The sequence below is a fragment of the Sorex fumeus genome, unplaced genomic scaffold (genome assembly GCF_029834395.1).
Source record: "Sorex fumeus unplaced genomic scaffold, SorFum_2.1 ptg000086l, whole genome shotgun sequence".
In the NCBI taxonomy this organism is placed as follows: domain Eukaryota; kingdom Metazoa; phylum Chordata; class Mammalia; order Eulipotyphla; family Soricidae; genus Sorex; species Sorex fumeus.
This window is the reverse complement of record NW_026606143.1, coordinates 11,729,168-12,017,525: the sequence shown is the minus strand read 5'-3', so window position 1 is coordinate 12,017,525 and position 288,358 is coordinate 11,729,168. Positions and strand designations below refer to the sequence as shown.

The following is a 288,358-nucleotide window of genomic DNA, read 5'->3' as shown; positions in this document are numbered from 1 at the left end:
CCATTTTCTGGGGCTGTGGTGACTTCCGCATCGGATCCCTGCAGATCTGACCTCTGACCCTGTCCCCGGACATGCGCACATGGTCACGCCCCACCCCGCATATAAGAAGCTCGCACGCACTGAGGCTCCTGGCGAACCCTTCACCGTGCAAGGCACAGCCAGCCGTCCGTTCAGGGCCTCAGCTTCGCTGCTTTCCAGGAGTCCCCGGGCGACCGCCATGTCAGCTTCTCTGCCAGTGCCACGGTCCTCTGTGCACCAGAACCTCGCTGCTGACTGCGAGGATGCCATCAACACGCAAATCCACCTGGAGCTCAGCACCTCGTACGTGTACCTGTCCATGAGCTACTACTTCGACAGGGGGGATGTGGGCCTGGGGCGCTTCTCCCGCTACTTCCGGGAGCTGTTCGAGCGGGCCGAGAAGCTGATGCAGCTGCAGAACCAGTAGGGTGCTCAGCTCTTCTTCCACGACATCCAGAATCCCCACAAAGACGCCTGGGAGGGCTACCTGAATGCCATGGACTTTGCCTTGATTTTGCACAAGATCATCAACGACAGCCTGCGTCATCTGAACCAGCTGGCCACCAATATGCAGGAGAGCCACCAGGGCTGTGATCTGCCTCAGCAAGACCAGGGTCTCAAGTAGCTGTATATCTAATCAAGTAGTATATCTAATGTATCTGGCGGATCTTGTCTCCACCCTGTATATGATGGGGGCCTGAAATGAATACCTCTTTGACAACATGGTCCTGCATGATGGTGACAAAATGGACTCAATCTTGATTGCTTTCCCCATAGACTGGGGTTTTACGGGACTTCCCTCGTCATTGTTCTGGACATGTTTGTTGCAGTTTTTCTTGTGTCAGACCTTCTAGTCAATTATTTGATGGAGTTTCACACCTTCTTCCAGTAAAGTTATTTGTTTCCAAAATAAATTTCACTGAGTGTTGTATAAACTCTTCCCTTTAACTTAAAGTTTTAAAATTGATATCCTGGGAGTCTTAACCATACTCACATACCTATTATCAGGCAGCTTAGTATCCCAGGGTAAGAAGTTTATGTCTGGCACTCTGGAAAGCACTAGTATAGGGGACAGTAATATCACATCAGTTAGAGCATTTACCTTGCACACGACTGACCTAGAGTTGATTTCTGACATCCCATCTGATCCCCTGAGAGTCTGCTAGGACTGATCCCACAGCACTGAGCCAGGAGTAAGCCATGGTACTATTGGGTGGCCAAAAAACTAAAACAGAAAAAGAAAAGAAAAGAAAGAACAGTTTAACCTTCACTTAGAGACAAAAATGTAATATGGGTGGGTAGTCTGGGATCCTGGTAAATGTGTGGGCCTGTGCATAGAACGGAAGTGAAAATCATTACAGAAAAATTAAATTTCAATTACCTGTGGAAAATAATTGAAAAGACCTGATTGGGTGCGGATTAACTTAACGGGGTCCAGGATAAAGGGAAAGTCCCCAATCCGAAAACTCCTGTACAGATCCAAGAGCATCATGGGATATAACCCAAACACCCCTACAACCAAATAAGTCTACGTGTAATACAAGTTGAAGAGAAATTTAATAAAACCACCTGTGTGTACATATATACATATGTATACGTGTGTGTGTGTATATATATATACATATGCAGTTTTAAGGGAAACATGGTTTTATACAAAACTGAAAAGGTAACACAAGCCACTTGAACCCAAAACACAGATGATGTACTACCTTCAGACAATACACCACTTTCAGACAGCTCAGCAACATCCAGTCGCAGATATACATACCTCATCCCTGACATTCTAAGGCACCCTACTCACAATATAAAAGAGGTGCTCACACACTTAACCTGTGTGTTACAAAGCTTTCACCAGGGACAGATGCAGCCACTTCCTTCCTGATAGGTCATATAGTATTCCCCACTGTGCCGGGGTCTTCAGTCATGGCTACTTTACCGCTGACTCAGTTTCTCCTAAACTATGACCCTATTCATGTCTGCCATAAACAGATCAACATGGAGTTCCAAGTATTCTACAAGTACCTCTCATGGTCTATGAAGCTGGGAAGAAATAAACTTGAAAAACTTCTCCCATTACCTCCAGCAGCTGTCATATGAGGCTCAGGATCACACAGTAAAGTTGATGCAACCACAGATCTATATGGGGCTTCAAGAGAGTCAGAGTGGAAGGAGTGGCCTGCAAGCCACGGATATTGCCTTAATTTTGGAAAACAACAACATCAACCAGAACCTACTCTATCTGCACCAGGTGTCCACTGACCTGCATGAGGGTCAAGAGTGCAGGTATTTAACACCCAAAAGGACAGAGAAAGTAAGAGAGATTGTGCCTGCCACAGATGTAGGAGGTGGTAAAGGGTGGGGGTGGAGGGGGAGGAATACTGGAAACATTGGTGGTGGAGAATGGGCACTGGTGGAGGGATGGGTACTTGGGTACTTGAACATCGTTTGACTGAAACGCAGTCATGAAAGTCTGTAAGTCTGTAAATGTATCTCATTAAAATAAGAAATTAAAATAAAAACAGTGCAGGTACTTGGACAGCCAATTCCTGCTCCAGCAATTTCAGTTCATCCAGGACTTGGGAAACCACCTCTCCACCCTCAACAAAATGGGACCTTAGAAGGAGCCATGGCCAAGTACTTCTTCAAGAGATTGAACCTGAGTAATGGTGACAAAAATGACTGAGCCTAAACTTCCTTCCCATCACTTCAGGGTGCAAAGGTGATTTCCCCTGGTTTCTCTGCTGGACACGACTATTTCAGTATTGCCTTTGTCAACTGTTAAGATCATTTTTACTGGAGTTTTACTGTTCCAATAAAGTTTGGGTCCTAAATAAATCTTAACTGATTTTTTTTTACAAACTCTTCCCTTTCTTTTTAAATTTGTGTCCAGGTATTCCCACCCTCCCATGACTCATTCCCAGGCACCTCAGAATTTCCTGGGTTGTAGAGAAACTCTATGGAACTCTGAAAATATAAGTGCAACCTCCACCTTAGAAAAAAATGGGAAGCCAGTGGGTAGTCTGGGATCCTGGTGAAGAAACATGACGTCACAATTGTACTTGCTTCTGAGAAAGCAGTGAAGGGAACTGGATTGAGCAGAATTAATTAAAAGGGTCTGAGAACTTGGAGAATTTAGAGAAAACCTGAAGGCAGGGTTTGATTCCTGAAATTTTACTGTTTCTGCTAATAAATTCATTTCATTGCTAAATACAGATTTCTGGTTTATTTGTATAAATTCTACAAATCAAAACTTACACCTTTTATTTTAGGAATATTTTCCAGGAATCTCCACACCAAATATACTTCTGCTTATGCAGCTTGCAACCTTGAGGAAGAAAGCAGAGATAGTACAAGGGACCCTGGAAAACAGAAACTTAATCTTTCTAATAAATGATGTGCAATAGGGTGGTGGCTGGGGGCTCTGCTAAATAATAATAGTATAAGAACTTTTAGGCCTGAAAAATCACCACTGCAGCTGCCTTTGGATAAATTATGCTGATAGTGGGGTTGGACAGGAATTGAAATAAAGGGTTCTTATAGTATATCTAATGTTTAGTTTAGTAGGTGAAGGAACAATCATGATAACCTCTCAGTATCTGTATTGCAAACTATAATGCCTGAAAGGGGAGAGGGGAGAGAGGAGAGAAAGAGAGATAAAGAGAGAGAGAAATGAGAAAGACAGGCTGGGAGGGGGTGGCGGGAGGGAAACTGGGGACATTGGTGGTAGGAAATGTACACTGGTGGAGGGATGAGTGTTGGAACATTATATGACTGAAAGCCAATCATGAACAGCTTTGTAGCTGTGTATTCACGGTGATTCCATTTAAAATAAATAAATAGTAAACAAAATGTTTAATTTACTAATATATATGTTTGTTGATTGTAGGTAGCAAAATGGAGACCTTACAAACTATCTTGACATTTCTAACTCTTTGACAACATCACTCTTCAAACACTGGTAATTATAAGTCAGCTTGCCTTTCCCCAAATTTTTTTTAATATTTTTATTAGTGAAACACCATGCGGTACAGTTGTAGACTTACAATTTTTTCTGCTTGGGTTTCAGTTATACAATGATCAAGTACCCATCCCACCACCAGTGCCCATTATCCACCCCCACCAATCCCAGTATCCCTTCCACCCTCCATCCCCCCATCCCACCCTGCCTCTGTGGCAGGGCATTCCCTTTTGTTTTCTCTATCCTTTTGGGTGTTGTGGTCTGCAAAAGAGGCATTGAATGGCAATCATGTTCGGTCCAGAGTCTACTTTCAACATGCATCTCCCATCCTGGGAGGATCCTCCAAACACCCTTTATTTGGTGCTCCCTTCTTGATCTGAGCTGCCCTTTCCCCTAGAATGCCCGGCTGGCCTCTAAGTCATGGAGTAATCCTCCTGGTACTGATCTCGGCTATTCTTGGGTATTAATCTCCTATTTTGTTACTTTATGTCCCCCAGATGAATGCGATCTTTTTATGTCTATCCCTCTCTTTCTGACTCATTTCGCTTAGCATGATACTTTCCATGTAGTACCACTTGTATGGAAATTTCATGATTTCATCTTTTCTAACAGCTACATAGTACTCCATTGTGTAGATGTACCAAAGTTTCTTTAACCAGTCATCTGTTCTCGGGCACTCAGGTTTCTTCCAGTTTCTGGCTATTGTAAATAGTGCTGCAATGAACAAACAAGTGGAGATATCACTTCGACTATACATTTTTGCCTCTCTGGGATATATTCCCAGGAGTGGTATTGCTGGGTCAAATGGGAGCTCAATTTCTAATTTTTTAAGAATCGTCCATACTGTTTTCCAAAAGGGCTGAACCAGTCGGCATTCCCAACAACAGTGAAGGAGTGTCCCTTTCTCACCACATCTACACCAGCTTCGGTTGCTTTTGTTCTTTTGGATGTGGGTCAGTCTCTGAGGTGTGAGATGGCATCTTATTGTGGTTTTGATCTGCATCTCCCTGATGATTAATGATGTAGAGCATTTTCTCATGTGCTTTTTTTGCCATTCGTATTTCTTCTTTGAGAAAGTTTCTGTTCATTTCATTGCCCCATTTTTTGATGGGGTTGGATGTTTTCTTCTTGTGGAGTTCAACCAGTACTTTATATATCCTTGATATCAACCCCTTGTCAGATGTGTATTCGGCGAATATCCATTCCCATTCTGTATACTGTCTTTGTATTTTGGTCACTGTTTCTTTTGAGGTGCAGAAGCTTCTTGGTTTAAGATAGTCCCATTTATCTAACTCTGTTTTCACTTGCTCGGTCAATGGTGTGACATCTTTGAAGATACCATTAGCTTCAATGTCATGGAGGGTTTTGCCAACTTTGTCTTCAATGTACCTTATGGTTTCCGGTCTGATGTTGAGGTCTTTAATCCATTTTGATCTTACTTTTGTACATGGTGTTAGGCAGAGTTCTGAGCCCATTTTTTGCATGTAGCTGTCCAGTTTTGCCAGCACAATTTGTTAAAGAGGCTTTCCTTACTCCACTTCACATTTCTTGCATCTTTATCAAAGATTAGATGATCACATATGATTGAGGGAGATGTCAGTGTATTCAACCCTGTTCCACTGGTCTGTAGCTCTGCCTTTGTTCCAGTACCATGCTGTTTTAATTATACTGCTTTGTAGTAGACTTTGAAGTTAGGGAGGTTGATTCCTCCCATTTTCTTTTTCCCAAGAATTGCTTTAGCTATTCGTGGGGGCTTATTGTTCCATATGAATTTCAGGAGTGTTAGCTCCATTTCTTTGAAGAATGTCATGGGTATCCTTATAGGGATTGCATTGAATTTGTACAATGCTTTGGGAAGTATTGCCATTATGACAATATTAACTCTCCCGACCCATGAGCAGGGGATATCTTTCCATTTTCTCATGTCCTCATTTAAGAGCCGTTTCTAAGTTACCATGCTGGATTTGCACATTGCCATTGTAAAATATCCAAATAACATTTGTTCCCATTTGACTTCACCAATTATTTCACTAAGGAAACCTTACACTAATGGCACCCCTAGTACTAAATTACTTTAATAAAGGAACGGAAAAATTACTAGATCAAAGATCAGGTCATGTTTGCAATAGTGAATATAAAGTGGATACATCTCTCTGAATGTTAAGCCTGTGACTCTGGTTGCTTTAACAAATGTTGGATGTAGGGGAGAGTTAAGGCTATAGACTAGTTAGGTGAAATTATAGGTAGTCCATGTGAGAGAAAAAGTGACACTGGTGGCTGGAACTGGAATAGTGACTCAGAAAATGAAGAGATATAGACAAATTCCAGGTAAATTGAACAAGTTGATTAGATTTTCTCATGAGTCAGAGGTAAGGAGAAATAAGTGAGGATAATGCATTGCTGTTTATTGCTGTAGAGATGTTTTCAAGGGGGACACAGAGTGGGAAAGATATGTCATGTGAAATCTGAAGTGCACATGAAAAACATTAGTAAAATTACTATATAGGGAAGCCAGAAAAATGAATCAGGAGTTCACTCAGGTTAGATGTCAATTAGAAAATGCATATCAGAGACATCATTCAGATGGTAATTTGTCACAGAACTAGAGATAATATGACACAACAGCCATAAAACTGGGGAAGTTCACATTGAGAGAAGGATTTGTGGTACTAATCATTATTACTCCACTGCAGTCTATGATTCCCAGTATCTGCTCAGAATCTACCTCAAAATCTGTGTGTTCCCAACCTCAATATGGCCTATAGTTTCTGCTTTCAAGATGATGAAAGGAGTTTGCCATTCCTTTGTCTTCATGACTTAGAAAGAAATTATTTTCCAGGAGAATGAAGGTTCCTTCCCTCCAGGAAATGGTGGACTCCCCCCACCCACCCCCTGCCGACTCCCTGTTCTCCTTTCAAAACAATCTGTCTCAGTCAACTCTCTATTTGACCAGGCAAAATATGTACTCATGTAAACTTTAAGATTGTTCATGTCTGGAAAGAAAATACTCAGAGCAGTTCTGTTCTCTATGCAGTCTACAGGGTTGAAGACAAACATTTGCAGAATTTGTTCCTACAGTCAAAAACACATGGGTATCTTGAGACTTTTTAGAGCTTGCAGATTGCTATGTACATTTACTAAAATATGACCAAGTTTCTTTAAGGCCTTCTTTAAATATAAAAGATTTAAAGAAAGCCTTTGATTCTGTTGAGACGGAAGCGGTCATAGAAGTCCTAGCCAATCAGGGCAATCATGCTCAATATATCAGGATCCTCTGTGAGCTGTATTACGGATTTACTACCAGGATCTCACCATTCTACAAAGAAGTGATCATCAATGTCAAGAGAGGGGTTCTGCAGGGTGATACCATTTCACCGAAACTCTTCAGTGCTACTCTTGAGAACATCATGCGATGACTGGAATGGGAAGGAATGGGAGTGAAGATAAATGGTCGACAACTATACCACCTCCGCTTTGCTGATGACATTGTTCTAATAACACCAAACATTAGTCAAGTGGCACAAATGCTGGCCGACTTCGACCGTGAGTGTGGAAAGGTCGGACTCCAGCTGAATCTCACGAAGACAATGTTTATGAGAAACAGTCTCGTTCCTGACATTCCATTCGCTCTCAATGGAATGACCATCTCTGAATGCTAGTTATGTGTACCTAGGTCAAGAAGTCAACATGGCGAATGACCTGGCACCTGAGTTGCGCAGGACAAAGAAAGTAGCTTGGAACACCTTCAAGAACGTTGAAGAAATAGCTAAGAGGACGAAGAACCTTTGGCTCTGGGCACATCTCTTCGATTCCACTGTTCTTCCTGCATTACCATATGCTGTAGAGACCTGGGCCTTACAAAAACAGGATGAGAACTCTATTCGGGTCTCACAAAGAGGAATTGAAAGGGCTATGCTTGGAGTATCACGTTTTAATCAAATGAGAGAAAGAATCAGGGACGCTGTCTTGTTAGCCAAGGCGTTGAAAATCAAATGGGCTGAACACGAAATTTGGAAACGACCACTGGACTAGAGCCATTGCCGACTGGATTCCATGGGACGTCAAAAGACCATATGGACACCCACCTACAAGATGGTCAGACTTCTTCATCAAGATCCTGAACGATTGGTTTGTGGCTCTTCATGTTCCTAGAACAAACAGACGCCATTGGGCTACACTGGCACGTGAAAGGGACGAATGGAGACGTTACTGGTGCCCACTCAAGCAAATCAATGATTAACAAAGTCAAGTGATCAAGTGACCAAGTTTAGCTACCCAGTACTCATTCTTAAAAATCAGGATTTGTGGCGACTTGAGTTTCAATTCTAGAAAATACTATTTTCCCTTTTCCTTTTCATAAACTTTGTCTTTTTGTTATTTCTTTCTCTGCCTACTGGAGGTTATCTACTGTCTCTGATATTGCCTCAGGTTTTATATAAGTATACTGACAAAGCAATTAGCTGTTCTAGATTTAAGGAGAGATAGGTTGAACACTGCTAACATCTATAGATGAAAATTGGAAAAGAACTGAGGTTTCTGCTTACAACTGTATTTTAGAGAGGCAAGAGTTTTTCCTTGTTCTTCTGCTTTTTTTAAAAAAAATTTATTTCCATAAAGCTGTTCACAATAATGTATTATATCCAATATTTTGACACCAGTCCCACCATCATTACACCTTCCCACCACCCTTATTTTGAATTTTCCCACCATCACTCAAACCTGCTGAAAAGGCAGATGCTAGATAGTTTATTTTGTATTACTTCTTATGAATAGCTTAAGATGTCATGTGGTCTCGATAGTGGCCATGTGCTCCTGGAATTCTAAAATTTTAGATAATTAGGGTCTGGAGAAATCTCTGCAATGAGTTCTTGGTTCTGAGATTCTTTTGTCTCTAGATTATGGCTATTAAGGAGCTTAAATAGCAGCCTGAGGCAGTTCGTGAGTGTGACCTCCAGGGTCCCATAGGGATGAGAAGAACTGGATCATCCCTTACCCCTTGAGGCCTGGAGTTTGCCATCATTGAACCTGCATACCTGCACTTCTCATTGGGATCTGGAAGTTGGTCGCCATCGGGGTTCTTAGGGGGCAGGTAGAGGGATGACACCTGCTCCCGTCTGAGGCACCCTGGTGAAATTGGCCTGGCTTAAAGTCCGGAGGGATCTCTGGAGCAAGCTGCTCAGTTTTGAGATTATTTTGTGTCAGTTTTTCATTTTTCAGTAATGGGCACTACTATCAGAGGTTCTACCCAGTGTGTGCTGGCAATGGGTGCACTAGGGCCACATCTAGTGGTATTTGAGCTACCAGGCTACCTGCTAGTGTTCAAGGGGCATGCCAAGGATCAAACTTAGTCCTGTGCATGCTAGGGGTACAACCTACCAGTTAAACTATGAGCCTAATTTTTTTTTCACTTTTTTAAAATAATTTATTTATTTATTGAATCACTGTGGGAAAAGTTACAGAGCTTTCAGGTTTAGATCTCAGTCATGTAAATATCAAACACATTTCCCTTTACCAATAATTATTTTTAACCGCGAACCCCAATAGAACCCCACCTCCCACCCCTCCCAATTCCTGTGAGGCAGATGAGTTCTAGTTAACACTCTATCTACTTTGACAAGATTCATTGTTTCGATAAAAGATGCACCATTATTATTTAGAGTTTACGACCCCCCCCCAAATCAGACATGCTTAAAAAGCGTTGTGAAATGGTTTGCTTTCTACAGCTGGGTTTTAAGAATTAAATGATGTCGCGCGGCCACAATAGCGGCCGCGCGGTTTTGGATTTTTGCTATTTTACTTATTAACCCTGGAAGTATTTCTATTAAAAGTTAGATAGTTAAGAGATTGGTTTCTGTGCTCTGGAGTCGTGGCCGTGCCAGAGAGCCACTCGTGGGGGGCAACTGGTGACCTCGGTAGGGCGTGAAGGACGGATCGGAACGTCCCCCTTCCCATGAGGTCCCTGCCGCCCCCACCCCCGGCTCAAACCTGCTGTCCACAAGGCTCCCGTGTGGCCTCCATCTTTCTTTCCAGAGAGGAGAAGGTGACTGGGGCAACACCCTTTCTCCTCCGGGCAGGCATGCTGGCGCGGTTTAACACATAGTCCATTTGCTTTTCTGCTCCAAATGGCTGGTTTTCTGTGTTAAGTCCTTGTGCTTCTGGGGCCATGGCCGTGCCGGAGAGCCGCTCGTGGGGGGCAACTGGTGGCCTCGGTAGGGCGTGAAGGACGGATCGGAACGTCCCCCTTCCCATGAGGTCCCTGCCGCCCCCACCCCCGGCTCAAACCCTCTGTGGTTTCTTAACCACAACTTGCACAGTTTCAAATCCTAGCTTTGTCAGTTACTAAATGTGGTGAATTTAGGCAAATTGCTTAACTGCCCTGTTCCTCAGTTTCCTCACATGTAAAATAGGGATAATAAGAGCATCATTCCCACTGGATTTCTACGAAGATTAAATGAGATGATAATTTAAATACAGTGGCTGGTATATAGTAAATGCAATATATGATGATGATAAAGTCAGCGCTTATCATCATCATCATCATCATCATCATCATCACCATCATCATCATCTTCACCACCACCCCCACCAATACCGTCATCAGCAATCACTCACTTCTAAGTTTCTTTATGTTGTTTTTGCTTTGAAGGGGAGAAAAATTTCCACTTAAACTTCGCCACTGGAGGTCTCTCTTGCACTTTGATCAACTTTGTCACTATGTATATCAAGAAGTTGCTTGCCTGTCAGAGGCTACCAGGATTCAGGCGGGTGCATTGCTATTTTCACTGCCCCAAGTGAAACAATTACCTTTATTAATAAATATAATTATGAGGTTACATATTTGATCAATATAAACAATATGTTAAATAATATAGCAATGGTATATCTCATGATAAATATATGATTTATTATAACATCTAATAACCATATTAATGGATAACATACAACATTGATAAATGTAATTAATTATATATGTTTATCTTATTTGCTATTTACTAATACATTTTGGGTTTATTGATATGAATATCCAACTTAGTTCTAAGTCTGTAGGTAAGTTGTGCTGTGACAAAGTTCCCTGACAAACTTTGCCCTTCTGTCTCAACTAGCTGCCTCTTTAAATTACCTCCTAGAATACTTCATACTTATTCTTAACAAACCCAGGTTGCCAGAGCTTCTTTTCTACTCTGAACAGCCTTCTACTTTTCAGAAGTGGAAAAAAAAATCAAAGGATGAAATACTCATCTTGATCTCCATTATCAGCTGGATGTTTGGATCTCAGAACAACAGAAATAGGTGGTCAGAGAAAGAAAAAAAAGGAAAGAGTTATTGTGACAATATAATAACTAATATTAATCACTGGACTCCACGCCAGTATGTGAGACAGGTGAGAGCCTTCCCCACGCCAAGGAACCCAGCCCCGGCAGCTGACCTCTACTACCCAACCGCCACCACGCTCCAAGCCGTTTTCCAGACCAATTTGTGGCCGCGCAACACATAAGACACTTCCTACCCATTTTCCACAATTACTACACCATATCTTATGGGGTTCTGACAGTAGGCAACAAATCATAGATAAAAATATATAAATATATGCCTCTCAGAGAGCCCAGCAAGCTACCGAGAATAACCTGCCCACACAGGCAGAGCCTGGCAAGCTCCCTGTGGCATATTCGATATGCCAAATACAGTAACAACAACAGGTTTCATTCCCCTGAACCTGAAAGAGCCTCCAATCATTGGTAAAAATCGTTGGGAAAAGACAAGTAAGAAGAGGCTGCCAAAATCTCAGGGCTGGGAGGAATAGAGATATTACTGGCTCCCGCTCGAGTAATTCGACGATCAATGGGATGGCAGTGATACAGTGATCAATCACCATGCATAAAGCTTTTTAAGTATATAAACAAATAAATTAACAATAATAAATAAATATATTAAAATTAAAATAATTATAAATAAGTTATAAAGAAATAAAAACACCTGTAGAACTTCTAGAAAATTTAATCCCAGGCCAATTAAATTAGCCTCTGAGGAAGAACTAGACATCCCAAAAAGGAAACCATTGCTAGTGTCTTGCTAGTGCCTTGCTACTCAGAGTAAGTATCGTGTAAGAGGGTAGGATTGGTATTAGCTGAGAAATTGTTAGAAACGCAAAATCTTAAGCACCACCTCAGGTCTGCCAATCAGAATGTACATTTCAACAAGATGCCAAGTAATGAATATAAACAATTTGAGAATACTCTTTAGCATCCTGATTGTCAAACATAGCAGCACTTTGATATCACCTGGGGAGCTGGCAAATAATACTGATGCCTCCATTTACACTCAGTCAGACATACTCTGAATTAAGCACACAATAAAAGTTTTCACTGTTTTTAACAAGAAATGAAAACAAGTATTTAATCAATAGAATAAATGAAATAATTATTGAGTTGATAATTATTGATAAAATACACACACAAACATTCATATACAGTTTTTAGCTATTCTACTCTTATCTCATGCAGGTTTATCTTAGTATGTGGTTTGGCAAAGTTAAGTGTGCAAACCAAATCTGGATCCCATGTTCTTATATACAAAGACTTATTGGAACGTAGATACACCCGTTCAACTACATATTATCTGTTGTTGCATATTCTATAGAAGAGCAGTTAGTTGTTGAGATAAATATCATAATGGTCTGAGAAGCCATTTAAGGAAAACTCTTGTCAACCCACATATTATAGTCATTTTCTACCGCCTTTATATTCATCTAAGTCTGTCAGATACTTTAAATCATTCACCTGTCTTTAGCACCCATCTTTTCCCCCTTTAATTTGTTCTCCCATCAATACATACTTTAGAATGGTTTTCATATTTATAGTATTTTATACACATCCTTAACTCATTACAAAGCATTTTGCAACTTCATCTTACCTCAAAAGCCTAGGATTCTCTGGAATCAGAAAAAAATTAAAACAGACTAACCAAATTCCTGTGGTTTGGCAGGTGTAACAACTTATCACTAGAAGTCACTTGTTACAGTTCCTTCACTGGGCAAAGACAGAATTTTAAGAATACTTTTCCACTTATAAGGACCTCAGGACCCCAGCTAGACAGTACCAGTCAGTGGAGACTACACAGTAGAGTCCTCCTCAGCCTCCATGCACCCTTCTAATTAACATATAAAACACAACCCAATGACATTTCTCTACTATTTTCTGTACATGTGATATTTGTTCACTGTCTGCTCCTTACTATGCATTCTCACCTCCTTCCTCATGAATATACATGAGTTTCCAAAAAAGAAACTGGAATGTAGGGCTGGAGAGATAGTACAGAGGGTAAAATGCTTGCCTTGCATGCAGATTATCTGGATTAGAACCCTGGCACCACTTATGGTACCCAGAGCACCTCCAGTAGTGATCCCTTAACACAGAACCAGGAGGAATCCTCGAGCACTACAGATTGTGCCTCCCCCACCAAAAAGTAAAACCCTACTGGAATGGGTATAAACTATTACATCGCCCAAACTCTGCTGGGCATAAACTAGATAATCCCTTCCAACCCCACCCATCCACATACACTTTATCTTTCCAAAACTTGTTCTTTCATATATATGTATATATATATATTTTTTTTAATGAATCACCGTGAGGTACAGTTACAGACTTAACAAACTTTTGTGATTACATTTCAGTCATACAATGATCGAGTACGCATCCCCCCACCAAAACTTGTTCTTTAGCATGTGTTGGTATACAGATGTTCCAATTTAAGTGGTTTTCTTGCCAACAAAACCCCTCTTTTCTATTTAATTTAGTTTAGAATAATATGCTTTAATCACACAACATTCTCACAGTTAATCAGAATTTCAACTGTCATCTTCCAAACTGATACCTTTTGTGTATTTCACCACGTCAACCTGTTAACATTCTTTGTGTCTTTACTTTTATCAAGCCCCCAATATGCCTTTGTTAATTGAAGGCCATCAGTCATCCTGTTTCTGGGAGCATCAGAGTGGAACAATGTCTGACTAGTCTTTTTTCAGACTGAGTCTCCATAATCACATATTCATCACAAAGGCTGTTAAAGTACACTAATTTTTGAGTTATTGCAATCTATTCAAATCATTTTTCTTACTGTGAGGCATTTAAATTTCATTAATATGCAAAGCAACTGCCTTGCCTGAGGAGAAATAGGCTCCTTCCGTTTTATCTATATTTTGATGCTAATTTTTGTAATGCTGCTTTTGGTTTGTAATATATTATATATGATATTAACTATGCAATATGCAATACCAAGATTTTTATGATCACTTTTTTCTCATGTCAAATAATTCTCTTTATTTGATTTTTCTCCCCAAAGTTTAACTCTTCTATAAAGTTTGTCTCATATGTTTATGAGAAACAGCCCCATTCCTGACGCTCCATTCACTCTCAATGGAACGACCATCTCCGAATGCAACAGTTATGTGTACCTAGGTCAAGAAGTCAACATGACAAATGACCTGGCACCTGAGCTGCGCAGGAGAAAGAGAGCGGCTTGGAACGCCTTCAAGAGCATCAAAGAAATAGCTAAGAGGACGAAGAACCTCTGGCTCCAGGCACATCTCTTTGATTCCACTGTTCTTCCTGTGTTAACATACGCCTCAGAGACCTGGGCCCTACGCAAACAGGATGAGAATGCTATTCGGGTCCCCCAAAGAGGAATTGAAAGAGCTATGCTTGGAGTATCACGTTTCACTCAAGTGAGAGAAAGAATCCGGAGTTTTGACCTCCGTGGACGATCAAGAATCAGGGACGCTGTCTTGTTTGCCAAGGCATCAAAAATCAGATGGGCTGGTCACGTAATGAGATTTAGAGACGACCGCTGGACTAGAGCAGAAGTATTTCTGACTCTCAGCAGAAATACTTCCAGGGTTAATAAGTAATAAGTTAATAAGTTAATAAGTACCGACTGGACTCCATGGGATGTCAAAAGACCACGTGGCCGCCCACCTACCAGATGGTCAGACTTCTTCATCAAGATCATGAACGATCGGTTTGAGGCTCTTCATTTTCCTAGAACAAACAGATGCCATTGGGCTACCCTAGTACGCAACAGGGACAAATGGAGACGTTACTGGTGCCCGCTCGAGCAAATCGACGATTAACGGGAAGTCAAGTGATCAAATAAAGTTTGTCAAGAACTAAAATGATAATTTAAATATATTGTACAAATGATTGGGCCAAATTGGCCACTTAAGAAAACCCTGTGTTTAATGTCTCCTTTGGTTACTGCAAATCTGTGCCAAAATTTGGAGAACACCCAGAAAGACAGAGATGAAGACAGAGATGCTCCCTTACTAAGGAAAGAAAAGCTAACATGGGGCAACAAGCAGCAACAAGCAGAAGTACTTAAAGTACAGAAATTTACTCATGGGAAGGGGGGCATTCCCGGCTCTTCCTTCACGCCCTACCGAGGTCACCAGTTGCCTCCCCGAGCGGCTCTCTGGCACGGCCATGGCTCCAGAGCACAGAAACCAATCTCTTAATTATCTGACTCTCAGCAGAAATACTTCCAGGGTTAATAAGTAAAATAGCAGAAATCCAAAACCAAGCGGCTGCTATTGTGGCCGCGCGACATCATTTAATTCTTTAACCCAGCTGTAGAAAGCAAATCATTTCACAATGCTTTTTCAGCATGTCTGATTTGGAGGTGTAAACTCTAAATAATAATGGTGCATCTTTTATCGAAATAATGAATCTAGTCAAAGTAGATAGAGTGTTAACTAGAATTCATCTGCCTCACAGGCATTGGGAGGGGTGGGGGGTGGGGGTTTATTGGGGTTCTTCGTGGTGAAAAATAAGTATTGGTAAAGGGAAATGTGTTTGATATTTGCATGACCGAGACTTAAACCTGAAAGCTTTGTAACTTTTCCCACAGTGATTCAATAAATAAATAAATAAATTTTTTAAAAAGTACAGAAATTTACCCTGGGGAGTAGTATTCTGAATGCCAATCACCTCAGTTCTATGATCCTATACTTGCAATGCTGTAACAGGAATAAAGAAACTCTAAGGTATAAAAGGGATCAAGTCACTGGCAGGCATCATCACGTTTATCTCTGGCTAGCAAATTTGTTTGTAATAGTGTTGGAGGACACCATACTGTACCACTCCTATATGAGACCTTGCAGAAAAATCTCTATGATAAGCTTCACTTGTCTTGTCCAAGAGATCTGGGCTAGCTGGGAGCAGAAAATAAAACTATCTAAGTGTTTTCTCCTGACAAACACCGCTAACCCCTGCCAGTTCACACTGAATAGACTGCTCATAAGCAAACTACACTCCTACAGCTCCCTGGTAGCCAGGCACTTGCAACTGCATAAAGCTGGTGGAAGTGGAAGTACCATAGAACGTAGCACACAGTGAGTGCTGTGAGGTAACTGTGACCTTGAACTCATGGCAGCTGCTCATATCCTCTAAAACTCAGTCCACAGATGCTGCCAGGTGCCACAAATTATGAATTATTGGTCACCATTTAGTCCCACTTGAACTTAGTGACATATGCCTTGCCAGGCACTGTTGAGTGGACAACACTGGATGCTGCACAGGTCCACTTGACCTTGGCATTAAAGCTGCTGTTGGCCATTTGCAAATATAAATTCCCTAATCATTATCCACATCAGCTCAGTGCCAGACACTATTGACTATAAACCTTTGGTTGCAACCCACATGTGCTGGATCTCAGCACTAAAGTTGCTATGAGGCACTTGTAACCACTTACTTCAAGCAACTGTCTAGGTCCACATGAATTTGGAACTATAGTAACTACCTGGCATTTGCTACTGTGATGAATCCTTACTTCCTTCCTAGGCCAACTCAAATAAAGACCCCGCCAGTGCAGACATTCATGTAGCATTAAACATATGAGGAAACAAGAACTCGGCCATGCTAATATATCAAGACAAAAGACTGGGAAGTATCCCAAGTACTCAAAGCTTTGATGAAGTCTAGAAGACATCAAAGCAATGATCCACATTAGAACTAATGAGACTCACTGAAATAAGCCTATCAGTGGAAGAAAATATTGACAAAACAGAAATTGTATGAAACATGAGAAAAGTTCCAACAGAAATTAGAGTTAAATTTACAGTAGCACAACTGAAAATGTTAAGAGGGATTTTATAGTAGGATGATAGAAGTCAATAAGTAAATCAGTGACAATGAGGATAGGGCAGGGGAAACCACACAAATAAGAAAAAATCTTTTAAAGGATAATATAACAGCTTTATTGTACAACATTAGCAGGATAACATTTGATTTATAGTGGCTCCAGGAGAAGAACAGAGACAGAAAGGGAAGAAAACTCATTGGAAAAAAAATAATAGCTGCGAATTTCACCAAACTGAGGAAGGATGGGGACAATCAGACCCAGAAAGTGCAAAGAGTCCCTAATGAGATAAACTCAAACAGATACACAACAAGGTACAAAATAATTCAAATGGCAAAAACCAAATTTCCTAAAAGCAGTGAGAAACAAAAAAAAAATCACCTGTAAAATAACTACATAGGACTCAGACTTATCAACTGAAATCCTGTTGCCTAAAGCTATGTCACAGTCACTGTCACACTGTCCTCCCATTGTTCATCAATTTGCTCGAGCAGGCCCAGTAACGTCTCCATTGTGACACTTGCTATTGTGTTTGGCATATCAAATACGTCATGGGTAGCTTGCTAGGCTTTGCCGTGTGGGTGAGATACTCTCGGTAGCTTGCCGGGCTCTCCGAGAGGGGGTGGAATCGAACTCAGGTCGGCCATGTTGGCTGCGTGCAAGGCAAACACCCTACCCACTGTGCTACTGCTCCAGCCCCTAAAGGTATGATATATATAATAGGTAAAAGGTAAAGGCCCTCCCGTTGATCGTCGATTTGCTCGAGCGGGCCCAGTAATGTCTCCATTGGAGACTTTGTTGTTACTGTGTCTGGCATATCGAATACTCTCGGTAGCTTGCCGGGCTCTATACATCAAGTGTAGAGTACAAAAGTTATTATTGGTTATTATTACTAACCAATTAATTCTCTGCCTACATAGGATATCACTCAGATTCAAAGAAGCAATGAAAAAGAACTCTTCAGACAAACAACTGTAGCACTGTAGCACTGTCCTCCCTTTGTTCATCAATTTGCTCGAGCGGGCCCAGTAACGTCTCTATTGTGAGACTTGTTACTGTGTTTGGCATATCAAATATGTAACAGGGAGCTTGCCAGGCTTTGCTGTGTGGACGAGATACTCTCCTTAGCTTGCCAAGCTCTCCAAGAGGGGCGGAGAAATCGAACCTGGGCCGACCGGGCCGGCCATGTGCAAGGCATACACCCTACTGCTGTGCTATCGCTCCAGACAAACAACAGTTAACGGTATTTATCACTATCAGACTGACATTGTAAACAATACTAAAAGAGTTCTTTTATAAAAGGAAAAATAAACCTCAGTTGGAAGTGTCAACTACCAAATGTGGGAAAGCATCAAATGTGTGAAAGAAAAGTTATAATGAAGACTCAGAAAATATCTGAGATTTACTTGCTTTCAAAACAAAACAGGATATAAGTGAAGAACGCCAGATGTAAACCTCATAGTAACCTCAAAACAAAAATAATAAAAACCTTAGAAAAAACAAATAAGAGGAAGCAAATGGAATTTGATCACTGTTCAAAAGGAAGATGTCAAAGGACAAAAGAATAAGAACATATAAATTGGGTCAAGATGCAATGACATGCAAAATTCACACAGAAAATAGCACATCTTATATTAATAATTTCCATACACAACAGTGGCCTAAACTCACTGATCAAAATGTATAGAGTAACTGGGTAGATCAGGGACTGAAAATAAATATTGGGCTCTATATAGGAAATGCACATGAGCGCTAATGATAAACATGAGTTAAAAGTAAAATTTAGAATACAATCACAAGCAAATGTGGTATAGAAAAGGTAGAATCAGTTATACTTATATTAGACAAAGTATACTCAAGCTAAAAATGTAATAGAGGGGTTGGAGCAATAGCATAGTGGGCGGGCGTTGGCTTGCACTCAACCAACCCAGGATCGAAACCCAGCAGCCGATATGGTCCCCTGAGCACCGCCAGGAGTAATTTCTGAGTGCAGAGTCAGGAGTAACCTCTGTCCATCACTGGATGTGATTCAAAAAGCCAAAGGAAAAAAAAGTTAAAGAGACAGACACTGATATTATATAATAAGAAATCAATCCATCAAAAGAACTAAATGAATGCTTATTGGCATACATGCACCAAATGAAGGAGCACCAAAATGTACAAAGCAATTAACTGATCTGATGAGAATGTGCAAAGTGACACAATAGTAATTGGGGACTTCAATAACCCATACTCACCAATGGACAGATAAACCAGACAGAAAGTCAATAATGAAACAACAGCTTTAAATGAAAAGTTAGACAAACTAGACTTAATAGATATCATGGGTTCTCCACCAACACACACAAAAATACACATTCTTCTCTAGTGCACATGAAACATTTGCAAGCATAGACCACACACTGGGATACTAAACAAGTGTTAATAAAATAATGAGCAAAATCATATTAATTTATCTTTTCAGATCAAAATAAAATATAATTAGAAAGCAAGCAAACACAAAAAGCTAGAAAAAATCAAACATATAGAAACAAAACAACAGACTTGATCACTTGATCACTTGACATCCGGTTACTTATCAATATGCTCAAGTGGGCACCAGTAATGTCTCCATTCATCCCTGTTGAGTGCTAGTGTAGCCCAATGGCATCTGCTCGCTCCAGGAATATGAAGAGCCTCAAACCGATTGTTCAGGGTCTTGACGAAGAAGTCTGACCATCTCGTAGGTGGGCGGCCATGCAATCTTTTGACGTCTGTGGAATCCAGTCAGTAAAGGCTCTAGTCCAGGGGTTGTCTCCAAATCGCATTATGTGTCCAGCCCATCTGATTTTCGACACCTTGGCAAACGAGACGGTGTCCCTGATTCTCCATTATCAGTGGAGGTCGGAACTCCAGATTCTTTCTCTCACTTCAGTGAAGCGTGATACTCCAAGCATAGCTCTTTCGGTTCCTCCTTGGGAGACCCAAATAGCACTCTAATCCTGTTTTCGTAGGGCCCATGTCTCTGAGGTGTATGTTAATGCAAGAAGAACAGTGGAATCGAAGAGATGTGTCCGGAGCTGGAGGTTCCCATAGCTATTTCTTCGACACTCTTGAAGGTGATCCAAGCCGCTCTCTTCCTCCTGCGCAACTCAGGTGCCAGGTCATTTGTCATGTTGAGTTATCGACCTAGGTACACATAACTGTTGCATTCAGAGATGGGAGCAAATGGAGTGTCAGGAACGAGGCTGTTTCTCATAAACATTGTGTTTGTAAGATTCAGCTGTAGTCCAACCTTTCCACACTCACGGTCAAAGTCGGCCAGCATTTGTGCCGCGTGGCTAAAAATGTTTGGTGTTATTAGAACAATGTCATCAGCAAAGCGGAGGTGGTGTAGTTGCTGACCATCTATCTTCACTCCCATTCCTTCCCATTCCAGTCGTCACATGATGTTCTCGAGGGTGGGACTGAAGAGTTTCGGTGAAATGGTATCACCCTGCCAAACCCCTCTCTTGACATGGATGATCACTTCTTTGTAGAATGGTGAGATCCTGGTAGTGAATCCTAATAGAGCTCACGGAGGCTCCTGATGCATTGAGTTTGAATGCCGTGATTGGCTAGGGCTTCAATGACCACTTCATCTCCACAGAATCAAAGGCCTTCTTTAAATCAATGAACGTTAGACAGAGCAGCATTTTGAACTCCCGAGAAACCCCAATGAGCTTGGTTATTGTATGGATATGGTCGATGGTGCTGAATCCTTTGTTGAACCCGGCTTGCTCGCATGGTTGTCCTTCATCTAGTGTTCTGCCAATCCTATTCAGGATGACTCGAGTGAACAACTTGTAGATGACAGACAATAGGTAGATTGGGCGATAGTTGCCAATGCCGTGGATGTCTCCCTTCTTGTACAGTAGTACAGTCCTGCTGGTTTTCCATTGGGACGGAACCTTGCATTCAGACAGGTAGCATGTGAAGAGCCAAGCCAGCATATTCATGAGTACTGACGGCAGGTTCTTCAGGTGTTCAGGTCTGACCTTGTCTGGGCCAGATGCTGTTCGTTTCTTTACCGACGAAATGACGTGTCGGATTTTAGAAGGAAGAACATTAGGAATGACATATCCATCCTGTGGAATTTGGTATGTGGGCAGGTGGACATAGCTATTGAAGAGATCTGAGTTGAAGTCATGGATAATCTTCTCCATTGCCCTTCTGGAAGATGTGATAAATCCATCAGGACGTTGGAGGGCAGCCATCTTGGTCTTGTAGTTGGCAAAGGACAGGCAGGCATTATGAATGCTTTTCCCAGCTTCTGCTGCATCTACCAGCACTTCTGCTCTTCTCTCTTTGAGGTCTTCCTTGATTGCATCTCTGCACTGCTTTGTGAGCTCGGATGTTCGCTTGCACTGGCCTGAGGTGTGCGCCAAACCATGTTGGCAAATAAGCTCAAGAGTTTTCAAAGACATGCATTTTTTGTGGCTATCTCTCTCTTGGTGTTCCTCGCATAATCATGGAGGTGCTCAACCAGTTGACTGTATTCCTCGTCAGTGTTGTCAACAATGGCATCTTCTCATGTTGCAGCAATAGTGCCAAAGAGTTCCCAGTTGGTGGTCGTTCTGGGAGTTCTCTTCTTAAACTTTGCAGCCCTTTCTCCCTGCTCTGTGAAGTAGAATTTTGCACGAAGGAGATGGTAGTCCAATCCCATTTGGAATTTTGGGACAACTGCGACATCGGTCAGGCAAAACCCTCGATTGAATGTGATGTGGTCTATTTTGTTGTGGAACCGTCCACAGGGAGACTCCCATGTCCAAGGCTTAGATTCGGCCTTCTGGAACTGTGAGTTACCATGAATGGTCTTGGTCGACATGATGATCTCAGACAGTCTCTCACCCTGTTTTTTCCATTCTAGGCCATGGGTCCCGATGTGGAGTTCTTCAGCTAATCTTCTTGGTCCTATCTTGGCATTAAAATCACCCACACTGATCTTGTAGAAGGTGTGTTCTTCTTTATAGAACTTCTCCAGCTCCATGTAGAACTTCTCAATTTCTCCTTCATTATAATTGGATGTTGGTGCGTAGACAATGAAGATAGAAACTGCCGGCAGTGAGCCACATCTATTCAAGTCTAAACGTCTGATTCAGGTTGTTAGCTGGCTTGGCTCTTCACACGCTACCTGTCTGAATACAAGGTTCCGTCCCAATGGAAAACCAGCAGGAGTGTACTACTGTAAAAGAGGGGAGACATCCATGACATTGCCAACTATCGCCCAAACTGCCTATTGTCTGTCATCTACAACCACCAACCGCCAGAGACCCAGGGATTGGATTGCACACAGAAGACCCACCTTACCCCTACCTGTACCAGATAAATACCTCACTGGCAGTCCTCCACTACCTTCACTACCCAGCCACCGCCATGCTTCAGGACACTTTTCAGACCCTCGGGCCAAGACTGATGCATGACTGAAGCCCCACAGAACAAGATAAGCGGAACTCTGAGACCTTGGACTCCAGGCTCAACAGACCCAGAGACAGAGATTTTCTGCTTGCTCCTACTAACCACAGGTGACAAAGGGATTAAAATCAGGAGCCCCACCCTACCCTGCCCTGTCTGCTTCCACCAACCGCCAGAGACCCAGGGATTGGATTGCGCACAGAAGACCCACCCTACCCCTACCAGTACCAGATAAATATCTCACCGGCAGATTTCCACTACCTCCACTACCCAGCCGCCATCATGCTCCAGGATGCTTTTCAGACTGCGCGGCCACGTGAACACATTATAAGACACTTAATATCCATGTTCCAGAATTGCCATACCATATTTGATAGCGTTCAAATATGGTTTGAACCATGGGAAAACCTACAAGGGCGATTAGAGGCTGCCCCGAAAGCCTCTATCCCTCTCGGAGAGCCTGGCAAGCTACTGAGAGTATTCCACCTGCACGGCAGAGCCTCGCAAGCTATCTGTTGTGTATTCGATATGCCAAAACGAGTAATTACAAAGGGTCTCATTCTCCTGACCCTGAAGGCATCACCAATATGGCAGCATTGAGAAGGATGAGGAAGGAGAGGCTGATAAAATCTCAATGCCAAACTAGGCCGCCAAAATGAAGGAAGACAAAATTGATTGTCTGTACTTTCAATGCACGTATGCTAGAGTCAGATGCATCCATCGAGGACGTGATGGTACAAGCGTGAAAGATGAAGTTCAACATCATTGGTCTGACTGAGACAAGAAGGCATCAATCACATCATGCCATTTTTGACACTGGAGAAGAATTGTTCCTTGGAACATGCGATAAAAGAGGCGTCGGAGGCATCGGTGTCCTTGTCAATACGAACTTGGCCCATGACATTGATTCAATTGAATGCCTAACAACCAGAATCTAAAGATTATATAAGGAAGAAAACAATAAAAACTAGAGGGAAAGTTAGAGAGATGGCTTAAGGGGCTAGCGTACATATTTTGCAGCATACAGAAACCCAGGGCTCAATTCCCAGCAGCACCAGGAGTGACACCCAAGCACTGCACTAGAAATAACCCCTAAGCAATGCCAGGTATGACCAAAATAAGTTTAGAAGGAAACAAACCGAAACCAGACACTATAGAAGCCCACATCCAGTCCTTCTGCTAGCTCATTTTCCAAGTGAGATTGACCTCACAGCTGATACTCCCAGGACCTTTTGGTAACCAGAAGAATGTTCCTTCCCTTTCCACTTGAGTCCTGGCAGCCTCCATGACATTTGTCATCTTTGCAGGCACATATCCAGATCCCAGATCCTCTGCTTTCTCATTCATTTCTCAGAGAGCTTTCATGGTGGCAAACTACAAGTGTTCACCTTTAGCAAACATCAGACACAATGGAGAAGTCAACATAGAAAAATGTCTATTATTGGTTTATATTCAATGGCTTCACTTTTGAGAACTAAGTAAACATGGGGATTGGGGACCAGAAGAGAGATCAGTACTTACCCCACTCCTGTAGACCTTGAGTGATGATGATTCTGTGCACTAAGTGCATTGTTCTACCATGTGTTTTGTTAGGAGACTAAAGTCTTACCTATGGAAAAAGGAGTAGGTGGATTAGCAGGATTAGCAGTAAAGTAAAAGTAAAGTAAAGGCCCTCCCGTTGATCGTCGATTTGCTCGAGCGGGCCCAGTAACGTCTCCATTGGAGACTTTGTTGTTACTGTGTCTGGCATATCGAATACTCTCGGTAGCTTGCCAAGCTCTCTGAGAGGGGCAGAGGAATCGAACTCGGGTCGGCCATGTTGGCCGCGTGTAAGGCGAACGCCCTACCCGCTGTGCTATTAGCAGTAGAAGTAGAAAAAGAGGTAATGGGGCAAGGCAGCAAGTACCTGAAAAAATCAGAAGCAATTAAGGTTGGTAAGAAGTAGGGTGAATAATAATGTGGGGGGAATTAAGATAGAAAATAAACCTTTTCTGTTTCTTAAAATCTATTTTTCTAGATTATATCAATAACAATAGGTATCAGTGGAGAGGGTCAAAGACTTGTTCTAAACAGTGGTAGTTTTGGAAATATTTGGCATTCTATGTATACAAATTTTGGGATTTGGATTTTGCTCTTACTGCTTTTCATAAGACTGCATTTTTCCCTTTTGGTTTGGCTGCTTGAGCTTCTACTTTCACCTAGAGGAACAGACGGCTTCTATCACTGTAACTTATTTGAGGAAGAAGCAGGATAAATTAATTCCATAGTAACAGCTGAGCACAAGGAATGGAGGATCACAATGATCTTATTTTTAGGTCAATGGATTCTTGAGGGTTTAGTAACCAGGCACAGTAACTATGGAAAACAATAGTGAATGTGCTCTCTCTGCGTTCACAGCTCAGTTATGGAACATAGTCCCAAAAAAGACAGAACTCCATAATGTTGGCCTACTTAGGTAAAAAAAAATTATTCTTACTTGAAACTAACCAATAGCCGTATGAACCTAGCAGTTAACATCATGAAGATAGGAGGTAGACTACTGAATTAGCTACCTAAATCTACTACATAGTGTATGGATACAGACATAACTATCAATATTGCATTGTGCAGCCCATGAAGAATTCATTTTAATAAAAACATTCAAAAGCAATGTAGACTTGAAGATAATGTAGTGAATGTCAGGAAGTAATTTACTTCATGCTACCCAAAATAATCAGCTTTAAAATCTCTATTTAACATTTATATTCCCCCACCCTTTCTGAGTCTCCTGATACAATATTTATTCTGTCGTCCCTCCATATAATGCTTGGTACATTGGCTCCATGCTACTTATCACTGCCCTTATTTTACCACTACCTAGTTCTGTAGTTAAGCAGCTCCTAACTCTCAAGCTCAGCAACATAAAGATGTCTCTAGTTAACAGGACTTCCTTAGAAAACTGGTAGGATTAAATGTCATTGGTTGCAAAGAGCAGATTATTACTTACGTTTTGTGATTCCTTAAGGGTATTTTCCACATTTTTGTTTCTGTATTTCACTTAATTCCTTGATAAATAAATACATGTTAGCAATACTTTCAGTTTACCTTAGTTCTTTGTCCATTTCATTACTGGGGTGAAGGAGTAACTTCTCTGAAAAGAAAAGATATACATGCAAACTACGCAAGTGTGCCACTCAGATCATGCTTCAAGAAGGAACTTACTTTTCAGTTGTAATGAGTACAATTAGTTGACAGCCTCTGTATTATGAAGACCATGTTCTTCTTGGATATCCCCAACTGAAGATCAAACAAAGCAGGTGTGCTAATGCCTGGCTATTTCTATATAGTTCAGGACTTCTTTGATAGGCAATGTCTGTTTGCTCTAGAGTTCTCTAGTGGGTTGGTTAAGATATTTTTTCAAATATGCATTCAGATTCCAGATACCCCAGTCCAATTTTGCTTCTCCCTTTAATTTTTCACAAAATTTACTCCCCAAATAAGGCCTTTGTACAACTGAGTCTCATCCTCAACCTCCCCTAAGACTAACCCAGTTGGTTCCATAGTTTTGCTCCCATCCTCTCCTTCTATCTTCATGTCCCCTTACCCCCATCTAAGAATTACACATTCTCACAAACTACCTTCACTGAATTCCAGAAAATAATTTCCTCTGCATGTAGAAGTTTACATTCTTAAATATACTATTAGGTAAGATAGTTTTAATCAATGTAGTGTAGTCATATATTCAGTTTCATTCTATGATTCAATCTTAGAGTGACAAAGTTGATATTTCTATCTCCGTTTGACTATTATGCCTTATGTCTCAATCAGTTTTTTACACAAGAGAAAACAAAACAAAAAGATGATTCATTTATCCTCTCTCAACTCCAGCATGTGTAGGATACAAATTCATACCTGTGATTTGGAATACTTAAATAATTTTCTGGATGTAACAAGGGAAATTCCTTGTGATCTTTTGCAATAAATTCATTTAAAAATTCATCAGGCGCATATGCTGCCCAAGTCCATGTGCTGCTTGCACCCACGTGGCCGAGCACATGTGGCCTGAGCACATGTGTTGCCTGCATCTTCCCTCTTGAGATGTGTATTTTCATGCTTTCGTGTCTAATTGTAGGATGTGTGTAGGGGCTCTCTCTCCACCCTTGGAAAAGCCTGTATTCTCTCTTGAGTACGTTACTTTCTCACTCTCTCCCCCTCCACACCTTAAAAATCCTCCAAATAAAATCCATTTATTTCACTGCTAAAGAAAAAAATAAAAATTCATCAACGGCATGATGAGAAAAAAATGATTAATACCACTGTGATGTACTTGATTAGGAAGTTAAACAATCACTTCAGTAGATGAATCTTTTGCTTTTTTGAAGAGGTATGTACCAATAGGACATTTGGGCCACAAGTACACAGGTGTGTGTCTGTGTGTGTGTGCATGTGCATGGTGGAATTGTTTTTACATAGGTTGTTAAGAAAGTATCTTGAATAGATATCGTTTAGAGTACAAAATCCGTCATAATACCTGTATTTGGAAACATCCCAGACTGTATTTATAGACTGTTCCTGATTATAGTAGTATGCTAGGTCTACTTGTGGTGCAAACCAGAAGTGCCAGAATATTTACTGTTTCAATAATGAATCACAACTGAAGAAGGATAGGAGGTAAATCCTTAATTTCCTCATTGTCTTGCAAGGAAAATTCTGCATCATAATCTCTATACTCTCTCGCAGGGGTCTCTATAGACAGAGCTCCATAGCAATAGTCAACTTGTTAATGTTCTATTGAATTTCCTCTTTACCTTTCTGCCCACACCTTTACATGATTACTGGTATCATTCTGAAAATAAATTTCTTGCCCTTTTCTCAGTACCTAATTTTCAGATAACTCAAATGAAGGAACACCCAACCCTGCATCTATCATATTTTTCCCAAGAAATTGGAAGAAGGCGATTTAGATGAGAAAACGGAAAGCAATGGACTCATGGAGTACATCTAAGTTACAGAGATTTAGGTGCTTTATGGTGAAAAGCCAGGAACTTCACTTCTTATGTTGACTATTTCTACAGTGGCCTTCATTACTGAATCCCTAGCTAGTTTCAACTCGCATGAGTCTCAGTTCCATATCCAAGAGTTGACCTGTTGCCAGTTCAAGAATGTTTCTGTTCCTTTTAATCTAAATAGCCTTGACAGAACAGGAAGACCAAATAAATTCAAGCTTGCTCTAAATATGTCTCTTCATATCTGATTATCCTAACTTGTTATGGAGAAAGTCTCCTAGGAGGCTCATCATTCATGACAGTCCTTTTTAACCATAACACTCAAGAGTGGGAGAAGCTCTGATCCCAACAGTAACTCATTACTAAATCATCTGAAGTTTGGGAGGTAGACCTAATAACGTTTCTGTGGAGACCTGCTTAATTTAGTTTGATTTACTTGATTCTTGTTAGTTTTCTATCAGGCCCAAAAGAGGATAGAGTACTATTTTAAGGTCCGCAGTCACATATATTAGGCATTCTACTGGTAACTGACAACAAATAAACATGTGTGCCAAGTAAAATTTGGGGGGGGGTGAGGGAATTGGGCCACACATGGCAATGCTCAGGACTTACTCTAGGCTCTGCACTCAAGAGCAGCCTTGGAAAACCATATAGGGAACTGAGGATAGAACCTAGGTCAATCACATAAAATGCAACCTCTCTACCTGCTCCATTATCACTCCAGCCCCCAAAAGTTTATTCATTTTGTTGCTTGGGGTGGGGGACACACCCAGAAATACTCATGGCTTACACCCGGCTCTGCACTCAGGGATCATTCCTGGAAGGCTTGGGGGACCACATGGGGTTCTGAGAATCCAACTAGTCTCCGCTGCATGCAAGGCAAGTGCCCTACCCACCGTGCTATTTCTTTGATCCCCTTATGCCAAGATATTTTTAAAATATTATTTCAGCTTACTAAGATGGAAGGCAGGGAATATGATGGCAACTAGGTAAGATCTATATCAGTGAGATTGTTCCCCTGAGAAAGTTAATCATAACAACGTCTCTATTTTTATTTGGAGTGCTTCTAAATAGTGATTGGGGGACCCAGAGGCCACTCTTGGTGCTACTCAGTGCAAAATGGTTCAATACCAGGGCCCAGTGGTACAATGCTCCTTGGGAACACTGGTGCTGAGGACTACTAGGGCCATGCTGTCAGTGTTCAGGGAACTCCAGGGATATACCAGATAGTCCTATGGAAGACACAAAAATGTTTTTGAAGATCCCTTCTATGAATCTACAGTGTAACTTTAGTTCAACATCATTTTATTGTGACATTGATTAGAAAATAATCAATTCCCGTTGGTTACTGTCTGTGTAGTTTGTATATTCACCTCAAGTCTCCATAAGTTTTTTTTCTGGCTACTCCAGATTCCCCCCTATCCCAAATATCCCACATCTTGCATCAGTTTCATAAGTATCTCAGCTTCCCCAGTCCATGAGTGGGTGTGTTTGTACACCCTACAATGAAAAGCCCTGTCTGGAGGAAGGGACACTTGCCTTCTACTCTGAGCTGTTAAGATAGACTTTGGCCATACACTGTCCTAAACTGCAATAAGCAGGAAAGAAGATGAATGAATAATACAAGCTCTATATAATATTACAAGTGTTTGAGGTTTTGTTTATAAGTTTTGTGATATTTTGTGGCCAGAAATAATATGCTAAAGGAACTTAGCTCTTGTTTAGACCAATTAGCTTGTGTTAAAACTGGTTTTGTTATACATCCTTTCAATTAAAGTCAAAATTTCCAAGAACCTATTAATGACATTAAGTGAGGACATACTTTAATTACTCCACCATATGAGAGAGCAGGAAAATTAGAGAAAGAAGGTCACTGCAACCATAATCAGAGTTTTGGAAAATATAATCCTTATGTTATTAAAGGCAGACTTAATAAGCAACCATCTGTGCAACCAATCAATAAAAGGTTCAAGTTACAGAGACTATTATTTCATCTAGCTTATGTGGTTTGGGGTATTGAAATAATGCTTTGTAAGTTCTCTTCCACTAAAAAGTGACAATACAATATTGCCTTCCTAAGAAAGGGATGCAGAGCAAAGTTCCATCAAGATTTGCTATATATGCACTGCAAACCATAAGGTTTTATAGGCGGAGTCATGGAGAAATTAAAAGCTAAGATTCCTGGTGTAGACCCTTCTCTGAACAGCTTAATCACATTGGTTGCCACAGTGAGGAACCAAACTTAAACCTAAATTATGCCAAGTTTTATCTAGTTCATTTTTTAGTTAAGGTTACAGGGGAATTTTAGGTTATCTCCTGCCATGAAAACTTTCTTGATCCTCAAGATATGCTGAAAATATTCTGCTAAGAAACCTGGAAGACACCACTTAGCTAAACGTTAAAGATATTGTTATAAATACAATACAAAGAAATGTCATACAACTCCTGATGCTATGATCTAAGGACACCATAACATCAGACAAGCCCAAACCAAGATACTCTTACAAAACAGTTGTCCTATGTTCTTAAAACTGTCCAATCTATGATATCAAAGAGATGCTTAGAACTAGTCCATATAAAAGGATGATACACAGGCAAGACAATGCAATGCATATGCATAAATGCAATGCATAAGAGGGAACTGAACCTAGGAGGAAAAAAATCAACAGAAAGACTTTGTTACACCAACTAGTGAAAACTGAATGTAGATTGTGTATTATATCAAAAAAGCACATATATTGTATCAATATTATATTTCATGGATATGATGCTCATTTTATGATGCCATAAGAGAATGTCCTTGTTTTTAGGATACGTATGAAGTTAGCTATATCTCTCTACCCCTATAACTGGAAATAATTCAGTGTCTGTGTATGTATGTACACATATATAGTGCCTACATGGAATAATGCCAATTGATATAAAGATAGAGAGTCATATGTAATATGTCTGGAATTCTTATCAAGTTTGAAACTATTCTCAGTAAATATTTTTAAAAATATAATGTGACTGTTGGGATGTAGCTTGGTAGAGTAGAGGCAGCTTCGTATGTAAGGGTCTAGAGTCAAACCTGGGGCTATAAAAATATACTAACAAAAATACCAACTTATTTGTTTGTTAAAAATAAATAGCAATGGTTTTTTAACAATACCACAGTAAAGTGGAAATACAGGAGATGTGAAAACCTGAGAACACTTGACTGTACTAGCATTGTAGGATAGTCACTAAATAACTCTGAGATTGCATTTTCGATAAACTTTAAGAGCAGGTATAGATAATCTCTAGGATGAGCTCTCAATCTCATATTCTGTATGATTTCTTTGTCTACATCTTCACTTTCATAGCACGAAGTCATAAACTTGTTTTCAAGTACATTTATTCTTTATTGATCAATTTAAAAATAGCAGACTTCTTAAGAGCAAAGCCACAAACTGGTAACAAGAAGTTTCATTTCAAAATGACACTCTGGAAATGCAATTTACTACATTTTAGAGTAGACTTCTGCTGACGATAAGTATCATGAATTCAGAGGCATGCTCATAGAGCAACTCTAGGTTTTGAGTCAAGACACAGAACATCAGCAGCACATTGACACATTTTAATAGGGAGATACAGCTTCTATTCAAAGAAAATGAAGAAATAGCAAAAATCAAATGAATAGTTTCATTGACATTATCAACATATCATTATCTGTTGGCAAAATGACTCTGACTCCTAGTGATGCGATATAAGCTTGACAGCTATCTTTACGAGTAATGAATCTGGGCAAACTTGATCGTGAAAAGCTCTTTGCTTAGACCTGGAGTAACCATCTGCAGACCTAAGAGAAATCTGCACAGTAATTCACTTCAGCAGGTAGAAGGATCCAGAAACCCCTGCATCTAAAGGGTAAAGCATCATTTTCATTTTGAGAACTACGTTTAGGTACTATATTTAATTTTAGATAGTCTCAGCATTTTTACCTGTCTCTAAAAGATTCTACTCACAAATCTGTCAGGTCTCCAATTTCAGAAAGTTGGCAATAGCAGTCTTTTCTCAGATGAATTTCAAAGCTTGTTCAGCTTGGTTAATTACAGTCATTATCATGAAAAATACTAGGTCACAGAAATTTATTTTCTTTTTGTTTTTTTTTTGCAGAAAAAGGTAATGTGTGAATATTATCCTGATCATTTCATACTCATCCATTACCACCAGATTTTATTGTTTGACTATGACATTGGTAGAGGTCACTGCAAAGCAAAGAGTAGGCAGGACAGAGTACCTTATGTCAGGGGTGTGACAACTGTGAAGTGTTACTGCATTGTTTTTTCCCCTTCAACACAAATGTACTGAGCTACTGTCCAACTCCTAAATTGTCCTACTCATCTTAGAAAAATTACTTGGCTTCTCTCTTCCTAAAATTCTACATCTGTGAAATGGAAATGATTTTATTTCTTGATAATCAATAACTTTGAACTTTTCCTAGAACTAAGTTTCATTACTTCAGAAGGAGTTGTGAATCTGCAACTGTGTGACATTTCTTTGGCTCCTTTATCCAGTCTCCACTAAAACAACAGGAAAGGAAATTTGGAAAAACACAGAAAAGATGAATGGAAAAGTGCAATGGGAGGAGTCAGAATTGTAACTCAGTGTAGAGCGTGTGCCTTACATGTGTGATGTCCTGGGTTCTATCCCTTGCATTGGAGGTCAGGGTGAAGGGAGGAAGTGGAGTACAATAAGAGAAAAGACAATAGTAACATTTTAAGACTGGAGAATGTATGACCTGGATAACCTGAGAAATTTGAATCCAAATCTGTTCATAAGGGAAAGCTGAAAATCAACCTCATATATCCAACAGCACCTAGAAAATCTTAGGAATTGGTGCTAATGGTTAACTCCAGGAGTTAGCATGAAAGTAGGACTTAAAGCAGAAGATGAACTAAAATTCTTCTTATGAAGAATTTAGTGTTCAGCATTGTAAACTAAAGTGATTAAAGGGAGAAAAATATTTAAAGTGCCTGCCAGAGCTTGGAGCAGAAAAGTGAAAGGACTATGCGTTAATCTAGGCCATCAAGTCTGCCAGAGGGGAAAGGGTGTTGCCCCATTTGCCCTCTCTTCTCTGGAAAGAAGGATGGCGGCCGCATGGGAGCCTTGTGGACAGCAGGTATGAGCCGGGGGTGTGGGGGCGACTAAAACCTCATGGGAAGGGGGGCGTTCCGGTCCGTCCTTCACGCCCTACTGAGGTCACCAGTTGCCCCCCACGAGCAGCTCTCCAGCACGGCCACAGCCCCAGAAGCACAGGGACTTAATGCAGAACCTGGCAGCTTGGAGCAGAAAAGTGAAAGGACTATGCGTTAATCCAGGCCATCATGTCTGTCCGGAGGGGAAAGGGTGTTGCCCCAGTCGCCTTCTCCTCTCTGGAAAGAAAGATGGCGGCCGCATGGGAGCCTTGTGGACAGCAGGTATGAGCCGGGGGAGTGGGGGTGACTAAAACCTCATGGGAAGGGGGGCGTTTTGGTCCGCCCTTCACGCCCTACCAAGGCCACCAGTTGCCCCCCACTAGCGGCTCTCCAGCACGGCCACGACTCCAGAGCACAGAAACCAATTTCTTAACTATCTGACTTTCAGTATAAATACTTCCAGGGTCAGTAAGTAAAATAGCAGAAATCCAAAACCAACATTTAATACTTGAACCCAGCTGTAGATAGCAAATCACTTCACAATGCTTTTTCAGCATGTCTGATTTGGGGGGGGGGGGGGGGTAAACTCTAAATAATAGTGGTGAATCTTTTATTGAAACAATGAATCTAATCAAAGCAGATAGAGTGTTAACTAGAATTCATCTGCCCCACAGGGACTGGGAGGGGTGGGGGGTGGGGTTTTATTGGGGTTCTTCATGGTAAAAAAAAGTATTGGTAAAGGGAAATGTGTTTGATATTTGCATGACTGAGACCTAAACCTGAAAGCTTTGTAACCTTTCCCACGGTGATTCAATAAATAAATTTAAAAAATTAAAAAAAATAAATAAAAATACTTGACACATATTAAAGAAAAAAAGATAAAGTGCCTGCCAGAGACATAGACTGGGGACAGGAGAAAAACTGGGAACATTGGTGGAGGGAAATGGACACTGGTGACGGGATTGGTGCTGGACACCATCATTCAACCAACGATAGTTCCAGAAACAGAGTAGTGATAGGTAGCAGGTGAGAGAGAAGTAATAAAGAAATTATAAGAATTTATCTGAGTTAAAAATATAAAGTACATAGAGGAAAACATAGGCATAACATTTCAAGATTTGGACCTTAAACATTTGGACTTAAATGATTTGATACCACTGGCAAAGTCAACAAAATAAAAAATAAGCAAATGGGACTACATAAAGTTAAACTGCTTCTTCATGGAAATAAAAAAACATGGTTTAAAAACTAAAAGACAGCTAACTGAATGGGGAAAAATATTTGCATTCGACACAGCAGATAAAGGTTTGATATCCAGGATATATAAATAACTCACAAACATCAACAACAATAAAAAAAATTTTAAATCCTATCAACACATGGGAAGAATAAATGAATAGAAACTTCACAGAGGAAGACAGACAAATGGCCAGTAGGTATGAGAAAAAAATGCTTGGCATCACTTATCATCAGAGAAATCCAACTCAAGATGTCAATGAGGTACTTTCTCACTGGTATTTGTCTCACATGCAGCCAAGCCAGGTTTTATTCCTGGCACCTTGTATGGTCCCCTGAACCTCTTCAGAAGTTATCACTGAGAACATAATCAGGTGTAAGCCCTGAGTGTACCAAAAACAAAACAAAGTAGATCTGATACAGCAGAAGCTGGGGTGTGGAGCACCAGTTCATTTTAAATCTCCACCCATGGAACAGGTGGCCAACCAGAATGTAGAATGGGATGGCTGAGGGTAGGATTTGGCAGCAGATAAAAGGAAACCCCCAGTCCCATCTCTTTCTCTGAGCACTTCCTCTCTGGACTCTTTCCTCTCTCCTAGACCCCTGGGGATCAGGTAGGGCAGCATGCCCAGACATGGGTCCTAGTACAAGTGGGCCACTCAGGGCCAGAAAGGGACAAGTATGGGCAGGACTCAGAAGCCCACGAAAGCTCAGGTTCAGGCAGGGCTAGAATGTCTAGGTAGTGACAAGGTACTGAGTACAGGAGTCTCACCCACAGTGCACATAACCATGACCAGAGACAAGGAAAGCTTACATGGGATAGAGCAGAGAAGGGAAAAGCCAGGGAAATCATTCATGAGACAGGGCAGCATTAGACAGGACCAGCGGCTTTATTCACAGGAGGCTAGTAGACTGCATGGGACAGGACAGGGAAGGTGTTCACGGGATCCGCAGCATCACGGACAGAACTCATGACGTCATTCATGGGTAAAAGGGAAGCCTGGACAGCTGGGGAGGGATCTGGACCTTTCTACCTTTATCTGTATAATAAGCTCTAACTTTTATTATACAGATAATAAGTTATAAATTATACATCTACCGAGTTTTGTATGCAAATCTTTCGTACAATTCTCAAGAAACTACCAGTGCGGGAAAATCTACTCTCATGCTAACAGAACCACACCAAAATATATCACCACTAAAGTTCAGAACCCTAGAGAAAAAAAGAGATGTATCACTTGCTCCTAAATAAAGGAATAAGCTATTTAAATAAAAATAACAGCGAATAGGGGTCGGAACAAAATTTAGTGGGTAGGATGCTTGCCTTGTATGCACCCAATCTGGGTTTCATCCCTAGCACCCCATATTTTGTGGTACAGTTGTTGACCTTACAATTTTTTGTGCTTGGGTTTCAGTTATACAATAATTGAGTACCCATCCTTCCACCGGTGCCCATTCCCCATCTCCAATGCTCCCAGCATCCCTCCCACCCCCACCCCATCCCACCCCACCCCTGTGACAGGGCATTCCCCTTTGTTCTCTCTCTCCTTTTGTGGTTTGTTTGTGGTTTGCAAAAGAGGCATTGAGTGGCTATCATGTTCAGTCTATAGTCTATTTTCAGCATGCATCTCTCCATCCTTCGGGGGGGGGGTCCTCCAAACACCCTTTACTTGGTGCTCCCCTCTCTATCTGAGCTGCCTTCTCCCTCAGTATGTGTGGCTTAGCACCCCATATTGTCCCAAGCTCTGCCAGGAATGATCCCTGAGCACAATCATAAGTAAGCTCTGAGTACAACTGGGTGTTGCCCAAACCCCCCAAATTAAAAAAATATATATATATAGTTAAAGACCATAGATTAGAATATATGCAGTTCTTGCAGTTCTTCCAATAATAACCCAATAGGTAGAAGGCAATGGGAAAATGTCATCAAGATTCCAAGGTTAAGTGTTAAACTAGACTACTCTTCAATTATCAATGAAGTGAAAGAGAGGAATGAAAATGTTTCATGTGCAAGAAATTTCCTGCCAAATTTAATCTTTGTGTGTGTGGGGGGGGGGTAAATTTACTCCTTATATATCCTTTTTCAGGATCCTACTAAGACAAGCTACATAAAAATGAGGGAATAAATCAAGGAAAAGGATATGAGAAAGACAGAACAATTGATGTAACTATAGAAGTCACAGAAATTCATAGGCTGATGGATCAAGGGGAATTCACAGAATGGCAGGTGTGCACTGGGAGTAGAGCTCCAACAGTCCATGTTGGGGTAAACTGTAAGACTTCAGAGAGGTTACCCAAGATGTTCAAACGAAGAGAAAACCTGATGTATGTAAAATGTAAAGAGGATATCTGAACAATTAATGGGATAGTGGGTTCGAGTTTATAATTAAAAATATAGAAAATTTTTAAAAATGTAGAAAATTTGGGATCCAAAGGATAATGTTGTGTCTTAGAGCATCCCCATATTACAAAGGGAAAACTGTGTATTTAACCCCTGGTGCTAAACATAGTTACAAAGGCTCTTCTATTTGCACTTAGCAGCTCTGTTCATTATGATTGATGCCTCATGTGGCAGGCCATTTCTGGCCACATTGGAACTTTTTGTATACAAGCACCACAACTAAAGGGGTACTAGCTCTAGCAAGCACCACAACTGAAGAAGATGTGAATTCACCATGGCCAGGGAGTCCTCTGGCTAGCATATGTGTGAATACAACACAGCCTCTGGAGAGTACTACAACCTGAATGTGTGCAAGCAAGAGAACTAAAAAGAAGTGTAACCCCATCTTAGCACCACAGCTAAGTGAATAAACACTTTAATCTAATGTGATGGCAAGCACAACAGCTAACTGTGCAAGAATTAGAGCCAAGAGTGAGTGACCTTCAGTCACTGCAACAATGATGAAGAGAAGGGGGAATAATAATAGTAATATGGAAAAGTAAACAAGCCAATACATAATGAAAATTAACTCCAGGTAAAGTTAAAACTTATTTTTAAAAGATAAGAAAGGACATCCCCATACTTCCAGAAGCCCCAGCAGTCACACCCACATCCCACAATCACCGTCTTGTAAACTTACTACTATAAACTACTACTATATCTCTGAAGAGATGCAAGCCAAGCCACTAAAATTTATGAATATACCAGATTCCCAGATAAAAACTCTGTAGTGTCCTCTCGAGAGGATAGGCCAAGTCTCTACCCTGCCAAAACCCCAGCAGCAGCCGCACTGACACCCCACAACTGCCACTGGCCCAACTCCATTGCTTCTTGAATATTCTCTTCAGAGACACCAAACTGACAAAAATTCCAGGTTCATGGGTATTCAGGCTGAGAACTCTCAGGTCTTCCTGAAGTGGGGGTGGTTAACCTCCCCCAGCCCTATACTTCTGAAAGCCCTGGCAAACATACCCACATCCCACGCCCTCCATCACATACTCATTGGCTCAGTTCTACAGATAGTGGAGTTTCTGGAGCATAAGGCCACATACACAGCCACGGACACCTCCAAATTCCACAATCCTGACATCCCAGTAGGAGCACACCAAATAAGATGGGAAAGTAACATAGAAGTCAACAAAGCTCAATAAACAACAATAACACAAAAGGTTCAATAATAACAAACAGCAGACAAACCCTTAGACAAAGACTGAATGACTGCATGGTGAGATATAATAATTTTTACAATATTACTTTTGCTGTAGTATTTCATGATAATTCCATTAGCCATTTAGTTGTAACAAGTAAGATAAAATAAATTATTTTGTGCCTGCTAAGGAGACAAGCATGGGGTATGGTTTGGAAAATAGGGACAATGGTGGAGGGAAAGTCACTCTGGTGGTGGGATTAGTGTTGGAACATTGAATGCCCACCCATAACAACTAAATTATGATCAACTTTGTAAACCATGGTGTTTAAAGTGAAAAAAGTGAGAAACAACCATAGTATTATATGAGGCTCAGTTATAAGAGTATTTAGCTGTTTATAATGGAAAGATTATTAAACCCATAATTTTGCTGCAACTAAATGAAGATGACAGATGAGAGATGATGGGCAAATATGAGTGATTTGTCAGGTAGGATTCAGGAGAGTTAAATCCTCATCTACAGTAATGGAAAGTTCATAGTACTAAAAACTGAAAACAAAGTGATAAGCAAGTTATTGAACTAATTAGGTGAAATAATTGAAAATTGTTGTTGCTGGGAGGGGAAATAGAGAAACGACATAATACTCTGAACAAAGAGCATTAATATAAAGAAGAACTCAATTATAAGGAAAAGGGCAACAGTAAGAATAATAACAATAATTAAAGCGCATCAAATATGATTAAATTAATACTAAGAAAACAATTATTTTGAAAACTGGAAAATAAAGGGGGGAAAACAATCATTTATCTTACTCTTCCCAATAAACACTTATGTCAAAGTAGCCAAATAGTCAAAAAGATTTTTTTATTGAATCACTGTGAGATACAGTTACAAAGCTTTCATATTTGAGTTTCAGTCATACAATGATCGAACACCCATCCACCAGTGCACATTCTCCACCACCAATGTCCCCAGTATACCCCCACTTTCCAAACCTCCCCCTGCCTCTGTGGCAGACAATTTCCCCCATACTCTCTCTCTACTTGTGGTTTGCAATATAGATACTGAGAGGCCTTTGGTCCTTTATCTATTTTCAGCACACATCTCCCATCCCAAACGATTCCTCCAATCATCACTGACTTATTGATCCCTTCTCTATTCGAGCTGCCTTCTCCCCCAGCTCATTAGACAGGAAGAAGAAAATTTTAGAAGTGTTCTATGAATGAATTAATATGAAAAGAGAGTTGGAATATTATTATTCTGTGATTTTAAAAATACAATGATCATAAGTATCTACTAATTGCATAAAAAGTAAGAACATCAGGTATTATAATCCTCATGATGGAAGTACAAAACTTACCTATAAAGTATTCTTCCCGCAAATTTAAATGAAGCAAACAAAGCTCTAGAGAAATTTGAATACTGACTGATATAAAGGAATTATGATTTAAGTCTGCCAATGATACTAAGGTTATTTTTCCCAAATGCTCTTGTGTTTTAGTAGAGGACTTCTTAAGCTTGAATGAACATCAGCATAAACAGAAAGTTAATAAAAATTAACTTAGGACCCATCTCCAAGGTTTCAGATTCAAAAGAATCAGAAAATTAGCATTTCCTACTAGTTCCCAGATGCTGAGGCTGCTGATATGGGTATTACAAATTGAGAACCCCTGTTTAGAGATACATTCTGAACTACTTGCAGAAGTAATTAAATGATGGTTGAGATTTGTTTCCATCTAGGAGGGATATCTTGGAGTAGGAAGGAGGTAATATACTGATAGGATTCAGTATGAGTTGGTAATTTTGGAAACTGGAAGGTTAAAACATGTAGGGTCATTATCCTTTCCTAAGTTGGAAATTTTATATATCAAAAGATATTTTACAAGGAACAAATAAAAGTAGGTAGCAACCAAGAGAAAATAAACTAAACAAAGGATTGTTTCTGGATATGTTCAGATTTTTCTAAAGAATGACCACGTATTATATTTGTATTCAGAAATCAAAATTTATTCATGCCTTAAGAATCCTACTTGGCCAATAAATTAAAATAAATGAGAAATGTCCTTTTTAATTTATTATCCTATAAATGCAAGGTTTCTGGACATTTGAACAATACACAAAAATATACAGCATCTTTAAAGACCAGGGTTAGAAAAGTTAATTTCTGAAAAGAAAAATTAATAACACCAATAAAAACAAAGTTTATCAGAGGGACAAGTAACAAAAGTTGTATAAAAATATATAAAAAATAAAACTTTCATTTCAAAATTAAAAAGTTACTGAAAATTGCCTTTCAGTAACTTTTTAATTTTGAAATGAAAGTTTTTTAAATTTATTTTTATACAACTTTTGTTACTTGTCCCTCTGATAAACTTTGTTTTTATTGGTGTTATTAATTTTTCTTTTCAGAAATTAACTTTCCTTTGTTGTTACTGTGTTTGGCATATCGAATAAGTCACGAGGAGATTGCCAGGCTCTGCCGTGCGGGCAAGATACTCTCGGTAGCTTGCCAGGCTCTCCGAGAGGGGCGGAGGAATCAAACTCGGGTCGTCCATGTTGGCTGCGTGGAAGGCAAACGCCCTACCGCTGTGCTATCGACCCTGGTCCTTAAAGATGCTGTATATTTTTAGGTCATGATCACGACCATCCTGTTGTTTGTCGATTGCCTCAAGCAGGCCCCAGTAATGTCTCCTTCATCCTAGCCTTTAGATTTTTTAAAAAGTGCCATATTCAAGGCTTTTTCAGGGTTAGGAGAATGAGACCCATCATTGTTACTGGTATTTGGCATATTGGGTACCCCAAGGGGAGTTTGCCAGACTCTGCCGTGTGAGCAGGTTATATTCGGTAGCCTGCCAGTCTGTCCAAATTAAGAATGAAATAATAAGATGGCGCGCGGCCACAAATGCGCGCTTCCGGGAGCTGGGTTTTATAGTCTCTGGGTCTTGGCCGTTGATGGGATTACACGGCGCCAGGGGGCCAGTTGGTGGGTGTGACCCCTGCCTACTGGAATATGGAGGATCTGGTTAGAGGATGCTCAGCCCCGATCTGAGCAGGCTTGGAGATCTCAGCCCCGGGACCCGCCTGCCTTTGTTCCTCTGCTGGTACCTTCATGCGTGTGAAGAGTGGTCTCAGCATGGTTGTGGCTGGTTCTGGAGGTCTTCGGCTGCCAGAGCCCTGGTCGGGGTGGGGAGGGAAACTCAACCCGCTCCCCTCCAAGGGGCCCCGGTGAGGACAGCCAGGCGCGGGGGCAGGAGACTCTGCACTGTTCTCTTTCGGGAGCTGGGATTTATAGTCTCTGGGTTTTGGCCGTTGATGGGATTACACTGGCCAGGGGGCTAGTTGGTGGGTGTGACCCCTGCGTTCTGGAATATGGAGGATCTGGGTGGAGGATGCTCAGCCCCAATCCGACCAGGCTTGGAGATCTCATTGGTTAGGAACATTCAATATTTTAAAGGTCTCAATTTCATGTACTAATCAATAAATTCTATGTAATTGTGATCAAGTTCAACTGAATTTTCATGCGATTTAAGCTGATTTCAAAATTAATTTTCAAGAATAAAAAATGAAGATATGTACAATTATTTGGAGGAAAAGAACTAGAACGAATGCCTTGCTTTGCAAGATACGAAGACTTATTTGAATTTAGACTTAATAGTATCTAATAGTAATACTGACTAAGAGGTAGATAAGCATATAAAAGGAACTAAGTACTCATATCAGAAACAGATCTATGAGCACAGAGTAACTTTATATATGTTAGAGGTGGTATTGCAGTTTGGTAGGAAAATGACATTTTAATAAATGGCAAGGAACAAATGGTTAGCAATACAGGACAAAAACTGAATCCATACTTCATACTTTTCAGCAAAAAATTTTAGTAAACTATGATATTTAAATGTAAAAAAGCAAAACCTTATTTGCTTATTTTGTTCCTGGGCCAAACCCAGCAGTACTCAGAGCTTACTGCAGACTGTATCCTTATGGGTCATTCCTGGTGCTGCTCATAAGGGGTGCCATAAGGGTCAATAAGGGGTGCCAGGCATCAAACCAGGGTAGGCTGTGTGCAAGGCCTTAACCCCTGTACCAAAAAAGCAAAACCTCAGAAGGAACTAATAATCTTTAAAAATAATTTTATTCGAAATTATAAAGTTAAAAAATTTAACTACATTAAAATTTAAAATTTTTATATATCAAAATACAAAACCAAACACTAATAAGAAAAGACTAGGAAAAACATTTTAACACATGTAACTAACTGGTAGAATTAGTTCTTATATTAAAATCTGCTATAAATATAGAAAAAAATTAAAGAAAAATGATATTAAAAAGCAATTTATGCACTAGTAAAATTCACTGACCAATGTGTAAAGTAATAATAATACAATAAACTGTGAGATGAATTCTATTAAAAATTTATCTTAGGAGCCAGAGCAATAGTGCAGCAGGTAGAGTGCCCACCCTTGGCAACCCAGGTTGGCCTATATCGCCTATATAGCCCCTGAGCCCCACCTAGAGTATCCTGAGAATAGAGCTAGGAGTTAATTCCTAAGCACTAATGAGTATGGCCCCCAAACCCAAAAACATATATATCCTACTAAAACACCATTAGATATGATATTTGCATTCGCTAGCTTCACACAAAATGAAAGGTTTCATTAAACCAAGAGTTCATGAAGGTGTACACGAATGCAAACTCCCAGTTAATGCTGGTAGAGATTATAAATTGCATCAGCCATTTTGGTTTAGAGAGAACAAAAGGGAACGCCCTGCCACAAAGGCAGGATGGAATGGGGGATATGGGGGATGGGAGGGATACTGGGATCAGTGGTGATGGAGAATGGGCACTGGTGGAGGAATGTGTACTCGATCATTGTATAACTGAAACCCAAGCACAAAAATTTGTAAGTCTACAACTGTACCTCATGGTGTTTCACTAATAAAAATAAAAAAATAAAATAAAATAAAATTTGGTACTATCTAGCAAAATATATGACATGTCTATGTATGAGCCTGCAATTGCATCTGATCTTAGGTATATTCCCTAAAGAAATTGCTACACTGAAAAGAGTAGATGCTTAGAGCATTATTTTAGTAAAAAAGAAATGTAAAATTATTCTAATACTCTTCAAAGCAAATCGATGAACAACGGGAGGACAGTGCTACAGTACTTCACAGTTCATCAATTTGCTCGTGCAGGCCCAGTAACATCTCCATTGTGAGACTTGTTGTAACTGTGTTTGGCATATCAAATATGTCACGGGTAGCTTGCCAGGCTTTGACATGTGGGCAAGATACTCTCGATAGCTTGCCGGGCTCTCCAAGAGGGGCGGAGGAATTGAACCCGGGTCGGCCAGGTGGACCTCATGCAAGGCTAATGCCCTACCCGCTGTGCTATCGCTCCAGCGCATTATGGTGTAATACAGGGACAGAAAGAAAATACTATCCAGCAATAAAAAGATACATAATAGAGACCTCAAAAACTTTTGTTGAACCAAAATATAAGCTAGAAACGTTATAGAAATATGAATAGAATTTTAATCTCAAAACATAAAATATACACAAATATACATATAATGAATTATATACATGGCATAATGAAGTATATTTCCTGCCGTTGTTCATTGATTTGCTCGAGCGGGCACCAATAACATCTCACAATAAATTGTGAGACTTATTACTGTCTTTGGCATATCGAATATGTCTCGGGGAGCTTGCCAGGCCTTGCTGTGTGGGTGAGATACTCTTGGTAGCTTGCCTGGATCTCCGAGAGGGGCAGAGGACTCAAACCCAGGTTGGCTGTGTGCAAGGCAAACGCCCTACCTGCTGTGCTATTGTTCCAGCCCAATGAAGTATAGCATATGAATAAAATAATAAATACAAAATTTACATTTGCAATAAGTTCTAGAATGGGATGATACATAATGCCCAATAGTGATATAGTCTAAAAATTATCAAATGAAAAATAATAGTTATGATCACAATGTCATTTTCAAAATTTCATCACTGATTACTTTATATCCGTGAAATAGTCAGGGAGTTTTAATGAAGCCACCAACTGCTAGACTTAGTAAATTGTAAAAAGCCATCACTAGCACCCTATCAAACTAAACAATAAGAGATACTGTTCAATAATTGCTAGCAATAATAATGATAAAAATTCCTCCTTAAAACAACTTAATGCAAAAGCTGATTGCACCTTCTCTGCCAAAGGCTATTTCCATCCCTTGGCTTGAGCTATTTTAAGTATCTGTCATGTCTTGAGCAATTTCTATGTATCTATTTGGCAGCCGTTCCAACATTCAAATTAGCTACTAGATGTACAAGCAAGATAAAAAATTGCTATGTGCTTTTAAGTTAAATCCCATTTGTCTAAAAGGAAAATAAATCCCAAGCCACTAATAACAGAAATATTCCTGTATCATAACTTTGTTGTACTGTCATTTATAGAGTGATATAATTGTTATTTTAGACTTCACTATAGGTCTTTGGCTTTAGACATGAGAGAGGATGGCAGCCTAATAAAATTATTTAATTTCTTCTATAAAATGCGCTGTGATATTCTGCCAAAGAACAGAAGATATTATTTATGATCCATATTGACTTGAAAATAACTAAGTACTAGATAAACAAGAGAAATAGAGCCACTAAAAATTTAGTTTTAAGATAATATTAATAAAAATGCATCACTGTCACAGTTCGCAAAAAATCAAGACACTGTGAATGCATAAAATTTATGAAAGGAAATAAATGAAAATGTTACGTTTCTCTAGGTGTTATGAGCAGATATGACTTTAATAAATGAAAAAAATTACTAAGGATCCATTATTATAATGCATGTAAATGTTTAAAGGACACACTTTCATTCCTAATTGTTGAGTTATTAATAGAAAGCCTGAATGATTGACTATTACAATGTGAAAGTTCATTTACATGTCTTAGTAATTTTTGTTTAAATATGTTAAGTGTTCTATTCCAATCAGAAGTGATAGCTCTTTCATTTTCCAAAGTCATCTCTTCAATTATTTTCTCCTGGGAGCTGCGCTTTGTCAATGTGTCAGAAATACTACTTAGGAACTTACCTGTGCATTCAGATTTAACTATGATGGATCTTAATCTTTGCTGCCTATTGGAATCATGTTGGGAATTTTGGGTCCTGGGGTCTAGGGTAAGACCAGATGGTGTTCAGGGGCTATTTCTGGCAGTGCTCAGTGGACCATAAATATATTGAGATTTTTTTCTTTTTCTTTCATTTTTTTAAGGCACTGTGATTTACAAAGTTAGTTATTAGGGGTGGGGGAGGGGTGTTAAAATTCCAAGGCTCAGACTATCATCCTGACATTGACACTGAAACACTAAGTGAACATTCATATGCATGGAATCAGTCAATAGCAATAGTTTTTAAAGTGTCCCAGATTATGCCATATGAAAGTCATGCTGACAATCTGTGAGCCAGGGTCTTAATACTCAAAGTGTGATTTATGTACCAGAACTATCAGCATTAGTATAGAAAGTACAGAATGTATTCCAAACCTATTAGACAATATCCCAAACCTACTGAAGCAGGTAATTGCTAGCATTTGAATGCAATATTTGCCAATTTTAAGGCCATGCATGTGGAGAGTCGTTTGGGTTCATGGATAGATAGTGGTTGAAATCACTTCCCAAAGTAAAAGAAGTATGTTTCTGAATAGAAGTTCCCTATCAGCCTCCAGGAAATCAGTTAATGATATCATATCAGTCTGACACCATTTACAAACCCTGTTACAAAGTCTTTTCATAACCAGATTCTACCTACTAATGCTGCATTCTCCCTAGATCCCAAAATCTTTCTTGTTGATTACATTTCACAATGCTGGGCACATAGGAAATACTCAATACATTTTACTATTTTTATATTCTGCCTAATGATGGCCAATACTTTCCTCACATATACAAATAGCATCCAATATCAACTTCCTGGATTCCTAAGAACGCTCAGATGAAGGGTCCCTTCTGTGTGGCCTTCTGTGATTAGAATTCATCTGCCATGAAGCCATAGCTCCTCCAAGTCCCAGTGCTCTTTAAAGAGAGATTCAAGATGTCCTTGAACTCCTAAGGTTTACAATGCACTAACCCTTGTTCTCTCTCTCTCTCTCTCTCTCTCTCTCTCTCTCTCTCTCTCTCTCTCTCTCTCTCTCTCTCCACACACATCCATCAAAAAAATCAGGAATACCCATCTCCTTTTTTGCCAAGTGCATAGTAGTTTTATTCTGGCAGAACAGAAAATCACTAGAAAGTATCTGTTTTTGAAAATGATAGAGTTATGGAATATATTTTATAAGGCACTTACTGTTTAAGGAAAAACATTTTAAATAATGCATTCTTCAAGGTCCTGAAACTATAAAATCTCTTATTTCATATATAAGATATGACTTCCACTGAAAATTTTGTACAATGAGAATTTAACTTTTTTCTTTGTGTGATAATTCATTCACCCGTTCAATCAATAAATCACTTTAAATATCCACTTTAAAATTCATTCTAAGGCACCACATGTTTTAAGTGCCTATAAGAAGACATAACAATATGAATATAATACCCTTTCTCAGGATTAAGAGAAAATATTGCCATCAGAGAATAATGTCTTACAATAGGTTATAATATCTTATTTGCAATTAAGCAAAATAGCCTAAACACTTATTATAGAGGGATTAAGGACTTCTTTTCAATGGGGTTTTCTGTGTCTCTGCATCTACTTTGATGTGATTTCAACAGCTAGGCCATTACTGGCATCTCTTCTTCAGGAAGATTCTCTTAAGGTACTGGGGACTGCACTGCAATGAGGGACGAAATGTGAAAGCCCAGCTTCTGTGCATCATGTTGAGGGAACTACGAAGTGAAATTTACACATGTCTTCATGAAATATGGTTGCAGCTACCCTCTGGAGATTTGGGATAAAATGACACTACCCTTCTCTTTTCCCATTCTATTTTCTCTATCCCCCACTCTTCTATTCCTACCCTGTCACAGAAGCATGTGCTTAATATATCACTTGCATGAAAAGCTTCTATCAGGTCTGCTTCTAAGGATCATGACTAAAGGCAGAATTTATAGAATATAAACATACATTCACATACATTCTCACCTACTCAGCATTCATTAGACTATACTTATTCTACCATTATTAATTATTTGTATTATTTATTTCTGTGTATTTCCTGTTGTTTTAAAGGATCTTCAATATTGGGGAAAAATTAATATATTCATAGTGTGCTGTTTTCTTATCTTTTCCCGGAACACCTGATTGTCTACAACACAATAAAAAAGCACAGTGCTTCTTTCAAACTAGATAGTATATACATGTATCTGAGATACACATACATTAATTAAAAGTAACCGAATGATTTAAACTCTTTATTATTTAAAGATTATTTTTCTGGGAGGGTAGAAAATATATTTCAAATTCTTATGGCTTAAAAATAACCGAGTAGATTTTTCATTAAAATAAATTCACCATCAAAAGGGTTTTAAAGTAACAAATAGTAAAAATAATTATAGTATGGCAGAATCTGTCTTTTACCATTCTATGATTAATGACTACTAAAATTACTCAAACATAATCTGATGCAGCTTTTCCAAAATGCCATACTTTAAAGTGAAAGAGAAAAAGTTTCATCAGGTCTCTTTACTTTTTTTCATCAAACCCAGTCCAACCCAATTCCTTTCTATTAATTCTGTCTCTTGCGCACAATTCAGCTCCATTTGGGATATGCACATGCAAAATTCTGAGAACAGGCAAATGAGTTCAGAACCTGAATTTCCTGAAAAATGATGTTTTTCATCATCCCCCAGTAGCAACAATCCCCAGAACAGGGGAAGCTGTCTTTCCTGTTTACTTTAACTTAGTTACCTGCAATGCCTTGGAATGTTCTTCCCATTGGGCACTTGTTTGTTGAATTTCAGAATGTCGTCTTATTAGAGATAAAATTGATTTCCACCTTCAACCAATTTCCATGCAAATGAGGCTTGGCTACACATGTAACCTAAGACAAAATTTAAAAAAGAGAGAAAAAGTTGTCACAGAAATTCCAAAGACCTAAAGTAATTTCATCACTTATGAGTAAATTTCATCACTCATTTTTCTATAAGCTTCCCCATGCTTGAGTTGCTGCCTCACATCAAATCTTAAATATCCACAACTACTTTAATGAAACTATTGTTATTTTATTTCTACAGCTCTTTATTCCTCCAGCTGGTCTTTACTAGAGTACACAGAGAACTCAGCTCCTAGCATTAGGGTATGTGGCTGGAGGCATGATATTCTAAGTCAATGTCAAAAGTGATGGTGCTTCTGTGCCAGAGAAAAGCGTTTCTCATTTACTTTCACAAATCATCTAAAGAAGAATCTTTTGGGAGAACTGGTTTTAAAAAATGCAATTTCCCAGGATCTACCTATTAAAGTCAAATTTCTGAAGATAGCGCTCTTCCTTTTGGCAAGCTCTACTTGAACGTCACTCATTGGTCCAGGAGTGAACTGTGAGCTCAACTCAAAGGTAGTTAGCAAACCAGATTGTTTATTTGAGTTTTAAATTTGACACCTCTGGATTGGAAGCTCCACGAGAAGCAGGAGATTTTGTTTTGTTCTGTTGTCTGACATCTAACACCTCAAATATATTTAGTTATGCCACAGACATTGAATAACAGTGTTTCATAAAATTCTCCCCACAGCACCCAAGATTACTACTGCCCACCATCATTCCAGTATTTTTGTGGTGGTGGGACAAATATCTCTCATTCTGGGAACCACTGGCCTGAACCAACATCTAAAATAGATTTTTAACTAAACCCTGAGTGTCTGTAAGATAGAAATATCAATGGGTAAACACATGCTTTGTATGTATGAGACCCTGGGTTCAATCACTGGCCTCAAAGCAAAAAAAAAAAAACAAAACAAAACAGCCTTCAATCTGAAGAGGTTAAGAAAAATTGCCTAACGTCACATCTAGTTTGTGATCCAACAAGGACTAAATATTATATGGGGTGTGTCTTCTTTGTGGGAAAGAATAGACTTTTAAAAAATTCTGGGAGTGTCTGAGAGCTTTAAATTGTTTTTACCTCTAATGCTTTCCAGTTTGCTTAACATTATAACTGACTCAGGGATGAAGGATTGTTTCAATCACCAGGCATTTTCAGAAATTTTATTCTACAAAAGAGAGAATGTCTGATAAATTCTTGTCTAGCCCTACTGAACGTTTTATCTGTCAATGTAAGGGTAACAAGGGAACCGCTGCTTTTGATTTAATTCTAACACTAAGAATAATTGGAAGTTGATAGTGGTGATGTAGAAGATGTAGCAGTATAAAAATTGAAGATATTGCCTTGTCTTAGAAACTGTATGACTTTAGGCCCTGTGCATTTCTGAATATGTACTTGGAATGTATAGATTTCAGAATTTTACAGAGGAAAAAATAGAGATAAATTCTTTGAGTGTTATACTATATGTGTAGGGGTAAAGGACTAAGACAGTTTGAGATGTTTTGTTTGTCAAACGTTGTTCACCTATTTTTGACATGAACACCCTGATTTCCGCTGGAGAACTCTCTTCTACCACTCCTAGGGCTACAGTATTTGATCCATGCATAAATATTGATCAAAGCCTGGCCAATCACACTGGTTCTGGTATGATCACGTAACCGAAATATTTCAAGCTAAAGAGAGTAAAAATGTACCAAGCACCATTTTCATTAGTATAGTGAACTAGTAGAATTTAATTCTGTCTCTACCATCTGATGGTGGCTATTTTTCATCACAGGGAAGAAACTACTTAAAATGAATCAGAGGAGGAAGAAATAGCAGCAACAATCAGAGTGATACCACAGTAGGTAGAGCATTTGCCTATCATGAGGCCAACCCAGGTTCAATCCACGGTACCACATACAGTCCCCTGAGCACACTGCCAGGAGTAGTTCCTGAGTGCAGAGCCAGGAGTAATCCCTGAGCATTGCCAGGTGTGGCCCAAAAAACCAAAAAGAAAAACTATGGGAGATGAGATTAATAATTTCAGGACGTTTTGTTCATGAATCTATACATTCCCTTTTGGTGAAATCCAGGTAGACAATTTAGATTAAGCCAATACAGACATATCTAATTAATTCGATTCAGTTGCACAGGAAACCCAAACACAGTAAATATTTTTAAAACACAAGATAAAGCAACTAACTAAATTTGAACAAGAAGCCTAAGAATGACATCAAATCAACATGGAGTACTCTGAGTGAAAACGAGTCAGTAGAGGGTTAGACATAGAATCGTTAAACTTATTTGTAGGGTATAAAAAAAATATAATATGAGACAAGGACCAGGAAGACTGGTCCACGGTTGGAAGCCTGCCTCAGGTGCTGGGGAAGAAGGCATAGAGAAGGGACCACTGCGAGAAAGACAGTTGTAAATGATCACTCTGGATAAGAACTGCATGCTGAAAGTGGCGGAGGGAGCAAGCATGATAACTTCTCAGTATTGTATTACAAACCATAATGCCCAAAAGTGAATACTCTTGAGAGAGAGAGAGAGAGAGAGAGAGAGAGAGAGAATATGTCATAGAGACAGGCTGGGGGTAGGGTGGTGGGCAGGAAACTGGGAATATTGGTTGTGGGAAATGTACATTGGTGGAGGGACAGGTGTTGGAACACTGTATGATTGAACCCCAACCATGCACAACTTTGTAACTCTGTATATCATGATGATTCAGTAGAAAAAATAAAAATAAAGATTTACATCAAATAATCAGAGTGATTTTAGACTAAATGCGCAAAAATAAGACTATTATTAAAATTTGTTTTCTCAGCAAAAGACAGGAAATTATAGCATTATTTTCTGGGTTATAACAGATGACATAAGGAAAGTTAAAACTATTTTACTTCTGTTTCTATTTTTCCATTGAGGAAATTTATTTTTAAATTGTAAAGGTTACAAAAATGAAGATGAGGAGATAATAGAAATCCTGAACAGGTAAAAATTGGAGGTTAAGACACTCTGAAAACAACTTTGGCTGATTTAAACAGTAAAACTGATGATAGCAGGAAGTTGGGTAGCTCTCAGAAACTCTGGAAGGGATGGAAAAATGAACTCAAAGACTAATGGTCAGCTACATTGTTCTAACTTACCTCACAGGAGAGTCTTTGAGGACTCAGCTGCCACCATCAGGGAAAAGTAGAGGTTATAGCTTGTGCCACAAGTAACACTGTCATCAGGATTCTGTTTCTGCTCCTCTGGGAAGTCTATCTTGAACCCAACTATACTTTCCACACTAGATGCCGCTCTATAGCCACAGATTTTGTACATAACTGACCTTAATTCCAACTCTACTCTCACTGACAAGTGTATCTGATGATTAGACTGTGTACTTATGTACATTGTAGGAATTCTAGGGGAAATGCAACATTCTTTATTCTATAGGAGGGAGTGGGTTATGTCTCTCACTAAAACTCTAAGAGTGACTTCCTCAAGCAGAGGATGAAATACATACTTGAGCTAGTATGCACTCCAAATAACTGGTAAGCACTCTACCCAAAGGTGTCCCAAACAGACCACATTTGAAGTTATTTGTTTCAAAGAGCATTACTGACAACTGGAATTTCAAGGAGGACCATAAGTATTTGACAGCACGTTCACACAAATGATAGTTAAGGGAATTGACAAACTTCAATCTAAGAACCATCCATTTCCTTTAGTACTTTGACTTATGACATGGCAGCATAACTTACTCCCAGTGATTGTTAACTATATTTCCCAATCAAAATCCTACAGCCTTTACGTATCCAGATCTTCATTACCAGTCCATTGACAGAATATTTCTATGTGTTAAAAAAAAGAGTATAATTGGAGAATTTCAATATACACTATGCTATTTTGTTACATACAACTGGCCTATCCAAATTTATGAAGAGCTCCATTTCCAGGGAAATATTTTTATTTAAAGGCCAAAGTTTCATAGCTCCAGGCAGAGACTAATATGTGGCAATATGTGGTATAATAAATAAATAAATATGGAGAGAGATGATACATGGAATCTATAGTTGTATTCTTTCTCTCTTTGATCCTAGCTTCATATAGCATGTCAATGCACCTAACTATTTTACAATCATCCTAAATATGGTGACACGACTGAGTTCTGGACAATTATAGGAAGAAAAATCATTCTATGTGACTTCAAAGAAGTGAGCTCTAAAGAGCTGACTGAACCTGAAAGAAAAATAATTTGCCTTCTTCTAATTCACTCTCTTCCTACAAGCCTAGAATTTAGATTTTGTTGCTAGGGTCAGAGTCATTATCTTCAGTTATGAAATACCTCAGAAAGTGGAAACCATGTACTTATAACAGTGGATCAGTAATCAGAAACCTCCTGGCAAATAAAGATAGATTGTACCAATAATTAATCTCTTTACTGTGATTCTATTCACAGTTTATATCTCTCTCTGATTCTATTCTGGCAGTTTATGTGTTTCTAGGAATTTACTCATTTCTTCCAAGTCACTTAATTTCTTGGCATATTATTTGCTCTTAGTAGTTTTTTTTATAATACACTTTATTTCTGTGGTATTAATTATAATTTCTTTTCCATTTCTCATTAAGTTTTCCTTATATGTCTAGTTAAATGTCTTCAATTTTTATTTGGGGGTGAGGGGATCCCTAGCAATGCTAGGGCCTTCAGGGCTCAACCAGAAGTGTTCAGAAAGTCATATGGAACCAGGAATTGAACCTGGGACCCTGTGCATGTGAGGCATTCACTCCAGCCCTTTGACATATCTCCTTGGTTTCAGTTTTACTATTCTTTTTAAAAAGATGTGTGTACGTTTCCCATTACAAAGAATGTGCTGTTTAATTTCCACCTATTTGTGACCTTTTCATTTTCGTTATTGTTTTTTCAATTTTTTTTCCTGCTCTTATCTTCCTTCTGGTATCGTTGGGTTTTGTTTTACTTTCGTTAGTTCCTTGAGGTACAAAGTTAGGTTTTTTTGAGATTCAATTCCTTTTTAAAAAATATCTGGACTTATTTGTGCTATAACCCCCACCTTATGAGCTTTTGCTGTTGTACATTGGTTTTGTGTATTGTTTTCAGTCTTATCTCAAAATATTTTATAATTTCTCTTTGTTTTCATCTTTGACCCAATGTTTATTCTAGAAGTTATAGTTTAGGGCTGGGAAGATGGCTCAAAGAGCTGGAGTACATGCTTTGCATTTGATTCCCAAGCACCACCAATAATGACTCCTGAGCACTGCTGGGTGTGGCCCCCAAAAGCAGAAACAAAGAATGTACTGTTTAATTTCCACCTATTTGTGAACTTTTCATTTTTCTTATTTTACTGATTTCTGGTTTCACTAGTCAGAAAAGATGATTTATGCGATTTCAATGTTCTTGAATGTAGCATTTACAACATATTTTGTGACCTAACCTGTGCTCTGTCCTGGTGATCATTCTCTTTGTGCTTGAAACTCTTGTACATTCCATTGTTGATGTAGTCAATGGTCTGTATATATCCCGTATGTCCTTTTAGTCTATAGTGCTGACAAGTCCCCTATTTCTTATTTATGATCTGTTATTAAAAGTGGGATATTAAAATCTCTTACTACTGTATGCTGCCAAATTTTCTCCAGTTATGTTTGCTTCATATATTTAGATGCTGTCTTCATCATAAACTGGTTATTTTACCATTATTTAATGGCCTTCTTTGTCACTGGATAGAGTATTTAATTTAAAAGTCTAGATTGCCTGGTATAAGTGTGGTCACACTACTCCCTTTTGGTTACCATCTTCATGGGCTATGTTTTTGTTATCCTTATACTCTTAACCTATGTATGTCATTCAGTCTTTTACAGAATACAATAGAAATTTTAAAACTTCTTCATTCTATGACTTCTGATTGTATAGTTTAATCCATTTTCACTTCAAGTAATTATTTCTAGGCAATAATTTATAGCTAGATAAAATTTTTATTTTCTGGCTGACTGGCAGCTATTTTGTCCCTGTTTTTCCCTCTTGCTGCTTTCTTTTGTGTTTTATTGATATTTTTCTTTGTATAGAGGCACGCTTTAATTTCTCATTTTTCTTTGTGTGTATTCTAAAGGCTTTTTTTGTAGTTACCAGAGAGCTATGTAAAAACTATAATTTTATATTATAATCTATTTTAAGCTGATAACAACTCAACTTCAAATAATTTTCCCTACTCTATACTTGGTTATTTATGTGCCAAATTGCATTTTACATTATATATCCATTAACATACTTTTATAGCTGTTTCATACTTTCTATTTCAATGTTTATACCATAACAGTACTCTGAATATATAAGACTATTTTAATATTAGAATATGCTGCATTTGCTTATAAGTTTACCATTAACAAAAAAAATGTATACTTTTACATGCTTTTCCATTGGCACTTCATATATTTCTATTTGAACTTGGTCTTTCATTAGCATTTCTTGTAAGACAAATCTAGTAATAATGAACTCCCTCAGCTTTTGTTTATCTGAAAATTTCATTTATTTTTAAATGTTAATGGAAAAAAATGAAAGAATTTTCTAGGTATAGCATTTTTTGTGTGTGTTTTTCTTTCAGCACTTGAACTGTATGACATACAAAACATTTTTTTGCAACATACCATGAGGCTGACACCTAAGGATAGTAGATACATGGGACAGATAGATTGCTCCATAGCTGGAAACCTGCCTCATGAGCAAAGGGGAGAAGGCAGCTGGAATAAAGAAGGGATCACTAATAAAATGATGGCTGGAGGAACGGGTCGGGATGGGAGATATGTGCTGAAAAGTAGATAAAGGACCAAACATGATAACCTCTCAGTGTCTGTATTGCAAACCATAATGCCCAAAAGTAAAGAGAGATTATGGGGAATATTGTCTGAAATGGAGGCAGGGGGAGGGTGGGAGAGGGGGGTATACCAGGGATATTGGTGGTGGGGAATGTGCACTGGTGGAGGGGTGGGTGTTTGACCATTGTGTGATTGTAACCCAAATATGAAAGCTTGTAACTATCTCACAGTGATTCAATAAATTTTTTAAAAAATACTTGTTTTTTCAGTTTTTGGTATTTCTGAAGAGGGGCACACCCATGTATGCTCAGGGATTATTACTGGCTTTATGTTCAGGAAGCACTCCTGATAAAACTCTGGGAACCATTTGAGGTGGTGGGGATTGAACCTGGGTCGGATACATGCAAAGCAACACCCTAACTGCGACACTATCTTTCTGTCTGCATACAATGATTCTTGAGGGGGAAAATAATTTTTAATTTCCTTGAATTTTTAAGGGGAGGGAGCACATCCATCAGTGCTCAGAGATTAATCCAAGCTCTGCACTCAGGAATCCCTGATGAGGCTTGAAGACCTTATGGGGTGCTGTGGATCAAACCCTGATTGGCAGAGTGCAGGGGAAGTTCCCTGTCTGCTGTACTAGCTCTCTGGACCCTAAAATTATATTCCTATAGACAATTGGGGGTGGTTCCTTGTATGCAATGACTTATTTTTCTTTTTCTGCTTTCAGAACCTTGTCTAACTTCTGACCTTTTTATTATAGTGTATGTCAGTTTGGGTTCTTCAATCATCATTTTAGGAGTCTGTTGGGCTTCTTGAATCTGGTTATTTATTTACTTCCTCAGATTTGGCAAGTTTTTCTTTAAATAATATTACTGCTCCTTTGTCTCTCTCTGCTCTTTCTGGGACTACCATAACGCATATATTTATCTACTTTCTTATGTCCCATAATATCACTAATCTTTCTTTACTCTCCTTGGGGCTTTTATAATTTCATGTAATCTTTTGAGTATTTTATATTTTATGACTGTAACATGTCTGGTATTGAATCTCTAAAGGTATTTTCAATTCAGTTGTCACATCCTCACCTCCAAAATTTGTTTGGTTCATATCCATATATGTACATATATGTATATGTATACATACCCATGCATTTATAAATATCTTCATGACAGTTACTTCGAGTTATTTTCCAGGTAATTCATATAATCCCTGTTTCTTCATGGTTTCTTTTTAGGAATTTATTTCGTTGAGTTCATACAGGAAGAAACCTTAACCAGTCAGTTAAGAATTCCGGAGTGGTGGGGGGATATGAAACCTTTACTATTGATATTCTTTCCTGGAATTTTTTTTGCTTATTTTGGTCACATACAGCAGCAATACACAGAGGTTACTCCTGGCTCTGCACTCAGGAATTACTCCTGACGGTGCTCAGGGGATCATATGGGATGCTGGGAATCGAACCTGGGTCGGCCACATGTAAGGCAAACGCCCTATCCGCTGTGCTATCGCTCCAGCCCCTTTCCTGGAATTCTTAATGTAGATTACTGATTAAAAGAAATTGCTAGTTTCTGTTTTCTTTCTTTAAAAAAACAAAAACAAAGTAAACAAAGTGCTTGTTATTTCTTACGCCCTCTGGTGCCTGTCTGCTAACACTACAAGTCCCCTAAAGCAGCAACATGCTGCCCTTTCCTTTTTTAAAAATAATTATTTTACAAAGATGTTCATGATTGGGTTTCAGTCATACAATCTTCTGACACCCATGCCTCCTCCAGTGTAATTTTCTAGCACCAGTACCCCCAATTTCCCTCCCACCCTTCCAAGATCCCCACCCCATCCCACCTCTATGGAAGCCACTTATCTTTCTCTCTCATTTTAAGCATTATAATTTGCAACAGATGCTGAAAGGTTATCACGAATATCCTTTTACCTAGTTTCAAGACTCAATTTCTGTCCAAGGTGTTTATTTCCAACTGCTGTTGTCATAATGGACCCTCCTCTATCTGCCCCTTCCTTTTTGTTATGCCTAGTGGCTCCCAAACATCTAACATATTCCCGTTCCTATCTTGATTTGAGACAGGCAAAACAATCTTGTCTCTTGGGAGTACCTCCAAAAGAAAGCCAAATTGATGTGCATTCCATTCCTCTCCTCCTGACTAGAGAGCAGCAAGATGTAGACCCTTTGTCTGCAGGGCTATGAAGTTCTGGAGTAGTAGCATACCACATACTCCTTTATTGTTCTCAATGGCCTCCAAACACTTAAGGCAGTATTTTCCCAAGTATACACAACACCACCCACAGAAGTTCCTGAATAATGGGGGTGCAGTAATAACTCTGTGTACAAGTGGGGGTGGGCACTTTCTCTTTGCTTAAAGAAGCCAGATTTCCAGTGGGGGAGGCAAAAATTATTTTTACACGGGGGCGGTAGATAGATCAAATATATTTGAGAAACTCTGAGCTAGAATATGATGAGATCCATCAGATGATATATTAAAGACAGGTGTTATTCCTTCAGAAGCCCCCTAAAAATCCAGAGCATCAGACACATGCTTCCCTCTCTACCCCTCCATCCCTAAATAAGTAAGCACAAGACTCAGTTTCTGTCTATCGTACTATAGTTCCCCTGCATCTCTACTAGGCTACCCAGATTAATTTTTTTTTGATCTCTGCAACCTATGGGCATCTACCAGGTTGGTTCCTACCAGGACTTATAAAACAGAAGCCAGTTCTCTGGGCAGCCCTCTGAAAGTCTAACAAAGGACAATCTTCTATTTCTCTCCACAGGATGAAGCTAGAAATTGGGAGTTTGCTTCAGCGCACATGGCAGTTAGCCAGAAAGACTATGGCAAGAGAGTATCACATATTTTCCTACAAAATTTTATGGGGGTGGTCTCATATCTGTATCAGGTGCAAAAGCCTCTTAACTGGTTTCTGGGTTATTCACAGAGAGAATTCATCCATATATTTTGGGTTCATCAGTAGTTTCCTGAAACAAAGGAAGATCTGGGGCTTTTATTCTGCCATCTTGCTGCTGTCACTATACCTTTGAATTTTTGATTGTTTAAATGGGAGAAGCAAACTTCTTTGATAGTTAGAACTTTGGGGGATACTTTTCTTTTTACAGAGCTAAAACTAACCCTGATGGATGCAGATAATTGTTGCTTTGAGTTGTAGTTAATATTAGATTTAGTCTCAAAACTCAGTAACTTTAGGATGGTCTACATATGATTTTTAAGTACTTTTTCTTCTACTAAATATTAAAAAGAGGAATTTGGGGGTTCATGATACAGCACAAGGGGTAAAGTGACTGTCTCATATGCAGTTGACCCAGTACTACACCTCAGCACTGCTAAGTGTGATCCCTGAGAACTGAGCCAGGAATAAGCCCTGAGCACTTCCAGGTGTGACCCAGAGAAATTTGTCTAACATATGTGAAGCCCTTAATATCATATCTGGCACTGACTGCCCCATCCCAGCACTGCTGCGTATAGTTTTGGTGGCCTCCATGTATTGCTTGAAGTTGTTCCAGAACTGTAGGGCACTGTTACGTTTCTCCTACAGAAACAAAATAAATGAATGGGGAAGTCATAAAAATAATGAAAGTACATAAAAGCATTGTTTGGTGGGAAACATAAACCTCCTCTTTAATTTTTTCTACCCATGGTAAACAATGTCTCTCCATGATTAATTGAAAAAATAGATCATCCAGATGTGAACTCCTCAGAGAACTTCATACCTGACACTATCTTTCTTTGGTTTGGGTATTTACTCTGTGTCAGAGACTAGAGTCAGTTTGTACTAAATAAATGGTCTTATTTTGTTTATATTCAATCATTTGGTAAACTAAACCAGCCACTAGAAGAGATAATCGACCTCATATTTAAAAATAAATATTGAGACAAGATAAATATCTCTGCTTTTCCATGACATTATCTGGCAGCAAGAACTTATTAGACTGTCATGATATTCTATTCCATTGACTTATCTCTTGGATCCTTTTTATGGAAGCCAATCTTTTGGATGCTTTTACACTCATCATTTATATGTACTTACCTACTTATCTCTTCTGCATCCACTAGTACTCTATGTCTGAATTCCTTTTTTATGTGTCCTGTAAAATTCAAAATTCAAATGCACTGTTCCTGACATAAAATGGCTAAATGTCACCATCAGAATAAAAGCAATTTTACTGAGTAGAGTTTGCCTGAAGATTTAGTTATGTGAATGCTCTACTTGTGAATTTCAAGGGAATATGAATGAACCACTAATCTGCATGTTAAATAGAGAGATGATATTAATGATCTTCTGGAACAGCTTAAGCAAAAAAGGAAATATAATTAGAGATTGAAGATACTGATATTTTTCTTTTAAACTAAGTTTGTCTTCTGCAACTTCTAATCAATAACAAACTAAACTTATCAATCTTCTAGAAGCAGCTTAACAAATGAACCAACCCCTAATTACAAACTTGTGAGAGTTTGGTAAAGTTGAAAGCTTCTGTTGTATTTCAAAGAGAAAAACCACTTGGTCAGACATCCTCCACTTGAAATGCCTGCTTATCCTCTCTGCAGATCTGTCTGTCCGCATGGCTTTAAGTTACCTGTTTTTCTTCAATACTGACTTTGAATCATATTCCCTCAAAAAAGATTAATTTTATTGTCTTACAAATCAGCAACACAATTTGTCAACCTGAATTTTTATTACTGGTGATCACATCAAAGCTGAAAAACATAACATGGGTTTTTATTTTCACTTTAGAATTTAAATTTGTTACAGTGAAAACAAAGCTTTAGGCTTGTAAATGGCATTGGCTGATTTAAGAGCCATTGATAAAGCATAAGCAAAACAAGCAAGCAAAGAAAAAACCCTGCTTATCCCTGCTTAACACCTAGTCTCTGACATTTTCCTTCTTGTAAGCTGGTTCTCCTTAGGAAAAAAATTGCAACTATATGTTGAATAATAATGATTCTCAAACAATACTAAAGTGCTCACATATATTCAAACTAAATTAAACTTATATAGGCATTATCCCAAAATTTTGTGAGGCAGAATCTATTATTATGAATTTAGATGAGAAAACCTGGATTTATGGTATCTTTCCCAAGGTCACAAAGCTATATTTTGGGGAGCAGGGATTTAGCATTGGGTGTCATTTCAATGTGTTCACCCAATCACTGCTCAAGAGCTATTCTCAATCAGAGCTTGTTCTAATCATCCCCTAAACACAACTTCTAAAATCTTCCAAACTTTTTTTGGCTTTTCTCTTTTCCTATCCAGCCTCTCTAAACTATAGAAAATTGCTTTAACTTACTACAAATCTACGTTAGTTCAGCCATTTTTCTTTTGCAAGTGGCAGAGAACCACTTGAGCTCAACTACCCATAAGTTCTTCGGGAGAGGTTAATTACAGGTGTGATCACGTCCTGTCATCGGGCCACACATTATGTATGGCTCAGTTCTATTTTTTGGTTTTTGGGGGGCAACACCCAGTGTTGCTCAGGGGTTACTCCTGGCTCTGCACTCAGGAATCACTCCTGGCAGATTCAGGATGGGATGTGGGAGACTGAATCTGGGTGGGTCAGCTATGTGCAAGGCAAAGCACCTTACCCATTGTACTATTTCTCTGTCCCCTCAATTCTTTTTTCTCTTCATGCCTTTGTCCTTAGCTTGCTTTCTCTTTCTGATCATGAAATGACCATCAGCAGCTTTAAGTTTAATCTACTTTAGAAATCAAAACTTTACAATGGTTCTAAATTTTTTTTAAAAAAACCCACAAAGTTGCTTCCCTTTGGGCAGGGTTGGCTACTCTGCTCACCCCTGGAGACATGAGGATGGTTTAATTCCTCTCAAATCCCATTTTATAGGAATGGGAGAAGAATGTTTATCAAAGGAAATAAGTGATTGTCCGTAGTAGAAGAAAATAAATCTGGGTTGACAAGCAAAATATACTTCATTCTGAAGTCTAGATGCCTATCTTTTCATATACTATCATCATATTAACCTACTTCTAAGGCTTCCACTATCAGAATCCTTTAATCAATTTATACTTTTAATTGCCTTTTCATGATTTCTGTGATGAAACTGTGTATTTTTTTTCTCAAAATGGGAATGCAAAGTACATGAGAAATGAATTAATTATTTTCATTCTTCTTTGCCCCATACCTATTCTACCATTCTGTGTTATTGATCTGTAGAGAATCTCCACTGGCACATTTGTGGATAGGCATGTTTCTCAGCTGGGGGCCTTACGACCCTCCCTGTGATTCCCTAGGATATTCCAAGGGTGACACAGGTTAAAATCTCATAAATGTTGGGGGGTCATGGTATGAGAATAAGGGTAGGTCAAAGCCTCACGGGAAGGAAACAAGGTTGGAAGGTCATGGTAAGAAAATGGTTGAGAAACCACAGTGAAAAGGAGCTATAGTCTTTGACTATTCTCATTCCTTACTCCCACATTCAGATGGTCATCAACCCCTGTCAATTCTACTTGCTCAATATTTCTTCATTAATTCTAAGTCTACCAATCCTTCCTGCTACTTCCACATGTAAGTAAGGAAATGATTCCCTCATTTCCTTACTTGCTTACTATATACTTACTTTCCTGATGAATCTTCATCATTTCAAATACATTCTCCACTTTTTCAGAAAAACAAATTACATACTGAGTCCATCATTCACTTTTTTACAACCACTCAGTGATCCTCTGTTCTATTACTGTCCTGGGCCTCAGTTTACTCATTCATTGTTAAAGACTTACATCAACATTCTCTTGGATCCCTCCAGATCCATGATTCTGTTAATTATTTCCCTTTTGACCACACCAGGCAGTTCTTGGGGCTTACTCCTGGCACTGTGCTCAGGGTTCACTCCTTACAGGCTCCAGAAGACATATGGGGTGCCGGGGATCAATCCCACATTGGGCGCACATAGGACAAGTGTCCTACCCTCTGTACTCTCTCTTCTGCCCCCAAATCTTGTAGAACCCAAAGCAGTTAGCTTTCTCTGGTCATCTGGAAATGGAATTTTCTGTCTTTTGAATAGTGACACTCAAGTTCTTTCTGGATATCACTCCTAATTATAACTTATGGAAAGACCGCTCCAAGATATTTTGAGTAGTTATCTCATATTGAGGACAGTTGAAAAAGTGTGAGCATAAGCAATTCAGATCATAATCAACATAATTTGAGACATCTGATCTTTTAAATGACCACCTATTGCTTTAATGCAAGTGTCTAAAATTAACTTTATCAAAAAATAAACTCCAGGGCCCTGCATGCTAGAACAGTGGTGCACTTGCCTTGCACATGGATGACCCAGGTTCAAGCCCCCATACCCCTTATGTCCCCTGAGCCCTCCAGGAATAACATCTGAGCAAAGAGCCAGGGGTAAGCCCTGAGCACTGCCAGATTTGGCCTCCCCAAAATAAAATTAAAAAAGTTAAAAGTGAAACATTAACTCCATATTTCTGAACTAATTTCAACATCAGATACAGAAGTGGAAATGTTGGTTTATCGTAAGACCAAAAATGAAAGTGTGGATGCATTATTAATTTCTAGGTTATTATTTAATAGCTGTTGAACTATAGCACCAAAGGGATTCTTAACTCCTTTCCTCCCAACACTGTAAATATTGAGAAAACCTTAGAAATGACTACATGTAGGAAACAATTGTAATTTTCAGATGAAAGACTTTACCAAAGGAATGACTCCATATCCACTTCCCAATTTAAGGAAACTTTACACAGATCCATATTTTGAAAATAGAGACATATCTGATTTAGCAGTGCCCACACAGCAATTATTATAGTGTATTCAAATCATACACACATATAAATATGTATATATATATATGTTATAGGACCCAAGGATATAATTGCCATATATTTTCTCAGTGATTACAGAATTCAGTAAGCTAGAATGAGCATTATAATTAGCTCTTGGTAAATAGGACTAATTAAAGAGGTATTCTGCTCCTTTTGGTAGAGTGGTGCCAGTTCATGTGCTCATTGCACATGGCTTATAATTCTACCATTATATTGTGTATTGGTGATCATGTTCAACTATAATGACTGACCATTGCTTAAAATTGATAATTCTTCATTTAGAGAAAAAGACAAGAAAAATAACCAGACCCTATGTTTTTTTAAATGCATATTGCATATTTTTATGGCTGCTCGTGACTGAGAAGCACAACCAAGAAGCTAGTCATGAAAACAAACAGCAAAGCTCAGCTTATTGGGAACTGGTAGAAGAATTTGACAATAAAACAGATATTACAGACAACAGTAAATATCTATTGAGGACATATTGCATGTCAAACATTAATCTGGATGGTAGGTTTATAGTAAGAAACAACAGAGATAAAAAAAATTGTATTTATGGAGATTACATTCTAGTGTTAGGAGACAGACAAGGACAACACAAATTCATACGGCTATTGGGTATTTGTGATCAATAGGAAGTGCTGTAATTTAAAGACAGGACTTCATTGTGTAAGGAAGAGACAATTAAAATATCTTTTATTTTTCATGTCTTGATTGGGGCACACGCACTGGTGTTCTGAGGTTACTGCTGGATCTGTGCTCGGAAGTGATCCTTGGTGGAGCTCAAGGGACCACAGGTGGTGTGTGGATCAAACCAGGGTCAGCCGCATGCAAAGCAAGCACCTCATCTGCTGTACTAGCCCTCCAGCCCCATGACTATATCTTTCAAAAATATTCTATAAAAAAAGGAAACGGAGAAAGAAACTCCAAGTTAAGACTATGTCTTGTTTGAGGAATATCAAGGCAGTCAGCATAAGTAGAGCTGAAGGAACAAGGGTAAGAGTTAAAAGAAAAGTCAAAGAAGTAATGAGGGCCTCATGACAGCAACATTTTAGTCTATCCTATGGACTCTGGATTTTCTTTGAGGACAGAAAAAATATTGTCATTAGTCAGGAGACGACACCTGATTTCTGTCGTTCTGTTTCTCTTTTGACAAGGGCCTACAATGGATGAAAGAGCAGAATACACATAAGTCTCCAATCAAGACGCTAACAAACCAAAGATGTATCGCCAAAGAGAAAGTTCTATAAGAACTTGACACAGAGGCCAGAGATACAATACAGTAGTTGGGGCAGTTGCCTTACACATGGCCGACCCAGCTTCAATTTCTGGAGCCCCATATGATAACCCCCAGCCTACCAGGAGTGATCCCTTAGTGCAGAGCCAGGAGTAAGTCCTGAGCACCACCATGTGTGGCCCCCAAACAAACAAACCAAAAAATGAACTTGACAGAATAGGATTCGACTACCTAAACAATTTCCAGGAGGCATGCTTTGAGTAAACCTTTGTAAAACTTTTGAAAGTATTTTTCAGATGACTTATTCCATAAAATGTATTAAACCTTAAGTGTTGAATTTTGACAGTTATACAATTACTGATTTTTTTTCATATTCATCCTTAGACAGCAATAATTTGCATGAGAGGAACCCTTTGATTTTAATACATTTTCCCTGGATAGTTTTGCATAATTTTTGTGATTTCCTTGATGAACCTGCTAAAACTATTTTCCACCCATAGTTTTGCATAATCTGCATAAAAAGGAAACACCATGGAAGAACTAGGAACTGGGCAATTCAGCAAGATCATAGAAACCATGTGTTTGGAGCTGCCTGTCAGCAAAAGCTGCCCGAGATTCTGTAAATATCAGGACAAATATTGCCGATAAGGGCAAAATAGATGGCTTTGGGAAAACTTTCTACAGTCTGCAAATTTCTTGTGTGGTCACTGCTTCTTTTAAAGAACCAAACTACAATTATTATTTGGAACATATTTCCTGTCTCTCACTTTAGATTCCAGCCCATGCCTTTCTCCAACTATTTGTTGTTTCCTTGAGTAAGCACAGTTGATTACAGAGGTGCTTACAACATTGGGTGAGAAGTTAACAAGATAGGTCAGTGTGACTATTATCCTAAAATGTAGTGACTAAAACAACTATTTTATTTTTCTTATAATATTTTGGGTCCAAATTCTTGAAGAGACTGGGACTAACGTTCTCATGGATCTGAAGTCATTTCTGAAGGCTCAGTTTAGCTCTATATATCCAATGGAACTCACATGGCTTTCAATTTATGTCAGCTGGGATGTTAACCCAAGCAACCTACAAACAAATAACCTCTTCATGCTGTCTTACTTCCTCATAATATGGCAGACTCTAGGCAATAATACAGAACAAAACTCCAAATAAGAGTGTGTAAAATGGAAGCTGCATCCTTTTTATTAATCACCTAGATGTCACGCAGCATCATTTCTATCCCACTCTACTGGGTACTAAAAAGTGAGTTATAAGCCGCTCAACCTCCAGAAGAGGGCACACATACCCTTAACTCCTTAACCTTAGCAGGAGTTAAAGGTATCAAGGTCACATTGTAGAAGATGTAATATAGGAGACATTGCTGAGACCTTATTTGGAAAATATAACCTGCCACACAGGTTAGCAAAAATAGAATGTGTGAAGTCACTGAATTCAAGGTATAGAGGTCAGCAGACTGTGAAAGGCAGAAACTGCAGAATGTTTACATCTGTGCAATCACAAGAGCAAAAGGACTCAAGAACAGAAATTAATCACATCGGGCTAAAGTTTCAGTAGACATCCCTTTCTGTGTTCTACATTCCGGGTGTCAGTGAAACTCCTATGTCAATATAATCATTCCACAAACTTCTACGTGCCTCCTTAGTATGTATAGCAGGGACTATATTGGACCATTAGCACATATCAATAAATACAACCCCAGAAAGTCCTACCTTCAAGGAGAGTGCAGTCTAGTTAAAGCTATTGAAAGAAGTCTCAGGGCTAAGAATAAAGTAGAAGAGAAAGGCCGGTAATCCTCTAACTTGCTTGTTCTGCCCTGAAGGATGCTTGGGGCTAAAGTTTTGGCACCTGGTCCTGCCACAAAGGTGTGAGGTATTTGTGAAAGAATTTATATATATAAAAAGAATTAATTTGTGGTTGGAGAGAGTACCACAGTTAGGGTGCTTAATTTCCACACAGTGGACCGGGTTCAATCTCAGCACCCCACATGGTCCCCAAGCACCATCAGTAGTAATTTCTGAGTGCAGAGTCAGGAGTAACCCTTGAGCATTGACAGGGTATGGCCCAAAAAACAAAAAAAAGAGTTAATTTGTCCTGTGAGTTTAAAGAGGGCCACTGGGAACCACTGACCTCTCACTTTTCTCTAAGCAAGCTGTTTTATACTCATCTTGTGACCTCTATTCTACCTCCCAGTGTCATAGTCAATATCCAAATGGGCCCTGTAGCAAGCATACTGCTTGCCATCCTCTCCCCATAAACACCCTTTGTCATGTACTTTGGAGTCCCATAGGACACTCTCTACTCCCTTCCCATTTGATTTGCCAATAGAACAAGGCTCTTGTCTAAGAGTGGTTTGAGACTACATCAAAAGAGGTTTTGAAGATTTCTTCTGTGTTCTTACACCTCTGCCACTGCTGTGCAAGCATACTGGTATTAGCGTACTGCAGAATGAGCAATATGGGGAGTACATCCCAATCATACCCCTGAGAAAACCGGGTTCAATTCCTCACATCCCACATGCTTCCGTGAGCACTGCCAGGAGTAATTTCCAAGTACACCATCAGGAGTAACCCCTGAACAACAGCCAGCCCAGCCCCAAAACATGAATAAGCTAAGGCAAGATGTCAGATGCATGAACAAAATCTTAGAATCATGTGCTGCAAACTGTGTGGTTGTTATTAAGGCAGCATTTGGTGAGCAATAGTGGGGTCATCTGAAGGAAAAAAAGAAGAATTCTTGCTTCTGGAGACCTATTTACAGTTCTATTTTGAAGACAGTCAGCACAGGTCCCTGTCATTGCCGGTGCTACCTTGGTGCTGGGTTGTGTGGAAGGAAACCAGAGTCAGAATTAACAGAGGTGCCTCTAGATTTGTGACAAGGGTGAGGTGCAGTGGGATGAAATGAATAAGGTTTCATTTCTCTCTGTGAAAGGCTGCTATTTTATGTCTCCTTATCTGAAAGGACAAAATTCACTCCTAGTGCCTATAAAGATCAAGGGATGAAGAAGCTGTAAGAATAAAGCAAACATTCCAGTCACCCCCTTTGATACCTTTTACCCAACAAGACGCCTACACTGTCCTTTGTGTTTTGAGATGTTTATTTCTGCAATTTTAAATGTTAATTTTTATTTAATGCTAAACTATGCAAATGACACCAATTCAATACTGTACAGTAAAACACACAAATACAACATCAAACAATAGCATGTGGAACAAATCTAAAGCAGAACATTTATGTGCCTTCAAAATTGATAATTATTGAGGATAACTCTTTTTGTTTTGGGGCTGTACTTGGGGCTTGTTCCTGGCTCTCTGTGCTCAGGGATCTCTTCTGGGGGAGCTCAGGGGAGCATATGTGGTACGGGAAGCCTGTTGGCACCTTGCAAGGTAAGCAAGTACCCTTTGTGCAGTCCCGTCTGGCCCCTTCACTTTTCTATTACTAAATTAGAAATGCTCGAGCGGGCCCAGTAACGTCTCCATTGGAGACTTTGTTGTTACTGTGTCTGGCATATCGAATACGTCACGGGGAGCTTGCCAGGCTTACCGGGCCCGCTCGAGCAAATTAGAAATAAAAGTCCCAGAAGACAGCTCAATGACTTAAAGTGATTGTTTGGGCAATCACAAAGCCATGAGTTCAGACTCTGGTGCCACTGACAAGCTAAGGTCATCAGGATGGTCCACCTGTTTGTAGGGCCTGAGAGATGGCTCAACTAGAAGTGCCCAAGGTGTGAGGTCCTGAGATTAAGCCCTAGTGTGGTACATGCTACAGGGTGATCCTGACAGTCATTGGTCAGGGGTACACTGATGGGGAAAAGTTTTTTGAATAGGAAAAAACTGTGTAGGGAATATTATTAGGAGGATGGAGCCCTTGCCATTCACTCTATGAATGTCTTGGCAGTAATCTTGGCAAACCCAAGTTCTTTTTTTCTAGAATGCCATCAAGCAAAGGCAAAGGGCAGGCAACTTAATGGTTTCCAAATCATTGTGGCAACACGTTTGAGAGTAAAAAAAAAAAAGCCTCAAAAAGAGGCCAAACAAAACCGACCTCTTAACAAAGTGGAGTAAGGAGGCCAGAGCAGGTAGAGGCTTGCCTTGCACACGGCTCACGGGGTTCAATTCGGCATCCTAAATGGTTCCCTAAACCCCGCCAGGAGTTAATTGCGGAGTGCAGAGCCAGTAGTAAGCCCTGAGCTCCACCGGGTGTGGCTCCAATACAAAAGCAAAAAAATGGAGTAGGGGCTTTCCCGACAAGTGTCAAGCTTTCCCATGAGCCGTTTGTCCATTTGTGTCTTGCGCAGTCCCTATCAGCATGCAGTTACTCCAGGGCTCATTGTCTTTGCACACTCCAGGAGGTCTGGGGCCACACTTTTTAAATCCACTATTTCCAGAGTCTAAAACACATGAGAGCCCCCAAGAACGCCTGGGAAAGGAAAGCAGATGGGAAGACAATTTCAAAGGGAGGGGGAAGCAAGAGACTGGAAGAGGCCGCGGGCCTAATTAAGTCTCTCACAAGGCGCTGACCAACTGATCACTAGTTCGTGACCTCAAGAAATTTTTTTAGCCCCTAACTATGCATGCACCGACAGGGAGTCTCTATGGGGGTAGGAGAAAGACCAAAAGCCCAATCCCTTACCTTTACCTGGTGTGGCTCTTTGAACTTTTACTCCTGTATGCACCAAGAAAAACAACACGGGCGTTGGAGGCCAAAAGAAAATAAAAAAAACCTCAAAAAGAAAAAAAAAAAACCCTTCCCTGTGGGGGGCATCTCTCCGTTTGAAAACACGAAACCTTCATTTACTCGCACCCCTCGCGGCCTTGGCGATTTTCAAACATTCAGAATGCCAACTCCGAAGTAGCAGCCGGGAGGCAAAACAAGTTTCAGGGACCCGCGCTGCTCAGTTTGGGGGCACTCTAGACTAAGTTCGGGAGCTGCTCGACCTTTCAGTTGCCCGCGGAGCACCTGGCGATCTCGCTTAACGGTGCAGAGTCAAAGGTCGGGGGGCTGGAGGCGGAGCGGCCGCCTCGGGGAAACAGGTGAGGCTGCTTTGTGGCTTCGAGGGCCAGCCTGGGAGGAGCCCGAGGACGCGAGGCCGTCCCCAACCCAGCCAGGTGGATGCACACCCAGCCCCCGGGTTCCGGCTGGCTGTCCCGCACGTCCTCGGCCTTCCGCCGGGCGGGGAGGAGCCGGGGGCGGAGCGGGAGGAGTGGCGCGGGCCCCGCGTGGGTCCTGCCTGCGAGCACCTCGGCCCCGTGGAGAGGCGGCCGAGCTGCGGCGGCGCAGGAGGGGGCGGGTTCGGCGAGGGCGCGGCCTCTGGGAGGGGGGCGTACGTCGCGCATCCCCCGCGCTCGCCCGGGCCACTCGGGAGCCTCGCGGCAGCCTGGTGCCCCACTTGGCAATCTGCTCCGTGCCAGCTTCCTCGCGCCCGCCTCCTCTTGTCACCTCCCGTCTCAGCCTCCTCGCTTGGTCCTCGCCGCATCCGGCGCCAGCGCCGAGTGCCTCGGAGAGCGAGAGGTGGTGCGCGGGGCAGCCGGGCGCACCCTCCAGCGGACCCCCTCGCGCGGCACTTGGGGCGGCACGGGCAGCGGGCATGGATAGCCAGCGCTGCTTCGCCAACCGCTTCGATGACTACCAGGGCAGCCTGCTGGGGGGCCAGTGCGAGGAGACGGTGGCGCCCTTGGTCACTGCCACCATCGAGCGCATCCTCCAGGAGATCCCCCCGCTCGGGGGCGGCGCCGAGGCCGGCGGGGCGGCAGCCGCGGCCAGCTGCTGCCAAGGGGGGCTGTACAGCGGCGTGGCCGGGGTGGCCTATATGCTCTTCCACGTCTCACAGAGCCCACTCTTGGCCGCGGCTCGAGAGCGCTACCTGCGCTCGGCCAAGCGCCTCATCGACGCGTGCGCCCGCGCCGAGGAGTGGGGCGAACCGGACGCCGACACCCGCGCCGCTTTCCTGCTCGGGGGCGCGGGCGTGTACGCCGTGGCCACGCTCGTGTACCACGCCCTGGGCCGGTCTGACTACGTGCAGCCGCTGGCCAAGTTCCGGGCTCTGTGCGCCGTCTGCGCGCCCGTCTCCTTCCTCGAGTGCGGCTCCGACGAGCTGTTCGTCGGCCGCGCGGGCTACCTGTGCGCCGCGCTCGTGCTCAAGCAGAAACTCGCCCAGGAGGTAAGGCAGCCCCGGCCGCCGGGGGGCGCTCGCCGCCGCCCCGCTTCCCCTCCCAGAGCGCTACCCCGGGCTAGTCTCCCCCGCTGCTTTGTTACTCTTTGTCTGGCGTCGTCGCTTCTTCACTCTCACGAGGGTTAGCTCCTGCTTTTATCTGCCCGCCCTCCTCTCTCAGACTTTGGTCTGTTGCGATCTCGCGGTTTTGTGCTCGGCGGGTGTTTTACCGTAAGCGGGGCCTCTCCCCAGACGCCTCTTTGCCCATTTAGGCTTCCCGAGACTGACGGTTTGGTTGGTCCTTTCAAGTCAGATAAAAACGCCTCAACAAAGAAAGGGAATTCCCCTTCCTTTGACGCCCCTTTCAAAAGCTGAAGCTCCCTGGGTTATTTGAGTACTGGGAAAGTGATGGAAGTTTTGGGTACTGCTGATGATGCTTGCCTTGTTGCCCTCGCTAATGTGGGCAGAAGTTGCTCCGGAGAGACCTGGGTTTGCAACTCAGAATGACTGCCCAGCTGTAGGTCTGACGTGCTGTGTTGCTTACGATTCATCCCCCTCCCCACCCACCCCCGCCGCTCGTGTAAAATGCAGGTCTGATGGGGGCATATCCTTTAAAATACAAAAATGTAAACCTAACTCTATCCCACCATGGTTGAATGCGCAGGGGGTTGGGTCCCCCCCCCACCATTTTAAAATGCATACTCAGGGTTGTCCGGATGAGAGTGTTCTTGAGAGAGCAGCTTTTCTTAATGAATAGCTTTCCAGTGACTTGAAATGAACTGGAATTTACAACTGTACTTCTCTCACAGTCCCTCACATTCTCTTTGCATACCGTGTGTGGGTAATAGAAGCTAGTGTGCCAGTTCCTGTGGTGTAGGGTGCATGATCTCTAAGGAATCATCATAACTAGAACTGAGAGAGGTACTTTCATTCATAACCCACTAGAACCAGATATTGTTCGAGGGAGGAAGTGACACATTAAACTTGGCTGTCTGGGTGAGCAAGGCGTTTGAAGGAAAATTAAAGGTACACTGTTTTAGAAGTGTAATTAACTTAGATAACCTCTCTGGAGGCTAACTTTATTTTTCTTTAATTTGTAGCAGGTGAAGTTGATTCAAGTGAGAAAAAAAGATTTCTAAAGAATTTGCACTGTGCTGACAGGGCAGCAAAGGTCTGTGTGACAAAGTTGTCTTGAAATAGTTCACTGGGCCTCTGAGTCACTGTTATCTGCTAGCAGTTTCCCAAGGGCCCTTCCAGTTGTATAAAGCCTTTCAAGAGGCCACAGACTATTTACATATCATTTGCATTATATTTGCATCTGCTCCTCTGTCCTTTCAGTCCAGTGGGTAGGTAGTTTTCAATTTTTTTTTTTTTTGGTTCAGGGTGGAGGGTACTGTTTTCCTTAAAGTTGCTCCTTTTCATTTCTATGCCTTGAGGCATTTTCTCCACACTGGAATGGCAAAGAACTGGAAGCCGATTGATCTGTCACACAGGTGGAAGTCCCCGAGCTGGTGGCCCAGATTGATACACAAGATCAGTATTAAACCCTCTCATTGACCTTCCGAACAAGCCAGAATAGTCTTTTTGCTGTAATCCAGTTGAGGTGTTTTGACCCCTGCTTCCTTTCAGAAAAGAGAATAAGCTCCAAGGGTTTAAAAACAAACCAAAAAGCAGTTCATAAACTGAGTGAATCCATCTCTGTTCCAGCGTCAAATGCAGAAATTCAGAAAGTTTAAGGTTTCCAAGGTGCAGGGCAGGGACCAAGCAGGTTAGGATGGAAGCCTTTTGAAAGAACTTGTTTTATGCGCCACCCCCGCGTCCTAGTTAGCATATGACTTTGCCCTCAGTAGATGATACATAAACCTTAATTAAATTGAATTGCAAACTTCTGTCATTTCTCTATAAATCTGTCATTATGTCCCGGGTTTCTTTCCCTCCAATGTCATTCCTGTTCTCTTTCCTTTGGCAGTTCACTCAGTTATCACCCTAGTCAGTACCTCCCCACACTACTTGGCACGTCTTTGGCACCTTGTAAATGGCTGAATGAATGAATCATCCTTTACTGGGATTAGTACAATGTTCTCTGAGCTGGATTTTCCTACTCAAGCCATTACCTCTCCTCTGAGAAAACAGTCTTCTAAAAAACATTGCTCAAAGTCCTGCAGTAGCTCCCTATTACCTTTTCTCCAGTCACATCTCCCAGTAAAAGCTACTTAAAATGGCTGACAATGCCTCACATGATCTGGGCCCTTCCATACCCACTGCCCATCTTGCTTGCTCTGCTTCAACCACACCGGTCTTCTTGCTGCTTCAGGCATTCTCTTGTCTCGGGATATTTGTACTAACTGTTCCCTCTGCATGGAATCTGCATCCCCTAGCTATTTTTAAAGCTAGCTCCCTGACCTTGCACATGCTGTTACTTTCTCCGTGAGTCCTGCCTTGTCCACCCTATCGGGAATTCTGCCCGTTTCTTACATCGTTTTATTTCTTGTGTCTACTTATATCTTCACCAGTTAGAATGTAAGTTCAACAAATGTGAAAGGTTTTGTTTCATTGTGTGCCCCCAGAATTAAGACATTGCCAATCACATATTTTGATTCACACACTGTGTGTGTGTGTGTGTGGTAATGCAAATATTGTCTACTCTGTTGCTGGCTCTATCACTCAGTTTTATGGTGTTCTGTATACCAGTATTGTCCTTTTTGGTGTTATTTTAGAAATCCTTTCTCACCACTAAGGTTTTGGTAAATGTAAGTTAGATGACTACCGGTTTCTTACAAATTTTTCCTCAGATCAAACTTAACCATTAAACCAGTATTTCTTAAACTTAAATAGAAGCATTGCTTCTTTAAACATCACAGCAATTATCTACAGATTTTGTTAATAAAACAGATTTTGATTCAGCACTGCTGGGGTTGGACCTGAGAAACAGGTCCCAGAAAAATGCTAATGCTTCTGGCCCTGGGACTACTCTTTGCATAGTGAGGCAATATAGAGCCACATCAGTGTTGGCATCATACCAACAACATCTTTTAAGGTATGCTTTAACACACCGTTCTACAAAGCCTGATATATTTATTTAAAGGTTATAGTTTAGAATACTGATGACTATATTCTGGCATGCATTCATTATACGGACCCACAAGAGAAATTCCTCTCAGGCCTTAGAAATTGTAAGAGCTGTGCTCCTCCTGGCAAGTGTTTTAAGTGTTAAATCTTCAGAATATAACTTTGTGTAACTGAATTGCTCACTTTATATTGACTGCCCAGAAGTATATAGAGGATAAACATATTCTCAGAATATCAAATCTATAGAGATGTACAGAGAGACAGGTTTATAGAGATGGCAAGAATCAGTCTGTCTAGAAACAACACTCAGAATGAATGGTCCATGGTTGGAAGCCTGCCTCAAGGGCTGGGGGAGAGAATAGTTGGGACAGAGAAGGGATCATTATGACAATAATGATTGGAAGGTATTGTTCCAGATTGGAGATGTGTGCAGAAAGTGGGCAAATGACCAAACATGATGGTGTTTCAGTATCTGTATTGCAAATGAAAAATGATAATGCCCAAAATGGCGGAGAAGGAGTGAGAGGGAGAGGGAAAGAAAAGTGCCTGCCATAGAGATAAGCTTGGGGGGGGGTGGTAGCAGCAGGAGGGATACAGGGGATATTGGTAGTGGGAAATGTATACTGGTGGAGGGATGAGTGTTGGAACATTGTATGACTGAAACTCAATCATGAAGGCTTTGTAACTGTATCTCACAGTGACACCGTGATTCAATTAAAAAAATTTTTTAGAGAATCATCTGTCCAGGTAATACATTTTCATTTAACTCTGCCATCCTTGAAAACTCAAAAGAAGTAGATTAGAGGGTTTGTTTAGCAGAAATCCTTGAGAGTTGGGACACTAAAGTTCTAAGAAATCAGGCCATACTTGCATTGAGTCTATTCTACTTTCTACTGATTGGTAGGAAGGTCACAGATAAAGGAAGTTAGTGTGGTATAGCGACTAATGGGAGACCTAGGGGCCATAATTAAAACAGTAAGATTGCTAATCGGTGATCTTTGCGAAAAGATTTTGTACCTCAGAGCCTCAGTTTTCTCAGAAAATAGATGAATAGGGACTAAAGAGATAATGGAGCAGGTAGGTGCTTGCTTTGCTCATAGTTTTGATCCCTTGCACCCCAAGCCTTCCGGGAGTTATCCCTGAGTACAGAGACAGGAGTAAGCCCTGAGCACTGCCAGGAGTGGTCCCAAAACAAATAAAAAAAGATGAGTGATAGTTTCCTCAATATTTATTCACTGAATGAACATCAGATTTCCTCGTGGTATCTTGCTAGATGTTAGGATTTACTGGTGAAGAAAAATCTATACAGTTGTGTTATTATATGTGCTCTGAAGTAACTGGGGATACAGGAACTAATCTGGAGTGAGGTGGAGAAGAACTTGGCATCAGTTTGTGAGGAAGGCTTCTCTCTGTGAAGTGATGTGCCTGGTTCATCACTGAAGCATGAGAATGAAGTAGCTACTTTAAGACATTTTAGACAAATAGAACAGCAAGGACAGAGACCCTAAGGGTAGGAAACTGGAGATTTCAGATAAATGGAAGGCTGCCTGCATGGCTAAAGCAGAGTCGCCAGGAACAGAGTGATAGATGTGTATAGGAGCAGGTAGGCACTGATAAAATCAGAGCCTGCCAAGCCAGGTCAAAGTTAGGAGTTTACACTTGTTTCAGGTTTCAACAGGGAAATTTCACCTTACTTTCACAAAGAACACCCTGATGTTCTATATGGACCATGAATTGAGCAGTAATAAGGGTGGCATGAGTGGATATGGTCACAAGGGTGGTTTCAACCCCTTTTATGCCAAGAAATCCTTTAGAAATCTAGTGAAACCTACCGTGCCTCTCTTTTTTTGCTTTTTGGGTCACACCCAGTGATGCACAGTGGTACTTCTGGCTTTGCACTCAGGAATTATTCCTAGCAGTGCTCAGGGGACCATATTGGATGCTGAGAATCGAACTTGGGTCACCCGCATTCAAGTCAAACACCCTACCTGCTGTACTATCGCTCCAGCCCCTACAGTACCACTTAAATAACACTCTAGATGCATTAAGCACACATAGGATTATCATGGAAACCATTTATATCAGCATACCATTACAATAATGCTTTTTAAAATATGTGATAACAAGATCTTACAACAGGCCTAAGTATTACAGTGCTTTGAAGCAGTTATGAGGGGCAATGATATTTCAAGATATCATCAACAACCACACTGTGATACGAATATATCTGTGACTTCTATAGGTGGCAAAGTCAGAAGGACTACTAATTGTTTGTGGTCTGCATTTGTAATGAAAGGACTTGCTAAATAGTTTTACATTTGAGAAAACAGAGACGTGATTTTATTTTCCCAGCCAAAGGGTCTGATCTGGAGGTTACTTTGATGATTCACCCTAGCTTAAGTGTTTGACACATAGTAGATGCCAGATGAAATCAATGTTAATTCCTTTTCTGTCTACTAATAGAAAATCAAAAGCAATTCTAACCATCACATAGAAAATTAGACCCAAAGTAAGAAATCTATCTTCCTGCCACAATTTGTTGTTGCTACTGTGGTGCTCAGGGACCTCACCTGGCAGAGCTTGTGGGGGTCACATAGCACAGGGGATCAAATCCAGGGCCTCATCCACGCAAAGCATGTACTCTACCAATTTAGCTCCATACCCCCTGTACAATGATTATAGAAAACATGACTGCAAGATTGCTCATTGTGTCTTAGCTCATTCCTGAGGTAGGTAGTTGGCAAGTGTGTGAGTGAGTATGCGTTTAGCTGAAGATTTTAGAATATCAAATTAAAAAGGGTCTAAATAACAGGGATGATTATTATATCACAGGGAGCATAGAGGTAGGCCTTTCCAGGATTGGTTCAGTAACTCCTTTAGGTCATAGCCTACGTCCTTTCCAATCTTTTCCTCTTTTATTCTCAGTGTATGAGCTATATCACTCTTCAAGCTTGTAAGATTACTGCTGCCATTTCAAGCTTTGTGTTTTCACAAAGCTGAAATAAAAAGAGAGGATGTAAAGCTTTTTTTCTTGCATCTTTTATTATTCTTTCCTTGAAGAAATTCCCTTCTGACCCATTGCTTAACATTTAGTCACTGTCCACTTTGAGTTTCGGGGAAAGGAGACTGGAAGGCCAATGTCCTTTACTTTTTGTTTTTTAGCCACACTTGGCCTGTGCTCAGGGCTTACTCTTGGCTCTATCATGAGGGATCACTCCTGAGGGTGCTCAAGGAACCATTTGGGGTGCCAGAAATTGAACCCAGGTCAGCTGTATGCAAGGTAAATGCCTTACACTCTGTACCATCATTCCAGTCCGTCTTTTACTTATAGCCTCTCCCCTTTGATGCAAGTTTTGATTAGACAAGAGGCAAGTGGAATGACGATTGAATGGTTGCCAGTGTCTGCTCCTTGACATACCATGACATGACCTCCCACTTCCTTTTCTATTGTAACTAATGATACAGTGAACATAAGGATGCAGATAATCTTTTGAAGATCCTGTTTTCATTTATTTTGGGCTGGAGCAATAGCACAGCGGGTAGGGCATCTGCCTTGCATGCAGCCAACATGGCCGACCCGAGTTCGATTCCTCCGCCCCTCTCGGAGAGCCCGGCAAGCTACCGAGAGTATTCGATATGCCAGACACAGTAACAACAAAGTCTCCAATGGAGACGTTACTGGGCCCGCTCGAGCAAATCGACGATCAATGGGAGGGCCTTTACTTTACTTTTACTTTACTTTGGATAAAATACCTTTAAAGTGGGGTTGCTGGATCATATGGCAATTCTACTTTCCTTTGTTTGAGGAAGCTCCATGTATTTCATAATGATTGTTCAAATTTACAGTCCCAACAACAGTACATAAGGGTTACTTTTTTTCTACATCCTCAAGAATACTTGTTATTTCATCTTTTGTTCTGGGAGGGTGCATACCCAGAAGTGCCTAGGGCTGTACCCTGCTCTGTACTCAGGAGTCACATCTGGTGGTGTTCAGGGGATCATGCCATGCTGGTACTCAAACCCAAGTCCTCCAGTATCCAAAGAACATGTCCAGCCCATTGAACTATCTCTTATGACCCTCTTCTTATATTATTGTAATAGGTAAGAGCTGATTTCTCACTGTGGTTTGATTTAAATTTTCCTCAGAGCTCTGAATTTTATGAACCCATTGGTCATATATATATATATATATATATATATATCTTTTTGGGAAAAGTCTAGTTGCTCCACGAACTAGACATTTTTTTAATTTTATTTTTTTTATTAGTGAAACACCAAGAGGTACAGTTATAGACTTACAAATTTTTGTGCTTCAGTTTCAGTTATACAATGATCAAGTACCCATCCCTCCACCAGCATCCATCCTCCACCAACACAGGTCCCAGCATCCCTCCCACCCCCCATCCCCCCAATCCCACCCTACCTCTGTGGCAGGTCATTCCCTTTTGTTCTCTCTCTCTCCTTATGGGTTCTTTGGTTTGCAAGAGAGGCACTGAGTGGCAATCATGTTTGGTCTATAGTCTACTTTCAGCATGCTTCTCCCATCCTGGGAGGATCCTCCCAACACCCTTTATTTGGTGCTCCCTTCTCTATCTGAGCTTCCTTTTCCCCTAGCACATGTGGCTGGCCTCCAAGTCATGGAGCAAAATTCCTGGTACTAATCTCGGCCACTCCTGGGTGTTGGTCTCCCATTATGTTACTTTATGTTCCCCAGATGAATACAATCTTTCTGTGTCTATCCCACTCTTTCTGACTCATTTCGCTTAACATGATACTTTCCATGTAGTACCACTCTATGCAAATTTCATGACTTCATCTTTTCTAACAGCTACATAGTACTCCATTGTGTAAATGTACCAAAGTTTCTTTAACCAGTCATCTGTTCTCGGGCACTCAGGTTTTTTCCAGATTCTGGCTATTGTAAAGAGTGCTGCAATGAACAAACAGGTGCAGATGTCACTTTGACTATACTTTTTTGCCTCTGTGGGATATATTCCCAGGAGTGGTATTGCTGGGTCAAATGGGAGCTCAAATTCTAATTTTTTGAGAATTGTCCATACTGTTATCCAAAAAGGTTGGACCAGTCGGCATTCCCACCAGCAGTGAAGGAGGGTCCCTTTCTCGCCACATCTGCGCCAGCACTGGTTGCTTTTGTTCTTGTGGATGTGGGCCAGTCTCTGTGGTGTGAAATGATATGTCATAGCTGTTTTGATCTGCATCTCCCTGATGATTAATGATATAGAGCATTTTCTCATGTGCTTTTTAGCCATTCGGATTTCTTCTTTGCAAAAGTTTCTGTTCATTTCCTTGCACCATTTTTTGATGGGGTTGGGTGTTTTCTTCTTGTGGAGTTCAACCAGTACTTTGTATATATCCTTGATATCAACCCCTTGTCGGATGTGTATTTGGCAAATATCCTTTCCCATTCTGTAGGCTGTCTTTGTATTTTGGTCACTGTTTCTTTGAGGTGCAGAATCTTCTTAGTTTAAGATAGTCCCATTTATCTATCTCTGTTTTCACTTGCTTGGCCAGTGATGTGACATCTTTGAAGATACCATTAGCTTCAGTGTCATGGAGGGTTTTGCCAACTTTGTCTTCAATGTACCTTATGGATTCCGGTCTGATGTTGAGGTCTTTAATCCACTTTGATCTTACTTTTGTACATGGTGTTAGGCAGAGATCTGAGCCAACTTTTTTGCATGTAGCCATCCAGTTTTGCCAGCACAATTTATTAAAGAGGCTTTCCTAGCTCCACTGCACTTTTCTTGCCCCCTTATCGAAGCTTAGATGATCATATGCTTGGGGGGAGATGTCAGTATATTCAACTCTGTTCCATTGGTCTACAGCTCTGCCTTTGTTCCAGTACCATGTTTTTTAAATTATTACCGTTTTGTAGTAGAGCTTGAAGTTAGGGAGGTTGATTCCTCCCATTTTCTTTTTCCCAAGAATTGCTTTAGCTATTTGTGGGGGCTTATTGTTTCATATAAATTTCAGGAGTGTTTCCTCCATTTCTTTGAAGAATGTAATGGGTATCCTTATAGGGATTGCATTGAATTTGTACAGTGCTTTGGGAAGTATTGCCATTTTGACAATGTTAATTCTCCCCATCCATGAGCAGGGGATATTTTTCCATTTCCTCGTGTCCTCTTTTATTTGCTGAAGTAGCATTTTGTAGTTTTCTTTGTACAGGTCCTTTACTTCCTTAGTTAAGCTGATTCCTAGGTACTTGATTTTCTGGGGCACAATTGTGCATGGGATTGTTTTCTTCATGTCACTTTCTTCTCTTTCACTATTTGCGTATAGAAAAGCCATGGATTTGGGGGGAAACTAGACATTTTTTGGGGGGGTTGGGAGACAATTTTATTTTTTTTCAATTTCTGATACCAAAACTTGATACAATCTTTTTTCCCAGTGGTTGCCACTTAGATCTCATGTTTTTAGTTTCTTTTTTTTTTCATTTTTATTTATTTATTTATTGAATCACCGTGGGAAAGGTTACAAAGCTTTCAGGTTTAGGTCTCAGTCATGCAAATATCAAACACATTTCCCTTTACCAATACTTATTTTTTACCATGAAGAACCCCAATAAAACCCCACCCCCCACCCCTCCCAGTCCCTGTGGGGCAGATGAATTCTAGTTAACACTCTATCTGCTTTGATTAGATTCATTGTTTCAATAAAAGATTCACCACTATTATTTAGAGTTTAATGCCCCCCCCCATCAGACATGTTGAAAAAGCATTGTGAAGTGATTTGCTTTCTACAGCTGGGTTCAAGAATTAAATGTTGGTTTTGGATTTCTGCTATTTTACTTATTGACCCTGCAAGTATTTCTACTGAAAGTCAGATAGTTAAGAAATTGGTTTCTGTGCTCTGGAGTCGTGGCCGTGCTGGAGAGCCGCTAGTGGGGGGCAACTGGTTGCCTTGGTAGGGCGTGAAGGGCGGACCAAAACGCCCCCCTTCCCATGAGGTTTTAGTCACCCCCACTCCCCCGGCTCATACCTGCTGTCCACAAGGCTCCCATGCGGCCGCCATCTTTCTTTCCAGAGAGGAGAAGGCGACTGGGGCAACACCCTTTCCCCTCTGGACAGACACGATGGCCTGGATTAACGCATAGTCCGTTCACTTTTCTGCTCCAAGCTGCTGGGTTCTGCATTAAGTCCTTGTGCTTCTGGGGCCGTGGCCGTGCTGGAGAGCCGCTCGTGGGGGGCAACTGGTGACCTCGGTAGGGCATGAAGGACGGACCGGAGCGCCCCACTACCCATGAGGTTTTAGTCGCCCCCACACCCCCGGCTCATGCCTGCTGTCCACAAGGCTCCCATGTGGCCGCCATCTTTCTTTCCAGAGAGGAGAGGGCGAATGGGGCAACACCCTTTCCCCTCCAGCAGACTTGATGGCCTGAATTAACGCATAGTCCGTTCACTTTTCTGCTCCAAGCTGCTGGGTTCTGCATTGGAAATCCTTGTGTTTCTGGGGCTGTGGCCGTGCTGGAGAGCCGCTCGTGGGGGGCAACTGGTGGCCTCGGTAGGGCATGAAGGACGGACCGGAACGTCCCCCTTCCCATGAGGTTTTAGTCGCCCCCACACCCCCGGCTCATACCTGCTGTCCACAAGGCCCCCATGCGGCCGCCATCCTTCTTTCCAGAGAAGAGAGGGCGACTGGGGCAACACCCTTTCCCCTCCGGACAGACATGATGGCCTGGATTAACGCATAGCCCGTTCACTTTTCTGCTCCAAGCTGCTGGGTTATGCATTAAGTCCTTGTGTTTCTGGGCTGTGGCCGTGCTCCAAACTTAACTATGATTTTCAGAGAGAAACGTTGGGTGGTTTACTTCCCATGGTTCACTTTGTACATAGAGAGATGTCCTAGTTCCTGCATACTCGAGCTGTGCTTGTAGAGGCTTCTGGTCACCGGGGTTCCATCTGGGGGAGGCAGGATGCGGTACCTACCCCATCTGGGACTTCCCGATGATCTCGGCTCTTTTTGGAACCTGTTTTTTTTTTCCCTTCGGGATCTGTGGATCCCGCCCTCCATGTAGTCCTTCTCTTCGGCTGAATGCTTTAAAGATGGCGCTGGGGGGCGGGCTGTGGGCGTGACTTCCGGAATCTGAGGTTACCTGGGAGTTGTAGTCCCGGCAGATTTGAGGCAAAGTCCTAATTCCCGCATACTCGAGCTGTGTTTGTAGAAGCTTTTGGTCACCGGGGTTCCATCTAGGGGAAGCGGGATGCAGTACCTACCCCATCTGGGACTAGACTTCCCGATGATCTCGGCTCTTTTTGGAACCTGGTGTTTTTTTTTTCCTTCGGGATCTGTTGATCCCGCCCTCCATGTAGTCCTTCTCTTCGACTGAATGCTTTAAAGATGGCGCTGGGGGACGGGCTGTGGGCGTGACTTCCGGAATCTGAGGTTACCTGGGAGTTGTAGTCCTGGCAGATTTGAGGCAAAGTCCTAATTCCCGCATACTCAAGCTGTGCTTGTAGAAGCTTCTGGTCACCGGGGTTCCATCTGGGGGAGCCGGGATGCGGTATCTACCCCATCTGGGACTTCCCGATGATCTCGGCTCTTTTTGGAACCTGTTTTTTTTTTCCTTCGGGATCTGTGGATCCCGCCCTCCATGTAGTCCTTCTCTTCAGCTGAATGCTTTAAAGATCGAAACTAGACATTTTTTAACAAAGTTTTTTTTGTTGTTTTGCTGGTGGGTTTTGTGAATTCTTATATATGTCGGATATCAACCTCTTATCTAAAATATGGACAACAAATAATTTTTTCTATTCCATAGGTTGCCTTTTCATTTTATTGGTTCTCATTTTTTGTTTTGAGCCACCGCAGGCAGTGCCCAGGGCTTTCTCCTGGCTCTGTGCTCAGGGACCATTCCTGGTTCTGTGGATCAAACCTGGGTCAGTCACATGTAAGGCAAGCACCCTAAAACTCACTCCAGCCCCATTTTTTCCCTTTTGGGTCACACCTGGCGATGCTCAGGGGTTACTTGTGGCTTTGCACTCAGGAACCACTCCTAGCTGTGCTGAGGGGACCATATGGGATGCTGGGAATGGAACCCGGGTTGGCCGTGTGCAAGGCAAACGCCCTACCCACTGTGCTGTAACTCCAGCCCCAAGCCCCATTTTGTTGAGTCTTTTGTAGCACACAAGGTTTTAGTTTGAGCTAGTTGCACTTACTGTTTTTTCCTTTTCTTCCTTGTGCATTTGGTATCGTAACCTGAGGATAATTTTTATGACCAATGTCAAGGAGGTTTTTTCCATACTCATGTTTTACAGTTTCAGATTTTTATCCTGAAAGTCTTTTAACCTTAATTCTTTACTATATTTTAAATTAATGTAAGAAATGTGTCCAGTTTCATTGTGCTGTATTGATGTATCTAGTTATTCTAGCACCAATTGTTAAAGAATCATACTTTCTGAATGAGTGTTCTCTATTCAACTATTAAATATTAGTAGACTGTATAAGTTGGTTTATATCTGGGTATACTGTTGACACTATTCTATTGGTATGTCTATCTGTATGTCACTATCATACTGTTTTGGTTACTATAACTTTGTAATGTGGTTTGAAATAAGAAATTATGATGCCTCCTGTTATATGTTCTTTAGAAAATTGCTTCATCTATTTGGGGTCTTTCATGGCTACATAAATTTTTTCAGATACTTCTCTATTCAGTGGAAAATGCCATTGGAATTTCGATAGAAATTGCATTGGTTACTTTGGATAGCTAGACATTTTAACAATATCTTTTCTTATCCATGAATATAGAATGTCTTTCAATTTCACTTAATCACTTAATCACTTAATCCCCGTTATTCATCGATTTATTCGAGCGGGTGCCAGTAACGTCTCCATTCATCCCGGTTGCGTGCTAGCGTAGCCCAATGGTATCTGTTCGTTTTAGGAACATGTAGAGCCTCAAACCGATCATTTAGGGTCTTGACGAAGAAGTCTGACCATCTTATAGGTGGGCGTCCACGTGATCTTTTGATGTCTCGTGGAATCCAATCAGTAATGGCTCTAGTCCAGCGGTTGTCTATAAACCTCATTACGTGTCCAGCCCATCTGATTTTTGATGTCTTGGCAAATGAGACAGCGTCCCTGATTCTTGAGCGTTGACGAAGATCAGAACTCCGGATTCTATCTCTCATTTGAGTGAATCGTGATATTCCAAGCATAGTTCTTTCGATTCCTCTTTGAGAGACCCGAATAGTGTTCTCATCCTGTTTTCGTAGGGTCCAGGTCTCTGAGGCATATGTTAATGCAGGAAGAATAGTGGAATCAAAGAGATGTGCTCGTAGCTGGAGGTTCTTTGTCTTTTTAGTTATTTCTTCAATGCTCTTGAAGGCATTCCAAGCCGCTCTCTTCCTCCTGCGCAACTCAGGTGCCAGGTCATTCATCATGTTGATTTCTCGACCTAGGTATATATAACTGTTGCATTCGGAGATGGTGGTTCCATTGAGAGCGAATGGAGCGTCAGGAACAAGGCTGTTTCTCATAAACATTGTCTTCGCAAGATTCAGCTGTAGTCCGACCTTTCCACATTCACGGTCAAAGTCGTTCAGCATTTGTGCCGCTTGGTTGATGTTTGGTGTTATTAGAACGATGTCATCAGCAAAGCGGAGGTGGTGTAGTTGCCGACCATCTATCTTCACTCCCATGTTTTCCCATTCCAGCCGTCGCATGATGTTCTCAAGGGTGGCACTGAAGAGTTTTGGTGAAATGGTATCACCCTGCCGAACCCCTCTCTTGATATGGATGATTACTTCTTTGTAGAATGGTGAGATCTTGGTAGTGAATCCGCAATAGAGCCCACGGAGGATCCTGATGTATTGGGCTTGAATGCCGTGATTGGCTAGGGCTTCAATGACCGCTTCTGTCTCAACAGAATCAAAGGCCTTCTTTAAATCAATGAACGTTAAACAGAGCGGCATCTTGAACTCCCGAGAAACCTCAATGAGCTTGGTTATTGTGTGGATATGGTCGATGGTGTTGAATCTTTTGCAGAACCCGGCTTGCTCGCATGGTTGTCCTTCATCTAGTGTTCTGCTAATCCTATTAAGGATGACTCGAGTGAATAGTTTGTAGATGACAGACAATAGGCAGATTGGGTGATAGTTGCCAATGTCGTGGATGTCTCCTTTCTTGTATAGTAGTACAGTCTTGCTGGTTTTCCATTGGGATGGAACCTTGCATTCAGACAGGTAGCGTGTGAAGAGGCGAGCCAATGTATTGATGAGTACTGATGGTAAGTTCTTCAGGTGTTCAGGTCTGATCTTGTCTGGGCCAGGTGCTCTTTGTTTCTTTACCGAAGAGATGGCATGTTGGATTTCGGAAGGGAGAACATTGGGAACGACATAGCCATCATGTGGTATGTGGTATGTGGGCAAGTGGATGTGGCTATTAAAGAGATCTGAGTAGAAGTCATGAATAATCTTCTCCATTGCCCTTCTGGAAGATGTGATAGATCCATCATGATGTCGGAGGGCAGTCATCTTGGTTTTGTAGTTGGTGAAGGACAGGCGGGCATTACGAATGTTTTTTCCAGCTTCTGCTGCATCTACCAGTACTGCTGCTCTCCTGTTTTTGAGGTCATCCTTGATGGCTTCTCTGCACTGTTTTGCCAGTTCGGACGTTTGCTTGTGGTTGCCTGAGGCACGTGCCAAGCCACGTTGGCGAATAAGTTCAAGAGTGTTCGAAGAAAGACGGTTTTTTGTGGTTATCTCTCTCTTGGCATTCCTTGCACAATCATGGAGGTGCTGAATCATTCGATCGTATTCCTCATCAATGTTGTCAATGACGGCATCTTCCCATGTTGCCGCAACAGAGCCAAAGAGTTCCCAGTTGGTGGTTGTTCTGGGAGTCCTCTTCTTAAACCTTGCATTCTTTTCTCCTCGTTCTGTGAGGTAGAATTTTGCACGAAGAAGACGGTGGTCTGATCCCGTTTGGAATTTTGGGACAACAGCAACATCGGTTAGGCAAAACCGCCGATTGAATATGATGTGGTCTATTTCATTGTGGAACCGTCCATCGGGAGACTCCCATGTCCAACGTTTAGATTCAGCCTTTTGGAATTGTGAGTTACCATGGAAGGTTTTGGTTGACATGATGAACTCAGACAGTCTGTCACCCTGTTCGTTCCATTCCAGGCCATGGGTTCCAATGTGGAGTTCATCGACTGATCTTCTTGGTCCTATCTTGGCATTAAAATCACCGACAATGATCTTGTAGAAGGTGTGATCTTCTTTATAGAACTTCTCTAGCTCCATGTAGATTCTCAGTTTCTCTTCCACCATAACTGGATGTTGGTGCATAGACAACAAAGATAGAAACTGCCGGTAGTGAGCCACATTTATTCAAGTGTAATCTTCCGATTCGGGTTGTTAGGCATTCAAATGAATCAATGCTCGTGACTAAGTTTGTGTTGACAAGGATACCGACACCACCGACGCCTCTTTTATCACATGTTCCAAGGAACAGTTCTTCTCCAGTGTCGAAAACAGCATGATGGAATTGATGTCTTCTCGTTTCGGTCAGACCAATGATGTCGTACTTGATCTTTCGTGCTTGTACCATAAGGTCTTCAATGGATGCAGCAGATGCCAGGGTACGAGCATTTAAAGTACAGACAATCATTTTTGTTTTTCTGCGTTTTGGTAGCCTATGTCTGCCTTGGTGTTTTATCAGCCTCTCCTTCCATATCCTTCTCGACTCTGCATATTCAGGGTTAGGGAAATGAGATCCATTTAATACTGGATTTGGCATATCAATTTGGTCTATTTGGCATAGACCACGGATAGCTTGCCAGGCTCTGCCGTGCGGGTTGGATATTTAAGGATATTTAAGGTACCCTGAAAATTTAGAGAAAAGTAAATGAATAGTCGCGCGGCCACAGGCCGCGCGCTCCCGGGAGCTTGTTGTGATAATCTCTGGATCCTGGCCTTTGTTGGGGTTACACGGCAGTTGGAGGGTGTAACTGTCTAGTTACTGACAGGTCCAGTCCCAAACCGTGCAGGCTTGGAGATCTCAGCCCCGGGTCCCACACACCTGGGTTCCTCTGCCAGTTTTGTTATGTCTGAGGCTTATCCAAGTGTGTGGAGAGTGGCCCCAGTAAGGCCTTGGTTGGGGCCTGCAGGTCTTCAGCTGTTGGGCCCTGGCGAGGATAGTCAGACACAGGGTAGGAGACTCTGCCTTGTGCTCTCCCGGGAGCTTGTTGTGATAATCTCTGGATCCTGGCCTTTGTTGGGGTTACACGGCAGTTGGAGGGTGTAACTGTCTAGTTACTGACAGGTCCAGTCCCAAACCGTGCAGGCTTGGAGATCTCAGCCCCGGGTCCCACACACCTGGGTTCCTCTGCCAGTTTTGTTATGTCTGAGGCTTATCCAAGTGTGTGGAGAGTGGCCCCAGTAAGGCCTTGGTTGGGGCCTGCAGGTCTTCAGCTGTTGGGCCCTGGCGAGTCTTTCAATTTGCCTTCAACTTAATCAGAGACTTTATAATTTTCAGTGTACGTTTTTTGCTTCTTTGGTTAAATTTATTCTGGTACTTATCATAATTAGATTATTTCCCTCAGTTTTAGGTGCATCATTTTTTTCTTAGTGTATAGAAGTAATTTATTTCTGCATTCTGGCTTTGTATCCTGAAATTTTAATTAATATTATTATTATAACAATTTGTGGTATGCTAAAATAATCAGTGTATTGTATATGATCTGTCATATGCAAAAAGAGACAGCGTCTTTCTGACTAGGATGCCTTTTCATTTTGCTACCAAATTGCTCTAAAAAATTCCCAATACTTAGTTGAATAGCAGTGGGTGACTAGACATCTTTATCTTCTTCCTAAGCTTAGAGAAAAACCTTGCACTATTAAGGTGTTAACTGTGGACTTGTCATATTTGGTATTTATTATGGTGCTGTATTTCCATTTTACACCAAATTAAAGACTTTTTCATTTTGAGATGAATTTCACAAAAAATATTTTATCTGCACCTATAAGACTCCATATGATTTATATATTTAGTTTATTTACACAATATATCATATTCTTAAATTTTATTGATTTATTAGTGTATGGGCTGGAGCGATAGCACAGTGGTAGGGAGTTTGTCTTGTGTGTGACCTACACAGCCGACCCGAGTTCAATTCCTCCATCCCTCTCGGAGAGGCTAGCAAGTTACCGAGAGTATCTCACCCGCACGGCAAAGCCTGGCAAGCTACCCATGACGTATTCGATATGCCAAACACAGTAACAACAAGTCTCACAATGGAGACATTACTGGGCCCACTTGAGCAAATCGATGAACAACGGGAGGACAGTGCAGTGCTATTAGTGTACAATACTATAATGTTTGGGTTGTATACCTTCATACCTATTAAGCCTCACCATACCCACAATCAAAATGTCATTACACTGTCAGAATGACCTCCTCTCCTCATTACCCCCACCATACTCCTTGCTTTTTCCTTCTGGTAACCACCACATTATTCCATTCAAACATTATTTTTATTGTATTCTTTCAGTTCAGTTCTCGTTAATTTATGTTGCACATATTAGTAGAATCATCTTGTAAATGCCTTTAAATTAGTAATTTACTTCACTTAGCATAAGTACTTTTAGTTCCTTTTGTGTTGTCACAGAAAAACAGTTTCATCTTGTTTAATAGCTGAGTAGTATTCCATTGAGTATATACACTGCAGCATTTTATCCAGTCTATTTCCGTTCTTCAGTTGTCATTTAGGTTGATCCTATGTTTTGCCCATTGTAAATAATAAGTCTTTGAAACATGGATGCAGAATCCTTCAAATCAATATTTTACATCCTTCAGATAAAATGTCTAGGTATATTAATGCTATGATATTTCTACTTTCAGTTTTTAAAGGAATTTCCACAGGGCCATATATAGCTATGCTCAGGGATCACTCCTGGTGGTGTTCAGTACCATATGGGGTTCTGGGGATTAAACTATGGTCAGTCGTAGGCCACCCAATTGCCTTATCCACTGTATTATCTCTGCCGCCCCTCTTCTTCTGATTGAGTCCTTCTACTTATTAAAATACATTTAGTTAAAATTTTGTATATATTTTTTTTCTCCACTAAAAATAACTCTTAGGGGCCGGAGCGATAGCACAGTGGGTGGGACATTTGCCTTGCACACAGCTGAACCAGGTTCGATTCCCAGCATCCCATAGGGTCCCCCAAGCACCACCAGGAGTAATTCCTGAGTGCATAAGCCAGGAGTAACCCCTATGCATCGCCAGGTATAACCCAAAAAGAACAAAAAACAACTAATTCTTAGATTTGGTCTTTTAAATTGTTTTCCTAGTCTCTATTTTATTTATTTCTACTCTGAGTTTCGTTACTTCCCTTTACTACTTCTGGGTTTAGTTTTTTTTCCTTTTTTCTAATTCCTGGAGATGTAATGTTAACTTGTTCACTTGAGATAATTCCTTTTTCCTTATTTTTTCTTAGAAGTATTACTGTCATGTTCAGGAGATAGTACAGCAATTAGGACATATGCTTAGTATGTATCTGTCCTGAATTTGATTCCCAGCAACACATATTCCCTTGAGCATTGCTAGGGACAGCCTGTTAAACCCTCAAGTACTGAAGAGTTTGACCCTGGATAGCTCCAGCACCATCAGGATGTTCTAAGTCTCCATGGAATCACAGGGCCTGATCTGCATCTCATCCTCAGGCCTTTGCATTGAGCCTCTAGCCTGCTTGGCTGAGAATGAGCTCTGCTTGAGAGGCTCCCCAAATTATTACTGTCATACTCACAAGGTAAAATCAAACAATAGGGGGCTGGAGCAATATCACAGCGGGTAGGGCATTTGCCTTGCACGCGGCCAACCAGGGTTCGATTCCCAGCATCCCATATGGTCCCCTGAGCACCACCAGGGGTGATTCCTGAGTGCAGAGCCAGAAGTAACCCCTATCCATCGCCAGGTGTGACCCAAAAAGCAAAAAAAAAATCAAACAATAGTAGAATACAGAAAGATGTGTAACAAATGCCTTATAAATAAATAATTTGATTGAAAATTATGTTCATTGCAGCATATGTATTATGCATACAATCACCAAGATCTGGAAATAACCCAAATGCCTAACAACAGAATGGACAAAGAAAATGTGGGGTAGATACACGATGGAACACCACTCAGCTATGAGAGAAGATGGAATCATGGTGTTTTGTGCAACCTAAATATGACTGGAGGGCATCATGCTAACTAAAGAAGGTTGGAAAGATACAGATGAGTATTTGTATGACCTTGCTCAAATGTAAGAGTGTAAAGATTGCAAGGGAATATATTACCCCAAATGGAAACAGACCCTGAGATATTAACAATAGGCTGCAAAGTGGGTGGTTGGCGAAGGGACCTTGGGCAATGGTGGAGGGCTATTGACACTCTGCTGGTGGAAGTGGTGAAGTAGTCTTGCAAGTGTAAAAGATTAAAATGGAAATGTTTGCTAAAAATAAAAAGAGCCAGAGCGACAGTACAGTGGGTAGGGCACTTGCCTTGTACTCCGCTGACCTAGGTTTGATCCTGGAATCCCATTTAGTCCCCAGAGCACTGCCAGGAATGATACCAGAGTGTAGAGCCAGGAGTAACCCCAGAACACTGCCTGCCAGGTGTGGCCAAAAAAGCAGAAACAAAAATAAATGAAAATAAAATGTCTTTTTAAAATGTAGTCATTGTCCTATGTGTTAAACCGCGCCACCAAGCCTGCCTGGAGGGGAAAGGGCGTTGACCAGCCCGCCCGCTCCTCTCTGGAAAGAAAGATGGCGGCCGCACGGGAGCCTTGTGGACAGCAGGTTTGAGCCGGGCTCGGCGGAAGCGGCGGGGACCTCATGGGAAGGGGGGCTTTGTGGGCCGTCCCCCACGCCCCACCGAGGTCTCCAGCTGCCCCCCACGAGCGGCTCTCCGGCACGGCCACGACTCCAGGGCACAGAAGCCAGTCTCCTAACTATCTAACTTTTAATAGAAATTCTTCCAGGGTCAATAAGTAAAATAGCAGAAATTCAAAACCGCGCGGACGCTATCACGTCCGCGCGACATCATTTTATTCTTAAACCAAGTCGTAGAAAGCAAATCATTTCACAACGCTGTTTCAGCATATCTGATTGTGGGGGGTGGGTCGTAAACTCTAAACAATAATTGTGCATCTTCTATCGAAACAATCTATCTAGTCAAAGTAGATAGAGTATTAACTAGAACTCATCTGCCTCACAAGAATTGGGAGGGGTGGGAGGTGGGTGTCTATTGGGGTTCGGGGTTAAAAATAAGTATTGGTAAAGGGAAATGTGTTTGATATTTACATGACTGAGACCTAAACCCGAAAGCTCTGTAACTTTTTCCACAGTGATTCAATAAATAAATAAATTTTTAAAAAAATGTAGTCATTGTTAATGTTTTCTATTTTCAGAAATATTCTGTCATAAAATGACTCCTTTCACCATTTATATGAGAACTATATGTGTAAATATCCATATCTATGTGTATATTCTATATATTTCTTTCTTGCTGTACCTATATAATTTATATAGTGATAACTTTTTATAGACATATCTTTATACTTTATTGGAAACCAGCATTTATTAAATCAAACCAGCATATGAAATAAATTAATAAATTAATTTAATAAATATAGCACTGTCCACTGTAGCACTGTCCTCCCATTGTTCATCTGTTTGCTCAAGCGGACCCAGTAACATCTCCATTGTGAGACTTGTTGTTACTGTTTTTGGCATATCAAATACGTCATGGGTAGCTTGCCAGGCTTTGCCGTGTGGGTGGGATACTCTCGGTAACTTGCCTGGCTCTCTGAGAGGGGCGGAGGAATCGAACTCAGGTCGGCTGTGTAAAATGCAAACACCCTACCCACTGTGCTTTTGTTCCAGCTGAATTTAATAAATATACCATAATTAAACAAATATTGATAGGCATTATGTTGATTCAAGTTTATTTTATGCTTTCAAAACCAATACTGTAATAGATTATATACATAATGTGCACATATACCTGTGAAATATTTAAACAAATATGTCCATACATAATACACCTTCCTAAATATGCATCTTTACCTTCTGTTGCCAGTGTGCATGTAGGATAAAATTTTTGATATACAACTTCTGAGTCAAAGCATACTAACATTTTTAATTTGATAGGGATTATCACAGTACTTTCCAAAAAGTTTACATCAGTTTCCATTCCCTTCACCAATGTTAGGAAGTGCCTGCTTTCCACATTATTTTCAACACTAGGTTTCATCAGACTTTGTAATATATGACAATCCACTGAGTAAGATACAAAAATGGAGATTTCTGGGATGAAAATGTATCCCATTATTACTTCATTGTTCAGAATTCAACTGTTCAAAATACATGTGCAGGTTTTTATTTAGTCTGGACTTAAGTGGTCCTCGTTTTGTAAGCAACCTTGTATTATGCTGTACATACATAAGTAAACCTTGAAGTTTGGCTTGAGATGACAGCGGACTGGGGAATTTGGGATTTTTGTAAGTTTAGTTCCTGTCTGATTATAGACCTTCCAGAAAATGGGGCACTCCTTTGGGTTACAGTTTAAATTCAGTTTTACTCTTGACTTAGTGCCCTGTGTTTGCTAGAGGAAATAAGAACTAAGTGATCACTTATTGTGAACACTGTTGTACTTTATTTGTTTTATGACACTTAATAGTCTCAGTACCATTATGGCATAGGCATCACTACCATCTCCGTCATACCCAGTAAGAGAACGGAGGCACAGAGAAGTTGTAGAACTTTTCCAGATGACATAGCCCATCAGTGGCAGAGATGTGGTGCCTCCAGCACAGATTGATCACCAAATATTCCTTCACTTAGTGCTCCTCACATTTTAATGTGCACATTAATCTCTTGGGAATTTTGTTTAAAAATCAGATTTTGATTCTGACTGGCTGGAATGAGGCACCAGATTCTGCATCTCTAGCAAACACCAGGTGATGCTGCTGCTGGCTCATTGAGCAAACTTGAGGACAAAACCCCAAATCACTATTTTTTTTCTATTTTTTTTTGGTGAAGGTGCACATCCAACCATTCTCAGGGGTTACTCCTAGCTCTGCATTCAGGAATGAATCCTGATGGTGTTCGTGGAACCATATTGGATGCTGGGGATCGAACCCAGGTCGGCCACATGCCCCACCCATTGTACTATATCTCCAGTCTCTATTTTTTCTATTCTTTAATGGACTTTCCTATCCACAAATTTGATTGATTGCCCAAACTTTATGATTTTCCTTTTGTAGTGAAAATGATTACTTCAAATATCAGAATACCTGCTCTTTAGTTTGTTATTTATGCTGAAAGTAATATTCACCCACCAACTGCCCCCAGCGCCATGTTATCCCATCAATGGCCAAGATCCAGGAACTATAAAACCCAGCTCCCGGAAGCAAGCGGCTGCATTTGTGACCTCTTATTGTCTAGTTCTCACTCTTGGAGAACCCAACACGCTACCAAGTGTATCCTGCCCGCACGGCAGAGTCTGGCAAGCTCCCCGTGGTGTATTCGATAGACCAAAACCCAGTAACTATTATGGGTCTCATTCCCCTGACCCTGAAGGAGCCTCCAATGTGGCACTTGCTAAAATCTCAGGGCTAGGACGAATGGAGACGTTACTGGTGCCCGCTCAAGGAAATCGATGAACAACAGGATGACACTGATACAGTGAATATTCACTACTGGAACATCTCCCTGCACATTTAAAGACCTTAGCCTCAGGGGCTGGTGAGATAACACAGCATGTAGGGCATTTGCCTGGCATGCGGATGACCCGGGTTCAATTCTCAGCATCCCATGTGGTCCACCGAGTACCGCCAGGAGTAATTCCTGAGTGCAGAGCCAGGAGTAACTCCTGTGCATTGCCGGGTATGACCCAAAAAGCAAGAAATAAAAAAGACCTTAGCCTCTCTAAGTTAATGTGTGCATTTCTTTTTTGTGATAAATTTTACATTGAAGATTTTTGAGCATTTCCTTAAAGGCTCAATAGACCAAATTCAGTGGCTTTAAATAATAGGAGATGCTTTATTTCAATGTTCTCAGAAAACATGATTTTCATATCATGGCACCACTCCCATTTTAGATTCATTCAATTAATTTTTATGTTGGGGATGGAGAGATTATACAGCTGGTAGAGCTCTTATCTTGCATGTGGCTGACCGAGATTTGATCTTCATCATCCCATATTCCCTGAGCACTTCTAGGAGAAATTCCTGAGTGCAGAGTCAGGAATAACTCCCAAGCATCACTAGGTGTTCCCCCTTCAATTAATTTGTCTGACATGGAGGAATGTGGATCCCCATGCTAAAATTAAATTGAAGATGCTTAGACATTTCTCCTCTTATTTGAATTTTTCTGATATTGTGCTTTCTAGATCTCATGATAAAGCAGATTTCCTTATATACAATTCATTTACACTCTTCCACCTAATAACTTATTTTACACTCAAACCTAAATGCATTTTAACTATTAGAAGAGCATAGGATCTTTAATATTATTGTGAATAATGAAACAAACGTGCATAGTAAAAATTCTTTTAACTGTACTGAATTATTTTACCAATAACTGAACCTTCCATTTTTCTATAAGGAGGAAGTCTTAATGTAATTAATCTGTTTTATTGATCTCTGAATGTGAAAATGATATATTGTATTAATTTCTTATTTACTTGACTTTTAATTTTTGCTACTTAATATACTGAGTTATGCTTGCCATGTGATGAATATGCAACATAGTTCCTTTATGTAGCCTGGAAATCCTTTAATATTCCCATAAAATGGTGGCCTTTTGGTAATCCATTTGAGCACATGATGTGTCCAAATAAGTGTTTCTTTTCATGATTCACTTTTCCTGATTGATCTCTGATCAGCGACATTCATTACATACATAATGGTTTGCATGTTTGACTTTTCTGAGGAAAAACAATGTTATCTTCATGCATTAAATATATACATAAGTACAACTTATTTAAAAGGTATTTATTAATTATTTTCTTTGTGGTTTTAGTTACTTAGGTAACCTCCTCCATTTACAGACTCATTATTTTTATGGGGCTAGACACTTGGACAAATTGAATTTTCAAGAAGCCATTTGACCCATTCTTTGAGAAAGCTGAACAAAAAAAAAGTGTTTTGTATGAGATCAGACTTCCTTGACTGAATCGCTTTGCCCATTCAACAATCCAGACAAACAACTGACTTTGACATGATGAAGTGTGAATACTGCTATCTGGCTATAAAAAGACTTTTTCCAAGATGAGAGGCAGTCTTAGAGACTTCATGAGTAAGAACATAATTTAAACGAGAGTTGGCAAAAAAACATTGGTCATAGCATTATATGCAGTTAACTGTTACTATCCCCATATGCTGACTCCATTGCTTTCATGGAATGGATTCCCTTGATCAGTGGTGTGTTGAAATCTGGTGTCCATGGCAACAAAGCATCATCAATCTTAAAGAGAGCACTATGGGGATCAGCTGAATCTCCACATTACAATGACTTTGGGAGATAGCTGAACTCCTATCGTTCATCTAAGGCTAAAAAGATCCAATGCCAGAGCAAAAAGGATTGTTCTCATGCACATTTCAGTACATAATCTTGCTATTTGGAAATTTGTCTTGTGAGTGAAGAGAATTAACATGCACCAAAATTCATCTGTTGAAATAGGTTAAACTCTCAATGAAGGAATTAATGAAGGAATTAAGACATGGTGGTTATGAACAGAGCTTTCCAGAGTCAGACATCTTTGGGATTGAATCCTGACTACTACTAAGCTGGTTGACCTTAGGCAAGTTACTTAACATCTTTGAGGCTTAATTTCCTTATCTGTGAAATGCAGTACAAGCAGCACACACCTCTAAAGGTATATTATGAAGATCCACTGGGAATGTAATATACTTAGCAGAGGGTTTGCTAGGCAGATTGTAAAGACTGTATAAATAAGTCATTATTTTATTAATATTTTGAATACTATAATCATTAATGTAAAATCACAGTCTGCATTGACTGAATAATATAGAGTGTTTTTATGTTCAGCCACTCGGCCTAACATTTTTCTGGAGTGGTATTCAGAGCTGTTATGTCCCTGATCACAACAGCAAAGCCTTGAGATCTTCATACAGAGGCCATGAAGGGCTTCTGCTCTTCCATGTGGGAGATAAAGCTGAGCAGCTCAGGGAAAATCTGTGGTAAAGTAAATTGAGTGGTTGGTCATCACCCCAGAAACAGGAACCTGTGTGAGTTGACCTCTGCACTTTGCTTCCTCTGGTAAAAGGGCTATTCTTTTCTCTTTTTAAGTTTTCACGCGTTTTGTGGGTTTAATCAAGGAATTAGCTTTCCCATCCCTCTGATTTGTACTCTATAGAATAAACTACCTAATTGGCTTTAACGGACTGTAAATTGCCATGCAGGTGATGTCAGACTGTTTGTTTCTTACTTCATTCTCCCAGATTCTGAGCTACACATTCAAGAAACTCTTTCCTACTCTTAAGCCCTTCTTTGCTTCTAAAAATCATTTGCTGGCATGGCACTAATTCAAAATTTCAGGCTAATTTCAACAGTTGTGTTTTTGGCAAAGTGACAACTTCAAATGAGTTTTCCTCAGCAAATGTTCCAGATCATGTACATTTGGTAGTTTGTTTCAGAAAAGGATTAATACAATTAAGGATTCTTTCAAGTGTTTTATCAGTTTCTGGGCCCAGAAATTATGTTTTTCTTGCACTGATCCACTTTTCTGTTTGTGCTTCAAGACAGTGTGGTATCAAATCACACTTAATTTTACAGACTTAAGCCTGCATCGTTTTCACTCTGAACTTCTATATATATTCATTTATTGCATGTTGATATTAATATTTGCAGCTATACAATAATAATAATGGTATAATATCACTTCCCCTATTCCAATCAATGAAATATAGATTGATTTGTTCTGTATATAATCTTTAATACTGCATCAAGTCTGTGGCTTAACTTTTGTCTCTATAGGAGTCTATTATATTTTCCTCTACTCTTAGGTCAGTGTTTCTCACACTTGACTGTCGATTAATATATTCTGAAGGATTATTAAAACACACATGATTGAATTTCATATGAAATTTTCTGATACATAAGTCTGGAGCAGGGCCTAAACTTTGTGTTGTTAATGAGCTCCCAGTGATGTAGCTACTGGTCTAAGGACTACATTTTTAGAACTGCTGCCTTAGACTTTACCTTTCATCTTGACCAAACATATTAAGTGTAGAAACTAGGTAAAGACATCTCACTATCGGAAAATAACTCCCAGGATAGGACTTATTATATAACATACATTGCAATCATATTATTATATTAAATTCAGGGAAGAAAAGTTCAGACATTGGAATTTTTTTACAGTTCATAAAGCAACAAAACCTAGGTTCGTCTGTTTATAGAGCCTCTTCTAAAGAGTTAAATCGAGTAAGCTCTCTGGCATGTTTTTCTACTAAAACAGGCTGTCAGGCAGAGCGTGAATTGTACCGCAAAGACATTTGGAAGAATAGTCTAAACTTGACTCTGAAGATATTTCTGAAGGTCGAAGTGTTTTTAAAGTTTCAATTAAAGTTGAATAAAAGTGAGAGGATGGGAGGGTGCTTCTCAGATGGCCCAGATTAAAAGAAACCTCGTGACTCTCAACTTCCTGGATGGCTAAAAGATTTGTGCACTGGAGGTTCTGGATATTACTAGTTGTAGTTTGAATGTGTGGTTCAGGCATAAAAGTGGAAGAACTAGAGAACTAGTTGCAAGTTTCATAGAATACTTAGATTCCTTGTTCCTTTCTTAAACCCAAGCAGCCAGATAGCCAGATCAGTGTTTTCAATGATGGAATCAGTGTTTCCAATGATGGGTGGAATCCCCCAAATGAGAAAACTTCGGTCGTTGGGGGGCGGGGGGCAATACTAGCCTCAGTGTAATTGCGGAACACTTTCTGTTTGTTTAAAGCAGTTCGATATAGCAGGTGCTGAGTGATTTTTTTTCCTGATAGAGGGGAATATGCCAAATAAGTTTTTAAATCTTTGAATTAGATGGTGGTCTTACTCTAAGATTTCCAAAAGCTTCCCCAGATATAAAGACACCAGGAAATGCTTTATTAAGGAAATGCCCCAGGGAAAAACCAGTGTGGGAATGAGAAAAAGAGTGAATGATAATAAGGTAAGCATAGATGTGATTTTATCTAAGTACCAACCAACCTCTGTTCATCATAAAAGACTCTGAAGTGTACATTGCAACAGCTAATAGAGTCTCACTCTTGAAAGCAGAGAGTAGGGTTAGAAATTTCCAGGTTCAGCCAACTTTGTTGATATGTTCTTCAATCTCAATGTAGAAACGTGGGCTGTGAAGAAGGCTCCAGGTGAGAATTGTTAGGGGAGCATAGTACATAGATACTAGGGATGGATTCATAGAACCAGTGAGAAAAATCTGAGAGGATCTAGTAGGAATATCCAGTTTTCACACGTCGGTCCTGCAGACCTTTATGTTTTAGAGCCTTTAGCTTTCTTTTGGGTTTTATGGCCATACCTGTCAATGCCCGGGGCTTCCTCCTGGCTCTGTGCTCAGAACTCCTGGTGATACTTGGGGGACCATATGATCTGGCAGGGACAGAAATAATGTTGGCCACATGTAAGACAAGTGCCTTAATCCCTGAATTATCTCATAAAACCTGAAGTTTCTTTTCTTTACCAACTAAATCCAAGAAGTTCTGTGCTTTGAAGACAAAGTCAAGGGTAAAGCAATGATAAAGTACTTCACTAAAAAACAATAGGATGTGCTGAAGCGATAGTACAGTGGGTAGGGTGCTTGCCTTGCACATGACTTGCCCCAGGACCCCATATACTTCCTGCCAGGAGTGATCCCTGCATAAGGAGCCAGGAGTAAGCCCTGAGCACCATTTGGGTCTTATTTTGTTTTTTAGTGTGGCTCATCACCAAAACAAAACAAACAGGATTACTTGAGATATTCTACTCTCTCCCCCAACACACACACACACACACACACACACACACACACACACACACACACACCCCTACACACCTACACCTACACCTATACCCACATACATTCCTACCCTTAAATCAACTCTCAGAATACTGGCAGATACACATTTTTACCAAGACGTAGATTAAAGGAGTGCCCGCCCTATGGTTGTCAGATTCAACAAAGTACAACAATTCCTGTTAGGAGTACTCAGTCATGACAGTTCCTGTTAGGAGTACTCAGTCCCAGTGAGAACAGTTACATTTCTTTGTCACCCTATAATAAAGCTTGACAGTTGGTTAATCCTCTCCCACATCCAGAGTGGAACTTCCAGTGAGTTTTTATAGGTTGAAACTCTAAAATGAAAACTGTAAGTAAAATAAAAAAACATTTGAGAAAACCTCTCAGGTAGTGATCAAAACAAATAAGAAGACCTAACTGGGAGTAAATAATTAATACTGGAAACAAAATAAACTTCCCAATTGCCCAAATGTCTAATTAATTTTGTCATAGAAGGGGGCCAGTGGTAGATTGCCTGTGTGAAACCATGAGTTATGTACCTCAGCACCACCACTCCAATTGCTGTGTGAACCACTTAAATCGAAATGTGTATGTCCCCCAACACTGCAGCAAAATAATAGCACATGAAATGTAAAATATTGTAAGAGACAAAGTGATGGTATATGTGTAAGAAAGGCATGATGTCATTAAAAGAATAGAAAGAATCTTAGAAGTTCAAAATGTAATACCAAATAATGACTCTATAGAAGGATTAGAATGTTAAGTAGGGGAAATGTCTCAGAATTTCAAGATAGGAAAGATTAAAAATTGAGGGCTGTCTAATAGTAGTCCCAATAAAAAAGAACAAAGCAAATGATAAAGTAAAAGTATGAACGTCACGAATTTTTTCACAGGTGAAACACTTGCCAGATTTAAGGATATTACCACCATGTTTGATGGCAAAAGAGCAAAGGAAATTCCTAACAATGGAGCAGTGCTCCAAGACTCAAAGAAATTATTTCTCAAATATATTTCTTTGATAGGCCAAATTGTCAAGTGGGAAGGTAGTAAAAGTATTTTGAATTTGCAAGATCTCAACAAGACCAAACCAAACAAAAAATGTTCCCCTTTTCTTTTTCTGACTGTTCAGTTATAAAAATGGGAATAAAACAAGTAAGAAAATATGTGATAAAAAATTCTTAGAGTTCCAATACCTGTGGAACTACAAGAATCCTCTAGAAATATGGTAAAGGATAACAGCCAGGTATCAGGTATTGAAGGCAGTTAGGGCACACTGAAGGCAGAGATAAAGCTAGAAATTACCAACAGAAAAACAAAAAAGAAGACTTACCTAAGGTGTTTGTACAAGATTTTTGAGCGTTTGTCAGTATGTTTGGGCATGTTGAATTTGTTAACAAATAGGAAATCAAACAATATAAAAATAAAAGACCATAAACTCAGTGGAAGAAGTAGGAGGAGAAAGTGGTAATCGCTGCACATGATTTTTGTTCAGTTGCCTCATTTGAACAAATAGTGTTTTAGGAAAAAACATAATATCTATTTTGGGTGTTTGAGAAAGGAAAGATGTATCTATGTAAAGATAAGAGACCTGAATCTTTTATCTTCCATGCTAATAATGGAGCAATAGCACAGTGGTAGAGCATTCGCCTTGCACGCAGCCAACATGGCCGACCCGAGTTCGATTCCTCCGCCCCTCTCGGAGAGCCTGGCAAGCTCCCCGTGACGTATTCGATATGCCAAACACAGTAACAATAAAGTCTCCAATGGAGACGTTATTGGGCCCGCTCGAGCAAATCGACGAACAATGGGAGGGCCTTTACCTTTACCTTAATAGTAATGCTTAAGGGTGGAGTGATAGCACAGCGGGTAGGGTGTTTGCCTTGCACACGGCTGACCCAGGTTCGATTCCCAGCATCCCATATGGTCCCCTGAGCACCGCCAGGGATAATTCCTGAGTGCAGAGCCAGGAGTGACCCCTGTGCACCGCCGGGTGTGACCCAAAAAGAAAAAAAATAGTAATGCCTAAAATGGAAAAATCAAGAAATAGCTATACAAGGATGTCATTTAGAAATATGACAATAAGTTGCTATAAGAATATACTGAGGAAAGTGTTTTAAATTTTTGCCTTGAATAATTGTGGATGGAAATGGATGAGAGAAGAGCTTGATATTTTGAGAAACTTCTCTTTCTAAACTATGTACATGTATTTCTTGGGGAAATATTAACACCAAGAAAATACTCTCTTTTGTGAAGCAAGATAGTTTTTACCTAAATAAAATTTTACTTAGATATAAAGGGAAAGAAAGAGAGAAAATACGTGTGTAAAAGAGAACACAGGTTTCTCCAGAATGGAAAAAAAAAAGCAAAGAGACATAGAAACAAGTAAGCAAGATATGTGCTCAAGGGAGAATAAGGACTTGAAGAACAAGCTTTCAAACACTCTTAATTAACCTTACCTGTGATTTTTAGCTGTGATTTATCCATAGTCTGTTCAGTTGTTCACACTTATTTTACTTTTGTTAGTTGATTTTAAAGTGTTCTCAGAAAACATTTATGGAATGCTACTAAGTAGCAGATTCAGTGTATTCATTATATACATAAATTTCATTCACAAATGTCTCCATCAAAAAATGTGGCTAGATATATCCATATATTCTTTGTAAGTAATACCAAATTAGCATTTAGGAATGATATGTCATTAGTCTGAATGCTCCTATAGCTCTGTGTCAATTAAAATTCTTGTGTGATTTAATTTAAATAATTGTGTCTTCCTTAATAAATGTTAGGTAAAATAATGATGATCAGAATTACATTTACAAAGCTTCTAGCCTGAAGGGAGGAGGAGAAAACCCAATAAAGTGAAAAGATAGATAATTATAATACAATAAAGATTACTTATACCATAATGTAAAGTAGAACAAAAAGTACTTTTTTCATGGCAGTGGCTCTGAAATGCTTTAGGGTCCTAAAATGCATCCAAGTCATTGTAAGCAATGTTAACTAATAATTATATAAAACATTAAGTTTTCTAAGTACTTTTTACATGTTATCCCATTTGATTCTCACATCTTCAAGTTAGATATTATTACAACTTCTATTTTGAAAATAGAAAATAGAAAACATTGCAGAGGTTAAGTAACTTTCCCAAGGTTATGTGATTGGTAAGTAAAATAATGATAAGTAAATTGGTAAGTAAATAATGATAAAAATAAATTGGTAAATTTAAAAATAAATATAAATTTAAAAATAAATTTAATCACTTAATCACTTAACTTCCCGTTAGTCGTCGATTTGCTCGAGCGGGCGCCAGTAACGTCTCCATTTGTCTCTGTCGCGTGCTAGTGTAGCCCAATGGCATCTGTTCGCTCCAGGAACATGAAGGGCCTCAAACCGATCGTTCATGGTCTTGACGAAGAAGTCTGACCCTGAAAAATAAATTTAAAAATTTAAATTTAAAATTTAAATTTAAAATTGTAAATGTAAATTTAAATTGTAAATTGTAAATGTAAATTTAAAAATAAAAATAAATTGGTAAGTAAAATAATGATCTACTGCCCAAACACCATCTTCATAACCATCTTACTGAATTTTCTTGAGTTTTATTACATTTTTATTGATACTAAAATAGCTTTTATTGAAAACTTTTTATTGTATTGTAAAATAAGTTTTTACTGCATTGTAATATAAGTTCCAGGTGTCTGTCATTGAAAATATATGTATGTACCACAGGTACTTTTTTTTTAATTTATTTTTTATTTTTAGTGAAACACCATGAGGTACAGTTGTAGATTTACAATTTTTTGTGTTTGGGTTTCGATTATACAATGATCAAATACCGATCCCTCCACCAGTGCCCATTTTCCACCACCATGGATAATATCCCTCCCACCCCCATCCCTCCCATCTCACCCTGCCTCTGTGGCAGGGCAATCCCTTGTGTTCTCTCTTTCCTTTTGAGTGTTGTGGTGTGGAAAAGAGGCTTTGAGTGGCAAACATGTTCAGTTCATAGTCTACTTTCAACATGCATCTCCCCTCCTGGGAGGATCCTCCAAACACCCTTTATTTGGTGCTCCCTTCTCTATCTGAGCTGCCCTTTCCCCTAGAATGCCCGGCTGGCCTCTAAGCTATGGAGTAATCCTCCTGGTGTTGATCTCAGCTATTCTTGGGTATTAATCTCATATTTTGTTTCTTTATATTCCCCAGATGAATGCAGTCTTTCTATGTCTATCCCTCTCTTTCTGACTCATTTCGCTTAGCATGATACTTTCCATGTTGTACCGCTTGTATATAAATTTCATGACTTCTTTTGCAGACCACAACACCCAAAAGGAGAGAGAGAACACAGGGGATTGCCCTGCCACAGAGGCAGGGGGGGATGGGGGGATGGTAGTGGGGGGGATATTTTCCATGGTGGTGGAAAATGGGCACTGGTGGAGGGATGGGTATCTGATCATTGTATAATCAAACCCAAGCACCAAAAATTGTAAATCTACAACTGTACCTCATGGTGTTTCACTAATAAAAAATTTTTTTAAAAAAAGAAATACATGATTAAATAAATCTTAGATGACATCTTGAAAAAAAATTTTAAAAAATAAATTTCATGACTTCATCTTTTCTAACAGCTACATAGTACTCCATTGTGTAGATGTACCAAAGTTTCTTTAACCAGTCATCTGTTCTTGGGCATTCAGGTTTCTTCCAGATTCTGGCTATTGTAAAGAGTGCTGCAATGAACAAACAAGTGCAGATATCACTTCGACTATACATTTTTGCCTCTCTGGGATATATTCCCAGGAGTGGTATTGCTGGGTCAGATGGGAGCTCAATTTCTAATTTTTTTTGAGAATCGTCCATACTGTTTTCCAGAAAGGCTGAACCAGTCGACATTCCCACCAACAGTGAAACAGTGTCCCTTTCTCGCCACATCCGCGCCAGCATCGGTTGCTTTTGTTCTTTTGGATACCACAGGTACTTTTAAGAAGAACCCACCAGTTGGGAATATAAGCAATATAAATGATATACATAGCAATATGAACCAAGATTTACCTTTGAAATTTATGAATCTCAATTGATCAGAAATTAAATTTAGTGTAGAATGCAAATTCTTCACCAAAGTTATCCTTTTATTTTCTTGGGTTGGTGATACCATTAGTGTTAGACAAAATTTCCCTAAATACATAAATAATTGTTAACCGACAAATAATTATTTCTGTTTGTTGAGAAAACCCTGAGTGCATAGACAGAGCTTCTAAATCTGTTCTGAAGATTCAGGACTGAATTAGTTGCTCACTCTTATCCCACGTTCCTCAGGGATAGCTTGAAAACGAAAAAAGAAAAAAAAACCCTCTGGAGGGCTTTCAGTTACCAGTGAGAAGTGTTAATACAGGCAAGTTTTCCCTGCTATCTAAAGGTAGAGCTCACTTATATTTGGTTAGTTATTCGGAGGTGAGGGGAGCAGGAGCTATTACTACTAATATATGGAAGAAGCTTAAAATTTAAATTAATAAGTACATCCCACAATATATGGAAAAACTGAGCAATTCCCAACCCAGAAAATAACTTGCCAAATCATACCAAATAGGAATATTATATTTTAGGATGCTACAGGAGACGTATTATAGAATATGATAAAAGAAATGGTCACACAATATTGGAGACGAGTATGAATAATTAAATGTGAGAATTGAAAGTAGGTAGCAAATTGTGAGATTTAGAATCCTGATTTTTAACTTCTAACATCACATTTATTTCCTGAATTCCTTTTTACTATTATTCTCACAAGTTCCCTGGAATCTCTGGCAACCCTTTTGGGTGTACTCTTCAGTACATATCATGTTTGTTTTCATCCTACATGTTTCTGAGGGACTCTTTTCTGCAGTAGAACTGGGGCAGCTCCAAGCTTTTTAATTTTCAATCTCTACTACTTCTGAGCTGAAAAGCAGAGACATTCCTGACAAACAGAATTAATCCAGACTTACTGATAGAAGAAATACAGATGAAAATTATTTTTAAGTTAATGAGGTTAAATAATCCCTTTTGAGTCTCAAGTAGGGACAGCCCACCTTTTAAAAGGAGCTCCCTCCTAAATGTGGTTTAGTTTTTATGGGTCTAAAAGATTAATTTAGGATTAAGAATTTGATGAACAGGATTCTTGTTTGGTCATAAATATTGCCATATATTCACTCAGAATTGGCCTTTTGACAGCCAGAGGATGATAAAATTCTACCATTTTTTTCATTACAAGATGTGAAATGTGCCTGGTTTTGACAGGTCAAAATGATCCATTCACTTATGCCTTTCTGTACCGACACATTGAACTCTCTGATTGTTAGCTTTGTAGGACCATTTAGGAAGATAGAGTTTTGTCTTTGTAAATGCTGGAGACCTAAAAAGGGTTTTGAGGGCAGGAGATGTAGCTCAGCAGTACAGCACTTGACTCACATATGTGAGACCTTGGATTCAATCCCATTAACCACACACAGAGAAAAAAAAGACAACAAAAGAATACCCAATAGAATAACAATGATTTTGCTTTGCTTTTCAATTATTCCAGTGCTTTATATTCATACAGGTGATAAAATCTTCTGTATATCCATCAACCTGTGTATTCCTCTGTTTAAATCTTGAATTAATGTGGTAGATAACTCTGGCATATGTAGGCACTAATCAACTATTAGCAAGTACTATTTCATTCATTTTGAATGACTTTGCTTTTCCTAGAAAGGAAAACAATGTAGAAACTTTCACCTTAATTACATATTAAATTTCTGTTCCTCAAACTATTGTTAAATATTTACAAACCTTATATGTATAGGGAATCAAAGACTATAGCCAATTTTTACTAAAGTATAATTTTAGTACAGTCAAGAAATGAATACTTAATCTGGGGCTGGAGCGATAGCACAGCGGGTAGGGCGTTTGCCTTGCACGCGGCCGACCCGGGTTCGATTCCCAGCATCCCATATGGTCCCCTGAGCACCGCCAGGGGTAATTCCTGAGTGCAGAGCCGGGAGTAACCCCTGTGCATTGCCAGGTGTGACCCAAAAAGCAAAAAATAAATAAATAAATAAATTTTTTAAAAAATGAATACTTAATCATGTCTTTCCCATAGTGAATAAACATATATGGAGAGATTGAATCAAAAATTAGAAGAAAAATTAACTCTTGGAATTCTTCTGTAGCATATTATTGTCTAAAGTCAGATTGGTACCCTCAACCTCCATGCAGTAGAGGTCAGACACAGAGAATGAGACAAACACATAAGATAAATACACACTGTCCAAGCTTTATGTCACCTGGGAAGCTTTTTTTTTAATTGAATAAAACTTTTATTATTTATTAGCACTGTATTCTTCTACATCTTAAAATAGAACAAAATATCTTTTGGAAGGTAAACTATCCATAACAAAATACATGTCAAACAATATTGTTGCAAGTAGAATTATTTTGCTATATATTTTCTATATTATATACATACATTTCTTGGTTTGCTTATGTACCCATATGTGTATAAATAATATTAAGACATGCACATGCAAATACATATGACTTATGTACACACAATAATAGAAAATTTACAGTAGTCAATTTTACATTTTTTTTTAGGTCACCATCACTATGGTAAACAGGCTGGCCACTTACTCAATACAGTATTGCTCCCCTACCCTCATTTCAGCACATGAGTTATTAAGTTGACAGACATTAAGAACAGTAAGCACATCAAAATTCAATAGGTATATTAAGAGCAAAGAGAGATATTTTACATAGGTAATCATCAGGCTCCCTTACATTATGGTTACCTTTTCTATTTTTGCCTATGTTGCCCTATAACATCTATAACATTATAACATCTATAACACCCTAAACTGTTCTATTGTATTCATTCCTGGGTGCATTTTGCTTGTCCTGTAATCTATTCTTTTCCTCTATGAATTTTTGTTCTATTTATATTCTAAGACCTAAGCTGTTAGCCCAAGGCACTATCCCAACCTTGGGATTGGGATATTAGGGAGATGATCTCCCACATACTATGTCAATGTAGTATTTTTCTTCATCTTAGATGGCACAAAGTCATGATTGTTGAGGTGGTATTATCCCAATTGGCACAACTATTTCTGCTTTGATTTCTATAACTGTTTAGTGTTTCACATTTCCTAAAGATTTTAGGCCATAGGCAGTACCTTCTCTGAGTGGTCCTTTGTTCTGAAGTTGTATTTTCTGACTGTTAATATGCTTTGATTCTTTCAATAGGTTTACCATGCCCTCTGAATATTGAGTGCCAGAGATTTCTTTGTTGACCATCTGTAGTTTTATCATAATGTGTCTAGTTTCATTTCAATTTCATTTTCCTATCTCCTGTGTATAGTGCTTCTTGTATTTGTGGATTCATGTGTTTAATCATTTCTGAAAATTTTTCACTACTGTCTATCCAAATATTGCCTCTTCATTTAAAAATTATTACAATATAATTTATAAAATTCACCCATATAAAGTAGATAGTTCAGTTGTTTCAGTATGTTCTCAAGGTTGTACAACCATTCCCACAACAAATTGTAGAAGATTCACATAAACACAAAAGAAAACCTTGATGTCATTATCAACTACTACTCCTACCCTATTTCCCTAGGCAATGATTGGTCTACTTTTTGTTTTTATAACTTACCCGTTCTTCACATTTCATATAAATGAAATAATATGTGATCCTTTGTGACTTCTTTCACTTAGCAAAAGATCCATTAATGTTTTAGCATGTATTGCTTTTTCATTTTTTCTTGTGAATAATATTCCATTATATGAATACTTACCATTTACTCTATTACCAGTTGGTGGATATTTGAATATTTAACTGTTATTAGCTATTATGTATAGTGCTTCTAATATGGGGGGCTTGAAGTGGGAATTGTTTTGTTTTTATTGACTTTAAAAAATTTTATTGAATCACTGTGAGATAGTTACAAAGTTTTCATGTTTGAGTTTCAGTCATACAATGATCAAATACCCATCCCTCCTCCAGTGTGTATTTCCACCACCAATGTCCCCAGTACCCCTCCCAACCCACTCTTCCCCCTGCCTCTATGGGAGACAATTTTCTTCTTACTCTCTACCTTTGGGCATTATGTCTTGCAATATAGATACTGATAGGCCATCCTGTTTGTCTTTAGTCTACTTTAAGCACATATCTCCCATCCCTAGCGATTCCTCCAACCATCACTGACTTAGTGATCCCTTCTCTATCCCAGATGCATTCTCCCCCAGCTCATGAGACAGGCTTCCAACTATGGAGCAATATTCCTTGCCCTTTTCTCTTCTGTCCTTGGGTTTTAGTCTCATGTTATTTTATATTCTACCAATGAGTGCAGTCATTCTATATCTGTTCCTCTCTTTCTTACTCATTTCACTTAACATGATACTCTCCATGTCCATCCACTTATAAGCAAATTTTATGACTTCATCTTTTCTAATAGCTGCATAGTATTCCAGTGTGTAATACAGGAGGTTTGGGGGGCCATATTTTCTCCCTTACAGGGAGAGGGGATACTTACAAGTATAATTGCTGGTCATATGGTAACCATATACCTATAACATTCTGAGAAACTGTCCAAAAAAAGCTATGCTATTTTCTATTATCAGTATCGGCAATGTATGAAATGTTTGAGGGTTCTAGTTTTTCCACACCCTCACCAACAATTATTATTCAGACTTTTTGATTATAGTCTTGCTAAGTAATTATAAAATGATATATAATTGTGTATTTGGTGTGTGTTTTCCTAATAACAAACATCTTTTTATATGCTTGTTGGCTATTTGCATATATTTAGAGAAACATCTCATTAGATTCTTTGTCCATTTGGGGGTTGTTTATTATTAAACTATAAAAGTATTTCATTCATTCTGGATACAGATTGCTTAATAGAAAGATGATTTACAAATATGTTCTGCCATTGTGTGTGAATTAACATTTGTGGGCACACCCAATAGCGCTCAGTCCTGGGTCTGAGCTCAGGGACCCACAGATAGAGGAGGGCATTAGAACCTGATTGCTGTCACCACAGAAGCATGCCAGGCAAGTTGCATTATCTTTCTGGCCCCAGCAAATTGTTTTTTAATGTAATTCTGGTTTTCTTTGAAGCATAAGGTCTAAATTTTTATGAAACCGGGTTTTATCAATTTCTTTTTCACTTATTGTTTTGGTGTCACACCTAAAAAGCATCTTAAACTCATTTTCTGATTTTTTAAAAATTTATTTTATATACATACTTCTCTAACTTAATGCACATTAGAATAATACAAGGGAGCTTAAAAACCTCCTGAAGCCCAAACCATGATCCACACCAATTAAATAAGAATCTGCTAGATTGTAACCTAGGTATCAATAACTTTATGGTTCCATACATGATTTCAGTGTACAACCAATATAAAAACCAATACTCGATATACCTCTGAGATCCAAATGGATATGTATTACACTTTTGTACAATCTCATATTGTATGTCATATTACTTTTTCATCTTATTTTGCTGTGTTCTGCTGTCCATCATTCCATTAACCAATTTTCTTTTGAGCATTCTTTCAGTTGATATTTAATCCATGTATTGTATATTATATTAGAAATTTACTTTGCCTTTTCTTGATCATTTCTCCTGATTCCACATTGCTCACCAGTTTAAAATTTATTTTATCCTTTTATGATTGAATGATGAATGATGAATATTTTTTCTATCTAGTAATGTCAGTATTGGACATCCTTGGTGATCTAATTTTCTCATTTCTTGCTTCTCAATACTGTCACTTATGGTAGCTTTTTTCCTTGAAGCTTTGATATTTCACTATGCACAAATATTTGGTTATTTTTAGTGTGTCTATATTGAAGATGCTTTTCTACAGAGCTTTTTGTCTTCTGCTTTTGGATTCAACTTAACAGGAGATGTCAATATTTACCCTCAAGGCAACCTTGTCTTGCTTATCTTGTTGAACTTCAGTTCAAGTTTGTTTGGTTTAGTTTAGGGAATATAGGGATTGCTCTTTCTATATTTTCACCTGTGTGTTGAGAAAATGCCTTTTAAAAGAGATACAGTATCTAATTATAAGATTCTGCTATGTGGGAGATGAATTGTTGTATTGGTAAGATAGAGGAAAAGCAGACAATTAAATAGAGATAGGAATCATCAATTAAGACTTTATACTTGTCACTTTAAATCTTCAATGGATCTTAACTACTATCTTCTTGGTTACTGATGCCTGATCTATCATAAAACATCATTCTTCATGCCATCAAAAAGCACTGGTGATATGTCATTTCTTTTAAACATATTTTTTAATTTTATTTAAAATTTATGTTATTATAAATTTTAATTAATCATCATGACTTACAATGCTACTAATAATATTGTTTCAGGCATAGAGTTCTCCAACACCACACCTAGAGATCAAGAAATAGAAGTAGGTAAGACACTTGCCTTGTATATTACTGACCACTGTTTGGTCTCTGGTACCACATATGGTCCCCCAAACAGTGCCAAGAATAATTCCTGAGCACATAGATAGAAGTAAGCCTAGAGCAGTGCCAGGTATGGCTCCCAAATCCAAATGAAAAGAAAACAATAAAACACTATCACAACATCCATCAATGTCCCCTTCTTGCCCATCTCCAACCTATCAGTAAAATCAGTTTTGTAGATTGATTTTCATAGTCTGTTCCCATTGGCCATTTTTAATTCTTACTATGTCTCTTCATATTTTACATATGAAAGAGATTTTTCTTCATTTGCCCCGTCCTTTAAAAAATATTATTTTTATTAAGACTCCATGATTTACAAAGTTGTTAACTGTAGAGTTTCAGGCATACAATGCTCCAATGCCTTCTGACTTTACTCAGCATGATACCTTCAAGTTCCATCCACATAGTAATAAATTGCATATTAATTCCTGAGTGCATGAGCCGGGAGTAACCTCTGAGCCTGCCAGGAGTGATCCCTGAACACAGAGCCAGGAGTAACCTCTGAGCACCTCCAGGAGTGACCCAAAAACAAACAAAAAGATTAACTTGATAACTTTTCTGGTTGTTTATTTTACATTGTGCATTTTTGTAGTTTACTTTCCATATTTTTTCCTTTTATGTTGTGAAGTTTGTGTGTTTAATAGCCCATTTTTATGCTGGTATCTACAGAGTTAGTGAGATGCCCTCTCTTCTATTTCTCATCTAAGAATGTTATTACAACTTCTCTCATTTATCATTGTTAGCTGTGCTAAGAGTTTGACGGTTACTGATTTTGTTTTCAAGAAGCAGTTTTTTGTGACAGTGATTTTCTCTATTGACTTTATTTTGTTTTTAATTTATTTCTGCGCTTATTGTTGTTATTAATTTTTATACCATTAATTTTTATTTTTTCCTGTAGTGAGAGCATTTGAGATGTATCACCAACTTTCAAGTATAGATTATATTGTACACTACATTCCCAGAGCTCAGTAGTCTTATAACTAAAAGTATATACCTTTTACTTAGCACCTTCCCATTTTCTACACCCCCTAATTCCTGGCAATTATTCTATTCTGTTTCTGTGGGGTTTATTTTGAGCTTTTGATTTCTCTTCATTGTTCTATATGTCTAATACTGCTATAAAGATCTGTGTAATTTATTTTGAAATCAGGGAACATGTTACATTCAACTTTTCATTCTTTCCTGAGATTGATTAGGCCATTCAGGGAATTTTGTGGTTCTAAACACTTTTTTGGATTATTCTATTATTGTGAAAACTATCTTTGGATAAGAATCAATAGATTGCTTTGAATATAATGGACATTTTAGAAATAGTTCTCCCAGTATGTGAACACATGATCCTTTCCATTTATTTGTGTCTTCTTAAATTTCTTTCCTCACTGTAATCAGTTTTGGTATTATTTAGGTAAAGACTTGTCACGTATGACCTTTACTATTTTGTGATACACCTTTGTATCCACCTTACTGAAAGTTTATCATAAAAGGGTGTTGAATTTTGCCAAATGCTTTTTTCTCATCTATTGAAATAAATTATCATATTATTTTTATCCTTCATGTTGTTAACATAGTTTATTACACTGATTGGTTTGCTGATTTTAAACCTTTCTTGCATCCTTCCTTCTTTATCTCTTTAATATATTATTGAAGGCTGTTTTCTAATATATTGTTGACAGTAATTGCATCTTGTTTATTATATACAATGACCTATAATTTTATGGAGGTCGGTGGTTGGTCTTCATTGTTGATATTTTGGTATCAGAATAATGTTTCTTTGTTACCAGAATAATAATGAACTCATAATGAATTTGTAGAAATTTCCACCTAAATTTTCATTGCTTTGCATTTATATAACTGATATTTAAAGTAACAATTGACATATATTAACTCTATTTCTACCATTTTATTTTTCATTCTGTTTATTCACTTTGTCTTTCCCATTACTCCCCTTCCTTTCCTTTCTAGTCTACCTTGTCTTTATGAACATTTTAATAATCCATGTTATTCATCTAAAGTGCTTTTAAAATATGTCATTGTATAGTTTCTTGTTTACTTGCAGTATATGTTATCAGATAGCATAGCAGGTAGGGCATCTGCCTTGCACGCAGCCGACCCAGGTTCAATTCCTCCTCCCCTCTCAGAGAGCCCAGTAAGCTACTGAGAGTATCTTGCGCGCACGGCAAAGCCTGGCAACCTACCCATGACATATTCAATATACCATAAACAGTAACAAGAAGTCTCACAATTTGTAGTGAAATGTAACTGGTGCCTGCTCGAACAAATCCATGAACAATGGGAGGACAGTGACAGGGACATCTTTTCCTATAACTAGTATTTATTTGTGGATGTGTGTATATATATATACATAAAAATAAAAGTTTTTCTGGACAGCTACATGCCAAAAAGTGGGCTCAGATCTCTGCCTAACGCCATGCACAAAAGTAAGATCAAAATGGATTAATGACCTCAACATCAGACTGGAATCCATAAAGTTCACTGAAGACAAAGTTGGCAAAACCCTCCATGATAGTGAAGCTAATGGTATCTTCAAAGATGTCACGTCATTGGCCAAGCAAGTGAAAACAGAGATAGACAAATGGGACTATCTTAAACTAAGAAGCTTCTGCACCTCAAAAGAAACAGTGACCAAAATACAAAGATAGCCTACAGAATGGAAAAGGATATTCGCCAAATACAATCAGACAAGGGGTTGATATCAAGGATATACAAAGTACTGGTTGAACTCCACAAGAAGAAAACACCCAACCCCATCAAAAATGGGGCGAGAAAATGAACAGAAACTTTCACTGCAAAGAAGAAATCCGAATGGCTAAAAGGCACATGAGAAAATGCTCTACGTCACTAATCATCAGAGAGATGTAGATCAAAACAACAATGAGATATCATTTCACACCACAGAGACTGGCCCACATCCAAAAGAACAAAAGCAACCGGTGCTGGCGCAGATGTGGCGAGAAAGGGACCCTCCTTCACTGCTGGTGGGAATGCCGACTGGTCCAACCCTTTTGGAAAACAGTATGGACGATATTCAAAAAATTAGAAATTGAGCTCCCATTTGACCCAGCAATACCACTCCTGGGAATATATCCCACAGAGGCAAAAAAAGTATAGTAGAAGTGACATCTGCACCTGTTTGTTTATTGCAGCACTCTTTACAATAGCCAGAATCTGGAAAAACCCTGAGTGCCCGAGAACAGATGACTGGTTAAAGAAACTTTGGTACATTTACACAATCGAGTACTACGTAGCTGTTAGAAAAGATAAAGGTAAAGGTAAAGGCCCTCCCGTTGATCGTCGATTTGCTCGAGCGGGCCCAGTAACATCTCCATTGGAGACTTTATTGTTACTGTGTCTGGCATATAGAATACTCTCGGTAGCTTGCCGGGCTCTCCGAGAGGGGCGGAGGAATCGAACTCGGGTCGGCCATGTTGGCCGCTTGTAAGGCGAACGCCCTACACGCTGTGCTATCGCTCCAGCCGATATCTTATCTTTTCTTATCTTTTAGAAAAGATAAAGTCATGAAATTTGCATACGAGTGGTACTACATGGAAAGTATCATGTTAAGTGAAATGAGTCAGAAAGAGTGGGATAGACACAAAAAGATTGCATTCATCTGGGGAACATAAAGCAACAAAATGGGAGACTAACACCCAGGTGTGACTGAGATTAGCACCAGGAATTTTGCTCCTTGACTTGGAGGCCAGCCACACGTGCTAGGAGAAAAGGAAGCTCAGATAGAGAAGAGAGCACCAAATAAAGGGTGTTGGGAGGGTCCTCCCAGGGTGGGAGAAGCATACTGAAAGTAGACTATAGACCAAACATGATTGCCACTCAGTGCCTCTCTTGCAAACCACAGGACCCAAAAGGAGAGAGAGGGAACAAGGGAGAATGCCCTGCCACAGATGCAGGGTGGGATGGGGGTGGGAGATATGCTGGGACCTGTGGTGGTGGAGTATGGGTGCTGGTGGAGGGTTAGGTACTTGATCATTGTGTGACTGAAACCCAAGCACAAAAATTTGTAAGTCTATAACTGTACCTCATGGTGTTTCACTAATAAAAAATAAATAAAAATAAATAAATTAAAAAATCTGAAAATTTAAAATTCAGTTATTTTATCTAATTTTCAGAGTAGAAATTAAACTCGGAATAAAATTGTATTCTAATTTTTCTGATGTCTAAGAAAGAATTCACACATATATTTTGCTCTGAAATAAATTTCACATTTGTAAGCTGTAAAAAAAAATTAAAAAAAATAAAAGTTGCTCTATTCATCATCTGTTTCTGAGGACTTGAATTGGTTCCATAACTTTGCTGTTGTGAATAGCTCTGCACTGAACATAGAAGTGCAAATGTTTTTATGAACTAGTGTTTTGGAGCCCTTGCCTATATGCTAAGAAGTAGAACTGCTAAATCATATAGAAGTTAAAGTCAATTTTTTTTGAGTCACCATGAGATTTGCTCAAGCGGGCCCAGTACCGTCTCCATAGGAGACTTTGTTGTTACTGTGTCTGGCATATCGAATACTCTCGGTAGCTTGCTGGGCTCTCCAAGAGGGGCGGAGGAGAATACTCTCGGTAGCTTGCTGGGCTCTCCGAGAGGGGCGGAGGAATCGAACTCGGGTCGGCCATGTTGGCCGCTTGTAAGGCGAACGCCCTACCCGCTGTGCTATCGCTCCAGCCCTATACAGTTACAAAGATGTTCATGATTGGATTTCGGTGATACAATGTTCCAACACTATCCTTCCACCAGTGTACATTTTCCACCACCAATGACATCAGTTTCCCTCCCGCCACTCCCCCCAGCCTGCATCTATGGCTCTCTCTCTCCCTCTCTCTCTCCCTCCCTTCATTTCCTCCTCTCTCACTCCCACCCCCTTTAGGGCATTATAGTTTGCAATACAGATAGTAAGAGGTGATCATGTTTTTCCTTTACCTGCTTTCAGCAAAAGGTTCTTACCCAGATTGATTATTTCCAACTATCATTGTCATAATGGTTCCTTCTCTATCCTGTCTTCTCCCTGCAGCAACTGAGGCAGGCTTCCAACAATAGACCAATCCCCTCTGTCCATGTTTCTACTGAGTCACATGCTATGTTTCCCACAAAAAAGCAGAAATGCCATCTGAACTATGTTTATTTCAGTATTAATCACAATAACCAAAATCTGGAAACATCCTGAGTGCCCGAGAACAGAAAACTGGATAAAGAAACTGTGGTATTTCTAAACAATGGAATACTATGCAGCTGTTGGGAAAAATGAAGTCATGAAATTCGCTTTGAAATGGATGGACCTGGAGGGTATTATGCTGAATGAAATGAGTCAGAAGGAGATGGACAGACACTTCTTAATTTTTAAATAGGATTCCATGCTGTTTCCCAAAGAAGATGAAACAGACAATAACCCACCAGCAGTGGATGAGTGTTCTTTTTAATCCACATCCCTGCCATCTTTGGTTATTATTACTTTTTTATGTGTTTCAGTCTTATAGGTATTAGGTGTATCTCATTTTTGTTTTGATTTTCATTTTCATGATGATATGTGAGATAAGTTATTTAATTTGCTTTATTTTTAATTTATTAAATTAATGTAATTTGTTTACAATGGTAGTGATATTTATGGTCTAGTTGGTGTACCAACAGTTACCTCATCTCACCACTATCAAAATGCCCAAGACTCCTCACACATTCTCTTTTGTCACCACAGTCCACCCACTCTACCCTAATGTGCTCAGTTGACCCATTATTTCTAAAAATCTTCCACTTTATATCTGTCATTGTTTTCAACTGGTTGACACCCAGTTGGGAGGTTTTGATGGACATGCATAGACCCTGACAGATAACTCCTACTGCCTCCTAGTACATAGTGATTTAAGATGTATTCCAATTTTAGAGATGTTAAAATGTAGGGAAATGATATCTTAGAATTGATAAAATTATATGTTCATTTTGTTAGAAGATATAGATCTTTCTAATTATCGATATCAGTGCTTCTCAAAGTGTGGGTGCAGGCCACTGCCCTTTTGCAAATTCGTTACTGGTCTAAAAGGATAAGTACATAAAATTTAGACTAACATAGAAACACTTCTTTTAAATTTTAAGTACATTTTGTCTCTGTTCTTTTTTAAATTTAGACATCATGATTTATAGAGTTCTTGACATTGAAAATTCAAGTTTTAGGCATTCAGTGTTTCCAACACCAATTCCACCCCCAGTGACTGCATCCTCCATTAATAACCCCAGCTTCCTCCCCACCCTCTCCCCACTGCTGCTAACCTGTCTCTTTGACAGACAGATTTTTTAGTTTATTGTAGTTTGGGTCCCATGTTTACAGTTGTGCTGCTCTAGTAGTTTAGTTATATACAGATACCTCACCTCTACACAACAGATGAGCCCAAGACTCCTGAGCTTTGCTTCAGGACCACCTTTTCTCACTTCTACATCCATATCTCTCTTTCCCTAACCTTTTTAATTTCTTTAATCTAGAGTCAATGTTTTATCCCCTTTGATATGTTCTATTCCTCGGGCATGTTTTCTCTATGCCACAGATTAGTGAGAACATCTGGTATTTGCCCTTGTCCTTCTGGGTTACTTCACTAAACAAAATATCCTCCAGTTCCATCAAAGTTGTAGTGAATTGCATGATTTCATCATTCCTGTAGCTGCATACTATCCTTTATGTATTAGCCACTTCATGATAAACTCATCCAACATTGGACACTCGGGTTGTTTTCATATCCTGGCTATTGTACTTAGTGCTACAGTGAACATAGGTGAGCATCTGTCTTCTAAAATGAATGTTTTTGTGTCTTGGGAGAAATATCAAGAAATAATCTTCATATTGTTTTACACAGGTACTGAACTGGGCAGCATTCCCACCAGCAGTGCATGAGAATCACTTTACCCCATATTCCCAACCAACACAGGGTGTTCCTAGCCTTTTTGTTTTGTTTTTGGACCATACCCAGCAGGGCTCAAAGTTGCTCCTGGATCTGCATTCAGGAATTATTCCAGGAGGGCTTAAGGGACTATATGGAACCCAAGGCTTGAACTCCTGTCAGCAGCATGCAAGTCCCCCTAGTTTTTTTTTTTTTTGGATGCATGTCATTCTCACTGGTGTGAGGTGATATCTCATTGGTATTTTAATTTGGATTTTTCTGGTAATAAGTGATAATGAGCACTTTTTCATATCTCTATTGGTCATCTGTTTGTCCTCTGCAGAGAACTGTCTGTTCATTTCCTCTCCCCATTTTCTATAGGGTTATTAGATATTTATTTCTGATCTTTATGTGTGCATTATATAGCTTAGCTTTGAACCTTTTATATGATATATTGTGTGTAAATGTTTTCTCCCTTTCCGTATGGTGTCCTTTAATTTTAGTTCACATTAATTTTGTCAAGCAGAAACATTTTCAATTTAGTTTAGCACCTTTTGTTTATTTTTGCTCCTGTTGTATTTGCCAATGAAAATCATATTATTGGCAAATAATATTTGAAGCCTAAAAACACCTTTGAGGTTCAAATCCTAGAGTGTTCTGCCTATATTTTCCTCTGCATTTCATGAATTCTGACCTAATCTTAAGATCTTTGATCTACTTCAAATTGGCTTTTGTGTTAGTGTGAGATGCAGATTCGGTTTAATTTTTATGCATGTGGCTAGCCAGTTTTCCCAACACCATTTGTTTAAGAAGTTATATTTACTTTACTTCCTGGACCAGATCCTTTGTCACAGACTATCTGTCCATGTATCTGAGGGTTTATCATTGGGTTCTAAATTATAACCCATTGGTCTGACAGTCTATCCTTATTTCAGCACTATACTATTTTGATTACCATAGCTCTTAAGTACAGTTTCAAGTCAGGTAATAAGTTACCTACCAATGTCTTATCAGAATTACTTGACTATCCAGAATGTCTTATGACTCCATGCGGATTTTATTAGTAACCTTTATAAGTCTTTGAATAATGTCGGGGATTGCATAAAATACATAATAATGTGGGTAGGATGGTCATTCTGATAATAATTTGTCTTTTAATACATGAACTTGGAATATTTTTCCACTTCCTAAGGTTCTCTTCCATATCTTTCATAAGTGAATTGTAGTTATTTCCTAGGTAAATGTCCTTCACCTCTTTTCTTGATCCCTTGATACTTGTTTTTGTCATTGGTTTGAATGGAGCAGACTTTTTATTAAAGTATGAATCAGTCTATAATCAGTCTAATGTATTAGACATTAAAAAGGAAAAAATGATTCTTCACTAAGTGATCCTTTGCATAACTTTCATCTTTGTGGTTCTCAAAGTTTAGCTCCCAACAGAATCACCTGCAGGTATTGTTAAAAGGGATGGGTGTTGGAATACTGTATGACTGAAATCCAACCATGAACAGCTTTGTAAGGGTATATCTCACAGTGATTCAATAAAAAAGTTTTTTTAAAAAAAATCCATATTGCTAGATCTTAGGTACAACTGGGATCAGCATGAACATTTGCATTTCTAACAAGTTTTTGAGTGTTGCTGCTGCTGCTGTTGATGGATTACACTTTCAGAGCCAGCATACTGTGGAGGTAGAACTTTTACCACCAAGGATTTTAAGTTCTCATGCTCTCTTAAAGTCCTTGCTTCCAGTGTCACTCTTACTTTAAAAGAACTTAGAATAATTTCAAATCTCTTCGATAGCCATGTCCACTTGCCGACATACCAAATTCCACAGGATGGATATGTTGTTCCCAACGTTCTCCCTTCCGAAATCCGACACGCCATTTCATCAGTAAAGAAACAAACAGCACCTGGCCCAGACAAGGTCAGACATGAACACCTGAAGAACCTGCCGTCAGTACTCATCAATACACTGGCTCGGCTCTTCCTCGCTACCTGTCTGAATGCAAGGTTCCGTCCCAATGGAAAACCAGCAGGACCGTACTACTGTTCAAGAAGGGAGACATCCATGACATTGGCAACTATCGCCCGATCTGCCTATTGTCTGTCATCTACAAGTTGTTCACTCGAGTCATCCTAAATAGGATTGGCAGAACACTAGATGAAGGACAACCATGCGAGCAAGCCGGGTTCTGCAAAAGATTCAACACCATCGACCATATCCACACAATAACCAAGCTCATTGAGGTTTCTCGGGAGTTCAAGATGCCGCTCTGTTTAACGTTCATTGATTTAAAGAAGGCCTTTGATTCTGTTGAGACAGAAGCGGTCATTGAAGCCCTAGCCAATCACGGCATTCAAGCCCAATACATCAGGATCCTCCGTGAGCTGTATTGCGGATTCACTACCAGGATCTCACCATTCTACAAAGAAGTGATCGTTGATGTCAAGAGAGGGGTGCGGCAGGGTGATACCATTTCACCGAAACTCTTCAGTGCCACCCTCGAGAACATCATGCGACGACTGGAATGGAAAGGAATGGGAGTGAAGATAGATGGTCGGCAACTACACCACCTCCGCTTTGCTGATGACATTGTTTTAATAACAACAAACATCAGCCAAGCGGCACAAATGCTGGCCGACTTTGACCGTGAGTGTGGAAAGGTAGGACTACAGCTGAATCTTATGAAGACAATGTTTATGAGAAACAGCCTCGTTCCTGACACCCCATTCGCTCTCAACAGAATGACCATCTCTGAATGCAACAGCTATGTGTACCTAGGTCGAGAGGTCAACATGACAAATGACCTGGCACCCGAGCTGCGCAGGAGGAAGAGAGTGGCTTGGAACGCCTTCAAGAACGTCGAAGAAATAGCTAAGAGGACGAAGACCCTCCAGCTCCGGGCACATCTCTTTGATTCCACTGTTCTTCCTGCATTAACATATGCCTCAGAAACCTGGGCCCTACGCAAACAAGATGAGAACGCTATTCAGGTCTCCCAAAGAAGAATAGAAAGAGCTATGCTTGGAATATCACGTTTCACTCAAATGAGAGAAAAAATCCGGAGTTCTGACATCTGTCGACGATCAAGAATCAGGGACGCTGTCTCATTTGCCAAGGTGTCGAAAATCAGATGGGCTGGTCACGTAATGAGATTTAAAGACGACCACTGGACTAGAGCTGTTACTGACTGGATTCCACGGGATGTCAAAAGACCGCGTGGCCACCCACCTACCAGCTGGTCAGACTTCTTCGTCAAGATCATGAATGATCAGTTTGAGGCCCTTCGTGTTCCCGGAGCGAACAGATGCCATTGGGCTACACTAGCACGCGACAGGGACAGATGTAGATGTTACTGGCGCCCGCTCGAGCAAATTGACGACTAACGGGAAGTTAAGTGATTAAGTGATTAAGAATAATTTCTTTAAAATATTCTCTTTTCTTTGGTGCACTGTTAGAATACCACTGGCTTTCAAAGCTGATACAATCAATTCAGGAAGCTGAGTATATATAATTGCATTTGATTGGATGTTCACACTCATTTCAGAAGATCAAGCTGTGCATTTTACTTTTTAAGTGAATTGGTGCTATTATTAGGTATACATAATCTCCCACTTCTATTGATAATGCCATAAATAGTCTATTAACAGAAATCTAGGTCTATCCAAGTAACTCAAATACCTAAAATAAACCTTTCCAGTGGTATGACTGGACAGTTGATATTTGTGTTGCTTCGTTGAGGTGACAGGAGGAACGTCTTTATGAAAAATCTCTATTGTATATCCAGAACATGGTTCCCAGGAACAAGTATTGTCATCACTGTCATCTTGAAGAATATATATTAACCTTAGACACCTTGTCAAATGACCTTTTGGGCGGAAATATCTTCATATGAGCCACATACACTAATCATTGGTGCCACAGGTACCATAAATTTCCTTCTTGCTGCAAATGCTATAAATCTCTGCAGTGCTAGGCAACTTTTGTGGCCCTCTAAGTATTATTCAGTGCCTTGCCATTTACTGGGGTGGGAATAATTTCTGACTTCAGGTGTCATAACATGCTTAGAACAATCTTAGAGCTCTAAATCTGTGCTTCTCAAAACCTTAAGGCAGAGGTTCCCAAACTTATTTAGCCTACCACCTCTTTTCAGAAAAAAATCTTCATTTAGCATTCTATTCCTACCCTACCCCACCTCTGGAAAAGAAATCTACCTTTTTATTGGGGGTTTTTGAGCCATAACCAGCAATGCTCGGGTGATTCTCCCTGCTTTGTGCTCACAGTGGTACTGGGGTGCAAGGGACCATGTATTGCCAGGGATTGAACTCACACTTTCTGCATGCTAAGCATATGCTGAACCTAAGCAACTATCTCTGTGGCCTGTAAATCTATCTATTTTAAGTAAACAAATAGAAGGCATGCCAATTACAATGCAAAGCTGCAAAGTTACTTACTCTACTGGATGTTTACAGAACCCCACAAGGGGCAGTATTTCCTACTTCGGGAAACACTGCTTTAATGCATCTGGATCACCTGGAGATATATTACAAATCTGAGGTGGGGCTTGAGAGTCTACATTATTTAGAATCTCCTACGTGATACCAGTGCTCCTGGTTTGAGGACAACACACATTGAGTGGCAAGGGGCTAAACATATTTCAACCACTTATTTTCATAGGGTACACCCTTCTTGCAAGCTAGTAAGTGGGATATTGATATAGCAGGTCACCCAGAAGCTTAGTCTGATCACCCAAGGAATACTTATGCTCACATAGTTTACATTATGGCCAATATTCACACTGAAAATCAGATTTTATGACTGTCATTTAACATCTTTTCCCATGGTCATTAATAATGTCATTTATTTTTGTTAGAAAATGCTGTTGGGGAAGAATTGTCTTGAATGTTTTATTGAAGATAATTTCATAGTAAGGTATCAGATTCAAATACTCCCCACTCAGTGCCCTGCCACAGAGGCAGGGTGGGATGGGGGGGTGGGAGGGATACTGGGATTGGTGGGGGTGAAGAATGGGCACTGGTGGTGGGATGGGTACTCGATCATTGTATAACTGAAACCCAAGCACAACAACTTGTAAGTCTACAACTGTACCTCATGGTGTTTCACTAATAAAACAAACAAACAAAAAAAAACAAATACTCCCCACTCAAATCTCAAGAAGAATTATTAGAATGCAAAACTTTATGCTATACTATTCAGTGACTTTCTCAAAAGACCAAAGCTTTCACTCATAAACTGAGCTTGTGATTAGTGGGTGGCCAGTGGAACCTGTGGATGAGTATTGCTTTATTAAAATCATTTTATTGCTTGCTCTGGTATAGGATGAAACAGTAGGGATATTAAGATTATTAAAGCCTATATGTGGCCATCACTCACCATGAAACCTCCTGTGCCTCTGTTCACAAGGAGCAGACAAGTTACAGTCACTATGCAGGGATTATTTTAGACAATGAAATCTATTCATATCTGATGATGAAGGTTGGCTTCCTTTCCTGGCCAATGTATCAGACAATAAGGTATGCTTTTTGTAAACTGTGGCAGAAAAAACCTGACTTGCACTAATCTAAACAGATATTCTACCATATAAAGAAATCTGGAATTATGTGTCATCTGGCATTAGTTCACTGAGTTAGAGGTGTCAGGATCAGTGCCTCTACACATCTTTTCTATACCATGAAATGCAGAATTCATGTGAACATTCCAGATACCATGTCTATGCTCAGGAAGGCAGCATGAGGGATAATTTTGAAATTCTTAGGGAAGCAGAAGATACCCAAGAAATCTATAGCAAATTTGTCTTATCTCTATTGACAAGAATTGTCACAGGATTGCACAAAGAAGACTTAAAGAGCTTGTATTTGTATGTATCACCTGAAAACTTTGGGGGTTGTTAGGAAGAAATAGAGAGAAATAGATATTCAGTAAGACACTGTGTGTCATACCTACAGTAACTAAAAGTAAAGATTTCCCTTCTGTGATTAAACTTTGTTCTTTTCTTAGAAGAATCCAATATTCATTACTAAGAAATAGAGTGAGTAATGGCAAAGAGAGGTTTGGTAGAGAAAAGAATAGAAGGTTAAACAGCTTTTCTACGTACAAACTTCGTTCCTTCTTATACACATATACGCTGGACTTTGAAGGTACAAATTTTATGTAGAATCAAAAGAATGGACAAACAGCTACCACATTGTGCACACATTGCAGTTTGGAAATTCAACAACATGGTTTCCTATGTCATAAGTTGATATTCTTCTTATCCTGCAATTATATTAGAAAGTTCAAGTATTTAACAGCTTATGTTGTCAGCTTAATGAATCCCTAATGATTTTGAAAGAAATCCCTGTACTATTAATTGTAATTAGAATGCCTCTTGGGATCTGTCAAGATTCAGTTCTTGGTAAGAAGCGATCAATGTCTTTTGATTAAGAAGCAGCATGTAATGTGAAAATATTAGGAGTATATTCCTTTTTAAAATGTTATTTGGACATTGATTCTTAAATGCCTTTCCAATGATGTTACTATATATGTGTGTGTTTATGTGTGTGTGTGATTTTCAAGACTACCATTTGCATCAATTAAAGACAATTAGACCTGTATTAGGTTAGGATTTTGCACAGTGTTGAGATAGATAACTGCTATTTTCTTCTTGTTGTTGTTAATTTAACCTTTCTAAAATAATTTATTGCTACAAGTAAACTCTTCCTTTGATGATGAAGAAAAATGTAATTTGGGGATGGAGTGATAGTGCAGTGAGTAGGATGTTTGTCTTGAACACCACCAACCGGCGTTCTATCCCCAACACCCCTTTATGGTCCCCTGAGCTTTCCAGTAGTGACTGAGAGACAGAGTAAGCCCTGAACACAGCTAGGTGTGACCCAAACACACACATATAATTCGTAATGGAGAAGGGCAATATGTTTCTCTTTCCTGATGAAAAACAGTGTATGACAAAATCAGTGTGGCTTTGTGAAGTTTTGGTTTGGACAGAGAAGTTGTAACAGGGGTATGATTAGTCTTCCTAACACCCATAATCAATTGTAGAACACCAGTAGGATGTCCTGGAAGTAGTGTCAGATTCCATGGGATAAGGATTTCTCTCCCCACAAAGCCCTCCAGCTTCAAGCCCTAGGCAAACCCATGCTTCTAACCTGCTAGAGATCAGAGATTCCCATGACACCTTCCTCAGACTTCAATTGACTGTCACAAATCCAGATTAACATCTAGTACTTCTAACTGGCTAACTAACCAACTGATCATAGAATCACAGGACACCTTCCTCATAGAACTATGAAAACCCATTTTAGTCACTAGATCAGCAGTTTATTATAAAGCCTATTACTAAAGTACATAAATCAACAACCAAATGGAAAGATGCATAGGGCAAGGCATGGAGCAAAGGCAGGGAGTTTCCATGCCTTTGCTAGATGTGCCAATCTCCCAAAGTTTCTCTGTGTGGCCCAACCTGAAAGCACTCTGAATTTCCTCCCCTTGGATCTTTTGGGGGGGCACCCGTGGTGGTACTCAAGATCTGCACTTAGGAATCTCCCCTGGTAGGCTCAGGGTACAATATGAGATTCCAGGGATCAAATTCAGGTTGGCTACATGCAAGGCAAGCATTCTACTCACTGTACAATCTATCCAGCCCTCCCTCTTGGGTTTTTATGGAGGCTATTCATTACATTGGCATAATTAATGAACTCATTGGCCATTGACACAGGACTCCACTTTCTGCCCCTTTTTCCTTCTAGGGAATCATGGGAGTGGGACTGTAATTTTCATCCCCATTCAATTTGGTTTCCCTGGCAATCTGCATCCATCCTCACGTGTATTCCAAAAGTTGCCTTAATTAACATGGCACATTTATAACTCACTACACTTAGGAAATTGCAAGTGTTTATGGAGGCCAAATATGTATGAGAAATATATTTTGGTCATCTAACTAAACATCTCCCTATATTTCCTATAAACCATACTGTCATACTTTGCTATATTTCATTTTTTTGTTGGGAGACCTCCCAAGCAACCCTCATAGAGCCTGGATACCAATATTGGGGGCCACCAAGACCATATCCAGAGGTACTCAGTGAATCATGCAGTGTGAGAGATTGGACTCAAAGCCTCTGCATGAAAGTGATGTGCCCTTTGAACTATCTTCCCAACCCCTACTTTGTTACTTCTTGAAGGCAGTTGCCTTATTCAGTCCTTTCTCTATACTTTCTGGATATGAATTAGCTTATACATTTTTATTTGTAGCCTAGTCACTAGGTGAAAGGGAGTAATGATTTCTGTGTGTTGTAAATTTTAGAATGTGGGGGAGAAAAGTGAGACAAAAGGCAACTTTCAATTTTGTCTCACTCATCTAAAGGGTTGTTTCCCAGAATCCCATAGAATGTCTGGCAGAAGATGGTGATTGTGAAAAGATATGGGTGGCCTCCTTTTGATTTATCTTGAATCCGGAGATTAGTTTTTACAGAGAAATCCCTTTCCTGCTTTCACAAGAGATTATAAAGTAGCTCTTGTACAAACCCTTGGACTTTGAATACAGAGGTTACCAAGTGGTTTGTGGGAGCTTGGGAGAAAAAAGGGGGGGTGATACAAGGCAGCAGTGGAGAGTCTTTGGCACTTTGGTAGTGGTAGAGGTATAGGAACTTAGTATACCAAAAGTATTAACGTTAATGTTATTGTAATCATGTTACCTAACTATAATAAATAAAGAACTCAAAAATAGCCTGTCTCTGGGCCTAAGGAATAGGTAGTGACCTGTGGGCTTTTGTGAGAAAGATATGACAAGGTAGAATTTTAGGGGTAGAATTTTAGAGGATTGTGTGCTTATCACCGAGTGAATGAACTAAAATCACATATCTTGGGAAAAGTGAAACACTTAAATGAAATGCTATGCTCAAACTTTACATTGGATCCTAGAGGCATACTTGTATTCAGTGACAAACGTGTAAGCACCGTACCTGTTCTGTTTGTATATAACTTGGAACCAGCTTTTACTGTAGCACTTGGTACTTTGAGTCCTGAAACTGCCAGGCCTGAGAGTTCTTTGAGGGTAGATCCAGAAACACACTACAAATAGTATGGAGTGTGTCTGTTTTGTTCACCATCATAATTGGTTTGGTTTTAACACAAAGGAAATCATCCTGTACCCCCTCCAGATTCTTCAGAGATTGAACAAATAGTCAAAGAAGCATCAGGAAGATTTATAAGAGAAAATGTAAAAAATATATATAAAGTTTATTTAAAACAGTGACTCCTGTATACATGGGAGAGAACCAGTAATATTTTAATAACTTGCCCACAGGACAAGGCAGCTCTCTGTTATTCTCAGCTTTATAAAATGAGGCCATAATATTGAAAGAATGCCACAACCCAACTGGGCAACCAGCCTATATTTTACCCAGACCCTGAGTTCTTTCTCAGCTGCTTTGACATCTGTGCCCTTCCTGCTTTTCCCCACTTTGCCAAATATTAAGGCTTCCTGACCCAGGACATCAAACACCATCTTATAAAGCTAAAAGAGGATTGGGAAAGAAAAAGGGAAGGCTGGATACAGAGATTACCAGGGAAGCATAGTAAACAGGGGCATGCAGATTTGCAGATTTTAATTTCTACCTTCCCCAGTGAAAAGAGATAAGATTAGGACTTCCTGAAGTTCCTAAGGGAGAATTCCTCCTTAATAAAGGTAAGTAACTTTCTCAAGGCAACCACTACCCAGCCTTCAGAGCCCCTGCAATGAAATGAAACTTTTCTCAAAAAACTTATTTGGGAGGTGGCATAGTTTTGCTTCCCTATAATACTAATTACTTAATGAACAAAGAACCCCGCTGTAGATCTTAGATTTGAGTTTGTGACTCATTTTATGATTTACATCATTATTGTCAAGCGTGTCTGCTTTCATTGTCCTTAATTCAACTTACATTCAGAGAATTCTTGGTATGACTTTGAAAGGTCCTTGATCTATTCTGACCTTTTCTTCTCAGGGCACAATGATTAGAAAGGATACCTTGTATAGCAGTAAAGGGTTTTTTTTAAATGGGCATGATAAGAATGAGAAAGTATTGAGTTGGATGGGCTTGGATATATTCAGCTTTTAAATTAACTTTACATGTTTCTGCTTAAGAAGCACATAATAAAATAGGCAGCTCTGTTATTCTTGGGAGATGAAAATATTCTCAGTTTGATAAAATGAGGCTGTAATATTGAAAGAATGCCCGCCTCCAAGCTGGGCAGTCAGCCTACGTTTTACCCAGACCCTGAGTTCTTTCTCAGCTGCTCTGGCATCTGTGCCCTTCCTGCTTTCCCCCACTTTGCCAAAGACTCAGCCTTCCTGATCCATGTGAGAATCTGCCCTCTGTTATACTGCTGCAGAATGTTTCCAACATTTCAATTACTCTTCTCCTGGTGAGCATGAAAGAGAACAAGCCAAAATATAAGGGCTGTTATGAAGTTAAGCATCCTATCTTTGAAGTGAGTGACTGGCCTCCTTCCAAGTCCTTATTTGAAGTATCAGATTTGCCTGTGTCCTAAAAGATGATGTGAAAGATTGTGCAATGGTTGTAGCCTTAGCTCTCCTTTTATCAGTCACATGGAGGACATTGTTCAAGATATTCAAGCTTGGGCATATGTGTAAGTCATCTACTTCTATAAAACAATTTACTTCCAAAATTTAGAAGTTTAGGTCTTATTATTGCTCACAAATCAGTCAATCAGTTGCTTCATCAGTTTTGAGTCAAGCTTGGCTAATATTGATTTGACTTTCTCTTATTTCTGTGTTAATCCATGAGATAATCATACTAGTATGGAATGGCTTCACCTATGTTTATTCTGTTGATCAGTTGTTAACTAGAGTGATGGGGTAACTGTATTCTAAAATCAGGTAAAGAACCATGGAAGAACCATGGAAGGCACCTCAAGGCTTAGGTTCACAAGTAGGGTGTCATCACCACCATGGTCTTTAGTCGAATAAAGCAAGTCATATAGCCAGTCCAGTTTCAAAGGATGTGCAGTGATATTCTTCTCTTGATGGGAGGAACTAAAAAGTAAAATTGCAAGGCATGGATACAGAGAAGTAATGGCTTGGCAGATTTTGCAAGTTTTTACAGCATATGATGTTGGAGAGGGTAACAAGTGACATGTTGGGCATAGATGTGTGTTCTCAGGATTCTAGGCATTGGAGATGTATATGCTTGGAGATGAGATGAGGCAAATGAGGAGGAAGGTATTTCCACACCCCACATACCCTTGGTTTGAAAAGCTCTTATTAGTGCCACCATAAATATTCCCAAGGAGGTTTCTTTACCTCACAGATATCATAAACTATTCAGTTATCTGCAGCCCCATAAAGTCAATGCTAGGTATTAAATATCCACTAAACTGTACAATTACGATAATTAGTCATTTGGTGATTTCTTTTGCTATTTGATGTTAATGTGTAAAGGAAAATAACGTAGTCATTCAGCCCAATTATTAAACTATTGTGTTGCTTTTGACATAGCTCCTACATTAAGGTTGAAATATAAGGGCTGAAGTGATAGAACTGCAGATAGGATGTTTGCATTGCACATAGTCTTCTGGGTTTGATTCCTGGCATCCAATATGGTCCCCTGAGCCCTGCTAAGAGTGATCTCTGAGTGCAGAGCCTGGATTAAGCACTGAGTACTGCCGGGTGGGAGCCAAAAACCAAAAAATATTGAAATACAATGAGTCAGATACCTAAGATTTCCTCCTTTAAACCAGTAGAGAGATACCGCCTATGATTCATGGTGCATGTATTTTTTTAATTTTTATTAGTGAGACATCATGAGGTACAGTTGCAGACTTACAAATTTTTGTGCTTGGGTTTCAATTATACAATGATGCAATACCCATCCCTCCACCAGTGCCCATTTCCCACCACCACGGATCCCAGTATCCCTCCAATCCCCCATCTCCCCCATCCCACCCTGCCTCTGTGGCAGGGCATTCCCTTTTGTTCTCTCCCTCTTATTGGGTGTTGTGGTTTGCAAAAGAAGCAATGGGTGACAATCATTTTTGTATATTCATATTGTGTTTTATTTCATTTTAGCTAGTCTTAGGGGTGTAGATTGGGGGACGCAGGGAAATGTGCCATATCCAACAGTGCTCAGGGTTTACTCCTAACTCTGGGGTCAGGGACCATTCCTGTTCGTGGTTGGAGGACACTACATGGTGCTTGGGATCATACCTAGGTTTAGCATGTGCAAGGCAGTAGCCTTACTTCCTGTACTATATCTCCATCCACAGTCTTAGTTTTGTTTGGTGTTAACCTCACAGTGACCTAAAAGGCCCTAATGATGGATACCCTCCCTCACTGTCCTCACTTCTCTGGCTTTATATCCTGCCTAACTCACTCTAACTTTCATAGCTCCAGACATACTAGCAGTGGGTGTAGAACATTTTCTTCTACATTGTTCCTCAAGCACACAACTAGCATTCCCACATTCAGACCTTTTCATGAACTGTGTCTTCTGCCTAGAAAACTCTACCCTTACAATCACCTGTGCCTTAGCATATCCCCATCTCCTTCTGGTCTTTGACTGGATAGTATATTTTTCATGGATACTGACTCTTCAATAGTATACTGAATCACTGAAACATTCCAGTCCCCCTACCCTGCTCTACATTTAGTTTTCCTTAATATGGATCACTTTTTAGTATATTAAATAACTTGCCTACAATATTAATGAAATATTTAATAGACCTATTTTTGTTGGGGGGGGTTCCCCCAAACCCCCTGGGATTGATGATTCATGAGGAAAATTTGAAGGACTCAGTATTTAGTCATAATTATAGCTAAATACTGAATCATCTGTTTCAGAGAATGATTTCAGAGAATCATTTGTTTCAGAGAATCATTTGTTTCAGAGAAGGGACACAAAGCAAAATCAAGGAAAGGAAGTATGGTGGGAAAACAGGCACAAGCTTTCACGGATTTTTCCTATTAGACTTTTTAAGGAATACCTGCAAAAAACTGTGACATGTTTGAAATGTTGTCTGCCAGGGAAACCTATTAAAGACTTAAAGCCCAGATTTTTAATATTGGCTTGTCACATAGGTATCCAGTGTGTGCTAATATTTCAGATTCCCAGAAGGAAAGCAGGTGTTCAAAATGACTATACTGTTTGCACAGTTTAAACAAATAAAGCCACTCTTACTAGTTCCAAAAATGGTTGTCTAGATATCCAAGTTCCAAATCCAACCAACCTTGAAAGCAGACCATTCTAAGGATAAGCACTTTACGGACAGAACCTTTGTTGTTATTGTTCTGTCACCCTATAGAACAGTGTCTGCCATATAATGGATGCTAAATAAGTTTGTTGAATTAAGAGATAGAACCCAGCTCTTTGAGTGAACTTTCTTTGTGGCAGAAATACAACACAAAAGAAGCCCAATCTCCTGATTTTTTCTTTACAAAGCTTTACCCAACCCAGCAGGTCCATATCCTCTCACTCAGACAACTCCGTGTCTAGGCAGCCTGAAACAGTCAAACTTCAAAATTATAATTAAATTCTGCGATCATTTCATATGAATTGTATGACTTGAACAGTGTGCCCAACTCTTTAGATGGAATCATGTCACCTAGAATTTGAAAAGGACTTTCTTCCCTATTGGTCTCTTTATCCAGGTGCAACATGTTCATAATAATTAGTTTAATTTCCTGGTGAGGATCTAGATATCTCTTGATCCATTTTTCCTCTTCACTGTGTTTATCACCATTTCACAGTGCCTAGCACAGTATCAAGTAAATGTTATTTAAGCACACATTCACTGATTTGGACTGAATATTGACCTAGGTAGTATATTTGATTCTACCAGTATCAGGTTTGACATTTATGCAAGCAATGTCTTAGTTTCTTTTTTAATGTCTTGTTTTTAAAGGCAAATTGTGCTATGTTAGAGGACTTTCCCCCTACACTACATACATTTTCCTTCTTTTTTTCTGTTTCTAGATGCTGACCATTTTTCACTGTCACCGTGTAAGCTTTTTTACTTTCTATTATCAGTAGCTCTTCAGGTAAAAACCTCATTTTTCATTCCCACTCCCTTAGTAATAGACAAATTAAGCTAATTCCAAGACTACTTGTGCCAGGATTTCATTCCATCTGGAAAGTCTGTCATGAGAGGCTTGTTCGTCCATTCTGAAGTTTGATAAATTGAGGGAATGAATCATTTGCTGAAGCTCAACAAAGAGCACATCCAGCACAAGATCTTTGTGTCTGCTTTAGATGTGTGTAAGCTGGGACCTAAGAAATATTATAGAATTTAAGGCACTAACCTTATATGTGGCCAACTTCGGTTTGCTCCCCAGCACTGTATAACATATGGTCCAGTAAGCACCACTTAGAGTGATCCCTGAGCACTGCTGAGTGTTGACCCTATACCCCCACTCACCCCCGCAAAAATACTAAATGTAGATTAGTATCAACTCAATTGAAAAATAATTTTCAAAAATGAAAGCAGTAAAAAGTGAAAGATCTTCAAAATGCTTATCATACTGCCATCTTAGAATACAAATCTTATGTAATGTTTGTCATAAAAAATAAGTTTTATTGCTGTTGCAAGAATGGATTAAAATATCATTTCTATCAATATAATATGCTAGGTTGGCATCTTAGTAACAATCTTAACTAATGCCAAGTCACTTCTGTAGAGGAAGAATATTCTTCTAAATGAATAGGGAATTGCAACTGTATTCTTAGGCAAATAAAAAATAATTGCACATCAAGATCCCTTGACTGATGAGATGAATTAATATTTCTGTCTTAGAAAAGATAAATTCCAAGGGCGATAAACTGTCAGGGAGCATTCACCAGCAACTTTAACAAATGACTTGGTCTTGACAGAAATGTTTTAAATACAGCTTCTAGCTGTTTAAAGTATTTAGTCATTTTGACAAGATTGGGCTAGCCTTTCCTGAAACTTTGAAAAATCTGACATTAGAAAAATGGAATCATATGCCAAGATATTATGGTACTCAGCTAGTGCTTTTGAGGGCAGTGGCTTTGTTACTTTCTAGAACTGTCAAGGATCTAAACAAATTTCTGTCCCAAGTCCTTTATTTTATAGATGGGAAAACTGATGTCCACAGAGGTACAGTGATTTGATGAAGGTCACTCGGTAAACTAATATCAGAACATGACAGAATTGAGGTCCTTTGACTTTCAGGTTGCCATGCCATGTTGATCCATTGTTATGGTTTAAGGTAGTAGTTTTTAACTTTGCTACCTCTGTGGACCAGAATTAGTCTACACACTGATCTGTGGACCTGTGATTAACAAACTCTGAGGTTAGATCAATGGTTTTCAACATTTTTTTGCCTGCACAACCACCATCAGTCCACACTTGTTAAAAATCCTTGGTCTAAGGTAGTGTATCTCATAATCTAGGCATCAGAATAACTTGGAGTGCTTGCTAGGACCAACTGCAGCATTTGTTTATATACCTCTGGGATAGAGAAAAGGAATTTGCATTTCTATCAAGTGTCCAGGTTATGCTGATGGTCCACTTACAGAACCACTGGACTAAAAGGTAGAGGAGATTGGCAAGAAACTAATAAATGGGAAATTTTCTGTAACAGAAAAGATAATGATTGAGATTAGTTCTGAATATCTTTGTACTCAGAGAATAGAAAGTCTGTTAATAATTTTGCTTTCTCTATTGCAATTGTAATTATTGTTCAGTAGTTTTCCAATGTGAGTACAATTTCCTGGTAAATTTCTTATCTGATTCAGAATTACAGTCTACTAGAGGCCAGGATAATGGATAAATGGAACCATAGCAAACCATTGCCAAGTAAAAGAAAACATCTAGGAGATAGTTAAAGATATAGAATAATGGTTAACTGTAAATGTACCTTCAGCATCGAAGTCCTCACCAGGAAATTATCAAATTCTCTTTTATCTTGAATATATACATTAACATACGGGGCAAGAGTCAGAAATGACAGCAAAGAACAATCAGAATGGGAGACTGATGGGAGAGTATTGGACTTAAACAGTAATTTTATCCCCTCAAATATTGTTGTTCTGGGCTTGCCTAACATAATCCTTTCCAAAAATGTGCTTTAACTATATCTGTTGCCCTAAGAGTGCTTTAATGCTTCTCTGGTGCCACAGAATGGGTGGAAGAGCTTCCTGATACTAAGATTAATCAAAAAAAATTGTTGGATTCTTTATTTTTTTGTTTGAGGGCCACATACAACTATATTCAGGGATTATTCCTGTAACACCTAACTGTGCTCAGAGATTACATCTGGCTATATGCTTAGGAATTTAGATACTCCCTGCAGTATAGGGGCCCATATGAGGTGCTGGGAATCAAACCCAGGTCAGTCATGTACAAGGCAAGCACATTATCTGCTGTACTATCTCTCAAGCTCCAATTCTCAGATTTTTAATCACATTAAGTTTATCTTATGTGTTGTTCTTAATCTTTTGCTGTATTCATTTCCTAGGTATATTAAAATAGATTCCCTGTAATATTGTGGCATAGAATAAAAATTCGTGACATCTATTTCCTTTCTTCTTCCAGATACCTCCTACCTGCTATAAAAGAAACTAAATTTGACTTCTCATAATTCCTGTTTATCATTGCTTTTGCCTTCCTGGAGTAGGTAGAATTATTCCTTTATCACCAAGGAAATAAATCAAGGTCTTCAGAGGAGAGAAAAGAGAGGCAGGGGAATAGAAAGCAAATGGATTCTGGAGCTCAAGGAATCATTGATGTCTAAAAGGATCTTAAGCCACTATGAGGAACAAAGGAACTGGAGACTAGGGAAAGGGTCTGAGGAAGTGTTATTGTGGGTTATGAATGGATATCTATTATTGTACTTTGAAGTACATGAAAAGAAAGGAGCTACTTTTTTATGATCTGTAGCTTCTAAAAAAGACATTGCTCCAAGATTGTACCACATGAGCTCTTGGAATTGTTTTTCAAAAGTACTTAAGACTTAGTCTCTGCTGTGACAAAATTTCTTTGCAAGAGGAAATCAAGAGAAGTAATGGAAAATTAGGTTTCCAAGGAAACCAGTCTGGATGGGATGAGAGGGATACACTGCCTATTAACAAATATTTACAGTCACATGAAAGCTCTAGCTGTTGGTGAGATGGGGAACTTTCCCTGTTGTTCCAGAAGAACTCATAAAAAACACAGGGGCATGTGGGTGAGTGGTATAGCCATATATTAATAACAGACACAACAAAATAGAAAACATGAGATCTAAGTTGCAACCACTGAAACTTTGTAATATGCCTGTCCGTTTAACAGGCAGGGATCAGGTGGAGGTTGGGGTCAGAATGGAATATGGGAACAACACTGATGGAGGGAAGTTGACACTGGTAGTGGAATTGTTGTTGAAATATTATATGCCTAGAACTCAACTATCAAGAACTTTGTTACTCACAGTTCTTTTTGAAAAAATGAAAAAAATAAACCGGACTGGGGACATTGTTACCAAATTAAAACACAAAGGTACACACTAGTGGCATATAGGTCTAGGAAAGAACTTGAGATTACATGCTTTGGGGTGGGGAAGGATGGGGAGGAATACTGAGACTTCAAAAAAATTGCTAAAAAACTCTGAATTAAATATTCATTCTGGGAAAACTAAGTGTATCTGTTCCCTATTGCTGCATAGCAAACTGCCTCAAAATTCAAAGTTTGAAACAGCAGTAAGTATTCTGCTAAAAATATTCTGCAAGTTGGGAAGAATTCAAGCGGGGATGGATCATTCTTATCATTCAGAAGAGCCCTTCTGGGATTTTAGGCAACAATTTTCAAGATGGCTTCCTCACATGGTGGCAGTTGGTACCAAGAGCTTATCTAGGATTGGAAGTCTGGTACTGCTCTACTTTAGCCCTTCTATGAATTGCTTGATCTTTCTCATAGCTCAGTGACTGGGCCAACCGAGCATCCTAATATGGCAAATGTGTATAACATGTTAGGACCTGTCTGTTCATGTGATGCAGTGTCACTTCAATTGGTCAGAACTGTAACAGTAACCTTTGAGGCTCTATAAAAGTGTGTAGATGGCTTCTCTGGATATTTTCTCCAAATTAAGTTGTGTCTGCGACTAGAGAATCCAAAGACATGTTATGGGTTTTCAGTTAATGTTTACAGAAATCAAACAGACATTCCCTGTTTTTCAACTTGCTCCTTCTCTCCCCCACACTTTTTAATCTTGTAAACAGAGTGCTCAACCCTTTCTAAAAGCACAACTACAAAAGAAGTTTGATTTCCCCATCTTCATTTTATTTTATTTTTTATTTTTTTCAATAATTACAACATATATTTATTTAAAGTCATGTACCTATTTGTAGCTCAGATCAGTTCAAGATTGTACATTTCAGTTTTAACCAACTTCATAAAAATCTTTGAGGACAGCTGCATCCAGATTATGTGATTACTTCTTTGCCCACTCTTCTCTCTCTTTTCTTTCCCGAATAACCTCTTTCAGATATGGTTCAAGGTAGAATTTATCCTCCTCATATTTTGTCCACTGCTTCTTTGGCAGGATCTATGCCGTCACAGTCAGGTCCAGGGTCCTCTTGATGTGGAACATCCTGTCATTGTTCAGGTTCTCGGGCAGCCTCCTGATGGCCTCCTTCATATCCTCGTCCTCATACATCGTATCATCATGCATTAGCCCCAGTTTGTTGAAGTCCTCTGTGTTGTAATACCATTTCTGAAGGTCCTCCAGTCACCGGCCCGAGGCTTGGACTGTCTGCCTGCCCACCATGACGACCGGAGAGGGCGATGCTGGGAAAGTCCTTCCCATCTTCATTTTAGATGCCAGTTTTGACTATTTAAAAATATTTAGGTCATACTGATGGAAAGGAGCATGCCCCAAAAATTTAAACACGAGAAGCAGAAATTAAAGTGCTGGTCAGTGGTCTTTTCAATTAGTGGTGAACCCCCCTAACACAATGAGTTTTGCCAATTTTAGAACTTCACCTATAGTAGCCTCTCATTCATTGTATATACGTTAGTCTTAGTTCAGGCTCCTATTCAGTACACCTTGGACATGGATTTGGGAGCAAGTAGTTTAGTTGGGAGGTGAGCATGGTGAAGGAGTAAAAAGTGAGATAGGGAAGAAGTAAAAAGCCAACAAAGCATGTGTTTATGAGCAGGTTTCCCCAGAGAGGTTACTATTATGTGGGGGCCTTGGATAGATGATGCATCACATGATGTTCAACCATCTGTCTAAGGACTGGTGCTGGTTTCCAAGGGTAAGTGGCAGAAATACACTGTTCTATCTCATTACATTTAGAGAAGTAGTTTTAAAACACTTGTCCGTGACTGTGTGCTGATCCACACATGTGAAACAGTTGAACATCACAGATGCAGAACACACCCCAAAAACACACTGTGAGCACAGTGGAGTATCTATCCACCAATTTGTATTCTTTACTAGTTAGAGGGTTTGACTTCAACACTTCTAGCCTGCCCCATGGTGAAACCAAATCCATTCACGAAACCAGAGACAGGCTGCCAACAGAGAGAGCCAGTCTCATTATTCCCCAGATGTGGTTTCTGTTCAGTCCAAGACAGAGGCAGAATGCTGACTGCTGATGAGCTTGCTTTCCTTCTCCTCTCACATAGCTTAAGAGCATTGCTTTTCAACTTTTTCACACCTACAGACTAGAGAAAAGAGGAGAAATATTTCATAGGTCATTAAGGCATATATTAGAAAGCTATGTATAATAGTGGTTAATGTATTATTTTTCTTTTTATTCTTTTTTATTAGTGAAACACCATGAGGTACAGTTGTAGATTTACAAATTTTTGTGCTTGGATCTCGGTCATACCACGATCAAATACCCATCCCTTGTATTATTTTTCAAATATGATATTACAAAGTGAAGTTTTAACTAGGAATACCATGTGTTACTAGGCAATAACTTTCCCACAGAGAAACAGAACATTTCATCAGACCTCACTTTTGAGCACTGCTAGGTGCTCATGAACCAGTAGTTCAAAACTACTGGGTTGGAGTGAGAGTGCAATGGGTAGAGCACTTGGCTTGCACAAGGCTAACCCAGTGTTAGATCCCCAGCACCACACACTATCCCCCCAAGCAGCACCAGTAGTAAAGACTCCTGAGTACTGTGTAAAATCCCAAATTATAACTTGCTTTCTTTCAACTCTCCCTGGAGAGCCTTATTCATAAATATCAGGAATATTTTGAGCTATATTGGAAAACCTAGATAGATCAGTCTTTGTCTCTCTCCTTTGTCTTATGGCTATGGTGAGTTCTTCTCTTTTTAGTCTCCCATTCAGCCTATGAATTGCCTATTTTACCACAATTTATAGCATCTGCTATTCTTCCCATGTCTGTAGACCTACTCATTTTAAGGGTAGGGTCTGTGATTTTTCTTCTTATGTGGTAAATATAAGAGTTCCATGAATGGTAAGGGTTAGGAAAATAGTAATTATAGAGGGCAAAGTAATTGAAGGAAAGAGTTGTATAGGCCTGTTTTTCATTTCTTTGAGGGGACTCTCCCTAGCAGTGCTCAAAAGGTTGGGGGCCCCCATCAGTGATTCTCAGCCAATCTGAGTAGGGGTTCAGTATATGGTGATGCTCAGGCCCCATGGTGCCAGAGATACCTGGACCGCCTTGGTGATGCCGGGATTCTACAGGACTGCACTGGGTGATGCTCATAGAATTGTGAAGTACTGGAACCTCAAACACAGATTGGGTGCATACACCCTAACCACCGTATCATCTGCTGATCCGGACTGTTTTTAACGTGCAGTTCCAAGACCACTACCATAACTGATCTTGATATAAAAATAGGTTGAGGTACTTCAGAGCCCATCGACTTACTGACTGTGTGACCCTTGGCAAGCTATCTAAGGCTTCTGTGCTTTAATTTCCTCCTCTTCAAAATGTGCCAAATGGTTATTTTTTGGCTAAGATGAGCTCAAAAGTAATTGCATTTAGAATGATGTCTAGGACCAGATCGTACAGCTGGTAGGGCACCACAGGAGTGATCCCTGAGCACAGCCAGGTGAGCTCCCCAAACAAAAAAGAATGATGCCTGACAATTACAAAGCATTCAGAAGTGCCATTTTTCTATTATTCCTGTTCATAACCCAGACATTGTGAATTACAGTCTGAAAATGGAGACTGAAAATATGCATTTCTAACCAGCCCCACATGTGATTCATATACATCCTGCCTCAAGTTTGAATACCCCTGCTCCAGGCTGAGAGGCAGAGAAATCAGGTGATGTCAAGACAAGATTGATTAGCACAGTAACACCTCATTTCCTCAGCAACTTTGGGAAATGAGGAGTTTCCTATAAGTGAGTTCTCCAGATGGCTGACACTTTCCTCTTGTTTTAAACACCCTGTCTTGAAAGTTAAAACTTGATGTATTATTCATTTTCTAGCCTAAATACTATTAGATGCTTACACTGAAAATTCTGAAAAGAGTAGTGTTGTAGCAATATTTTCTGGGTGACTCAGTATCAGACAGCCAGACAGATAGTAAAGATTTCTTGGCTGCTATAGCCCTTCATGGTGGTAGATGCTGGGGATACAGTGACAAATAGCAACAAATCCCTGCTTCCCTGCTTCCAGGATGCTCACTGCCTAGTGAAAGAGAGGCCAGGAAATGATGATGTCACAGTATAAGAAATAATAGAATAAAAGGTTTGTCTTGATCTTTATCATGGGATGTTCTCGGGGCTAATGGAATGGGAAGCCATGTGGCCCGCATGCCAGGCCCTCTGACCACTTTCCCTGTTAGTTGATAACTCCTATGTCCTTCTCTTGCTGTTAATTGACACTTCTTGCTTCTATCAATTTGTCTGCCTTCAAATGACATTGTCATCCTCTTCTAACGCACTGCTGCTAATCTGCTATGGGCTGGAAACCAGATACCCTCAAATTTCTGGAATGCTGCCCTCTCAGCAAGGCCTTCTCTGACCTTGTCACCCAAAATAGCATGTCCTACTTCCCCTGCTATCCTGTGTACACACACACACACACACACACAAACACTGTAGCCCCTTACCTTAATGTTTTTTCTTCGTGGAATTTTTCAGTACCAGACATCATGCATATCTATTTGTCTTTGTTCTGTGCTCTACCTTCATCAGAATGTACCTAGTAAGGAGGCAAGGATTCTGTTGGTTTAACTGAGGTTTCCAAATTTATTTGGCTTACCACCTTTTTTCAGACTAAAAAATTGCTCGGTGTTCCTTTGCAAATTTACCTTCTTTAATTGAACAAAGTGCCCCATGATTGCACTTAAGGCTACTGCTGGCCCTCTGGATCCTTCTAGCACATCCCCCAACAGGTGAGCATAATATAACCCACTTGGAAACACACTAGTTTAGTACTAGTTTAGTACAACTCTCTAGCACCTAGAACAGGACCTAGCTCCAAGGAGGCTTTCAATAAATATTTGAGGGCGGGGGGTTGGCTCAAACAGCTAGTGCATATGCCTTGCATGTGAAAGGGTTTGATCCCTGCACTTCCGGGTCCTCCAGCCTATCATGGGGTATGGCACAACCCTCCCCCAAAATCTATAAATAAAGCAATAAATATCAAGTCACTGAAATAGCAAAGAAGTCTCGAGGGAAGTGTATCTTGCATATTATAAAGGGTACGCATGAGTTAAGTCAATGAATAGTGTGCATGTACACACATTTTAACCCTCCCCTAATCCAGATGTGTAGCATTTCTGGCGCCCACCCAGCAGGCTCCTTCAAGACCCCTCACAGTTATCACCTCAAAAAGGCAGATATTCTTCTGACTTCTGTCACCATTCATAGTTTTGTTCAGTCCTTAAATTCATATAAATGCTGTCATGTCTCTTGTGCTGTAATGTACTTGCCTTCTCAGAATTGTATCAGTTAGGCTCATTCCTATTGTTGTATTGAATGCAGTGGCAATTATGCCTTTTTTCATTGCTCGTGACATTCTGGTGAATTTACTAGAATATATAAAATCCATTTAAATTACAGGTGGTTTGTTTCCTGATTTTTTCAGTATGGAAAAATGAGGTCCCACAAAGCTCTGTGAATAAAGGACATGGATTTTGTGGAAACTATTTTCAATGATTTACTCCTTATCCATTTTCCCAGTCCTGCAAGTTTGGAACTCTTCCCCTCTTCCTTCTTCTTCAGGGCTCTGATTTATGCTTCAATCTGTGATGATTCTTTGGAACAAAACCAGATTTACAAACCCTTAGTTGGTATGATAGAGTACAGCCACATTCCTGGTGGTTCATCCCAAAAGATAGAGGCAGACTGCTGATCACCTTTCTTTTCTGATAGCTTTCCCTTCACGTCCCTTTTATGTCCTTGATTCTTGTTCACTTTCTGCTAATTCCCTCCACTCACTTGGGGCACCTTTGGGTCTAATGTCTTTTATAGCAGTGGCTCTCAACCATGGCTGCACATTATAATCACTTGGGGAGCTTTAAAATAATACCTTTGCCTGAGCCCCACACTAGGGCAATTAAATCGGTTTCTCTGGGGGTGGGACCTGAGTATTCTTGCATTTGGAAAGCTCTCCAGGTGACTCTAATAGGCAGCCTAGTTTAAGAGCCATTGCTGGACACATCTCAGCCTAAGGAAATAGTGCAGATGTTTAGAATCAACTTATCCCCTTTCCTTCCATAAGGCTGAATGAACCTGTTTCCACAAAACTTACTAGCTAGGGCTCTTTTGAATGCCAAAAGCTTTATACATCTCAAGGAGCAATTTATGTGAGATCTACTTGGGTGTGAGGTAGTCAAGGAATATTTTTTTCTCATACCATATTAGTCACTCTGTGGTGTCTAGAGCAGTCTTAAGTCAAGTTTGGCTCATAAATTACAATTTTAGATCCATCCTTCAAACTCCAGGCTGTGGCACTAATGCCTTGACAACCATTGAATGGGTACTTCTGAAGGCTTTTATTTGTGATTCCTGTTTTTTTGTATGGGTTCCACATATAAGTAGAATTAACACCACTACATCACAAATGTCATGATGTAATTGTCTATTTTTAAATCTGTTTCCCGACAAGACCCGAGAGTACTTACAGTACTTTATTCACTGCAGCTAACAATTTACTAAATATTGCACTCAGCATTCAGAACCTAATTTCTGTATAAAACAGATTCACTGAACATTTATGTGTTATGCCCTTTCTAACCTCTATACATGTATTCATTTGTTTACCCTTCTCAGCGACCCTGTAAGCTGAGTTCCTATTATTATCCCCATTTTCTAGGGTTATAAACTAAGATAAAGGAGAAATTGGTTAAATACCATGCCAAAGGACTCACCTATAAAGCCAGGACTCAAGCAATTGAGCTCAGACTCCTGCCTTACTAAGTGCTGAGTGCTTCTCAGATTTAGTATGCATGGAATTCATTTTGAGGAACTTGTTAAAAAGGCAGATTCTAGTTAACTAGATCTGGGTGGGGTCCAAAATCCTGCATTTCTTGCAAGCTCCCAAATGTTGTTGCAGGTTCATGGTTCATATTTTGTGTAGCAAAGATGTACTCTATAATTTCTGTGATTGCCCCCATTTTCAAATGAGTACTTTTGAGCTCCAGAACCCGTAGTTGTTTCACTGGCTTATTACAGTGATTGCTTAGTGATGCTATAATTAGAATTCACACAAAGGTGGTCTCAAAGATGATAATTTATCCCACTATGCTTGGGTGTTTGGTAAATGGCTATTGTATGGATAAGTAAACTGGTACTGGGTGCTGAGTCCAGCAGATCACAGTGGTAGAGTGAAAAATTGGGATTCAATAAACAGAACTCGGGTAATTATATGCATTTTGCAATTACCTTTATACCTTAAAACTTAACCTACTTTTTTTTAAATTTTCACCACACTTTCCTTTCTTCTCATGACTGAAGCAGGTTGTTCCACTTTCACTGCTAATGGGGAACAAAGAGGAAAGAGCTCAGCACTTTTTTGTTGAGGAAATTTTTCTGTGTGTCTGTTTACAATTCCCTTTGCTTTTAAAAGCATGGCATAGACCGGCCATCCTGCTGATAGGAATATTTCTTATTAAACAATCTGAACAGCAGTACCGGTAGATATATGCATTCAAAAATAATGCCACAATTTAAGGCTTTCTCATCAGCAAAGAGATTATTTTCTACTTTGGGGATGAAAGGAAATATTTCCACCGGTAGTTTTGACCCCCTCACTCAATGCAATTGTGTGGTGGATGACATTCAGACTACCCCCTCTCCCACTCTGTCTTAATGCCATCGATTTACTCCACGAGGGGCCTCCTGAGAACAAAAAGGCCCATCAGAGAAAAAAATAAGAATCAAATTTCATGTTCCTTGCAACAATTCAACCATTACAGATTCCAGGAAGAACACTTACTCATTCCTATCACTCTGATAATGTTTTCCAACCAGGTAATGCTTATATGTGACAAAGACTTTGGAAGAAAATTTATTTACCTTTTTGATTATTTTAAGAGGGATTTCTTGGCTCAGAGAACCAAAGGGAACAAAGTGTGAAATATAAAATATATGACTCATAAAAAATATGTGACTTCAAGCAACAGAATTCAGGATGGAATCCTAGCATCTCTATATTGTAATGGGGTCCAATGTTAAGAAATGGACTTGGCTACATTTTATTGGCTAGCAGTCTGTTACTTTCTCTGCAGAAATGTCTGTTGAAATACTGACTTATCTCATATTTATCATTGATGGGAATATGAAACAAGACACGAAGATTAGCTGCTGTATTCACTCATTCACTTACTCATTTCATTCAGTTACTCAATAAAGGTTGTTGAGTGCCATTCTGCTGGATATTCTGGAGATACCAATATTCATAAGATATGGTCTTTTCCCTCAAGGAGTTCACAAAATTACTGGGGATAAAATGCAAAGGTGAAAGAGGTTAACAGTAAAAGATGGTGTGTGGTAAGAATAATTGAAGTGGTACAGGGTCTTAGAACTGTGTTTTTTAAATAGTGACTCCCAGATCAGCACATCAGAATAATCTATGATCTTGTTTTAGGCTCAGGTTCTTGGACCCCATCCAAGGCCCACTGAATCAGAGGCTCTGTGGGTTGGGGCCCAAGAATATGAATTTTAAATAAGGTCCTAAAGTGATTTGTAATTTTCTAAAATTAAAATTTTAGTGGCACTGTTTTAAAATATCCTCTCTTTTACAGGAAGAGCACATTAAGGTCTTATCCTCAAGGGTATCTAATTTAAAGGGGAAAATGTAAAATTGGAATATGAAGAATCAAACTTAATAGGGGACAAGAACAGATATGACTACAGGAACAAAGGAGAAGGAGGAATTTTTGCCTAGTAGTAGGCAGGGAGATAAGTGAATACTTCCTGGAAGGGCCATGAATGATGGAAAGCCATCAGTGAGGAATACATTTTTCTGTCTGTAATAGAAAATCTGATTGTGAATGATTTTAAATGAGTGGTTGTTCCTAACACAGAAGGCAGCAACTTGCAGTGCTGATTCAGGCATTAAACTGTGAGGGTTCTGGGTCAGTACTCTGTGGCCTTCTATTTTTCCCCTTATCACAGAATTGTTGTTGTAGAGCTTAGAATTATATCCTCATTCAATTATATTCCATTGCAAGAAGTAGATGGACATAGGAGGCAATAGCTCCTCTTTATCAAGGATATAACTTTCTAGGCAAGGTATGTCAGCTAGCCTCCTTGTTGCCTTGTTAACTAGAATTGGATTACATGACCACCAGGGGCTGGTCTAAACTCAATGACTCCTATATATCATATCCCACTGTTCATAGCCCACTACTCCTGTGGAGTTGGACTTTCAATAGGAACACACACACACATATACGTGTGTGTATATATATTATCTGTCACTGTCCTCCCATTGTTCATCGATTTGCTCGAGCGGGCCCAGTAACGTCTCCATTGTGACAATTGTTACTGTGTTTGGCATATCGAATACGTCATGGGTAGCTTGCCAGGCTTTGCCGTATAGGCAGAATACTCTCGGGAGCTTGCTGGGCTTTCTGAGAGGGGTGGAGGAATCGAACTCGGGTCGGCCATGTTGGCCGCTTGCAAGGCAAATGCCCTACCTCTCTGCTATCACTCCAGCCCATATATATATATATATATATATATATATATAATATTTTATATATATATATTTGGTTTAGGGCCACACTCAACAATGGTCAGGGGTTACTCCTGGTACTGGGAGCAGGAATTATTCCTGGCAGTGCTTGGGGAAACATATGGGATGCTGGAAATTGAATCTGGGTCAGCGATGTGTAAGACAAGTGCCCTACCCACCATACTATCTCTCCAGCCCCAAGGGAACCTATATTTTTACATGAGAACATTTTTGAGTAGGCCACCAATACCCTATGATACCAGAGGAATTCGATTGGTGCAATCAGGAATAAAGGGAATTCCCAAGAGAACAAGAGACTTCATTGGCTTTATCAAAGGCATAAGAGTCTGGTGTGTGTGTGTGTGTGTGTGTCTTTGTGTGTGTGTCTTTGTGTGTGTCTGAGAGAGAGGAAGGAAGGAAGGAAGGAAGGAAGGAAGGAAGGAAGGAAGGGTGAGGGAAGGAAAGGAGGGAGGGAGGGAAGGGAGGGAGGGAAAAGGAAGGAAGGAAGGAAGGAAGGAGAAAGAAAGAAAGAAAGAAAGAAAGAAAGAAAGAAAGAAAGAAAGAAAGAAAGAAAGAAAGAGAAAGAAAGACTAGTAGCTGATTTTGACTAAAGTATAGGACTCTTATAAAGAAGTTCCCACTCCTTTGTTAGGTAATCTCTGGAACTCTTAGTTCAAATAAGTCATATGTGGAAGAAGCCCAATTCGCAAAGGAGAGGAAAGCATAGCTTTCTTTGTCATAACTAGAGAGGAGAGGCCAGGAATCTTTGGCCAGCCCCATCTGAAAGGCCTTTTAAAGGTCCCTTCCCTCCCCGACAGGGCTCCAGCAGCCGAAGACCTCCAGAACCAGCCACTACCATGCTGAGACCACTCTCCGCACACATGAAGGTACCAGCAGAGGAACAAAGGCATGCGGGTCCCAGGGCTGAGATCGCCAAGCCTACTCGGATCAGGGCTGAGCATCCTCCACCCAGATCCTCCAAATTCCAGTAGGCGGGGGTCACACCCACCAACTGGCCCCTGGCGCCATGTAATCCCATCAACGGCCAAGACTCAGAGACTATAAAACCCAGCTCCCGGAAGCGCGTGGCCGCATTCGCGGCCACACAACATCTTATTATCTCATTCCTACTTTGGACAAACTGGCAGGCTACCGAATGTAACTTGCCCACACGGCAGAGTCTGGCAAACTCCCTGTGGCGTGCCCAATATGCCAAATACCAGTAACAATGATGGGTCTCATTCTCCTAACCCTGAAAAAGCCTTGAATATGGCACTTTTTTAAAAATCTCAGGGCTAGGACGAAGGAGACGTTACTGGGCCCTGCTCAAGGCAATTGACGAATAACCAAAAAACAATGCCCCAGTAATTGCTGCTTTTAAACTGCCACACTAAAGTTTCTCTGGGCCCCTTTTTTGCTGGAAGCCATAGAAGATTTAACAAGGTTGAGCCATGTGGGCTTTGAATTGAAACAACTATGAATGGAAAATGTAATAGTACAAACAGTGTGGTTTTGATTTATGGTGTGTGTTTCTCTTTGGGTTTTGCATTTGGGGCACACCTGGAAGTTCTCAGGGCTTATTCCTGGCCTTGTGCTCAGGGATCACTTGTGAAGGTGTTCCAGGATCATGTGCGATTCCAGGGATACAGCGGGGATCTTCTGCATGCAAGAAGTTTCTCCAGCCAGGTCATCGGGTGAACACCATATGTTGCCCTGCACCCTGTACTGTCCTTGACACTGAGTCACCGAAATGAGAGTTGAGACCTTTGGGAAACAACCAGGGAAAATGGAGCTCTATTTCTTGGGAGAAATGGCTCACATTTCATCTCACCTGTCCTTCCTGATCTGTAATATAAAGTCATCTTACAATTCTGAAGTCCAGAAATTTAAGATAAAAGGATAGGGAGGGGGGCTATGTGGAGTGGGGAGGGAGAAGGGGAGAGGGCCATAGATGCAGGCTGGGGGTAGAGGATGGGAGGGAGACTGGGATCACTAGTGGCAGGAAATGTACATTAGTGAAGGGGGTTGTATGAGTGAAACTCAATCATAAACAACTTTGTAACTGTGTATCTCAAAGTGATTCAGTGTAAAAAAATAATTTTAAAAACTTTCAAAAGATAATGGCAGACATGGTTCTTTCTGAGGACTGAATCAGTTCTATTCCTCTCCCCCAAGGCCTAGTGATTTGCTGGAACTCTGTGAAGCTTTAACTTCCATATTGTCACATAATGTCACATAATTCTTCCTGTATTGTCACATAATATATTCTCCCAGTAACTTCACATTGTCAGTGTCCAAATTTCCACTTTTATACATTTTTTATTTTTAAATGAATCACTGTGAGGTACAGTTACAGACTTACAAACTTTCGTGCTTACATTTCAATCATGCAATGATTGAGTACCCATCCCTCCACCAGTGCCCATTCTCAACCACCAATGATCCCAGTATCCCTCCCACCACCCCACCCCGCCTCTGTGGCAGAGCATTCCATTTTGTTCTCTCTCTCTCTCCTTCTGGGTTTTGTGGTTTGCAATATAGGTATTGAGTGGCCATCGTGTTCAGTCTATAGTCTACTTTCAGCTCGCATCTCCCATCCCAAGCTGGCCCTCCAGGCACCCTTTACTTTCCACTTTTTTAATAAAAATCACAGTCATATTAAAGTCCACCCTAAAAACCTCATCTTAACCATCCATTTACAAATAAAGTCATATTTACAGCTACTGGAATTTTATATTTTAACATCTCATTTGGGGGGAGGATACAGTTTATCCCATAATGAAGTTTATCTTCAAAATATCCTTTTCCCTTTGTTGGGAACTTTTGTTTTTGCTCTTTATCCAAGTAGCCACAGGTTAATCTATCTTTATTTTTATCCCCATTTTAAGTCTGCACCAAGTGGTACTCAAGATTTATGTTCAGATATCATTCCTAGCAGGTGTAAGGGGACTATAGGTGGTTCCAGACACCAAACCTGGTAAGCCACATACAAGTCAAGTGCCTTAACTTCTGTACCAACTTTCTGGTTGACAAGCTAATTTTGCACCAGTGAAATTCATGAGGAAGGTGAATTATTTCAAGAAATAGTTCATCTTCACATTTCTGTTTGGAGAAAGAATTGTATAGAATAGTCTATGAAAAGAAACAGTGAAACTAAATTATATACCTATATTCAGTTTTGTGTGTGGGAGACTAACTTTGAATAAAAATAGTGGAGTCAAAAAACTAAATAATAATTATAATTATTACTATTATCATTTATATGGCATGTGCATAGAAATTTGCATTTCAGACTACATTACTTTCTGCCTATAATCAAGATCCCTTTTCCACACCCACTTTTATGCCATAAATCTCCTTGAGAATGTTTTCTGACAAGATTGTCCGCAGAAAACTCTTTACTTAGAGATGTAACCGGATCTTCCTAAATTTAGCAAAGTTCATGCAACACTGAGCTGAAACCCAAGGAAGAGAAGCTGGAGAGAGCTAATAAATGATACATTGAAGAAAAATGAAACAGAATTTTGTATGTATGTGTAGGTTTTTTTAAGTGGAGTTAAAATTTGGCTGAGCCCAATCATTTTTAGATGATTTGATTCTAATTTGGTGACATAAATTATTATAAAAATTTGAAACTTGCTAAATAAATATTAGTATTTAGTGGCAAAGTCTGTCCTTGATCAAGGAAGTTACTATACAGGATGTAGTTGCTCTACTTTTTTGCATGCAACCATGATGTCAGATGACAAGATGGTTTCCTCTTAGTGGAAATTTCCTCTTAGCCCATTTTCCCTGAAAATAGAATGTAGCCTGCATAAAACCCCCAATTAACCCTCTTTTACTCACTCCTATTTATGTCATCAACTCTTCTCTCTTCTCTCACAATCTGTCAACAATCATTGTTCATTTCTCTTCTTCAGAGCATTTTGACTATGACACTTAGTCATTGCTCACACTGTCACTCCAACTCAGGATTGAAGCTCATCTTAATTTTTCTGAAAAAAAGTATATCCTTGAGCTTCTGTACCTCCAAAGAAACAGTGACCAAAATACAAAGACAGTCTACAAAATGGGAAAGGATATTCGCCGAATACACATCTGACAAGGGGTTGATATCAAGGATATACAAAATACTGGTTGAACTCCACAAGAAGAAAACACCCAACCCCATCAAAAAATGGGGCGAGGAAATGAACAGAAACTTTCCCAAAGAAGAAATCCGAATGGCTAAAAGGCACATGAGAAAATGCTCTACATCATTAATCATCAGGGAGATGCAGATCAAAACAACAATGAGATATCATTTCACACCACAGAGACTGGCCCACATCCAAAAGACCAAAAGCAACCGATGCTGGCGCAGATGTGGCGAGAAAAGGACTCTCTTTCACTGCTGTTGGGAATGCCGACTGGTTCAGCCCTTTTGGAAAAACAGTATGGATGATTCTCAAAAAATTAGAAATTGAGCTCCCATTTGACCCGGCAATACCACTACTGGGAATATATCCCACAGAGGCAAAAAAGTATAGTCGAAGTGACATCTGCACTTGTTTGTTCATTGCAGCACTGTTTACAATAGCCAGAATCTGGAAAAAACTTGAGTGCCCAAGAACAGATGACTGGTTAAAGAAACTTTGGTACATCGACACAATGGAGTACTATGCAGCTGTTAGAAAAGATGAAGTCATGAAATTTACATACAAGTGGTACTACATGGAAAATATTATGCTAAGCGAAATGAGTCAGAAAGAGAGGGACAGACATAGAAAGATTGCATTCATCTGGGAAACATAAAGTATCAAAATATGAGATTAACACCCAAGAATAGCCGAGATAAGTACCAGGAGTATTATTCCATGACTTTGAGGCCAGCTGCACATGCTAGGGGAAAAGACAGCTCAGATAGAGAAGGGAGCACCAAATAAAGGGTGTTGGGAGGTTCCTCCCAGGATGGGAGATGTGTGATGAGAGTCGACTATAGACAGAACATGATTGCCACTCAATGCCTCTTTTGCAAACCACAGCACTCAAAAGGAGAGAGAGAACAGAGGCAGGGTGGGATGGGGGGGAAGGGGGGGTGGGAGGGATACTGGGACCCGTGGTGGTGGAGAATGGGCACTGGTGGAGGGATGGATATTCGATCATTGTATATCTGAAACCCAAGCACAAAAATTTATAAGTCTACAACTGTACCTCATGGTGTTTCACTAATAAAAATTAAAAAAATAAAATAAAATAAATGTGACCCAAAAAAAGTATGTTCTTGTTCCTTTAGGATTTAGTTAAGGAGAGAACCCTGGAACAAGTACAGAAAGGCATAAAATGATGACACATCCAGAAAAGCAGGTAAACAAATCTTCAGGTGACATAGCTTGGATTCCTCCTTATCTGTTCTTCTAGTTTCTCATGCTTTGAAGTACTCATCATTATTAAATAGTTGGTGCTTTCTGGAATTCTATACTTCTAAGACACATTTTTTAAAAAAAAAAAACTTTGCCCCCCTTTCCCAGTGCTCAGGGCTTACTCATTCTGTATTCAGGGATCATTGCTAACAAGGTTCAGGGTACCATATATGGTGCTGGGGATTGTACCCGGGTCGGCTGCATGCAAGGCAGGTGCCCTACCTGCTGTACTATCTCTTTGACCCCTAATACCCACTTTTAAGGTGAATTAAAAGAGTCTTGAAGTCTCCGAATTTCCGAGGCAAAATGTACATGAGTTACCAGCTTTCAAGCATGAGAAGCCAACTACCACCAAGGGGGCACACATGTAGGTTTGGGTATCACTTGACTTTTGGAGGTAGGAATCTCAAAGAAGAAAAAGAGGGGCATCAGTGCAGCATGAAGGACACTTGCATTACAAATGGCTGAACCAGTTTCAATCCCTTGGCACCATATACAGCACCTTGAGTCTGTCAGGAGTGATCCCTGAGCACCGAGCCAGGAGTATGACTTGAGTACCAAAAGCTAGGTCAAAAAGGAAACTGATACTCAGGCCTGTGATTGACTGAATGAATTTAATTTTTGAAGTTTACGTCAGGTCTGGGGAAGTGAGGGTTTGGTCCAGGGTCCATATAGTGATACAGAACTGAGGCAAGTTACCAAGAAGTTATAAAGACCTCTGAGTCTCTGAACTTGAGGTGCCACTCTTCCATACCCATGCAGTTCTTAATTGCTGATAGTTCCTCTTTGAAAACCAGAAATCATAGCGTTCCTATAGCTATCTTCTCATTGCAGCAAGGAAGTTGGAAATAGGCTAAACTCTTGGAGTGACCTGGAGAATCCCACCAGTTCCTTAGTATTGTCAGACCAGTGATAAGAACAGTTAAGAACCGGTGTGAGCTCAGAGACTGGCCCACATCCAAAAGAACAAAAGCAACCGATGCTGGTGCGGATGTGGCGAGAAAGGGACACTCCTTCACTGTTGGTGGGAATGTCGACTGGTTCAGCCCTTCTGGAAAACAGTATGGACGATTCTCAAAAAATTAGAAATTGAGCTCCCATTTGACCCAGCAATACCACTCCTGGGAATATATCCCAGAGAGCAAAAATGTATAGTCAAAGTGACATCTGCACTTGTTTGTTCATTGCAGCACTGTTTACAATAGCCAGAAACTGGAAGAAACCTGAATGCCCAAGAACAGATGACTGGTTAAAGAAATTTTGGTACATCTACACAATGGAGTACTATGTAGCTATTAGAAAAGATGAAGTCATGAAATTTATATACAAGTGGTACAACATGGAAAGTATCATGCTAAGCGAAATGAGTCAGAAAGAGAGGGATAGACATAGAAAGACTGCATTCATCTGGGGAATATAAAGTAACAAAATATGAGATTAATACTCAAGAATAGCTGAGATCAGCACCAGGAGGATTACTCCATAGCTTAGAGGCCAGCCGGGCATTCTAGGGGAAAGGGCAGCTCAGATCGAGAAGGGAGCACCAAATAAAGGGTGTTTGGAGGATCCTCCTAGGAGGGGAGATGCATGTTGAAAGTAGACTATGGACTGAACATGTTTGCCACTCAAAGCCTCTTTTGCAGACCACAACACCCAAAAGGAGAGAGAGAACACAAGGGATTGCCCTGCCACAGAGGCAGGGTGAGATGGGAGGGATGGGGGTGGGAGGGATATTATCCATGGTGGCGGAAAATGGGCACTGGTGGAGGAATGGGTATTTGATCATTGTATAATAGAAACCCAAGCACAAAAAATTGTAAATCTACAACTGTACCTCATGGTGTTTCTCTAATAATAAAAAATAAATAAATAAAATTTTAAAATATTAAAAAAAAGAACTGGTGTGAGATGGGAGATGAATACTGAAAGTAGACTATAGACCGGACATGATTGCCACTCAATGCCTCTTTTGCAAACCACAGCACCCAAAAGGAGAGAGAGAACAAAATGGAATGCCCTGCCACAGAGACAGGGTGGGATGGGGGGGATGGGGGGTGGGAGGGATACTGGGATCCGTGGTGGTGGAGAATGGGCACTGGTGGAGGGATGGATACTCAATCATTGTGTAACTGAAACCCAAGCACAAAACTTTGTAAGTCTACAACTGTACCTCATGGTGTTTCACTAATAACAATTTTAAAAAGAACTGGTGTGAGATCTTGTCTCTAGAACAGTCATTTGAATTTATTCTTTAATATCGAACCCCTTGGAACTTATAGGAACCTCTTTGCCAATATGAGAGACACTTGCCATAGCATGTGCTCTCCCCAGATACTCTAGAATGACTCCAAAACCTGGGTAAATGGCTTCAGGCTCTTAGCTCACAACTTCTTAACACAGATCCCACAGATTATACCCTTATTTCTGTCACATCAGCCTCTCCATCTTATTTAAATCCAGGTGAATATCTTTATACACAGTTTCATCCTTTCTAGATTGGACCAATCTGGATTTGGATCTCTCAGTAACAAGCACTCTTGCCCCTTTTCCTCCATTATTTTTCTCCTCAGGCAGTCTGTGCAGCACCAACAGGGTGTGCAGTATTTGTGTAGTTCTTCTTGTTCAATTATATATACTTTGTGGTCTTTCACTGTGTCTTTTATTGGTTTTTCAGATTCAACATGGACACAGCATTTTCGAACACACAAATACTATTTCCTGACAAGTAAATTCATGGTACTTGGTAGATTCTGAAGGACATCAATTCTATAGTCTTTATCTGTATGCATTAAGTTTCACAAAACACCTCTGCTAAAGGAAATACTGCTTGGAAGTTATATTTATGGTGGGAATTAAGTGATAGTGCATGATGGCAATCCATTGCAGATGTTTTCACTTTTATTTAAATAAAGCCTTAAGGGTAGTTTTCTAAATAAAGAGACCAATAATGACTTTGAATCACCATAAATGAATGATATTTTATATTTTACTATCCTCATTTTTCTCAGTTCACTTGAGAATTATATCTTCTTGACAATTTTAATAAAATGTTTTTCTTTGTTTCAAAAAAGATTCACTTGAAGGCTGGAGTGAAAGCATAGTGGATAGGGCATTTGCCTTGCTCACAGCCGACCCGAGTTCAATTCCCAGCATCCCATATGGTCCCCAAGCACTGCCAGAAGTAATTCCTGAGTGCATGAGCCAGGAGTAACCCCTGTGCATCGCCAGGTGTGACCTAAAAAGCAAAAAAAAAATTTAAAAAACATAAAAAAGAAAAAAAAGATTCACTTGTTAAAAGAGAAGTTTGGACTGTAGAACTATGTCCAGTCTTTCCGATTTTATCACTTGAAATTGTTGACCTTGAATTCCAAGTGTTCTAACAATAAATTACCACCATATTCCAAGGATATGGAGGCACTTGGAAGCCTGATGTGGAAAAAGCTGTGTTGGTGTGGATGCAACTTATCCCCTTCCCCCAGGATTTTGATGTCAATACTTTAGCCCATTTTATATTCCACAGTTTACAGGCCTTGTGCAAATTCTTATTTTACTTCTTTGTCTGGAATTAGTATGGGTTTCCTGTTTCTTTCTTTGTATTTTTCTAAACATAGATGTGATAATTTTGGAGGTTGTACAAAAAGAAGGACATTCTGCCAGATATTTTCTTTGCGGGCTCTAACCATTCTTAGAGATTCATACTGCAATGAAAAATCCTACATTGAAAACCCTCTGTAACCTAGCACTGCACTGTCCTTCCGTTGTTCATCGATTTGCTCGAGCAGGCCCAGTAATGTCTCCATTGTGAGACTTGTTGTTACTGTGTTTGGCATATCGAATACATCATGCGGGCTAGATACTCTCAGTAGCTTGCTGGGCTTTCCGAGAGAGGCGTCTGTAACCTAATGCTTCTCAAAATATTTAGCCACAAGAATCAGGACCCTCCTTCTTTTCCTCTTCTACTGGTCATATATTTTTATCTGGTAGAACAGAAATTTGTAAATACATGGTTTTCACATTTTGACATAGCTTCCAAGCCTGCTGCAAATTGAGCTTCTCCGTTCAGCTCGAATATTCTCTCTTTCCTTCTCAACACAGTATGATTCCACTGTATTTATGCTGTCAATTTGCTGGTTATCTACGAATAAGCCTTTGCTCAAGTCATTTTATCCATGTGACTACTCTTACTTTAGACACCACTTATGCCCCAAATCTAGAGTGAAGCTGTATTCAGCTTCTCCCTTTTCCAACTGCCAATGTTCTTTGTCTCTAGTACTGTGTCAATTAAAGCCTAATTCTGTATACTCACAATCAAACTGTAAATTCCTGGCATGACCATATTACATCTAGCTGCACTATTTTTCCTTCACTCCTTTTGAGGATATAAAAAATGCACTCAACATCTCTTCGGTGATTGATGTATAGCAAGGATGTTCATTGGACCATAGAAATGGCACCTTTTGATAGACAGGTGGTTTTTGTTTTTGTTTTTGCATTAAGTGCAGTTTCCTTGACCAGGTACACTTGAGTTCTTCCTTGAGAATGCAGCTTCTCTGCATTTTGCTCCATGGAAACCCAATACACTTAATTCCACTGCATTTTAAAGAGTGAATGAAGGTCATGGGTTTTTTCCCCTCTAATTTGACAGAAGTGATGCTTTGAAATTTCATAATGGCTCAGTGCCTCAGAAACACTTTAATTCTCCTGGACAAGTCATACTATAAGCATAGCTAGAGGGTCCTGTCCTTCATCCTCTGCAGTAGAAGATGAACCATGAAGATAATGCCGACATATCTTTCCTGTGTCCTCAGAGTTATGTAAATAACTTACCTCCCTTACCAAGCGAAAAACTGTCATTAGTTTGCTTTTCAGGTCATTCTCTGTCTACTGAACAAAACTCAATAGTCCTTGAAAATTCAACCTTTCACAGTCTAATCAGTAGATCATTGTTTAAAAAAAAAGTTAGCCTTTTAAACACATTGATTTTTTGAGGCTAACAGGATAGCTGTTAGGTTTGATTTTGTTTGTTTTCCTGTATGCCTTTAGGGACTTTTCAATTTATTATATTATCAACAAGATGTTTGCTTTTAAAGCATTGCATGCACTTGGTAAAACATACAAGTGCACTGAAAGATTATATTAAATGAGAGGTATGCCTGCCTCTTATGTCAGATTCTGGTCTCTAGTTCTCATCCCTGTAAGCAAGCAATGTTGTGTTTCCTATAAATCTTCTTAGGAATGTTTTAAACATATCCACAAGCATGCATGTGTGATGGGACATTCTATAAATCCTCTTATCCAGTCCATTAAAAAAATTTTTACCATGTTTCTTGGAGAATTTTCCATATCTATACAAATATATCTACTTTATGCTTTTCATGGCTGAATAATATATTCAGTGCTATGGATATCCATTGTGTGGATGGTACAGCATTTCACTTAATTTCACTTAATTATTAGCGGGCAGATTAGTTGTTTCTAGGCTTTTGCCATTTTTTGATAATGCAGCAGTATATTACATATCCATCTTTGTACTCCCTGAAAGAAATATTTGTTAGAATAGCTATGACAATTTTGGATCTGTGTTTCTAAATTGCTTCCAAAGAGAGAGCCCCTACTTACAGTTTGCATCAATAGTGTGTAAGAGTGCCTGTTTCTCCACAAGTTGCCTGTTCTAAATTTTACTTACCCGTTTCTGTCCCTCTGTCAGATTAAAAATGGTATCTCATTTTAATTAGCATTAATTAGAATGGAGATAATCTTTGCATGCATATCAGGTATTTTGCATATCACTATATGCAAATTTCTTGTTCCTGTCCTTTTCCATTTTCCTTTGAATTGTTACTCTCAGATTAATTTGTAAAATTAAAATATTGATATCAATTATATATTTTTCTAACACAACACCATTTCTCTCCTATACCTTTAGTGATTACTTTTAAAAATATTTTTATATTTTCACCTCTGAAAATTACTTTATCATACTAAATTACTGCAATAATTATACCACTTATGTCATTCTGGTTTCATGGAAACAGAGACCAAATTCTTTTATTAGTTATTATATACCTAGTACCTGTCACTTTTTTTATACCAGCTATGGTCAGAGTATGATTACCCACATCTTATATTTTCTTTGGTCTTCTTACCAACTTTCAAAAGATTTTGTGAACTTATGTGTGTGAGGCATAAGCAGTCATAACAGTCTTTACTAATATACCATCAGTTGGACAACAGTGGTTCAGTTAACAGTGGTGGATAAGGAGTCAAACTCATCCATATCTTTCATTTCTTCTACCTCATAATACCAAGGGCTTTTTATAGCCCAGCAAGTGTGTTAGCTCACATCTAGCACCTTTCTGGCATTTCATGTTAGATATGTTAACCTTTAAATGATATCTGAGTGGAGAAAAACCTAAAGTATTTTTAATCAATCTCATAACACTGAGGAGAGGCGATTTCCTAGAAGATTCTATGGCTATGGTAACTACCCTGAAGTTCAACGTGCAGACACCCTGGATAGCTACAAATTGAAACTTGCCTCTCCATTAGTTTTCAGTCTGAAACTGACAGCCAGATAGGGTAAGTGAGCCTCAAACCATTATTTCCTTCCTTCCTTCCTTCCTTCTTTCCTTCCTTCCTTCCTTCCTTCCTTCCTTCCTTCCTTCCTTCCTCCTTCCCGCTCTCCCTCCCTCCCTCCCTGCTTCCTCCCTCCCTACTTCTTTTCTTCCTTCCCCCCTTCCCTCCCTCCCTCCCTCCCTCCCTCTCATCCCCGCTCCCTTCCCTCCCTCCCTCCTCCCTCCTTCCCTCTTTCCCTCCTTCCTTCTTTTCTTTTCCCTCCCTCCCTCCCTCCCTCTTTCCCCCCTTCCTTTCTTCCCTCCCTTCCTCCCTCCCTCCCTTCTCTCTTCCCTCCCTCCCTCCCTCCCTCCCTCCCTCCCTCCCTCTCTCCTTCCTTCCTTCCTTCCTTCCTTCCTTCCTTCCTTCCTTCCTTATTTTTTTGTTTGGGGGGCACACCTGGCAGTGCTTGAGGGTTAGTCCTGGCTCTGCACTCAGGGATCACTCCTGAAAAGGCTCAGTGTACTATATGGAGTGCTCAAGATCAAATCTGGGTCAGGCATATGAAAGGCATGTGCCCTATCTGCTGTACTATTGCTCCATCCCCCAACTGTTATTTTTGAATGCAAAATAAACACCCCTAAATCTCAGTGACTTACAACACAAATATTTCTCTTTTTTCTCACCCAGAGTGCAGATCTATGTGGGTTTAGGTTGGCATCATGTGTGTCCTCATCCTCCTTGGGTCATCAGTACCTAGAGGGTGTTCTTCTCATGGCAAATGCAAGAGGAGATGTGAAAACATTGTGCTCACAAGGTCAAGTTGAAGAGACATAAAAGTCTGGCTTGCAGTGGAATAGGTCTATGATAGGGGTCTCTACTGCTCTCTGCTGGCCACTGCCTATGGCTGTAGTGTAGTAACTGACAATTCAAAGTGCAGTTATGGAGCAAACTTCCGTGGAGTTAGAGACAAATTCTGACCCTTGTCCTTGATAAACTCAGTCTAGTGGGAAAGTCAGAAACCCAAGCAGAGCATTACAATAAAATGCAGTGTTACAAGAGAGTAATGAAAAAGATACCTGTGCTCCTTCAGTTGGCAGTCCTAAGCCAATTGTGTCAACTGTCCTTCGTGTCAACTGCCAACTGAGGTTCTAGGGAACAGTAATGCCGCCTAGTCCCATTTGCAAAGAGCTTTGTTGATTTAACCATTCACTAAGTACACAGTGCATTTGATCATCACAATAAGGCTGTGGGTTGTACAGAGCAAGCATTAATTTCACTGGTACAGAGCTTAGGAAATTGAGAGATAGAGAAGTAGGTGGAAGCACCAAATGTAACTTAGCTAGCTGGAAAGTTATAGAGCTTAGACCTTTGAAGCCTGATACTTCCCACTGAGAGGTTGGTTTTGGTCAAGACTTTTCTAGAGTCCTGTTTTCATGCTCCCATGCCTGATTTCCTCCATCTTTTAAATGGGAAGGATAATAATACTTACCTTACAAAGTTTTTGAGGACTTTATCAATAAATGCTCATGCCAGTCATATAGTAAACACTTAAAAATGAAATAGCCTCTAGCTATCTGATAGAGCTCAGCATAGTAAGATCAGTACAATTCTGGTAAAGATCATGGGTTTCAGGGTTTGATAGCATTAAAATGAGAGACACTGTTGAATGACTATTCAACAATCTTTTATCTTCTATGACAGTAGAATCTAGTCCCCACAGTAGAGTCTCCTAACACCAGTTACTTGCAACAGTAGGTAGTCATATTGCATGGTTTTGGCAAAGGAAACATCAGGAAAACTCTGCTGGATGTCCCTGGGAAGTTACTTTCCTATTTGAGCAAATCACTTCTCAAAACTTCACAATTATCACCTGCTAGTTGAGTCTCAGTGTATTTCAGAGTTCACTTATCACTTAATCACGTAACTTCCCGTTAGTCATCGATTTGCTCGAGCGGGCGCCAGTAACGTCTCCATTTGTCCCTGTCGCGTGCTAGTGTAGCCCAATGGCATCTGTTCGCTCCGGGAACATGAAGGGCCTCAAACCGATCGTTCATGATCTTGACGAAGAAGTCTGACCATCTGGTAGGTGGGCGGCCACGCGGTCTTTTGACATCCCGTGGAATCCAATCAGTAACAGCTCTAGTCCAGTGGTCGTCTTTAAATCTCATTACGTGACCAGCCCATCTGATTTTCGACACCTTGGCAAATGAGACAGCGTCCCTGATTCTTGATCGTCGACGGATGTCAGAACTCCGGATTCTTTCTCTCATTTGAGTGAAACGTGATATTCCAAGCATAGCTCTTTCTATTCTTCTTTGGGAGACCTGAATAGCGTTCTCATCTTGTTTGCATAGGGCCCAGGTCTCTGAGGCATATGTTAATGCAGGAAGAACAGTGGAATCAAAGAGATGTGCCCGGAGCCGGAGGTTCTTCGTCCTCTTAGCTATTTCTTCGACGTTCTTGAAGGCGTTCCAAGCCGCTCTCTTCCTCCTGCACAGCTCGGGTGCCAGGTCATTTGTCATGTTGACCTCTCGACCTAGGTACACATAGCTGTTGCATTCGGAGATGGTCGTTCCATTGAGAGCGAATGGGGCGTCAGGAACAACGCTGTTTCTCATAAACATTGTCTTCGTAAGATTCAGCTGTAGTCCTACCTTTCCACACTCACAGTCAAAGTTGGCCAGCATTTGTGCCGCTTGGCTGATGTTTGTTGTTATTAAAACAATGTCATCAGCAAAGCGGAGGTGGTGTAGTTGCCGACCATCTATCTTCACTCCCATTCCTTCCCATTCCAGTCGTCGCATGATGTTCTCGAGGGTGGCACTGAAGAGTTTCAGTGAAATGGTATCACCCTGCCGCACCCCTCTCTTGACATCAACGATCACTTCCTTGTAGAATGGTGAGATCCTGGTAGTGAATCCGCAATACAGCTCACGGAGGATCCTGATGTATTGGGCTTGAATGCCCTGATTGGCTAGGGCTTCAATGACCACTTCCGTCTCAACAGAATCAAAGGCCTTCTTTAAATCAATGAACATTAAACAGAGCGGCATCTTGAACTCCCGAGAAACCTCAATGAACTTGGTTATTGTGTGGATATGGTCGATGGTGCTGAATCCTTTGCAGAACCCTGCTTGCTCGCATGGTTGTCCTTCATCTAGTGTTCTGCCAATCCTATTTAGGATGACTCGAGTGAACAACTTGTAGATGACAGACAATAGACAGATCGGGCGATAGTTGCCAATGTCATGGATGTCTCCTTTCTTGAACAGTAGTACGGTCCTGCTGGTTTTCCATTGGGATGGAACCTTGCATTCAGACAGGTAGTGAGTGAAGAGCCGAGGCAGTGTATTGATGAGTACTGACGGCAGGTTCTTCAGGTGTTCAGGTCTGACCTTGTCTGGGCCGGGTGCTGTTTGTTTCTTTACCGACGAAATGGCATGTCGGATTTCGGAAGGGAGAACGTTGGAAACGACATATCCATCCTGTGGAATTTGGTATGTCGGCAAGTGGACATGGCTATCGAAGAGATTTGAGGAGAAGTCATGGATAATCTTCTCCATTGCCGTTCTGGAGGATGTGATGGATCCATCAGGACGTCGGAGGGCAGTCATCTTGGTCATATAGTTGGCAAAGGACAGGCGGGCGTTACGAATACTTTTCCCAGCTTCTGCCGCATCTACCAGTACTTCTGCTCTTCTCTCTTTGAGGTCTTCCTTGATCGCATCTCTGCACTGCTTTGTGAGCTCGGACGTTAGCTTGCGGTTGCCTGAGGCATGCGCCAAACCACGCTGGCGAATTAGCTCAAGAGTTTTCGAAGATAGGCGATTTTTTGTGGCTATCTCTCTCTTGGCGTTCCTCGCACATTCATGGAGGTGCTGAACCAGTCAATCGTATTCCTCGTCAATGTTTTCAACAATGGCATCTTCCCATGTTGCCGCAATAGTACCAAAGAGTTCCCAGTTGGTGGTCATTCTGGGAGTTCTCTTTTTGAACTTTGCAGCCCTTTCTCCCTGCTCTGTGAAGTAGAATTTTGCACGAAAGAGACGGTGGTCCGATCCCATTCGAAATTTTGGGACAACAGCGACATCAGTCAGGCAAAACCGTCGATTGAATATGATGTGGTCTATTTCGTTGTGGAATCGTCCACCGGGAGACTCCCATGTCCATCGTTTAGATTCTGCCTTCTGGAACTGTGAGTTACCATGAATGGTCTTGGTCGACATGATGAACTCAGACAGTCTCTCATCCTGTTCGTTACATTCTAGGCCATGGGTCCCGATGTGAAGTTCTTCAGCTGATCTTCTCGGTCCTATCTTGGCATTAAAATCACCCACAATGATTTTATTTCAGTGATTTTATGTTAGTCAAAATTGCTTTGTAACAAAGAATCTCAAATCTCAGTCACTGACAATTTCAAATACTGAGTTTTCTTGCTAAGGAAGTACAAGTTATTGAGAGGCAAGGCAATTAGGCTTCAGGGTGGGGGTAACCTCATTCCAGGCATTTCAGGCCAAAACCAACCTGAAAAATCTGCTTAAGGCTTCTACATTCCATGAACTTGATATGTAGATGAAGAAGTCACCGAGAGGAAGGCTCGCTGAGGGAGGAGGCAAACCAATTTATACACTGTCATATTTTCATGCTTCAATATAGTCAGGTAGCATTTTGCAAATAGGCCTTAATCCACTCTGAGAAGAGAGTAAGAACTCTGGTATTATTTTTCCTCTTCTTTATTAATTTTTTTATTGAATCACCATTAGATACAGTTACAAATGTGTTCACTATTGAGTTTCAGTTATACAATGTTCCAATACCCTTCCCTTCACCAGTGTACGTTTCCCACCACCAATGTCCCCAGTTTCCCTCCACACACACCCTGTCAGCCTGCCTCTGTGGCAGAAACTTCTCTCTCTTTCTCCCTCTTTCTATTTCCCTCTCTCTTTTTCTGTTTCCTTTTGGGCATTATGGTTTGCAATACAGGTACAGAAAGGTTATCATGTTTATCCCTTTACCTACTTCCAGCACTCAGTTCTTGTCCAGAATGATCACTTCCAGCTATCACTGTCATAGTGGACTTCTACCTTAACTGTCCTGCCCTCTCCACCACTCATAGCAAGCTTCCATTTGTGAGCCAGACCTCCTGGTCTTTGTTTATACTGTCCTTAAGAATTAGTCTCCTACTATGTATTATTAAAAGCCTCTATCCCTCTCGGAGAGCCTGGCAAGCTACCGAGAATATCCCGCCCACACGACAGAGCCTGGCAAGCTATCTGTGGCATATTCAATATGCCAAAACCAGTAAATACAATGGGTCTCATTCCCCTGACCCTGAAAGAGCCACCAATACAGCAGCCTTAAGAATGATGAGGAATGAGAGGCTGATAAAATTTCAAGGTCGAACTAGGCTGCCAAAATGAAGAAGGAAAAAAATGACTGTCTGTACATTCAATGCACGTACACTGGCATCAGATACATGCATCGAGGACCTGAAGGTACAAGTGCGAAAGATAAAGTACAACACCATTGGTTTGACCAAAACGAGAAGGCATAAATCACATCATGCTGTTTTTGACACTGGAGAAGAACTGTTCTTCAGAACATGCGACAAAAGAGGCATCGGTAGTGTTGGTGTCCTTGTCAACACTAACTTGGCCATAAGAATTGATTCATTCGAATGCCTAACAACCAGAATTGAACAATTACACTTGAATAGATGTGGCTCACTGCCGGCAGTTTCTATCTTCATTGTCTACGCACCAATATCCAATTATGATGAAGGAGAAATTAAGAAGTTCTACACGGAACTGAAGAAGATCTATAAAGAAAACCACACCTTCTACAAGATCATTGCTGGTGATTTTAATGCCAAGATAGGACCGAGAAGATCAGCCGAAGAAATCCCAGTCAGGACCAATGACCTAGCATGGAACAAACATGGTGAGAGACTGAGTTCATCATGTCGACCAAGACAATCCATGGTAACTCACAATTCCAGAAGGCCGAATCTAAACGTTGGACATGGGAGTCTCCCGGTGGATGGTTCCACAGTGAAATTGACCACATCATATTCAATCGACAGTTTTGCCTGACCAATGTCACTGTTGTCCCAAAATTCCAAATGGGATCGGACTACCATCTTCTTCATGCAAAATTCTACTTCATGGAGTGGGGAGAAAGGGCCGCAAAGTTTAAGAAGAGAATTCCCAGAACGACCACCAACTGGGAGCTTTTTGGCACTATTGCGGCAGCATGGAAAAATGCCCTCATTGACAACATTGACGAGAAATACAATCGACTGGTTCAGCACCTCCATGATTGTCCAAGGAATGCAGAGAGAGAGAGATGGCCACAAAAAGAGGCCTGTCTTTGAAAACTCTCAAGCTCAATCGCCAAAGTGGCTTGATGCAAGCCTCAGGCAACCACAAGCGAAAGTCCGAGCTCACAAAACATTGCAGAGAAGTGATCAAGGAAGACCTCAAACAGAGAAGAGCAGCGGTGCTGGCAGATGTGGCAGAATCCAGGAAAAGCATTCACAACACCCACCTGTCCTTCGCCAACTACAAGACCAAGATGACTGCCCTCCGACATCCTGATGGATCTGTCACATCTTCCAGAAGGGTAATGGAGAAAATTATCCATTTATTCTACTCAGATCTCTTCTATAGCCACGTCCACCTGCCCACATATCAAATTCTGCAGGATGGATATGTCGTTCCCAGTGTTCTCCCTTCCAAAATCTGACATGCCATTTCGTCGGTAAAAAGGCAAACAGCACCTGGCCCGGACAAGGTCAGACCTGAAACCTGAAGAACCTGCCGTCAGTACTCATCAATACATTGGCTTGGCTCTTCACATGCTACTTGTCTGAATGCAAGATTTCGTCCCAATGGAAAACCAGCAGGACTATACTGTTGTAAAAGAAGGGAGACATCCACAACATTGGCAACTATTCCTCGTTTGCCTGTTGTCTGTCGTCTGCAAGCTGTTCATTCAAGTCATCTTGAATAGGATTGACAGAACACTAGATGAAGGACAACCATGCAAGCAATCTGAGTTCCGGAAAGGATTCAGAATGATCGACCCTATCCACACAATAACCAGGCTCATTGAGGTTCCTCAGGAGTTCAAGATGTCACTCTGTCTAACGTTTGTGGATTTAAAGAAGGCCTTTGATTCTGTTGAGACTGAACTGGTCACCCTAGCCAAACAGGGCATTCAAACTCAATAAACTCAATACATCAGGATCCTCCATAAGCTGTATTATGGATTTACTACCGGGATCTCACCATTCTACAAAGAAGTGATCATCAATGTCAAGAGAGGGGTTCGGCAGGGTGATACCATTTCACCAAAAATCTTCAGTGCCACCCTCACTAACGTCTTGTGACGACTGGAATGGGAAGGTATGAGAGTGAAGACAGACGGTCGGCAACTACACCACTTCCACTTCACTGATGACATCATTCTCATAACACCAAACATTAGCCAAGCGGCAAAAATGCTGGCCAACTTTGACCATGAGTGTGGAAAGGTCAGACTACAGCTGAATCTCACGAAGACAATGTTTATGAGAAACAGTCTCGTTCCTGACGTTCCATTCACTCTCAACAGAATGAACATCTCCGAATGCAACAGTCATGTGTACCTATTTCGAAAAGTCAACATGACAAATGACCTGACACCTGAGTTGTGCAGGAGGAAGAGAGCGGCTTGGAACGCCTTAAAGAGTGTCAAAGTAATAGCTAAGAGGACAAAGAACCTCCGGTTCCAGGCACATCTCTTTGATTTCACCATTATTCCTGCAATAACTACACCTCAGAGACCTGGGCCCTACGAAAACAGGATGAGAATGCTATTCAGGTCTCCAAAAGAGGAATTGAAAGAGCTATGCTTGGAGTATCACGCTTCACTCACGTGAGAGAAGGAATCCGGAGTTCTGATCTCCATCAACAATCAAGAATCAGGGATGCTGTCTCATTTGCCAAGGCATCGAAAATAAGATGGGCTGGACATGTAATGAGATTTGGAGATGACCGCTGGGCTAGAGCCATTACCGACTGGTTTCCACAGGACGTCAAAAGATTGCATAGCCACCCACCTATGAAATGGTCAGTTCTTCCTCAAGACCCTAAACAATTGGTTTGAGGCTCTTTGTGTTCCTAGAATGAGCAGACTCCATTGGGCTACACTGAAACGCGACAGGGATGAATGGAGATGTTACTGGTGCCTGCTCAAGCAAATCAATGAATAACGGGATGTCAAGTGATCAAGTGATGTTTTATTATATCCCACAAATTATTCCAATTATTCTATGTCTGTCCCTCTGACTCATTTCACTCAGCATGATACTCTTCAGGTCCATTCATTTATAAGCAAATTTCATGACTTTATTTTTCCTGATGGCTGCATAGTATTCCATTGTGTGGATGTACCATTGCTTCTTCATTCAGTTATCTGTTCTCGGGCACTGTTTGTTTACAGATTCTGATTATTGTGACTAGTGCTGTAGTGAACATAGAAGTGCAGATGGCTTTTCTGCAGTATGTTTCTGGGTGCCAGGGATATGTTCCCAGAAGCAGTATTGCTGGGTCATATGGAAGTTCAATTTCTAGTTTTTATGAGGAATGTCCATAAAATTGTTTTTCAGAAAGGCTGAAACAGTTGGCATTGCCCCCACTTTCTCCCCGCATATGCACCTGCACTGACTGTTCTTGTTCTTTTTGATATGTGTCAGTCTCTGTGGCATGAGATGAAGGCATCTTCAATGATTATGAAAACCACTAACAAAGCAAGTGGAAGCAAAGATAAACAACTGGAACTACATTAGACTAAGAAGCTTCTGAACCTCAGAAGAAATAGTGACAAAGATAAAAAGACAGCCCACAGATTAGAAAAAATATTTACCTGCTAACCATTTGATAAGGGGTTAATATCCAAGATATTAACCCCTTACATATCTTACATATCTTATATGTATCTTATATAATCTTATAGAATTTTACAAGGAAAAATCCAACCCCATCAAGAGAGAAGAAATGAACAGAAACTTTTTCAAAAAATAAAAATGGACGAAAGGCACATGAAAAACATGCTCTACATCACTAATTATGAGGGAGATGCAAACTAAAACAACTCTATTTGAGGGCTGTTTTAGATTATTTCACTGTCTCCCCCTGGTGGAGCAAAACGGTGTACAATTTTTTTTTCCTCTCAAGACTAAGATCCTTTCCCTTTAATTGAAAGCAAATGTAATCAACGATTTGCTGCATTGCCAGACTGCTTTTCACATAGTATTTCTGCTGCCATGTCCTAAATTTACTTGCCAGAGAGCATTAAACTAACCGGCATTTCTTGCCTTTTCAAAACAGCCTTACAAAAAAACCACTGATTTTAAAGAATTTGCCAGGAATGTGAATTGTTAATACTAAGCAGGTTCTTGTTTCCTGTGAGTAATGCCCTTGTTACTTCAATTCTAACCTTCTAGTTTTAGAACATCTGGGAGTATTATGGGAAGACTGTGACAGGCCTATTTATAGGTGCTTGATAAAAGGAAATTAGTCTGAATCACCAGGTTTGTTGTGTAGGTAGACTATAATTTTCTATAGAAAAGGTGAGGTTTGACACAAAGCCACCAAGTCTCCTGCCAGAGAGAGACAGCTTTTTTTGGGACACATGTTTTCAGGGCTCTCAAAATGTTATTTTAATGTGGTTTTGAAAATAAAGTCTTTATTCATTGCTTAAAGCAATGTTTATGGAGTTTCCCCTTTTCCTGACTTGGCATTGTGCCAAATCCCTCCCTCCCCCCCCCCCCCATCTTTTGAAATCTAAATGACCTTAGTAAGGTTTTTAGTATTGGTTTGTTTGGGGACCACGCTGGTAATGCTCAGTGGATGATCCCGGTTTTGTGACATGCAGTGGCTCTGGGTGATATTATGGGGGCCATACAATGCTGCATATTTAACCCAGGCCACCTGCAAGCAAAACGTGAACTCACCCTATTGAGCTATCTCTCTGAACCCTTAATAAAGTATCGTAGTGAGTTCTAATTTGCTTGACCAAAAGTTTCCTTTCTGTGATAATTTAGAAAGTGAAGCACAATGCCACAATATACTGATTCCAATATATGTGGAGTAGCTTTACCATATTCATTTCTACCATTGCCCAAAATGGTGTTTCCTAGCTGCAGCTGTGAAACTCACCTGCAGGAAGTCCTTCCCAGTGTAAAAGATGACACACCTTACTGTTGAGGACATGTTAAAAATCCTTTAGATCATCAGCCACTAAAGCCTTAAATGAATTATACTTTTTTAAAAAGATGGTAGATATTCAACTTGATGTAGCTTACTTTTAAAAGGGTTGCACAGATATGGATCAAATGTCATGTCACAGGACCAGAGTGATAGTACAGCAGGTAGGGCATTTGCCTTGCACATGGCCCACCCAGGTTCGATCCCCAGTATCCCATATGGTCCCCTGAGCACCACCAGGATTAATTACTGAGTGTAGAGCCAGGAGTAACCCCTGAGCATCACTGGATGTGACCCCCCCAAAAAATGTTATGTTGCTCCCAATGGAATGTTCTGCAAGGACAGTGGCATCATTTCTGTGATAGTCCTGTCCCAAATCCATAATTTGAAGATGATCAAAAGTAAAACATGATACACATCCAAATTAAGGAGCAGCCTATAAAATAAATTGCCATATCTCGCCCACACGGCAGAGCCTGGCAAGCTACCCATGAGGCATTCGATATGCCAAACACAGTAACAACAAAGTCTCCAATGGAGACATTACTGGGCCCGCTCGAGCAAATCGATGAACAACGGGAGGACAGTGACAGTGACAGTGACACTCATCAAATACATGTCAAAGTCAATAAAGACAAAGAAAAGTGGGGGTCTTATATTATAGTTTAAAAAATACTAAAGGACATGACAACTAAGTGCAGTACACGAATCTGGATGGATCCTGTAACAAAGGAAAAATACATTTAAGGGTTGTTCTTAGAATTTTTACAAAAACTTAACCATGAACTGTTGATTAGATAATAACATTAGCTATATCAGTGTTAAATTTCCTGATTTTGATTATTATACTGGAGATAGGTAAGAGGCTATAGTTATTATAGGAAATACACTGATGTATTTCTGAATAAAGGGGTGTTAAGCCTTTATCTTATTATACTCCAAGTACTTACTTTCTAAAAACAAGGTTAAGGCAAGTGTAGCAGAAAAGTTAACAAAGAATAAAGGTAAATCATATTGGAAGTTTTACAACATCAAGAAATTCCATACTAGCAATTTATAAAAATCAGATACAGATTTATAAGGCTGCACACATGAAACCTATATAAAGTTGTAAGCTAATTATACTTCAATACATTTTTAAAACCTTAAGTGAAAATTAATTTAAAGGAAATTTTAATCATCAAAATACTGAGTAATACCACAGAATTAAAAGAAGAGATATAAAATCCAGGTATGCTACAGAGCAAACTGAGAGAGTGACCATGAATAAAATTCTTTGGCAGAGAATAGAAACCTGGGAATTTAGAGCAAGAAAAATATTTTTAAGGTCCTTGAATGTCTCCATTTCATGCATGAGAAAACTGAGCTCTAAACAGCAGAAGAGATTTATTTGCCCAAGGACTTGCCGGAAGTTAATACAATTTCCAACATAAAACATTTTAGAAGTCTTTTGCTTGTTGGTTTACAAATGAATCCCCAAAGCATGTTCTTTTCTTTATGTTTAAAAGTTAGAGTATGAGCAGAAAAAAAAAAGATTGACTTGGAAGATTGGCATTAACATATAAAACATAATGTGAACATAATATGTTCTGTTAACAAATAACTAAAAAAGATACTCTCCACATTAACCTGATTCCCTCACGTTTTTCCATTAAATGTGTATATGATATATAAGTATTTAAACCTGAAAATCAATGCTACTTGTGCCTTAACACACTTTCATCAGTGAAAATCTGGGATATTTGAATTTCTCTGTTTCTCCTGCAGGTGAGTATGTTCTGTCCTTTTCTAAGGCATTGTTCTTCTCATAGAATTCATCGTCTCCTGTTTGAAAAGTAACACTAATCTGGACTCAATTTTTGGAAATGTCCCTTGTGATTTGGAGAGACTGTGATTGCAGTCCATTTAGAAAGCATAATATCTGGCATGGAGGGATGCTTAGAAGCCATCTAGTTCTGCTTATTCCTTTTAAAGGTGAAGACTGCCTGCGGTTGCTACTCAAACATTTCCCCTTCATCTTTTGCACCTGTTTCACACTAAGGAACACATTTAAAATGGAATCATATCTATTTGTGTATACTGAAATCATTATCTTTGAGATTGCTTCTGAAGCAGCAGTATAGGTAGAGAAAGCAGAACTCTTTTAATCATGCTTCCTACAAACCTATATTGTTTTTCAGTATAGAAAAGTCATTTGTATAGAGGTTCTATAGTTATGTGGGAAGCCAATAAGCCTGCCTTAACCAATTACCTCCATGACAGCTTTTGAAATAGAATGCAAATCCTAGCCGAAGGATCCTAGGTGGTGAAGTGCAAAATTGAACATGTAGTGACTTAGTGTGTTGCTGAGGGCAATGAATTAAAAAAGAAAAGGAATTAAGTGTGTTTTCCATCACCTGTGTTCAGACACAGTTGTGAATGGCTAGCATAAATGTTCCTGAGATTTGGATTCCTCCAATTCAGGGGAGTGACTGACACTATATGCTGCTTATGAGACATCCATTTTCCACATTGTCTTTACTAATGGAATCCTAATTTTGGTTGGCATAGCAGTTTTCTCAGATGATTACTTGATTTTCCAACTGAGAGAGTGACCATGTCAAACAGTGCTAGCTAATGGCATGTCCATGAAAGTCTACTGGGGAAGCCATTTGGGAAGCCATGAATGGATACAGCTGCTTCCCTTCCTTGTTTCTTCCTACCTAGATGGCAAACATGTTTTCTGGGATTATAGTAGCCATCGTGTACCTGTGGGCCTGAGGGAAGCAAGAGGGGATGGCAACATCCTGGCTCTAACACTACAGCCACTAAACTATCAGCGGCTGCCTCCCAGACATTTTGACTTATGAGAAAAATAACCTTTCAATCTATTTGATTGAGCCACTGAAATGCCCTCTGTGAAACACTGCCCTACTTTCCCTTGGATAAATCTTTGTAGCCATATTGAACTGTTTGGTCCCACCTCTTCATCTGACATTCATGTAAATGTAAGTGGGGGTGGGTGTTAAACACATCTGACTGCCGCTGAGCCAATCAGATTCATCTGTAATTTGAAACTGAGTTTCTAGGTGATCCTGCAGTGTTGGCTAACACCGAGGAACACGGTGAACTTCAGAGACTCTGTGTGTTATGGTTGAAGGTCCCCTTAAGCTATAAGGAAGTAGAGGAAATGGGTCCATAGAAAGTAAGAAAGTAAGTAAATGTAAGAAAGTAAGAAAGTAAGTAAATGTCAAAAGCAGACTGCCTTCACTGGTACCAGTACCTTCATTGGTCTGACTCCCCTCTGATTCCAGCTTTCTTCTCGAGAGATGAACAGCCCTGTGTGATTGGCAGGGTTATTGTCTGTACAAGGGCACCTGGCCAAAAAGGAAAATGAAGTAAAATCCAGTCTCTCTATTCTGGTCTCTAAGCCTTCACCTAGAGCGTCTTCACCCCAGACTATTATGTGCTATTTTTTTCTGTACTTCATCTGCCCAGAAGAGGGCACACTTTTGCTATATCAATGAGGATTTAAGAAGGTCGTTCAGTATAGCTAGTTAAGTTGACATCTTATATTCAAAGAACCTTGACATTCAGAAAAAATCTATCAGCAAACATCTAAACCATTTGTTAAATACACTGTTAATTAACTTTTTTTTGGAGAGTGCACACCCAGCTGTGCTCAGGGCTTAGTCCTGGCTCTGCACTCAGGGATCACTCCTGAAGAAGCACAGGGAACATATGTGGTGTTGGGGATAGAAACCGGATCGGCCCCGTGCAAGGCAAGTGCCCCACTTGTTGTACTATTACTCTGGTCCCTACTGTTAATTTGATTTTGAAATAAGAGAATTCTAGAGCTGGAGAGATTGTACAGTGGGTAGGGCACTTGCACTTGCACACAGCCAACCCTGGTTCAATCTCAGGCATCTTGTATGGTCACCCCAGCACTGTCAGAAGTAATTCCTGAATTCAGAGACAGGAATTGCCCCTGTGCATTGCCTGGTTTGGCAAAAAATATTAAACAAAAGAATTCAAGGGAGTGGGTCGGAAGAATAGGTATAGAGCTCCTTTAGCTGATGGGATAGCACAGAATACCATACATATAGAGATGGTAAAATATACCCCTGAAATTCTATAGTATTAAAAACTAATGATAAATCTGGTTTTTAAATAATAAAAAATACAAATCTAAAATACATAGTTCAATAATTGTGTTAGGTGACTCATATATCCACTACCCAATTTAAGAAATAAGACTTTTCCTTCATCGCAGAAAGTACCTTTATCCCAATTATTACCACTTTCCCTCACTAGCCTATATCCGTGACACAGCAGGGAGATAGCCACTCTTCTGATCACTTGGATATTCCCAGAATTCATTTCCTGTTGATGAATATTTACGATATGTCTCTCTTTTAACTCTTATAAATAAAGTTGATTTGGACATGAATATGCAAATGGACATGTGAACTTATTTCCCTTGGACACTGATGTAGCAGAATTCTAAATGATATATCTTTCACTATATAGATATATGCATATATATAATGTCACACATGTAGCAAGCTAAATTTTGAGTTCATTTACAGGGTAGTTAGAATTTATTCCATAAATCCTTCTTTGTAATTCACTACATATTAAACATGAGCCTAATAATTCACTGCATATTTACATATTAAACATGAGCATAATAAACTCTCAGTATAATGGGAATGCATGCTTATGTTTATTTTAAAGTGCTGAATAGTCAGTAGTATTTTGTTTTAAAACTAATGAAATAAATTGAAAAGGAGACTTCCTGCTATTAAGTGTATTATTAAGACTCTAGTCTGTGACCAGCAGTAAATATAACAAAGCTATGTGAACCATGTAAGATTAAGCTTACTTCCCTATTCCAAAACCTGTGCTATTTGCAATACTAAATAGTGCTTGACTTACAATGCTAAGTTATTTAAAGTAATATGTGTCTCAGCATCAAGAGTGAAGGTTTTAAAAATTTGAATATCTGGTCCTACCTTCCCTGAAGTCATGGTTTACAGTAGTTCTTTTGTTTTTAAATGTTATCAAGTATTTTGTGTTATAGCAGTTAGCCAGCTGGCCATTTCTTTTCTATGTCTGTCCTTACAATTCTGGTGAAATTACCCTCAGTTGAACATTGAAGCCTGTGAATTGGTTTCCTCTGTTCACCTTTCCCCAGGCAAGGTGAGATGAGGCTAACAATTTACTTATATTGATTTCTTCATGAAAACCTTGCCATTAACATAAAAAAGAAAGTACAGAGGATAACTCAATAAGACATATGTGGGTGATAATATTTGGAGCATGATATGAGTTTATCAGAGTAAAACTCAAGACTAAATTCCACAATGGGTTTTTCTTTTGTCCTCTGATATTCTCCTTGTGAGCCATCGTAGAGCACAATAAACATTTAGCAAATAAACTTTTGTGTGAGAGAAGGGCTTTAGTTACTAACTTAAAAATACTTTTTTGCTTAGCACTGGTTACATAACCCTGTTGCTCACCTGGCTCTTCTATGGACCTGGAAGAAGCCTCCTAACTGTATTCATTTGAATGGAATAGAAGAATAGTATTTTAACTATTGCAATTTGTTATTTGCAATTACTCACCATTGTACTTGCAATTTATGGAAACTCAACTCTAAGGACTACTTGGAATTTACTAAAACAACTCTAAGGAGGAGACTTTAGGAAGCTTCTTATTCTTTACAGAGTAAAGGTGCTGTTTTACTCCCCCTTTTCTTCAGCCACAGAGTAAGAGAAGCTTCTCCTGAGCTTTTCTATTCCTTCTTTTTCCCCTTGATGTAAATTGAAGATTGAAACCAACCACAGTGACTCTTGCAGTTACCATTCCTGCCTGATCCTGAATCAGGGGGTGATGGTGGTTCCCTTTAACGTACCATCATGTCCAGATCACGCCAAATCTTCCCTTTTTGATTTTTGGGGCATATCACCTATACTCACGGATCACTCCTAGAAGGACTTGGGGGGAGTGCATATGAGATTCCAGGGATTGAGCTTTAGTTGGCCACTATATTATCTCCCTAGACTCCCAGATCTCCTTTCTAAACATTAGATTTAAATAGAATGAGTCTTTAGAATGATTTTATAAAGATTCTTGACTTATACTATTTCTGAAAAAAAAAGAAAAATAACCCCCAAAACTAGAAAAACAAACCAGCATCATTTTCCCCTGAAAGTACCTGAAAGCGTGGAAAATGACACACAGTATCAATACCGCAAAACTATATTGGGCATGATTACATATTATATTTCCCACATTATCTAAATGAATGAGGGGAGGAATAAAAGTTCTATACATATTGATAAATCATGACCCAGAAAGGCATGGGAAGTTACTCAGTCAACTACCTCATTTTAGAGATGAGAACAGTGAAGCCAAGGCATTAAATCACTTGCTCAGAAACATAGAATGACAGAGCCAGAAATTCTAAATTTCCATAGTCACCCAAGTCTAGCCACCTACTACCTCAGTAGATTTGGGCTTCATTTTGCACACTGACAGGTACCACTCCTGACCAAACCCACACTAGATCATATTGCTTCACTTAGCCCCAAGGAGCACACTTGTTAAAATATTTTAAAGTATTAAAAAGAAAAAAAAGATTTAAGAAATTCAAAGAAACTCTGCCGTCATTCCCTGCTGTATGACCTTCAGGGCACCCATCAATTTCATAGGCCCATGTCATAGCACATGGCAAAAGAAATCCTCTCAGCTTGTTCTGTCACAAATATCTAGGTGAAAGAGTTATTAAGCTTTAAAGTGTCATAAATTGTTAAGATATTGTTCTTCTAGGACCATTTTTGTAACTAGCTTTCTAAAGTGACAGGGTAGGTAGTACATACTACAGTCCCTTAAGTTGAGGTGACAGCAGTTCCTGGAAAAGATGATAATTGCTTCACAGCACTTGTTGCTAAGCTCCCACAGGCCTCTTCTCTGTCTTCCCAAATCATCTCTGAGCATTTGAAGATACTGTTGTGCTCGCAGGTTGGAGAGTGTCCATTGTCCCAGAGCTAGAACAGAGTAAATGGAGGAAGTAGGGAAACCACTCATAGCAATGATAGCTAAGGTGACAGTCAGCGTGTTTTTCAAACTTTGTCTTGGGGCGCCAGAAAAACGTTTAACAAGGAAAATCAATCACAACCATGCGAGTGCATTCAGAACTGAAAACTGGCTTTGAATCTCCACTCAGGATGTCAGTAATACTTTAAAGAGCTCCAGAGCTAGGGGCTTCTGTGAAACACTGGTAATATAAACCAAGGTTGTGTTACAAGGAATGCTAGCAACGATGTTCAGTTAGCAGTTTTGACTAGCCAGTGTTATACCTTTTGGTAACATACTGATCAGCAACATCTTTTCTATTTTATTATAGTTGATTGATGCATTATTGTTGCAATAGTATTTCTCTTTTATGCTTTCTGTATACAAAGTTACTGTACCTTAATCACCACCACCACCAGAGACTGACTTTTATTGGAGCGTGGTTTTGGGTCTGTACTCAGTACACAATCCTGACTCTGTGCTCAAGATCACTCCGGAAGTATTAGAGATCAAACCGGCAAAGCAAGAGTCTTAACTTCCTGTACTGTTTCTCTGGCCCAAGAACTATGACTTTTTCAAAGGAGAATAATTTTGCCTCTCATGTCAAGTGTTTTGAGATAGTCCTGATTGTCCATAAAGATACACAATAGTTTCCACAAACCTCAGCATCTCTTTCTCTCCTCCCTCATTTTTTAAACATTGGCTTGTCATCCACATGTGTATTATCTTTGGGTGCAAATGGCTGCTACAGCTCCAGACCTTACATAAATATTATAAAACCAAAAATTTTAAAAAGGTAGACAGCAGTCATATTCATCCATCTAATTTGGTTTATTATTAAACCAAAGCTATAGAAAAGGCTTCTTTTCCAGGGAATTTCCCTGTTAATCAAAATGAGACCACAAAGTTGACCTTAGCTGTAGCAAAGGCTAAGAACTGAATATGTGGGAAGAAATGATAGGAATGACTAAACTGGCTAAGCACCTGGAGCTAAACACAATAGATACCCTAATAAAAATGTCATCCAGCTAGAAAAGAATAATGGCAGATTGGTTGCTAAAAAGCAAATAGTTTGGGTCACAAGGCTAGAGCAATAGTACAGAGGATAGGGCACACACCTTGCATGCAGCTGACCCAGGTTTGATCCCTGCATCCCTTATGGTCCCCGAAGCCCACCAAGAATGATCCTTGAGCCCACCAGGAATTATTCCTGATCTCAGAGCTAGGAGTAAACCCTAAGAACCACCGGGTGTGGCCCAAAAATAAAAATAGTGTAGGCCACAAATATATAACCATAATCAGCTTTTCCAGGTAAAACAGACATTTACTACATACCTCACTTTAAACAACTACTCATCTCTATATGTCTGCACTCTCCAACCTGGTGTCACACACCCAGCAAGCACTTGAAAAATGTTTGTTGAACAATGACTTAAGGAGACTGTCATAGTCACTCATTATTGACTAGAGCCTGGCCATCACCATGGTGATGTATGCAGACAGGCTGAACCCCAAGGTTGTGCAGTCCCTGCTGGACCTCCTGTACAGTCAACTGAAGAGCTTACTGTCCCAGGCTGGCGTTCTGCTCATGGCCTCTTTTGGAGAAGGGGGAGAAGGGGGAAAGAAGGAAAAAAAGCTGATTCGAGTGGAGAGATGGAGAAGAGAGATTTCAGAGGTATCCCAAACCTTTTCCTGTTGTTAGTTACACTGTTTGTTTAGTGTTTTTTTTATGGGAGGGGTTGGTTTGGGGCCACATCAGGAAATGGTCAGCAGTTCCTAGGCTCTGTGCTCAGGAGTCACTCCTGATGAGTCTCAGGGACTAAACAGGGTGCTGGGACTAAACCCAGGCAAGCACCCTACTATTATGCTAGCCCAATTTACAATTCTCTCTGTTGTGTGCATAGCGAAGTGTATACACCTTTCTGTTGTGAAACATGAAAGGAGTTTTATTTTTTCCTCCAAATTCATGTGACTTAAATGTGCTTTTGCCTAAACTACCCTCCCAGTCTGGGTACCCTGATAAGAAACCCCACTACTCACACTTGAATCAGCCTGCCACAGTGCTCCTGGCTCTGGAACCTCGAGGTCTAGGTGACTGATTTCCCAGGAGTCTTTCCTTTTTCCTCCTGGACTTGGCTCACACCCAGTGCTCCTCGGAGCTGCCCCCGGCCAGAACCCCAGAGTGCTCAGGGCTCTTCACAGACAACATGAGCTCCAGCCCTTAGCTCTGTCTCCCTGGCTCTGGGTTCTGTTTTCTTTACCTTGGCAGTAGTTCAGCTTTATTTGGCATTCATTAATTTTGTCCCTCTTCCGATTTCTTCTAGATCGTTTAACTTAGGTTTTATTCAGTTCCAACGTTCCATTTAAGTTTTGGCTAATAGGACCTTGTATCAGACATGAAGTGTTAGCAGAGTTCCTCTGCAGGGGTGGAGTGGTTGGGCCACGCTGGGCATCCTCAAGGCTCTCCTGTCCCGCCTCTAGTCTCATTGGCCCTTTCCCTGACTGTGGGTTTTCAGCATTGAGAATGGAGTGAAACATGAAAGGGTTGTACTCCGGCCAGGCTGTTCTGTTTCCCAGTTTCTAACATGGTTCTTGAGTATTCTTAGAGCTCTAATACAATCTTTGCTCAGAGCTCTTTATTTTCCCCTTCATGAAGCTACTCAGATTGCATCTTCTCCTCTCCCTCCCAAGGGAAGGTAAGAATGATTTTCAGTGAGAAAAGATAGTTGCAAAAGCAACACCTAGAAGCAGCTTCCCCCTCAGGAGAGGATACTTTGGCCTCTCCTTGTGGTGCCAGGGGCTCTACACAGTCAGAGAAACTTTTCTGTAGTGAACTCTGAAAACCCCTGAAAGTAGAGTCTTCACTCTGAGCTTTAAAGTGCCGCAGTGAATGCTCTGACAGCTGAATTCTTCCAGATTTGTACTATATAATTAATTTATTTTTAAAATGTTGTGACCTTTCTAGGTCCAATATATTATTACATAATAAATTCTGGGAGCTCTTAATTGTTTTTTCTGGAATAGAGAGATGGGTAGATGGATGGATGGATGTGTGGAAAGACAAATGGGTGGATGAGAAGATGACACAGATGCAGAGAGCAAGTTGCCAGAACTGTCTATTATCTGATCGCCTGTCCTGTAAAACAGTGTAACCAACTTCTTCAGACTGTTAGGAGAATTAAGTCTTCTAGTATATAGTGCAGGCTGGAGCGATAGCACAGCAAGTAAGGCGTTTGCCTTGCACACAGCTGACATGGCCGACCTGGGTTCGATTCTTCCGCCCCTCTCGTTGAGCCCGGCAAGCTACCAAGAGTATCTCACCCACACGGCAAAGCCTGGCAAGCTACCCGTGACGTATTCAATATGCCAAACACAGTAACAACAAGTCTCACAATTTCTTGTGAGGTGTTACTGGTGTTCGCTCGAGCAAATCAATGAACAATGGGAGAACAGTGCTACAGTGCTATTGACTAGAGCAGGGCTGAAATGTCACTTACTTGTCCAGCCTTAATAAGGTAGTATATTCATTCTAGGGCCATTGGGAAAATGAGTACTCCAAATGCTTGGGTAATCAGTGCCAAGAAGCTAAAACAAGTTCGAGTTCTTTAAACACGTTCTGTAGTTCAACTGGGAAGAAAGTACATGAGAGAACATTTATGTTGATAAATAAAATGTCTGGACTAGAGAACAAGTTAAACATGTGCTACAGTTTCGCTGCAAAGAACATTTTGTTTAACTGCTAAGAAAAGAACCCGTTGAAACCTGCAGTCACATCCACATGCTAAAATTATAGCCCAATTATATGTGTACCTAACATATATAGTGAATACTTGTTACAAAGTGTGGATTCAAAAAATACCCCTAAAGGATTGCTGTAAAGAACATTTAAAATACCCTAGCTTAACTCCTTGCTTTTTTTTTCAGATGAAGAAATCCAGAGAGGGCCATTTGTCTGGTTGCATAGTTAGTGACAGAGACTTGTCTCAAATCCAGAGAAACTTGAAATATTTTGAAAGAGCAAAGAAGTATGGTTTGATAATATACAACAGGAAAAGGATGACAATGTGATGATGGGAAAAACAAAATAAATACATAGACATGAAAGGCCATATGTTCCTAGTTTGTGGCTTACAAGAGTGCAGACTGGCATAAGCTGGTCCTTGGGTGATGGAGGTGAGAGTGAGCATCATCTGGATCTTTGTGAAAGAGATCCTGAGCACAGTATCCCCAGGCCTGTGGTGTTGAATGGTGGAGGTTGAGTCACTACAGATTTCAAGTGTCTATTTTAACTATAGATTACATGTATTCCTCGTGTGCTTTAATCCAGTAACTGAACTAAGTGATAGACTGACTCCCCATCGCAATAAGTTGATAGATCTTATTATTGCTATTTTTTACAACTGAGAAAATTGAGACTTAGAAAGGATAAAGAACTTATACCACTGCTAGAAAGTGGTAAAACTGAGTTTGGAACTTGGGTTTTTTTTAATCATCATGCTATGCTCTTTTTTTTATATTGAATCACCTTGAGATAAAGTTATAAAACTTTCATGTTTGAGTTTCAGTCATACAGTGATCAAACACCCATCCCTCCACTGGTGCACATTTTCCACCACCAACATCCCCAGTATCCTCTCCCCATCCCAACCCTCCCCCTGCCTCTATGGCAGAAAATTTCCCCCATGTTCTCTCTCTACTTTGGGGCATTATGGTTCGTAATATAGATACTGAGAGGTTATCACGTTTGGTCCTTTATCTACTTTCAGCATGCATCTCCCATCACAAACGATCCTTCCAACCATTATTGACTTAGTGATCCCTTCTCTAGTCCAGCTGCCTTCTCCCCCAGCTCATGAAGCAGGCTTCCAACTATGGAGCAAAATTTATGGCCCTTGTGTCTACTTTCCTTGGGTGTCAGTCTCATATTTTATTTTATATTCCACAAATGAGTGCAGTCATTCTATGTCTGTCTCTCTCTTTCTGGCTCATTTAACTCAGCATGATACTCTCCGTGACCATCCACTTATAAGCAAATTTCAAGACTTCATCTTTCGTAACAGCTGCATAGTATTCCATTGTGTAGATGTACCAAAGTTTCTTTAACCAGTCTTTTGTTCTCAGGCACTTGGGTTGTTTCCAGATTCTGGCTATTGTGAAAAGTGCTGCAATGAATATACAGGTGCAGATGTCATTTCTACTGTGCTTTTTTGCATCCTCGGGATATATTCCCAGAGGTGATATTGTGGGGTCATATGGAAGCCCAATTTCTAGTTTTCCCAAAAGGCTGGACAAATCAGCATTCCCACCAACAATGAAAAAGAGCATTTCTCCCCACATTCGTGCTAGCACAGTTGTTCTTGTTCTTTCTGATGTGCGCCAGTTTCTGTGCTGTGAGATGACATCTCATTGTTGTTTTAATTTACATCTCCCTGATGATTAGCTATGCTCTTTATGAGGGGAAGTTTAAGAAGCTAGAAGCCTCCATATGCCTAAGAGGATTAGAGCATTGGGATCCCAGAGATTTGTATTTATTTTTTTGGTTTTTAGGCCACACCAAGATGGCTCTGCACTCAGGAATTACTCCTGACAGTGTGTGGGGAACCATATGCTATACCAGGGTTGGAGCCCAGGTCGGTCTCATGCAAGGCAAGTGGCTCACCTGCTGTACTATCACTCTGGCCCGGGATCCCAGAAAAATCATAGAGGTCATCTGGTATAATGCCCTTCAGTGGGTGGCTCCTAGACCAACAGCATGCCCTCACTGGACAGCATGGTTTTTTGGTTTTGTTTTATTTGGGGGCTATATCAGGTGTTTCTCAGGGTTACTCCTGTTCTTGTGCTCAGGAGTCACTCCTGATGGTGCTCAGGGGACCATATTGGATGCTGGGGATCAAACCTGGATGGGCCGCAATCAAGGCAAGTGCCTTACCCACTGTACTGTCTCTCCAGCCCTCACCTGAGAGCTTGTTAGAAATGCAAGATCTCAGGCCCCATTCCACAGATAATTGAGTCATAACCCATGAGGTTTTGTTTGCCCAAGCCAAGTTGGTAGGTTTTAGTATTGAAATAGTGGAAAGATTCTAGTGATAATTTTAATTAATCATTATAATATATTTATTACATTCATGTAATAAATATGCATGTAATGTATTTATGTCATATCTTTCTGATGTAAAGATATAGAAGAGAAAACAGAGTCTAATGATTGTTTACTGTGACAAACTTGGATCTTAATTCAGATTTCCTGAATTCTACCTAGGCCAGTGCAATGTCCATTGCATTCACTGGTTTCTCCATGACTCTCGCATAAAAATGAGCTTTGAAAACTGTCTGTAAAATACTGCATGAAGTTCACTGGACGTCTGACCTGACCCAGCATGTACATTTATGTGAAACAGGGAATTTTTCCCTTCCACTCCTCCATGACTCAGACCAAAAGTGTTTCTCTATACCTGGAAGTAACTTTTGCTTCCTTACAGCAGTCTTGGTTATCATTATCTCATCATTGTAGTCATCTCATCATTATTATATGGTTATGACTTTGTTTTCAAAAACAATTTTTGCATTCACTCCCTATTCCATGGCAGTAATTCTCAAAGTTGATTGCACTTTGGAATAACCTGGGGATCTAGGGTCTTAGATCCAGCTTCTAATGTATTTGGTTTGGGGTGAGGTCAGTTTATACAATTACTCCTCAGGTGATTGCAGTTTGTAGCCAAACACTGGGAAGGCTTTCTCATCAGAGTCTAAGGTGGGGAGAGTATCCGAGACCCCTCCCCTTTGTGATTGGGATTGGACCACACCCAGGGATGCTTAGGGCTTACTCCTGGTGTTGTGCTCAGGGTTATGACCTCCTTTTAATGATAAGAAATCACTGTGACATAGGCATTTGGTGCCTTACAGGAAACAGAATGAAATCCCCTAGTGACACTTGGTACAGACTGGGTTGCCAAGTACTTTTAATAAATCCTGGAAGCCGGCAGTCAATGTGCAAGAATGGGGTAAAACCTGTTATGCTTTCCTTGTTCCCATCATTTCTTGTGTCTCTTGACATGAGAAAGGGAAAAAGAACAACTCTGAAATGCTATCTGAGACCAAATGTTTATAACTAAATTTCTCTGCTGAATCCCTTCAGTGACTGTGAGATAATCATTAACTAGAGCAACTGGCCTCCCATTCCTCATTGTGCAGCATAATAATGGTCAGGGAGCATCAGGAAAACCAGATGGAGGGGACTTGCTCATTCTGCACAAGCACACGTGTTCCATTTGGATACTAATTAAGAAAATAACAAACTTGACCACATTGGCTGAGAGTACTCCCCACTGAGGTTTGCAAATTTGGACGTGTTTTTTTTTTCTTTTTACACGTGGTATATTGGAAGAGAATCTCCTACTGTTGCTGCTTTTCTTTTCTGAGTATTCTGATAATTTAAATTGTGGAGTGTCATTTCCTTGTCTGGTGCTCTTTCTTGTTTCCTTGAATGTCTGCAAGAACTTCCTATAGTTATTTCTCTCTAATTTATTTTTTTTACTTCAGTCTAATTTCTTATCCTTCCCAAGAGAAATCCTCTTCTACAACAAGCCTCTTTGTTTCTACAATCCCTTGTCACTTTGAGTGGTGTTCCATGGAGCAGCAGCAACAACAGCATCACCTGGTATTTGTTAGAAATGTAGATTTCTGGGGCTGGAGCGATAGCCCAGCAGGTAGGGCGTTTGTCTTGCACACGGCTGACCTGGGTTCAATTTCCAGCATCCCATATGGTCCCCCGAGCACCGCCAGGAGTAATTCCTGAGTAGATGAGCCAGGAGTAACCCCTGTGCATCGCTGGGTGTGACCCTAAAACAAAAAAATATGTAGAGTCCTACTCCCAGTCCAGCCCAGCCCACTGAATTAGAATCTACATTTGAACAATAGCACCAGGTTAAATTCATACACATTTCAGTCTGAGAAGCATCCCCCCCAAAAAAACCCCCAGAGTTTTCCCTATTATTTTATAACTTTGAAATGCCCTATCTTTGACATACTCTCATTTATATACTTCCCACCTGTCCTACAAAGTTAACTTATGGTGCTGAGAATGTATCTCAAAGAGCTGGAGTGCATGCATTGCATGGGCAAGGCTCAGAGTTTGATTTCTGGCATCTTATGTCCCTCACCATCTCCTCTAATGTCAACAAACCAATAGCATGGAAAACCACAGGCACCAATGGATGTGGCTCTAGTGGCCTCTAGTAAAACTGGGCCCTGAGCAGCACTGAATTTCTGGGTCTAAACATTGAAACATCTAGTTGGATTGGTCAAGTATCACAGGGAGTGCCTCCCCTAGCCTCTAAAAAGCCCTTAGTTCACATCTCTTTTCCACTTTGAGAGTATTTACTCCCTCCACCTTACTCTCCCTCCACCTTACTCCTATAGGTAATGACTCCTATGGGTTAGGGCTACCAGAATTTTAAGTGCAGAATGTTTTGTTTTTTAAACCATTCCTATGCTAACTTAACCAACTTATTAAGATTACATCGTCCCTCAAAATTTCCTATCACAGGCTTTTTACATAGTATAAATTGCTTGATTTATCAAGATCTGTTACATGATCTAAACTTTTTCCTTCACCCTACTTTCTGTCTTTTATGCTTTTGCCTCAGAGAAGCTCCTGTAGGCTTTAACTCTTCTTGAGGTGGGTAAACCTAAATCTCATTTCTGAGATTTCCTGAAGGCCTGGCTTTCTGCTATAGCCTGATGGGTTACAACTGAACCATAACCTTACAGAAACACCAAAAATAAAGACATAATAAATTTCAAGTGTTAATTTTATGATATAAATTTTCTCTTTTTATTTAAAGTAATTTGGAGTAGGAACTAAAAATAAATCTGTTAGAGGATGAGGTATTTCCTGTTGCCCTGGGCTCCCTCTCTCTTTTTTCAAAAAGATGCCTTTTGTAAAGGTTTTATTGAATCACTGTGAAGCAGTTACAAGGTTTTCATGATTGGGTTTCAGTTATATAATATTCCAACACCCATCCCTTCACCAGTATACATTTCCCACCATCAATACCCCCATTTTCCCTTTTATCATACCCACCTCCACCCCAGCCTGTCTCTATGGCAGGTAATTTTCCCCTCTCTCTCTCTCTCTCTCTCTATCTATCTATCTATCTATCTATCTATATATGTGGTTTGCAATACAGATACTGAGAGGCTATCATGTTTGGTGCTTTACCCACTTGCAGCACACATCTCCCATCTAGAATGATCCCTTCCAACCATCGTTGCCATAATGGTCCTTTCTCTATCCCAATTGCCTTCTCCAGCCCTTGAGTTAGGCTTCCAATTGTGAACAAATCTTCCTACCCTTGTTTCTACTGTCCTCAGGTGTTTTTTATATTCACAAATGAGTGAAGTCATTCTGTGTCTGTCCCTCTCCCTTTGACTCATTTCATTTAGCATTATATTCTCCAAGTCCATTCATTTATAAGTGAATTTCATGACTTCATTTTTCCCCTAACAGCTGTACAGTATTCCATTGTGCAGATGTACCATAGTTTCTTTAACCAGTCATCTGTTCTCAGGCACTCGGGTTGTTTACAGATTCTGGCCATTGTGAACAGTTCTGCAAACTTTGCTATATTTGTTTATTTCTTCTAAGAGCTTTTAAGTGTACTCTTTAGGGCTTCTATGCATATTATCATGTTTCCTGCAAATAGCAATAGTTTGACTTCTTTCCACTTTGTTTTCTTGTTTTTGGTTTTTTGTACTACTCCTGGCTGTGTTCAGGGTTTACTTTTGGCTCTGTGCTCGCACTCTTGGCAGTATTTGGAGAACCATATGTGGTGCCAGGAATCACCAATTTCCCAGTTTCGCATCTGCCACCATCCTCTCCTGTGACAGTCTCTCTCTCTCTCATTCTTTCTCTCACTCTCTCTCCCTCTCCCTCTCCCTCTCCCTCTCCCTTTTGAGGATAATGGTTTGCAATACAGATACTGAAATATTATCATGTATATTTCTTTACCTACTTTCAACACTGGCCCTGGGCTCTCTTACAAGGATATGCCATTTGTATTCTTTTTCTTTCCTCAGACCCTGAGACAGCAGACAGCTTTTCTGCTAAGATCTCACTCCAGATAGGAATGAGGGGTGGGGCACAAGTTATGTCTGTAAATCCACCAAACCTACCAGGGTATTAAGGAATCTCTTCTAAAGCTTGGCACAAGTAAGTGGAAGAGGCAGAGCAAGAACTCTATGTTGATTTTCAACTTCTTGGTTCCTTTCCCATGTCAACTCTTCCCATCTTGAATAGATTAAGTCCATCCTGACTCTACATATATTTCAAGTCTATATTGGTTATGGTATTAACTTAAAGTACTGAAAATACCCAAGCTTTTGAAAACTCAGAAGTATCTTTCCTCAAAGCTGTTGACCATCGGTGTCAAAATCAATTTTATGTCCACTGTGAGTCAAATGGATTATTTCATCCTGTAAGTAGAAGGGAATGTTATCACCAGAATGGCGAAAGAATTGGGGTGAAGTAAATTGCTAAAGGAAAACATCTAAGTGAATACCAGATTATTCCTGTGTCAAATGTGTTTGCTGTGATGTGAAGTGACTTTGTGTGTTACATGTAGACAGATAGTCACATGTGCAGGACAATTTGGAGTATTGCTTGATAATGTTGGCAGTAGTTGATATACAGCTAGCAAAGACTGCTGTTTCACAGGGACTTGCCCTAGAAAGGAGTCTGTGGTAAGGCAGGCTTTCTGTGGCTTGGTCCACTTAATTTCCTTACCAATGACCATCTTTCCTCATAAAGGTGGTTCAATCATAGCATGACTTTCAGTCAGTTGGTTAGAAACGATTTAAAAAAAGTGATAGGTGAACTTTGTAACTACCTTAAACTACTGAAATTGGTCATCTTAAAATACATTTGTCTAGTTCAGCCAATTAACATTAGCTAATAGTTTTGTAAATGTTACATGCCAAAAATGATTTCTATGTAAGAAAATATTTTCATTTTGTGAAAGTATACCATGTCTGATATACAGTTGAAACTAAAAAATTTTGAGTTTGAATTGAAATCTTTTGTCTTTACTTTGATAGAGCCCTTTCAAAAATTCCAGAAAAATACAATATTAAAATTCTATTGAAAAAAACAAAAATGAAAGCAGAACTGACTTCACAATCAATAAACACTGTTGTGACTATTTCAATAAAAAAAATTTTAATTTTAAATGAAATAAAAACCAAACCAAAAAAAACTAAACCAAAACAAAACTGTATTGCTGGGGTCGAGGGGCAGGAGCAGGAAGGAAACTAGGAAGATGGGTGGCAGGAAATGTACACTGGTGGAGGGATGGGTGTTAGAACGTTGTATGACTGAATCCCAATCTTTACCAAGTTTGTAACTGTTTCTCTCCCAGTGATTCAATTTTTAAAAAGTGAAAAAAGCCACTTTTATTGTTCCCTCATCTTGTCACACCTAGTGTGATAGGAATATTTCGAAACAAATGCTTCTGTTTGGAGATCACTGAAGGGAACTGATTAAACTACTAAAACAGCTGTTTAAACCAAACCACCACATATTTCCTTTGTATTTTTGCGATATCTAAATTCAAAGTTGTACAAAGCTTATTTAAAGAAGAGGGCTTTGGCAAGATAGTACGTTGGTTATAGTGCTTGCCTTCCACTTGACTGATCTGGGTTGTATCTCTGGCACCACAGTCGCCCAAGCGCCACCAGGAGTGATCTCTGAGCACAGAACCAGTAGTAAACCCTAGCAACACCTGATGTGACTCAAAAACAAAACCGAAAAAAAGTCCATCCAGATACCACCTCATAAATCGGCCTTAGGTTCTGTAACTAGAGGGGAGGGAATCTGGGTTTGGTAGGATAAAGACCTAGTGAGCAGGGATCCTCTTGAAATATCATTCCCTCATTCCTTGATATTTGCTATTTCAGAAGTTTGGAGGCCATCTTCTTGGACATAGTGTGTATGTGCCCATGAGCCTGCTTCTTTGTGCTGGGAGCTGGGAATAGCAGGCTGTCTGTGAAAGCAGACAAATAGGAGAGCCAGAACATGCCCCTCCCTCACATCTCTTCTCCTTTCTTCTTTTTTGTACTATTTGTTCAGGGGGAAATAAAGGAACACACTCTTTCTCAGTGTTCTACTCCACGTACTTTCAATGAGTCCTCTTTCCACTTTCTATTTGCTGATCAATAAACCCAAGGGTATGTCTTGTCTGTTCCCAGAGATAAAGAACTGTGAGCATAACTGTTCTTTATCCAGCCGAACAAGCACCGGTTTTTCTTTGTTTTTCACAGTGTTTCTTAGAGATAAGAGAAGCCACTAGGCATGATGCATGATTGGAAACGGTTTAAAAATACTTTATAAATTCATTCTCTATGCTGAGCTTTAGATTTATTTGTAAAGATGGACAAAAAGGGAGAGGAAACCACATATAATTTAAATTGTTTTTCCTCTGGATTAAAGAAGCAGGTAAACACATATAATAAGAGGAAGAGAAGGCAGGCAGGGGGAGAGAGGAAAATATGAATAAATGTTGAACAATGAAAGAATAAGCAGATTTTTAGTTATTGGCATAGAATTCAAATAAAAAGAATTTTTGTGATTCTAGTGAGCTTATAACTCTCACTATCCCCCTACCAACTCCACCTTTTCTTATGACAAAAGACTGTCTCTATCATATGGATTCAAGACCAATATTGGCAGATAGAACCTAAGTTCAGTTGAAGACAAAAAAAAATTTCCAGAAAAAAATATGGAATAGAACCTTAACTTCATGCCCTTAAAGATGCTTCGCAAGTTTCTGTGAGACACTGATGATGCAATATATTAGAACAACGCAATATAATAGGATAAAGCTCTATGTTTGGTACTGGTGAAAGACACTGATGATTTTATTAGCACTGTAGCACTGTCCTCCCATTGTTCATTGATTTGCTCAAGCGGGCACCAGAAATGTCTCACAACAAATGTGAGACTTGTTGTTACTGTTTTTACCATATCAAATACTCCGCGGGGAACTTGCCAGGCTCTGCCTTGCGGGAGAGATACTCTTGGTAGCTTGCTGGGTTCTCCAAGAGGGGTGGAGGACTCGAACCCGGGCCAGCAGCTTGCAAGGCAAACATCCTACTGCTGTGCTATCGCTCCAGCTCGATGATTTTATTTTTTTTAATTTTTATTATTTTTATTAGTGAAACACCATGAGGTACAGTTGTAGACTTACATATTTTTGTGCTTGGGTTTCAGTTATACAATGATCAAGTACCCATCCCTTCACCAGTGCCCATTTTCCACCACCACGGGTCCCAGTATCCCTCCCACCCCTCATTCCCCCCATCCCACCCTGCCTCTGTGGCAGGGCATTCCCTTTTGTTCTCTCTTTCCTTTTGGGTGTTGTGGTTTGCAAAAGAGGCATTGAGTGGCAATCATGATTGGTCTATAGTCTACTTTCAGCATGCTTCTCCCATCCTGGGAGGATCCTCCCAAAACCCTTCATTTGGTGCTCCCTTCTCTATCTGAGCTCCCTTTTCCCCTAGTATGTGTGGCTGGCTCGATGATTTTAGTAGCAAATGAAAAATTGGCAGCAATTTGAGTAGATTCAAGGTAGGAAACCACTTAGGAGAAATGCTAAAGACCTTAGGTTGAGTACCCTGAAATGATAAATATGGGAGTGCTTGAGAAGATAAGATTTTTGAAATTTTAGGTAAAAAGGAATAAACAGTTAAAGAAAAATTTAAGTAGAAAGCCATAGCATTGTTGTTCTGAGCAACCAGATAAAACATAAGGGGAAAGCAGTCTAGGTGAGGCTGGCCATTGTCTGTGTTCCACACCCCGAATTACACGTTTTTCCACTCAGACTCATGAACTTTAAATACTGAATTGTAGACTTTTACCTTTCTAACACTGGGCAAATCAGAAGAGCAATTAACAACAGAGCATTAGTACATTATTATTTCTGTGTATGAGACTTAGGAGAGAGCCCCAAATCCAATGAATATTCTCTCGAGTCCATTCAGATTCATTTAGTTAGACCTAACCTGAGCTTTAGGTGACTGTCCAGTTCTGTCATTTTAGTATCTTGATTTTTAGAGAGAAGAGATCTTATATATTTTATTTTCTGTGATACCACCAGCATTCTAGAACAAGCTTTCCCATGTAGTGGGGTCTTAAGAAATCACTGTGGAAATAAGGGAAACAGGGAGGGCGAAAAGAAGTAAGGGAAAGAGGGGATGTCAGCTCTGTTTTTCATGCTAGTAAACCTGGTACTTGTTCAATTATCAGTCACCAAAAGTCACCTCAGTTTCTGTGTTAGAAATAAAGGGTGCCAACATTATGAGATGAAACTATCTTTGCCATAAGAGAACTGATAACCTGGTACAGCATGACACAGCACACCAGATGGTAAGCACTAAACCAGAGAATCGTGTTGATACAGGGAGTGTGCCAAAGCAAGTGTCTAATTGGGCCCGAGGAAGAGGGAGAGGCAGAAAACATCACAAACCTGAGCAGAATTCTAATAAACTCAATGAGGATTTTGTAGGCTGGAGAATATTTGAATCTCCATAGTGCTAAAACCAAAGTACAATAAAGTGCCCAATGCAAAAATGACTTTTAAGAGCAAAATGACCGACTAGAGAATGGCTAACATACAACAATTTGCAGTTTTCCATATTTTATTCAATCTAGCAGCAGTCAGTTTTAGAACTATAGGCTACAATGAGTCTGTTGCACAGCAGCTTGTCATAGAATTGTGGCTTTATAAGCACAGTCTAAGTGATACAAATCGAAGACCCTTTGTCTGGGGCAGAGCTGCACCGACTGCCAGAAGTAACAACTTTGTTAAGCATGATTAGTTAGGACCAGTCTTTGTTCTTTTCTGAGCAATTTCTTGTTCCTGTGACAAGGATTAATGATATAACAGCCGAAAAGTGGTCTTTGTATTTTATAAAAGCCAAGAGGAGTAAAGGTGTATTTCTCATCAAAATAGCAAAATTTCTGAAGAGGGGAGATAAATGTGGCAACAAAGAGAGAGAATGAGAGGTTGAAAAAAGTATGGTTGACTAAGCTTATTTACATATAGAAAAAAGATTCTGATGGACTTTTCAAACAAGAAAATACAGTGTCTGTGGGGGACTGGGGATGAGGGGGGAATGATCCTGATTTGACTTCTCTTTTTGATTTCCTTACTCAGATACTGACCCCAGCACAGATCAAATCAATTTGCCAGGCAATTCTGGACTCTGGGAAGCAATATTCCATAAAGAAACGGAAGCCATTCCCTCTTATGTATTCTTACTACGGAACTGAGTACTTGGGTAAGTGGAGATGTTGGCAAAGGCCTGAGGATGCCGGGAATCTCAGGCAACTAGGTTTTGTTTTGACATAGGTTATGAATAGTTATTTAACGAAGAATACTTTAAAGTGCCATTTTACTTTATTCTTTTATTATTTAATTCATATTGTTCTTTCCTTTTTACATCATAGTTTAGGTAAATGGTTATAATACCGCTGAAGTTTATGGTATTGATATACACAGATACTGTGTCTCACAAGCACCAAAGTGTTCATAACCGTCCACAACTCTTCCTCTCTCATCCCCAGTCAATCTTTATCCCCTACTCAACAACCACTCAATTTTAGAATCATTTTGTAATCCAAAACCAAGGATTTGTCTAAAATTTCGTTTTAAAATAAATATGATGTACAGTGGTAGAGGGATATTAGTACTTTGATGGTGGGTGTTGTGTGGTAGGTAACATTGTAACTCTAAAATATAAATATTTACACTCTTTTTTATGTTTGGAGGCTTTTTAAAATCATATTTTATTAGTGAATCACTGTGAGGTACAGTTACAGGCTTACAAACTTTCGTGCTTTTGTTTCAGTCATACAATGATCAAGTACCCATCCCTCCACCAGTGCCCATTTTCCACCACCAATGGTCCCAGCATCCCCCCCTCCACCCCATACCCGTCCTCTCCATCCCACCCCACCTCTGTGGCAGGGCATTCGCTTTTGGTCTCTCTCACCTTTTGGGTGTTGTGGTTCGCAATAGAGGTATTGAGCAGCGATTGTGTTCAGTTTATAGTCTACTTTCAGCATACATCTTTCAACCCGAATGGGTCCTCCCAACATCCTTTACTTGGTGTTCCCTTTGCTATCTGCCTTTTCCCCCAGCATGTGAGGCCAGATTCCAAGCTGTGGAGCAGACCTCCTGGTCCTTATCTCTACTACTCTTGGGTCTTAGTCTCCCATTTTGTTACTTTATATTCCACAGATGAGTGCAATCTTTCTATGCCTGTCCCTCTCTTTCTGACTCATTTCACTTAACATGATACTTTCCATATTGATCCACTTGTATGTAAATTTCATGACTTCAACTTTTCTGACAGCTGCATAGTATTCCATAATGTAGATGTACCAAAGTTTCTTTAACCAGTCATCTGTTCTTGGGCACTTGGGTTTTTTCCAGATTTTGGCTATTTTAAACAGTGCTGCAATGAACATACAAGTGCAGATGTCATTTTGACTATACTTTTTTGCCTCCATGGGATATATTCCTGGGAGTGGTATTGCTGGGTCAAATGAGAGCTCAATTTCTAATTTTTTGAGAATCGTCCATACTGTTTTCCAAATCTTTGTGACCTCTGTAAGTTTCTCAACAAAGCAAAATTAATATATATTGTAAATCAAAATTTAATATTTATTTTCATAGTCACAGGAGTGTAACTACTTTAGCAATTATTTTAACTAATCCTTCTTCTAGATTGTGAGTACATTGACTGAATTTTGCAGAAAGTTTGGAATCAGTGTAAATAGTACTTCTGTACAACAAACTGGATTCAACCAGTAACATCTTAAAGGTGTAATAGTATATTAACAATAGACTATGGAATCACAATGGTTACCTTAGAAGTAGGAGGCAGATAAGTGAAAATTCCCACTACTTTTTTGAATATTTCTTCACTCCTGAGCACCTCCTGCTTCCTCTTCAAAGCTTTACCTCCAAGTTTTATATCTCCCTTCCCTGGCTTTGTCTGGTATAGTCTTGAACAAGCAAAAGTGTCTTTGTTACAATTGTGCCTTTTCCTTTCTAAATATTTATTTATTTATTTGGTTTGGGACCACACACAGCGATGCTCAGGGGTTACTCCTGGCTTTCTATTCAGGAATTATTTCTGGTGATGCTTAGGGACCATATGAGATGCCGGGGATTGAACCGCAATCATTCACATGCAAAGCAAGTGCCCTACCCAATGTACTATATTAGTGCTTCAGTACTAATAGTTATTCATTATTTTTAATATCTGTGATAGCTACTTCTATTTAAAAATATTTTAGGCATTGTGGTTTACAATACTGTTAATGAGATGGCTTCATGCCTACCAAATTTCAGCACCACACCCTCCACCAGAGTGCCCACTTCCCACTACCATTGTCCCAGTCAGTGCCCTCCGCCACCATCTTAAACCACTTTTTTCTCTCCTTTGTAGTAATCTCCCTTGTAAAGTCTGTTGCTTTGGGGCATTTGTCATACCCCTACTTTGTTTCTTTCTCTCCACTTACAAGACAGGTCATTCTGTTCTAGCCCTCTCCTGCATAACCACTCAGCATGATACTCTCCAGATCCATCCACATAGCAGCAAATTGAATGACTTCATCTTTTCTTAAAGCCAAGTAGTGGTGCATTGTGCATATGGAACTATCATTTCTTTATCCAGGTGTTCTCAGGAATTATTTCTTTATCCAGATGTTCTCTCTGATACTTGGGTTGTTCCCGGGTTTGGGCTATTGTTAACAGTGCTGCAGTGAACATAGGAGCACAAGTGGCTTTTCTGAATAGTTTTTGGGCCCTTGGGGTAGATGCCAAGAAGTAGAATTGCTGGATCTTGTGGCAGCTCTCTTAGAATATAATTTTTAAGTGAAGTAAAATAGTTTTATTTAAATAAATGTTCAAACAAAAAGTGTGAGTTGCAGAAAAAGGAGGCAGGGAGAAGGGTGTGGAACACCAAGAAAAGAATTTTTGACTGCATACAACCATAAAGCTTTTTCTGGGGACATAAAAGTTCTGAATGCCTGAGAACAAAGAGTATGCTTTAATATTAAATACAGTTAAGTTTAAACAGTAAGTCCTTAGAATACCATGTGCCAGTTAGGATTCTATGAATGAAAAATCAGTTAAAATTTCTATTGAGCTAGGACTGATTTTTTCCTTTGTTAAGATAACTCCTCAAAAGTCAAGCTCTGGTTGTGGCTAGTTCAGTACCCTCTCCTAGGAATTCTTCATGACTTTGTTCGGATATCATCTGTGTGGTAATTCCACTGCCCCCTTCACTCTGAGGCCAACTTCAGCACTCATTCCTCAGTTCTCTTTTAACTCCTGTTACATGTCTCTATAGAGTAATTTATAACCTCATGTTCTAATGATTAATTTACAAATCTGACTTTTTTCACTGCACTGGATGGGAAAGTCTTTTTTTTTAGTCCATAACCGTAAGGCTACAGATCAAGTTATATTCACCTATGTATCCCCTAGGCTTAGACTGTATCCAATATATGAGTATTAGATGTGACAAATTAAGTGAACTAATGTCAGTTACTAATGTTTAAATTTAACCTAAGGCAACATTAAGTCTGTTTTGTTCACTGATCTGTCCTCAATACCTTGGGGACGTACAGTAGGTTCTTGGTGCTTACATGCAGAATGAATGTTATTTTGGGGATCACTGTCACTGTCACTATCCTCCCATTGTTCATTGATTTGCTCTAGCGGGCCCAGTAACATTGTGAGACTTGTTACTGTGTTTGGCATATCGAATATGTCACGGGGAGCTTGCCAGGCTTTGCCGTGCGGGCGGGATACTCTCGGTAGCCTGCCAGGCTCTCTGAGAGGGGCGGATGAATTGAACTCGGGTAGGCCATGTTGGCTGCATGCAAGGCATGCAAGCTGCCCTACCCGCTGTGCTCTTGCTCTAGCCCATATTTGGGTTACTTAGAATAAATTATTTCTAAATTAGCAATATTTCCATAAAAACTATTGGTATGTTAATTAGAAAATGTTAAGGGGGTGGAACAGTAAAAGAGAGGGTAGGGGTCTTCTCTTGCACTTTTTTTAAATGTGGAAGTACTGCTATTTGTTCCACCACTGATAAGCTGATTGAAGTGTGCATGAACTCCACATTACATTTAAAAAAAATTTTATTGAATATCTGTGAAATAGACCATTACAAATCTGTTCATAATTGGGTTTCAATTATACAATAATACAACACCCATCCCTCCACCAGTGTGCATTTCCCAACACCAGTGTCCCAGTTTCCCTCCCACCATCCCCTAGAACCCCACTCCCCACCCCAGCCTGTCTCTATGGTAGGCACTTTTCTTCTTTCTCTCTCTTTCTCCTTTTCCTTTTGTGCATTATGGTTTACAATACAGGTACTAAGTGGTTATTGTGTTTGGTCAGGGCGTTCAGCATTTTTATCGGGTAGGTAAGGCTAGAATAGCTTTTCAACTGGGTGTCAGCTTTGGGGTGTGAATGTGACTACTGAGACTTCCGGAAGTACAGGGAGATGGAGGGAAGTAGCACATCCTGACCCTGAGAATGCCTGAAGATTTCAGCCACAAAACACGCAGACCTGAATTTTCAGCAAATTATATCTCAGTGAGCTCCGTCCTGAGACAGCAGAGTTCAGCAGGAGGCACGGCAGTGCTTTTGGATTGTGGAAACAAGTGACTGCCAAGGGCTCTGCTTGGGCGGGCACCAGACTGACCCTTCCCCCCTCCAATTTACCCCAGTCTGTTCAGCCTTGCATGGGTCCAAGATTAACTATGACTTTTGATCTCTTTCAAGATTTATTTATGGGTCTCTGAAGCAAGGCCGATAGAAGAGCTTACATGAGGGAGCTGGAGTTGGTTCATGGGGGTGACTCCTTTGCACTTTGCCGGCCAGAGTTCAATATCTGGCACCCAGCACTACACTAGTCCCCAAGCCCACCTAGAGTGATTCCTTGGTACAAAGCCAGGATTAAGTCCAGCATCACCAGATGTGGCTCCAAAACAAACAAAAGTTCAAAAAGAACTTTTGTCTAAAATGAGCCTGACATAAAACTCATTTTTTAAAAAAGAATGAATAATGCCTGGTAAGTCTCTTCAGTCATAGTGTTCTCTGTTATACATAGATCACTGCCACTATCACACAAACACAGACCTAGGTAACAAGCAAATGAGCATAACTGTGTTCCAGTTAAACTTTATTTATAAAAAAAACAGGCAGTGAGTGAGTGCCAAAAGGAGATAAAGTGACATGCATGATACATTTTCCTAATAGTATTGCAAACCACAGTGCCTAAAAGTAAAAGAGAGAGAAGAAAAGCAATTTCCATAGAGGCTGACTGCAGGGGTGGGGCAGAGGGAGATGGGAGGGAGGGAAACTAAGAACATTCGTGGCAGGAAATGTGCACTGAGAAGGGATGGTGTTGAACATTGTATGACTGAAACTCAATCATGAACAACTTTGTAACTGCATATCTCATGGTGATTCAATTTTTAATAATGGGGTGACTAACCCACAGTAATAATCTCGGATAAGACTTCTATATTAAAAATCAGGCAGTGAATCTGAATTGGTCTGCATGCTGAAGTTTTTCAACTTCTGCTCTAATGTGTACTCCCCCAGAAACACAGTTATTGTGGAATTCAATTATTACATGACTCTGTGTACTTTTAAGAAATATGGCCATTAATGTTTTGATTATATTTTCACTAAATCAGACCAACTCTCCTCCCTGTTGAGTGAATTAATTTTACTTTGTTTGTCCAATAGGAGCAGCTCATGGCCTGTCATCCATTCTCCAGATGCTTCTTTCTTATCATGAGCACCTGAAGCCCTCTGATCAGGAGCTGGTTTGGCAGAGTGTGGATTTCCTTATGGAGCAGGAACAGAACTGCAACTGGCCACCTGAACTGGGTGAAGCCATCGAGAGAGAGAATGAGCTCGTGCACTGGTGTCATGGTGCCCCAGGTCTCATACATACTATTATCTGAGAACATTGCCTTCCATCAGTTTTATCCAAGGAGGGAGGTGCTATTTTTGAGAACTGAGGGTATTTTTTGTTCTGTGTCATGAATAATGATATTTTTTTAAAAGGGTCAAGATGAAACTTGTCAAAGCCCCAAAATTCTCAATATAAAAAGGACATTCAGAAATTTGTCCTGCATTAAAAAAACTATTTGCTCCAATGTCTGTTTATACATAAATTCAACTGTCACTGACCATGGAAAATAAGATTCCCACATCAAATTTAAATTTCAGTACCCTCACTAAAAACATAAAGAAACAGGTTGAATTGATTTTTGTAATACATTATAGCCCAATATACACAAAATATTATTTCAATATGCAATTATTTTATATGGAGTGGTTTTATTTTTCACGGGAATTCTTTGATATTTCATGCATATTTTAGTTTGCATCCCATTTCAATTCATCTATTTTGCAAGTACTCAATAGCTACATTAAACAGTGTATATCTGGAGCCTAAACAGTTTTAATAGTTAAAAATATAGTCCACAGAATAAGAGCCTGAGCTGCCTGGGAGCTTATTAGAATACAGAATTATAGGCTCTAATGCAGACCCTTTTAATTAGAATATACATTTTAATAAGATTCCTTATCAATTTGTATGCACAGTAAGTGCTTAAATAAACTGTTCTATAATTCTTCAAATGCAGATCCCCATCATCACCTAATATAAAATCTAACATAAAATCATGTATAGTGAACTCTTTCTAGCCTAGAATTCTATCAGACCTCATTCCCCTGCCACCACATTTTCCTCTTAATTCCAGTGCCCCCAGGAAAGGGATAATTCAGAAGTTAAATTCAGATAAACTAATTTTGGTTGATTGACCAGGGGAAAGAGATAAAATACCAAAATAACACAAACACTTTGGATTAGGAGTGGATTTCATTTTCAATATTATGCTTCAATGCAGTGAGCACAGCTTTAAAATACATTTGATTTCTCTTTAGTTTCTTACCTGATTTGTATTACTTCCTTTTGCTTCCTTACCTAATTAATGTGCTTTAATCCCACTGTAATTTCATTTTCTTCCATGGGTACACTTTGAGTTCATGAATAATGGAAGTCTTAGTCCATTGGCCTTATTTTCTTTGCCTGCCACATTTACCAAAAGAAGGGACTTCAAAGGCTCCTGTATGTGCTTGTACCAGTGCCAAACATTGTGCTTTATGCTCAGGTGAACTCCTGCCAATTATAATTGGAGCCTATTTCTATTTGCTTTGAACTTTTTAGAGAAAAACAAATTCTTTACGATCATAGAAATGAAATATCTTCATATTATCCTCAACACTTCCATTTTCTAGAGACTCTTCAATGATTTTCTATGGATGGTCTCTGGTCATCTTCCAAGCTCCCCGGAATCCTTGAATTCTGGAGATGTCCCAAATTAAAGACTATTTTTTAGAATCAAAGTGCTAGTAGAAGCCCTAGAAAGAGTAGGTAGATTATTAAATGTGTGATTGAGTCAGTTTAAAGATGTGGGTGGGTCAGAGAAGTAGTACAGTGGGTAGGATACTTGCCTTGCATGCATCCAATCCAGGTTTGATTTCCCGAACTGTTGTTCCCTGAGCACCACCAGGAGTGATCCTTGAGCACAGAGTCAGGTTTAAGCCCTGAGAACAGTCAGGTGTGATTCAAACTCACTGGTCCCCAAATGATATAGGTATCTTGAAGGATAGTTATTCCATATACTTTTATATGTCATCTATTTTTGGAATTCACATACCATAACAGTACAGCACAGGATTCATCACCTTGGACACTTTGATTTAACCTCCTGCATCCTTTGCAATTAATATCTTGCTAAGATGAAACATAGCTTCCAAACAGAATCATTCAACCTACACATTCACTGGACTGCCAAAAATAAACCAATTCACAAATGTATTTTAAAATACCAAATGAGGCCCTTATTGCTGCCAACCTTCATTTCCACCTTTAAGGGTATTGATCTTCCCTTAAAGGGATGTGCTAAAAATAGTATCAAGAGATTATAAATCTTCTAAGTGCAGGTCGAAAATCATCAGGATCCCTCTGAAGTTGGCAACAGTAAACTCTCAAATATCTCTAAAACAGAAGAGAACCTAGCAAAATCATTTTCTCTTGTTTGGGAAAAACCTTTATTGAGAGTAGATATATGAACAGCACAGATGGTTTGGGGCAGCAGACTGATCCTGTGATTGAAAACCTGCCAGAGACCATCTACAACATGGAGCTTCATCAATGACACCTCATTTCTCCCTGTGATTGATTCCTGTTGATTTTCCATCAACCCACTCTTCAGGCGACAGCTTTAGTTATCATTTAGGCAGTGCAGACAGAGTTCTTGACTCTCAATTAATGCATCTGGGTTCTAATTGTAACTCAAACACTAACTAGCCACATGATTTTTGAGTAAACCACTTGGTTTCTTTTGTGCCTCTGTTTCTTTATTGACTCATTGCAATAGAGTAGTGAGACTCATATCTTTGTATCACCACAGACCCCTTTTTGCCCTGCAGACCTTTGCATTTATGAGAGCTGTGTACCAAAAAAAATTGCAAATGCCCACATTATTTAATACTTGGTGTGGTGTATCATTTTTCTTACTAAATGCAGTGATGTATAGTGAGAGATTCATATGACCCCTTCATAGCTTTAATGATTCGGAAATACAGGATGAAAGTCATTTTTTAAAATCATTAAAACAATTGCTGTAGCTAAAATAAATTCTTAGTTGCAATATTATTCATCATTACTGTGGTAACACTGACAGTGCATTTCCTTTATGCTGTGAAACACAGGTGTGGCTAGTTTTCAAAATTCATTCCATCAGGACTCGTGGGTAGATGACTTTGAATAGAACCCAACAAGGGCTTGTGCTGTGCAGGTGTCAGTGGTCAGTAAACTTTAAGAACACACTGTGTGCTTCGGTGATGTTAAAGATCCCAGAATTCTCCAGGATATTGAAACTGTCAGGCTGACATATCAAGGCTAGCTAAAATCACATTTTCAAGGAATAAATTTATTAAGCCATATATCTTAAGCGATAATTAATTTCTTTTCCCCAATTGTATTTTGTGAAGACATACATCACTGCTGACTGTTATCAATGACAATGATTAGTGTTCCCATGACAAAATGATATGGTTCCTATAAAAAGCCAAGAAGCACCAAAGTCCTCCCTTTTCAATTAAGCAACCAGATTATGGATTAGAACAGGTTGTGAGGCAGTAGATTCAGCAGTTTCTCAAGGTCCCTAATGTACCATTCTGTGGTTTACCAGGCATATAAGGCTGCAGGACTTGGACTAGTTTTCTTTGGCCCAAAACACAAGATCAGAACCTCTTGAGTTGCCTGATACTGAAGATATAGTCACTGTCACTGTCACTATCTTCTCATTGTTCATCCATTTGCTCAAGCGGTCCCAGTAATGTCACCATTGTGAGACTTGTTACTGTGTTTGGCATATCGAATAAATCATCTTTCCTGAAGATCATCTCTTCTTCCTCACATCTCTCATCTCCACTTCAGTGTCAGTTGGTTCTGTGGTGAGAAATGAGACATTCTAGGGTCATTAGCCATTTGTGGATCCCTTTCCATGTGTGAAACACCAATCTAGAGGCAATAGGGAACAAATATATGAACAAGAAAAAAATCCTGCCTTTGGTTAGTTTGTACTCTACTAGAAGAGGTAAATATGTATTCTGCTAATTTTAATGATACAGTATAAGTGCAAAAGCCTTGTGTAGGGAGAAATGTAACCTCAAAGGATGGCTTTCTGGTGCTCCTCTGGGTGCAGTTCAGGATTCCTGAAGAAGTAATTGCCTGAAGTAATTTAGTTAGACCTAGAAACGTAGAATGTTTGCCCCAGGAGAAGTGAACATGGGTGGTAAGAGGCATGGAACCATGTGATGAAGTAAGGGAAAAGCAAATGTTCTGGTTTTACTGAAGGAAAAGGCTTCAATTCGGCAACGGAGAAGAGATTGGAGACAGAGTGGGTCACAGAAGGCTTTGTGTGTCATGTTAAGGCAACTGGATAATAGGAAGTCATTTTCAGTTGGTTCAAGCAGAGGAGTGACATAGTTAGATTATCATCTTAGAAAGGTCTCATCACTCTGCTGCAGAATTAATTCGAGGGGTGCCAGACCTCAGTATAGGAAGCTAGAGCAGTTATCTATACAAGTGGTGACTCAACCTTGAGCTCAATGAGAGCTGGGCCTTTGTACCTGGCCAATTTTCCCTGGCTGGAGCACTTCCCTCTTTCACCAGTTCTTTGGAGATTTTTTTTTGTTTGTCAGGGGCTGGTGTTTGGTTTTTAGCCACACCTGGCAGTTCTCAGAGCCTACTCCTGGCTCTACATCCAGGGATCATTCCTGGCAGGCTCTGGGAAACCATATGGGGTGCTGGGGATTGAACCCAGGTTGACCAAATGCAAGGCATATATCCTACCCACTGTACTATCTCTCTGGCCCACCACCTGTTCTTTGCCAGGTGTCCAGTAGCAGAGCCAAATCTGGGGAGGAACCTGTCGGGGAATAGGGAGGCAGGATAGAGCAAGGGTGAAAAACAAATGTGTTTCTCATCTGGAAACTTGACTTGCCCAGATTCTGAAGGGAGGCACAAGAGGAAATGACCACATCATGAAGCCTGAAGACAGGAGAGAGCCAACCTTTTGGAGACAGGAGCCAACATGTATTAGTTGTTGGCCAAAATCTCCAAAGGTAGGGTGTGCAATGTAGCCTCTGATTTTGACTGAAGGCAAATCTAAAGAGGGGAAAGCTGTGAGCTTTGTTAGCAGCTCATAACAACGTAAAAGTTGGAGCAATAGCCAGTTAGATAAAGGGAACTGTCTGAGTACAGAGGGCCTTTAGTTTGCCTGGCAAATTTCTCCTTACCCTGAAGTACTCAGGTTCATGTTTCCACTGGCATCATGGACCTTACCTCTCTCTTAGAGTGGGTCACTGGCCTTCTGTACACATCCACAAAACCTGTTTCCCTTCATGTAGCCTACTTAATGCATTCTGTCATGCTGTAAATACCATGAAGAGATTTTAGAAATATTTGTACATACTAGCGTGCCTGATTTTTTAATTGGTACTCAGTATTTAAGCAGCCACCAAATTCTTTGAACTATTCTTCATGAACCTCTTTGCCATCTTTTTGCCAACAGAATCAGCTCATAGCTACCAAGTCGCCCTTCTTTTGAGGTGTGGGGGGGCGGGGCACATCCAGCAAAGCTCAGGGATTATTCCTGGCTCTGTACTCAGGAATTATTCCTGGCAGTGCTTTGGGGACCATATAGCCTGCCTGAGATGGAACCTGAGTCAGCTGCCTAAAAGGCAAAAATAAATAAATAAATAAATAAAAATAAAAAACAACCCATTAAACTATTGCTCCTTTCCTGTGTTTGGGTCTCTTTGAACACCACTATTGGACATTTTATCTGCAATGCCAATCAAATCATAAAACATGAAATCCATTCAATCCCCAACAAAAACACTGCTGCTTGGTTCTCTGTTGCCTAACAGAATATAGTACAAGCTGCCTAAGTGGACTTGCAAAGCCATCCATAATGGGAAGCCAATCCACCCCATTATCTCATTGGTTTGAATCCTGCCCCACTGGTTTTCAGTGACTTGTTTGTCCTAGCTCCAAATATTTGTAGCTAGGATGTGCTCGCCATCTCTTCCTAGGCCTGAAGTTTTCTATACATCCTACAAGTTTCTAGTATTACTGATAGTACCATTCTTTTTTTGCCCCAATAGTATCATGAGTCACAGGTCACATGCCATATCAATCACATATACATGTTTTTTCCCCTTTCTATCCCATGCCTTCTAGAGTGACAGGAGTTATATTTAGTTTTGTTACCTCCCAAGAGTAGTACTGGCCACCTAATTTGTAGGACTGTGTATAAAATGAAAATTCATACCCTATTTAAAATATGGTTAAATTTTGAGAAGGCAACAACAGAGCATAACACCCAGCATGGGATCCTTCTAAAGCACAAATGCCCAGGAAACCTGTCCTGCCTAGTGCTAACCACAAGTTTGGGGACCTCTGTAGCATAAAATAAATCAATATGGTGAATGAGTAATCTAGTAATTTAGGTTCAGTTCTTTTAAAATCATTCTTTTGTTTGTTGGAGACACCTTGTTCCTAACACAAGGACAATGCTATAGGTGACCATTGTCACTGGTTGACTTGATAGCAACCGATGGAGAAAAGAACCTTTTGTTTTGTAAGTGTTGATCATAGAGAGCGTTAATGTATAATTTTTAAATAGAGAATAACTGCATGTCTTTCATAAAATATAAAATCAACATGTCACTGAATGTTTTAGATTATTGATAGACGAAGGAATTTTTAAAAAGGTGTTAGGACTGATTCAAAGGAAACCCTGAAGTGTAGACATATTTAGGATTATTACAAGAGTAGACATGAATTTTATCAACAGCTTCAAAATTGGCTTCTTTGCACAGACTGAGGGGAGTCAATCCAACTTCTACTAGCCAGGATGTGGGTCTCTAGAGACAAGGATTATTTGCATTATTATCAGTTTTTGGCAAGGTAATTTCAGTCTCTACAGAGTTGTAAAATAGTCTTGTCAAAGACAATGAAAGAGTAAGCCTGATGGATGAGCTAGTTAAGATACCTACTAAATTCAAGTCCTTTCTAGTTTTTATATAGGAGAACGGTAGCATGCACAAGAGCAAGAGTGATGTTGTATTACTAATCTTCCTGAATATAAGCACCTGGAACTTGGGGAAAATTGTTTCTATTAAGAGCTGTCACTTTTTTTTCTGTTCCTGCCTGTGTAATTACCTTTGTCGAGGAGTTTTGAAAGAGAATGTCCTTCCTTGACATAATCAAGTTGAGAAGAACTTATTTCACAGAGAGAAGTCTTGGCCAGGTCGTTTGGAATCATTGTTGGTTTTGAACGCACTCCCAGTTTTGCTCTTAAGAAAAAGTGTATAGTTATAAGTATTTAAACATTACAACTTCTGAACTTTCGTGGGTGCAATGGGCAAACTATAAACATTTTGTCATATAAGAAGACAGATATGCACCTTGTTGACCAAAGTACACATGTTAAATATTAATCCATTTGTAGATGGTATATTTTAATTCTTTGGGGACCATCATCAATTCCAACAACTAAAACTAAATCTCATAGATTAAGTAATAATCTCTTATAGAAGTTTCTATATCCTTGCCACTCAAAATGTTTTTCTAGGAAGGACATTTGTTACAAATGCAGCAATATCTCAGTTCCCACCCCAGATTTACCAGATTAGAACAGATATTTTAACAATAGCACAGAGATGGTTTGTGAATGTTTTACAGTTTGAGATGTTCACCTTTATTGTATTTAACCCCAAGAGTCACCTCTCATGTTTGTCATGTTTTCTCAGGAATTGCCTATCTCTTTGCCAAGGCTTATCTGGTTTCCAAGAAACCACAGTACCTGGACACATGCATTCGGTGTGGAGAACTCACATGGCAGAAGGGCCTGCTGAAGAAGGGGCCAGGAATTTGCCATGGCGTAGCTGGCAGTGCCTACGTCTTCCTGCTGCTGTACAGACTCACAGGAAACTCTAAATATATCTACCGAGCCCAAAGGTCAGCTGTCTTCACACATATTTTTCCTTATTTTCATCTCACTAATGTTCTGAATATGTAATAGAGTCACATAATTTAAAAAGTGCAAAAGACATACCTCAACTATATTCTCTAGAATTTTAGTCCATTTCTCAGGAAACAGTGTCATCAACTTCTATAGTTCCCCCTGCCCAGAGATCGGTGTAGATTCAAGCTAATAAGCCTATTTATGTAGTGTTGTCCCTTTTGTTCTATACAAATGGCAGCCTTTCTGTCTTAGCAATCACCCTAAACTGGTATATACAGTACTTTTTATTTTTTCATATCCCTTGTTATTTCATGGTATAAATGAAGCAGAATTTATTAAACATCTGCATATAGAAAGATATAGTTGGATTGTTTCCAATATTTATAAATAATGCTATGATGAATAACCTTATATAAGTATCCTCTTGCAAATGTATGTGTATATTTGAAAGACAAATCACTGGAAGTGGAATTCCTGGGTCAAAAGGTATATAAATTTATATATCTTTTAAAAAACACTTAACCTGAAAGCTATCCTCAAAACATTTAAAAATGCATGATACCATAGATGTAGTTACAAAGTTGTGCAGTGGGTCTCTAGATCTGTTTAATCATTTTATATAACCAACTTTGTGTTCATTGAGCAACAATTCATTTTCCCCTCCCCCAGTCCCTGGCAACCACCACAGTGTTTTCTGCTTCTTTGAATTGGCCACTGCACCTATCTCAAATAAATGTTATCATGCAGTATTTGTCTTCCGTGACTAGCTTATTTCACTTAGCATAATGTCCTCATTTATATTTAGAACAGTGCTTGGCACATAATAACTTAATGTAAGTGTTCACTATTGTTACAAAAATTTTTATTTATTTCATTCCAGACATTGTCTGTGTATAAATGCATATTCACTTATCTATGTTCTATGTGCATATTTATTTTAATATCCTATTTGTGTGTATGACAGCACTAATATAATATTTATAGCTTAAATTTTTAACATTTAAAATTAATTTTTTTAATTTATTTTAGACACTGTGGTTTATAGTGCTGTTCATGATTGGATTTCATGCATAATACAATCCAGCACCACTCTCTCCTCCACAGTGTCCACTTCCATCCATCATTGCCCCAGTGTCCCCCACCCCATGCTAAGCTACCTGTAGAAAACTTCCTATTGTAGACCAATTCTTTATTATTGTTTCTTTCCTTGGCGAAATTGTTATACCCCTACCTTTTTGCTTTATACCCCACATATGAGAGAGGTCATTCTGTGTCTGCTTCTCTCCCTCTGATTAACTTAGCATGCTACTCTCAAGACCCATTCATGTAGAAGCAAATTACACGATTTCATCTTAGAGATGAGTAGTATTCCATTGAGTATATGTACCATAATTTATTTTTGTTTGTTTATTTGGGGTTTTGTGTGTGTTTTGTTTTTTGAGCCACACTCAGGGCTTACTCCTGCTCTGCCCTCAGGGATTACTCCTGGTTGGGCTTGGAGGACCATATGGATGCTGGGGATAGGACCATATGGGTGCTGGGGATAGAACCCAAATCTGGCTTGGCCATGTGCAAAAAAGGTGCCTAATCTGCTGTACTATTGCTCTGGCCCCTGTACCATAGTTTTTTCCCCTATAAATGAAAGGTTTTTTATTAACAAAAAATCTAGTTTTTAAAAGATATTAAGTCACCATGATTTATGAAGTTGGGGCTGGAGCAATAGCACAGCGGTAGGGCGTTTTGCCTTGCACGCAGCCAATATGGCTGATCCAAGTTCGATTCCTCCGCCCCTCTCGGAGAGCCCAGCAAGCTACCGAGAGTATCTCGCCCAAACGGCAAAGCCTGGCAAGCTCCCCGTCATGTATGGATATGCCAAACACAGTAACAAGTGTCACAATGGAGACATTACTGGGCCTGCTCGAGCAAATCAATGAACAACAGGAGGACCATGACCGTGACCGATTTATGAAGTTATTCATAGTTGATTTTCAGGCATACAATGTTTCGATACCAGTCCCATTACCAGTGTCAACTTCCCTCTGCCAATGTCTCTAGTTTCACTCCCACTCCACCCCCACACCAGCCTCCCTCCTTAGCGGGCACATTTTTTAAGTTTGGTTTGTCTGGGCAAGTTCTGAGCTATTTCTTCTTCCATAAATCATTCTTCTCCCTTCTCTTTTTCTTCTCCTTGTAATTTGGAATGAATCCTCTTGCTATTATTGAATAAGTACATTACATTCACTTCTCTTCTTTTACTTTGCTTTTCTTTTGCCACTTCATTATAGTTGCTGGTTTCTATTTTGTCTTCAAGGTCACTAATATGGTTCTCCACATTCAAAATTCTGTGACTATGACTTGCTATTATGTTCTTCAGTTCCTTGAATTCCATTTTTATGGAATCTTTCACCCTCTGAATCAATCAATTTTTATTTGAGTTGATTGAGGTTTATCTTCCACTGATTGCTTAATTTCCATTGCCATCACAGAGAGTGCTGATTTGAGGTACTCCTCAACCAGGCTCAAGAATTTTCATGAACTTAAGGACTTGCCTGGACTTCTGTGCAGCCAGTGTAGCTGAGTTCCTTTTTTCCCCATTGTACCAAAAATTTTATGGGCACCAAAAGTGGAGCTTTGGATTCCTGGTTAACTGAGTACTGATCTGATCTATTTATGAATACCGGATACTGCTTATGCCTCTTTTTCAGGCTATTTTCATTAAAATGTAATGGTATTTGAGTGTACAGGGAGGGGTATAGATCTAGTTCCTCTTGCTTAGTTATCAGGTGTTTATGTGAGTATTCTGTCACTAAATTAAGACTCGATCATTCTCTACCTGCCCATAAAGTATGTGTGCTAAGGAGTGTAATTCAATTTGGGGTTTTGGTGTGGCTACTAGGGTTGGAGAGTTGTCTCCTGTGGCCGGCTGAGAGGAAGATACAGCTTCCCAATTCTCTTCACCACATCTGGTTGGGAGGTTTTAATATTGACATCAGCAGATGTGAATCCCTCGGCTGTGGGGTGGGTAGACACAAACTTACCCCAGAAGTCACATTGCTAGAAATGAATATTTTTAAGGGACAAGCTTTATTTCCATTTGTATAGATGTATCTCATTGTTCTAATGGTTATGTAATTTTTCACTAAAGATGTTTAGTGAATTTTCACTAAAGATGTTTAGCTAATTAATATAACCAATCTTTGAGTGATGGATACTCGGTACATGTGCAATCTCCACTACCACAAACAAAATAGGCACAGATATTCAGTTTTATTTTGAATAGAATATCTTCTGCCACTGTATTTATAGGTTTATAACTATTATTCTGAAAGTTTTTAAAAATATACATTTGTTACAGTTTAGCAGTCTAAAATACATTTCTTTCATATCCATCTCTGTATGCCTTATAAACATCTTAGTTTTTATGAATATCATAATATGTCTGGCCACTTTATTGAACTCCATTACTCTGTTAATTTTTCATTAGGCTCCATTAGGTTTGCTAATTACACATACATTATCTGTAGCTGGTTGTAATTTTGTGGTTTCCTTTCTAATTCATATACTCTGTTTTGTGTGTTTGTTTCCTATTGCATGAGTCAGCATCAGTGTTCAATAATAATAGATATAGTAAACATCCATGCTTTCATACTGATTTGATTAGGAGTGCTTCTGTGTCTTACTGTAATCTCTTAAATTTGCTTTTATGATGTATATCATGTCATACTATGACAGGGCTCTGTTCAAGATAATCCATTGGCTTTCCATAGCACTCATAGTAAAAGCCAAAGTCTGTCCCATGAAATAAAGGCTTTTCATGGTCTTTTCCCCCATTATTCTCTGATACTGGGCTGGAGCGATAGCACAGCGGCTAAGGCGTTTACCTTGCATGCAGCCAACATGGCTGACCCGAGTTCGATTCTTCCGCCCCTCTCGGAGAGCCCAGCAAGCTACCAAGAGTATCTCGCCGCACGGCAAAGCCTGGCAAGCTCCCCGTGACGTATTCGATATGCCAAACACAGTAACAACAAAGTCTCCAATGGAGACGTTACTGGGCCCACTCGAGCAAATCGATGATCAACGGGAGGACAGTGACAGTGACAGTGTGAATCTCTAATACTATTCCCGACTCTTCATCCCCCAGGTTCATTTTCACCACAGTGGCTTTATTGTTACTCTGTTAAGGTGCTAGGTAAAATCTACATTAGAGCCTTTGAGTCTTTGTTTTTCTTCACCTATAATACTTATTTTCTATATATCTCCTAGCTCCCTTACTTCATTCAGACCTTTAGTCAAAAGCCACTTTTTTCAGAAAGACCTCCACAAACCAAGTTATCTAGTATCTAATGTTAAACAAAAAATATACAATATACCCTTTTCAGTATTTGTGTATGTGCTCTGAAGGAATAAAGCATTAATGAAGTCATATGTAACTCCTTTTTATGAATATCTATTGTGTAGGAATTTCATTAACATTTTTTATTCATGCATCCTTAATAGGAGATCAACTGTAATTTGAACAACATAACAAATCAGTCAACACATAGAGAAAAGGGGAAAGAATAAACTTAACTGTGGGTTGTTTTCTTTATGAAGTATGGTAGAATGGTTGTCTTCATTTGCTAAGTATTCTGCTATAATGTTTAAATAAAATGATAGCTACCATTTATTGAATGTTTGTATTGGGGGGATTTTTTTCCTACCTTTATAAGTTGTTTGATCTGTTCAAATAAATTGGCATAAAGCATATTAACAGGAGAAAGCCAGATTAATGTATATTTGCATGGGAATGCCACAAAATATGAAGCACCCTAACAGACAAATGAGGTTTATTCCTGAGCTAGGCAGATGCGGGTAGAGATCTGGGATTACTAGGGGGAAGGAAGAAAATAAATTATAGGAAGGTGAGAAGGTCCAATGTTTAATGGAAAAAATTTGCTAGGCCTTGATAAGTCTGCCCTCCCACAGAGACCCCACCTTCTTTGTCTTCCACACCTAGCTCATATTCCTAGTAATAGCTCTCTTCTGGCTATTAGTATTACTATAGGTCCCCTAGCTACATTGTTTTAGGCAATTAAGAGTTAGGGAAGAAATAAAGAAAAACTTCCTGGTCTTCTATTTCTTAGAAATAATACACCCAGAGAACCCTTATACCAAAAATACCAAAGAGACTTATTTTAGAGTGGCAAATTCTCCTCCTTCATAGTTGCTATATTCTCTATGCCTAATTTATGCTCATTCCAACCTTTACATATAATCTTAGGCAATTCTGAAATTTCACCAGATTTTCCCCATCCCAACCTCAACTTCACACATTTTAAAGTGTGATAAAGAAATTCGGCAAAGTCTTGTGAAATTATCAGCATTGGTTATCTCAATTCCAAAGCCCTTCTTCTTTGTACTAAACCATGGCTTCTTAATCTATGCTTTGCAAATTTATTTGAGAAGAATGGTACATCTTAAACTGAAATATAATTTTTTTCTGTTCTGATTGTAGGTAATAAATAAGCCACAGGAGAGCCAGCAGTATTTGTTGCTCTGTCAACAATAAAGTTTTAGTTATTATCATGTTACTCTTATTGCAGATATTATGAAATATATTTTGCTTCCATCACTACTTTGAAGTGTCAACAGTTACTAGGACCACTCTTGGTTCTTATGATTTAGTGTAGCACTGTAAAACTGTCCTCTCGTTGTTCATTGATTTGCTCAAGCGGGCCCAGTAACGTCTCCATTGTGAGACTTGTTGTTACTGTGTTTGGCATATCGAATACGTCACGGGTAGCTTGCCAGGCTTTGCCATGCGGGGGAGACACTCTCAGTAGCTTGCCGGGCTCTCCGAGAGGGGCGGAGGAATCGAACATGGCTCTGCTGGGCCCGCCGCGTACAAGGCAAATGCCCTACATGCTGTGCTATCGATCCAGCCCCTCGGCCTTTTGGCTAAGATCAAGTGTAGTGATTTAGTGTGTTTAAAAATAATATAAATAATATGAATTTAGTTTTATATAATTAATTTTCTCAGGAATTCTGTATATTTCATGCTATATAATTGAAGACTTTTTCTCGGGTGTTCAAACTGCTAAATGGTCCCCAGGAATTCAAACAGTTAAGAATTCTTGAATCTATATCACAAAGCTTTATCATACAGTTACAAGTTTTTAATTCACTCTTTTTTGGGGGGATACACATCCATCAGTGATCAGAGCTTACTCCTGGCTCTGTGCTCAAGAGTTACTCCTGGTGGTGCTTAGGGGACCATATGCAGTGCCAGGGAGCAAAACTAAGTCAGCTGTGTACAAGACAAACACTTATCAACTGTGCTATCTCTCTAGCCCCTAAATTAGCACTTAAGATGCATAATCAGTATTCTACTTTTTTAAATTTTTGAATTCCATTTAAAATTATTGCATATTCAGAAAAAAACAGTTGATAAAAAATAGGAACAAAATGAACTGAAATATACTTCCTGCTGATTTATTGTATACTGCTGTCAATAATTCCAGTAGCCCTAAAAGATCAAATGAGCAATTACTCTTCATAGAACCTCCTATGTAGTAGCAATAATCTAAATTTATGGCAGTGTCAGTTCTTAGGTCTTACCAATCCTTGAGCTCTAGCCTCTGAATTGGTGATTATTTTTGTTGTTGATGGGAACCAGTCGACCAAGTCAGAGGAGGGATGACATAAGTGACAGTACTTTTTAAGCTGTAAACTACTGAAAATGTTACTCATAATAAAGAATTCGAATAGGGGTTGTGGTGAATAAAGGTGAAAGAAGGAAGATCTTCTGTAGATAATTTAGAGGCTGGTAATTTATTTTTAAAGTGATGTCTTAAAAATAATCTATCATATAGCTAAATTTACTGTTTGATGTCATGATTATAAAACGTTGCTTGCCTTTTCCCATTCATCTTATTCCTTTGTTTGCCCAAGGCACAGATTGTGTAAAATCCTGCCCATTTATTTTCACAGTCTCTGCTCTCTGTCACATATAAATGAAACCTATTTTAGGATTAATATGCCTATAGAAACACAGCATATTTACTCTCTTATTTATTTTATATATGTGTTATTTTTTTGGTCCTGGGGGTTGAACCCAAGACCTTAAACATGCAAAGCATGCGCTCTACTTGTGACCTTACACATGCAAAGCAACATTTGCTCAACCACTGAACTATATATCAAGTCCCCAAATTTAGTCTTTTAAATGAACAGTCATATATCAGCATGCTTCTATTCAAGATAAATGAAAATATGACTTTTTTTTCACTTTTAACTATTGGATGACAGAAGGAATGAATCCTCAGGTAGTACCAAATGCATTGCTTTGCAAACTCTGAAAATAGTCAAATTTGCTTGCCAACATGATTTTTTGTGAAACTCGCACAATTATATAACAGATTTTTTAACAGAGGAAAAAGCTTTCTAAAAATATTGTTCAATCTAGAAAGAAAATGACAAGGAAATTTTAACTTAGCAGAGAAGAGGAAAAAGCACCTCAAGACTAATAATATGGTTTTAAATAATATGGTTTTTTCAAAACAAAAACCCAATAAAGTCGATTTAAGGATCTGATTGACCATATTCAACAATTCATGAATAAGATGGGAGCCCATCCAAGAATTAGAAGCAAGCTCTAAAGTGCTACAGAAAAAAAGAGAGAGGAAATCATAAATCAGTACAAGGAAGTTATAAATCAAAAAACATACTTTAGGCATAGGTAACCTACCAATGGGGAATGAAAAAAGTCTATGTAACATATTATTTTGTTTCCTTTTGGGAAATGGAAATTATTTTCTCATTGGTGCTGATCAGGTAATTCCACACTGACCAGTTAAGATGACATTTATCATGCTTGTCTCTCAGTATCGGTATTGCAAACTATAATACCGAAAAGGAGGGAGGGGGGAGAGAGAGAGAGAGAGAGAGAGAGAGAGAGAGAGAGAGAGAGAGAGAGAGAGAGAGAGAGAAGAGAGAGAGAAGAAAGGAGAGAGGAGAGAAATAAAGAGAGATGCTTAAAGGGATGGAGAATGTTCTTTGCATGCGGGAGGCCCAGGATCAAACCCTGGTACTACATGGTCCTCCAAAAAACACCAGGAGTAACTCCTGAGCATTGAGCTGAGAGTGCCCCCTGAGAATTACTGGGTATGACCCCAAAACAGAGCAGCAGGAACAATAAATAAAGGCACAGTAAGAATAGTTACTGTGTTGGGCTTAGTTCAAGAGACTCTATTTTGGACCCATAATGGTTTCTGTTTTTTGTAATAATGGAAACATCTTTATTGAAACTGTCCATATTTTCTTCTTCTAGGTTTGCTGAATTTTTATTTACTGAGGAATTCAAGTCTGGTTCTCGGGTCCTTGAAAGTGTGTACAGCTTGTATGAAGGCTTCTCTGGAACGGTGTGCTTCCTGATTGATCTGCTGCAGCCCAATCAGGCAGAGTTCCCTCTCTTCAGCGTCTTTGTTTAGAAGGTTCCATCTCCCATTCTGGCCCTGCAGAATGTCCCTGATATTTCCTGATCACACTTAAGGCAATTGTCACATAAACCTCATTATGGTATCACAACCATGAGCCTTAACATTGCCACTTAAGGGAAGGAAGGGAGTAGGCAGGTGAAGGCAACATGATACCATACTTTAGGGGAAATAGTTTGAGAACCTGCAAAGTAATGACACCATAAAAATCTTCTTAAACACATAGAGATTAATTATTTTGAACAGTAGATGTGAATCCAGAGATCAGAGAAAAAAGGGAAAGAGAAATGTTTTTCAGTTATGGCATAGAAATGAAATGTGGACTATGGGAATGAAATGCCAATGCCATTGCAATTGGAATTTGATCATTTCTGTGTTCTCTCCAACACTAAATGCAGATACAAGGACAAAATTAAAACTGAAAGCCAAAAACTGGAACGTATTGCCCAATTGAAAATGGTTAGGAGGGGTGAAATGTCTGGTTGCTGAAGGACAAAAAAATTAATTTTGGTTGTTCTATGCCTTACTGAAATTCATGATTTTTACTGAATGGTTTAATTTGCATATAACAACTTATTTTTATCATTAACCTGGGAACATCAAAGAGTCCATATCATAACTTAATTTAACCCTGAAATTCAAATTTTCCTTAGATCTTAGAGTATCTCATTTCCTGGTTCCTTTTTCTTTCCTAAAGCTCAATTAGAATATTAAAATTCATAGACTAGCAAGTACTGTAGCAAGTGTTGCTATCTAATGTGTTGTTCTCAATTTGAAGTGTGAGTTGTGTATAGTCTGTTGTTAGTAATTTTTCAAATGTGTGTGTAATCCTTATGATGCTATTAGCTGAATTTTAAAATGTACTTGTGGTAAAGATCACTCATCTCTAAGAACAGAATAACTATCCAAAGGGGTGTTGGTTCTGCCTTTGATGGAATACTGTGTTCCCTAGGATTGAGAAGCGCTCACTGAAAAAGTGGCCAATAATTGTGAAAAGAACTTTGCTCAATTTTATACTGTTAGATTAAGAAATGAGTGAAGTCCCTGACTGTTCATCTTACCTTCTAACTTTCAGGCTCTACTAGAAATTCTCTACATTAATCCAAGCCAAGTTGTCATGTTAAATCCAACCCTCCTGTAAACAAAAAGAAGTTGTAAAACTACAAGTAAATAGTAGTTTTCAGAACACTGTAGGAGTATCTTTCACTTAGATACTCTGAAGTTTGCCCCTTTCCTTTAATTTGGTCACTGTCAATTTGATATATAAGAGAAAATTGCATTCTATATAAGATCCATCATAGATGTAGAATAAATATATGCTATATGTATGACAGAATACATATATGTGTATATATGTACACATTCTTCATCTACCCTCCTGTAATCTCAAAGTTATTTAGTTCCCCAGTTCCTAAATTCTTGATTCATTGAAAAACTTTGGGAATATCTAGGAAGGTATATTTTAGTGTGCATACACACTTGTATGCGTATATTGGTTGTGTGTATGTGCCTGTATGCTTGTGTGTATGTGTGTGAGTATGGTCATTTTTTCTGGGAAGTGAATATCTAGCATCTACAAGATTCTCAAAGAATCTGTGGCTAAAGAAAGTTAAGAACCATCTTTGTGTATTTTGTGACTCTTATGTTTGCACTCATCAGAACAAACAAGGACAAAATGGTCTTTAAAAGTACGCTGCAGTTTAATTTTTATAGCCTTAGATATATACATTGGCTTCAATTGTTTGTCTTTGGAAATACTCAGGTTGGGGAATGCCACATGAATAGCAATTTCCCAACAACTGTCAGGTGGATATTAAAAGTTCTTTTGCATATAGTTAAGGACCTCTCAGAACCTTAAGGCTCATCCTTCTACAGAGCAGTCTCCTTTAGAAATGAGACGGGTCCTTGCTTTTCACCATCTGATTTTAAATTCACTTCACTTGACCCCTATAGGGTCTCAAGGCTAAAGGGTAGTAAGTATCTCACACATAGAACTTTATGGAAAACATGTTTTCCCCCACTATTCAGAAATCTCTCAATTGATCCAAAGACTCATAACTGGGGAGGAGCAGAATGAGAAGTCCTACCCAGTGTTTCACTTTCTAAGAATATTAGTGCCCTGGACTAAAATGTGGGATTACAGAGGTTTAAGAAAAAAAACATTACTAGAAGTAACTTTCTGTTTTTATTTGTTGATAGTCCCACTACAAGAACTACATCCACTAACAACTGTTTGTTGATCTTTCCACTACATCTACAAGAACTAAGACCTAAAGCACTATGAAGTGCTAATCTATTTTAGCATATCTGTTTCATTTCTGGGAATTTTAGAAAAATGGAATAGGACTCGTTCCTAGTCATCCTTTTTTTAGTTTGTTAGTTTGGGGGGCAAACACAGCAGTGTTTGAGGCTTACTGCTGGCTCTGTACTCTCTGGGGACTTGGGGTTCCAGAAATTGAACCTGGGTTAGCTGCATGCAAGGCAAGTACTTTACCTACTATACTATCTGTCTGGCCCCACATCCTCCCTTTTAAAGTCAGTAGAATGACTATTGCATTATTCTATGATCATTGTGACACACAACGCTTTTGTGTTTCAGATCCAAACAAATGCAATGGTTATGTCTTTATGAATTGACATCACAGCACTTGGTCCCTTTTATGTAATAACATTCATTTTTGAATAGTGCTTAGTTAGATTGCCACTTGAGGATTATGGGAAAGTTTGTTTTGTACCATTACTAGCATGCACAATAAGACACTGAAGATAACAGTGGAAATGATTAACTTTACATTGAAGGAATCTTTCAGCAGTGGGGAATACTGCATTATACTTTAAGGATAGGAACTTTTGCAAAATATTATAACTCACATGTAACCCAAAGTATTGCATATTTATATTTGCTCAAATCCTTTTTAGGCCTTTTTATTGTGGCAGGGGATGGTTCATTTGTAACCTGGTAACTATGAGCAGAAGTTCAGTTGTATATTTTATCCTGTGATTCTTCAGGTAATTGAGTACACAATTTGTATAGTGATACTCCCTTTCTTATCATTCATTCTCAGTTTTGATCCCAAATAAGCATTTCGACCAAATGGAATCCCTATATGTGATTTCAGTGGTCAGGGATTGGGATCACTTGATGGGTAAAAACAGAGCATTTTGAATTCTAGAACCAATCTCAATTGCCTTTGTTCCTTGAAAGGTTAAGACTTACAAGAGCATTAATATATTGTTGAGCTCAAGAGCTCCTTTAAATGCAATATTTTTTGCTTGTTGTAAACAGAATTTTACATTACTAGGAGAAAAGCTGGAGAGTCAGATCTGCCAAGTGAAAGAACCGGGAGACATATAGAAATAGATCCTTAATTGCATTATAAGACCTTCCTTTGGGGACCAGGATGATTTGGTCAGTTTAGTCCCAGATTGATAGCTAAACAACTTAGCCTCAGATTCACCAAAACCATGTTATCTGGGCATAAATTTGGCAAGTAAAGCAGATGAGAAAGCTAGCAAAGGGGTGGGTGAAGGAGCAGCTGGTGGCCACTCAGCATGTCAGTGTGAGTTCTAGCTGCAGATTTAATGCTGCTAACAAATAGTCCCATCCTTACGCATGGATTTTATCACTTCCTGGGCCCTTCCATCCCATACTCCTCGGATTCAGCCACTTCTTGTCCTCCTCATCTAAATTCTGGTATGTCTGTCCTCTGCTTAATCCTGTGACTTTGTTTTGCCTGAAAGGGCAGGTTATCTCCTTATCTTTTCCATCCATGTCAGTTGGAAGCTAGGAGCTTCAGGCTCAGCAAGTCCGGAATGCCCTCTGGACAGAGAAGGGCTGACCTTATGGTCAGCAGTAGAAGTCAGACCCATTCCATCCTCACATTATAGGTTGTTCAGGAAGAGTCCACTTCTGAATGCACTGTGCTTGAGAAAAGAATGGCATTTATCCTGCTCACCTCTGTAATAAAACCTGGTTACTTTATTTGTGCTGTTGTTTTTTAAAAAAAAGTTGATGCAACATTAAATATCTGGGTCTCCTGCATTAGCATAAATCTCAAAGTTGGGATGTCCTCTTTTTCTTGTTTCTTTAATTAAAAGTGCTAATGAATCACAGTCTGATAGAGGTAATTTGGGGGTTTAAAAATACTCACTTTTATTTCCTTAAAGTATTGAACCATGTCACTTTCACCTTGAGTCCTCAAAAAATGGCAAACTCCTTTATTTGCAGAATTTTCTCCATCTCCTTATTTCTTTGTGTGTACCTGTTACTGAATTTGAAAAATTATTTAAAATGAAAACCAAGTCTTTCATACTTTTGTTCTTTGGGTAGGAAGTTGCTGACCAAGTATTAGGGTCAAAAAAAAGATTATCTTTCTTTTCTTTGCCTTTCTGCTTCCTACACAATATGGAGTAAAGATAGACAATGTTCAATTCTTGAGGACTGTGTAAACACAGTTTGCAAGGAGACTCCTGTTTGTGCCTTCTTTGTTTTTTCTTAGTTCCTAAAGGAAATGGTTTGTGTGTGAGAGAGAGGCAGGGGAGGGAGGGAGAGAGAAATGTTCTGATATAAGTAGAGTTAATATCACACATGAAATAAACACCAACATTTAGTTATAGTAATTAGATACATGCAAGTGAATGGATAGATACAAGCATAAGTTGATTAATGAATGGGTCTTTCTTGTGTGTTAACTGCTCTCCTACATCAGTAATATTAATGAGGGTCCTAGGTACACTTCTAGGTTAAGTCTTGCTTTTCTTTGAAACTTCTTCTGCAGGGTAAAAGCCATTAGAAGAAGCTAACAAATGTGAGACACGTGTGATTTTGACATTTTCTACTAGCCACATACAGTCAAAAAACAAGGTGAAGTTTATTTAAATAATGTATTTGACTGTACCCCACATATCCAACAAATTATCATTTCAATATGTAATCAATATAAAATTATTGAGATACTTCACATTTTTTATATCGGGTCTTCAAAGTCTGAAATTGATGCTCACTGCACACTTGAAGTTGGATTATCTGCATTTTGTGTGCTGAGGTGCCAGATGTGGATGAGCCACTGTATCACAGCCAGAGTTGGTATATCACCATTGCCTCATAGTGTTGATGAACATCTTTCTATAGCATATGTAGTTTTTGTTTGTTAACACAAGAGAAAATTGAATCAGAGCACTGCATATCATATGAGTAGTACAGTGTTTCCCCAAATATGAAACATTAGTACCAGGAGCTGCCCTGTGAAAAATTGGATTTTTGTCATTAAATAAGTTAACATTTTAAAAAACATAGGCTTTAACCCCATCTGAAGGGGTGTGAACATGCCTTGTGAACACATCGCAGACTGAAAAATCAACTCTCCTAGACAAAGAAACAGATTGGAAGCTTTTGAGTTCTTTATCTGTAGGGTTCAGTCTCCTGATTGTTATTGTTGCCTAGCTACCACTATAAATACATGGGCACTGTACATTTATGGTATGGTTATAATATTTGTTTTACCCACAGAGGCATTTTAACATCCCTTACCCAGCCCCTTCCTTCCCTACCTCATTAAAGCCACTGGAACAAAGGTTCTGTCCCAAAGTATTAACCCATGCGAATTAGCTTGCCCTCAGAGAGCCCTGAGGTTATCCTGAGATAAGACTTCTGAAAATTGCCATAAATATCTGTACATCAGAAAAACCTATGTCTTTCCCCGTTCTCCACTTTTTGGAGCATATCTCTGTTTATTCTTTGTATTCAGAATCACTCAAGTGCTGAGGCATATTTTATTCTAGAACCACTAATAAATTGAAACAAGAAATGACTTTAATATCTTTAGAGCCACACAGACCTTCAGAGAGCCTACCTTCAACTCATTCTGTCAGAAACTCTGAGCACTTTTTAAAGATAAGGGGAGTGTGTATACGCGTAAACAAAGAAAGTATGTGGTTTCTAATGTAGAGAGATACTGTTCCTGCTGTGGTTTTCTTCTATAGTTTGTGTACAGTACTAATTTACATGCTTTAATGTGTACTCCTTTTGTAATATATGTAAAGTAACTGTGACTTAGCTGTCAGTTTAAAAACAATACAGATTTGACAGTTGTCAATCGTTAGCAAACGGTCTGTTTTGCTCTTTTTGTGGTACTTCTGATTCTGGCTGCGTCCCCTTTCATTTGGGGATTTGTGCTTAAGTGGCAATTACCAATGCAGTAACTTCTGTCGCTGAATTTAGTCCAAGTTGACTGTAGTTGTTACTGTGTCTGGCATATCGAATACTCTCGGTAGCTTGCCGGGCTCTCCGAGAGGGGCGGAGGAATCGAACTCGGGTCGGCCATGTTGGCCGCTTGTAAGGCGAACGCCCTACCCGCTGTGCTATCGCTCCAGCCCAACCCTTCTGAGTGTATTCAAATACAAAGACTGATTTAAATGATCAGTTTGGGGATTTTAAGTATTTTCATGTTTCAGTATTAGACATGTCTTCTGAAGACTGTAGAATCCTTTTGTTCCTGAAAATGCGAAGGTTACTGTGCATTTTATAAGGACTCTCCAGGAGTATGATTGTAACATTCTAAGGACAAAAGTTTGGTTTTGGAATCTGTCTGGTAAAGCTCATACTCCTAAAAGGCTGTAGCTTTTCCAGCTCTGAACACTCAACAGAATATAATTGATTATTCCTAATTATATATAGGGGGTGGGCGAGAGAGGCAGAGATCTTTTTGGAAAGGAAATATGAATTTTAATTTTATGGACTCAACAGTGCTAAAAACTTTTTAAAAAGTGGATTTTGTAGAAACCAATTAAAGGAAACACTTTGCAAAGCCATATACAGTGGAAAAGTCAAGCATCATATTAGTTTTTGGAATTTCCCAAGTAAGTAGAATTTACTTCACCAAAAAGAATTTTTGCACAATTTATAACACTTAAAAATCTGATAGTATCTTTGGAGAAAAGTTTACCTTCCTAATAATATATTTGACAAACCAGTAAACTAGTGCACTTCCTTAGTTTGGATTGGGTGTGTATGTACTAAAGAATACTCTGTTAATAGAATATAATTGATTATTCCTAATTATATCTAGGAATGAATAAATAGTCTTAAAGTACTATTAATTTTGAATAACTGGTAAATTAGTAATATTAATAAAACTATAATCTGTATTACATTTGCTTCAACACAAGGGCAGACTTACAAATATAAAATTATAAAATCAGAGCATCAATTAATAGAGATGTTATTACTTTTTAATTCTACAAATTTCATTAGCATTTGATTCAATACTAGTTATATCTATATAACAAAAATATTTGAAAGTTTTACACAGAAAATGAGGCTTCTTCAAAAATATCTTTTTGCCACAATTTTAAAAATACAGGTTCTATGACCTCTTGCTAATTATTATATTTCTTTAGGGACACTTTGAGGATTTTTCAAAGATATCTGTAGCATGTAGGTCTAAATTTAGAGCAGAGAATTCTGCCTGACATTTTACTATATCACAGAAATGTTGGAGTACTGTATTTTATAATAAAACCAAATTCTCAAATATTCTGGCCTATTACATATTATTTTGCCAAAAGCACTTTCTATAAATCTATTATTGTGTGCATACTATTTTTTAATGATGAATATTTCGGTCCTAGCAAGTTAGTGTGTGACATCAAATTGATCTTTATTCAAAATCTCTTTAGGCATTTGACAGGGAAACCAGCAGTCATAAGCTCAAATATACACATTACTCTCAAGGACAAAATGGCCAATACATTAAAGACAAGGTCAATGGGGCAAGTTAACTGGTGTGCAGACTGAGAAGGACCACTTGCAAGTGCTCATCAGATTTTAGCTTTTGTTCTTGCTTGTTCCTGGAGGGCAGAGTACTACAGTCAGTTGACATTGCCTCCACTTCACATTGGTGACTTGCTCACAGCCACTGTACAGTATAATGAAATCACTTTAGAAGCGGGATTGAGTCAGAAGGTTAAAGATGCACCTTATTGTTTTTAAAACTGTTGTCAACAATGTTTAAAACACTGTGATCTTTCCAAATGTGTTTTGTGTATTAGTTTTGTACTGTGGGAAATTATTTACCATAAACTGGACGCTGTAGTGTTTAATGTGATGTTATTTATTGGCATATTGCCCCTCTATATTTATGTACAGTCTACTTATTAATGTAAACCCGTGATAATCCTTTGCCTTAAACTTAAATCTAACGCTAAGTATCGAGTGTATTCTGATCAATAATTCTAAGCTATTAATGAATATTTTTCCTTTAAAGCTTAAGACAGTGTCAAATAAAATATTGCACAAATACTCTGTGGTGTGTTGCTGCCTGTTCTGTGTGTATGACAGTGTGTGTATCTTGATCCCTGAAGTGGTAGCCTGCAGGCTTCTATAAATAGATATTAGTAATCCCTTTAGAGAATGGGCCTGGTACTGCTCAGCTGTTGGCTGAATCCTCCTCTTAACCCTTATAAATAGATTTTCCCATGCAACACAAGAATGAAGAAAAACAGCCCTTCATGTTCTCTCCCTCTCCACTTTTGGTCTTGGTTCCTACTGAATCTTTACAGTCTATTTGTGTCCACATCATAATCCTAAATTTAAAAAAAGGCCAGAGACGCCTACAGACTGATGGAATCAACAAATTTCACAAGAGTAAAGGAATCTCATAATTATTAAAGTTTCCAATGGAACCGGTTTGGTCTGAGATTAGAGATATTTAGTGCCTTGATAGAGTTCTCAGGGACAAGCTGAGCCCATGTTAATGTCCTGAAGGTTGTCAAGAATTTAATGAGAAAGTAGGAACTGTGTCTTAGCCCTGACACACACCAGGTAGAAAGGTATGTCTTGAGTTAAGACACCATTTCTTTTTTAGGCTCTGGTCTTTGAGTTAGTTCCCGTTACAGAAGAATACATTTTGGAGATAGGTTTTTTTTGTTGTTATTTTCTTTTTTTCTGAGAAAGAAGGCATTAGTTCTCACAGATGATCTCTGATGCTCTTTTACCACTAGAAAGCAACGCTTCAGACCGCCGAATTTGGAAGATTAAGGGAAAGTTTACCTAGCCCAGAAAAAAAAAAAGTAGGTCCTGGACACATCATATGACAATACCGAAAAGCATCTATGAGGTCGGGTTCTTCATTTTGTCTTTTGGCTTTTGGATCACACCGGCAGTTCTCAGGGGTTACTCCTGGCTCAGCACTCAGGGATCACTCCTGCGGGGGCTGGGTGGGGGAGGGGAGACCATATGGGGCGCCGAGGATTGAAACGGGGTCAGTCGCGTGCAAGGCAAGAGCCCTACCCGCTCTAACGGTCAGGTCCCCGGTCCGGTTCTTTAGAAACAATCGGAAACGTCAGCCCATTAAAGAATGAGACGTTTCCTGGGCCCAGAAAACACCGGGCTGTAACGGCGTCCCAGACCGCAATGCGGAGCCCCATTGGTTGCAGTTCTTCAAAGGGAACGCGCGCGCTCTCGGCCGACGGGCTCTAGGACCCAGAGTCGGCGGCGCGAGGCTAGTCGGGGGCCGTTGTAGTCTCGCCGTCTGCGACACGAGCGGTCGTGTGGCGCGGGTTCGCGGCCCGCCAGGGACCCGTCACTCCCCCAGACGCCGTCGCGGGCACCCTGGCCAGGCGCGGGCGGCGCACGACGCGCGTGGGCGTGTCCCTGCGGGGCCGCGCGCCCTGCCCCACCCCAACTCGGTCGGTTGCCCCCAACCCCCGCTCCCGCGACCCGGCGGGTGGGCCGGGCCCGACGGGCTGCGCCGGGCGCGAGAGCAGCCTGGGGCCAGGCATGCCGGGAATCCCGCAGGCAACCGTCGCCACCACCGCGTTGGCCGCCTGCGGGCGCCGATGACCCTCCCGGAGGAGATGAAATTCCCGTTCTCGGTGCTGGCGTCCGTGTTCCTGTTCTTGGCCGAGACGCTGGTGGCGTTCTACCTGAGCAGCACCTACCACAAGGCAGGAGATGGCATCTGGCGGTCGCTGACCCTGATCTTCTCGCTGGTGCCCTGCGCTCTCGTGCAGCTCACGCTCCTCTTTGTGCACCGCGATCTCAGCCGAGACCGGCCGCTCCTGCTGCTGCTCCACCTGCTCCAGCTCGGGCCCCTCTACAGGTGCGTGCGTGACTCCCAGCCCTAGGCCGCACACCCCCCGGCCTCTTCCCGCCCAGCCCGGGCCCGAGGACCAACATCCAGGAGAGGCAGAGCCCTGAGTCCGGCACGAGCCACTCGGCTTTGCCCAGCCGGCTCTCAGGCGGGCGACTTACTGCCCAGAGAGTGGGGAGAAAGCCTAGGCGCCCCGCAGCACTCCCAGACACCAGGGCTGACATGGCCAGTGGGTCTCTGAATTTAGCCCAGCCAGGCGTCAGTTTCGAGTGATTTCGCCTCGTCCGACACAGGCCTGGCGATCGTCCCAAGCCCTGGGGAAGCGTGAGGTCCAAATCTCCCTTTCTCCAAAAAGCGTGCACACATTATTACATCCAATCCTTCGAGTCCAAGGCCTGTTTTCTCTGGGTCCCCTTCTGGGCCGTACCCCGTGCTTCACAGACTTAACATTCGTCTGGATGCAGAGATCGAGGCATCCGTCCAGCAGTTCTTTTCTCTTGGGTTGGAAGACTGCAGTGGGGAGCAAGGTAGTACCTTATGAATGTACACAGTGTGCCCTGAAAGCCCCCACAGTGGACCAGGGATTAGAAGTGACTACTAGCGACGTTTGTGGAAATCGATTTTTTTATGAACCACAAGCAAGTAGAATGGTATGGGATTGAAATAGACGTTGGCTTGTCTGGGCACTAAGGGGAGAGTTTCAAGTGTGGTTGTATCTTTCATCTTTGTAGGAAAAGTAGATGGTTTGCATTTGGATTGGAGATAACCCTGAATTCAGATGTAGGTGATAGAGGAACTCAGGAGAAAGGCTGGAAAGTCGCTTAAAATTCAAGTGCCAGTAAATTCAGCTAGCCAGGAATCTCCCTTGCCGTGACACACACACAGACATTGAACCCTCACTATGTGGTAGATGTAATTGTGCCGATTTTATAGATGAGGAAAATGTGGCCTCAGATCCTGTTAACAAGGCTTCTTAGTGGAACTCAGTTATATTCCCTACGCTCTGAAAGGCAGAGTGTGGAGTACTGTTTTACCAATAGTTCTCTCTTAGAATGAGAAAGTTTCGCCATCTTGGAAAAATTTTGAAAAACAATCCAGATGCCCATGCAACTAAATGATAATATTCCATTATACTCAGTCATTACTGCCATTTTAAATGTTTCTGGGGGCAAGGAAGGTGACTCAAGTAGTAGAAATAGAGCATGTGCGAGGCCCTGGCTTTAATCCCTGGCATAGGATGGTCCCTCCCTGAGCACTACAGGGGGCCCCTAAACTAATAATGAAATATGCTTCTAAATACTGAATAGTAGCTGGAGCAATGTACTGCAGGTAGGGCATTTGTCTTGGCGCACAGCTGACCCAGGTTTGATCTCTGCCATCCCAGGAGTAATTCCTGAGTGCAATGCCAAGAAGACTAGCCTCTGAGAATCACTGGGTGTGGTCCACACTCCCCTCCACAATAAATAAATATTGAGTAACCCAAGACAAAACTGATACTATAACATTGTGTATGAAAGCAGAATGGCAAATATAAACCCAAATTTAAGGAAATATACCAAGATATTAAAAGTGGTAAATTTTGATAACAGTTATGGGTGATTCAAGTTTTCTCCTGAAAGATAAAAAGAACAGTGCACTATTTTCTCTGTTATTATATAATTTTAGTCATTTTTCCCAGTGTCACACTAAAAATAACCAGTTAAAAGTTATCCTTTACCCCAAAAGGAGAGAGAGAACACAGGGGATTGCCCTGCCACAGAGACGGGGGGATGGGGGGATGGGGGTGGGAGGGATATTACCCATGGTGGTGGAAAATGGGCACTGGTGGAGGGATGGGTATCTGATCATTGTATAATTGAAACCAAAGCACAAAAAATTGTAAATCTACAACTTTAAAAAAAATAAAATAAAATAAAGGGGGGAAAAAAAAAAAACTTCATTTTCAAAAAATTGAAATCTGATAATTCTCAAATTGTAAAAAAAAAAAAAAAAAAAAAAAAGTTATCCTTTACCAAAGTAAACAAACATTAAAGAAAGTTTGATGAGTTGAATAAATAACTCCTCAGACAAAGTTTTCATATTATAAAAATTACCTATTTCTAGAAGATTCTGAATGGGTCATTGTCTTAAACGGAAAATAAAATGAAACACAAGAAATGCCCTCCCCCACCCAGCAACAAATAGTCTTGATCAGCAAACACTGTTTCACTCAGCTAATTTATTTCAAGGAGATTTTGGACCTAAGGTCTTCTGAAATGTGGCTCCAACCCTTTCTGATTGCAAAATGAAAAGAAAAGCAGTTTAATGTTCTGTATTAGCCCGAGTCCATTATCTGATTGGAAATTCTTTCTGCTGACTGATTGATTCTATTTTAACATTAAGACATTCAGCTTTACATAAAGACCAGCTTTATTTCTGCCAAACAAGGGAGAGTCATGGTATGTTTCTTTTTTCTTATCACTTGGACTTAGTAATATGTTGAAAAAAAGCTTTTGGGAATTTTTAGCTCTATTTATCTTAGGGTGTATATTCATATCCTTTTTAGGTGAGATGCTATTTTTGAGTTCACTTAAGTACACTGTAATGACTATTGGGTTCAATACTTCAAACAAGGCCTCACTCTTTTAAGGAAGCTTGGCAGAGAACAGCATAATTATTTAGTTTTAAACTTAAAATTTAAGTTGCAGTTTGTATATTAAGTTGAGTTTCCTCATTAAGGCTGGGTTGAAGTGATAAGAACATTGGCTAATATGTTGAGTCAATTTTTTTCTGTTTGAAGGGAAATGTTCTTGTGCTTGGTATATAAGTATTCTGGAAAATCAAAGGGCAAAACACTTCTTTAGCAACTGTAAAAATTAAGGCTCATCATTCTTTTGTACATGCCATACATTCATTAGGAGAGGGAATAAATATAAATGAATTGCAAATTGAAGGAATATTTCTTCATGTTTATTATGATATAGTGATGAAAATATATGAAAAATTGGGGTTTCTAAATGAGAAGCTAAGAATTTCCAGTAATTTTTATGGAATATTGCACAATGATTAGTATTTTTCTCTATTTAAACTTTCAATATTTTAAAATAATAATAGCTGGAACCAGACCAATAGAACAGTAGGTAGGTGTTTGCTTTGCATGCAGCCAACCCGGGCTTGATCCCTGGCACCCCATATGCACTACCAGGACTGATCGCTGAGTGCAGAGCCTGACAATTATCCCCACCACCCCCTCCTCAAAAAAGAACCCCCCAAAAGAAAAATGACTTAAATTTAAGGAGCTTTTTAAATGGTTTTCCGTCTTGCAAGCAGTAATTTCAAAACCATCAGACTGTCATTATCTCTTTCTGACAGTTGAGGAATTGAGGCTCAGTGAGATTAAACAAGTGGCTTTTCAAAGGTCACATGGAACTTTGTGTTTAACTAGTTCTTATGTACCCTCATGGAGCATGGTTGTCTTGTGACAAACACATATAAGAAATTATAGTATTTCTTTGAGCATTTTATTTTTTATTACTACTTTAAATAAGGTCTCTGGTACAACAGGATTTGTGCTGACCCCATCTTCTGGTTTCAGCAAAGGAATACATTTGTTCTATTATGATGCCTGTAAATAGGATTAAGTGAAAAAGAGGAATCATCCTATTGATGACATTAGGGGTCATCAAACTATGCCTCCCCAGACCAAATTTCCTAAATTTCTACTTTTGTAAATAGTTTTACACAGCCATAAAACCATTTACAAAATACTCTCATTCTTTAGGTCTTATCTATGGCTGTTTTTGTGCAGCAGCAATTGCACAAAAGATAAAGATCAGGGTCCCCAAAGTCTGAAATACTTGTGCTTTGTAAATATTTTACAGAAGTTTGTCAAAATACATGTTTGCCGAAAATTTACCTTGAATTATTTTTCACTAAGATATTTATATATAGCTATATTTATATGTCCTTGGAAGTAAAAACAAAACAGAATCACAGAACAACAAAGTAGACTTGAAGGAATTGGATGGGTCTTGTAGAACTGTAAAAGTAGAGTGGTTTTTAAAAATCAGCTTTCTTAAGGCCAGAGAAGAGAACAAGTACAGCGGGTAAGGCACTTGTCTTGCATGCAACTGACCCCACCTTGATGCAGCAGTGTTCTCTGAGCACCACTAGTTACAGTGCAAAAAAACAAAAATAATAATAATAATAATGAAAATCAAATCAAATTTCTTACCTATTGATGGCAGAAAATTTGGGGGTCTTTCACAAATTTACAAATCCCTTATTATATATTAAAACTATTTTAAATGTATGATTTGGGAAAAGCAGTGGATTTTGAGGGGTTCCACCAGGGTTTCAGAGACCACATCAAAAATTGGTTCATTCTTGGACCTTCTTTTGTTTTCAGTGGTAGACACTGAAGTTTCATTTCACCTACAATTCTTTATTATTTATTCTTTTATTTGGCTTTTGGGCCACACCCAGTAATGCTTTTCCAGCTTCCCCAGTGGTGCTCAGGAGACTATATGGTGCTGAGGATCACACCTAGACCTCCAGCATACATAACACACAAACTAGCTCTTTGCAATATCTTTCTGCCCCCTTACACACAATTCTTTAAATGCTTCTCATTTCAGTCACCTTTCCAGCATTAATAGAATTACTTTCTCCTCTGAATCTTAGTCTTATTCAGCCCTTACCATATACTGTTTTCTTGGTTTAGTCTTTGAAAACTGAAGTTTGGGCCAAATAGATAGTATAGTGAGTAATGCCCTTGCATGTGGCTGACCTGGGTCCAATTCTTGGCACCACAGATGGTCCCTGAGCACTGCCAAGTATGGTCCCCAAAGCAAAAAATAACAATAATGAGATCAATTTAAGAAATTTAAAAAAAAGCTTAAGCTTGATTTTATTATTCTGCTGAAACAGTCTGTTATTGTAGCAACAGCAGAGCAGGAAACAGATAAGCACAATTGAAAAGTATTTTTAAAGCCCTCTGATACAACTGTCTCAAGAACAATTCTTAAAGCTTTTTTTGAGTTTTCGGTCACTTCTGGCGATGCTCTGGGGTTACTACTGGCTCTGCACTCAGGAATTATTCCTGGTGGTGCTTGGGAGACCATATGGGATTCTGGATATCAATCCTGGGTCAGCTGCATGCAAGACAAATGCTGTACCCACTGTATTATTTCTTTGGCCCAAATATATATATATATATTTTTTTTTTAAATTTTATTGAATCTCCATGAGAGGTAGAGCATTACAAAACTGTTCATGATTGGGTTTCAGTCATACTATGTTCTAACACCCTCCACCAGTGAGATTTCCCAGCACCAATGTCCCCAGTTTCCCTCACACATACCCCCAAGTCACCTCCCACCCCAGCCTGCCTCTATGGTGAGCACCTCTCCACTCTCTCTTTCTTTCTCTGTCTCATTTTAGGCATTATGGTTTACAATACAGATGTCTAGCCCAATTCTAAAGTGTTGTATGTCTTTAACTAGCAGTGTTTGCTGATTTCTGTGATGTAACTATTTCCATTATGTCCCTCTTTAAATGATCAGTTGTTTAACAACTGGCTTACAAATTTCTAATAGATTTTTGAGTCAGTACAAACCAGTTCAAACACAGTTCATGTGTATGTGTTTGTGTGATTTGTATATATATATTTTTGTTTTTACAGAAATAGATTCACTGTATCACTGTCATTCTGTTGTTCATCGATTTCCTTGAGCAGGCATCAGTAACGTCTCCTTCATCCTAGCCCTGAGATTTTAGAAAGTGCCACATTCGAGGCTCTTTCAGGCTCAGGAGAATAAGACCCATTATCATTATCATTGATAATAAGATATAAGATAATAAGAGCGGGCCCAGTACAGAAATAGATTATCTCTGTATTTTCTATTGTAATTTATTCCCTGTACCTATAGCAAACATTATATGTATTTACAAATATCTACCATAAGTTTTAAGGGTTGGCTAACATATTTATATAGCATATCAGGTAGGGTGTTCGCCTTGCACGCAGCCGACCCGGGTTCGATTCCTCCATCCCTCTGAGAGCTCTGCAAGCTACCGAGAGTATCTGCCCACATGGCAGAGCCTGGCAAGCTCCCCGTGGCGTATTTGATATGCCAAAAACAGTAACAAGTCTCACAATGGAGACGTTACTGGTTCCTGCTCAAGCAAGTCGATGAACAACGGGAGGACAGTGCTACAGTGCTTTTATGATTGATTTAGCCATTGTTTTATTTTGGGACCTTTAGGGTATTCCCAGAATTTTACTAGGACAAATAGTCTAATGATTCAAACTCTTAGAGTACGGTTGCTTTTTTTTTTCGGGGGGGGGGAATCACACATGGTGGTGCTCAGGGCTTACTCTTGGCTCTGCACTCAGGGATCACTCCTTTAGGGGTTTGGGGGACAATATGTGGTGCCAGGGATTGAACCCTGGTCAGCCGCATGCAAGGCCCTATTCCAGCGCCCTTAGAGTAGAATTTCTGAGTTAATGTTTGAGAACTATGTTTTAAACTGAAAGTGTTATATAATAATATTAGTTCATTTATTAATTATCATTACTATGTATATGTTCTGTTTTCCTATTTACATTGTGAGCACCTTGGAATGAGCAAATGATATCCAATTGATTTTGTATGGTCCACAGCACTTAGTAAAATGCATCTGTCTGTATCTAGGAGACCGGTGTTCAATTCCTGGCACCACATAATCCTGTAAACCTTGCCAGGTTTAGCCAAAAACACCAAAGCAAACAAAATGAATTTGCATTCATCAAAATTTGAGAGTGAAACAATGCTTATTTTATTCTGCCTTTTAGTCTTAATGTGGAGTTGCTGGGTCTATTCAGCCCAGCTAATACCATGAGCTTCATTATTTTCAGCTGACCAACTTGGTCCAGGATCTTTTGCAGATTTTCCTATAATATATTAAATCTTTGTGATCCTACCAAAGTGTAGCAAACAAGTGTGTCACATAAACACTCACATTCGCATCCACACTCACACTTGCAGTCCCCACTATGCACCCTTTTTTCCCAGTTGAACAAACTAACAGAGGTGTAATAGTCACAAAATATGTCCACTTAGTAATATCCACAGACATTCCTGTATTTGCTCTCTTACAATACATTTTTTATTATATCAAATTATAGAATGGACTCTCACTGCTCTACTACCCTGAGGGTATAAGTACAAATTTAACATTCAATGAAGTAAATGAAGCCAGAAACTGTTCTTGTAACATTATAAAGTTGTGATACAAATGCATGTTTGGAAGAAAATATTCTTTATCAATTTTTAAGCCTCAGGCCATAAACCTTTTTTCTTATTCCTTGGAAAGACCCATTTTCCTCAGTCTCTCCCAAAATTTTTCAAATATACAGAAGACAACTAGAACGAAAAAACTATACAGCACTCAAGTACTCACCGTCGAAATTCTACATTTAACATTTTTTTTTGCATCTATCTATTCCCTGTATCAATCCATCAGACTGTTTGCTTTGTTATTACGGGGGTTTCCCCCTTTTTGTTTCTTAGGCCACAGCTGGTGGTGCTTAAGGCCCTGAGTGCAAGGCAAACACCCTATCCACTGTACTGTTGCTCAGTTTATTTGTGTGTGTGCGTGTCTGTGTGTATATGCTTTAAGTAAAATCACACACATCAGTACTCTTCTCTCCTTTAGTCCCCATAATCATTACTTACAGAAGGAAATCCAGTGTTCAAAGCTAGCTACTCGGCTGAGAAAGGTAACTAGTTATGGCTCCATCTAGGGCAGGTTTGCAGTTGCATTTATTAGACATACCTGGCAAGTCTCCAGGCATGAGTAACTTCAGTTCTGTCCTGGAAGGGTTTAAGAGAACAGAGAGATACATAATATATTGTCGTCTTCCAGGGAAATGCTAGCTAGATGGCAAAATGTTCTGTGCTGGGGTAGCTTCCAGCTATAGCTGCTACTTTAATGGAATTGATTTGGAGCATATATTGGATGTGAAATAGCTGTACAAATACATGGAATATTTACGTATATTCAAATTTATTATATATAGGCATTTCTGTTATATTTGTATGTTAAATTGCATATTAATGTAATTATATACATATCTGTGCATTCATAATTAAATATATTAAACATACATTACATGTATTAAATTTAATATGTGCATAAGTGCATTTATAACACACAGTGTCTTCTCTTCTTTATAAGCTGGCAGAATAACGACAGTCTAAAAGTGAAAGAGAGAGCTCAGGGGTTACCTGACTTGTGTCAGAAAAGGAAAAGTAAACATATTTTCTGTGGCTCTGGAGCTTGAACTGTTTCCCACTCTCTTTCTGGTTTCCTTGTTCTTGATGTCTTTCAGTGTCACCTCTGAATCTGGGTCTGACACAGTTCTCATTGACCTGCTGTAGGACCTCAAGAGGGCTAGTATTCAGAACTTTTCCTCAGAGCGGGTGATTTTAGAGGAGAGGCTATAGCTCAGAGTAAGCAATAAAGGGTTCAAGAATTAAGCTAAAGAAGTATAAGCAGAGTGACTGAGCAAAGAGAGAATCCTCTCTGCCTCTAATTCTCATGACTTACTGATTTGCTTCCAGGTGCTTCGAAGTCTTCTGCCTCTACTGTCAGTCAGGACATAAGGAAGAGCCTTATGTCAGCATCACCAAGAAGCGGCAGATACCAAAATATGGCCGCTCACAGGAGATTGAGAAAGAAGTGGGCCAGGCAGATGGCAAGCTATTCACTCATCGATCTGCGTTCAGCCGAGCATCAGTGATCCAGGCTTTCCTGGGCTCAGCCCCCCAGCTGACCCTGCAGCTGTACATAACCGTCTTGCAACAGAGCATCACTGTCGGAAGAAGTAGGTGTATATATATTTTTTTAATTTCTGCCTACATCTGGGGATCAAAATGGGGAATAGAATACGAAGTTAATGTTGCTTCAAGTGAATTCCTTTTTATGTGCCCAGTCTGTGGTTTAGTTATAAAGTTTAAAACTTAGTATTACCAGTGTTTATTTTGTTTCTGACTCAGTGATTGGGACAGAGCTCAAAAGGGTTCAGCTGTGCACGGTGTGTATCAGCTGGGAAGCCCAAAGATGGGGTGGGGGATATTGTCCACTAAAGGCTTGCTCATTCACATTTCTTATGGCTGATACTGGCTGTTGCTCAACCTTAGATCAGCCACATTTTATCTCTTTGGGTGTGTTTATTTGGACTTAGAATAGCATAGTGGATGCTTTTAAGGTCTCATGTAGGGTCCTTAGAGCCATAGAGTCAAATGATAGAACAAGCCCTTTTGGAACCCAGGTTTAGCAGTCATGTGACTTCAGTTCTCCCTGTTTTCTTTTCTTTTCTTTTACATTTTGGGCCACACACAGCAATGCTCCTGGTGGTGCCTGGGGCAGGGGGTGAGGGGGGTCCTATATAGAATGCTAGGAATCCAACCAGGGTCAGCTGTGAGCAAGGCAAGCACCTTACCCACTGTATTATCTTTTTGGTCCCTGCTTTTCCTTTTTTGCAGTAGTCATGAATCCCAATTTTGCCAAAGTCTGAGGGAAGGGGAGGAAACTCTTGATTCTCCCTAGGTAATGGCAGAATTTTGGGAGTTTGATGCTGTGACCATTTGGATATTGGCTCTGTTTTTCAGTGATATTTCTAAATCAGCTGAGATGGTTAGTTGTAACAGTTTTTCTGCAGTGAATTGTGGAAGTAAGTGCAATTTTCTATCTTCTTGGAGTTATTTAAATGGACACAGTTTTTTTCTTATATTTATTTATTGAGTCACTGTGGGAAAAGTTACAAAGCTTTCAGGTTTAAGACTCGGCCATACAATGATCAAACACCCCTCCCTTCACCAGTGCTCATTTTTCACCACCAAGAACCCCAATATACACCCCCAGCCCTCCCAATGCCTGTGAGGCAGATGATTTCTACTTAACTCTTTTCTACATTGATTACATTCATTATTTCAACAAAAATGCACCATTATTGTTTAGAATTCCACCCCCCCCCAAATCAGAATTGCTAAAGAGGCATTGTGAAATACTTTGTTTTCTATAGCTGGTTATGAGAATCATATTTTAGATTTTGGATTTCTACAAAGAGCCAGATAATTATGAGACTGGTTTCTGTGAGTCTTGTGTTATGTCTGTGCTGGAGAGCCACTTGTGGGGGGCAATTTATGACCTTGGTAGGGCGTGAAGGATGAGCCGGTACCGTCCCCCTTCCCATGAGACTGCAGTTGCCCCATCACCGCCAGCTCAAACCTGGCTTTCCTATAAACTCTGAGGCGGTGGCCACCTTGTATGCGGTCCAGATGCATTTCTGCCAAAAGCTGCTGGGTTTCGATATTTGTTTCTGAGTCTCTGGGATCATGGCCGTTAATCAGCTTGATCAGGAGCCAGAGAGGCCGTTTGTAGGCAGGGACTCGGGGTCTCCTTGGAATGGGGAGGAAAGGGCCGGTTCCACCCCCATCTGGTGAGGACCCATGTGTCTCATCATTGCAGGCCCAAACCTGACTGTCCAGTGGCCTCTGGAGGATAGTGGTCACCGGGCCGCCAGGGGGAACAGGCCAAGGCACAAATCTATTCCCACCTGGAGTGGCCCAGTTCCAGTAACCTACTGCAGGAACAGGACACATTTCTGCCAAAAACCTTTGGGTTCTGAGATTTCTGAGTCTCTGGGATGATGTCCGTTAAGCAGTTTGATCAGGAACCAGAGAAGCCATGCCTCCAATTATATAGCTGAGCCGGAGGTGGTTTGTGGGTGTGTCTCCCACATACCTAACTTTTGGCCGTTTACTTTCTTGGTAAACTTTGCCCCCAAGTTTTTGGGGTCTGGCCAAAGGCACAACAGCAATTTGGGGGTATCTGGAAGTCTGACAGTGCCATCAGGCTGCTGATGTACTCGCCTCACAGGTACAGATTGACCTGCTGGCAGCACCATACCCCCTGGACACAGTTTTTTTAACCTTTGGTTTATTCTCAATCACATTGAGGGAAGACGTTAATTAAGTCAGTTTTTAAAATACTCTTTATGTGCATAGAATACAAGTGAAAATTTTTTATATGAAGAGAGGTAATAACCCTTACTAAATTTTGCTTAGTAAGACTTTATGGGTTAGTAAGACATTATGGGTAAGCTAAAACCAGATATTCTCGTTAAGTTTTGCTATACAGGTTTAGCCAGAGTAAATTAAAAGCCTTTTGGTTAAAAATGTATTTAAGAGGCTGGAGCAATAGTAGAATGGATAGGGCACTTGCCTTGCACACGGCCAACCTGGGTTCAATCCCCAGAATTCTATATGGTCTCCCAATCACCGCCCAGAGTTATTCCTGAGTGCAGTGTCAGGACTAACCACTGAGCATTCCTGGATATGACCCCAAGATAATTCTTATAAATCACTTAATATTGCTTCAGGTAAAACTTTAAAAAGAATGAGTTAAAAATCATTCTTAAGATTCCTGCCCTCAATATTATCCTCTTTGCGTCTGTAGTCTAGGTTGGGCAGTGAAATGTTTTAATGTGTGGCTGAGTCACATGTTTTTGCATGTTACATCTGTCCTTTTTATCCAGGTTCCCTCAGAGTGAGTGTGACTCTTAAAATATCAAAGCCCTAAGTTGAGCTCTCAAATCATGATAGATTAACATTTACGTGAAAATGCCTCCAACAGCCCAAGACAAGCAATAGGTGCTTGCTAAATATAGCAGCAGTTTTGTCCTCTCAAGGCTTTAGAGTAGGTATTGACCAAGGTGGGCCTTCTGCATGCCACCACTTCCTGTTCCCTGTTCATTGTCTTTTTAAGTGGCAGGGACACAGTGAGAAACCAGAATTGGTGATAGCCTATTTGATATTTCCGTGTGTAGATCCAGTGGGGTTTTTTGTCCTCAAAATTTTGATATTAGATATAGTCTTAGAGTTCTGAGGTTGCAAACCCAGTGAGGTATGCCTTTCTTATAACATCAATTTTATTGGAACTTTACCCATTCATTTACATATTGCTTCAGTGCTACAAAAGTGAAATTGAGTAGTTTCAACAGACAGTGTGTAATCCATAAAACTTAAAATATTTACTATCTGGCTCTTTATAGTCAAGTTTTGCCAACGCTTGTTACAATTTTTTCAGACAGAATTCCACCAAAGAAAATAAAGCCTGTGTCACAAAATATCATTGTCATAAAGAGCACAGAGGTAGGGCGTTTGCCTTGCACGCAGCCAACATGGCCGACCCGAGTTCGATTCCTCCGCCCCTCTCAGAGAGCCCGGCAAGCTACCGAGAGTATTCGATATGCCAGACACAGTAACAACAAAGTCTCCAATGGAGACGTTACTGGGCCCGCTCGAGCAAATCGATGAACAATGGAAGGACAATGACAGTGACAGTGAGAGGCCTCATATGAAACTAGAAAAAATAACTCTTTTGATAGTTAAAAAATAAAATCAAATATACATCTATATGGTAAAAGAACTGGGCATGGGTCTCTCTTAGAGATGGGTAGAACCAGAGAGATAAAACAGTGCAAGCATCTAGCCCAAGTTCACTCCAGCACCAGAGATGGATGGACCCCTAAACACTGCCAGGAGTGATCCTTAACCAGAGCCAGGAGTAAAGCCCAACCAAGTACCCCTCAGGGCAGGAGTAAGCCCAGACCCCTCCCCCAAAATTAAATTAGGTCAAAGAATAAACTTACAATAGCTTCTAGGTGTGCAAATGAAAGGAACATCTCTCACTTTAAGTGGAAAGCTAGAAATGAAGGCATGTTGAAAGCCAAGGTAGGCCAAAAACTAGGCCAACAATTTAATAAGAAAATTTCTTTGTGGGGCTGGAGAGATAGTACAGCTTGCCTTGCACTCATCCCATATAGCCCCCTACCCCCTTCCTGCACCGACAGTAATAATTCCTGAGTGCAAAGCCTGGAATAATTCCTGGACATCACTAGGTGTGGCCCAAAAACAGGAACAAAAAAGTTTTTGGCCACACCTGGTGGTTAAGGAGAAGGTCATGAGCACTTTGGTGACAGAGCTGTGCAGTAACTTTGAACATCCATATCAGAGATTTAAACATTACTGTAACCCTATTACCTAAACTATAATTTAAGTGTAGGGTTTTTTTTTTCTCAAAATATCACTGCTCATTGATAGTGCACCTGATCCACGAATAAGAGTAAGAGCTATGCTTTCATTTTGTTCTTGCTTTTGTTTTATTTCTTTTTTTAAATTTTATTTTTATAAAGTAGTTCACAATATTTGATTACATTTAATATTCAAACACCAATCCCACCACCATTACACCTTCCCACCACCATATTTCAGATGTTTCCATCCCAAACCCCAACCCCTGCCCCAAAGCAGAACGAAAATAATCTATTTTGTATTGTTTGTTATGAAAACCACTGAAAATGCTCCAAAAAAGTTTCCTTAGAGGAAAGTGTGTGAAGATTGTTGTATTTCACCAAGGGGCCATTAAGCCCTTCTTTAAGAGATTATGAAATTTGTTAAAGGTTGAGCATTGTGTGTGTGTGTATGTACAAATACATTTTCCTTCAAGATTGGTTACCTTCTGCTTTAAACCCATCAAATGTGGTATGCTGCTCTTGGAACATGATTGGTGTGAGGTGTGAGATGTTCGTGGCCGCATGGTCCAGGAATAGGTTCACTCGTGGGTGAGGCTCAGTCGAGTGTGTGGAGAACAGCTGTGAGCATGGGGGCGGTTGAGTGAGTATTGGACTTTTTGGCTGCTGGGGCTGGGTCCCTTGGGGTGGGGAGGGGAACTCACCCGCCCCCCTCCTGGGTGCCCGAATAAAATAGCCTTGCCCGGGATCTGGTGGCATGGCTATGGCAAGTCCTGGCTTTTATTTCTTTCAGAAGGGATTTATAGTTTAATTTTTTTAACAGTCTTTGCCTGTTTTATTAATCTGATTTCCAGATACTTTATGTTATTTGAGGCACAATCATAAGCAGTATTTTTTCCAAATTGTATTTTATTAAAGCACTGTGACTTACAAAGTTATTTGTAGTTGGGTTTTTGACATAGTGTTCCACCACGGATCCAGCCACCAGTGTCACCTTTCCCCCACCAGTGTTCCCAGGTTCCCTCTTCTCCCCCCGTGCCCCAGCCCCAGCTGGCCATCTTGACAGGCACCTTTGGCGTTTGGTTATGAAAGTTTAGTTCTCATGATTTTGGTGTTGTTGATTCTGTGGTTTGGATACTTAGCTATGTCATTCCTTAACGCCATCCATGTACCTGAATCCCCTTGACCCCTGGCCCCGTTGCTTCTCATCTGAATGGTGTATTGCCATTCAATTTTTCTCTCTTTAATTTCATTGTTTGCATATATAAATGCCACTGATTTCTGCAGTTGATTTTATAGCCTGTCACTTTACTGTATAAGAATGTTATTTTACATTTCATATGTTATGGGCTGGAGCCATAGCACTGCAGGTAGGGTGTTTGCCTTGCATGTGGCTGACCTGGGTTTGATTCCTCTATCCCTCTTAGAGAGCCCGGCAAGCTAGCAAGAGTATCCCGCCTGCACAGCAGAGCCTGGCAAGCTCCCGTGGGGTACTCAATATGCCAAAAACAGTAACAAGTCTCACAATGGAGAAGTTACTGGTGCCTGCTCAAGCAAATCCATGAACAATGGGAGGACAGTGCTATAGTGCTATAGTATGGTATAAGCATAGCTTTTATATGCACCAGGAAACAGAAGGCCTTTTGACTTGCTTTATTGTAATTATGTATTTAATTGTGCTTGTTTGGACACAAATCAACACATATCCAAGTTGTACCTGTATTTCTCTTTTTATTTCCTTTTCTTTTTTTCTTTTTGATTTACCATGAGATACACAGCACAAGGTTGTTCATGACTAGATTTCAGTCATACAATTTTCCAGCACCCTCCATTCACCAGTGTACATTTTCTACCACCAATGTCCCCAGTTTCTCTCCCAACACCCTCCCCACCTGCCCCCACCCCCACCAGCATCTTTGGCAGGCATTTTTCTTCTTTCTCTTCTTCTGGGCATCATGATTTGCAATAGAGGTACTGAGAAATTATCTTGTATATCCCTTTACCTACTATCAGCACTCAGTTCTTGTCCAGAGTGATTGTTTCTAACTATTATTGTCATACTGGTTCCTTCTCTATCCTAACTGCCCTTTCCTCACCCTTCCACTTGTGGCAAGCTTCCACTCCCGGCACTTGTTTTTACTGTCTGTGGGTGTTAGTCTCATATTATTCCTTTTTTAGATCCCACAGATGAGTGCAATCATTCTATGTCTATCTCTCTCTTTACTCATTTCACTCAGCATGATACTCTCCATATTCATTCTTTTATAAGCAAATTTCTTCTTTTTTTCCTGGTGGCCGCATAGTATTCCACTGCATAGATGTATAATGGTTTCTTAATCCAGTTGTCTGCTCTTGGGCACTCATTCAGCTTCCATATGTCCTAGAAATACTGCTTTTAGTAATAATCCTGGGGCCCAAAAACACACAGAAGTGCCATCTGCACTTCTGTGTTCATTGCAGCACTATACACAATAGCCAGAATCTTTTCTTTTTACTTTCTTCCCTTCTTGCTTGCTTGCTTTCTCTCTCTTTCTTATATCCAGCAGTGCTCAGGGATTACTGCTTGTTCTTTGCTCAGGGATCACTCCTGGTTGTGCTTGGGGAACCATATGTGATGCCAGGGATCAAATCAGGGTCAGCTATTGCCTTAATCCATACTATCTCTCTTATTACTCTCTTTCTTTTATAAACAGTTGCTCCAGGTGATTTTTAGTATTAGCAGAGTTTGGGAACACTGAATTAGACTACTCATTTCTTACCTAAAGTAGGACCTATTGTCTCCAAGCAAAAAAGTTGCAATTAGCTAAAACCTATGTGGAAAATGGATACTTAGTAGGAAACTAACATTGTCTAGTAGGAAGCTAACATTATCTACTTACCATGTAAAGGAGGTCCAGATGTATAGAAGAGTCCATTTTTGTGGGGGTGGCACACCCAGCAGTGCTCAGGGCTTACTCCTATCTCTGCCCTCAGGGATCACTCCTGGTGGTGCTTCAGGGATCATAAGCAGTGCCAGGGATTGAACCTGGGTTAACTGCATGCAAGGCAAGTGCCTTGCCTGCTTTACTCTCTCTTCAGCCCTGAAGAGTTCTCTCTTAACAGAGCGACATAAAGTCTATATGAACCTGATCCCATTAAGCATTCTTATTATATAATTATGTCTTTGCTCTGGTTTTGTGCTCATGATTCAAGTATGGATATATTTGGCCTTGGCAGAACAGAAAACAATTGTGATTTTAAGTGCATAAGTTAATGGATATTAGAATATTCACAATGCTGTGCAATCATCGTGTGCAATCATCATCAGTTTTGAACTTCAGAACATTTTATTATATCAAAATCCAGGGACTAGGGATGTAGCTTAGCAGTAGAACACATGCCTTACCTAATGAGACCCTGGGTTCCATTCCTGACACTGCCAAAAGAAAAAATATATAGCCCTTATTTCATCAGCAGTCACTTCTAATTCCCCTTTCTTCATCAACCAGCTGACCCGGGTTCGATTCCCAGCATCCCATATGGTCCCCTGAGCATGGCCAGGAGTAATTCCTGAATGCATGAACCAGGAGTAACCCCTGTGCATCGCTGGGTGTGAACTAAAAAGAAAAAAAAGGCAGGTTCTTTCCTATTACAGAACTATCAAGTCGTACCTCTCACCATCAGCACCATGCATAGTATCCTGCAGGAAGAGAAAAATGGCCATCATGTGAATGTAGCCATACCTGTTTTCCTTGAAGATCTACTTGAGTCTGTCACCACTAACATCCTGGAACTGGTAAGCAAGGACGCCCACAACCCTCACAAGTTGCAGGTCAGAGCAGATCAGGAGAAAGTGGTGAACAAGAATCTGAATATCAACTGCAGCTTTCCAGAGAACAGCACCCACTATCATATGACAAAGCCCCGAAAGAAGTGAATACCTATGTCCCAGTGTCTACCAAAGTGTCAATAGCAAGCACATCTAGTGCCCCAAAGTGCCCTTAGACAAGGGAGGCGTGCCCTTCTGCTAGTGGCACATCATTAGTGTAATAAAAGACATGTGCATGCTTCTTTAAGACTCATCTTCACTTCTGCCATTATAACTTTTATAACACATTCAGGACAAACTATCTTGAGTGGGAGGGGGTAGAAGGCCCACATCCAAAAGAACAAAAGCAACCAGTGTTGGCGCAGATGTGGGGAGAAAGGGACTCTCCTTCACTGCTGGTGGGAATGCCAACTGGTTCAGCCCTTTTGGAAAACAGTATGGATGCTTCTCAAAAAATTAGAAATTGAGCTCCCATTTGATCCAGCAATACCACTTCTGGGAATATACCCCGGGCATGCAAAAAAGTATAGTAGAAATGATATCTGCACTTATATGTTTATTGCAGCACTGTTTACAATAGCCAGAATCTGGAAAAGACCCGAGTGCCCGAGAATAGATGACTAAAGAAACTTTGGTACATCTACACAATGGAATAATATGCAGCTATTAGAAAAGATGAAGTCATGAAATTTGCATATAGGTGAATCAACATGAAAGTATCATGTTAAGTGAAATGAATCAGAAAGATAGGGACAGACATAGAAAGATTGCACTCATTTGTGGAATATAAAGTAACAGAATGGGAGACTAACACCCAATAATAGTAGAGATATGTACCAGGAGGATTACTCCACAGCTTAGAAGCCGGCCACACATGCTAGGAGAAAAAGCATCTCAGATATATAAGGGACCACCAAGTAAAGGGAGCTAGGATGGCCCACTCGGGATGGGAGATGTGGGCTGAAAGGAGAATATAGACCAAACATGATGACCACTCAATACCTCTATTGCAAAACACAACACCCAAAAGGAGAGTGAAAGCAAAATGGAATGCCCTACCACAGAGGCAGGGTGGGTTGGAGGGGGTCAGGGTTGGGGTGGTGGGAGGGATGCTGTGACCATAGGTGGTGGAAAATGGGCACTGGTGGAGGGATGGGTACTCGACCATTATATGACTGAAATGCAAACACGAAAGTTTGTAAGTCTGTAACTGTACCCCATGGTGATACATTAAAAATAAATAAACACAGCAATTCATTAAAAAATAATAAAAAAGAAGTGATGGGCCATATGGAAGATTGAGTAGGTTGTTTTAGGGACTTGTGTTTAATAGTGACCGTATGTGAACTCCTAGGGGGAATAACTGGCTGAGGAGTGTGGGTGAATTCCTACCTGGCTCCAAGCAAGTCAAGGGGTCTGCGGCCTGGAGGTTGATGGAGCATACTGAAATCCCAGCATGCTGATGGTAACTGGATGGAACTGAGGCCATGACCATGGTGCCATCCTCTGGTGGGGGATGGGTGAGTCAGGGGGCAATGGGAATGGGAGTAGGTGGAGAGGCGGGCCTAGAGTGGTTTTCATGAGCTTAATGGGACAAGGGGATTCAATGAAGATATAACAAAGAAGTCATGAGTTATGTCTACATATATCCTACCGTATCCCTAAAATGGACTTCCTGAGTAATGGAAAGGTGGTAACAATTGAGAGAACAGCACCTGACCTGCTTTTTTTTACTCAGTTAAAAGGTTACTTGTTTACAGAGGCAGTGAATATCAGTGATGTAACAGTCAAGAAAGAACTGCTAACCTGGGAAAGAGTTTAAAGGCCCTACTTAAATTAAAATGCACAGATGATGCGGATAGACCTCTCAAATGTGGTACGAACATGGACATCATGTTGGGTCAATTTGAGACACCATCTGGCTCAGCATCTCATTGTTTATGAGAAACAGCCTCGTTCCTGACGCCCCATGCACTCTCAACGGAATGACCATCTCCGAATGCAACAGCTATGTGTACCTAGGTCGAGAAGTCAACATGACAAATGACCTGGCACCCGAGCTGCACAGGAGGAAGAGAGCGGCTTGGGACGCCTTCAAGAGCATCGAAGAAATAGCTAAGAGGACAAAGAACCTCCGACTCCGGGCACATCTCTTTGATTCCACTGTCCTTCCTGCATTAACATACGCCTCAGAGACCTGGGCCCTACACAAACAGGATGAGAATGCTATTCGGGTCTCCCAAAGAGGAATTGAAAGAGCTATGCTTGGAATATCACGTTTCACTCAAATGAGAAAAAGAATCTGTTGATGATCAAGAATCAGGGACGCTGTCTCGTTGGCCAAGGTGTCAAAAATCAGATGGGCTGGTCACGTAATGAGATTTAGAGATGACTGCTGGACTAGAGCTGTTACCGACTGGATTCCACGAAATGTCAAAAGACCGCATGGCCACCCACCTACCAGATGGTCAGACTTCTTCATCAAGATCATGAACGATCGGTTTGAGGCTCTTCATGTTCCCGGAGCGAACAGATGCCATTGGGCTACACTAGCACGCGACAGGGACAAATGGAGACATTATTGGTGCCCGCTCGAGCAAATCAATGACTAACAGGAAGTTAAGTGATTAAGTGATCTGGCTCAGCACCTGTGGTACTAACACTCAGGTTTTGGAGAAAACCACCAAGAACTTCCACTCAAAGAAGTGGCCTTCCTGCAGAGAGTTTCTGCAAAGAACTCTGAGCCTAAGCTCTGCCTATATATATGCACCTCTCTCCTGAGCATGCTTGTAGTGATTCATACTCTCCTCACAGTCAATGCTAATTAAATTGTATGCTTGCTCATTGTCATGTGGGCTAGCCTCAATAGAAATCACATAATTATTAAAAAATAACTTGATAATGAGATTTTATTTAGCATTGATATTTTACGTAGGAATTTTTTCCTTTCTTACGGACAAAGGTCATTAACTATATTAATGTTAGGTATGTGTGTGTGTATATATATATATGTTACTATCTTATTTATGACAGGAAACTCAAGTAGTTCTTAATGATTGCTGAATATTATTGGACATATTTATGAAGGCATTACTTTCTAAAAATATGTTTCATCCTCAGATGACAGTTATCAGTGGCTAAACAAATGCTTTAAGATGTATGAGTATATTTTATATAAATTATGTCCCAAGGGATGAACTTAAAAGCAAATGTGACTCATACAAACACTTTCACATGCTGTCACACTGTCACTGTCCTCCCATTTTTTATCAATTTTCTCAAGCGGGCCCAGTAATGTCTTCATTGTGAGACTTTGTTGTTACTGTGTTTGGCATATCGAATACGCCACGGGTAGGTTGCCAAGTTTTGCCATGCAGGCGACATACTCTCGGTAGCTTGCCAGGCTCTCCGAGAGCGGCGGAGGAATCGAACTCGGGTCTGCCATGTTGGCTGCATGCAAGGCAAACACCCTACCCGCTGTGCTATCGCTCCAGCCCATACATGCTGTACTAAGTAAAAATATATGGTTGTTACAACAAGTGTTGTTAAAAAAAATTGTCCCTTCTTAAGAATCTTAACATTTGAAGGACTGGAGCTGTAGCTTGTAGGACAAGCTGTAGCTTGTCTGGCACTTTTCTTGCACACAATATGACACACAGTCTCCCCCAAACTCTTACAGGAGTGATCCCTAAATGCAGAACCAGGAGAAAGCCCTGAACACAGCTGGGTGTGGCCCAAAAAACATAAGTCTGGAACAGGAGAGATAGTAGAGTGGGTAGGGTGCTTGCCCTGCACGTCACCAACCAGGATTTGATCTAGAGCAACCCATATGGTCTCTCAAGTACCGCCAAGAGTATTCCGGAGCCAGGAGTAATCCCTGACCATCCTTGGGTGCAACCCACGTCCATCCCTCAAAAAAAGACTGTCAACATTTAATTTGATTTCTTCCCTGTTTATCCTGTGCATAGAACCTCCCAGCTGCCACTTGGCATATCATTGAGGACTGATCAGATGACAACTGTCAACATTATGAATAAGATCAGAGAACCCGGTTCTCTATTCCAGATCACCACTTTCTGGTTGTGTGGTCTTGGACTTTTATCTCTTATTTTTAAGTATCAGTCTCCTCTTGTGCAAAGAGAGTCATAAGAATTCCTCTGATTCTGTTTTTCTAAAAGATTAAATATGACATGTCTGTGAATTGGTTTGAATAAAGTGCCTGACACAGAGAACACTCTTCCTAAACAGCTGCATGTATCTCCCTCCCCAGATTAATACTTAGGCATGCTTCCTCAGTTGCCACTGGGCCTGTTCTCATCACTGGATGCTTGGACTTCTGGCTGTGAAAGCCCTGAAAATCTTTCTGAGTGTCAGAGAAAGAAAATTTTCATGGGTACATCCATAAACCTTCCCTTGTCTATGATCCTCTCTGCCTGGTGACTCACCCTCTGTTTGCCTCCTTCCATGTATTAGCATTGATGGAGTTGCTGTACCCATTGGCTGAATCACAGGATCCTGAGTAGAAATTTCAGGTGCTTAGAGTTTATTAAAATATATGCTTCTCCTATTATGATACCCATGACATTCTTCAAAGAAATGGAGCAAACACTCCTGAAATTCATATGGAACAATAAGCCCCCACGAATAGCTAAAGCAATTCTGGGGAAAAAGAAAATGGGAGGAATCAACCTCCCTAACTTCAAACTCTAATACAAAGCAGTAATAATTAAAACAGCATGGTACTGGAACAAAGGCAGAGCTTCAGACCAATGGAACAGGGTCGAATATACTGACATCTCCCCCCAAGCATATGATCATCTAATCTTCGATAAGGGGGCAAGAAATGTGAAGTAGAGCAAGGAAAGCCTCTTTAACAAATTGTGCTGGCAAAACTGGACAGCTACATGCAAAAAAGTGGGCTCAGATCTGTCCCTAACACCAAGTACAAAAGTAAGATCAAAATGGATTAAAGACCTCAACATCAGACCGGAATCCATAAGGTACATTGAAGACAAAGTTGCCAAAACCCTGCATGACATTGAAGCTAATGGTATCTTCAAAGATGTCATGCCACTGGCCAAGCAAGTGAAAACAGATAGACAAATGGGACTATCTTAAACTAAGAAGCTTCTGAACCTCAAAAGAAACAGTGACCAAAATACAAAGACAGTCTACAGAATGGGAAAGGATATTCGCCAAATACATATACAACAAGGGGTTGATGTCAAGGATATACAAAATACTGGTTGAACTCCACAAGAAGAAAACACCCAACCCCATCAAAAAATGGGGCGATGAAGTGAACAGACACTTTCTCAAAGAAGAAATTCGAATGGCTAAAAGGCACATGAGAAAATGCTCTACATCATTAATCATCAGGGAGATGGAGATCAAAACAACAATGAGATATCATTTCACACCACAGAGACTGGCCCACATCCAAAAGACAAAAAGCAACCTGTGTTGGAGGATGTGGTGAGAAAGGGACCCTCCTTCACTGCTGGTGGGAATGCCAACTGGTTCAGCCCTTTTGGAAAACAGTATGAACAATCCTCAAAAAAATACAAATTGAGCTCCCATTTGACCCAGCAATACTACTCCTGGGAATATATCCCAGAGAGGCAAAAAGGTATAGTCGAAGTGACATCTGCACTTGTTTGTTCATTGTAGCACTGTTTACAATAGAATCTGGAAAAAACCTAAGTGCCCGAAAACAGATGACTGGTTAAAGAAACTTTGGTACATCTACACAATGGAGTACTATGCAGCTGTTAGAAAAGATGAAGTCATTAAATTTATATACAAGTGGTACTACATGGAAAGTATCATGTTATGTGAAATGAGTCAGAAAGAAAGAGACAGACATAGAAAGATTGCATTCATCTGGGGAACATAAAGTAACAAAATAGGAGATTAACACCCAAGAATAGCCGAGATAAGTACCAGGAGGATTATTCCATGGTTTTGAGGACAGCTGCACATGCTAGGGGAAAAGGCAGCTCAGATAGAGAAGGGAGCACCAAATAAAGGGTGTTGGGAGGTTCCTCTCAGGATGGGAAATGCGTGATGAGAGTAGACTATAGTCCAAACAAGATTGCCACTCAGTGTCTCTTTTGCAAACCACAGCACTCAAAAGGAGAGAGATAACAAAAGGGAATGCCCTGCCACAGAGGTAGAGTGGGATGGGGGGATTGGGGTGTGAGGGATACTGGGACTGGTTGTGGTGGAGAATGGGCACTGGTAGAGGGATGGGTATTCTATCATTGTATAACTGAAACCCAAGCATAAACATTTGTAAGTCTACAACTGTACCTCATGGTGTTTCACTAATAAAAATTTAAGGAAAATAATATATATGCTTGTATTAATCCAAAAGAAAAAAACTTTTCTTACTGATTAATGCTTATTAAACCAATATTTTCAGAGACTCCACTGTCACGATTACAAACTTGTAATTCATGCCAGTAGCCATGAAAGCCCTCTGAGTCTTTGTTAAGTTCCCATCTTACTCTTCTGTTCATTTGAGCAGCAAACAACTGCAGGGGCAGATTCAGCTTCTTCAGCTATACACAGAAGAGCACCAGCATTGCAGCCCTGTTGTGAGGAGCTTCTTTATGTTTAGGTTCTCATATTTCAGTGTCCTTCAGCCAGAGTGACTCCCAGGAGGTCTGGGCTAATGGCAGGAAATCATTTTGCTAAGATGGTGAGATGTTGGTTAAATAACATCCATCCCAGTAGTACATTGGGTAGAGGCCTTACCTTGGACACAGCAGACCCAGGTTTGATCCCGGGAACCCCTTGAGCCTTCCAGGAGTGATCCCTGAACATATAAGCCCTGAGCACTGCCAGATGTGACTCTCCCTCCCCTCAAAAAAGTTGTGCTTTAACTGTGCAGAAAATACAGGTATCTGATTAGCCCCCATCAATTGGAATGTTGCACCCAGCCAAATCCCCCTCCCATACATGCACAAGAATCCTACCCTTTGTGGAGGAAAGCAGGAAAGAGAGTCATTCAGGAAAACATGAGCCACCCATGCCCTGTGTGCCTTTTCAAAAGATGCTGGGGTGAAAATTGAGGAGGGATTTGCTCTAGCTCAGACCTTCACAAAGGACTCTGTTGAGGAACAGTGCCTTTTGAGGTGTGGGAATGAACAGGGAAAGGGATTAGGGAAGATGTGGCTGCCAAACCAGATCTGTGCTGAAAACTACTGTTCCTGAGTAGGCGAGTGTCAGGGCCAGACAAGGGTAACACAGCAGAAAACCCCACTAATTAATGAGTCCACGAGAATTCTAGTACCTGAGAGAAATGGGGATGGAATGGCTCAGTGCTGACATGACTACAAGGCCTAAAAAGTCAGCTGAGTTGCCCCTCTGAGAACATAGGCATCTGGAAGGCCCAGACTTCCTTAATCTCTCTGACAGATTCTGCAGAATGTGGCTAGAGGGAGATTTTCTTACTCTTTAGAAAGCATATTTTCTGCCACTATATAGAATTAAGAAAGAGAGATCTTCTATTAACCTCCAGCACATTATTTCCTGAATCACAAATTGCAATTGTTAGTTCATAGACCTAATCTGGATGGCAGATTTGTCAGTCATACACGGGTACCTTTAAAGAAAATTAAGTTCATGACATTAAAAATCAAGAACATTTTTACCCAAGTCTCTGGATTTCTGTCTTCTCTTGCTAAATCAAAATATGTGCACATAATGTAGTTCCAGTGAGGCAGAAAAACAGATGTTCTTTCATTGAGATTAGGCCTCTGGTTTGCTTTCTTTCTCTTTTGAAACTGATTAAATAAGTGATACTATAAGATTACTGAAGATAGTAGAAATTTTTACTTCTCCCACAAATTAATTCTTAGTTCAATGTTCAGAAGGAGCTGTCTTCCCACCCATTGATGGACTACAGCACAGTGCTTCTCAAACTGTCTTTTGTGTTGGAGCAGTACTGTGCTTTTCTGATTCTAATTCCTAGCAAACTGATATGATCATGATCACGATTATCCTGTTTTTCGTCGATTACCTCAAGCAGGCACCAGTAATGTCTCCTTTGTCCTAGCCCTGAGATTTTAAAAAGTGCCATCATATTCAAGGCTCTTTCAGGCTTAGGAGAATGAGACCCATCATTGTTACTGGTATTTGGCATATTGGGTATGCCACGGGGAGTTTGCCAGACTCTGCCATGTGGGCAGGTTACATTAGGTAGCCTGCCAGGTTGTCCAAAGTAAGAACGAGATAATAAGATGTTGCGGGGCCGCATTCGCGATCCGAATTTTATAGTCTCTGGGTCTTGGTCATTGATGGGATTATCAGCAAACTGATACAAAGTCCTATAATTATAGATCAGTAGTAAATAAGTCCTATTTGATTTAATACCACCTAAAATTGTGCAGACCCTATTCAGTGAATGGATGAACACACTCAAATATTGGGGAAATGCTGGATTGCTCTAAGAGTTTCTAAATGTAGATTCTCTACTTACTTTTTTATCCTTTTTGAGTCACACCCAGCAATGCTCAGGAGTTACTCCTGGCTTTTCACTCAGGAATTACTCCTGGCAGTGCTCAGGGGACCGAGATGCTGGGGATCGAACCCGGGTCGGACACGTGCAAGGCAAACACCCTACCCGCTGTGCTATCACTCCAGCCCCTCTATGTTTTTGAAGTTTACCAGTAATGAGTAGTTGGTTGACCATTTTACAAACCACAGTTAAAATATATTGGAATAATAAATTTGTCTTATTATTTTAGGAGTCTTTTTAAAAAAAACTTTGGGATCACACCCAGTTATGTTTGGGGCTTATTCCTGGCTCTGTGCTCAGGGATCATTCCTGGTGTGTTTAAGGTGTGTGGTGCTGGAGACTGAATCATAGCCCATGCAAGGCTGGAAACCTTAACCTCTGTACTGTCTCTCCAACTCCAGAAGTATGATTTTGAATCTGTGTATCTCTGTTTTTTATTATTTTAATGTTTCTCATTCACAGTTCTTGCAAACAAAGGATTAGTCTCTCATTAGGGTTCTATAGGAAAAAATATCTCTGAAACTTGTGTTCTGAAGAATGAAAGAAATTTATTTCTTTTATTTATTTATTTATTTATTTATTTTATTTCTGAAGGATGAAAGAAATTTACCAGCTTGACTGTGAAAGTATCTTGTTGATTTATTGGTTGATATAACATTAGTTTGCAGTACTGTGTTTTAGGAGTAGAAAATTTTGTCTCTTCAAAATATATGTCACTATATCATAAGCACCACAGTCCATTGTACCCCTCCCCAGTTCTATTTCCTCTCCCTTTTCCCCTGCTGATAACCACAGACCTTCACAATGCTTTATTTACATTAATTTTTATCTGTTTATCAGATGTTTGCTATGAAAATATTTTTCCCATTCAGTGGGGTGTTGTTTTAGCTATAATTTCTTTTTCAGTGTAGAATTTTTTAGTTTAATATGTAGTCCATTTGTTAGTTTTTGCTTTCTTTTCCAGTGAAGTTAGATCATTGATGCATCCTCTGTGATCATTATCATGAAGAGTTTTCTCTGTTTTCCTTGATAAATTTTATGAATTTTTATTTAATATTGGGATTTTAAATCCACTTTTTTTGCGTGTGGCTAATCAGTTTCCCCTACACCATTTGCTGGAGAGGCTTTCCTTAGCTCATTGGTCATAAATCACATCTGAGGACTTACTTCTAGATCCTCATTTCTATTCCATTGGTCTGAGAATCTGCTTTTTATTCAAATGTCATGCTGTTTTGATTAGTATAGTATTATAGTATAGTTTAAAATCAGGGAATGCAATGCCTCCCATTCTCTCTTTTCTCAGGGTTCTCTTTTCTCAGGGTTACTTTTTTCTCAGGGTTACTTTGGCTACTTGGGGTTATATGGTTATATGTCTCTATTTTGATACTCATCTGAGGAATTTTGATTATTGCAGCTTTGTAGTATAGTTTGAAGCTGAAAAACATGATGCCTCTATTTTTGTCTCAGTTTTTTTTTGGTTTAGGATAGTTTGTGGGCTGGAGCGATAGCACAGTGGGTAGGGCATTTGCCTTGCATGCAGTCGACCCAAGCTCGATTCCTCTGGCTCTCTCAGAGAGCCCGGCAAGCTACCGAGAGTATCTTGTCTGCACAGCAAAGCCTGGCAAGCTACCTGTGACGTATTCGATATGCCAAAAACAGTAACAACAAGTCTCACAATTTGTTGTGAGATGTTACTGGTGCCAGCTTGAGCAAATCGATGAACAATGGGAGGACAGTGCTACAGTGCTACAGGATAGTTTGTGGCTTCATATGCATTTCAAGTTTCCATGAGTCCACTCTCCGCACACCTGAAGGTACCGGCAGAGGGACAAAGCCACGTGGGTTCCGGGGCCGAGATCTCCAAGCCTACTCGGATTGGAGTCGAGCATTCTCCACCCAGCTCCTCCAAATTCCAGTAGGCAGGGGTCACACCCACCAACTGGCCCCCTGGCGCCGTGTAATCCCATCAGCAGCCAAGACTCAGAGACTATAAAATACAGATTCCGGAACCGCGCAGCCGCAAATGTGGCCGCGCAACATTTTTATTATGACATCTCATTTCTACTTTGACAAACTGGCAGGCTCCCGAATGTGACCTGCCCACACGGCAGAGTCTGGCAAACTCCCTGTGTCGTACCCAATATGCCAAATACCAGTAACAATGATGGGTCTCATTCTCCTAAAGAGCCTTGAATATAATCTCAGGGCTAGGATGAAGGAGACGTTACTGGGGCCTGCTCGAGGAAATCGACGAATGCATTTCAAGTATTTTTGTTGTTGTTGTTTTTTGCACCATACCCCAGTGGTGCTCAGGGTTTGCTCCTATCTCTGTAGTCCTGACTCCTAGTGGCACTCGGGGGACTGTATGAGGTGCTGGGGATCACACCTGGGTTTGCTGCATGCAAGGCAAGTATCCTGCCCATTGTACTCTCTCCAGCCCTTAAAAATGGTTGTTATTTTGAGAGGAGGGAGTGGTTGGGTTACATCTGGCTGTGCTCGGGGCTTATTTTTGACTGTGTTCAGAGAGCCCTCTTGGTGGTTCTCTGAGAACCATATATGGTGCTGGATTTTGAACCAGGATCAGGTGCATACAAGGCAAGTTCCTTACCTTTTGTACTATCTTTCCAGTCCCCAGTAATATTTGTTCTATTTTATTGAAGGATCTCATTAGAATTTTTAAAGGAATGCATTGAATCACTCGGGGCAGGGTGGTCAGTATTGCAGTGTTATTCCTTTCAGTTCATGAGAATTAAATAACTTTCCATCTTTGACACATGTGTCTTTCCATCTTCATGTGTTTTCTTGATAAATTGAAACTAGTGAAAGAAAAGGGAGGGAAGTTGAGTTTCGATCTCATATAAGTATAGTTTACTTAGGACAATTTTCCTTTCATGGTTGTAAACTGAAAAATTTGGACTAAATTATTTTTGTGTTCTTCCCAATGTGTTTAGTTGATAATCTATGGCCATTTCCTTACCAAGTGTGGGTAGAGAATAGTGATTCTTTTTAGGTTCTGCAGTTTATAGGTGAGATCACGTTGGTTCAAAGATGGTAATCAGCTCTTCCAAGGTCATGGCTCAAGGTGACACATTGGGGATGAGTATTCATTCTTCCTCGCTTGTTTATGAGGTTTCTCTACTATGTACTGAGTAATGGGTTGTCTTGAGATAAAATGTGCTTAATGTTCTCATATGAAGGAAGCTTAAACTCTTGATTGTAGAGGTGTTAGGGTATTCCAGATTTCTAGGAACATACTCGCAACAACTCTCAAGAACTTTCCCGTGTGTTTTAGTTGGGGTCGTTAGAATTAAAGTCCTGATACAGGTCTCTGATCTTTGCAAAACTAGATGTAGTTTCAGAGATATTGTGACAGCTGTAATGAACCCATCTTCTCAATTAAGATGTTTTCCAAATTGTTATTCTGCCCACTGACATTATCTTAAAGGTGATTATGTGGTTATATCAGATGCTTGTGCCCAAAATTCTGTTCTTTGAAGAACCAGAGTAACTGTCCTTTTCCACAGAGTTCTGGGACCATCCTGAGTTGATCACTGTTGCTAATTGTAGGGTCTTTAAGAAAGCACTGTAGCACTGTAGCACTGTCCTCCTGTTGTTCATCGATTTGCTCGAGCGGACACCTGTAACATCTCCACAGTGAAACTTGTTATTACTGTTTTTGGCATATCAAGTACACCATGGGGGGCGGGGGGGTGGGGCTGGAGCAATAGCACAGCAGGTAGGGCGTTTGCCTTGCACACGGCCGACCCGGATTCGATTCCCAACATCCTATATGGTCCCCCAAGCACCGCCAGGAGTGATTCCTGAGTGCAAAGCCAGGAGTAACCCCTGAGCATCGCCGGTGTGACCCAAAAAAGAAAAGAAAAAGTACACCACGGGGAGCTTGCCAGGCTCTGCCTTGTGGGTGGGATACTCTCGGTAGCTTGCTGGGCTCTCTGAGAGGGATGGATGAATCAAACCCGGTTAGCTGTGTGCAAGGCAAACACCCTACACACTGTGCTATCGCTCCAACCCTTAAGAATGCCTTCGAGCAAATAAAAAATCTGGAGATGACAGAGTCTTAGAATGTCTATATGATTTGTGATGATTTTCTCAAGTGAAAATCTGACAGGAGTAATAATGAAACTACAATTAGAAGAGGAAAGTTTAATGATATGACGAATAAAATAATAATGCCAATAAAGAATCTTGAGAAAATGTCTATAAGCATAATGATTTAGCCTGTTTTCAAAATCTGAAATAGATTTTAAGCACCTTATTTTGAGAGCACTTCATAGAAAATGTTAGTAACACCTTTTTTAAAAAAGTAGATTTGTGCCAAACTTTATTTTGGGGTGGCTTTTTTGGGGGAGAGGCATGCCTGGTAATGCTCAGAGGTTGCTTCTGGCTCTGTGATCAGGGTTTGGTCCTGGTGGTGCTCGGGGGACCATGCAGTGCAGGGATCAAACCAGGGACCCAGCATGCAAAACATCCTGCCTGCTGAGCCCAACTGTATTTTAAATTTTGCTGAAATTGCGATAGCACAGCGGGTAGGGCGTTTGCCTTGCACGCAGCCAACATGGCCGACCCGAGTTCGATTCCTCCGCTCCTCTCGGAGAGCCCGGCAAGCTACCGAGAGTATTCGATATGCCAGACACAGTAACAACAAAGTCTCCAATGGAGACGTTACTGGGCCTGCTCGAGCAAATCAATGATCAACGGGAGGGCCTTTTTATAACTGATGACACTGTAATTTTGGTCTCTAGTGTCATCAGTGAATGCATCAGCATGACTGATAATTAGAAGCATAATGGACAGTAAGGACACTGAAAACTCTTCAGGGACTGTGGAAATAGCAGAAAAAACCCTAAAATTTCTATATTAGTATTTTCCTTATTAAGTTTCAATCTAGGGAAGACTACCTCATTTTATTTGATTCTTTTTTATGCAACTGATAGATACTAACATATTAAACAGAGCCAACTTTTTCTCAGCTTTCTTTGTGTAAGGTGAAAGGACAGGTATTTTTTTTCCTCTCTAGAGGACTCAAGTCTCAAAGACAGTTTGAATACAAAAGATGTTGTGCAGTTTTATTACATTGTCATTGTGGGTTCAGTTTTGGAAGGCAAAATTGAAGAGTTTTTATATTTGAGAATTAGCATAGGGTCGTGGGTACATGGATGGTGGTAGTTTGACTATCAGGATGGTAATGCAGTATTTTTTTATATTTTTATTAGTGAAACACCATGAGGTAAAGTTGTAGACTTACAAATTTTTGTGCTTGGGTTTCGATTATACAATGATCAAATACCCATCCCTCCACCAGTGCCCATTTTCCACCACCATGGATCCCAGTATCCCTACCACCCCCATCCCCCCCATCCCACCCTGCCTCTGTGGCAGGGCATTCCCTTTTGTTTTCTCTCTCCTTTTGGGTGTTGTGGTTTGCAAAAGAGGCATTGAGTGGCAGTCATGTTCAGTCCATAGTCTACTTTCAACATGCATCTCCCATCCTGGGAGGATCCTCCAAACACCCTTTATTTGGTGCTCCCTTCTCTATCTGAGCTGCCCTTTCCCCTAGAATGCCCGGCTGGCCTCTAAGCCATGGAGTAATCCTCCTGGTACTGATGTTGGCTATTCTTGGGTATTGATCTCCTATTTTGTTACTTTATGTCCCCCAGATGAATGCAATCTTTTTATGACTATCTCTCTTTCTGACTCGGTAATGCAGTTTTTAAACATACAGAAATAATTGAACCATTTATAAACACAGACCTGTTGTTTTTCCATTTTAAGTAGAATAATCAAGAGAATGATAATGTTATAATAATGTGATAATTTTGGTGACATAGGCTAGTTTTGCTAGTTGACAGATTACATTGAAGGTGAAGTGGCAAAGTGGCTCATGAGCTGGGAGAGAAGGCAGATGGAATAGAGAAGGGATCACTAACACAATGATGGTTGAAGGAATCGCTTGGGATGGGAGATGTGTGCTGAAAGTAGATAAAGGCCCAAACGTGACTGCTTTTCAGTATCTGTTTTGCAAACCATAATGCCCCAAAGTAGAGAGAGTATGGGGGAAATTGTCTGCCATAGAAGCAGGGGGAGGGTTGGGGGGGCGGGGATACTGGGGACATTGGTTGTGGAAAATGTCCACTGGTGGAGGGATGGGTGTTTGATCATTGTATGACTGACACTCAAACATGAAAGCTTTGTAAGTGTTGCTCACAGTGATTCAATAAAAAAGAAGAAGAAGAAGAAGAAGGTGAGGTGGGAGCCTGAAAACTGACTCCAAGGATGTTCAGGCACTAATCTCCAAAACTTGTGACTATCACTTTATGTAGGAAAAAAGGGGGACTTGGGGCTGGAGCAATAGTACAATAGTGTACAATAGTACAGCAGTGTAAGGCTGCCTGTCACGCAGCCGACCCAGGTTGAATCCAGGTTAAGTCCTTGGCACCCCATCGGGTCCACTGAGCCCTCCAAGAGTGGTCCCTAAGCACTGTGGGGTGTGGCCAAAAATGGGGTCTTTACAGATAAAGCGACCGACATAGGAAGTGTGTTATAGATTACACACCTGGATCTTAATGTAATTGTAAATTACCATATAAGAAAGTGGCAGGAGGAAGGGCCAAAGCACGGTAGAGTGGATAGGGCATTTGCTTGTATGTGGCCAATCCAGGTTCTATCCCTGCACTCCACATGGTCCCCCTGAGTGTCCCTGGGAGTAATCCTGAGCACAGCCAGTTGTGATTCCCTCCCCCCCACCAAAAAAGGAAGAAAGAAAGTGGCAGGAAGAGATTGATGCAGAGAAAGGACTAAAGTGAGATAGTACAGGGCCAACTTTCAAGATTAAAGACACCTTTCCCAAAAAGCAAAGATTCCAGCTATAGAAACTATAAATGGCAAGGAAATAGATTCCTTAAGGCCACTGGAGGGAACATGGTCCTACTTACACTTAGATTTTAGAGAAGTTGATTGTAGACTTCTGACATCAAAACATAAAAAAGAATATATGTGTGCTGTTTTAAGTGACCATTTTTATGGCAATTTGTTAAAGCTGCCACAGGAAACTAATAGAGGTGCAGGGAAGACTTCTACAATGTCATATTCAGAACAGATGAAAGTAGCAAGAGAACATTTTCATTTTCATGGTTAAATTAAAGATTTTTTCAATGTATATTTGATTCTAAAGGACTGATTATCTCTTTCTAAAAAACTATCTTTTGGGGTGGGGGAGTGGTGTTTGTTTTGGGCAAAAACTGAGATGCTCAATGACCACACCTGACTCTGTGCTCAGGAGCCATACCTGGTGGTTCTGGAACCATATGCAGTGCCAGAATTTGAACCACGGTTGTAGTCTTAGCTATATGCTAGGCAAGCACCTCAGCCTTTGTACTATCTCTCCTGCCCATCTTTTTAACTGCCATATGAACATTTAATATGTTCATCATGGAATATTTTTTGATTTCCTAAAAATTTTTATGTCTTTTTAAGTGACTTATTGTTTTCATGGTATGGATCTCTCATAACTTTAGTTAAGTTGATCCCTCAGTACTTGATTTAAATTTTTACGTTTTAACTTTTAAGGTCATCAAAATTGAGCCTGATTTGACATAGTTTGGATTTGGGGTTTATTTTATATGGTCCTGAGAATCATGTGAGGACCTTATACATGTACTCTAGCACTGAAATACAGCCCTGGGCCCAGATTGACAATTTTTGTCGGGGTGGAGAGTGGGTACCCCTGTCTCTGTCTTCAGGAATTGTGTCAGGGATAGGAACCAAGCCTTCCACATGCATAGCATGGGTTCAGCCCTCTGAACTTTCTCTCTGACCCCCAAAATTGGCAAAGTTTTAAGCCACTTTATGTTTTCTTTCAAATTATCTTCCCATAATCCTTGTATAGCTTTCTGTAGTCATTCAAGTTTTTTTCCCCTTCATCAATCTTTCTTTTTACCATTCTGGATTAAGTTATTTTATTTCAGGAGAGAAGCATCCTTTTTTGCCCCTAATTTAAAAGTGAAAATAAAAATTACATCTCATGATCTGAGTAAAATCTCATTCACAGAATTCCTTTCACATATAGTAATTATAACTCTTAAGCACTCATTTTTATTGCATGCAGATAGCTAGGGATAAATAATTGTGGATTTCTGTCATTTTAGTAGAGCTCCACCCAGCTTTATTCTGCCACAAACTGCTCTTATGCAGTTTTACAAAGTGGAAAATATGACAAATATATTGCCTCTTTATAGCATGTAAAAATCAAAAGCAAAAGAATATAAATTAAAACTGCTCGGTAATCAATGTTTTCAATGTTCTATCTTAGAAATGATGTAAAAATCCTTCAAATGCCAATTATCGCATAATAATATCAGTTCAAGGTCTCCAGTTACCTAAAGATTTTAGAGATGCTCTTGAAAATTATATTCAACAAACCTCCTCACTATGAAAATGCAAATTTGTTCGAACAGTGATTCATTTGTGTAAATATAAATTGATGTTTTCCATAATCTTAAATACTCAGTCACAGTAATTATAGATCATTTCATCACAAACCTATATAAGTTTAGGAAAAATATACTCAAGGATATTAAAATACATGGCTGTACTATACTTAAAGCCACCTGATAAACAGGAACAGAAGAACCAACAAAGATAGAATCAACAGAAGAATGTTGATTAGGAATATAGAAATAAGTATGCAATTAGAAACAAAATTGGTTTTATTACATTGTGAGAGTGGAGACAGTTAAACCTCTACTCAACAATGCATTTCGCTTGTGTGTTAATGATCTAGCCTGCATCCTGGCTCTGGAGAGGAAGCAATAAGGTTCAAAATTGCCAAAGTGGAGCCAGAGCAATAATACAGTGGGTAGGTGTTTGTCTTGCATGTGGCTGACCCAAGTTCAATCCCCAGCATCCCATACGGTGTCCTGTGCCCACCATGCATGATCCCTGAGCACAGAGCCAGGAATATAAACCCTGGACACAGCCAGGTGGCCCCCCCACACACACACACACAAAACTGCCTAAGGATGCACATCACCCCACAACATATGGTGAGAGTAATATCCAGCTGTGACTTTCACCTCTTCTTCAGAATAATGTCATATCCCAATCAGGAATAATTGGTGATGCCTGGCTTCTGTTTCCTGGCCAAGGCCTTTAAAGCCTCATCTACTGGTAAACTTGCTTATTGTTGAGGAAACTTCATGCTGGTGACATCAGCAAATTATGTTAAAAAGCTTGAATCCGCGGATCTTCTTCTGACAACTCTTAGTATCCATTAATTTGAGTTAGAAGTGTCTGTGGGACAGCTGAGGAGACTCCAACAGAGTTTAAATATTCCATCTAGAGGCACAGATGGATGTATAACCTGAGAGCTAAACTTGGAGCCTCTATCAAGTTGGGTAATTTGAGCCACTTGTCCTCTGTCATCTTGATTTTTGTGCAGCTGTAGTGAAAAGTTAGTTGCATGTGCATGCATCCCACATCAAACATATGTCTCAACACACTCCACAGGGTACCTCCTTTTTATGTATCTATGTTGTCTCCTGTGCCAGGAATGCAGTCCAGACACATATGCGAGATAGAGGAAAGGCAGTATCAAGGGTGCACATCCAAACTAAGGGAAATAATTGTCAGTCACTATCACTGTCACTGTTCTCCCATTGTTCATCGATTTACTTGAGCGGGCCCAGTAACGTCTCCATCGTGAGACTTGTTGTTACTGTGTTTGGCATATTGAATACGTCACGTGTAGCTTGCCAGGCTTTGCCGTGCGGGCGAGATACTCTGGGTAGCTTGCCGGACTGGATAATAGTAAATAGTAACATCCTCTGTCCTTAAAATAGAGTAATTGAAGTTTAATCTATAAGACTTGCACTATGAAGTGGTCAAAGTATTCTAGTTACTGTCACTATACAAAATTACAGATATCTGTGTGTGTAAGAGAAGGAGATATGAGAGCATTTAAGATTTACTCTAGGCAGCTTTCAAATATGCAATACAATGTTATTGACTGTAGTCACCATGCTGGGTATTCCATGGCTTTACATCCTACCTGTCTGGAAGTTGTACCTCTTGAGTCCTTTTACTCCTTTCACCTACTCCTCTACCTGCTTCACCTCTAGTAACCTCCTTTCTGTCCTTCGTATCTCTGTTTTGTTTGCTTCATTCATTTTGGTCTTTATATTCCACTAAACACAACAACACCCCCATTGTCCATTCCGGTAAATAACAAGATTTCATTCTCTTGTTTGGATGAGTATTCTACTGTGTCTGTGTGTGTGTCTTATCTCTTCTTGATGCTGTCATTCATTGACAGACACTTAAGTTGGTTGTCTCTCTTGACTATTGTAAATAATGCTGTAGTGAATACTGAAGTAGAGCACAGGTCTGATTTTATAATACAGTTCTTTGAACCTTGATAAACTGACGCAGGTGTCTTTGTTTTAATCAGGTCACTGACCAGAAGTGTACCTTGGCCAGACACATCGTCTGACTTTAAAAGAGAGCTTATTTAATGTGTTGATTGCCTACTTAGGACCAATTGCATTTTATAAGCTTAGTATAAGTAACAAATTTAACTCATAAATTATTAGAGTCACATGGTAGAGGAGTAGAAGACTACTTTGTATGTGTGAAAAACTTTTCATGATATAAATGTATGCATTTCTCCAATACAAGTACTAACCAGGCCCGACCCTGCTTAGCTCTGAGATCAGACAAAAGCAGGCACATTCAGGGTGGTATGGCCATAGACAAATGTACACATTTCTCCCACTGCATATTCCCAGCTTTGTACACATATATAGACACATACATACATATGTATGCTCTTGTAGACACAAAAAGAAAAACTTCAAAAAAAGACTGTAAAGATATGCACTGAAATGTTGACTTTAGATACTACTGTTCTGTTTTTATTTCTATTTATCTCTGTTTTTCATGCTTTTGCACTGATTATTACTATTTTATGGGGGTGGGAAGGGTGGTCAGGCACAAGCTATTGGAGCTAGCTTTGGATTTTTGCCTTACTCATTCATGCAACCCAAATCAGCACATATATGTCTCAATATATGGGCAGCAAATATTGGAAAGTAAAAAGCCAGGGTGATTATATTCACTTCATCTCTGCAGATAAAAAGAGGTATCATTTACAATAGTGCAATTCCTATTTATAGAAGCACAAACTGAAAGTGACTTAAAGTTAAATAAATATATATATGTTACTCTAATAAATTCAGAGAGAAAGTGATCCTGTGTTAGACTAATTTATCAATACAACAGGACGTAAGTGTTTTCCATCCTGGTGTCTGTCTTCCTTTGGGATTGCAAAAGGCTGTGTAGCAATTATACTGTATATCATACCAACACAAAGCAATGACTTAAAGAACAGTATCTTCTTTTGGAAATGAATTTGTAATTTGGTCATGTCTTAACAAGATCAACTAATCTCTGCCCCACATAGTACCAGCTGGAGTTATTCACTGGAGTCTGAAGAATCCACTCCCTAAGGTGGTTTAGTCACAAGACTGACAATTTGGCATTATGTTTCCTTCTGTTTTTTTTTTTAGCTGGAGGCCTTGGTTTTTACGATGTGGGCCTTTCTCTGGCTTTCTCATGACAGCTAAATCTTATTGAGTGAGTGTTTCAAGAGTCATACAAGTTTTTTGTATCTTTTTAAAAAATATTGAGATTATGTGATTTGTAGTACTATTAATGATAGTTTCTTATGTACAATATTCCAGCACCACACCCATCAAAAACATATTCACCTCTCTCTCCCAAGAACCCCAGTATCCCACCTTTCTACTAGCCTCCATGTTCTGTTTTTTAATATGTTGTCCCAAAAACTGTTATAGCCATATTTGCCATATTCAGTTTTTCAAGCAGTTGCTGTATGTCACATTCAAGAAGAAAGGATGTAGATTTCTTTTTTATTGACTCACTGTGAGTTACAAAGTTATTCATGATTAAGTTTCAGATGTACAATGTTCCAACACTAATCCCTTTTCACCAGTGTCCACTTGCCTCAATCAGTGATCTTAGTTCCCCTTCTGTCCTCAGACTACCTCTATAACAGGCACTTTTCCCTCCACCATTACAAACTACATTTCTTGATATAAGGAATATTAGAATTTTGGAGTCTGTGTTTTAAAATTGTATACATGTAGGTATAGATCTCAATGTTATAAGATCATGATAGGGGAAGATGTAACTTTTTTCCTATGTGCTTCTTTTTATTGGGAAGGAAGTCTTTTTCATTTGGAATAATTCTACTCAAGTTCTATTATCTATATATAAGTCAGGACATTTAGTCACACGCATGTAAAATCAATTTCTAGCTACGAGTATAGAAAATAGATTTACAGATACTTCTGTGCTATAGATCTACTTGTCCCTACCAAGAAGCTGGAGAGAGTTGGAATAGATAGAGCAACTGCCTCTAATAACCGATACAAATGTTATAGTTTTTCTGTTTGTGTCACAAATAGAGATAGAAGACTGGTCTCCACCAATGTTTAAGTGTTTATTTTCTGAAAGGGCCAAACCTGGCATCATCATACAGTCAGACTTGATGGTCTACCTTGAAGGAAGAATAGAGGAAGGTCCAGTGTCTACAACACTGAGATTCAGAAATTTTAAGGGTCACAGCCAAGAACAGAACCTATATTTCTGGATGCCTGACCCATTTCTAGTCTTTCAGCCAATACTGCTTCTCATGGAGTCATAGAAGAGGTGGAAGGGATGTAGGGGAACATTGTGTCTGACTTTATACCCTATGTGAAATCCCTTTGGTATCTGTAAAAACAGCCCACCAGCCTGTCTTGACTGTGTTCAGCAGTAGCACACTCAGCACTCCAAAGAAATGCTTTCATTGTTGAAGGCTTCTTTTTAAACATCCTTTTATAGTAGGACATTAAATGGGATTTTGCCTTTGACCCTGAGAAATGGCATCAAGACCCAGATTCACTACATATTTAAAAATACAACTTTTAGGAATTGGCCAGATACTTTCCCCCAGAGTTTTCCAAGAGTGACAAACCATTCCTACTATAATAATCCCCTCTCTACATCCTCTATATTATTTATGATGAAAGGCTGCTCCCTTCCCTCCTGGAAGCCACTTAGATTTCAAGATAAATGGTTCTAACTACAAGGGTAGTCAGCGATTTCTCTTACAGCCTTCTTTACTAATAAACAGTCTTACAGGTTGAATTGTATCTCTGAATCTACCCTGAAGTTTGGTAACATTCATGAGAATAGAGATAGGCATATCTCTCATTTATAGATACCTGAAGGAGGATAAACTTGAAGGAATAGTCTGGGTTGAGTAAAGTTTTTGGTGTCATATGCCTGAAACGTGGATATCAGGTCTCCATCAACTAGTGGACTGTTTTTATAGCTGAGCAAGAAACAATTCAAGACTTAATGGCTTAAATAGTAAGTATTAATTGTTTCTAGGTAGTTTACAGATCAACTGAGCAGTTTTCATCTGGATCAGGCTAGGTTGCTTGTGACCGAGTTTGCTCAGAAGTACACACCCAGCCTATGAATCACTTGGGAACAGTCTCAGGATGATTATTCTTGGAACAGCTGTCATCCATGTAGTCTTTACTTGCAGAGAAGGCTAATACTGTTCTTGGCAGTAGGAAACGGAATCAAAACATGCAGAGGTGCAGAGGCTTTTGTGGCCTAGACTCAGAAGTGGGCCACTGTCACTTCAGTTCCCACTAAACACAGTTAAAAGGAGATTGGTAAAAATAACAAATTGCTTTCATGATAGTACTCCACCAAGTTGATACTTCTAAGAATGGTTTAACTTACATTAATTATATAGAACTCAGCCCCTATAATCTTTAGCCAAATGTTAAGACCTGAACGTGCCCACTAAAACAACTCTAACATGATAATACAGCAGGTAGGGTGCTTGCCTTGCATACAGCCAATTCGTGTTGGCTCCCCCTTGCTAAACAGGCCATATCTCTTAATATTCACAGCTATTCTATACCCTTCTCTCCCTGCCCATTCTCTGGAGACTCTAAGCATTACTCTAAAGGCTTGTCTCCAAGCGCCTGTACTTGAGATAAGTCTGATTTATTGCTTTTTTTCTTAAAGGTAAAGGTAAAGGCCCTCCTGTTGTTCATCGATTTGCTTGAGCTTGCCCAGTAACGTCTCCATTGGAGACTTTGTTGTTACTGTGTTTGGCATATCAAATACGTCACGGGGAGCTTGCCAGGCTCTCTGAGAGGGGCGGAGGAATCGAACTCGGGTCGGCCATGTTGGCTGCTTGCAAGGCAAACGCCCTACCGCTGTGCTATAGCTCTAGCCCTATTTTTTCTTAAAACATACTATTCATAATTAAATGCAATGTTGCAGACATATTTTGATAAAAGCAAATAGCAATGAGACTGTTATTTTATTGTTTTATTTTAGGCTTTATTCTGAACTCTGATTTTATTTTTGTGCTCAAATGTTGTGACTTTTGGGGGAGCTGAATCACATAGTTGGTTTGTAGTGATAGATGACCCAGTAGATTATCCCCCTTCTTTTTTTTTCTGGTGCTCTTAGTAGCTATACCAAAATGTCCCCATTCTGTACCTATATTAAAGTAGGCCATGAGATTTTTTTCTTGGTCTATATCCTTTACTTGGGTTTGAGCCTGGGTATCAACCTATTGAGATAATTTTGATTCTCACTTGTTTTCCCATATTTGTCCCAACTATACTATCATGTTGCCATCTAATATTTGACAACAAGACCAGATACCACTAAAGCCACAGCCTTATGCACTCATTGACAAATGACCTTTAGCCTTTAAGGGAGTAATAAAGAATGTGAGTACAAGTTGTATATATAATTGCAGATTCAGGGGCCTGAGGTAGGGCATTTGCTTCGCACACGACAGACCAAGGTTCAATTCCTAGCACCCCATAGGGTCCTCTGAACTCACCAGGAGTGATCCCTGAGCACAGCCAGGAGTAAGCCCTGAGCACCACCAGGTATGACTCTCCCCCCAAAAAAAAAGAAGTAGAAAATCATACACACACAATATGATATCAACTTATTAGCTGCAGATATTTTACATTTACATTAACTTAAAAGATTAGCATTTAAATATGAAAGCATATTGACAGGAATGGAGAATAATATAGCTGTCTCCTTGCCTGCTCTATTAGATCTTCAGATGACATGCTTGCTTCAGAATTAGCTTTTTTTATCTTTTTAGAAATAAAACCTATCTAGTACCTTCCCTTATCATGATTTCCAAGTTTATCATTCTCTTATATGGTTTATACCTTACCAGCATGTTCACTAAATACATAAATATAATATTATTGGTTTTGTAGGTATTTAAACTTTATCACACTGTGGCTATTACTCTGCAACTTGCATTTTTCGCTCAACATATTTTGAGAACTAGTTATTCAGCTAGTGTAGCTCTAGGTCATTCTTTTTTCACAATTTCAAAGTGTTCTGCTGTAGGTAACAATTTTATGGTAGGGGATATATAGTAAATATTTTTATTTTTCATGCTAACTATGGTCTGTGTCACATATTCTTATTTTTATTTTTATAGCCCTGTACTGAGTACCTTTAGTTCCTGGGCTATAGTAGGACATGGTGTGCCAGCCCCTGTTCTATATGAATAAGTACCCATTTTCCTTTTGATCCATCTGACTTCTGGGTCACTGGCTCATATTTTATAAATCATAAATAACAATGAATATCTTGCCTACCTTGTTAGGAGAATAGAAAGGTAATAAGGCAAATGATGGATATGAAAATATGTCAAAATATTTAAGACTTTCCTTCCCCCACATCTTTTTTTGTTTTGTTTTGGGGCCACACCTGGCAATGCTCAGGGGTTGCTTCTAGCTCTGCACTTAGGAATTATTCCTGGTGGTGCACAAAGGACCATATGGGATGCCGGGGATCTAATCCTGGTGGGCTGCATGCAAGGCAAACACCCTACCTGCTGTCCTATCGCTCTTGCCGTACTATCACTTTGGTCCCTCCTTCCCCTATTATCTTAACTCCTTTCAAAAAATTCTTTTCCTAGTATCATGCTAAGCGAAATGAGTCAGAAAGAGAGGGATAGACATAGAAAGATTTCATTCATCTGGGGGATATAAAGTAACAAAATATGAGATTAATACCCAAGAATAGCTGAGATCAGCACCAGGAGGATTACTCCATAGCTTAGAGGCCAGCTGGGCATTCTAGGAGAAAGGGCAGCTCAGATAGAGAAGGGAGCACCAAATAAAGGGTGTCTGGAGGATCCTCCCAGGAGGGGAGATGCATGTTGAAAGTAGACTATGGACTGAACATGTTTGCCATTCAATGCCTCTTTTGCAGACCACAACACCCAAAAGGAGAGAGAGAACAAAAGGGAATGCCCTGCCACAGAGGCAGGGTGGGATGGGGGGGATGGGGGTGGTAGGGATACTGGGATCCATGGTGTTGGAAAATGGGCACTGGTGGAGGGATGGGTATTTGATCATTGTATAATCGAAACCCAAGCACAAAAATGTGTAAGTCTACAACTGTACCTCATGGTGTTTCACTAATAAAAATTTTTTTTAAAAATTCTTTTCCTTCCCTCCATCTTCCATTTTGCTTGTTTAATAGACCCTGAATTGAATTTCTATGAAGAATAGAAATTAGGCACTCATTTATAGGCATTTAGTAAATTGATAAATTTATTATAGGCACTCAACTATGTGTCTAGGTGGCCAGACACAAGGTAAAATTCTGTTGGACAGCTGGGGATTAGGAAAGCATCAGCCCAAAGGGTATAGTAGTACTTTCTTGCTGGAAGTTTCTCTGCAATTTGAAGGCATCAGTGGCAGGGAAATTCATGAGGCACTCTTTCATTCTAGTCAGCCTTATATTTTGCTGAAAAACTCTGGGACTAATGTCAGAAACTTGCGATAGTGGGTTCTTCTGCTTCCGAAATAGCTCTATGGACCAAGTTGACCTTATAGACCTTTTGTCTCTTCATCTGTAAACTGTATATATCTATATAGATTTTACAGAACTGTGAAAACTTCAGCATGTGATCCCCTGGTGAGCACAGTACAGGTTTAATTTGCGGTATTATTCATTAGGATCACTGCAGTGGAGAGCAGGTTCGCCAGGGGTATGTGCCTATTGCTTCTTTTCGTATAGCACTGATAACTTTAATGGATTTTAATGAAATTTATAACCTTGCAAAAGGCGATTAAGCTGAGCATGGATTCTGTGTTTGACTCCTGTGGTCTTGATACAAAACGGCGGTGAATTGGTTTTACTTTAAGGGAAGGATTTTAAAATGAATATCGATTTTAATATGTAGACAGTTACTCATATTTTAAGCTCATCTTGTTTTACTTTTGGTAAATTTTATTTTTTAAGCAATTTGGTTCATCTAAGTTACTGAATTTATTGGAATACCTTGTTAATAAAATTCTAAAGACATTTCATGATTTTAGAACTGTGATATCCTCATTTCTGACCTTGGTTATTTATATTCTCTTTTTTTTTCTTGATTTATGCCAAGTCACTATTGAAAAGATTAATATTATTGATTTTTTTGATTCATGAACCATTTTTTTCCCCTTTATTTTATTTTATTTTTTTTTAAAGTTGTAGATTTACAATTTTTTGTGCTTTGGTTTCAATTATACAATGATCAGATACCCATCCCTCCACCAGTGCCCATTTTCCACCACCATGGATAATATCCCTCCCACCCCCATCCCCCCATCCCCCCGTCTCTGTGGCAGGGCAATCCCCTGTGTTCTCTCTCTCCTTTTGGGTGTTGTGGTCTGCAAAAGAGGCATTGAGTGGCAAACATGTTCAGTCCATAGTCTACTTTCGACATGCATCTCCCCTCCTGGGAGGATCCTCCAAACATCCTTTATTTGGTGCTCCCTTCTCTATCTGAATAGCCCTTTCCTCTAGGATACCCGGCTGGCCTCTAAGTTATGGAGTAATCCTCCTGGTGCTGATCTCAGCTATTCTTGGGTATTAATCTCATACTTTGTTACTTTTTATATCTACTTTTCAAACTGTACAAGATTAACTAGATAAAAACATGTACAGATAATACTACCCTTATCCATTATTATATAAATACCTTAAATTTTTTTATTATTTTAGGACAAGAGAGATAATATAACAGGTTGGGTACTTGCCTTGCACATGGCCAACCTGAGTTCTCTCCTTGGCACCCCATATGGTCTTCCCCCATCAGAAGTGATTCCTGAGTGCAGAGTCAGGAATAAACCCTGAGAACTGCCAGGTATGGCCCCAAAACAAAACTCAAAAATTATTATTTTAATGGATAGTGTTCTTATTGCTATTAAATTATATGGCATACTCTAAGTTTTTGGTTCCAGATATTGAACCGGAGGACTTTATATATATGAAGCAGGTACTGTGAAGCTACAGTTCTAAGCTCAATATTTTTATTTTGTTTTCATTTAATCTAAGGACCACAATTTATAATACTGTTCCAGGAAGTCAGTGTTCCAACTCCACAGACCCCAGTTTTGTCCCTTGCTATCCTTGTGGCAAATTGAGTCATGCAGACTGACTCTCAAGGAATATTACTATTGGCCATTTTGAATCTCCTCATTGCCTTTTCATATTTCGCATATGAGAAAGATCATTCTTTATTATCTCACTCCCTTTAATTTCACTCAGCCTGATACTCTTTTATTCCATCCACTTAATTGCAAACTGCAGGATTTCATTTTTTCTTATAGCTGCATAGTATTCCATTCTATAAACACCTTTAAAAATGTCTTCAACACTTGTCTAATAGTTTCTAGCCTGGTGGCATGCATGTGGACACACTATAGACTTTTTAAAACAGAATTCACATTTTTATTTCTCAGATGTGACATATTCAGCCACTCTTTGTCCCCTGCAGTGAAAGATTGCTCTGGCTACTGAATGGTGTAATGAATGATTGGCTAAGGGCTAGAGATTTGAAAATGGGCAAAGAAAGAGTGTGGAAAGGTCAGACTGGCTCATATAGTTATATTAATGTCTATAATAGTTATTGGTTTGATGGCCTTTTGCTAATAAGGCTGATTCTGCAGCTTTTCAGTATGTAGGAGACTGAAAGAAAAGATTTAGAGAACCAATTTTGTATTTCCAGAAATAAGTAGTTTTTAATGCTAGCTTCAAATTGGAAGCTATTTCTGGTATTTCTAATTATGCCTCGAGACCTAAAAGTAATTTGGACTCAGTGGACAGAATGAAATTAAATTTTCTCTGGGGAAAATAATATTAGCCATAAATTCAAAACATTGTATAACAAGGTTTTTACAGTAGCATATGTTCACTTTGTTTAGGAAAAGGTAAAACAATAAATTCTGGACCTAGAACCTCTGAAAATCGGGTACTTAAATTGGATTTAAGGATGCAGTGATCATCTGCTACAGTGAATATTTTCTGAGTTCTTATGTATGTGGAATCAGGATCCAGATGTCAAGGTGAATTGAGAGAGAGTGTCTGTGTGTGCACATGTGTGCACTCACGCATACACACAAATGCACACTCCTGTGTATAGTGATGAGTATCTCGAAAGACTAGAAAATTAGCTATCTTTTCATTTGAAAATGGTCTTACTGATTTTTAATCCTTTTTAAAAAAGCATTTGAATTCTTTTAGTTAATGCTTTTTAAAAGCAGAGGCTCAGTTATCTGGTTCCTTCTCTTTTAAAAGAAGAATGACAGGCAGAACAAATAAGCCAAATGTGCCATGAAACTCAGTTAATTCAAAGAGAATGGAGATTTTTGGAGATTGCATTTTCTGGTAATTGTGAGCCACCAGAAATATACTTGGCTTGTTTATTTTTCAGACTTATTATTGCAAATGTTTTCAAAGAAACATTGGTTATCCTTCATCATTTCTTTGGAAATACTTATTAGAAATACTCTTTAAGAACTGAGGATAGTACATTATTTGGAGTATGGGTTGGTAAATGAAGATGTATAACTCTAACTTGATTACAATGGTATTTTTAATAATACTTGTTACCAATGAATTAACTCAATACTGGCATTTTCTGTATACGATGTATCATTATAGAAAATAAGATACTTGTTTTTGTTGTTCTAGTACTCTGTTGGGAATAAAAAAGATTATGCCTCTTTTACCTAAAAGTAAAGCATTAGTTGATGGAAAAAATGGTTAAATAAAGTTAACTTGAGTTACTATAACGTTTACTTGCACATGTCTAAACTCATCACATTTTATACATTTAATATGTGAAGTTCTGTGTTTATAAAATAAAGTTGTTTAAAATGTACTACATCTTTAAAATGTACTGTGGGTTGATTTATTTTTGCCCTCACATTGATTTAGGTGTATTATATTGACTTTGCCATAGTAAACTTCTTCTTATTATACATTTGTGATTTGGATACCACACTGCTCTCATCAACCTAAAACAAATGAATTTATTTAGCTATTGTACATCCTAGAAAGACGCTCCATAGATAATAAATAGGAGTGATAGGAGACTAGAAAGCCTGGTACATTTCTCAATTGTTTTACCTTAAACTTCTAATTATGATTTCATCTAATTAATGTTTTTATGTAGCAAAGAGCATTTTTAATTATACTCAGAATAGTACACATAGCAGCAAGTGCAATATAAACAATGGTCTGAAAATTTGTATAGTTGCGCTTGTCAATGTGAATGTGTATGTCACAGACAGTATGAACTCAAAAGGGTGAATTCATGTCTGTTCAATTCATGAAATTGAACTCACTGCCAAATGCACTGAGGTAAAAAGCCACCATATGCTACCAGTATTTCCATTCATGCTTGAGTTTGCCTGGGTGTTTTCTTCTCTAAAGTCTGTGACCACAAGCCACAGTCAGTTACTTGATGGTATTAAGTGAGTAGATGAATGATCCCCACCCCTGCCATATTCATATATGTTGGTCTTCATTCAGTTATCTATTTAATTTTTAATTTCTAAGAGGTTTTCATATTGCTTACAATCATAGGCACATAATAAACAAGACCATTAAATAAGGAGAATACAATAAAGCAAATGAAAAAAGGGAAGGTTAAAAAAGAGAGAAAACATACTTTAAAATGTAAGATAAATTTAGGCAAAATTATACCGAGATAATGGTGGGAATTGAAATGACTAGTTGAGGTAAGGGGATGTGTGCATATATTGTTAAGTGTCTGTGTTCCAGATGTTGGCAAAGGCAGAAAATGGTGGAAGTTACTTCAGCCATGGAGGGTCAAGAAGTTACGCTGATTGTTTGCAAAGTTTATTGTGTGTGATCAACTATGTCTTAAGAGGGTTTCCAATATCTTTTCATAGTTGGGAATCTGTAGCCGACTGGTCTTAATTTCTCTACAGTGTTAGATAACCAGATAGATGGCCCCACATGTGCCAGGTACTCACTTCCCTTGGTTGGCTATGCAGGGAAGCTCATTGATGCCCCTTCTGTCAGCCTGAGGCAGAATGATAAAGGAGGTGGAGGAAAAACTGGTAGGCCAGATAGAGGCGCCTACCCCACTTCTTTCTGATTATTAATTATACCTTGGGAGGTAATTCCTAGAAACCAGCTTAGCCCAGTGAGGTTTACCCACTCCTTGGTGCCTTGATAGCAATATTTCAAGTATCTTTATGTAGATCAGTGTTTCCTAAAGTGGACAGTACTAAAGTGTGCCCTTCAAATGATCCAGGGGGACAGTAATTCTACTAATCCTAAATTCTAGTAGCCTTGGGCTACTAGGGTCACTTTCTGTTTGTTCACATAAGGAAGGGAGATTTTCAGGGGTGTTCGCAGTATTTTTTCTGAAAGGAGGGCTTTGATATATTTATAGATAAAATAAATAATGAAAGTTGAGCTTAATGGAAATAAGGAAGAATTAGAAAATTCCCCATATTACTCCTGAGGGGATTCATCACATACTTTTGAGATCCTTGACATTTTCAAGGATAGAAGATTCCTGCGTCTTTCCTCCCACTGTTAAAAGATAAAAGTGAAGTGAGATACTGGAGATCTAGTTTAGTGGGTAAGGCCTTTCATGCAACCAACCTGGGTTCCATCATGTCACCCAATATGGTCCCCTGAGCCCACCATGAGTGTTCTCTGAGTAAAGAGCCAGTAGTAAGTCCCAAGAACCTCTGAGTGTGGCCCCAACACCAAAAAATGTTCTGTGAAATTGTGTTCATTCTGTGCTAACTTTTAAGAGTGAATATGCCACCTAGAATAGGTCCTGTGGCAAGAATAAAAGGATGAGCATATGTCATCTGTACATAAAATTGGTTGCAGTGGTATCAAATAAATGAGTTATGATTAGCTTTGAAAAAAGTTTTAGGTGTGTGTCTAAAAAAGAAAGCATACCATGTTTTTAGAGTGATAACCCCAAAGTATAAAGCAGACTTCTGTCACCCGATTAATTTTTTCTCCTTTTCAAAATTTTATGTAAATGCAATCAGACTTCTAGGAAGAATCTGCTGTGGGGAACAGAAAGCAGGATAGTCATATATGTTGACATAATAGATTAGAATTCTAGAATGATTTTGCAGTATTTTGGAGCATGATTTACAAAATAAGATGTTGCTTAATATTCTTGTTACTGATCTGAGCATAAATCATTTACTTTTTTAGTAATTGATAATGTAATTATTAATAATGTTAAATTTATTTTTGTTGTGGTAACACACATTTATAAGAATATAAATGTCCATATGATTGGGGAGTTTTAAGCACACCCAACACAAAAGTGCAACTATCCCACCACCAGTCTATAAGATTCTTTTGATACACTTCCCTCAGTTCTGTGGTTAGAGTCTTAGGTTTTGTTCTCACTGGACATTGTCTCTTCACTTGCTTTATTTCTTTATATATCACATGAGTGAGATCATCTGGATATCTTCTTCTGACTTATTTGGTTTAGCATGCTCCTGTACAGTTTATCCATGATATAGCACATGGTAAGATTTCATGTTTTCTTATAGCCAAGTAGTATTGTATTCTCTCTGTGTGTATATACATATATACATATACATATATATGTATGTATATATATATATATCTTTATCCAGTCATCTGTTATTGGGCACTTGGGTTGTTTCCAAAACTTGATGTTCAGGGCTATATCTGGTAGTGCCTTGGACTTACTCCTGGCTCTGCACTCAAAGGTTGTTCCTGGTAGGGTTTGGGGACCTTATAGGATGCTGAGGATCAAATCCGGGTTGGCCACTTGCAAGGCAAGCACTGTACCTACTGTACTATCTCTCCAGCCCCTCATATATATTTGTAATTATTGTTTTTGTGCCCTTTGGTAGAACAGATTTGGATTACTGAAAAATGTTGCTATGTATGTCCTTGCATGTGCCTTTCAGTGTGTGTATATAAATATATGTGTATGCACAATATATTTATATACTGTGTTTAATGTTCTGTTATAAACATGCTCAGGAATAGAATTGCTGGGCCATAGGGAATGCTTGTGTTTAGTTGTAGTAGAAACTTCAAACTCAGTTGTATCATTTTACATTCCCACAGTGTAAAAGAATTCCAGTTGCTGCACATCCTGGTAACACCTGGTTTTATTTGTATTTGAGGTAACATGATTACTATAATAGTATTAACATGCATGCTTTTGGTATACAAAGTTATGTACCTTCTCCACCACCAAAATGCCAAAGGCCTTCCACTTACTTTCCTCTGTCACTTCTGTTTTGACTCTTTCTTCCCTCTTAATCCTCCTTTGCCCGCCTATTAGTAATCTCAGTTCAGAAGTCAAAGTCCAAGGGTTTTCTGTAATTAGATACTGAACAGTTCCTTGCTTTGTTTATTTACATATCACATATGAGTGAGATAATCTCCTATTTGTCCTTCTTCCTCTGACTTATTTTATTTAACTTGTCAGACTGTAGTAACACCCAGATGGTTGCGAAGGGTAAGAGTTCATCTTCTCTGATAACCTCTCAATGTCTGTATTGCAAACTACAATGCCCAAAAGTAGAGAGAGATTATGGGGAATCATGTCTTCCATGGAGGCAGGAGTAAGGTGGGAAAGGGGGGGTATACCGAGGACATTGGTGGTGGGGAATGTGCACTAGTGGAGGGATGGGTGTTTGGTCATTGTGTGATTTTAACCCAAACATGAAAGCTTGTAACTATCTCACAGTGATTCAATAAAATTTTAAAAAAAAGAGTTCATCTTCTCTTAGAGTTGAATGGTATTCTATTGTATATGTTTACCACAGTTTTTTAATCCATTCATCTATCATTGGATAGTTGGGGTTTTTTTCTTGACTATTGTAAATCTAAATTACAGTAGGATACCACTTCACACTGACTAGAATCAATCGAATAAAAAAGTTTAGTAGTAATGATAACTTAATTATAATAACAAGCACATAAAAATATGGTGAAATTAAAACCTTCATACATTGCTGGTAGGCATATCAAATGGTATGATTCATCTACACAGTAGAATACTATGCAGCTGTTAGGAAAAATGAAGTCATGAAATTTGCTTATAAATGGATAGTGGAGAGTATCATGCTGAGTGAAATGAATCAGAAGGAGAGGGACAGATATAGAATGACTGAACTCATCAGTGGGGTATAAAAAATAGTATGAGAGTAATATCCAACACCAGGTATAGCAAGGGCCAGGAGGACTGGTCAATCTACATAGAAGTCACCTGAAAGTGATCTCATAGTACTGTGGGTAGAGCACTTACCTTGCATGTGATTAACCTGGGTTTGGTCCCCAGCATCACATACGATCCCCTGAACACCAACAGGAGTAATTCCTGAGTGTAGAGCCAGAAGTAACCACTGAATAGGTGGGTGATTTTCCCCAACCCACCTCCAAAGAAAGAAACAAGTAACCTAAAAGTTTTTGTTCAAATAAAGATTCTGACTGGGTGGTTATAAGATTGAGTGCTTATATCAAACTCACTCACTGTCAGTGCTGCTGCTGCCCCAAGAACCTTGCAAGAACGTAGAGTTTTATTTCAGTATAACACATATACTTCTTTTTTATTTTTTATTAGTTTTAGAGCATTACAAAGCCATTCATGATTAAATTTCAGTCATACAGTATTCAAACACCCATCTCTCCACCAGTGTACATTTCCCAGCATCAGAATCCCCAGGTTCCATCACATACACACCCACACCCCTTGCCTGCCTCTTTAGCAGGCTCTCTCTCTTCCTCTCTCTCTTCTCCTCCCACCTACTTTTGGGCATTAACACATATGCTTCTTAATAGGGTGATCTATAGTGATGGTGCCATGGGATGCAAGAAGAAATGTAAGGGGAGATTTTAGGATAGATGTCTTGTTCTGTCCATGTTTTTTTAAGTACTTATTGGATATCTAGGAAGAGAAACCTGGTAGGCCCTTGAATAGAAGTAGAAAATTAAAACATGGTTTCCTAATATGAGGGCAACCTTACTATGACATCTGTTATCTTGTTTGTTACCAGGGTTGATTTGGCTGATCTAATTGGCTAGGCAAAATCCCCTTCCTATTCTGTCACTTCACGTGGGTCCCTCCTGAAACTGTGTGCTAAGTAGAAGATAATCTTTCCCAATAATGGGACAGTTCTTCAGTCAAGGGTTTATTAGTAACTGCTCCGATGCTGAAGCCGCTAAACAAGATCTCAAGTTTCATTTAGAAAAAGAACACAGAGTACACAATTTCTCAAGGCTCCATACACATCAAAATAAGGCTTGTAGCAATCTGCCTCTCTCTTCTAAAACTTGTCACCTGGACCAGAGATATAGTATAGGAGCTAAAGTGCTTGCCTTTCATGCGGCTGATCCTGGTTTGAACCCTGGCACTGCAAAAGGTCCCTTAAAGACCACCAGGCATTACCCCTGAGCACTGAGCCAGGCGAAAGTTCTGTGCACTGCCAGGTGTCGCTTAGAATGACTGCCAATTGTTTTAAATCGTTCCTGAGTGGAAAGAGGAGATTGAGAAGGGGTTGCTAGGAATAGAAGAGAGTGGCTAGAAGAAAACAGTATGATCTCTCTACGGGGAAAGGGTAGGAGTGAACATTGTCAGATGTTGCAGAGAGATCCAGAAGGAACAAAACTAGAATCCAGATGCAAGGAATTTTTTTTGTTCCACACCTGGCAATGATCAGGGCTTAGTCCTGGCTCTGCACTCAGGGATTACTCCTGGCAGTGCTTAGGTCTATATAGAATGCTGGGGATTGAACCCGAGTCAGCCACATGCAAGGCAAATGCTCGACCTGCTGTGCCATCACTCCAGCCCCAATTCACAAGGAATCAAGAATCATTTTATAACAAATGCTTTGATTAGACAACTTAAGAGAGCTGATTAAAACTGCCAAAGGGCATAGAAGACAGCATGAGACTAAAAGGGGGCTCCTTCCTCAGTCCCTCCTCTTTTTCCTCTTCTTTCTTCCTATTAACATTGATATTATATTAATTTTCCAACATACAAAATGATGCACAGGATATTACATAAATCTCCATGTATCTCGCAATAACTTTGATAATTATGTAAGTTTCTGTTCATGGGGCATAGCTTTTTCTTAAAGATTCTATTGACTCAGACTTACTATTAAGGGGAAAGAGCTAAGATAGAAGAGGCAATGAAAATTTAGAAGAGAAAAATGACGGTTGATGGAACAATATCACCGAGAAGATATATCATAAAGTATAATACATGAGGAGATCCTAGACACTTTACTGACATGAGAGAAAAAGATTTAAAAATTAAAACCCCAGGGCAGAGAGATAGGATGATGGTTTGGAGCACATTCTTAGCATGCTGGAGACCCAGGTTCTATTCCCAGCACTTTAACATGCCCTGAGCTCCTCCAGAAGTGACTCTGAACACTGAACTGGGAGTAACACCTGAGCACCACAGGCTGCAGCCCCACCTCTCCCCACAAATCACCACTTCTCAGAAATATGATTGGAATTCCCATTTTAACCAATTTTGCCTAATAACATTTTATCTATGAAATAGGAAGTGAGCTTGCTTGGAAAGCTTTCAGTTGGCTAGAATTAAGGAGAGTACATTTTTTTTTTGCTTTTTGGGTCTCACCCGGCGATGCACAGGGTTACTTCTGGTTCATGCACTCAGGAATTACTCCTGGCGGTGCTCGGGGGACCATATGGGATGCTGGGAATAGAACCTGGTTCCACTGCATGCAAGGCAAACGCCCTACCTGCTGTGATATCACTCTAGCCCCCAAGAAGAGTACATTTTAGAAGAATGGCAAGAGTTTGGAATATTGCCAGCCTGCCTTTTAGCTTTACCTAAAGTGATACCTTGCCTTCTAATACAAAATGAGAACAACGAAATACTCTCCAACTCCCCCTCCCCACAGCCCCCAGCCCCCAGCCCAAAGAAAATGAGTGTAGCATCATTAAGGGGATATTAGACTTCTATGAGGTACCACTTAAATGGGCAAACTAGCAACCTTTTTGTGTTGCCTGTGGGAAGGTAAGATTAGGAAATGGTGTCAGGGAACTTTTCTCCATTTCAGTCTGAATACGGTATTTTCATGAAATGTATCCTGGACAATAATTAGATAACTTTAGTTGTATAGGTAGACATATACATTCCAAAAATTTTGTACAAGCTGATTGTTTCCTAAGTACATTTCATTTTGTGGCCCCCTTTCTATTTGTGACATTTTTCGGTGGGTACACAGAAGTAGTAGTGATAATTTCAGCGATTTCAAGATCATTTTCTTGCATTCTCATAAGTGGTTGATTGCTTCTAAGTATCAACTGGGTAATAATTGGCTAATTTTCGTGATGGAGAGAAAGATGTAATTTGGAAATAATTGACCTAACTCTAGAAAAATAGATGCTTAAAAATTGTTTAGGTCATTGCATTGTTAAAAGTAGCAAATAATTTGGAGTTAAAGTGCTATAAATAAAACAATATAAATAATGTTATATATTTGAATTTATAGTTTTCATTTTAATTATGTAAGTTTAACTCTTCATTTAAAATATTTTCAAGGGCCAGGCAGAAGGGAGTTTGCATGTGCATGTCCAACCCAAGTTCAATTCCCCAGCACCCCATATGGTCCCCCCAGTACTGCCAGGAATAATCCCTGACTACAGAGACAGAAATACTCCATGATCCCCAACAGACCTGAACCCAGAACAAAACATAACCAAAAATACAAAATAATTTGGAGTTAAAGTGCTATAAAGATAGCAATATAAATAATGTGATATATTTTTAAATTCACAATTCACATTTTTATTTATGTTTTATTCTTCATTTAAAGTATTTTCCTCAGGGGCTAGAATGAGAGTACAGTGGATAGGTAGCATCTTGCATGTGACTGACTCAGGTTCAAACCCCGGCATGCCATATGATCCCCAGCCTGCCAGGTGTGATCTCTGAGTACTGAGATCACGCAAGAGTAAGTATAAGCGGGGGTATGGTGCCGCCAGCAGGTCAGTCTGTACCTGTGAGGCAAATGCATCAGCAGCCTGATGGCACCGTCAGACTTTTAAATACCCCAAAATTGCTGCTGTGCCTTTAGCCAGACCCCAAAAACTTGGGGCAAAGTTTTAAAGAAAGTAACTGGCCAAAAGTTAGGTATGTGGGAGACACACCCACAAACCACCTCCGGCTCTGCTATATAATTGGATGCATGGACTCTCTGGTTCCTGATCAAACTGCTTAATGGCCATGATCCCAGAGACTCAGAAACAAATCTTGGAACCCAACGGCTTTTGGCAGAAATGCATCCTGTTCCTGCAGTAGGTTACTGGCACTGGGCCACTCCAGGTGGGAATAGGTTTTGTGCCTTGGCCTGTTCCCACTGGCCAGAGGCCACTGGACAGTCAGGTTTGGACCTGCAGTGACGAGACATGCAGGGCCTCACCAGATGGGGGTGGAACCGGCCCTTTCCTCCCCATCCCAATGAGACCCCGAGTTCCCGCCTACAAACGGCTTCTTTGGCTCCTGATCAAGCTGATTAATGGCCATGATCCCAGAGACTCAGAAACAAATCTCGAAACCCAGCGGCTTTAGGCAGAAATGCATTCGGACCGCATACAAGGTGGCCGCCGCCTAAGAGCTTATTGGAAAGCCAGGTACGAGCTGGTGTTGACAGGAAAACTGCAGTCTCATGGGAAGGGGGGCGGTACCAGCTCATCCTTCACACCCTACCGAGGTCATGAATTGCCCCCCACGAGTGGCTCTCTGGCATGGCCATGGCTCCAGAGGCAAAAGGACTTAATCCAGAGCCCTGCATCTTGTGGCAGAAAAGTGAATGGACCATGCATTAAACTACGGTGCCGTGCCTCCCCGGGAGGGAAAGGGTGTTGCTGCCTTCTGCCTTTTTCCCCCCTGGCAGCAAGGTGGCCACCACCTCAGAGCTTATTGGAAAGCCAGGTATGAGATGGCGGTGACGGGGCAACTACAGTCTCATGGGAAGGGGGTCAGTACCGGCTCATCCTTCATGCCCTACCGAGGTCACAAGTTGCCCCCCACAAGCGGCTCTCCGGCACGGCCATAGCTCCAGAGGCAAAAGGACTTAATCCAGAGTCTGGCAGCTTATGGTAGAAAAGTGAATGGACCATGTGTAAAACTATGGCACCATGCCTCCTTGAGAGGGAAAGGGTGTTGCTTCCTTCCACCTCCCCCCCCACCCGGCAGCAAGCTGGCCGCCGCCTCAGAGCTTATATAGGAAGGCCAGGTATGAGCGAGTGGTGACAGGACAACTGCAGTCTCATGGGAAGGGGGGCGTTACCGGATCGTCCTTCATGCCCTACCAATGTCACGAGTTGCCCCCCACGAGTGGCTCTCCGGCACGGCCATAACACCAGATGCACAGAAACCAATCTCGTAATTATCTGGCTCTTTGCAGAAATCCAAAATCGCGCGGCTGCTATTACGGCTGCACAACATTACATGATTCTCATAACCAGCTATAGAAAGCAAAGTATTTCACAATGCCTTTTCAGCAATTCTAATTGTTGGGGGGGGGATTCTAAACAATAATGGTGCATCTTTTGTCAAAATAATGAATGTAATCAATGTAGAGAAGAGTTAAGTGGAAATCATCTGCCTCACAGGCATTGGGAGGGGTGGGAGGGAGGTATATTGGGGTTCTTGGTGGTGAAAAATGAGCACTGGTGAAGGGAGGGGTGTTTGATCATTGTATGGCCGAGACTTAAACCTGAAAGCTTTGTAACTTTTCCCACAGTGACTCAATAAATAAATATAAGGAAGAAAAAATAAATAAAATTATGAAAAACAAAGTAAGGTGGAGTTCATGTCCAATTCAATCAGCTAATCAGAGGGTGAATAAGTAGCAGTACTCCTACATAAAAAAAGAGTAAGTAATAGCCAGAATCTGGAAAAAACCTGAGTGCCCAAGAACAGATGACTGGTTAAAGAAACTTTGGTACATTTACACAATGGAGTGTAAAATGAAAAGATGAAGTCATGAAATTTACATACAAGTGGTACTACATGGAAAGTATCATGTTAAGCGAAATGAGTCAGAAAGAGAGGGCTAGACACAGAAAGATACATTCATCTGGGGAACATAAAGTAACAAAATAGGAGATTAACACCCAAGAGTGGCTGAGATTAGTACCAGGAATTTTGCTACGTGGCTTGGAGGCCAGCCACACATGCTAGGGGGAAAGACAGCCCAGATAGAGAAGGGAGCACCTAATAAAGGGTGTTGGGAGGATCCTCCTAGGATGGGAGAAGCATGCTGAAAGTAGACTGTAGACCAAACATGATTGCCACCCATTGCCTCTTTTGCAAACCACAACACCCAAAAGGAGAGAGAGAACAGAGGGGAATGCCCTGCCACAGAGGCAGGGTGGGCTTGGGGGGATGGGGGTGGGAGGGAAACTGGGATCCGTGGGAAATGGGCACTGGTGGAGGGATGGGTATTTGATCATTGTATAATTGAAACCCAAGCACAAAATTTGTAAGTCTACAACTGTACCTCATGGTGTCTCACTAATTAAAAAAAAAGGGGAAAAAATAATGGAAGTCACCAACAGATGCAAAAAGAGAAAAGTATAAGTCCCAAGCACCACCGGGTTTGGCCCCAAACTTAAATAAATAAATAAATAAATAAATCTTGCTCTTCAACCCAATGTTCTCCCTTGATTACATATCTCACTTGCTTGACTATGTTTCTTTGTTTGCCAATTTCCACCTGGAGAAGCCTATATTCTCACTTGAACACATTTACCCCTCTTTCTCTCATCTCACACCATTCTAAGCAAGTTTCATTCAATAAAAGTGCCTTTCTTCATTTAACTATGCTGGAGCGATAGCACAGCGGGTAGGGCGTTCGCCTTACAAGCGGCCAACATGGCCGACCCGAGTTCGATTCCTCCGCCCCTCTCGGAGAGCCCGGCAAGCTACCGAGAGTATTCGATATGCCAGACACAGTAACAACAAAGTCTCCAATGGAGACGTTACTGGGCCCGCTCGAGCAAATCGACGATCAACGGGAGGGCCTTTACCTTTTAACTTGCATACATACATATATATGTATGTATATATAGATATTATTTTCTTCATAGTGGAAAATACTAACTAAAAGCAGAGGATTCAGTTCTAAATCCTTAGGGTATTAGAATTCTGTATCATCTAATCACATATATAAAAATATGTCACCAATATATATATGCTTTACAGTGCTCCATAAAATTAATCTCTTAGGAAAAATTAACTCAAGCCAATTATTTCCCAGTTTAACTCTTACTATATTATTTCTAGCTTTTAACTTTGCCTAGTAGATGATGATCTTCCCATTGAATGAAAACAGTGTTTTGTGTATGTATGTATGTATGTATGTATTGCTTTTTGGGTCATACCCCGCAATGAACGGGTTACTCCTAGCTCATGCACTCAGGAATTACTCCTGGTGGTGCTCGGGGGACCATTATAAGATGCTGGGAATCAAACCCGGGTTGGCTGCATGCAAGGCAAATGCCCTACCTGCTGTGCTATCACTCCGGCCCTGAAAACAGTGTTTTAAATCAGTGCCAAAAGACTATGAGAAAGACTGAGTTGAAGTCATAAGTAAAATTGAAGAAATTAAGTACCAGAAACAATACCAAGTTTTCATTCCTCCTACACATAGGTACTTTTCTTTGAATCAGAACTTAAATAATAAAAAGGGGAGTGAAGCGATAGTACAAGGTAGGGTGCTTGATTTTCATGCAGCTGATCCGGGTTCAGTACTGACCATCCTATAGGTTCACCCCCGGAACTTGCCAGGAGTGAACCCTGGGGGCAAAACCAAGAGTAAGTAAACCCTGAGCACCAGGGTGTGGCCCCCTCCCCTGCCCAAAATAAGCAAACAGCAAAAAGAGGTCAGGGGTCAGGGGTCTGAGCAATAGCGCAGTGAGTAGGGCACTTGCTTTGCATGTGGCCAATCTGATTTTGATCCCTAACATCCCATGCAGTACTCCAAACCTGCCAGGAGTGATCCTTGAGCACAGAGCAAGGAGTAAGCTCTGACCACTGCTGGGTGTTGCATACAAATCAAAACAAACAAAAAACATTATTCCCATGTATTTCAAATTATACAGTTGAGTAGTATAGTCATGTTTCATGGACGTTGTGCTTAAAGAAGCATTCATAGACAATATTATCAGTTCAGTTATGGATGAGAAAATAACCTTTTCTCCATTGTAGCCTGATAAAACAAGAGTAAAACAAGAGCTGAACGAACCCTTGATTGTAGCTCCAAGTCCTGCCTCCTGTCCCTCCTTGTTCCAATATTTGGATATAGTGGCAGCCTGTAGTGAGTGATCATATTTCATTTTTGAATGCATAATCTAGGTGCAAGGGTTGGCAGAACTTTTTTAAGTAATCAAACACAGGGCCAACAACATTATATTCTAGAACAAGGTACCCTGCTTCATTTAAATGAGTTAGATCTTGTACCCCCAAATTGCTGTTGTTTGTGAACTGGATAACCCCATTTAATTACAAGGTATTTTAATAAATACAAGGAAATAGTATACTTTGCCCTGCCAGGAGCAACCCCTGAGCAATGAGCAGAGCTGAGAGTAGCCCGTGAACACTTCCAGGTGTGACCCAAAAGCAGAAAAAGAAGAGAGAAAGCAAAGACTGGGAGAAAGAGAAAGAGAAGGAAGGGAGGGAGTTGAAACACTAAGGCCTTTAAGCCCATTGTTGACTTTCCATAACTCTGAAACTAAAAAATACTTTTTTAAAAAGTGAGTCTCTGTAGTTGGTATATACATTTAGCAGGTCCTACCACTAGAGTGGAACTGACTGAGAAATTCCTTTTTGAATGTCTTCTGTTTGTGCACCTATTACTGGCATGTCAGAGGGCCTCAGACATGATCAGACATCATGGTTCTTCACTTCTCAGGAGCTTGTATGCTATTTGAGGTAACAAAACATACCACATAAAGGACTCCACCTATTCAGACAGACCACAATGAACTCAGAAAGGTGTTTTACTCTGAGCTGTTTTAGGCTGAGACCCTGAAACAGACCCTGAGATAAGAATTTGTATTTGTGTGCATGTATATTTTGTTGGTTTTTGTTTGAGGGAGGTTGGTAGAAAGCGAACAGGACAAGGGGAATGAGACAGAGACTGGAGGGCACCCAGTAGGGGGAGCACTACTAGATTACTATCACAGTAGTAACTATATAACTGTCACAGTGGTAACTCGACCTTACTCAAACCAGGAAGCCCTGACAATATGGAACACGTGCCTCAGAATTATCCTATCTGATGGGGTAAGGGAACTGTATTTTGATTCTTATGAGAGCTACAGTGAAGAGTATTGAGAGTCCTCCCTGGGGCATTTTGTCCATGGCATTTCAGCCTGCCTTGTACCTGAACAGAGCAGCCTTCAGGAGACCTGGAACATGATCTTGGGCACAGTGTGCATCTAACTACAGAGTATCGATCTGGCACTGTAGGACTTGGTGGAGGTGAGACTTGACAGTGCTCTTTCTCTTCTCTCCAGGTATCTTCATGTTCCTATGCCTGTTGTCCATTGTATATGGAGCTTTGCGCTGTAACATCCTAGCCATCAAGATCAAGTATGATGAATACGAGGTCAATGTGAAGCCCCTGGCCTATGTCTGTATCTTCCTCTGGAGGAGCTTTGAGATTGCCACTCGAGTCGTGATCCTGGTCCTGTTTACCTCCGTCATGAAGGCCTGGGTACTTATAGTCGTGGTCATCAACTTTTGTAGCTTCTTCTTTTACCCCTGGATCATCTTCTGGTACAGCGGCTCTCCATTCCCTGAGCACATCGAGAAGGCCCTCAGTCGGACGGGCATCACGTGTGTACTCTGCTTCCTCACCTTTCTCTATGCTGGAATCAACATGTTCTGCTGGTCAGCGGTGCAGCTGAAAATCGATGACCCTGATCTCATTAAGAAGTCACAGAGCTGGTACCAGCCACTGATGTACTACATGCTGAGATTCATTGAAAATGCCTTCCTTCTCCTCATTTGGTATCTTTACAAGACCGACATCTATATGTATGTCTGTGCCCCTTTATTGTTTCTTCAGTTGCTCATTGGGTATTGCACTGGCATTCTATTCATGATGGTATTCTATCAGTTCTTCCACCCTTGCAAAAGGCTCTTTTCCTCCAGTGTTTCTGAAGGCATTCAGGAGTGTCTAAGATTTATTTGCTGTAAATTCAAGAAGCAGACACCCCAGGATACTACAAGAAATATAGTTACAAGCCCACCCACAGACAGGGATGAGCTACCTTCATGTAGTAATTTAGATCCTCCTGCCATCTAAACCAAGGAGTACATCTCTGCTTAATTGGACCCAAGTCTCTGGGCATACAGATATATAATTTTCTGGGATGAACATGCTTATCACTTGCCTTTCCATCATGGCAAGTGATAAGCCTTGCATAGATAACAAAACAGGAAGGTAGTTTCAGCTCCTTCTTTTGAGTTGCTCCCCTTTACAGAGACCCCTTGGGTAAGTGGGAGCAATGGAGAAAGCGAGTATCAGAGGGACAGCCTAGGACACCATCATTCATAGTTGACCATTCACATTTCTGACCTTTACGCTGGCATGATATTCAAGTTGGTCTGGTTAGATCTAGCAAGTAGAATGAGAACAGAAGTTTTGCTTTCTAGTTTTCTAGACTGCTTGTCTAGATAGCCTAATGTTTTCTTTATGTGTTACACCTGATAACTGTCCTGATGACCAGATGATATTACTGGGGTCTTGCTGCCAACAACATAATTCCTGTCAGAGTTTTTATGGAGGACTGTCAAGTTTGGTTTTTGAATAGCCATATGTTACATGTTCATCTAATCTTAGGGCTTTGTCTACATAATCAGCTGTTAGCTGCCCTGGTCTGCTCTGTTTCAGAGGTCTAGATTTGAATTATTTCCAAGCATCAGTAGTTATAAAAATTGAATATTCCAGAGTAAGCCCTGGAATTTTAGGAAAGTTGTCTCCCTTCAACATATTTAAGGAATTCTGGATGCAAGAGGGTTGTGGAAGCATAAAATGCTTTAGATTTTTATACTTTCCTTTTCAAGATAGATGAAAATGTGAATCTGCAAGAAGGTAGGCTTAACTAACTTCCTTAAGGCTCAGTTCTCTCCTTTCAGTCTAAAATTTCTCATGGAATTTGCTAGGAGTATCCTCTTTTAGGAAGGAAAAAATAAAACTATTGACCTTAACTTCCTCTTCCTTGCCTGTCAGGAATGTTTCAGATAAAGAGTTACCTTGGTTAACATGTACTTTTTTAGAAAACTTTACAAAAATCTCTCACCTTGCATAGGTATATAGGGCATTTTAATTTTCATCATTTTAAAGAAAAGGATTTTCTTCCATCTATCATCTACCTATCCCAAGCCACTTCAGAAACTTTAAAATTATATAGAAATATGAAATGATTAGAAGAATTTTTATCTTTAAATGCATTTTGGTTTGGCATGATTGTGAACTAATTTGAAAAAGATTTCCTGTTTAATCTCCCCACACTCTATCTTCTTTATAATTTCTCCTTTTATCTGGAACCCTATTTGTTTTATTGAAGGACTGTGAAGCATGTCCTCAGTAATTTTGGTGGGAACCAGGATCCAGTGTCATTATTTCTACCATTAACATTTTTAAAAGAAGTACTTGAAACAGACGTGTCATGAACTAGTCTGAACATTATAGGTCAGTCAGGTTTGCTAGTCTGAGGAATCGTAACGAGAAGGATGGAGAGACTGGTATTTCCAGCCTTGACTTGGAGACTGTCTCCAGAATCACTATAAAATCATGACCTTCAAATACATTTAAATGAATTTAATATTGAAGTTTGGTAAACTCTTGAGTAACTTCAAACCAAACTGGTGGTGACAATCAGTCAGAATTTCCAAGCCCAGTTATAAGCCACACTTGCAAGGACAAAGGGAGTTGGTAAATAAATTGTCCATTTTCTGGTTTCTTACTTTTTGACATAGAGATTTCCTTATTTTGGGATCATCCTTTTATGTCCATTCACTTTGTTTTTATTATTTTTTTTCTAGGAGTACTGCTATTCACTCAGCCACTGACTAGCTGATTGAATTATGTCCATTCACTTTGGGGGGAGAAAAAGCAACGTCCATTTACCGTTCATGGTGAAACTGCTAATTTTTGTCGTTTATAACTCTGAAATGGCAGAATTGTTGTTTAGGCTGAGAACTGGCTACAGGGAAAACAAACAAATCAATTTCCCTCATGTGTTGAGAGTTAAGATGTGTTTTTCAGTTATGATTCTCATTTTTTAAAAACCCTTGGTACGTTGTGTAATTATATGCCGTAACTTGTCATGCCAACTACTCCAGCTGAATCACTATCATTTGGCTAGATGAAGGTGAAAATTCTTTTAAAATAGATTGAAATAAGATCATCAAACATGTTTAGACTTTGTCTTTTCATTACTGAGGACAGGACATTTTCTTACTGGCGATAATAGCATTTCCCTATCCATGCCCTCAAGTTGCTTAATTCCCCATGCCTGAGTTTCCTCACCTACACATCCCAACCTACCTCATAAAAGTTGTTTGAAAGATCAATTTCAATAAAAGGTGTGAAAATGCTCTATGAAAGTATTTTAAGGTATCTTGTCTATTTAAGGAGTTGTTATTATAAATGCTTCAGCTCCATTAATGTTAGTATTTATTTGGCTGTTAGAAAAGAAGCAAGTAGCATCCTCTGTGAGAATGTCATGAGTGCGTTTGTAAGCCTTCAGGTTTATAGAAGGCAAGTATATATGGTCTTAGTAGTTACCCCTCTCTTAGCATTAGTTGCCTGTTAAAATTTGCATTCAAACACATGGTACTTGAAGGGAAAAAAAGCCCACTGTAGTCTAAGAAATCACTTTTGCTGGGAATTAAATTTACCATCGTCATATCTGTTGAATTTTGTAAAGGACATAGCAGCATCTTTTGAAAATCGTGGCTTATAGCTTGAATGCCTAATATGCTAGACTATAATCGAATACGGGTTTTATCTTTTCAGCCTTGTAAATGGTAAAATAAACATTATAATTGATTAGTACTTGATAATTAATATAGTACTTCCTTAGAAACAACTTTAGGATATTAATGCTGTGGTTATGGATGTATGTGTTGCTTCATTTCAGCCAGTAAATTGTGAATGTGAGTTTTTGCTGGCTGTTTTTCTGCAGTCATTGACTTGAATAAATATTTTTGTTTCTTCATATAATAAATTAATTTTTCAATTTCTTCGTGTGTGATTTCTTATTTAGTCATCACAGATGCTTTTGTTTTCATTTGTACTTCAAGAAAAGGACTCTGTTGTGATTGTCATTTTATAACCTGGAAGTTTTTTTCTGTGGGGTGAGAAATTGAGACTGCTAGGATTCTACCTTGCAAGACACGTACAGTCTGGAATCTCTTGTGGTGGTTTTATAAGCACATGCTTCATGTATTAAAACTGCACTGTTGGATACTAAGATTCTGCAGACTTGTCAAGTGATTGCTGTGTGGAATAGAAAGTCAAGGGTCAGAGAGGGGGGAGGGAGGGAGGGGAGAGAGAGAGAGAGAGAGAGAGAGAGAGAGAGAGAGAGAGAGAGAGATCTCAGTATGCCTAACATGTGAAAGCTCATTTGATCATTTGAATGATCAGATAACAGATCAAATCTAATCAAATCCCATTTGATCCCCAGAACTGCACTGACTCAAGGATCACATGTAGCTTTGGTGGACTCCAGGCATGACCAAGCATGACCATTGAACCCTCAGGCTCACATCATGGGGTCAAAACATTGTTTGGAATACCTTTGAGTCCCTTGAATACACAGGGTGTGATTCCAATTTTAAGAAAGAAGACAATATAACTCAGAACAAGCATAAAGGATATAGTGATATATCATCATAAAATAGCAAAGGGGTAATTTGATACCAACATAAAGAAATAATCAAGTGCAGCTGACCATTTATGGTTTAGAAAACAGTATTAATTAAAGGTGCTATTTCAGAATCTGAGATATACATTTATTGTTGTAATCATTTGTTTCTCAGGAGTAACCCCTGAGCATCGCAGAGTGTGGCCCAGCTCCCAACCTCCCCTCCCCCAAACAAGTATTCTTTCAAAAGTCCAGGGATGTGACCAGATATATGGGAAAGAGCACCAGACTGCATGTGTGAGGCCCAAGTCTAAGTTCAATCTTTGGCCCTGAGCACTGCCAGGTATAGCCCTAGTGCCTTCCTGAGCACTTTCAGGCACACCCGAACACTCAAATGTCAGGCCTAAACTCTTGGCCCTGATATTGGCAGGGATATCCTCCACCAAATACTGCTGGGTGTAGCCCCAACTGGAAAAATCTTTTTTTTTTTTTTTGCTTTTTGGGTCACACCTGGCAATGCACAGGGGTTACTCCTGGCTCTGCACTCAGGAATTACTCCTGGTGGTGCTCAGGGGACCATATGGGATGCTGCGAATTGAACCCGGGTCAGCTGCATGCAGGGCAAATGCCCTACCCGCTGTGCTAACACTCCAGCCCCTGGAAAAATCTTTCAAAGCCACAGCAGCTGTAGTTTACCCAGTGATCAGAGATAATTAATTTTATCAGGTCACGGTCACGGTCCTCCCGTTGTTCATCGATTTGCTCGAGCGGGCCCAGTAACGTCTCCATCATGAGACTTGTTGTTACTGTGTTTGGCATATCAAATATGTCACGGGTAGCTTGCCAGGCTCTGCCATGTGGGCGAGATACTCTCAGTAGCTTGCCGGGCTCTCTGAGAGGGGCGGAGGAATCGAACTCGGTCGGCCATGTTGGCCGCTTGTAAGGCAAACGCCCTACCGCTATGCTATCGCATAATTCTGGATAGAGAGCCCATAGAAGAGAGCTGAGTAGATTCATATGGTTAAGATGTGATATGGACACAAAAGAAATATTGGCACAGTTGTCAAATGGAATATGGACTCTAGAGTAGATACTACTATTGTTATCATATTTCATTTTCAAATTTAAAAAATTATATAGCAGCTCTATAAGATACTGCTTCTGTGTTAGAAAAATTATAAACAGAAGTATTTAGAAATAAAGGGGTGATAGAACACAAGAATGATAAAGCAAATACAGCAAAACCTTACAGTATTCTTGAGTCTCTTTTATTAGTTTGAAATTATTTTAAAGTAAAACACAAACACCAAAGAGTAATTTTATATTGACCTATTAAACACCATATTGGTTGACATTGTTTTCTCAGAAGACTTATCTTAAAGCTAATTTTTTCCATATTCTGCATTCAGGAATCACTCCTGGTGATGCTCAGGAGATCATATGGGATGCCGTGGATTAAACCCAGGTCAGCCGCGTGCAAAGCAAACACCCTTCTTTCTTGCTATAATATCACTTTGGCCCCTGAAAGGTTACTTGAAGAAAACATACCCATGTTATCAGTACCAAGAGTCTAAAATCATAAATTAAAGATATTGCCTGAAAAACTGTGGATGAGTAGTTTTCATGGATCTTCACTTCAGATGTCCAGGGTTCGCCAGTTAGAGCCTATAGTTCACTCCTCTTGCCCACTGGGTATCTCTGCTTTACGGGGTTTTAATCTTTACAAGTTAAGATTTGGTTTTTGTTTGGTTTTGCTGCTATACCTATTGGTGCTCTGGGCCTACTCCTGGCTCTACACTCAGGGATCACTCCTGGCGGCGGGGTGGGAGGGAGGGCGGTCAGGGGACCATATGGCATACCAGAGATTGAACCTGAGTCAACCACATGCAAGGCAAGTGCCCTACCTGCTGTACTATCGCTTGGGCCTCAATATTGTTTTCAAGTTTGTAAATATTTGGAAGGAGATGAGGGAAATATATATTATTCCACTATGACTGTATTTCCTGGGTCCCCCCTTTCAGGAGATCATATTCTCCATGATCATCTTTCCAGTTGAGAAACGCCAACTATCTCATAATTAAATGAGTGATGCTTGAGCCTTTTCTCTTCAGAAAAAGGCACATTATTATAGCAGAAATTTGTATAGATCCGGGAATTCAGAAGTAATTCAACCCCTTCTTTCCTAGCACAGAAGATACTCTATCAGTCTAGACCCCAAACATGCTGAAAAGATGTATCCACTGCAGAAGCCTGTGCTTCTGAGTGCCTCGTTCCTTCTGATTGCCCTCTCTGGCTGTTTGGAGGAGGTCAAAGAAAATAGAGTTAAGTGCGTTTGAGAGGTTGGAAAGATAGTACAGTGGGTAAGGCACTTGCCTTGCATGCAGCTAACCCAGGTTCGATCCTGACAGCCCATGTGGTTCCTCAAGCCCACCAGGAATAATCCCTGAGCACAGAGTCGAGAGTAATCCCTGAACACTGCCAGGGGTGCAAGAAGCCAGATCAAGAAGCTAGAGCCTCTTTGGCGGTGGAGGAGAAGGTATACAGTACATTTTTCTTGCTTCCCTCCCCCAACAAAACTGCACCCAGTCTGCAGCAGTATCTTTTTGCAGTAGATTACCAGACAGCTCTGTTGCATAACTCTGTATCAGGGTTTGCCTTCTTCAGGGAAAATTTTCATCCATATAGCCTTTGATAGTTGGCTTGTATTTTGCTCCTTCCTTGTCCCCCATCCTGAATTAATTCTCTCCCTCTCCCTCTCCCTCACCCTCTCCTTGCCTGTGTCCCTCTCCCTCTCCCTCCCCCTCCCCCTGAGCCCCCCTCATGAATTTCTGATTGAGACCTGATTAGCTTGCCTCCTAGAGCCCTGGGAATATCATCCACAGGATCTGCATTATACACATTGGTTTAATTTCTTAGCTTCCTATTCTAATTACCTCAGCTCTACAGCTAATGAGTCTGGGTTTTAGGAGTGACAGTGCTCAAGAAACAAGCAGGATGTCCAAATACAATGTTGGAATGATGCTGCAAGACCACCCCTACCACCACCACAGTAGATAGTAGGATGGTTTCCTGATATCACTTTCTAACCAGTTGTCTTTCTTAAATGGAGTGACAGAAACATTTTAGAACAGAGGTGCTGAGCTGTGACGCTATAGCCCTCCAAGAACAGGGGCGGTATTTTACTTCTCTCCAATAACTAGAGATGTTTGTACAATAACTAGAGATGTCCAGCATGCATTGTGTACAATATTTTTTCAAACCTATGGGGATTCTGTTGTGAATGATCGAATAGGACTGATTAAAAGTGATGTTATAGGACCAGAGATTGTGTACAGGGTTTAAGACACCTGCCTCTGCTTCATATGTGACGGACCTGATTCAATCCCTGGAACTGCATTATTGTTTTCCAGGTACTGCCATGAGTGATCCCTAGCCATAGAGCCAGCACCAGCCCCTGAGCATTGTTTGCAATGACCCATTCTCACCAAAAATCCTTTGGGAACTGGAGAGATAGTACAGAGCTTAATGTGTTTACCTTGCATGCCAGCAAACCCTGGTTAATCTTTGAGAGCCAGGAGTTAGCTTTGAGCACCACTCAGTATGCTTCCCTACCTTCCAACACCACCCTCAACCAAAATACAGTGCACTTAGAATAACTTTGCTCTTATCTTTTAGCCCCTACAAAGAACCGGTGTTAAAAAGCCAACTGGTGTGCATGTGTGTGTGTGTGTGAGAGAGAGAGAGAGAGAGAGAGAGATAAGAGAGGAGAGAGAGAGAAGAGAGGTGTCTGCCATAAAGGCAGGCTGAGGTGGGGATGATTGAGGAGGTGGGAGGGAAACGGAGGGCACTGGTGCTAGGAAATTACACTGGTGGAGGGAACATTGTATGACTGAAATCCAATCATGAACAGCTTTGTAACGCTTTATCTCACGGTGATTCAATTAAATAATTAATATTAAAGATAATAATAAAATCCAACTGTTGTGTGTGAGGTGAACTTGAAAGTACCCTTTGTGCTAAAAAGTATTTGCATCTATACCCTAGAAGATTTGATCTATGATGAAATAGTTTCTCATATTTATAGTATATCCTTTCCCTTTTAAAATGGAAGTTGTCCACATACAGAAAACTTGACTTCCCTTATTTCTACCTTGATTAAAGACACAAAAATATATATTTCTTTTAAAAATGTAATGTAGTAGGGGTTGGAGTGATAGTACAGTGGGTAGGGTGTTTGCCTTGCACGCGACCAACCCGGGTTCAATTCCCAGCATCCCATATGGTCCCCCGAGCACCGCCAGGAGTGATTCCTGAGTGCAGAGCCAGGAGTAACTCCTGAGCATCGCCAGGTGTGACCCAAAAGGAAAAAATAATAATAATAAAATAAAATGTAATATAGGGGGCCCGGAGTGATAGTACAGTAGGTAGAGCACTTGCCTTGTATGTGGCCTACCAGGGTTCGATCCCTGTCATCCCATATGGTGCCAGAAGAGTGCAGAGAAAGGAATATCCCCTGAGCATCACTGGGTGTGGCACACACACACATGCCAGAAAAACAAAAAACGTAAAATGTAGGGCTGGAGAGAGTACAGCAGGTAAGGCCTTGCACACAGCCAATTCCTGTTTGATTCCCCAGCACCACTTATGATGATATGATGATCTATGATGATATTGAACCCACATCAGTCTTGTGTAAGGCAAACTTTCTACCCACTGTATTATTGCTCTGACCCCTCTCTGGCATCTAATTAGGTTAGATAATGAAGTGGGTTCGATATCATCATAGATCACCTATGGTCCTCTGAACACCGCCATGAATGAACCGTGAGCACAAAACCAGGAGTGAACCTACAGGCACCATCAGATGTGCCTCCCCATAAGATGTAATGTAAAA

General features: G+C 39.9%; 2 protein-coding genes, 1 non-coding gene and 2 pseudogenes across 3 annotated transcripts; 3 read left to right on the top strand and 2 right to left on the bottom strand.

Annotated features, from left to right (window-relative positions):
• The first annotated feature begins 217 nt into the window (after positions 1–217).
• LOC130039241 (ferritin heavy chain-like) lies at positions 218–643 on the top strand (annotated as a pseudogene).
• Positions 644–68,921: 68,278 nt separating this feature from the next.
• Positions 68,922–211,023, top strand: LANCL3 (LanC like family member 3). Its single transcript, XM_056131189.1, has 5 exons — positions 68,922–69,544; positions 187,648–187,771; positions 193,279–193,476; positions 200,935–201,142; positions 209,458–211,023. Exons 1-5 carry the CDS (start codon positions 68,972–68,974, stop codon positions 209,615–209,617), a joined length of 1,263 nt encoding a protein of 420 aa, XP_055987164.1. The 5' UTR covers positions 68,922–68,971; the 3' UTR covers positions 209,618–211,023.
• Positions 134,353–134,815, bottom strand: LOC130039325 (cytochrome b-c1 complex subunit 7-like; annotated as a pseudogene).
• On the bottom strand, positions 175,094–175,300 carry LOC130039476 (small nucleolar RNA U3). The gene has a single exon (XR_008794896.1). It is a non-coding gene; the product is annotated as a small nucleolar RNA U3 (small nucleolar RNA).
• An 8,376-nt stretch (positions 211,024–219,399) lies between the features above and the next one.
• Positions 219,400–279,963, top strand: XK (X-linked Kx blood group antigen, Kell and VPS13A binding protein). The gene is made up of 3 exons (XM_056131214.1): positions 219,400–219,723; positions 228,300–228,562; positions 279,103–279,963. The coding sequence occupies exons 1-3, from the start codon at positions 219,461–219,463 to the stop codon at positions 279,894–279,896; spliced, it is 1,320 nt and encodes a 439-aa protein (XP_055987189.1). The 5' UTR covers positions 219,400–219,460; the 3' UTR covers positions 279,897–279,963.
• Positions 279,964–288,358: the final 8,395 nt, after the last annotated feature.

What these genes read in the sequence shown, in the direction of transcription:
- LANCL3 (XM_056131189.1), top strand. Translation starts at nt 68,972, where the DNA reads ATGGATAGCCAGCGCTGCTTCGCCAACCGCTTCGATGACTACCAGGGC. An exon ending in AGCAGAAACTCGCCCAGGAG is followed by an intron (nt 69,545 to 187,647) that starts GTAAGGCAGCCC and finishes TTCCTTACTCAG; the next exon opens with ATACTGACCCCAGCACAGAT. An exon ending in CTGGTGTCATGGTGCCCCAG is followed by an intron (nt 193,477 to 200,934) that starts GTCTCATACATA and finishes ATGTTTTCTCAG; the next exon opens with GAATTGCCTATCTCTTTGCC.
- XK (XM_056131214.1), top strand. Translation starts at nt 219,461, where the DNA reads ATGACCCTCCCGGAGGAGATGAAATTCCCGTTCTCGGTGCTGGCGTCC. An exon ending in CAGCTCGGGCCCCTCTACAG is followed by an intron (nt 219,724 to 228,299) that starts GTGCGTGCGTGA and finishes ATTTGCTTCCAG; the next exon opens with GTGCTTCGAAGTCTTCTGCC. An exon ending in GAGCATCACTGTCGGAAGAA is followed by an intron (nt 228,563 to 279,102) that starts GTAGGTGTATAT and finishes TCTTCTCTCCAG; the next exon opens with GTATCTTCATGTTCCTATGC.